Genomic DNA, 269,267 nt, shown 5'->3' with positions numbered 1-269,267 from the left:
ACTGACCATTGCGGCACTGTTATAAACTTGATCGTTCATAACACTGTGAACAATGAGCTCTCTATTAGCAGAGCAAACAAGCTTAAAAGTTTAATTATTTGTTATTCGTTTTAATAAAAATCCAAATTAAGAAGCAACATATGCTTTGATAATTACTTTATAATTAACATCATTGTATGTCCCAAGACTTGTAAATGGTTATAATAGGGGAAATATATTTTTATTTGTGAAAGTTTATTTTGGGAAATTAGTTTAACATTATAGATCACGTGACTGTGAAATATATTCCATAATAATATTATTCCATTATAATCATACCTTTCCCCCTCCACTCCACCGTTTAGTAAAGATTTCGGGTCTAGCAATTAAATAATTATGAATGGCTGCGATTTGAGTTCAGCTATTTGATAGTGATTAGGATTCAATTAGAAAGTGTTTATTATGGTGTGTTTCTGCCGGGTAAACAGGCAGCTATTTCAGAAATGCGTTAATCCCTCATCTTGTGACAATAATTAGCGAGTTTGATCTCCTGGCGGGTCACTAGTCGGTTTAGCTTCTACTTTCATCTGCGGCCTAACGCTTCCAACGTCCAGACAGAGGGGAGGCAAGCGGCGCGCGTTTGGATGGTTTAATGGTGCAAACATTACAGGTGCAAAAATTAATGCGGTCAGTTGAGAATAGGAAAGTAGGCTTACAATAATACAGTTTAACGATGGCAACGAGGTCGAAAACTAACTATAACAATAACAGCCCTCGCTGTTCCAGTTCCAGCTCCAGTTGAAAGGTAACTCTAAAATCGTAGTATACTACATGTTTGTAAGGTTTGAACGGGTTTGTTCTACGCGTCAATTATTTTACTGTGATTTTTTTCTAATTTGGAGAGCAACCAGTGGGAGACCACTGCTCATACGAATTTAATTGGTATCTTTAAACGAATTAAAATGTGATTTTAAGCAGGAATAAATGACAGAAAACAAACACGTCGCTCTCTCAGACTGTAATTGCTATAATAAAGTGAACACAGGGTATGACAAGAGAAGCGCACTGGGTTGTTATGGTACGGAGAACCATTTCGAGAGAGCGGAGTGGGGGGGGGGGGGGGGTAGAGAGAGAGCACAAATCAGGCGGAATGATGTGTGGCGCGCGCCCTCATCACACCATCCTAGCTCTAATATTATTTTTCCATAATTCTGCACGATAAAATTTCATTGTCTATTAAGTAATCCCACAAATGACATCCTTTATGAGGCTATAATGAGCTCTAATTGCCACGACTAGTGGAGCCACGTGGAAGGGTTTAGCAGGCATTAAGCTGCCGGGTACAGAGCACAGACTGTTACCTAGCCATTACTTTCATAATTCAAGGAGAAAATGAGTCCATTTAAGGGAAAAATCCTTTGATTCTTTTTATTCTGCTCGGGGTGACAGGACTACAGCTTTGTCTGCTTCAGTTAAAAAGCGATGCAACAAATGGGACCGTTACCAAATTGCCCCTTAAAAATGTCCAAGTTTGAAAAGAATGTCAGAAATCCATAAAGGTCCGAGGGCCCCACTGCATGTTGTGTGCAAACTATATCATAATTCAGCATTTATTCTATTCAGACCCATTCAAGTCATGTTGATGTGGCAATTAATCATGTATCCATTCATTATAATGAAGATCAAATTAGTATTAATTACACTTCAGGAAATAATGCACATTGCGTTTAGTCCTCACAGATTAGGCCTATCGGTTGATAGTTTCCTCTCAGTGGGAAGATAAACCACGTATATGCTTGTTTGTGTGCGTGTGTGCGCGCGCACGCGCGGGAGTGTGTGTGTGTTTCTTTCTGTCTGTGTAGTGAACACAGGGCTTTGAGTTTCTCAAGGACAAAAAACGCAAACTTGTTAAAGTGCAGTGCTGAGGCAGCCCCTCTTATTCACAATCCATATTATACCGTGAAGAAGTCCATTACTGTTTTGTTGAACAAGCGTCATTAACTTGTATCAACGCCTTTTTACAAAAGTTGCATTGTTGCACAGGGCCGGCTTGCGGCCCATCTTGGCCAATACAGTGGGTGATTTGCCCCTTTATTAGTAACTAGGCAACAGATCCTGAATAGTTAAACTCAATAGAAACACTCGGGTCCTCAATGGCGATGGGGAAATGAACAATGATCCTGCGGACAACATAATGCCACGCAATGACTTTTCTTTAACAATTATCTCGTTCATGTGAATAGCAGCTGCAGTGACTACTCTTCATCTGTTTTAGAGAAAAGAGAGAGGTCCAGTAGAAGGAAGGTGAATTGGATTCTGGACGAGTCATGGTCCCACTCAATGTGCAATCGAATTTATACCTCAAAGGAAAATTTGATTTCTATGCAGAAATGAGTTAGATATAATAGCATCAAAATAGCGTGACAACATAAATTACCTAGAACGTTGCAGCGGACCGCTGATACTTACAGTAGCAGTCAAAAGTTTGGATACACATACCGATTCACTTGAATAGAAAAAGTGTTTCCAAACTGTTGATTGGTTGGCCAACTGTATGCATCCATTTGTGCAGTGCGGTTAAATGTGGTGCCCACAATTAAAAAAAAGAAAATAATATGGCAAACTATATATATTTTTTTATAAACATGATATGGCTTTATTCCATGTTATTGAGCATATTTTATTTAATTAAAATCTTATTTTGCCCTACATTTGAATTGAAAACCTTCTTGACAATCCTCCCCAGGACAGTGACACCCAAACATAGGGTGAGCCTGTTAAACAAATCCACTCAAAGGCCTCATTTGGTAGAGATGCGCTGGGCTCCCAGTAATTAGAGCATCGTTTCTGGCTCTTGCCGAGCTGCTTAGCCGAGCCACTCGAGATTGAAGGGTGTCGGTCCGGCAAGAAATGTCTGAATGTCCGCACAAACAAACAGAAACATTTGTGTCCGAATTTCGATACTGTGCGCAATTAAGGATAGTCTAGAAAACTAGATAAATACCAAACGATGATGATGTTGACTCACGTTTTTTTTGTCCCAGAGAAGTGTCTTTATTAGTCTCTCCCCCTTATTTTGGACACTGGTCTCTCTGCCTTCTCACTTCCTTCCAAAAGACTAAGCAAATAGTTATTACTGAGCCAGAACGAGTTACAGAAAATAAATAGCCATTATAGCAATGTCCTCTTGCTTGAGTTGCCAAGGAAATGTCCTGAATATCTATCCTAATTTTAATCAGAAGATTTTTCAGACGTTATCTTGGGATGCCTCTCTGTTTTGTCCTCACCATAGCTGTTATTGTTGTTCTGATTTGGGGACTTATCATTGGGTACATGGACTTACTGGTCACTCAACATCCATACCCTATTTTTAATGAGTGGTCTTTTACCAAAAACAATTGCATTATTCGACAATGCCTCTGTTTACTATACACTAACATTGTTTAGACCCTCCTCTCACATATTCCCTCCTTTCAGAACATACACTCACATAATATGTTTGTGTACTACAACATTTCTTTCTGCATTTTTAGATAACAAAAATAATACTCAAAGAAACAACACATTAATATTAGTGATGATGCTACACATGCTTTACAGTCATAGCAATTTTAGTATGCTGGTAGGCCTATTTATTAGATCGCATTCCCTGATACTTTATAATGGGTCAATTACAAGTTCAACATGCTAGTATGAAATGTAATCTTACAGTTTCTCATCCCTCCTATAGCCATTCACCACAGAGGATTCTTACTTCCTGTTTAGCTTTGAACCAAGGAGTGTTTCCCAGAGTGAGTGACAGCTCTCCTTCTATCCAACTAGTTATCCCATCCATTTCTCCCAGGAAGTAAAGGAGGTAATATTGTAACTGTGTTCTCCTTATGAAAGGGGAAATCCCAAGGATTGAGCTTGTGTGCTGGAGCAGAAGCAGCCTGGAATGTGCAGCCAGACCAAGTCTTTTGTCACCAGGCCTGGGGTGAATAAGCATGGGGTACAATCTTTCTACTCCCTTATCCTGCCTGGGCTCAGGAGCAGCCAGTAGCCAGCTGATAGACTTCACGCTTACCCCTATAGCATCCTACATTTGTCAATAATGTTGTCCTTTTATGTGCTATGGTTCACATAAAGGTTTACTGTACTGTAACATAAAGATGTGCTTGTTGTAGAATTTCAGCCATTAAGTCTGAAAGTGATGCTCGTGGGCCAAAACTGTTCCCTTTTTTATGTACTAGGTTATCCAGTTATTTTCCTCATGCTTTGCTTTAAAAATGCCTTTCAGGAGCCTTCCCAATTAAATCATGCATAATGTTTCAACTTTCGATTACATTCTAAAATGTCATCTAGCCTCAGGGCATAAACTAGCCTCAGGGCTTCTCCTCTGCTGGCTTTTCTGACACTGGACACTGAAACCTCTTGTGATGGGTTATGATCTGCGACCCAGCCAACATTTAGAGTCCAAATGACTGCTGCTCACTCATTCCTCAAGTACTGTTGTTTCATTTTCACAGGATCCATTCTAGATAGGAGCTGTAGAGCTTGGTAAGAAATACCACTTTTTTAATGATACTTTTTTGCAGCCCTTTTTTGCCGTTAAATTATGTGGTATTATGGTGAATTGATCAGGTGTTGTTATTTTTGTATTTTGGGTGGTTGCATTTTGTATTTTAGAGACACATCCATACCACATCCATCTGTTCTGGTTCTTTTCCCGCTACTTGCTCAAACAGGACGTCTACACCATAATCTTTATAATAATATGGACATGGTTGTCTATATGGACATAGTTGTCAATATGGACATGGTTTTCCATATTTTTCTACATTGATGGAGCTCCTGGGCATCCAAGCCTCCTCAAGGAGTCAGTACAGTGTGATGAGACAAAGCAACCATAACCAATTGCTAATCCCACAAACCTGGACTGTGCCGGCCAATTGTCTGCAGGACCTCTGGGCTTTTTCTGCAAGCAGATCCAAACCCTGGGCACTGCGAGACACTAATTCTACTGCTGTTTTAAAGGCAGAGGTCTGATTATTTGCAGTCTAGAATTCACAGAATGTTTTTGAGGGAAGCTGAGTGTGACAGTTACCAAACTGACACAACAAGCTTTGATAAGGGGGATAGTTGATTTATTGTGAAATTAATAATGAATGTTTCCGATTACTTTTTCTTTCAGCATAGCTTCCCATTCTCTGACAAACTATTGATTGGGGAACACATCAGCCTCACCCAAAGAAGTGTTTGTCGTTATGTTGATGTTCATCGTTGCCAGTTAGTGTCCCCTGCCCTGGCCCTTCAACTGCTTCCAAAGCCTTCACTCAGACAGGCAACGTTACGATTTCTGAGGACAATGAGAGGAGAGGCCACGCACGCCTAGTCTCCTAACAGCCCTGCCCCCATCTATGGGCAAAGTCACACATCTCTTAATTGAGATTTTCACTGCATTTTTCCAGTCATTATCCACACGGTTCTTCTAATGCGACGCTTAGCAAGACGTGCTGAGAACAGGGGTTTAGAGTGGAGGAGGGGGGGTTAGCTGTCAAGATTTAGCCCCATGCTGGGCCTATGCCATACTGGGATCATTTCAACAAAGATGAGTGCATTGATATGTTTTTTTGTCTTCATATTTCTTTGAGTTGTTGCATTTTACGGCTTGTTTGTATTAATTTCCCAGAATTCTAGCAGAAGCAGGCATAATTCAAATCTTCTGTGTCTTTTCCCTCTATAAATAGCTTTTCTGCAATAGAAGTCAGACAAGAATGACTCTCTCCATATCTGCAAGAGATGACTATCAGTCAAGTTCAGCTTCAGGGATAATTTATTTATCTGAATACAAATATTTTGATTTCATGGCCCAATTTAAGGTATGAAAGATCAATACATTACTCTGATTTTAAAGTGATATTTATAGCTTATAGTTCATGAAATACATGTGACTTCACGAGAGAATAAGACTAAATACTTTTTTTTGTCTATAATCAGTTGTTATAAGTAACATTTATATCTAGCAAGGTAAAGTAAACCTGGTGAGTTCCAGTATCTGAAGAAGTGTTCTCAAGTTAGTGGATTAACGTGTTTTATCATGATATTTTTAATATGCAAAGATTATCTACAATGACAATCAGCATAATGCCATTCAGATTATGATTTGACCTCACAGCTAGCCGTTAGCTGCTGATGTTGTCCACCACCTCCACTATTTCAACAACTCTTGGGTTGTGGAGTAGGGTATTGTTGTAGCTAGTCAATTGGATTGAGTGCATCACAAGGTTTAATAGCATAGAAAGTCATGGAGTGTTTTAAGCCCACCAGAGCCTATTATGCAACAAGCGCCTAATTGTACAGTAGGCAGATTGGTAAATCACATGAACTGGCTGGGTTTTGTGTTTGGGACTGTGATTGGTAGCACAGATTTCCCCTGGGGAGGTGTAATGTTGCAGCTGGATGAACTGTAGACAGGACGTCCAGAACTGCACTCATCTAAGAACATCTGAAAGTTTTGACCACAATGCTTTTGCATGTTTGAATCAGGATAGTCATGAGAATCATGTAATCCTAACATAAACCTCAGTGCTTCCCACCAGATGAGTCCGCATTTTACTATTAGAAAGCACTTCCCTACGCATTTATGAATTGACTAACTCCATACATAGCTTAAACACGTGAACCAGAACACATAGTTGACAACCCATGTTACTGTGTACAGGTATCGTGTAAAGGTGCACGTTCATACAGTTGTGCTCAAAAGTTTGCATACCCATTGAGAATTGATAATAGAGCTCTGTAAAAAATTAAGAGGTCACTGCACCTTTTTCTTTACTTTCCAAAAAAGTTGAAAAGGAAGGTTTTGTGTGAGGAACAGAAGGGTTAAAATTAAGAGACCACTGCAAATTGAACGCTTCTGTTCCTCACTCAAAACCTTCCTTTCCAACTTTTTTGGAAAAGAAAGAAAAAGGTGCAGTGGTCTCTTAATTTTTTCCAGAGCTGTATATGTACCATTTGTAAAGAAAACATGAGTGAGCACGCAAAACACGTCTTTTATTTCTTATGGGATTCACATTCAACTGTAGGTCATAACAGAATGGCACAATCATAAATCCGAACATGGCATCGAAGACAAAAATTAACTGACCCCTGTTCAAAAGTCTGCATACCCCTAGTTCTTAATACTGTGTATCCCCCCTTTTAGCATCAATGACAGTGTGCAGTCTTTTGTAATAGTGGTCTATGAGGCCCCGAATTCTTGCAGGTGGTATAGCTGCCCATTCGTCTTGGCAAAATGCCTCCAGGTCATGCAAAGTCTTTGGTCGTCTTGCATGAACTGCACGTTGAGATCTCCCCAGAGTGGCTGGATGATATTAAGGTCAGGAGACTGTGATGGCCACTCCAGAACCTTCACCTTTGTCTGCTGTAACCCCTGGAGGGTCAACTTGGCCTATGCTTAGGTTCATTGTTGTTCTGGAAAGTCCAAGAGCGTCCCATGCGCAGCCTTCGTGTAGAAGAATGCAAATTGTCCGCCAGTATTTTCTGATGACATGCTGCATTCATCTTGTCATCTATTTTCCCAAGATTCCTGTGCCTTTAGAGCTCACACACTAGACAGGTTGTGCCAAAAAATTGCCATTATTGCACAGTAGCTACAATTTAGCAAGTTTAGCCATGGTCGTTAACATTACTAATTACAATTATACTATTAGACAAAATATATCCACTGATTAGTTTTGTTTCAATTTGCATACTACGGTCAGTTTGTTTCTACAGTAGGTTAAACAATACACAACAACTGTAGCTACTCTGTCTGCTAAATTAGTAATGCAAAGCTCTAACCCTGTTTTGTCATTGGCACCCCAATCCCATGTAGGCAGCGTGGATGCTAAACAAGATGGGCGGCCTCCAGCTCAAGCAGCAAAAACGTAATGTAGAGTTGTCATGAGTACATTGTGAATTACAAATATTTAGCTGTCTTTTTTGGGTACCTAAAGCTACGTAAGCCTCTCCAGTTTATAGCATGCACTGCTTAGGCAATAAAATGTTCATCGGATTCAAAAATGTCTTGGTATGTATTTTGTATTTGAACCAAATTCAAAGCAATGACCAGGAACTACTTAGTCACCCTACAGGACATGACGCTTGAAAGTACATGTAATACAAATGCATAGGTGGGTTCAGCAGGACATACAGTAACGTTATCATCTACAGCAGCCTTATGGGAGAGCAATTGTTAACATTAACATATGGCTGGCTGTAATGAGGAACACAATACTCTCTCATTAATTAGCTAACTTAAAACGCAAACTGTTTGACTAGTGGGCACAGAATATCTTACTTAGCTATTGTTTAATCAATGAATGTTCTTAATGGTGTCGGGGAAAAGCAACAGCGGAAATGCAGGAAAAGAACAACATTTTCGAGGACTCAGTTTGTCTCAACTGCGGCACTTTTGCAACAAGTTTTTAAAAAGTGTGCATCTTTAATACACCATCTGCCGTCACAATCTTTACCGACAACCTGAAAGTCTCTCACATTATAATAACGATTCAGATGCATTGTACAAAGATTTTAGCTTACGTTGCCTGGATTTAATAGATGTTTTATTATTTGTACATGATAATGACTCTCCCAGTTTGCCAGTGACAATCCTCTTATCCAGTCCTGAACAGTGGCGTTGTCCATTTGGGGCCGGTACTGAGTGCTCCTATTGTGAAGTTGGTTTAGGGAGACAGAGGTACTGAGCTGAGGTCAGGGACAGGAGCTCTTCCTGCTCTGTGCCAGTATGATAAATGGAGAGGACTTTCTAAGCTGTCTGAGCTTTGTGTTTGCACGGTGTCAGAACTCCAAGTGTTTGTGTCTGTGTGTGTGTGTGGGGGGGGGGGGGGGGTTGGAACATTTGTATGCAGACTGCAGTGCCTACACCCCCACACCAGCTACATGTCCTCTCACCTGCCTGTTGCTGTGAATCATAGAGCTGTCAAGTGAAGCATGATAATGTGTCTGCATGGGCAAGAGCTTTTCTGCACCTGTCAGTGTGTGTATATGTGTGTGTGTGTGTGTGTGTGAAAGAGAGAAGAAATGAGAGGGGTGTGCATGGGTTTGGGATATTTATGTTTGTTTTATTTTGGTCTTTATGTGTGTGGTGTGTCTGTGTGCGTGTGTCTAGTGTCTGTGTGTGTGTGTAGTGTCTCCTGTGTGTGCGTGTTGTCTAGTGTCTGCGAGTGCATGTGTGTGTGTGTGTGTGTGTCTGTGTGCGTGTGTGTGTCTAGTGTCTGTGTATGTCTAGTGTCTCCTGTGTGTGTGTGTTGTCTAGTGTCTGCGTGTGTGTGAGTCTAATGTCTCCTGTGTGTGTGTGTTGTTTAGTGTCTGCGTGTGTGTGTTGTCTAGTGTCTGCATGTGTGTGTGTGTGTAGTGTCTCCTGTGTGTGTGTGTTGTTTAGTGTCTGCGTGTGTGCGTGTCTAGTGTCTCCATGTGTGTGTCGTCTAGTGTCTCCGTGTGTGTGTGTGTCTTGTGTCTGTTTTAGGTGGACCTGAATGTTCCTAAACAGGTGAGGGTGAGCGTACTAGAATGGTATTTAGGTGGACCTGAATGTTCCTAAACAGGTGAGGGTGAGCGTACTAGAATGGTATTTAGGTGGACCTGAATGTTCCTAAACAGGTGAGGGTGAGCGTACTAGAATGGTATTTAGGTGGACCTGAATGTTCCTAAACAGGTGAGGGTGAGCGTACTAGAATGTTATTTAGGTGGACCTGAATGTTCCTAAACAGGTGAGGGTGAGCGTACTAGAATGGTATTTAGGTGGACCTGAATGTTCCTAAACAGGTGAGGGTGAGCGTACTAGAATGTTATTTAGGTGGACCTGAATGTTCCTAAACAGGCGAGGGTGAGCGTACTAGAATGGTATTTAGGTGGACCTGAATGTTCCTAAACAGGTGAGGGTGAGCGTACTAGAATGTTATTTAGGTGGACCTGATTGTTCCTGAACAGGTGAGGGTGAGCGTACTAGAATGTTATTTAGGTGGACCTGAATGTTCCTAAACAGGTGAGGGTGAGCGTACTAGAATGGTATTTAGGTGGACCTGAATGTTCCTAAACAGGTGAGGGTGAGCGTACTAGAATGTTATTTAGGTGGACCTGAATGTTCCTAAACAGGTGAGGGTGAGCGTACTAGAATGTTATTTAGGTGGACCTGAATGTTCCTAAACAGGTGAGGGTGAGCGTACTAGAATGTTATTTAGGTGGACCTGAATGTTCCTAAACAGGTGAGGGTGAGCGTACTAGAATGGTATTTAGGTGGACCTGAATGTTCCTAAACAGGTGAGGGTGAGCATACTAGAATGGTATTTAGGTGGACCTGAATGTTCCTAAACAGGTGAGGGTGAGCGTACTAGAATGGTATTCGTAGTTAGACCTGCAGATGCCCGTCCAGTCAGTCAATCCGGCTGCAAGCTGAGAGGTCCCTTCCTTTGACAGAGTATCCATTCAGAGTCAATGAGCTGGGTCGAAGCCTGCGCGTCAGGCTGCAGCTTGGCCTAGCGCTGGGGCGGTCTGAGAGGTCAGGCTCATTCAGACGTTGCTGTCATGCAAATGAACCCACCCACGCTTAAACATCTCTTGGAATTTTTTATGTCTGCTCCCTGGCCCTTTTTCCCCTGTTTTCGCCTCATTTTTCCCCTCACTAGTTCTGTCTCTCTCTCCCTCTCCAAAATCCTTCTCCCCTGTATTCAGAAAGTCATTGACGAGACATTCAAAGCTTTTTAAATTGGCTAGCTTCATTGTGTTTGAAATAAGACGGGGGGGCGGGGGGGGGGGTGCAGTGGGCCTAAATTTACCTCGGCCTGAAAGCAGTTAGATCATGTTCTTTTCATGGTCCGATTAGAATCAAATCGATCCCTCCTCCCTTCATGACACCCCAGGGCTTTTAGAGGAGCGGGCCAAACAAAGATTTTTTGGGGCGAGATGAGGGAAGGAGTGACCAAACCTGAATGTTAAACAGGTTTTTATAAGTATTCTTGCTCAAGCCCAACAATACACAGGAAAGTAAATGTGTTTAGAATATTATACATGTATCTAAACCTGTTGTAAATCTTGAATGGATACATCTACAAGGATGTAAGGATCTTTGGCTTGGACCTTATCTACATACTAATCTGAAAAACCCACAAACCCCAGTGGCTGGGCGGCTCTGAAAGGGCTTTAACTCTTACATTTAGAAAGGAAGGGATTTAGGAACTTCTTATGAGTCAGTAAGAGTAGGTCAAAGAATATGTGACCAAAGAATGATATATATTGAAATAAATGACCTTTACATTTGTGTAATGGACTGTGCTGCTTTTCACAAGGACATTTGGGCTTGCATACCATGCCCTTTATAAGTATTTGGACATTGATTAATGGATTAGTGCTTTACTCCAAAAATTTGAATTTGAAATCGATTGCTATGAGTGTTTAGATTCAAAGCTTTTACTTGAAAGTCAAGGCAGCCATTGAAAAAAACTAAATACAAAAAGTAGTAAACATTAGAGGCTTACTAAAAATCCACAGTTTATAACAGAATTGAAATGAAGGAATGCACTGGTGAACTTAAAAATGGATAAGGTCTTGATCAGGAAAGAACTTGCAGAGTTCTGGAAAAAAAGGTCTGGTTGATCGATGTGACAAAGATTAACCCCATAGTGATTGCTAGCGGATAGCGGAGAAACAAATGTCAGCATAAGACCTGTTATGGCTTAGGCGTGTATGGCTGCCACTGGAACTGGCATACTTGTCTTAATTGATATAACCGCTGACAGCAGCCAAGTTAATTCAGAGGTTTATGCCTCCCAATGCCTCATGGCACTTTTTTGATTGGCTAAGTAAATCTTCTGATTTAAATCCAATTGAACATGCCTTTCATTTGCTGAAGATGAGACTTAAGGCAAAAATATGGAGATAGATTTATATCAACGTGAAAGGAATGGAGTCACAAATATATACAGTGAGTCACATAATAAATAATGCAACTGTCAAAGAAAAATCTCTGTGAAGAATGGTTTCAGACACATGTCAAAATCCAAAAACAAATCATGAATAATTATGAATCATTCAAACATACATCATTATGAATCAGTCAAACGTTGGATTTTGACATATGTTTGTGAAACTGTTTGCACATTTTCTTTTGACCGTGATTTTTATTTGACAGTTTCATTATGTATTTGTGACTCGCTGTATATATTTGTGACTTGCTATTTACAAGTTTGTAACATTTTGATAGATATATATCTCCATAGATACCTCCAGTACAGGCCTGCCAGAGCATCATCAGAGCAGATAGCCAGGGTCCAGTGGGGTCAATGAGTTGCAGACTATAGGAAGCATTGCAGGCAAAAGGATGTGAAAGAAAATAGTAAACATTACATCAGTGCTTAATTTGTACATTGTATATATTGCTGTGGCTATCTGTGCTTGAGATTGACTTTAAGTTTGAGTGCAGTCTGTGGAGAATTGTTTTGGTGAATGTGGCTGTTTATCAGTGCTTCCTTCAGAAGGTTTGTAGCAGTCATTGCTGGGTTAGGAGGGTATGGAAGGGATATGGAGAACTATTTCCAGCCAGTTGTATAATTAATTAGGACGGCAACCTCATTTCCATAGCATAGAGATTTCAAAATCACTTTGTTCCTCCGCTCCACTACCATCTTTTATTTTCTCTAATCTTTTCCTTTGAAAATGTTCAGTCAATTATTATAATGTTGTTTGTATGTCTGTTGCTTGCAATTCAATGAGTGTTCAATGAGTGAGTCTGGGGACAAGCAGGCTGCAGTGCTATTGAAGCCTTCAGCACAGAAAATTGTTAAGAGAACTCAATAATGAATAACATCTAATTTAGCCTGACAATACTATGCTTCACTAATTATTCTGGAACTTAGTTTGTGTATGTCCGTGAAATCTCTCCTGTCCTTCGTCTCTGTCCCAGAGTCCTAGAGTCAAAGCGGTCCTGTCTAGAATCTTGGTCTTCTTTGGCTGCCCCCATAATCAATCAATCAAATGTATTTCATAAAGCCCTTTTTACAACAGCAGTAGTCACAAAGTGCTTTTACAGACACCCAGCCTAAAACCCCAAAGAGCGAGCAACAACAGATTATGCAAAGTGGCTAGCAAGAACTCCCATGTAGGGTCCAAAATTAGAAAGATAACTAGAGAGGAACCAGACTCTGAGGGGTGGCCAGTCCTCTTCTCATAAAGAAGATATTTCTCTATCTATCTCTGTCCGGCACAACTAACCTAGGACACATTTACCAAAATGTTTCTTAGCTCAGTTCTACTTAAACCATAGACAGGATTGGCTATATAAATTAAAATTCCAAACCATACATTGTATAATGTCAGCTAGTTTGCCAACATGCTAACGGTTATCTCATTAACTTCTAAGGAGACCTAGAGTCGTAAACACATTGTTTGTCTTATTCCCCACATATATGTCTAGATTTCAAGTACAGTTTCTCCATTAAGTATTTTGTAGTTGTAGCCCAAAAGTTTTTTAATTCAGTCTTTAGTTATTTTTTACTTTATCAATTTCTAAACCTTTGTGTTAAATGTAGTGCTTTATTTGCCTGTAATTAATTTTTCATTAAGGTTCCAGACTCCAGAAAGACTGACTGTCGCTATGGCATCAGCTAATGGGTATTCAAATACATAAACAAATAAACCCCACCCCACTCTCTCTTCATTGGTCGTCTGTCTCCTTATGTTTCATTGGGTCTTTTCTGTACTATTTCCAGACTGGGTCAGTCAGGTTGGTTGAGGAGAGGAGGAGAGGGTCTGGCCATTTGTGTCCTGGTTAGTGGGACTCTGGAGATGGAGGGATAGCAGGGTGGGACCACCCTGCAAATACCCCCTTCTCCTTGCCCTCCTCTAAATCCCACCTCTCTCTCATCCCCTCACCAGACCCTCTTCTATTCATTCAGCAGCTGCAGTTCTGTACTACTCTCTCTCCCTCTCTCTCTCCCTCTCTCTCTCTCTCTCCCTCCCTCTCTCTCTCTCCCTCCCTCTCTCTCTCTCCCTCCCTCTCTCTCTCACTAACCGTTTTCTCTAAAAACACTTTCTATCTCATTTGTCCCCGGGACACAAAGATGGATGGAGAAGCTCCTGGAGCAGCGGAACAATGGGCTGTGCCACAAGGTGAGCAGCCGCAGCTGCATACGTCCCAGTGCTGCCTTTTCCCGTCCGCTGGCTCCCCGGCCGACCCTGGTGTGTGTGTCTGTGCCGGGGTCTGAGCGGCACAGTATGGCAACAGATGCTTTTGTTCGGCCAAAAGTCTGAAAGGGGCCACGGGGGTGGGGGGGCTTAGCAGTGTCAGAGCGCGGAGTCATTTTTCTCTCCTTCTCTCGCTCTCTTGCCTCCCTCTCTTTCTCTCCCTCCCCTTCCACCCAGCTGTGCCTGCTGCAGCGGCCGAGCAGGAGGAAATGCGAGGGCAACAGCGTGATGGAATACGTAAGTGGGGCGCGCGGTTTTGGCCTGTTTTGTGGGCGCCTTCATTAAAGGGTCATTTATCTGGCCTGTGATCCCATTGTCGCCGGCCTTCTTTATCGGCCCCGGTGTGTCAGGGGGGTGTAATTGGCCGATTGGCCACGGTCCGTGCACGCTGAGGTGATTTATAAAGCTGTGAATGGAGCTGACTCCTCTCCAGGCAGCGCTCTCTCACCGGAGGGACACTGCCTGCGCTCCAGAATAACGCTGAATAAACGCAGAAGAAACGTGAAAAGGATGAAACGTCCCCAAAGCTCTTTGTGCAAGTGTGAAATCAGAGACTTGAACAAAGACTGCCCTGGACTTTCTCCCTCCTTCGCTTTCTCGTTGATATTTTCCCACCTTTATACTGACTTTGTTATTTCACCTCTCATCCCTCTGTCATGTTTTGTCCCCTCCCTCCCTCTCTCTCTCTCTCTCTCTCTTTCTCTCTTTCTCTCTGCCTGTCTGGTGTTTTTCCTTTACATTTTGCTCTTCTTCAACCTCTTTCTCACCCCTCTGCACTCTCTTTGCAACTCTTTCCTCCTCCCCGACTGCTCTGAGGAGTTTTGGCAGTCTACATCTTCCTCCAGCTGACCTCTTTCCTGCAGCTCTTTGGTTATTTTCTCTATGTGAGAGAGACCCTTTGGTTTGACCTTGTCATTCTGAAACTCTAATTTACCTTCGCCACTTGCTATTCACAAGCTAGGAGGCATTACTGTTTGTAAAGTGATGCCAAATTGTGTGTCTGTGTGATCATGTCAGGAGTTTTGTCTACACTGGTTTGGGAATATTTGAAAGTATAAATGCAAAATAAATAAAAAGCCTCTAATGCTGCCTCTAATAAAAAGGCTCTAATCATTTATATAAGTGTGTGTCATTCTGTCAGAATGGACTATCAAGGCTTTGACAGAGGGAGAAGTGGACACAGAAGTGATCAGCAAGGCGGGTATTGAACACAGGCGTTGAATGGGGAGCCATATATATATGTGCATGGAGCCTGGAGTGTTACCACTCAACCAGAGCTCCCTGGAAGATTCTGTCTGTTTTCTAAGATGTCTTTGCTCTCCCATGTGGGGCTGGAGGCGTCTACTTAATGACCTCCTAATTAAAGCAGCCCAGCTCCTCCTCTTAATGGTCTGATCATGTCTTGAAGGTCAGAGGTCATTTACAGGCCTGTTGGTGGCCGGTGTTCCAGCTCCATGCTAATTACCCAGTTAGATGCACAGCTGCCTAGTATGTATGCTTCTACTCAATACGTCAGACCAGAGACCAAACACATGGAAACGCACACACCAACAAAGACATATTATAACACCAACATATTCACACACCAACACAGACATATTATAACCAACATATTCACACACCAACACAGACATATTATAACACCAACATATTCACACACCAACACAGACATATTATAACCAACATATTCACACACCAACACAGACATATTATAACCAACATATTCACACACCAACACAGACATACTATAACACCAACATATTCACACACCAACACAGACATATTATAACACCAACATATTCACACACCAACACAGACATATTATAACACCAACATATTCACACACCAACACAGACATATTATAACACCAACATATTCACACACCAACACAAACATATTATAACCAACATATTCACACATCAACACAGACATATTATAACACCAACATATTCACACACCAACACAGACATATTATAACCAACATATTCACACACCAACACAGACATATTATAACCAACATATTCACACACCAACACAGACATATTATAACCAACATATTCACACACCAACACAGACATATTATAACACCAACATATTCACACCCCAACACAGACATATTATAACACCAACATATTCACACACCAACACAGACATATTATAACCAACATATTCACACACCAACACAGACATATTATAACCAACATATTCACACACCAACACAGACATATTATAACCAACATATTCACACACCAACACAGACATATTATAACACCAACATATTCACACCCCAACACAGACATATTATAACACCAACATATTCACACACCAACACAGACATATTATAACCAACATATTCACACACCAACACAGACATATTATAACCAACATATTCACACACCAACACAGACATATTATAACCAACATATTCACACACCAACACAGACATATTATAACCAACATATTCACACACCAACACAGACATATTATAACACCAACATATTCACACACCAACACAGACATATTATAACACCAACATATTCACACACCAACACAGACATATTATAACCAACATATTCACACACCAACACAGACATATTATAACCAACATATTCACACACCAACACAGACATATTATAACCAACATATTCACACACCAACACAGACATATTATAACACCAACATATTCACACCCCAACACAGACATATTATAACACCAACATATTCACACACCAACACAGACATATTATAACCAACATATTCACACACCAACACAGACATATTATAACCAACATATTCACACACCAACACAGACATATTATAACCAACATATTCACACACCAACACAAACATATTATAACCAACATATTCACACACCAACACAGAAATACTATAACCAACATGTTCTCACACCAACACAGACATATTATAACACCAACATATTCACACACCAACACAGACATATTATAACACCAACATATTCACACACCAACACAGACATATTATAACCAACATATTCACACACCAACACAGACATATTATAACCAACATATTCACACACCAACACAGACATATTATAACCAACATATTCACACACCAACACAGACATATTATAACACCAACATATTCACACACCAACACAGACATATTATAACACCAATATATTCACACACCAACACAAACATATTATAACCAACATATTCACACACCAACACAGACATATTATAACACCAACACATTCACACACCAACACAGACATATTATAACCAACATATTCACACACCAACACAGACATATTATAACCAACATATTCACACACCAACACAGACATATTATAACCAACATATTCACACACCAACACAGACATATTATAACCAACATATTCACACACCAACACAGACATATTATAACACCAACATATTCACACCCCAACACAGACATATTATAACACCAACATATTCACACACCAACACAGACATATTATAACCAACATATTCACACACCAACACAGACATATTATAACCAACATATTCACACACCAACACAGACATATTATAACCAACATATTCACACACCAACACAGACATACTATAACCAACATATTCACACACCAACACAGACATATTATAACCAACACATTCACACACCAACACAGACATATTATAACCAACACATTCACACACCCTTGCAGGTATGAGAGAAAGAGATGTATTTAGTCTACCTTCTCCATTCCCTCTATCTCTCCATCAATCTCTCTTCCTCTGCTCAACCCAAACCTGCCCAACTTGGTGTATAAGAACCAGTTCTAGGGTCGTTACATTTAGTCTTTTCTGATCCCAGGTGCCTGTCTCCCCCCCCACCCCCCCTCCCCACTGTCTATCTCTTCTAGACAGGGTCCTAAGAGACCAGCCCAGTGCTTTGTGCTGTAAGAGCTTCATGAACCAACGCAGATTGTTTGGATAAAGGCTAGAGCGGGATAATGATCACTTCCCAAAACCCTGAGGAAAAGGTTAAATAAATACTGTATATGGCTCAGGATCTTATTGATGTACCTTGAGTATTTACAGATGTAATCACTATTTGACTGTGGTGTTTAAAATCATTGTTTATTTTAGTGACTTCATTTTAGGGGAACCCATATGAAGCTGATATAGTATATATCTATGATAAGTTGCAGCTAGGATATTCCATCTTGATTTAGATAACCATGTCAATATATTACCTTGTTGGTCTAAGCCAAACAGACATGCAATAAGTAAGCTAAAATGTAATAAAAATTATTCAAATATAGCATTTGCATTGACAAAGATGTGTTTTGTAAAATATACATTTGAGTCAGCCTTGTGTGCATGTTTTTATAGTTTGATACATTTACTCTGCCAGCATAACAAAATCACAGATAATTCTGTGTTTACTCCAGAGATCAGTTCCTCTACCTTCCCATTGCAGTATGCCTAAAGTCTTGATCCCCTCTATGCTCCTCGCCTCTTGCTAATGGCTCTTTAAGGTGTGTGGGGGGGGGGGGGGGGGGGGTTTAATAGGGCTTATTGTGCTCCTGTGAAAAAAGGAACAGTTTCCTCTGTGTTAATTTTAAATGTTGTTGCTGTGTGTGTGTGTGTGTGCGCGCCCACCTTTTGTGTCCAGTTCTTCCTCCCTCCCCAAACACCACCGCCAGCCCCTCTCGCATTCACTTCACTCCTCGTCAGGCAATCTAGATTATGTTGCTAAGGAGATTTTTAAGCTTTTTTCACTTTTCCCATTGATTGGTTGTTAATGCGTTTTGAATGCCCCTTGGTGTGCCGAGCGTGGGGTTGGGGGAGAAGGAGGGGAACACAGGGTCTCTCACTGAGTGGAGGAATTTCAATCTGAAGCCGTTAGGTGGTGGAGTTGGGGGGGTGGGGGGGGGTTCCAAAGAGAGGCACTCAAGTGAGAAATGAAGTGGTTAGTGGAGCCCAGGAACCCCCCCCCCCAAAACCTCTTCTCAGAGTCTGGAGTCCACTGACAGCTCACAGGTGCACTGTCAATCCGGCCTTCTCCCGCTCGGAAAACCTGCTCTAGACCAGTCAAAACAAACACGGAATTTCTGCCCCGTCAGTTAAATGTGTGGCACAAGGCTGTTCAACTGGTCATACGTTTATAAGGAATGGAAGAATCGTTTGAACTGGATGAATGTAATGTATATGGATATTGGTCCATGTTCTGAGCGAGCCCTTATACAGTAACATTTCTTTACATTCTGAACCTTCTGTGTACTGATGACTGGGTTCCATACATATTACATTGTAGTAGTTAGCAGCAGTCTCTTAACTTCCCATTCTTCATACCACTCCCAGTCTCTCTCTCACACACAAACACACACACAAACACACACACAAAGGGCTCTGCTTCACATCAACCCTGCAGCTGTGAGCAGATTGCAAATTACCCCCTTCTCGTTTTTAACTTAATAAGCCAAACAAGGGTTGCTTAAATACAATGAGGATGATTCTGGAGCTTCTGTTCCTTCATATATCATGTGGGGCTCCTGTGAGACACCCTTAGGTTGGCTGGTTTTGACCCCACCATATCGCAAGCCACAGGCCAGGGACGGTGAGGTACAAGGGCAAAGTTGTCCCGCAGTGCTTATTGCATTGCATGCTGCTGAAGCCATGTTGTTAACTCTGAGGAGGTTCTACAGAACTTATTAGGGATTCGTTTTTTTTTTGTATCTGCGCATAGTGTGATCTGCTTTACAGACTGACAGGTGTTACAACTAACTGCCTGCAGGTGTTTTACAAAGCAGCCCTGGGCCAGTCCAGATTTCACACAACATATTAACCCAATCTATTAGTACACCAGTGGTAAACCATTCCCAGGTGACAATGGACAATATAACTGGAGTTAAAGTGGAAACTAGAAATACCCCAATTCAGCATGGCTTAACTCAGCATTGCTTTTGGATCCTCAGAATCTTTTCCCCACGGGTTCCACTGCATTACTCTACAAGGTTGCTGCGCAGTTGAAGAAACCACTAATAATTGGGAGTGTCAGCAAACACTTTCTCAACAGTATATACTTTCTCAAATGTCTTCTTGACAGTACAAAGTACGCGGCATCCTCTCCGATAAATATTTCCCAAGACGGACAGTCATGGGTATCTTTATTAGATTATTCAAGCTGGCTGATGATTGCATTGCTGCGACACTTTCAGAGTAAACATGTTTGTCTGTGGCACCTCTTCCATCCATGTGTTGGTGTACATAAGGCTGAGTGTGACAGCATGTACATCCAACACAGTCCTCGTGAGTCTTTGACTTCTGTAATGACTGTGTGTTTCGCCGGGAAGGAAAAACTGATTATGACATTCAGAAAACCGACAACGGCACCGTTAATTATGGTTTTGCGCCGTTTCTTTATATATTTATTTGTTTGTTTGTTTTTCACTATGGGTACTGACATGTTGAGTTTTGTAAGGGGAGACAGATTGGACGTACATACCTCCGTGGTCGCCACAGCAACATGCTTCTGTTCTCAAATTTAATTTCCAGTTTTGTGTAGGCGTTATCCTGTGTAAATATCTCTAGGAGGAGGGGACTTTCATTAATGCCTTTGCCTATATTCAGCCAACACATTTTTTTGTACAATGAATTAATGCAAATATGTTAACAAACATCACTTTATCCTGACAAGATTTACATAAGAATCAAAACCCAGAGGTGGGGCAAGCCTAAATAAAACAGAGGCCTAATTTAAAGTGGATCTAAAAATCCCCTATGGAAGAAAGGTCAATGTACTGCACCTTAGCCAGGTAGCTGTAGGTAATGACATTATTGGCAAAACTAGGTAGCTAACTCAGCATTGTCTGACATACACAGCTTGCTAAACTTGTTTTATCTAACCAAACTTGTAGCCATGCTGCTAGGAAATAAAAAATCAGCAGGTGAATCAATATCCATTTTATGCTACTTTGGAATAGCTTCATTACGTTACATTTGACAGGCTACCGGCAGCTGACACAGAATTCCACCGTGTAACTTTACAGTTAGTATCAATAGCACCAACGGGCAGCTGGCATCTTGAAAACCCATAAACGTGTTAGATAGCAGTTACTTACTTGACTTGCCAACAATAACTTGCCATAAAATATATCATTTTGTGACATTGTCAGACTGAATAAATACTTATCAATGGTGCACAAAGATACTTAACTAGTCGTACAACGTTGAAACCATGACTTGCTCTTTCCAAGATTGCCAAAATGATTGCCAATATTTACAGATTTATTGTTTAAATGAATGTTTTTCCAGCCTAGGTTAAGGAGATAAAGTTCTTAAAGATGGCGATACAAAGCTATGTGACATAATGTGGGATACATGTATACTTGCTACTGTTCCCTCCGATGTCTAGAGCTCTACCGATACAGCGTGTCATGGTTTGTGCCTGCTTGGCATTGCTCGAGAGCAGGGGGGTGGTTTCAAGTTATCCGACGACCTCGTGGGAAGTAATGCCAAACCTCCCATCAATGTGTGTTTCGAAAGACTGTTGTTCAGACTTATGAAGGCACACAAAAAAATATCTACTGCCTTGCTTGGCGGCTGAGACACACCTGCTGCAGCCACCTGTTTGGTGCCTCCCATCCACTCCCCCATCCATCGGAACAGTAGCAGTGGAACAAGCAGTTGACTCCCTGACAGGCCTGGGAGGGCGGAGGGGGTGCCATCATTCGTCATGTCTCTGTACGTTTGATCCTTTAGGCTGGGAGCTTTGCTGCTGCAGGAGAGAAAAACAGCAAAACTGAGCTAATGTGTCTTTGTGCTTCATGGGAGGGGATAGCCTTTCTTCTCGCCTAAGTACAAATCGCACGACTTTGGAGGCATTCTCAAAGGACAGAGGGAGGCAAGGCGAGAGAGAAAGATCTCAATCAGACATTGATCCAAACAAAACTAATCCCCCATTGGTGCCAACGTGACCCTAAAAAATCGGCTTAGAGCAGCTCAGTTAAACTGGACACGGTTCCCTATTTAAACGTCCCCTCTCGACACCCCTGCCTAATTCTGCCACCCACAGACATGAGTCGGAGAGAATTAAGACACATACATTCATAACCCTTTTTATTACAGACGGGTCGGGGTGGGGGGTGGGGGTGTGGCTAGGACGAGTTGGACGGCGCCGCACAGAGGGACAGCGCTGCAGACAGGATAACGCGGTAGGCCTGGAGGTCAAAAACGCACGGTGGCACTGATTCAGAGAAACAGGATCTCTGGGGCTGTTTAAATGCCTCAGACATGGCTTCAGTAGGCAAAACATACAGTAGGCAGTCAGGTGAACGCTCCTTTGGAAAGCTTCTGAAAGCTATGTTTATGGGGCAACTCCCATGCACCAAGATATCCAGTCATTTTGGATAAGTGCATGCAGTGCCGCTACAATGCCAGGAACATAGTAAAATGCTAGTTCATATTTTATTGCCCCTAGAAAGATCCTCACCGAAGATCAGTAATACCATTCAGCAACATGAACCAGCAAAAATAACATTGTAGCTAAATTCTGCAGCTCGATTTCCCCTGTGCTAAAACATGAAAGAATGAATAGTAATTTCCCATGTTCACCACACAAGCCACCAGTATGTTTAAAGACTGTAACTAATGTCCTCAAAACCTCTGTCTCTGATTAAAGAGCTGGAGCCCATAGCGTTTCATTGCTTTTTTGTGTCTGTATGTGTCTTGATCTTTCATTGACGGACTAGATGTAGACAAAAGAGAACCATGTCAGAGTTATTTGGGGAAGTGTCAGGCTTTGCAACTTGTAGGAGCAGCCCATAATAAAGAAGTTATGATTAGATTGTAACTCTGGTGTGGTCTGTGGATAAAGGGTGTTGAGACAGGGGCCTCCTTTTTTTAGCGTGGGTAAAGAACGGCGATGCGTTTGTTGAGCAGCAGACAAAAGGAGGCTGAACCCTTCTCAACCGCTTCAGTAAGGAAAAATGCAACCAGAATAAAAAGGACCATATCCCCCTGATTTATGTTCCTCCAAATGCAGGATTGATCCTCCCGCACCACTTCCAGGGATCAACGGCTAAACCAACAGCAAAGACGGAGCGTTTTGGGTTTGCCGGCACAGAGCCAGGACACAGAGGGGTTCTCATGACAGAACTGAACCTCCTATTATACACCCCCGCACCACAGACAGCCACAGAGACAGACCTCGCAGGCAGACCAGCTTGGCAACAAAGACATGCTCACTCACATGAACTCATGCACTCACACTGAAACACACAGAGAACAGAAACTCTTTATTTACTCTGATTATGCGAAGGAAACTTTGCTCTACCTGCCAACCTGCAGCTCACCGATATTCATTCATGGAGGTGCACGTGTGTAATAGACTGTTAGCATGTGTGTGGGGTGCTTCTGTGTGGGTGATTAAGTGTCGCTGTTTATGTCTAAGGTAGTATTTGCATGTTAGTATTTTTCTACTAAATGCAAACTCTGTCGCCGTCCGATGAGGAATCTGTCTACTGTTCCGTCTGGGCCGGAGATCTGGTCTGGTCTGGTCCGGAAAGAGCTTACCCTCTGCTGCATCTATTTGTCTGTTTTCCTTGTTCTCTTCTCCGAACTCTGATTGTGGGAAGTGTGTGTCAGTTCTTCTGTGTTTGCGAGTAAGGGAAAGGCGCGATAACAAACAGACCAAAGGAACCCTTTTAAGTCAGGAGCTTTGACGCTCCCACGTTTGTCTTTTCAGAGAAAGAGGGAGAGTTGCAATGACACGAAGGAGTTACCTCCTCATCTTCCAAAGTAATGCTGTAAGGGTTTCTTCTTGTTGCCAGTAAAGGTCGCGGCTAGGTGAAACCCATTCCCTGTTGGCTGACCTTACCCTGAACTGACCTTTTACCCTGTGACCCCTACTGGATACCGGACTACAATGAACTAGGCCTGGATAAGTCAAGCGGTTGGAAACTTTTCCAAGCAAGAATTTCACTCTGCTGTGACATCATCGTTACCACATTAAGAGTAATCAGGTAGGGAGGTCCTAACTTTAAGGGGATAGGACAGTGTCTTCCATCCACTGTGAGGACTATGTTGCACAAACCATTTGATAATGCCATTTGTCCTTCATCAAAGCCACATTTCTGCTTGAACGTCGAGCACTTCCCCAGCATGAGCCATGGTTTTGACACATGAGACACAGTTTTCCTTTCTTTCTGTACAGTCATGTTCATAGCATTTCTAGTTCCTGTACCGTGTTATTCACTTTGTGGGTTGGCCCTGAGTGCACATTATATGTGGATGTCAGTGTGGAGGGCCAGGAGGGGACAGAGGTACTGTTGGCAAATGAGGCAGCTTACAAAGACTACAGCACCCTTAGCTAACTCCTTAAGAGAGATGGATACACTCAAGACAAACAACCTGAAGAGAGAGAGAGAGAGAAAGAGCAAGAGAGGGAGGGACAGACAAATCAAAGAATCACTATAAAAAAAATCCTATAAGGGCCTGCAGCTGGAAAAGGCTTTTTGTGAACACTTGTTCTCAAGCTCAGTTAAGGAGCAAGGTTAAGACTCAATAGAATACTATATTAGTAAGGAGAGTTAGGTAACACATCATACGCCCTGGGCAGGGCTGGACAAACTCCAGGACAAACACTCACTTGTTTGAGAAGCAAATTGTTTGGTCCCTGTCCATTAAGATAAAAGCCTTAAACCTTTCTCACATTCAAGGGGCACTGCTGACAGCTTCCTATTCAGGGGTGGACTACATTCAGATGCTTACAGCGTAATGTTGCACAGACCAAGCGCTAGTCCTGATGATGGGCATGTTGAGTCAGTGATGTTGTTTCAGAGATCCGATCAGAATGCAAGCAGGGAAGCAGAGGGGATGTCGGGTTTCAAATGTATTTGTCACGTGTATAGAACTTATAAAATCACTGACAACCCATTATTGATATTTCAACAACATCAATTGAGAGAAAGCCTTGTCTGACCAAGGTAAAGATCCACTGAGGATTGGAACTGAGGATAAGAACTGAGGATAAGACTTTATTCGCGTTCAGAACTGTCATGTATACAAATCATTCTCTGTTCATTTGATAGTTATATATATATTGCAGACATACCAGACACTCCACATTCACACCGTCTACTGTATATGGTGACTGGGTGTGGCTATTCTGGAACTTTTCCTGTCACAGACTTTTATGTTGGCGGAGCCCATATAATCAGATAAGTGGGAAACAACACACTCTTGGCTGGCTGTTTGTGTGGCCTTTTGAATCCAGCAAGCTGTGCCCCAAAATTAACACACAACTATGTCAGTAATACAGGAAGTGTAAGTTGCATGTGTGTACTTTATAAGGATGCCCATTAGCTGCAGCTGTAAGTAACACAATAAATCAATATTCACCTGTACACAAATATTACAGTCAGAGTATATGGTAAAAAAAATAAAAAATAAAAGATGTATAAAAGCTTTGGTAAAAAAAAAAAGATTTTAAAGTTTGTAACAATATGTATGGATCCAGTGGCTTTGCATGAGTGGTGTTTACCACAGTTAGAATAGCACAGTCAGAGTACAATAGGACAAGGAAATACTGCCCTCTATCGTCAGCGTTTGGTACAGATTCAGACAAGGAATTCAAGCAGAACTATCAACATAAGCTAAGCTATTGCCGATTAACAGTTCTCTTTAGCCCTCAACGACAGACAGTGATAAATCAGCCATTAGACAACATACCCAGTTGTTTAGAATAGGTTCAGATGATTTTTAGTCCTGTGCTGTGTTCCATTGGTATAGTGGAAGGCTTTGGCAGCCGTTCTGCAGTGGATCCTGAGCAAAGCCTTGCCAATGGAATGTTACATTGTTTCCTAGAGAGAGCCATTATCAGAGGCAAGACAACAAGGTATCTTCAACCCATGAGAGAAGATACCTGGAGGCGTGTTCCTGTGATCCCACCAGCTGTTACCAACAGCCATTGTGGTTAAGTTGGCTTCAGAGAAAATGAAATTTTACCTGATCGGTCCTGCTGGCCTGAAAACAAACACACTTTTTAATAGAATAGGATGCTACTTTCTCTAAAGGTTTTAGTTTTTACATGAATCTCAGACACAGACGTGAAATGCCAACAAAAAGCAAGTAGTCATCAAAAATAGAGGGCGTTTTCGTCACTTGTCCCCTTGTGACCCCACGGGATAAAGGGAGTGAAGTAGAGCGGAAATATGGAAATTGATGTTGATTATCAATGCTGATATAATGCTGCTTTGTTAACTTAAACAATATACTTGATTCAGATTATTTTGGGATTTATAGTAGGGTGTCAGGAAGTGTTGTTTCAGGACCAGAATGACTGGACTAAATAGTCTAAAACTGACTGTCTCATTTAGTAGTCTGTTGATGTATAAAATAGTAAACCACTTATTATTAAGGGGATTATCCGTAAAGCACCATACCACTATCCCAGATATACAGAAACTATGGAATAGCAATATAATGTCTATGTGAGCATATTGAAAAAGGACACAACTAACACAACAAACAGCAAATTGACTGGAAATCTATGGGAATATCTAGTGGTTAGTGTGCCAGCTGTTTGTTTAGTTATTCAATTGAAATCTCTCAGAAAATCTAGATTGCTAGTTGTTTCTTTAGACTTCTAATCAGTAAAACTACCTCTGAACTTTATTCATTCTTGATGTAGAGACATAAAATGTTATCCATGTGTTCAACTGATTCTGGGGAAGAAGGTAATGCGTTTCAATATTTACATTCTAAACTACCGCTTTAGGTTTCATAGCTGTAAGCTGCTATATTTTGATGGTAAACATGAATACTTTTAGACTTGAGAAATACCTGGTTTACTGTTACACACAAAATATAATTGGCTTCCTCAAAAGATTTCATCCTGCAAAATGTGAAATACATTTTTTGTCAGTGGTATTGAAATCAGTATTATGCCAAACGTCATGTCCTCTGTGAAAGACTTGAGGGAACGTCAGAGAAATTGTACCTCAGAGTAGCCCTCTTGACATGAAACCTTCACAACAACTACAGTGGGGAGAACACTGACGATTTTGCAGGTTTTCCTACTTACAAAGCATGTAGAGATCTATAATATTTATCATAGGTACACTGCAACTGTGAGAGACAAAAATCCACAAAATCACATTGGATGATTTGTAAATAATTAATTAGCATTTTACTGCATAACATAAGTATTTTATCACCTACCAACCAGTAAGAATTCCGGCTCTTACAGACCTGTTAGTTTTTCTTTAAGAAGCCCTCCTGTTCTCCTCTCATTACTTGTTTTAACTGCACCTGTTTGAACTCGTTACCTGTATAAAAGACACCTGTCCACACATTCAATCAAACAGACTCCAACCTCTCCACAATGGCCAAGACCAGAGAGCTGTGTAAGGACATCAGGGATAAAATTGTAGACCTGCACAAGGCGGGGAAGGGCAACAGGACAATAGGACAATTATTGGCGCAATTATTAGAAAATGGAAGAAGTTCAAGATGACGGTCAATCTCCCTCAGTCTGGGGCTCCATGCAAGATCTCACCTCGTGGGGCATCAATGATCATGAGGAAGGTGAGGGATCATCCCAGAACTACACTGCCAGGACCTGGTCAATGACCTGAAGAGAGCTGGGACCACAGCGCAAGACAATGCATATCCAGGCCCATCTGAAGTTTGCCAATGACCATCTGGATGATCCAGAGGAGGAACGGGAGAAGGTCATGTGGTCTGATGAGAAAAAAATAGAGCTTTTTGGTTTAAACTCCACTCTCCGTGTTTGGAGGAAGAAGAAGGATGAGTACAACCCCAAGAACACCATCCCAACCGTGAAGCATGGAGGTGGAAACATCAATCTTTAGGGATGCTTTTTTGCAAAGGGGACAGGACGACTGCACCGTATTGAGGGGAGGATGGATGGGCCATGTATTTTGAGATCTTGGCCAACAACCTCCTTCCCTCAGTAAGAGCATTGAAGATGGGTTGTGGCTGGGTCTTCCAGTATGACAACGACCCGAAACACACAGCCAGGGCAACTAAGGAGTGGCTCCGGAGTGGCCTAGCCAGTCTCCAGACCTGAACCCAATAGAAAATCTTTGGAGGGAGCTGAAAGTCCGTATTGCCCAGCGAAAGCCCCAAAACCTGAAGGATCTGGAGAAGGTCTGTATGGAGGAGTGGGCCAAAATCCCTGCTGCAGTGTGTGCAAACCTGGTCAAGAACTACAGTAAACGTATGATCTCTGTAATTGCAAACAGAGGTTTCTGTACCAAATATTAAGTTCTGCTTTTCTGATGTATCAAATACTTATGTCATGCAATAAAAGGCAAATTAATTACTAATCATAGTGTGATTTTCTGGTTTTTCGTTTTAGATTCCATCATTCAAAGTTAAAGAGTACCTATGATGAAAATTACAGACTTCTACATGCTTTGTATGTGGGAAAACCTGCAAAATCGGCAGTGTATCAAATACTTGTTCTCTCCACTGTACATTTGACAGTTCGCTTACACATACCCTGAGTACCGCTATTCATTTAAAGCACGACAGCTCATCATCTCCTGCCACTTGAGTGGTTGTCTGGTTACCATGGTGACATTGAGAGCCGAGCTTGGGGATCCTGCCTACAGGTCAGGGCTGTCTGGGGTGTCTGCTGAGTTGGTGAGCTGTCCTAGAGCAGTGTGATGGGGACCAGCCTGAAATATGAATGACCTCTCCATCAGTCTCAATCCTGACAGGCAGCCTCTACCAAGATGAACATCATTCTCAAGGCCAGCTCCGCAGATTCTATCCTCAAAGTCATTTTCACAAGTCAATCTGCTCAACGAAGATTTGGAAATATCTGTGTGGATACACCAACAGAAGATGAAGATGATGAAGACAATGACTCCCATGATTGTGTCCTGCTGTTAATCTAAACGAAGACAGAATTAATGTGTTAATTACATTTGCCAGGTGTTACTGGGACTCAAGGCCCCCTGCTATGGGTTCATGATAATCACACTGGTTGCTCTGAAAACATTGTTCTTCTGGGCCAATCCACAACTCTGCAGGGTGCTGGTGGGGGGTCCAACAACCCCCACAAACCTCTAACCTCTCTGGGGGAAAAGATGAGATGATGGCCCTGTATTATACCTATACTGGAGGGTGCAACATACATTTTAGGGGGTACACATTTTGTACCAGGTATGTCCATCAAAAAGGACAGGAGCACAATCATGTACAGTCCATACTGAATTCAAAAGGTGAAGTCAAATGAATATTTACACAGTCTGTATGTTTTAGAATTCAAGTCTTACTTTTTTCAACCATTTTCCATCTTAAAATTAAAGAATAAGAAAAGGCTTCCATTTCATCAAGGTGTCATGACGCAGATATAACATTTTTGACATAGATATATTTGATAATACAGATTTTCTGTTTGCTAAAAATATTTTCACATTTAGTGGTTTTAATTTTACAGTTATTGGTTTTGGTTAGGCATTTATTTCAAAATGAAAAATTGTATATCTTGAAACTGTCATCATGCCACCATGTCCAACCCTATTTAACATTCTTCTTTTCTTTTTTAGATATTTACAATTCCTGGAGTACGACTTCAATATAACTTGAGTCAATTCTCCAATCATTTTAATCTATTTTTAGTATAGATTTTACTTTTCCTTGTCTCTGTGCCTCGCTAACTGTATATTAATGCATTTTCTCTTTGATCATCTTAAAAAAAAACATAGACTTTTATTCTATATGTGCTTTACGGGTTTTCATTCTCTCAGCAACGTTTTGTAGATTTTCAAACATGCTAACTTTTTTGACTTTGTCTGTCACCAACCCACCCAGTCACTCTCTCTCTCCAAAGATCGGTTTCAGGCCTGTGGGACATCACTGATAGAATGTTTAGGGTAGCAGTTTCTTGTTTTTAAACTGACCTTAACTTCACACTGGGTGTCAGGGGTTAAGGATCAGGGGTACTGGGCTGTGCTGACCCATTGTAAACACCCTGACAGTAGTACCGGCCCATCTATCTATCAACCTCCTGCCCAGGCCTTGTTGGAACTGGGCCCCCCTCCAATCACTCTGCATCCTGCCAACCAGACCAACCGACTGGGCCATACCTCAACAGTCTTCCCCTGTCACTTCTTCTGGGTCTACTTAAGGCTGAACTCCAGCCAGCCCGTAACCAAAATTATGCAGCCCACTCTGGGTCAATGTCCTTCAACAGCTTTTAGTGAGTGTGTCTCTGTGGTCTGTCTGTTGCTTTTCATTTAATGAGTGTTCACAGTGTCTGTGATCTGTCTGCTGCTGTTCTTTTAGTGAGTGTTCAAGGCTTCTCTGTGATCTACGTGTGATCTGTTTGTTGCTGTTCTTTTCCACAGAATCGTGTTCTGCATTCCAAACATGTAGCGTTTTATGGGTGTGTTGATGTCAGCATGGAGGAACAGCCCAAACCCAGGGTCTGCCTGCTGAAGTCATTAGGTTTATGATGGACAGCCTCTGAGATGTTTTACTGTTAAAGGCCTGGCGCCGAGGAACTCCCTCCATCCCCCATGACCCCCAACGGGAGACCTTAGAGTCCAATACACGCACTGCCGGCCCATACACATTCACAGGACAAACACACATAGGTGGTTAAAACACACATTTTCACCACATACTTGGAGGCATTACTCAAAGCAGATCATATCAGGCACTCACTGCACACACGACACACGTATGCCCCCACATCAACACATACCTCCAATCTGCAGTGATCAGCACCTACAACCCCCCAAAACCCGGCATTCATCTACCCCCTCCCCGCTCTGCGCCCCCAGCTGAGGCCTTTCTTTGTTGAACCGTGTAACAGCGCTGGACCCTCAAACCTTTAGCCGGTTAGTAGGCCTGGAAATGGATCTGTGCCACGTGGGGCCGTTAGGGAGTAGGCTCTGCGTGGACACTGGGGTCATCTCCCTGACAACACAAGATTAATGGCGTGTTTATCTCGGGCCGGTGACGGACCAGCGTGCAGATCAGTCATCAGCGCCTCCGGACGTTAAACACTTTGGCAGAGGTGTCTGCTAACCTCTAATCGCCTGGACCACAGCAGTGCTGACACACAGACATAGACACATTCAGATACAAGCGGGAGATTGATGGAAAGCCATGGCAGACATGAGCGACACACACGCACACAATAAGGCAGCGCTGCACATGTAGGTTTCCTTCCAGTCATATACATTCATTTTGACCAGGAACAGCCATTAGAATACAGCTGTTGTTGAGCATCTCGCTCCTCCGGTTCCCTGTGGTGACGTGGCCACGATGACCTAATCAGATATGGGTCTGGCCCAAACGGACAAACAAAGAATGTCAAGGATCTTTAGCCCTTCTATCTGTCTCTATCCTGTGTCTGAAACAATCCAGAGGTGTGCTGAGTAACATTAAAATGTACATCCATGAATGTGTTCCTTGTTGAATCTTAGTAAACCCCTTTCAGATCCGTGGTTTTGGACATCTTTCAGGTCTGTTACAAGGCTGCTGTCTCCTACATAGTAAAGTGGTCTAGGTTTGTCTGGAGATCTATGATGGCCCCAGGTGGTTTAGAGTTCTAAGTTGACCTTGGGTGGTTTAAGGTTCTAACTGGGCCTATGATGGTCTGGTGGTCTGTGGTGGCCTAGGATTTTGTAGTGGTCTAAGCCACTGACCCTGGAGCAGAAGTGTGAGTCGACATGGGTTAGAATCTGACCCGCTGCCCTTTGACCCCCCTATCAACCAAGACTTTAAAGTGCTGTTCTGTCTGCAATAAAACATCAACAAATAAAAAGGATCTGAGCGACTTTGACAAGGGCCAAATTGTGATGGCTAGACAACTATGTCAAAGCATCTCCAAAACTGCAGCCCTTGTGGGGGGTTCCAAGTCTGCAGTGGTCAGTACCTATCAAAAGTTGCCCACCAGGATGCACTATGGGAAGAAGGGAAGCCAGCGGAGTCAGTGTAATGCTTTGGGCAATGTTCTGCTGGGAAACCTTGGGTCCTGCCATTCATGTGGATGTTACTTTGACACGGACCACCTACCTGAGCATTGTTGCAGACCATGTGCATCATTTCATGGCATCAGTATTCCCTGATGGCATTGGCCTTTTTCAGCAGGATAATGCGCCCTGCCACAAAGCAAAAATGGGTTTGAGGAAAACAACAATCATCTCGCAACCTACAGGACTTAAAGGATCTACTGGTAACATCTTGGTGCCAGATAACACAGCACAACTTCAGAGGTCTAGTGGACTCCATGCCTCGACGGGTCAGGGCTGTTTTTTTTCTGTTTTCTGTTTGTTTTTAAGTGATTCAAATGATTCAATACCCAGTGCTTGACTTGGGCCCGAATGGTCCAGAATGCTGTTCTGATACTTCAAATTTTAGGCAAACAGCAATCCAGTTACCTATTACAGGCAAACCTTATTTACACCTTTTTCATGAACATAGTCTAATTTGCAATTTGTCAGTTCCTGCAGATGCGCTATCAACATCCCACGCAAGTACCAGTGAAAATGAATGGCCATGTTCGAGGGCATCAACTAAATTGTGATCGACTAACTGATCTTCCAAAATAATGAACCGTTTTTTGTAGATTAGTCAGCAGCACTGTCTAACAAGCATCCTGTTGGATGAAGGTGCCCATTCCAAATGTTGGGACAGGAAAAATTTCTTGGGGACCCTCAGGGTGGTAGAACAAAATTCTGGGCCCTGTAAATAGGTGACCCCATATTCAATGCTCTTACTGAGGGAAGGAGGTTGTTGGCCAGGATCTCACGATACATGGCCCCATCCATCCTCCCCTCAATACGGTGCAGTCGTCCTGTCCCCTTTACAGAAAAGCATCCCCAAAGAATGATGTTTCCACCTCCATGCTTCACAGGTGGGATGGTGTTCTTGGGGTTGTATTCATCCTTCTTCTTTCTCCAAACACGGCGAATAGAGTTTAGACCAAAAAGCTCTATTTTTGTCTCATCAGACCACATGACTTCCTCCCATTCCTCCTCTGGATCATCCAGATGGTCATTGGCAAACTTCAGACAGGCCTGGACATGTGCTGGCTTGAGCAGGGGGACCTTGCGTGCGCTGCAGGATTTTAATCCATGACGGCGTAGTTTGTTACTAATGGTTTTCTTTGAGACTGTGGTTCCAGCTCTCTTCAGGTAATTGACCAGGTCCTGTCATGTAGTTCTGGGCTGATCCCTCACCTTCCTCATGATCATTGATGCCCCACGACGTGAGATCTTGCATGGAGCCCCAGACTGAGGGAGATTGACCGTCATCTTGAACTTCTTCCATTTTCTAATAATTGCGCCAAAAGTTGTTGCCTTCTCACCAAGCTGCTTGCCTATTGTCCTGTAGCCCATCCCAGCCTTATGCAGGTCTACAATTTTACAAAGTTGCAGTTCATACAGGTAATGAGGAGAAAACAGGAGGGCTTCTTAAAGAAAAACTAACAGGTCTGTAAGAGCTGGAATTCTAACTGGTTAGTAGGTGATCAAATACTTATGTCATGCAATAAAATGTAAATAAATTATTTAAAAGTCATACAATGTGATTTTCTGGATTTTTGTTTTAGATTCCATCATTCACAGTTGATGTACCTATAATAAAAATTACAGACCTCTACCTGCTTTGTAAGTAGGAAAACCTGCAAAATCGGCAGTGTATCAAATACTCCCCACTGTACCTGAGAATAAGGCCTGGTAGTGGCTAATCTAAGGCTAACACACGCAATGTAATCCTCCAGGCCTTCAATCTCAGGGAGATAAATAGAGGAACATTAGATACTAAAATCTTATCCCTTCTTTCTGAAAGTTCTGATCCTGTGCATTTTTGGGGGGAGGTGTCATGGCGTGGGCTCTGGCTCTGGTGATGTTAAACAGACTCCAGATGTGGAGTTAGAGCTGAGCGCCCAGCAGGCCGAGAGAGAGAGAGAGAGAGAGAGAGAGAGAGAGAAAGAGAAAGAGGTGGGGGGGGGGGGTGTTGGACACTGGACCCCACAGGAGACATGTGAAGATTAGTGTAGAACCCTCTTTTTTCCTCATCTCGTTGTCTTTCGTTCTCTCTCTGCTTTCTGACTCGCTTTCTTCTTCTACTCTCTTAACCTGCTTTCTTTCTTTTTCTCTATGTCTGTATATTTTCTGTTCTCTACCACTCCACCTCTCTTCTTTGGTTTGTAACTGTTACTTAGAACAAAATTTAGAGTATTTAGGGTTAATTGTCTTGCTCAGGGACAGAATGACAGGGTCAAGTTTCAAGGTTTATTTGTCAAATGCACCGAACAAGCACAATTATGCACAATGAAATTCTTGTGACATGCCACCCGACAACTGTGTAGTGAGAGTTAAGAAGAAGAGTATATAAGCAAAATTATAGCTAGACAGAAGATAATAATAAAATAAAGCAACAATATACATAACACTGTACACTAGCAGTAATAAAGAATAAATAAAAAAAAGAGCACTGTAAATTAGAAACAATCTAGTGTTATTGATTTAGCAGCAATCTGGGTAGTATTACTGAACATTTAGATATGGCAAGAATGGCAGTAATATACATGACATTGTGAATAAGCAGTAATTGGTAGAGTAATTGAATATTATAGACACATATGAGTGCAAAAAATGTATGAATGGTGGCATAGCACACTATAACTACGTAGTGAGAATTAAGAAGAAAAAACTGTACACACAGCAAAAAAATAAAGCAAGAGGATAAAGCAATAATATACATAACACTGTACATAGCAGCAGTTTTAAAAGAGTACTGTAAACTGGCAGCAATATTGGTAGTATTATTGAATAATGTAGCTATGGCAAGTATGGCAGTAATATACATTAAAAGAACACAGAATTCCTAACCAGCTGCACCGTCAAGGCTCGAACCTTACCTCAAACCTAGAGTGTGGTGGACAGCTACTTGCCTTTGTCCCTCATTCTGTTGTCCATCAATGTCCCTTTCTCCTCCCCTTTCTCAGTAACATATTTCTATTCAACTCTTTCCCCAGGCACTGCACACGCAGGAACATTGAGCCCCTCACAGTGATGTCTCTGTTAGAAGAACACAGCAGAAGATATTCAGACCTACATGAATGCAAATGAATTCAGGACTTAAGTTTGTTCTGGCTGACAGAGCTGGCCTGTCCTCGAAAACAGCACATGGAGCGGATGAGGAGGAATCTGTAGTTTCCATTACCCCTCATCAGACACACAGGCACACACACGCACACGCGCTCATACATTAAAACACGCTATTTATATACATACATGCAAATCAATGCGCATACACAGATATCCACACGCACACACCTAACACACAACGTCATTAAACAGTTAAAAGGTTCATCGTTTTAAGCTGGTTATTTGGTTTGATAGCGTAGAGGGGGATGTATAAATATTATCAGATGACAGATTGGCGTGCGCCTCTATGTCTGTTGATTTACACGTGTGCACATAGCGTGTGCGTGAATGCATGTGGATGCAAGGTGAGACAGACTATCACGGACAGCAAAGACTCCTAAACATGCCGGTGGGAGTGGATGTCGACAATGTTGTTCTCCGGCACACCAGATGCAACAGGCATGACTGTTTTGGGGGGGCCGCCCAGATGGAGGTGCTGGGTCTGGATGTGAGCAGATCACTGTCCTCTACATGGAGTCTTCGATGACCAGGTATTGAAATAGCAGCCCCTGTTGTCCATGCCTTTCTGGGAAGGCCTGGAAGTGCCGGGGATCAGCCTGGCAGTATGTGGCCTTCAGATTGCAGATAAAAGCACAGAGGCTGGCCAGGCACTGCTCTTCGTTCACAGCCATGGGCTGTCCGGCAGTGTGGAGAAGGTTTTATTTCCACACTTCGATGTTGACGCATGTAGCGAGCTCAGCTGAAATCTGATTTCAATGTGAGTTTGATTTGTGGATTCACAGCAATTATTTAAAATGTGTGTTAGTGTGTATGTATGTTGACGTCAAGAGGACTAGGCTAAGATGTAAGCTAAATCAGTTATTTTAGGAATGCATGGCATTCCTCCCCTAAAAGGATTTATCTTGGTTATCTGTAGGTTGTATTTACAAACACACACACACACACACGCACACACTGTCACAGACAGGAACTTTGTACTGCACTGCCCTCTACAGAGCATTGGTGGAACTTCCTCCAGTGTCACATCCTGGTCCTTTTCCCTGTGAGCTTGTGTGCGTGATGGACAGGTGAATGTGGTTGGGGGGGGGGGATAACCAAAAAAAGGAGAGAAAGCGAAAGAGACACTTCGGAGAAAGATAGAAAGCTCTGCACTCTGTTGTGTGGACCATTAAAATGCATAGCCTGGTGACCCGCTGAGTGGGGCACATATACCTGCTGATTGAACACGCCCTGCACGGAACCTCCAGTCTCAATCCAACCTGATTACTCATCCGGCTGGCTCAGACCTGACTCATATACGCCACTGGGTCTCACAGGGGCCCATTGTTAGAAACAGACGTCAATCACAGAGCCACTCTCCAGAACTATAATGACTTCCATCACACCGGGATGAATTGGACTCAACCTCAGCCCCTGACACACACACATTACCCGTACTTACAATGGAATACACACATGCAATTCATAAGCCTGCAGTAACACACACGCACACACAGCCTTTACAATTACAAGCTCAACGACATGACACACACACACACGCACTCACACTTAACGTGGACGCTCCTTTCACAGTCGCTGTGATTAACTCATCTAAAAGGAAAGTCTGTCAACGTGAAGCCTCTTAACCCGTCTGTTTTTCTGTCCATCTCCACACCTCTCTAGCCACCAGATTACAGTCTGGGGACCATGGCAACAGCCATCACCTGAACGGCCAAGTGCATGCTGGAGTACAGGAATAAAACAGGGCCAACTGAGCAAATAACTTATTCAAATGAACTATCGACTGACCACGTGACCCACAATTGTTTTCTTGCTGTTTCCTTCTCTGTCATACAAACCTTTTGTTGTAGATCTGAAATCAACAATCCATTAAAACCATTCAAATTATTATTTTGATGATAAAAACGTCCCATTGTCTGTTGAAAAAGACTAGGTGGTCATGCTGATGGTATCCCATAAATCTCTTTGTAAATAACATGCGATCTTTATGATGACCTATGTTTTCCAACATAATGACTAATGACAATAATGACTACTTCACTAAGCAGACGTGATCGGGGTCAAGGATAAATATTTATGGTCAAGTACACTATTAGGAGTTGTGTTTAGGATCTTTAGGAACTGCTCATAATCAAATGTCACACAGCATCGAGGGAAGTTTGTGTTTCTGCAAATCTCCATTCCAGATGTTCACGGGTAAGGAGGAGGTAGAAAGACAAATATTAGTCTACTAGAAGAGACAGAGTGACTGAGTGGGTTTAGGATTTAAAAAGGTAAACAAGACAAAACAGGAAGTGAGATCAAATACCCAAGGGAGAATGAGGGAAAAATGCAAGAATCAGGAGGAAAGAGAGTGGAGGTGACATCAGTCTGAAGAATGAAACTCATTAAGGCTGTTCAAAGACACTCACACACACACACACACACACACACACACAGCACAAAACACATCTCTGTTTAAGTTCCAGAGTATTCTCCAAAAATACAGTAGATTCATTATTAATGCAGTGTCTTAAAACGAACGGGTTGGTTCTGGTGCTGTAGTTATAGTTTATAAAGGGAAACAGGGCCACCGTGTCCCTGGCGATGATGTCATTAGCTGCGTCAAACTGGCCAATGAGGGACTGAAAAGGGAATGTTGCTCTGGTACCACTGCCCCCCAAAGGCTGCTCAGCTACCCGAGAAAAACAGATTTAGAGAATGACAAGGATTTGTCTCATACATAAAAAGGGAAACCTAATGGTCCAACACACCGCACTGAGAGAAAAACAGATTGTGATGCGGGACAGGGGGCCTGCGGGAGAAAATATATTTAGAAAGATATACACAGAACAAGCACAGCTCCTCTGATCCTCTCAGGACCCTCTTCTCTCTGTGTAGGTTAACAGCCGTAAAGCAAAAGTGAATATACCATTTTTCTCTGTTACATGGAGAGCAATTAATGGAAAAAACAGTGTGTGTGTGTGTTTGTGTGTGTGTGTTTGGGCAGCAAAACTGTATTGTGTGTGTTGTTTGTCTGGCCCTGTTTATACAGTACCTGGCTCTAACATGTATGCTCTGTTGGGATTGTTGCCTGTTCATACTTCATCACGTGTAGATCACAACGCATCTTAAAATCGTATAAAATCTGGAAGTTCAGGACAAAGGATAAATGATAGCAGCAGGTATAAACAGGGCTTCTGCGTGTGCGCCACAGCCATGGCTTCATGGGTGTATGTACAGAGACCTCAGCTCACCACACATGAAGTCAGCAGCAAATTCTGCCATTGTGGCAGATTTTTCTTTTCAAGCCCATCAGTCACAAGGTCATGGCGGTCTGGGTGTGGAGATCACAGAAAGGCCAGAACAATTCCACTGATCCCATGTCAACACACATCTGGCAGGGGCCCAGTCATGGCATGGGTAACACTTAACATCCAACCCACAACACAGACTAACTGTAGACCCCAGTTCCCCCGACCGAATCATCCCTCAGTGTGCCTCTAACAGATCGAAGGAAAGGTTAGGTTAACTGACAGTTATTAGGTTGGTGAGTAAATAATACGAAACGTCCATGGAGGGAATCATTTGCCATATTGATGTGAATCGAAATAATACAGGAGAGCAACAAATGCTTGTGCAGCCATTCAGCCACTTTGTTTATAAAGTATAATCTGTGCCTAGGGGCAAGGCTACTGTGCTGTTAATCACACAAAGTTATCTACTAGACATTATGGAAAGATTTACGGGATTAAAAGAGCCGAAACCAGAGACAGTCTGCACATGGCAAAAAAAATAGCATTCCTGGCAATCTTTGCTTCCGTTCTGTTGCTGATCCATTTGATTTCTTTTATCAGTTTCTTCATTGGTCAGATATCGCAGATAGGCCCACTATCAGTCCCTTCTTCTGGTTGAAGTCTACGGAGAATTAGGACCATGGTGGGACACTGTTGTGAAAAAGACAGGAAAGTGTTTAATTTGGGGATATGATAGACTTCCCCGTCCCTTCGTATAAATATTTGGCTTGCTCCGATATCTTTTAGAAAACTGTTTATAATGTTCCCCCAGTGTTTTCCAATAGAGGATGTAGGCCTAAACTATTTTACAGAGGGAAAGAGGAAAAAGAGAGCAAGCTAAGAGGGACTGAACTTCAGAGCACACCTTATATAAATATGAGAGACATCTGTAAATCCCGGATAACCTTTTTCTGTCTTGAGAGAGATTTATTGTTTCCTGTGATAAGTTCTCACTCTCACCTCTTCAGTAAATACTGCCTCGGGTGCTATCATTAGCACGGAAATTCATCTGGCAAAGGCTAATTTTCTTCCTGGATATACCTAGAGAACATTAGATTTCAGAATGTTTTACAGACAAAATGTACAAAGAACACTGTACGCAGTGCAGCGGGCATGCAACAATATCTATAAGCAGGCATCTATCTTTGAACAGAACTATTACTAGTGTGCAGTTTGCAGAAAAATGTTTGTGACCTTTTCTGCTTTATTCAGGATATAGGTGGTGAAGAAAGATAAATGAAACAGTTCTTGCTGATGTGATGTCACAAGTTAATAGACCCCTCCCAACTTCAGAAAAGAGACAAAATACTTTTCGATCCAGTAAATGGTTACTGTGGTTATTTTTCGTATATTTAGGATTGCTCTCATTGTAAATTCAGTATTCAGTAAAATCCTAAATCCAAACACTTTATCCAATTTCCTCCAGAGTTCATTTTGGAGTGGAAACAATGTTGAACAAGCCTTCTAACTATTCTCCGGCATCTCTCACTCTCGTCTTCCTTGTGGCACGTTGAGAATAGACGGTTTACAGTGGTCTGGGGTCCGCCAGGTCTCGCCAGTCCCTGGTGGGACTCCTGGGGTCAGCGAAGGACACTACGTAGCTTGCTGTGACAACGCCAGGTCTTTAGTGTCTGTCACACAAAAACACATGCACTGACACACCCACGCTGTAATGGCAGTCTAAAACGCGGGCCACCTGCCACCGGGCCTTGGCTACGTAGGAGGCCCGCTCTGTGTCACCAGGGAGATTGTCATGGGGAGGGTGACTGTCCCTCACCCTATCCCCCTCGCTATTAACAGCCTCCTGCAGGCCTGGGAAGGCTCTTCCTCTGCAGACACCCTCGGACTAACAGAACTCATAACCACACGACGGAGCTCTTCCCTTCAGAGGACACTCTGGATTAGTGCCATTAGAATGGTTTGGCTTTCTGGAGATCGTCTTGGAGGTTTTCTGAACCGGTCTCCATTCTGAGTAAAAACAAACCTCTGTGGGAGTGGCATAACATTTGGGAGTGCCAAATGCTACGCCAGGTAGAAGTTCAAATAGCCAAGCAGGTGAGCTCTGGGGACTCTCTCCAATGCCAGGTTGATACGATGGTGGACTATGTTTGTACACAATCACACTCCTATTAATGGCTCTCCTTAACAGGAAAGCCGGTCATAAGAGCCCACAAAGATAGCTACTTAGCTTCTTGTCGGACAAAGGGCAAAGGTCAAAGAGGGAGAAAGAGGGAGAAGAGAGAGGAGAAGAGAGAGAAGAGAGAAGGAGAAGAGAGAGAGGGATAGGTAGAGAAAGAGAGGATATGTAGAAAATAGTGCAGCCTGGTCTCAGGGGAATTTGCACATATCATACATAAATCTGTGACGGATACATTTCAGTTATATATTTTGTTATGTTAGATTATAATGCACTACAGAAAAACTATATATGTTACGAATGCTAGTAAAATGTATCATACCTTACAAAATTGAAGGTTAGGGTTAAGGTTGTGTATCACAGTATTATGGTTAACATAAGAGACAGTCATTCGGTTTACTTTTTGAAATCTAGGTAATATTGGTGTATGGTCATTAGGAGACGTATATATTTTTCATTATCACATCTCCGAACCTTGTTAAAAATGTCCTCCCTCAAAGGCATTCAAAAATGCATCTGCATATAGAAATAATTTAATTATTTAGATAGTAGCATGATGCCTTTAGAATCTGTGTACATCAGTAGTATGAATCTGAACACTGGGAACTATCCCGATATCCCAGAAAATGTGCCTCATGTCCCTGCCAGAACACCAGCCGTATCCCTCTTCCATTTAACTAGTTTACTTTCTGATTGACAATAGAAGATCTTCTGTAGATCACACGGCCAGGCACTCACTACCACTGTTGTAGATTAATTCCCACTGGGGGCCAGTACAAAAAAGCATTGAAATCTATCTCCTCGCCACAGCAAGGTGCTCTGGGTAAGAGGTTCACCTGAATTTAATAATGAATGCAGTAGTAACTAAATCCAGCATAATAAGGTAAACATGGACTAGCACGTCGTGTCTGTGCACTCCACAGTACACATAAAAGCAGGTGTGATAAGATAAACATAGAAATACGTATGGATACACAGAAATACATATGGATACCGTGCAACATTTTCTTAAATTATTAAATATGACTTAACGCATGCCAGACCTAGAATGTTATGTAATACATCAATAGTTATTATGTGAAGCTTTATTCAGAAGGGAAACTGGGAGTATTCTATTAGAGGGGACTATTAATACTTAGAACATGGTTATTAAGACCTTTATGGTCTGTGCCGATGCAGTCACCTCTGCTTGCTTTACAGGTGGGAGAACTGCTTTGGAGATGAAAAAAAACTGCCAAACAATGTGTTTTAATTACACTGGGCTTTCTGTTTCGTAGGGAGTCATCTGAAGTATGAATGGTGTGAAAGGTAAAACCGAAAGTACTCAATTATTTCATAACACATTCTAGTGGAAACACTGGCAACTTAAAGGTTAACAATATTTCAAATAGATTTGACGTGCATTAGAAGAAGGCTGCAGGCAGACAGAGGATCTACAGTTGGCCACACTATATGTAATTAATGCATCTCGCTAAGTCCTCTTCTACACTTAGAGGGACATGCTAAAGACAAAGGGTTGTCTAAACCAAACACCATTACGGCATGTGTGTTCTTCATGGCTTTCAAAAAGGACTGTTGTAGGCGACATAAGCAGACACTTAGGGCCCCCGACGCTCTAGGGGGCCTCCGACTGCTAGGGAGCACCTGACTGATAAGGGAGTAGGGTCCCCAAAATACCCTCTGAAATGCATTGTTCTTTAACCATAACACCAACACTATACCAAGATGGCCGATTTGTGTTCTTGACAGAAACATGACTCACTGTGGATACAGGCTACAGGTTTAGTGGTCCAAATTGAACTGGCCACATTTTTTGTTTGTGGTTGCGTACTTGTTTCAAGAAGTCTTCCCTTGTATAATTTGTCTTGTCTAATTTGTCTTTGTCCGTTGGCAGATTATTTCAAGTCACTATCTTCTTAGGTTTAGTTTTTTAAAGTTATTTTTTGCAGTGCATGTTTTGGTACATTGTAAGCCATACACTTGAGAGACATCAGATAGAGGTGGCCAACGCAGGATTTCTGAGGCCGAAGCACTAGCCGTTTTGAACATGGTTGTCTAAAACAAACGTATATTTTTAGAGAATTCCAGTCCAGACGAATATCGGCAAGACAATAGAATTGTTCAAGGTATAGAGACAGCCATTAAATATAACCTGAAATGTGACAATCTCAGGCCCAAGTAAAAGGCAGGATTCTGAGGCAAAATTAACAGCTGTATTTATTACTATAAACTTTTACTTATTCCTTCTGGTCAAAATGCCAAGTTTTGCTGAATTGCAAAGCTCAACAAATAAACAAGTTTGACAACCCTGTATATATTCAGCATTATGATTAAAAATATAAATTGTATAGATGACAAAAGACGATTTTCTTCAAATATTTGCGAATGATGAATGCATGAATGTCTGTTGGTATGGTGGAGTATGCTGAAGGGGTCAACTCTGAGCACCTACATCTCATAAACATTGGTTCAAAATGCATGGAATGCTTACTCTAAATTAAAACATGATTGAAATCAAACGGATTGACCCAGTATCAATGGACTGACCCAATGCCATCACACTTCATATTAGATAATGACATTCTACGACCCATTCTCCACAGGAGCACATTATTGTGTTCATGTGAACCTGCCAAGTTGTTTGAGCTGATGGGTTGTCTTTTGCGAACATTTTAAATAATTTTTTGGTGTGTTTTGCTGAGTGTGTTGGTACATATATCGGAGTGCGTACATGCATGTCAAAGTGTGTGTCTGAGTGGGAGATATGACAGGCCGTCAGAGCTGATGTAGAAAAGGGAAGTCATGCTGAGGATGAGAGAGGCCTGGAGGAAGGCTAGGAATAAACAGGTTGGTCCGTGACGCACGCAGAAACACACATCTGACAGGAATAAGGCCGAGATGGGGAGAGAACCGGCGGAGGAGAGAAAGGGGAGGGGGAGATTATTTAGATGGAACAGAAAGGAGAGAGAAAAGAATCGAAGGGGAGAAAGAGAGAGGAGAGAAGGAGAAAGAAGAGAGCTTAGAGAATGGAGATGAGAGAGACAGGAGAGAGACATTACTGAGAGAAAGGAAAGAGATACTGAATTAGGAACGGAGAGAAAGGAGAGAAATTGAGAGAGAGAGAGAGAGAGAGAGAGGGAGAAAGTCAAGGGAGAGCAGGGTAGGGAAAGTTGTGGGGGAGTTGTTTTTCTCCACTGCCACCATCAGATGCACTCAAAGGGGGATGTATTATTGACCAGACGGTACAGGCTTTTAGATGTTGGAGACCAACTCTACCCAGAGCACTCAACGGCCCACCCCTCATGGTTCCCCCTGTTCTGGACACACACACACGTACACGCAGACAATCACAAGAGACACACACAGAGAGCCAACCAGTGGGAGACCATTTGAAGAGCACAAGCTGTCTTAATGGCCTTTCACATTTTTGTGCCATTAAAATGTGAAAGGTCGGGTCGTGTATTCAATTTGAACAGTATTTCACACAACCAAAAATAACCTGCTAATGTGTGATATCAGTAGGGGTGCTAGCCTCCCTTTGCTGTGTTCGGTGACACACACAGTACAGCCATTTCATTCTTTGGTCGTTGGAAGTTAGCAATACCAGACCTATCAGTGTTGTTGGAAAGAATCACAGAGGGTGTTTGTGGACAGATTTGATGTTTTATAAATATAGGTTTTTAAGAATGTATAGAACCCAATGTGGGATTAGAGTCATGCAATTATCCAGCTGGCATAGGAGATGAGATTAGTGAGGTTCTTATCTAAAGCCCTCTGCCAGCAAGGGCAGGAATAGTGTGTGTGTATTTTAGTGTCTCTGTGATTGTGTGTGTGTGTGTGTGTGTGTGTGTGTGTTTGAAAGGTTTCTCAGGTCTCTTGAGGAACTTTCTTAGCCTTGTTGTCAGCCAGAAGTCTTTACTGAGATACAATCACTTGTCTTTCACATGAATAAACATTTCAGGCAATGAAGAGCAGCAGTTTTATACTTCAACATGTGATGTTGCAGTGGTGGTATATTACTTACCGCTCTGATTGAATCCAGAGTATTTTGTCTTATAACTGACACCTGACATAACCCTGGCAATCAGAGATTAATGGCTGCCAGGTCACATCATGTTTCTGGGTGACAGTTAGACATTTTTAACAAATAAAGTACCAGTGGTGGTGTTGTAAACAGAAAACAGATCCAGCCCCTGTTTGGTGTAGGGGTGTAAGTTGCTGCTTTGGCAGTATCCTGTATGAACCAGTCTAAGTGTGTCTGTATGAACCAGTCTCAGCCAGTCTGTATGAACCAGTCTCAACCAGTCTGTATTAACCAGTCTCAGCCAGTCTGTATTAACCAGTCTCAGCCTGTCTGTATGAAACAGTCTCAGAGTGTCTGTTTGAACCAGTCTCAATGTGTCTGCCCAAACCAGAATCAGTGTCAGTGTGCTTTATGAACCAGCATAACTTTGACAGTATCCTGTATGAACCAGTATCAATGGCAGTATGGGGGGTGAACCAGCATCACTGTGCCCATATGAACCAATATTATGAACCTGCCTGTATGAACCCGTATTAGATGGGCAGTTTGCAGTATAAACCATTACCATTATGGGAGTATTCTGTAGGAAGAAATATGAGTAAAGCAGTATCCTCTCTGAACAAGCATCAGAATAGCAAGATCCTGCCTGAACCCATCTGGCAGTGTACCATATGAACCAATGTGATTGGTCAGCGAATTCAAGCTGTATTTTGTAGTACTGTACTTCAAACCACATTTTAATTCCATTATAATTAATAGCATCTCTCCCTCCCTCAGCCCTACGCCACATTACAATTAAAATTGCTGAGCCATGCCAGCCAAGTGTGGTCGGTTCTGTCTCACTCCTGCACAGCCACACACACTGTGGCGGTGAATGGGGTCCTGTAGCTGTGGTAATTAGCTGAATCGGAATGGTCACACTCTCTCCGATGGTTGGTTGCTGGAGTACATTGTTTAATTATCCAATATCTCAATATCCCCCTCAAGCCAAGTAACACTCCCAACAATGACCCAACATTGGAATGCCCCCCCCCCCCCCCCCCCCCCCCCCCCGCCGCCATACACACACTCTTCCGCGTCACGGTGTGTGTGTGAATTGGGGATGTTTAGCGATCCAAGAGATTCTGAGAAAAAACGATTGATTTTGCACACACATCTGAGTTCTGGGCCATGCAGGCTTCCAAGTCCACGTTTGACGAGGTCTCAGTGATGTATTCAACTGGACAGTAAAATCAGGAATCCATTCACGGAGACGCATCGCTAACTCATCTCATTAGCATTTAAAATTATTCATAGCGCCAGCCTGTATTCCTCAGGAAATAAAGTGGCTTTAGTGTATCATTCAATCCAGAACTGACAAGTGTAAATATTATACATATCATTATGCATCTACTTAAGCCACAGTAGGGGAGGATTTTTTAAGGAAAGCTTGTGGGTGACAGAAATACAGATTGGAGGAGGAAAATGAAACACATGGTGCAGTTCCTTAAGGTGTTTTTCAGGTTTGTGAGAGGGCCAGATGGATAAATGTCCGCCTCATCACCAGTTAGGGGTCAGTGTGCATGATGGACTGGAGCAAATGAAAGTGTCGGTGCAGCCTATGAGAGCCCAGCCTATGTGAGCCCAGCCTATGAGAGCCCAGCCTATGTGAGCCCAGCCTATGAGAGCCCAGCCTATGAGAGCCCAGCCTATGTGAGCCCAGCCTATGTGAGTCCAGCCTATGAGAGCCCAGCCTATGAGAGTCCAGCCTATGTGAGTCCAGCCTATGAGAGCCCAGCCTATGAGAGCCCAGCCTATGTGAGCCCAGCCTATGAGAGCCCAGCCTATGAGAGCCCAGCCTATGAGAGCCCAGCCTATGAGAGCCCAGCCTATGAGAGCCCAGCCTATGAGAGCCCAGCCTATGAGAGCCCAGCCCGGCCCATACTGGGTAAACACTGAGTAATCTGACAGGGAATTAAAGTGTCATTGAGGGAGAAAGCAATTCCTCTGAGGACGAGGGCGCGCCGGCAGCTGGAGGAAGGCACAGCACGGCGGCAGACTGGTCGACCAACGGAGAAATCACTTCTGCCTCTCTAATCTGGTGCCCTCTGACCTGGCTGCTATCTGTCCTGTTTCCATGGCAGCCTGAGCAAGTATAGTTCAACAGGGCAAAGTGAAGTTTTATAAGTGGGATATGAAAGTAATCTCTCCCCAATGAAAATCGTTCAACCAAGCCTGAATTTAAGCAATAAGGAAACACATAGTAAAATAATTTTATTATAACTACATTGTTAGCATGTAAATCTTGCCAACGGCCACTACACATGTTGCTTAAATGCACTGTAACAGGATCAAACTAGCGTACTTAAAGCTTGGCCAACTGAGAAGCCAGGGAGTTACCACCGGAACTTTTCTGCCAGCAAAGCACTTCATTCAGAATCATTTACTGGATTTGTTAGTCCATCAATGATTTGAATTAATTAAATAGAAATGGGAAGAAATTGTCTCTCAATGTTCTATTGAAATCCTTTATCAACAATAGAACATGTGAGCCCATTATACACAAATCCCTGAAATGCATTATTGTCACCGAACAACTAATTCAATTATTCTAACAAAACAATTAAATGCATTATTCTAACAAAACAATTAATTGCTTTATTCTAAGAAAACAGTTTACTTTATTATTGCCTAGTAGCTCTATTGAATATCTTGAAGACGGTGACTCGACACTTGACGTTTGACAATGCTTAACATAGTTTTCTTTAGTATCCCCAAGGCAGAAACACCTGAGCAACGCTGAAACAGCAGCATTTTGGAGCACCGTACTAAAAAATCCCAAAGCAATAATTTTAAGGAAAAGTTAGCAAGTGTTCTACCTAATCCTTGAAATAATACTATATTTAATGATAGAGCATAAAAGTACTGAGTGCTTGCATTTCAATACTTTTTTGCATCGGTCCAGCATTGAAATGAAACCCACAATGTTTCAACAGCATTACAAGCACAGTATTATACCAAGTCAAAATCAACAGCACCCATATGTTTAAATTAGTGTTAATATGCATCAACAACAATTCTTAGAGGATCTTTACATCCGTAGACCCACTACAACTCCAGACTCTGGTTCCTGAAATCATTCCAAACCGATTGCGTATCCGAGGTTTAGAATGACGTCACTGGGGAGTGGCCCACTTGGCACTGATACCTGGCCCTTACCTGGCAAAACAGATAATCTGGGAGGTGGCCCGCTGGAGTCAGCCTGCCTGCTGTGAGAGCATGACCTGACCTAACCCTCAACCCAACGTGCCAGAGCAAAACAATAATCAGACTAGCAGCCTCTCAGCGGCTATCCACGTCGACACGCTTACGTATCTAAATGTGTATTATTCCTAGCTTGGCGGGCATGAGGTCAATCTGTGTTATAATCCAGTCTGGATAATCTCCACGAGGGATCATGACAGCAATCAAACGGGTCATCATCACCTGGAACCCTCTCTATTGGATGGCAATGTTGTCCTCGCCCCAGACCCATATTCCCTCACAGCTCACTCCTGTGGTCTGTCCTTTTCTGCTCCCCCACGTCTTTCCCCCATACCCTTCCCCCAAGCTCCCCTCTGCCTCCATCTGTTCTCCCCCCTTCCCTGGAGCTTCCTTCTGCTGGGTTGGATGTAACGCAGTGTGACAGAGATACCACATGGAGGTACGTGTTCTGGCCATTCACCAGAAGGGTCCAACCACAAGCCACCTAGTAACTGAGTAAAAATCTAAAACCCAAGACTGTCTCTGTCATTGGTACTGTCTCCATTCCATCTCTTTTTCTTTATATTTTTAGAGACCCTCTCTTCACCTCCGCCCTTGTTTTTACAGCCAGACATGGAGATTATTCAGCTGGCAAAATCTAACTGGCCAGCATAGTATTTTTGTTTTTTTACTGTTTGTGCATGTGTGCATTTTTTGTCTCTCTGCTCTCTTGTTCCCATTCATCCTGTCTCCAGTGACATCCTCATGCTATCTCTACCAGACACAATCATCTCTGTCCTAATCCACCTACCGTATTAGCCACTGGCCAGCCCACCAGGCCCAAGCCCTTTCTGCTGACAGCAGTATTATGTGATTGTGTGTATTGGGGGAGGTGCATGTGATGTGCATGTCTGCTCTTTATATCCATGGTGTGGCAGGAGTTATGGTCAGCCATCAGAAAATGAACAAATGTAATTCCCAATGACAACTTATTGTTCATTGTGATTTGCCTTCCTTCACCCTCCTTTTCAAAATGTGATCTTTTAGCTGAGGCTTATGACCAAAAACAAGGAGCATTTTTCCTTGGTTTTTCTTTTAAACTGGGCTGAAACACATTAGGTGCACCTTGTTTCAACTGACTTCTGAATTTTGATAGGTATGTGTCTGTCCATAGACTCAAGAAGTTACTTTTTGTAACTCCACAGCGCCCCCTAGCCTCCCGTGGCCAGTGGAAAGTGGGGTGACCCATGTAGAGCTGCCACAAGTGTGGCTGATTGGGCTGATGACAGAAATTTCCCCTGGGCCCCATCAGAGCTGTCAGCAGAAGCCCAGCAGGAAATGCCCAGGCTTCAGGCCTATCAATAGGCCCTTTCAGCAGGAAGACACTTTGGCTGTTCTAGGTAAACAGAAAGTGATTCACACCTTAAGTCCAAACACACATACACACACAAAGATTGAACACCACTGATGTATTTGACAGTTTAATGTAAGAATATTTTTAGAATTTAATTTTTTTCTGAGAGACACCAGATATTTCTGGGTTTTATATTGCCTGATTAGGTTTGGTCAGTCTCCCTGGAGAAGCCTGTGGAGTGTGGTGTACCAAACTGGTATGTGGTCTTCAGTTGATGGTAGCTCAGATCAAATGAAAGTCATTTCTTTTGCACAGGATAGAACAGGCGTTCTAGGGGTATGGTGTAATGTGCTACTTACAAGCTGACAATGGTTTTCTGTATCAGAAAGGTAAGAAACGAAAAAATTCTGAATACGAATCATTAGATTAACACACAACAAATAAATGGTAGAGATCTACATGTATGAATGGGTTAAACACCCAGTTGGTAGTTGAGGCACAGATTTTCCTTTTTATGAAGTGGTTAAATATCCTGGTCGTAGTTGAGGTAAAGATGCCCCTGTTTGAAGGGGTTGAACAGCCTGTTGGTACTTGAGGTAGAGATGTCCCTGTATGAAGGGGTTAAACGCCCTGGGAAGATTAAATAAATAAGAGTAAGCAGTAATGTAAACATTTGAGAAGTTGAAGCTACTTCTTCAGATGCTGCATTAATTGTCCTGTGAACAATCACCCATATTACAAAAAAATATTTATTTCATGCTTCAAATTTTTTGTTCTAGCTAGTTGTTACCTTCTAGTGCAGTAACATTCCATGTAAGTGTATACTTCATATGTGACCTGTGTAAGATCATGCAAAGTAAGGAACAAAGTCTATTAAAAAGTAATCTGACTCCAAGGATTAAAGAACTATTCGGAATATGCAAGCAAGCATGTGAATCAAATAATGACTGAAGAAAATTGGTTGATGAATTTTGAATCAAAGGACCAATGGCTTTACTTCACATTGTAAAATAAATCATTACATTACACAATGCATAGTGCTTAAATTACAATATAATTCTGCCATTAACGACCCGTTGGGAGCTCCAAGATCCAGTTGTAGGTGTTCAGTCCCAGTGATGAGCTTGGAGGGTGTTGTAGGTGTTCAGTTCCAGTGATGAGCTTGGAGGGTGTTGTAGGTGTTCAGTCCCAGTGATGAGCTTGGAGGGTGTTGTAGGTGTTCAGTTCCAGTGATGAGCTTGGAGGGTGTTGTAAGTGTTCAGTTCCAGTGATGAGCTTGGAGGGTGTTGTAGGTGTTCAGTCCCAGTGATGAGCTTGGAGGGTGTTGTAGGTGTTCAGTCCCAGTGATGAGCTTGGAGGGTGTTGTAAGTGTTCAGTCCCAGTGATGAGCTTGAAAGGTGTTGTAGGTGTTCAGTTCCAGTGATGAGCTTGGAGGGTGTTGTAAGTGTTCAGTCCCAGCGATGAGCTTGGAGGGTGTTGTAAGTGTTCAGTCCCAGTGATGAGCTTGGAGGGTGTTGTAAGTGTTCAGTCCCAGTGATGAGCTTGGAGGATGTTGTAAGTGTTCAGTCCCAGTGATGAGCTTGGAGGATGTTGTAAGTGTTCAGTCCCAGTGATGAGCTTGGAGGGTGTTGTAGGTGTTCAGTTCCAGTGATGAGCTTGGAGGGTGTTGTAGGTGTTCAGTCCCAGTGATGAGCTTGGAGGATGTTGTAAGTGTTCAGTCCCAGTGATGAGCTTGGAGGATGTTGTAAGTGTTCAGTCCCAGTGATGAGCTTGGAGGATGTTGTAGGTGTTCAGTCCCAGTGATGAGCTTGGAGGGTGTTGTAGGTGTTCAGTCCCAGTGATGAGCTTGGAGGGTGTTGTAGGTGTTCAGTCCCAGTGATGAGCTTGGAGGATGTTGTAAGTGTTCAGTCCCAGTGATGAGCTTGGAGGATGTTGTAAGTGTTCAGTCCCAGTGATGAGCTTGGAGGATGTTGTAGGTGTTCAGTCCCAGTGATGAGCTTGGAGGGTGTTGTAGGTGTTCAGTCCCAGTGATGAGCTTGGAGGGTGTTGTAGGTGTTCAGTCCCAGTGATGAGCTTGGAGGGTGTTGTAGGTGTTCAGTTCCAGTGATGAGCTTGGAGGGTGTTGTAAGTGTTCAGTTCCAGTGATGAGCTTGGAGGGTGTTGTAGGTGTTCAGTCCCAGTGATGAGCTTGGAGGGTGTTGTAGGTGTTCAGTCCCAGTGATGAGCTTGGAGGGTGTTGTAAGTGTTCAGTCCCAGTGATGAGCTTGAAAGGTGTTGTAGGTGTTCAGTTCCAGTGATGAGCTTGGAGGGTGTTGTAAGTGTTCAGTCCCAGCGATGAGCTTGGAGGGTGTTGTAAGTGTTCAGTCCCAGTGATGAGCTTGGAGGGTGTTGTAAGTGTTCAGTCCCAGTGATGAGCTTGGAGGATGTTGTAAGTGTTCAGTCCCAGTGATGAGCTTGGAGGATGTTGTAAGTGTTCAGTCCCAGTGATGAGCTTGGAGGGTGTTGTAGGTGTTCAGTTCCAGTGATGAGCTTGGAGGGTGTTGTAGGTGTTCAGTCCCAGTGATGAGCTTGGAGGATGTTGTAAGTGTTCAGTCCCAGTGATGAGCTTGGAGGATGTTGTAAGTGTTCAGTCCCAGTGATGAGCTTGGAGGATGTTGTAGGTGTTCAGTCCCAGTGATGAGCTTGGAGGGTGTTGTAGGTGTTCAGTCCCAGTGATGAGCTTGGAGGGTGTTGTAGGTGTTCAGTCCCAGTGATGAGCTTGGAGGATGTTGTAAGTGTTCAGTCCCAGTGATGAGCTTGGAGGATGTTGTAAGTGTTCAGTCCCAGTGATGAGCTTGGAGGATGTTGTAGGTGTTCAGTCCCAGTGATGAGCTTGGAGGGTGTTGTAGGTGTTCAGTCCCAGTGATGAGCTTGGAGGGTGTTGTAGGCGTTCAGTTCCAGTGATGAGCTTGGAGGGTGTTGTAGGTGTTCAGTTTCAGTGAAGAGCTTGGAGGGTGTTGTAGGTGTTCAGTTCCAGTGATGAGCTAAGGGGGTGTTATATGTTGTTGAACGCTGCGCTGTAGTTGATGAAAAGCATTTGCACAGGTATTCCTGTTGTCCAGGTGGAAGAAGGCAATGTAAAAACATATCTGTGGATATGTTGGTAAAATGTACATTATGAAGATGATCATTGAGGCTGTTTATATCCTCGGGAACAGCATAGATGATGGTCAGCTTAAAACATGCTGGAATGATAAACTGGGTCAAGGATCAGTTGAAGATGTCCGCTAAAATGCTTGTCAGCTGGCTGCACATGCTCTGAGAATACGCCCGGGTATTTCATCAGGTGCTAGGGCCTCGCAAGTATTAACCTGTTTTAAAATCTGACGTCAGCCACAGAGAACAGCCTCCTGTAGTCATCAACAAGCAGAGCTCTCACGTATGGCTCAGGGTTGTCTGACTTACAGAGAGCAGAGACAGTGTCCATGTTGTCTGTAAGGAGGAGTTATTTGGGCATTTTCAGGATGGGTGTTCCTTCGTAATCCGTAATAATCTGCAGTCCACATGCAAGGAGCACTGGCGTCGTTGTTGTAGGACATCCCCATGATCCTATAATGTTCTTTTCCGTGCATGATAGCTCAACGAAGGCCATGCAGGGAATTAAATGCGCCCACATCCTCTAAATGAAATATTGTAGCCCTAACTGTTGTTTCAGCACTGATCTAAGCTTTAGGCTCTCGGTCAGCAATAAACGAACAGCTGCTGTGATGACTTCGCTGCCTGTGCCCTTCCTGATGAAACCTGGGACTGGTGTTGTAAATACAGTCAATTAACACATTTCCTGTTCAATGGAATACAGTAATAACAACAGGTTCAATGGAATACAGTGCTTTAGCGTAGCTTCCACTTGTTTGAACCATCTCTCTGACTTTTGAAACGTTGATTCCTCATCATCTCATCTTCATCCGCTTATCCGGTATTGGGTCGCGGGGGCAGCAGCTCCAACAAGGGACCCCAAACTTCCCTTTCCCGAGCCACATTTGCCAGCTCTGACTGGGGGATCCCGAGGCGTTCCCAGGCCAGTGTCGAAATATAGTCTCTCCACCTAGTCCTGGGCCTACCCCGAGGTCTCCTCCCAGCTGGATGTGCCTGGAACACCTCCCTAGGGAGATGTCCTGGGGGCATCCTTAACAGATGCCTGAACCACCTCAACTGGCTCCTTTCGACTCAAAGGAGCAGCGGCTCTACTCCTCACGGAGTTCCTCACAGATGGCTGAGCTTCTCACCCTATCCCTAAGGGAGAAGCCTGCCACCCTTCTGAGAAAACCCATTTCAGCCACTTGTACTCGCGATCTTGTTCTTTCGGTCATGACCCGGCCTTCATGACCATAGGTGAGGGTAGGAAGGAAAATTGACCGGTATATCGAGAGCTTTGCCTTCCGGCTCAGCCCTCTTTTCGTCACAAGTTGTAAGCTGGATGGCTTTAAATGAAAAACACATTGCTTCGTGCAGTGAAGGGCTGTCTCAAACTTCATAGTGGTCTCCAATTAGAACCATGGCCTGTTGATTCCTCTGTCCTGTAAATAGGAAGCACAACGATATTCTTGATCTGATTGCCCAAAGGAAGGTTGCCTCTTAGATATACAGGACATGGTGGTTTCTAATAGGAGACCACTATGAAGTTTGAGACTGCCCTTCACTGCACCAAGCAATGTGTTTTTCATTTAAAGCCATCCAGCTTACAACTGTGGCTAGAATCCACTTGCTCATAACAATGAAGTGAGAACTTTAAGTTGCAGTAGAGATCGGGAAGACAGTCGGAACGACAGAGAGTTGGATGGATAAACATGAAGAGAAGAGAAAAAGGGAAAAACAGGGAAGTGCAGGATGTAGAATGAACATTAATTCAGCGTAGCTGAGGAGCAACACTGTTGGTTCGCTTTATCTATGAGGACAAAATTATACATTCTGATGACGCCTTTGAACTTATTAAGGATGAAAGAGAGCGAGGGAGAGGAAGAGAGTGATGGAGAGAGCAAGGCGAGACAGAGAGCCGCATCTCCGATATACAGCTGCTTCTCATCGTTCTGCTTTATGCCCACTGCATCTGACACGTCCTATTAGCCAGACCCATGCAGTTTTTTCATTAGGATTTGTCACACGTCTCAAAGTTTGGAAAAGCAATTTCTGTCACAGCATGCTCCTCCCTCTGCCCCTCATTAAAGATCCCTGTCCCTGTCACTTTGTAGCCACCAGCCACACTGGCCCCAGGACAGCTGATATGGCATTCTGTGTCACAACAGACAAGAACTTTATCAATGAGTCTGGTCTGGATGCAGATGACAGGCATTCCAAGCGTGAGCTAACGTCATTATACCACCCAACATATCAACAAATGAAATCATAGGGGCAAGTGACAGATCAGCACAGGCACAGACCAGATGTCCTTCTTTAATCAGAGTTGAGATTTTGTCCTATGACACAGCCGCCCACTCAGTGAATGATGGCACATTGGTGAGGGCTCACTGTTCAGGGTTGCCACCGTCTGTGGAACAGTGGGATCTCCTGCTCTCGCTCTCACTTCTTGACCTCCCTGCTTGCCCATTTCACTTTCTCTCTTGAATTTTCTCTCGATCCCTCTCTTCTCTGCATCACTGATAAGAAGACAAAGGAAAAACAACCCATCCAGCATCTGTCATTGATCGCCTCGGGAATAAAGCCTAATGACTTGCCTCAAAGTAATAACACTTGTGGAGTTCTCTCAGCTGAGGGGGATTGATAGATGCCCTGCTTACGAAATAACCCAGAGAGAGGGAGAAGGAGAAGAAAGGGGAAGGACAGCAAGAGACAAATGTTTCATGAGTGTTCTAGTAATGATGATGAAGATGATGAGGGTGCAAATGATGGTCATGAAGATGATGAAGGTGCAGATGATGATCATGGAAACGATGATGAGGGTGCAGATGATGATGATGAAGGTGGAAATGATGATCATGAAGATGATGATGGTGCAGGCCATACACTCTGTTTGATGCTCTGTTTGCTGAATGTCCTACAGCAGTAGACCTGACGCTCTGGGACTAGAACAGCTTTACATTTTGTGTTGTAGAAAACTCTATAGCAGCTTCCAGTGAGGAGTATATGAAATTAACTGGGTTTCACACTGAATATAAACATGTGTCAAGCCCAATCACCTACACTCAGTATTCTCTGAAGCACCAGCACATCCAGAAAGACTGCAGATGGACTGGATTGACTCTCTGGATTTGTTAATGTATCTGCCTCACTGAGGGGAGTATCACTGTGTCCTTCTGGGAGTCTCATCCGGTAGCCAATCAGCCAAACCATCAGTGCGCCCAGCACATTAATGTATCATCAGCCACTAATTATGTTAGTGAATAACAGTCAACGTCATTGCACTCCTGCAAATGTCAAAAACATGATGGGACTCCAGGCCGTTGAGTCATAGCATTTCAGTTTTTCTGCCTCCAACAGATAATGTCTAACTGTGAGGCCCATTATAACGTATCTGTAAGAATCAACGGGGCATTCTAAATGTACCTCTTTTGTGGTTTTCTTTTGACATGTATAATACTTCACCTTTATGATTATGTTGATTACTTATACCGGAGTTTAATTCTAACATACAGCATACCTCAAAATGAAATTGTAGCTTATCAGTTTGACCTTACACTAAAATGAATTCAGAAATCTAAAGTTTCATTGTGCTTTTTTCTTATTTTTCTCAGAAAGTCTAATAGAAATATCTTTACATACATAATTTTTTTTGCATTCAATAGGCACTCTTCAGAAGACTTATTTAACTTTATGTTGGACGAACATGCCAATCTCTATTAATCATCTATCAAAACACTGAAGTGGGTCGTGCACTCTGCTCTTGGTAAGATGACTCGAAATGAACACAAAAATGAAACAAGACAAAGGGTTGTTGATATTCATAAATTAGGCTATAATAGTTTTAAAATATAGCCATTCACCTACAACAGTGGTTCCCAACTACGGTCCTCAAGTACCCCCAACAGTACACATATTCATTGTAGCCCCAGCCAAGCACAGCTGATTCAACTTGTCAAGTAATTATCAGGCTCTCACTGAGTTGAATTGGGTGTGCTTGTCCAGGGCTACAACAAAAATGTGTGCTGTTGGGCGTACTCGAGGACCGGAGTTGGGAACCACTGACCTACAAAATGCCTATTTTCATTATCAGGGCAATAATTAAGGAGTTGTAATCAACTGGAGCTTTGCAGAACCCGTCAGGGAAATGATTAGCATGTTTTGTAACCATGCATAGTAAGAAGGTTGGTCTGAGAAGCAAACAATTCTTAAAGTAACAGAACTGGAGAATTCCAAAAATTGTTTGGGGTCTCCAAGTCTCCAGTACATAATACAATTACAACACACCTCCACGCCAACAAGCTATTTTGATATCTTGACAGAAAAAAAGCCTACTCCTATAAAGATTTAAACGTTAACCCTTTGGTCTGCACAGCATAGCTCTGTATGTTAGAATATGTTTAAAACAATAGACTGATTACAAGATATCTAATTGACATGGCAATAACAAACTGGAAGACATCAGTCACACTAGACAAGCTGCAACACAGAGCATTGTGCTACATATTACTGTTCTATTGAATCGCTTTTATTTCCTCCCCCCTACTGTCCCTCACAACCCTCTGACAGTCTGGCTCAGACTCACTCTATAGTCAAACAAGTCTCAGATAAACCTGTAAGCAGTTCTAAATATACAATATATGAATGGTCCTGTGATACAAAACATGCTCCATGTGACATTTTACTTTGGACTGATGGTCCTGTGATACAAAACATGCTCCATGTGACATTTTACTTTAGGACTGATGGTCCTGTGATACACAACATGCTCCATGTGACATATTACTTTGGGACTGATGGTCCTGTGATACACAACATGCGCCATGTGACATATTACTTTGGGACTGATGGTCCTGTGATACACAACATGCTCCATGTAACTTATTACTTTGGGACTGATGGTCCTGTGATACACAACATGCTCCATGTGACATATTACTTTGGGACTGATGGTCCTGTGATACACAACATGCTCCATGTAACTTATTACTTTGGGACTGATGGTCCTGTGATACACAACATGCGCCATGTGACATTTTACTTTAGGACTGATGGTCCTGTGATACACAACATGCTCCATGTAACTTATTACTTTGGGACTGATGGTCCTGTGATACACAACATGCTCCATGTGACATTTTACTTTGGACTGATGGTCCTGTGATACAAAACATGCTCCATGTGACATTTTACTTTAGGACTGATGGTCCTGTGATACACAACATGCTCCATGTGACATATTACTTTGGGACTGATGGTCCTGTGATACACAACATGCTCCATGTATCTTATTACTTTGGGACTGATGGTCCTGTGATACACAACATGCTCCATGTGACATATTACTTTGGGACTGATGGTCCTGTGATACACAACATGCTCCATGTGACATATTACTTTGGGACTGATGGTCCTGTGATACACAACATGCTCCATGTGACATATTACTTTGGGACTGATGGTCCTGTGATACACAACATGCTCCATGTAACTTATTACTTTGGGACTGATGCCAAAATTATATTTTTGCTAAGAAATTTCCACTTGTTGACTTGTTGATTTGCAGTAACTTTAGAGCAAGTTGTGACAACTTGTTACAAATGGATGAAAATGGGAAAAGAACCCATTAGCTGCTTGTTGCTCTCTGTGCAGTATGTTTGACTAGCGAGATTAAAAAAGTATTTAAATCTTTCGAGCTAATACTTAGATCCAAGTGCAAATTGCCTACTCCTAATCTTCAGATAATTATACTCTATCTAAATAGCTGACATTTACCATTCATATTCTATAAAGTAAAGGCTGCCACGCAAAGTCATATTCACTTCCTTCAGACAGGCTAAAGGGTAAATCATGTAATGGATTTATGGAGAGAAATTTTTTCCATAGAACACAGGTGGAATGGATTTAGGATCTGGGCTGGCCAGGCTTTAAGACGCAAGCAGGGGGAGAACAAGCACTAGATCGCCTACATATCAGTGAAAATTAAATCATTATTATATTATCATTTGGGGGGAACATTAGGGGATGTTAATCATGAATTACGCCAGTGCCTCACATTCACGGTGTGATTCATCTAGAGGATTTTGACGATATTTTAAAAGCAGACGTGACTTTGGAGGTCATTCTAGTGTGGTTCATCTAGAGGATTTTGTTGATATGTAAAAAGCAGATGTGACTTTGGAGGTCATGGTTGTGATGATGAGGTGACAGTGAGAAGAGACAAACCCCATGACCGTGGGAACATGCCTGACCTCTGACCCCGGCAGTAAGGTCCTCTGTGGCTGGCTGTCTCTTCGCATCGCCGGATCACAGACACTCACCTTGTGCCTGATAGGCTGTGATAGATGGGACTCTGATGGACTAGGTCAGACAATTCACCTACTCACAGCAGAAACTCACATCGGACAGACCACAGATAACACCTTAAACGTCTTTTTCTAGTAGAACTACCTGGAAAAGTTATTTCTTAAAGAAACTATATCCATCTATATCTCAAACAAAATCTCGGTGAACGATTAAAAGCAACAGGGGTTTCCCAGTTGTATAGTGGTCTATGGTGGTCTTGTATAGGGCCGAGCTGTCCTCCAGAATCAGACTGTAATGCGTACTGGCCAAGCATGCTAACTGACCTTTTCAGTCAAATAAGTTTGACCAGGCAGGCGCTGATCTCAAATGATTTTCTGGTTGGTCGAGCAGGGTGGAAACAAGCAGAATATCTAGGCGTGAATGTGTCAGAGGGAAACTTGCAGCAATCTTCCACTCTCCCAAGTCCGTTCTCAGCTGGCAAGATAAGACAGGGTTGTAGGTACTATTGGATATCTTGAGAGCAGAACAAAACATTATACATTTAAAGAAACTTTAATTCAATACATTAAAACATTTTTCATTTTTCTAATCTCCATCCATCTTGCCAGCAGGCAGACCAGCTAAGGTAGGTTATTGAATGAAATGGTGTAAGTTACAAAGTTGAGGGACTGGAAACCAACCAGCCCAAAGCCAACTTCAATAATTTGCATGGTGACTAGTATTGTAGAAACAACCATTGTTCAGTCACACTCAATACCTGAGTTAGTGGATACCACACTGGCCTTTAGGATTTGAGCGTTTCTATATATATATATATACGGTCATATGATGGGTATATAGATATAGATAGATATAAATATTCTCTGCTCTTTGACTTTAGAAATATAAATATATATACATATGTATCATCCATCACTGTTCTTAACTCCCTTTTGCTGATGAAATCTGCACACCTCTGAAGAATCCACTTATGACAGAGAAAGGGGAGGGGGTGTGGGCAGGGGCAGGGGCAGGGGCAGGGGTGGGATGTTGTAACCCTTGTGCCTCCTCCCCAAAGCTGACACATCTTTTATCTTAAAAAAATCATGATAAAATGTGGGTTGAAAAATCAGTAATTCATTAACATCTCAAAAGTTCCCTCCTGTTGGCATGATGCCTCTCTGTGTGTATGTGCATGAGTCTGTATGTGGGTGTGTGTATGTGTGTGTAGATATGTAAATCGCTTATTAAGCTGTCAAACATCAGTGTGATCCAACATTCCTGAGAGTGAGTAGGTGTGTGACTGCATGTTCCTGGAAATGTGTGTTTTAGTGTGTGGGTGTGTGCTTGTGCGTCTCTGACCATGTTTATACGTGTGTGGCATAAATTAGAAGCCGCTAAACAAAAACTCCTGAGCAGAGTTGCAACATTGGGTTTTCACAAGAATACAGTCCGTTTTGTTGTTCCAGGTCCTCAGGTATATGGCCTGCACCTCTCTATCTGCCGGTGAGCTTGTGTGTGTGCCTGTTGAGACTTGGATTTGGCCTGATGAAATGACATATCTGTCAAACTGCTTGCATGATTCAGAGCCCAAATCCCCTGGCTTAAGGAGAGGCATCGCTTAGCAACAAGCAGAGGTAGAACAGAGAGACAATAGAACAGATTGTGTTGAAGTATCAGAGAACATCTCTGTTGTAAAATCTCACTGATTTAAGCCAGAATCCTAAGTAATGACTATACATGACCATTGATTCAGAAGAAAATAACTTAAATTCTTGTCGTGCCCATCAGAACCCTAAAAATAAGCTACACACTAATGTTTGTAAACAATAGTCTATGTAGACAAACAGGAAATAGCCTTTGAAAACTGTTAAAACTATGTATTTTCTACAGTGGAATACTAGCCCTGTCATCCATAATCCGGTCCATGCATTAGAGAGTGTGCATACTGTGTCTCAAGTTGTTCTGCTTTGTACAGACACAGAGTCAGGGAGACGCTTTGTGGTTGTTTCAATTCCACCTTTAGTCACATTTGTGTAGAACTGACCATCATCTTCATCTTGCTAACATGTAAAACTGTGTGTGTGTGTGTTTGTGTTGACTGTTAGTTGCAGTTGTGTTTCCTCAGTCTGCAGAATCGCAGTGCGGTATCTTTTCTCTCTTATTTGCATGGCTGCAAGATATCGCTCTTCTTAATCTTCAAAGAGTCCTCACACTTAAGAAGTGCTTTGAGTACACCCTCTAACACTCGCACACACAAGCACATGCACATACATGCACACACGCACTAGGCCAACATGTTACATAAGCACTGTGTTATTCAGGGAAGATCTGCGCTAGCTAGCTGGTTCATCTCATCTCTTTGATCAGTGGGAGGGGGTGCGGGGGGTGGGGGGGTGGGGGGGTGGGTAAAGACGCTTAACGATGCCACCGGGATACTGAGCCGATAATGATGAGAAGTTCAAAGAGACAGAGTCACACGTTGATGGTTATCACTGAGGATTACGTTATTAAGAGGAGCGCTTTGTAAAAGATGTCCCCCGGAACATGGTCCTGTCTCCTCCCAGACCAGTGACCTGGCCAGTGATTTCACAGCCAGGCTGAGGGAGAGGGATAAGCTGACAGGTCTCACTGCGCTGACAGCTGCTGGTGCTACAGACTCGTTGCAGGACATCACACATGGCAGGAGGTGTGAGAGTCACATGTGGGCATTTGATTGGCAGGCCAGGGGGGGGAGGACGACGATGAGGTGTGTGTATATGGCACTGTGATGTGGCCTTGCCAAAATGGCCCCCAAAACTCATGTACTGGTGCTGCTTGGCCTCCGCTCCAGCCCTCTGATAAAAAACATTTTCCTTTATCTTTCCCCTCTGGTTTCTATCAAATAAAGCACAAAAAAAGCTTCTGACAATAATTCTTATTTCTGGTTTCATTTATTTCTACAAGAAACGCTGAATATCTGAGATGGGAAATTGGAGGATGGGAGAAAAGGGAAGTGGAAAAGGGAAGAAAAAAGTGGTCTGTCACTGAGAAAAAGAGAGAGAGAGACAGGGAGAAACAGAGAGGGAAATGATAGAGGGAGAAACAGAGAGGAAAATGATAGAGGGAGAAACAGAGAGAGACAGGGAGAAACAGAGAGGGAAATGATAGAGAGAGGGAGAGACAAAGAGTAAGAATTGGTGTCAGCATTGTAATTGGTGTCAGCATTGCCTAGTAGTGATGACCTATGCACCTTATCACTCAGTAAATATGTCACATCATAAAGTGTAACTCATTGAGACCTCTTGCATATTCCGTTGGATATAATGTTTTTATTGGCTTTGTTTTTTGCCAGACCGCGTAAGCGGAGCCGGCCAAGAAAAGTGAATGTCTCTTACTGAGTGAGTGAGTGACTGACAACGCCTTGTTACATAACGTAGGTCCTGCGTTCTAATCTCACAGTCAAAGCAAATTATGCATTAAGATTTGACCCGGATAGGTAAAAACTTTGCTGGCTACAACCTTCAGTAGCTGTGTTATAGTAATCCTAAAATAAATGTGTTTGTATTGCAACTACTTCTGGTGGATTTTTGAAGTACACATTTTTGGGGTAATATAGGCTAGATTAAAACCCCATGGGCGATAAAAGAGTAGGGCTTTCCACGATTCTCTCGTCTTTTCACCTGACGAAGAAATCAGTTATCATCACCTTTTATTGATAGTTATTGCATCAATGTCACTCACGAATGAAAGAAAAACTAATGTTTTTGTGCCATGAAATAGCGTTGGCTGTGTTAAGTTCACGTAGAAAGTTTGAATCCTCTGAGGGCAACTAACATTTATCACTTTTGCGGGCTGGCTGAGCTAGTTTTATTTATCCTTTTCTGGTTTTATTGTTCATGTGTTGTCTTGCAATTGTCATGCCTTTGGCTAGGTCGTCATTGTAGATATTAAATGTTTCTAAGTCTACTTTCCTGGTTAAACAAAGGTAAAATAAGAGAGGGGGGGGGGGTTGTGAGAGGGGGAGAGAAAGCAGGCTGTACCAGTGAGAATATGTTTACTGTGGAGTCTTTAACAGGCTCTTCAACAGAATAACGCTGATGTCTTACTGTGATGTGGTTCGCCTTTCAATAGAATCCCATTACATTTGCTCCCGCTCTTCTGAGCTCCGCTATGGATCAGAAGTACTTTTTCTATTTCACCACACAAATGCGTTCCAGAGTACTATACAGGCTTGTAAAAAAAACAACAACAGAGTTTCAATAACCGCTGGTCTTTCTATGTAGCCGGTGTGTAGACTATAGACTGGGAAGGAGAAAGTTACTGTAGTTAATTAGGAGGGGAATCTGTTTCCCGTTTAGCCGTGGTGGAGACAGCATGGAAGGCCTCGTAAAAAACAGATGAAAGACTGGAGGATAAAACTTGAAATTGACAAGAGACAGATAGAGAAAGAGACGGGAGAGAAAGATACAGCTATAGGGAGTCAAAGAGACTAGGAGAGAGACAGATATAGTAAAAGAAAGAGAGACAGGATGGTGAGAGAGACATTGTAGGAGAGAGAGAGCGAGTAAGAGAGAGGTGAAGACAGAGTGGGTAGGAGAGAGAGACAGAGAGATTAACAGAAAGTGAGGAGAGTAGAGAGACAAAGAGAGGAAGAGAAAGGTTTCTTTTAGCAACAGGACACCAGGCATGGAGCTATGGCTTCAATCTCATGTAGAGATTAGAGATAGAGAAGCAATTACAAGGGAGATCTGAGGAGAGATGGAGAGGGAGGTAGCCGTGGGGGAGAGAACACTATAGGTTGGAAAGGAGGAGACTTCAGAAGGTCTCTGCACTAAAAGTGACGGGACAGAACCCACGAAAAACGAACACTGCTGCTGAGCAACACAACATAATTCTGAACGAATTACACATAATAGAAACAGTTACAGCTTATTCTACCTGTGTGTGTTTGTGTGTGTGTGTGTGTGTGTGTGTGTGTGTGTGTGCCACCAGCCTCTGCAGACAGCAGTGGCTTTGCATTTAGATGAATGATACATGGGTGCAGCTATAGGCAAGTGTTTATTACTGTTCTGCACACATTATTGTTTATTATATAAGTCAGTTTGGGAGCCAGTTGATGTTTCTATATAAGGGTGTCATACAAAAACGTCCTATCTTACCTTGAAAATGAGTTGGAACAGCACCAGTTATCAAACATGCTCTGAAGAGAGGCTTGTCCTGGAGAAAACACAAACAAAATGTGAATCCCACGCTCCACACCTGGAATGCTAGTCAGAACAACCTTTTACTGGAAATGTTACTGCCTGAGGGTCTGTGTTATGAAAAAAAACCTTCTTTTTTAGTTGACTTCTCTATAATAAAGGTAAATAACATTAATCCAGTTTGCATTGTCAGTGTATGATCTTCTATGTGTTAAATCATGTCATGTGTGTACTGACAGCACACATGCAGTTTATGTAGAAGAAACAATAGTTAAGAGAATATCTCCTCTTTGTAACTAATCTAGCTGGTCCAACAGTTTGGTTGGTTGACTGATCAGCATGAAGACACAAACTGGTCTGGTTTAGCATCCCTGTTGTTTTGAAGACTTTAGAGATTGTCAGACAGGATGAAGGACAAACAGATCCCTGGCTAGATTCCATGAAAGAAAACTGCGGTTAATCAGGGGAAGAAGCTTTCTCAAGCACTTCAGATAACCATCCTAGATACTAGACTGAATATAGCCTGGCAAACACTTGCACAAACACACAAACACACACACAGACACAAATTCAGACACCCATGCTGAAACCCATGTTTGTATTTCTATTCTTGTGGAGACCCAAAACCCAGAAATACAAGTTCCCTAACCCCCAAAACCTAAACCTATCACTAACCCTTACCATAACTTTACTCTAACCTTAACCACAATAACCTAACCTTCATGCCAACGCTTCTACCGCCTAACCCGGTAACGACTTAACACCCAAAATTATTCCCAATTCCAACACTATGCCCTTTTATAACATTTACCCTGAAGCCAACCACGAAACTGGAAATCATATTTTTCCTAGTGGGGACCTGCTAAAAAAGGTTTTACTAACTTTGTGGGGACATCTGTTCCCCACATGTGCACACAGACCTGGATAACATCAATAACACGCATAGGTTTAGGGCTTAAAAGTTAGGTTTTGGGTAAAACTCATAATTGGAGATTGGGTTAGAATTAGGATCAGGAGGTAGGGGAGTAATTAAAGGTTTTGGATTAAGGTTAGTGGCTAGGATTAGATTTTGGGTTAACACTAGGTGTTTTGGGTTAAGGTTAGGTAATGTATGATCAATAGGATATATCCCCACAACATCCAGATGTGTGTGTGTGTGTGTCCATGAGTCAGCATGTGTTTGTGCGTACCTCCATACATGACGTTGTGTCTGTCTGTGGGTTTGATGTTGTTCGGTCCCTGAGCAAGACAGTTAACAGTTCTCTCCCAGTTAGCTTCAACGTTGTTGCTTGTAAATATGTTGTTAGCATCCTTCCTCTGTAAAAAAATAAAATAATTTTATTTATGGAAATCCTGGGTGGGAGTGTCTGTCTCGTCCCCAGGCTATTGTTGTAATCTTGTCGGTAGGAGGCAGGTCACAAGCGCAGGGAGAACGGAGGACGTTTAATGAATAAACTAGGATATAACAGAAAATGAAACTAAAACACGAAAACCAAAACAATGTTACACTGGGACAAAACCAAACAATGACTGAGAACATACACTAGGGAAGAAGGAACTTCAGTAGGGACAATGACAACATACACAGATGAGGGCAGCAACAACAACCAGGTGTCCAGGCTTCAAACGAGGGAGAGAAAGAATCTCACTGGCAGAACGTGATAACTGTCTGTTCAAAGTGGGCCTTATTGGGAGTGACCATATCATTCTATGATATCAACTATTTGTCATTACATCCAATCGAGCCAGCCGCTTCATATTACGAAAGATAAGCGAACCAGCTAGTCGCCAAAACCGCTAAATTCAATGGTCGGTAAATAAGTTATTACCCTTGTAATAGCTTATTAAATTGCTTTTCTCGCATTTTAGTGATGCAAGAAAAGCAATGTTCTGCCCAGAGTCAGACCTCAGCTGTCCCACAAGAACATTACAAAAAGAGACAAGTGCTTTGGCGCACATGGGGGGAGGCGTACATGAAATGATTGGTCAGGAGACAGGCCCAAAATAGCCAACAACAGTCTCGCACCAAAGATTTCTCATAAGTTTCTTATTGGCTACTGAATGCTAGGTTTAACTAATTGGGCTGATTTGTTTAATACTGTTATAACTGCTGATGGAGTAATGATAAGATCTGTCTGTACAGCTTGGTGGTCTATGACACATGGCTTTAATTCCTCTGTATGGAACCATGCTTTCACTGATGGGATACAGATTCACTCTTTTGCGCATGGTCAAGTCTCACTCACTTTCTGTTAGTTATTAACTCATAACACCCCTCTCTCTTAATCTTTTCTTATCCCCCCACAACACACGGTCTCTCTGACTTTGTGAAACTTTTGCATCTCTGTTGTGTAATGTCACACAGGGGACGAGGGCACATCAATCAATATTTGAAACGTACATCCCCAGTGGACTCGTCCCAACCGCCACGTGACACCATGAGAGGATGACATTAGGAGGAGGAGGGGGAGACTGCACCAGACTTCCAAAAGTCTGCTCCACTACTGCTGCCAGCAACAGACTGGAGGGCCTCGTGGAGGAGAGGGGTGAAGACGGAGAGACAGATTGAAAGAAAGAGAGAATGAAAGAGAGATAGGGAGAGAGACGGGAAGGGAGACAAGGAGAGAGACGGGAAGAGAGGCGTGGAGAGAGACGAGAAGAGAGGCGGGGAGAGAGACAGGAACAGAGACGAGAAGAGAGACAGGTTGAGAGATGGGAAGAGAGATGGGGAGAGAGATGGACAGAGAGACGGGAAGAGAGATGGGGAGAGAGACGGGGTGAGAGATGGACAGAGAGACGGGGAGAGAGATGGGGAGAGAGATGGGCAGAGAGACTGGGACAGAGACAGGGAAAGAGATGGGGAGAGAGGGACGTCATATTCTGAAGTTTTTTAACACAAGCACTGCAGTATTTTAATATTATATTTGTATTCATTGTACTACTATTTTAATATAATATTTGTATTAATCATACTAGTATATTAACATTATTTTTGCATTTATTGTACTACTATTTTAATATTATTTTTGTATTAATTGTACTACTATTTTGATATTATATTTGTATTCATTGTACTACTATTTGAATATTATATTTGTAATCATTGTACTACTATATTAATATTATTTTTTGTATTCATTGTACTACAATTTTAATATTATATTTGTATTCATTGTACTACTATATTAATATTATATTTGTAGTCATTGTACTACTATATTAATATTATTTTGTATTCCTTGTACTACTATTTTAATATTATATTTATATTCATTGTATTACTATTTTAATATTATATTTATATTTATTGTACTATTATTTTCATTACTGTTGCAGCTGTTAGTGGTGGAAATGCTTTTCTTTTATTATTTCCTGTCTGCCATTGGTCTCACTACTGTTTTATGTATACTTTGACAGTGGAAGTAACTTTCCATGTTAAAATAGTCTGTTGAATTGAACTGAATGACAGGGAGAGAGAGAGACAACAGGAGAAACAGACCAAGCTATAGACAGAAAAAGAGAGAGAAAGAGAGAGAGAGGAAATGACAGAGAGGGAGACAGAGCGAAAGTGAGAGCATGTCATTGTGTTGGAAAATCACATAAAGTGATAGAGGGGGTTAGACAGTAAAAGATGAGAATAAGGGATTGATAAAAAAAAATCTGGGACACTAGGTCTGTGAGAGCCATGTGTATCATCAAGATAAAAGTTAAAAGAACAAATGGAAGTAGAATTATTCATGTCGTGGCATCATGAAAGCTGAAAACATTTGTGAAGGAAGGAACAACCAGAGAGGAAACACAAATGTTTTCGTGGGATAGATTGACAAGCAGCTGACTCCCAGTGACATCATAAGATCCCAGCAGAAACTCGGCAGCACCCACTAGGCCCCTCCCGCTGCGTTGCCTACAGTGATGGCTGTGACGACCTCACCATGGGAACTGAGCCTGCATGCGATATTATTATGTATCCATTATGGCCTAATCCCTAGCCTACTGCAGCTACACGTATCCGCATAAAGTGTAAACGGTTGATACGTCATGCCTCCCTTGGGCCGTCATCTGCAAAAGCCACAATCTCTGTAGCAATAATGCCTCCAGCCTGAAGAAAGGGCGTCATATATCTCTAACCTGGCTCTCATGCTATTTCAGGCCTAAGTTGCGACAGAAGTAATTGTGCTCCGTCTGTATTAAGGTATCACGCTAATGAAGACATAGTGTCCCTCCCCTCGGATAGGATTGGGTTACCATGGACTAATAATGTCAATAAAATACAGTTTATGAATTGTTTGTATGAATGTTCTCAAAACGCCAACAGTAACTGGGAAGATATTTGAGTGCAAATAGATGCATTATGCTGAGTGCAAATAGAAGCACTTTGAAGGTGCTGGTGTTGAATGTACACAACAAAGAACACATATACAGCTCTGAAAAAAAAAAAAAGAGACCACTGCACATTTTTCTTTCCTGTCCAAAAAAGTCAAAAAGGGAGGTTTTGAGTGAGGAACAGAAGGGTTAAAATTAAGAGACCACTGCCAATTGAAAGTGTCTGTTCCTCAGTCAAAACTTTCCTTTTCAACTTGTTTGGAAAGGTAAGAAAAAGGTCCAGTGGTCTCTTAATTTTTTCCGGAGCTGTATATATTTTATTTCTGTCAGTGGTAGGCTTCAATCATGTCCTATTATTATTTTACAAGAGTGCAATGCCCTTAAATATCACTTTTGGTGTTAATGAGAACTGGTGGGAAGGACAGTTTGCATATTCTCATCCAAAAAAGTCAGTCTTGGCCCTTGCTGGAGCTCAGTCTAGATGAAAGCAGTTTAGGCCAGGGCGATGATATTTGTGGCATTATTGTTGGCATTCCTCATAAAGTGTGCCCCATCTTTACCACACCTTTCCTTAAACTGCTTCTATTTGCACTAATCTGAATCTTAATAGGTGATAAATATGTTCCTAGTGATCAGTAACAGTCTTTACAGTTACAGTGAGTTTAGAACACTGCATTACCGACTTTGGTCAGGGTTCTGCCAAGTGTTCCTATCCCCACCCAAGTTCTTAGAAAGCACCTCCACTGAGAGCCAGGAGGTAGAGACCCATGCCGCCCAAAGGTATTGTTTGTTGTGGACCTGACCTTTTTGGTCTAGACATAATGTTAAAAACAGTTGTGTCCCAAATATTCTCATCCTGGCTGGGGAGGAAGTTTACAGCCCCAGAACAATGTGGGTGTGCGTGTATGTGTGTGTGTCAGTATGGGGAGTTGAGCTAAGAAAAGCCTTGTCAAACAGACAGATAGGGAGTCTCACCAAAAGGGTAAGTTTGCTCATCCAAGAGACATCCCATGTGTTTAAGATGCTGTTGGGAGATAAATGCTGTTTGGAGGTAAATATGTATGTTTGTGTATGTACATACATGTGGGCATTGCATAGCTTGTGGCGGATGTTTAATGCGTAGTCTTTATAGCTAGAAATGCCAAGTGTTCATTATCAGTCTGTCCGTGTGTGTGTTTGAATGAGTGCAAAAATGTGAATAATATTTAGCTTAATTGCTTCTTGGCTTTCAAAGGAGAAGTGGTAACCATGACATTCATGTCTGTGCATAGGTTTCACATACATTTTAGTTTTGGTTTTAGTGTGTGATTGTGCAAATGTCTTACTGTTGATCACTGCTCAGCCTCCATCTTTCAACCAAATACATTTTACATACCCATAATTCCAGAAGATTGCAATCAATTCAGTACCAGAAAAGCAACACCAGGGTTGTCATTTTCAAAGTTGTTAGTGGAGTAATTTTGCCTTAATTAATTAAATTAGAGATCCAGGCAGTAAGAAAAGAGAGAGACAGAGAAAGAAAAGAAGAGAGAACCACAGTGAGAGAGACAGAAAGAGAAAGACATGTTCTTTGTGACCATTGAAACCAGGATGGAGGCAGAATATTGCAAACATTTTTATCGCCATACGGATATAGATCTATAAATGGACAAGTAACAGTCCTACAGGACACCAAACCAAAGATATTAAAGAGAGCAACCTGGAACATTTTGAAGTGAATTCTCTCATTTAGTTGTGTTCTCTCTCTCATAAAGCATTGTTAGTTTAACAGTTGGTATAGAGACAAGGGGGCATTATCAATGAGCAGCATGGTGCACCTTGTTGGGACACTGATGGGATTTTTTTTTTGGGAATAGTGCATAAGGAGGTGAAACATTACATTCCTGGTGTTATGACAATTGCTGAGTAAGAAGTGTTCAAAATGTAGCGTGTGTTTAGAATTTCACCTGCTGCTACCTCATTTTACTGTGTGTTGGTTCATTCTATTATTTATAACTTGCCAACAATAATGGCCCTTTCTTCAGGAGTGGTGCTGGCTGAAGGTCAAGGTTACACCCACACAATGGTCCCTGTCTCCTGTTGCTGAACTATTTCTCACATTTAGATACTATTCTCATTTTAGGACTTGTGTGATTGTGGTCAGGCAGAGCTTTTTTTGACACTGAATGCTTGGGGTCAAAATGAGATTTTTACTGAGAAGACAGACTACTGCTAGGTGAGAGAAGACAGACTGCTAAGTGCTTGAATTTAAGACGACACACTGAACTTGAAGGTAAGATTTAGTGGTATTATAATTTGCCAATAGGTTCATTCCATCAATTGTAAATAATTCTGGTTGATATATAACAGGTGTCTTCGTGTTTAGTACTTTATTACTTTCACGTTTGTAGGATTTAGTTTGACTAGTTTATACAGTCTGGTCTGTGCAGGATGTTACTGTAGGCTAGTGTCGGATAGTGTATGTTTGGGAAGTCCAGTCTGACATGTACAGTGGATATAAATAGTCTACACACCCCTGTTAAAATGCTAGGTTTTTGTGATGTAAAATAATGAGACAAAGATAAATCATGACAGAAAATGTTCCACTTTTAATGTGACCTATAATGTGAACAATTCAATTGAAAAACAACTTAAATTCTTCAAAACGGGAAAAATGAAAAATAAATTACAATAATCTTGTAATTGCAGTGGTGCAGTGGTCACCCTCTTATAACTGGGGATGTGGCTGTGTTCCGAATTAACCAATCATATTCAAACTCATATTAAATAGAAATAATTATACACCTGCGATCATTTAAAGTGACTCTGATTAATCACAAATAAAGTTCAGCTGTTCTAGTACAATGTTCCCGACATTTTCTTAGTTCCATCTCAGAGCAAAAGCCATGGACCGCAGAGAGCTTCCAAAGCATGACAGGGATCTTATTGTTGAAAGATATCAGTCAGGAGAAGGGTTTAAAATAATTTTCAAAACATTAGATATACCATGGAACACAGTGACAGTCATCTTCAATTGGAGAAAATATGGCATATCAGAGACATAACCAAGAACTGGACGTCCCTCCAAATTTGATGAAAAGACAAGAAGAAAACTGGTCAGGGAGGCATCCAAGAGGCCTACAGCAACATTAAAGGAACTGCAGGAATTTCTGGTAAGTACTGGCTGTGTGCTACATATGACAACAATCTCCTGTATTCTTCATATAAATGGGCTATGGGGTAGGCTGCCAAGATGGCAGCCTTTGCTTACAAAGAAAAACATCCAAGTTCGGCTGAAGTTTGCAAAAACAAACAAAAGCACGTGGGAAATTGTGTTATGGTCTGATGAAACCAAGGTCCATAATTCCAAAAGGTATGTTTGGTGCAAAAACAACACCGCACATTACCCAAAGAACACCATACCCACAGTGAAGCATGGTGGTGGCAGCATCATGCTTTGGGGCTGTTTTTCTTCAGCTGGAACGGAATTGTGAAAAATCCTTCAGGCCATTAGAAAGCTGAAGATGAAGTTCACCTTTCAGCACAACAACAACCCAAAGCACACATCCAAATTCACAAAAGCATGGCTTCATCAGAAGAAGATTAATGTTTTGGAATGGCCCAGCCAGACTTGAATCCAACTGAACATCTGTGAGGTGATCTGAAGAGGGCTGTGCACAGAAGATGTTCTCGCAATCTGACAGATTAGGAGTGCTTTTGCAAAGAAGAGTGGGCAAATATTGCCACGTCAATATTTGCCATGCTAATAGACTCTTACCCAAAAAGACTGAGTGCTGTAATAAAATCAAAAGGTGCTTCAACAAAGTATTAGTTTAAGGGTGTGCACACTTATGCAAACAGGTTATTGTGAGTTAAATTTGTAATTTTTCCCCCTCAAAGATTTCAGTTCGTATTTCAATTGAATTGTTCAAATTATAGGTCACATTAAAGGTGGAAAAGGTTTGACATGATTTATCTTTGTCTCATTCTTTTACATCACAAGAACCTAGCATTTTAACAGGGGTGTGTAGGCTTTTTATATCCACTGTACATTCATGTGAAAAAGTAGAGTCTTATATCCACTGGGAGGAATTTTTGTGGAATCTTCTCATTCTCCCAGAAATTCTGTGGTATAATATAGAATTCCTGTATGAATCAGTGATGGCACGTTAGGCAGACCCTGAGGCACCAGAGTAACCCCAAACCATAATATCTTCATGTTTTAAGGTTGGTATAAAGTTCTTCTGTTCAACGGTAGTGTTCCCTTTATGAAAACATGGTGTCTGGCGTTTCAGTCGAACAACTGCACTTGACTCATCTGTCCAGAGCACATGAGTCAAAGGAGTTCTTACAGGGGTCTTCCCCTGGGGTTCTTACAGAGGTTCTTCCACTGAGGTTCTTACAGGGGTTATTCCCCTGATGTTCTTACAGGGATTCTTCCCCTGGGGTTCTTACAAGGATTCTTCCCCTGGGGTTCTTACAGGGGTTTTTCCACCGAGGTTCTTACAGGGATTCTTCCCCTGGGGTTCTTATAAGGGTTCTTCTTCAGGGGGTTCTTACAGGGGTTCTGGTTCTATATAGATTGCAATTGGTCTGGGATTTTCTCCATTTGTCAAATGGTGGAATGATGTATTTCCAATTGTTTGGAAAAGGCTTGTTAACCTGTCCCATATTATTGGTCAAAAATAATATTTCTTCTGAGGACCTTGGATAGTTCTTGACATGACTTATTAAAACATACCCATATGGTTGAGGCCAAACCAGACCAAGTTTAAAATGTTAATGAAAGTTACTCTTAAATTATTTTGTATCATTCGGTTCTGTTTTAGTGTACAATTATAATTTATGTCATTTTATGCGATGGTTAAGGCAGGGGTTTTACTAACTTCTTACAGCTTGTTTAAGTGTAGAAATGATTTCAAAGTCATTTTTGTGTGAATTGTTGAATTTAGTTAAATGTGGTTTGTATTTAGCTCAACTATCCATTTGTCCAAATCTGTAGATAAAGATATATTTTTTATACAGATTTGGAGTGTACTTACATTTGCACATGACTGGACGTGTGATGGATAACCTGTCTTGACCTTCCCCAACACCTGCGCCTGCTGTTATCTCTTTGACGATGGGTCGCTGTGTCAGTGGACTTGCCTGCCGTCCAGGCTAATCCTTCATGGTCAGAGCTGGCCAGCAGGGCTGCCATTCATCAGGGCTTTCTTCTACTACGTTCCATGATGGGTTCATCTGTGCTGCTGATGCACTCTTTAACATTCAAGGGTTTTGAGGCACAGATGAGTTCCCAGAATTCATTTCATTTGGATAGTGGGACTATTAGGATAATGATGATAAACATTGTTAATCCTTGTGCGCTTTGTGGCGGGTATTAGTGTCTGAGCGGCAGTGAATGCTTATCCATTGATCATTTGTCGGGGGGATTTATTAAGACCGTGTTGCCGAGAGGGGAGTTTATTTTTGGATCGCAAGGACACAACATATGTCTCTGATTGTTTATTGTTGGTTTTTGTTCAATTATTTATCTGTCTTGCTCGAACATTAATCTAAACCTGACCTCCATATCCCAAAATGTGTCTGTCCCATTTCATTGGCTATTACGAAAAATGAATGATAATATCCCTAATTTGTTTTCATTTACTCATGTATTATTAATGTGCTTTGATTGGTTTTACACTGTTACATGAGCCACTGTTGGATGTGCCATTGCGGCATGCGCATCTGTAATGTATGTCTCTGCCCAGTTTGTATACTGTTTCATTGCCGTTATGTGAATGTTGAATTGTGAAGTGACTTAGAATTAGCAGTCCTGCTAAAGAGGATTGTGAGCTACATGCTCACATGCAAAGCCACCACGTGCACTTCTATTGATATCTTTTCTGCTGGCCAAACATTTGCATTAGCAACCCGGGCAGGCCTTGGCAGCCTTTAACGGCTCCACTAATGACCCTAGCGTCCTCCGAGAGAGGGGAGAGAGGGGAGAGAGGGGAGAGAGGGGAGAGAGGGGAGAGAGATGAGACTTTGAACTGTAAACAGTAAACTGTTTGGCTGCCTTTCGTCCCAGTTCATTTAGCTGCCACCCTGTGGGAATGTGGGTCTTCATTAGGACCGAGGCTTCTCATTGATGTGCCTCAAAGTCAGAAGCTCATTAGAGAGAAACATTAGATCTCAGCTCACCAGCAAGAAGCATGCACACAGCATCCTGAGGACTCCAGTCCTGTCTAACCATGTCTGCTCCGTTCCGTTTACATCCACACTTCCCGTTCTTTATGGGGCCGTTTGGCTGGTGTGTGCTGGTGTAAGCATGAGATAGACACTTAAACACATTTACTGACATCTGCACAAACACAGCTGCCAAAGGGAAACTTTGTCCGAGGGCAGTGACACCTCCAAATAGGGCATCAATTCAACCATGATCACGGGGAGTTTGAGCTCTTCACGGGCCTGTGGAAGGAATGATGAGCGTCTCAGCTGATCCCGGCTCTGTTTCTCCCCACAATGCCTGCCGCCAGCCGTGTGTTGCTCGGCTGAGCTGTGTGATTGGTGCCTTAATGAGAGCAGCCCCCAGCTCTGGGACGTCAAGGCTTCAATGTGTTCGGTTGTGTTATCTAAGCCCGGGATCTTCAAAGTTACATAACGGTGTGTATGTGTGGGTGTGTGTCCACGTGTGTGTGTCCACGTGTGTGTGTGTATTTGTCACGGTGTGCATGCTTTCATATGCGCTGTTTGTTTATGTCCCTCAGTTCTTTCTCTAAGTTAAGCTTCAAAGTAGACGACTGGGGAGTACAGTATATTAAATGACACCTTCACTGAACCGGACAGTTTCCATCATTACAACAAGAGTAAAAGAACCATTTTTACTGCCGACATAAAACAAGTGTGGACGCTTGCGGGTTGAACTAAGCTGTGTTTACAGCAGAGGGATGATACCAGCTGTAAACAAGCCTAAGTGTGTTTAGCTGAGTAGTCAGGTACACTGTATCCCCTGACAGAAACATAGCCTTTTACTGTGTATTCTTCTTCTGTATCACAGTTTTCTGGGTCAAAATGACAGTTTCTTACCACTGGGGATTGTATTTCATATCAGAATAAACATAAAGTATGGTACCACGTTCTGTGGAGGTGATCGTCACTTTAACCAAAGCAATTTAACAATCACAGAGCTTTATAATTCTTGTAGTAAAAATTAAAAAAGACAATTAACTGTATTTTGTCAGTAGATATGTTCTCACTCTACCAATTTCATGCACATTTTATTAAATTGGGGCTGTTATATTCCAGGGCTAGTCTCTCAACAGAAATGTCATGTAGGCAGATCTACCCAAAAGACAGAAAAGTATGTAATTGGTTCACTCAGTGGAGAGGACAGAGCTTGCATTTGAATTGCACAGAATGCTCTGAGAGGACATTTAATAATATTAATAATTAATTGGATTATATAGCTCTTTTCTAGTCATCCAAACTCTTTACATAGTATGGGGGGAAAGCTCACCTCATCCATTGGCAGTGTGTAACAGCCACTTCCAAACACAGACACAGTCCCATCCTCTTCGGTGATGAACGGCAGACATTTGGTGCAATAATGCCAACCATACATCAGATGATTATGTGACCATGATGGGAATTTAGCCACAACACCCAGGTTAACCACCCTACTCATACCATCAGGGTCATGGGATCTTTAGTGACCATTTGACCAGGATCAATGCATGTCCCAACCCCAAAACCTAACCTTAACCCTTTCCCTAAATATGACACAACACATTCAAACCACAGATGGGACTCCATTGAATCACATTAATTTCTTCCTACAAGGAGGATCATGATCTCTGGAGCAAACAGCGTCTCCTAGCAAGGTTTTCTTGTTAGGATAGATGTCCTTGAGTTGGAAAATGTTAGCTTGGTAGCTTTATGTCTTTGTCTTATTACTTTCTTCCCCTGTCCCATTTATTTTTCCCACAGGGATTTCCCCCGAGACTGTCAATATACAACAGATTATTGCTTGTGTAAACTTGCATACATATTTGGAAAGCTTACATTCCCAGCAATACATATCAGACATATATTTTTAATGTTCAGGTCAACAGAACTTTGACTATATCTGACAGGGTAGAAATGTGTACGATGGAGGGATGAAAGAAAGAGTGATAACTGGAGATCCGATTATCCGGAAATGTGTTTCAACGGTATCACATATTTTCCAATGCAAGGAGCATAGGACATTTAATGAGATCTAGCGAGGACAAACAAACCCCCTGACTTGAGGACTATTTTGCTTGCTCCACGGTTTCGGATCAATTACGTTGTGTTTCGAATAGTTCACTCAGAGATGTGGATGTCACCCACATGATTGAAGGAGATGTGCACTTTCACACACAGAAACACACACAAACAAACGGGGCCAGCTCCCTGATTGACGATTACATGTTCCCACTGGTCATCTCTCCCATTCAATCAATGTATTGAACACCCCTTACTATGAAACCATTTCTGTTTAAAAATAGGACCCCACGACAATCAATGAGCTTTGGTCATTAGCATCGTACGCAGTCCACATCCATCCTTCCCTCTATCCGTCCATCCTGTCCAGGCTCAGACTGCTTCCCCGAGGATTATCTACTGCAGATGGGATCAGGAACAGACCAAAGACCCAGTATCATTGACTATCTCGACGACCCACTGCCCCTTTCATCTATCAATATCTCTGAGTGCTCATCCTAAATTTGACAACATAACAAAACAAACATCTACTAGCAATGTCCCCCTCGCGTCATGATGCCACTGTTAGCACTAGCAGCCCTCCTACCAAATTAGCCTGTTTTGCATCCCTTTGATATTCCAAGTAGAAATAGTGCACCAATGATTTATTTTTTCCTGAAGAAACTTCTAGTAGTAAAATAATTATGTAAAAACATGGACTGGTTTAATTATAGTGTAACATTTTAGGAGATGGTCCTACTGTTTTTGTCCACCATCTGTGTTTTTGTGGTGAAAAAGGAGAGGGTCATGCATAACTCATCAATTCATTCCTTCAGCTGCTCGTTTGGATGAACGACCTATTAGTGCTCATGTTCCCTTCAACTTCCCCCAATTGTTTTGCAGTCATAATAATATGAAGTGAAATGTTGATGTTTTGGTTTCAATTTGTAATTACTTTTAGTGCCAGAGGTCTATCGTGTTTCCCATACTGACATATTCATATTGGCTGCAGTTTTTCTACTTCGTTCTCCCTCTTTCCCTTTGCATGTCTAGCTCTTTCTTTGTGTTTCCTCTGCTAGAATTTTGGCAGGGTGTTGGATTGAAAATGAAATGTTTAGTATACACCTCACGTTGTGCGGGTGTGTGTGCAGCACAGAAGTGGATCCGAGCGTCTGAGAGACAGAGCATAACAACAGTGCCTTGCTGGTTCCAACTGAACAGTCTAGGTAGTACAGCTTCTCTTGTGTAAAGCCAGGCTCAAGAGAGAGAGAGAATCAGAACATGACATCAGCTCTCACAGTCACCCAAACACCAGCCAAATCACCCATTCACCAACCAACCACCTATTCACCGACCAATCACCCAATCACCAGCCAACCCTCCAATCACCAGCCATTCACCCAATCACCAGCCAATAACCCAATCACCTGCCAATCACCCATTCATCACCCAATCACCAGCTAATCACTCAATCACCAACCAATCACTAGTCATTCACGTCTTGGCTCTCCTGACCGTCCTGGCTGACCACACACATTTGGGGTGTATAAAATAAAAATATATATTATATTCAGAGTTTCCATGAAGATGATTTAGTGTAAAGGGGATTATTGTGTTTCCATATTTACAGTCATGTGACATGCTCAGTGTACATGATTTGGTATCTTTGGTATTTTGTTTGCCGGGCAGTCACAGCATGTTTGTATGTGTTTACGAATGACTGATCTGTTTAGGTTGGCCTCTGCTTTTCACTGATGTTAACCTCCATGTCTGCTCAACTACATAGGAGGGGGAGGGAGGGGAGCAGAGGGCAGGGAGGAAAGTGAGAGGGAGGGGAGCAGAGGGCAGGGAGGAAGGTGGGAGGGAGAGGAGCAGAGGGGAAGGAGCTCCTAGTGTGACTCTTGGCCTTTCCCTCAGGAGTCTCATTCTGCATACATCCATTAATCCCTGGCTCAATTCTCCCTGTCATCGTACAATCTCTCTAGCTGCTTCTCATCCCCCTTTCTACCTCCCTGGCCACGGAAGCTTTAAAGTCTTTGCATTACTCTGAACAGTCCCTCCTCTGTCTCCTTTTCACTTCTGTATTCCTTTTCTTCATTGATGTACAAAGACAGTTTCATCCCAATTTACCACAGTGTCTCTCTCCCCTTCATTGGATTTTCTCAACTTCTTTCTAATGCCGCTTCTTTTTATCTGTCTCTGGTTCTTCCACATTCTTCATACATTAAGACAGTATTGCTTGGACAAGTTGTATGATCTGTAGCAGTATCGGTAAATGATGTGCTACTTAAAGCTGCCTCTAGTGTATTTAGGGTACTAGACAAGATTCAATTGTACCCCCAACACCTTTCAGACAAACACTGGCTTCTGGCGCAGCCCAAACCACTACTTTCATCAGCTATGACTGTAATCCGATTGGCTCTATAGAACAAAGGCATTTGGTCAGTCAGAGATGCCATGTTGTGTTTGGTGATATGGCAATTCTCTCTCTTATTATTTATTACTTAGGGGTGTACTCACTTTTGTTGCCAGCGGTTTAGACATTAATGGCTGTGTGTTGTGTTATTTTGAGGGGACAGCAAATGCACACTATTATACAAGCTGTACCCTCACTACTGTGTCATTTCTTCAGTGTTGTCACATGAAAAGATATCAACAAATATTTACACAAATGTGAGGGGTGTACTTTTGTGAGATACTATATATATATATATATATATATATATATATATTTATCAAATTTATTTATAAAGCCCTTTTTACAACAGCAGTTGTCAGAAAGTGCTTTTACCAAAACACCTGGCCTTAAACCCCAAGGAGCAAACAATGTTGAATTTCAGTGGCTAGGAAAAACTCCCTACGAAGGCCAATATTTAGGAAGAAACCTAGAGTGGACCCAGGCTCAGAGGGGGGACCAGTCCTCTTCTGGCTGTGCCGGGTGTAATATTAAGAGTCCAATTGGAATAATTAATTAACGCATGTGGGCAAAATCCAGAGTCTATTTAAATTTAAACTAGGTCAGAAGCATGACCAGATGGACAAGGACAGGGACAACAGGGGAGGGGGAGGTGTCAGCACAGTGGCATCTGAAATCGTCAGGTATCGTCTTGATCTGCAACACAACCAGGAGGATTTTGGAGAGGGACAGCAACGGGACCCCCAAACCAGGTACTCCGCAGGTGTGGACCAAGACTTCAAGTCCTCCTAAAGTTTAAAACGAGGAGAGTGGGAAAATTCAGAAAATGTATTCCTCATATCAACAGCGATTTATAGAGGAGAAGGAGAACTTAGTGGGGAAGGAAAACTGACCCTTCTCCCCCAGCACAATAGTGGGGGGGTCCGGCGACACAATATATATATATACACTATCTCACAAAAGTGAGTACATATCCCCTTATGGGTTATGTAGAAGCTCAACTAAACTGTCTAAACTGTCCTTTCTAATGCATTGATGGGCTTTCGGTCAGCTTCTTTAACCATAAGACCTTCAATTCACAGCCTTTACGTATGGACGGGTGTTGGCCATTGCTCAAGGAGAACAACTTGGATTCTGCATTTTTTATTCTCAGCATGTTTCTACAAATGCGTTGGTCTGTGAGTACTCCGGAACCATGGCCTTGTCTCAGTAGACTCTAATTATGATATTCACCGCTGCTGAAAGTAACTTTGGGTCTTTTTGTTCAGGTTTTCATCCCTTGGTGGTTTACAGCGGTTCAGTGGTATAAGCTTCTGTCTCTGGTGCACACGTACCGGCCAATCATGGGTTTAAACTCCAGCTAAGGCAAGCCAGTGCATTAGTGCTCCACGTCATGCTCCCTGGCTAGCTTCTAACACGTCTTCTGGCAGGTCTTTTGATGCACTGCTTCTATAGGCTAAATCTATATAGTATGCCAGATTAGTATGCGAGAAGATTAGTATGTCTCAAACCACTGTACGCTGAAAATTGTATGCCAGTGGTTTACTATTTCTGGTGTATTTTCTAATTGTGCACCCATTCATGCATGTTGGGGTAATATAGGCCACAACTACTTGCGCAGCGAAAGAGGAGGGGTTTTCACGATTCTCTCGTCTTTTCACTGGACAAAATAGTCAGTTATCGTCACCTATATTGATAGTTACTGCATCAATGTCGAACATTGTTGTGCCTTGAAATGAAATAGCTTTGGCAGTGTAATGTTTGTCGTCAGTCTTGCTAGCAATTGCTCAATTCTCATGACTATTCCAAGCAGTAAGATATTACTATTACTGGCTTATAAGCTTTTAAAACGGCCAGTGGCAAAAGCCATACAGTTCATGGATGCTATTTGTGGTGGAAGTGAACTTCATAAGAAATGTTAGTCAGTTTAACACAGTACTTAAAAGTGTCTCGCAAAATACTCAGAATAGGCGTGGTGTTAATGTGCGACGAAATGTAATGTTGAGACACCATATTATGACAATGTAGGTCCCAATCAGTCCCTATACTGGCATTCTAATTTACTGTATACTAAACAGTACGTACTTTACCATCATCCGCGAGGTACGTACTGTACTTCTAGTATGTAGTATGCGATCTGAGATTCAGGCATAGCCTATGCCTGTGTCAATTAGCTATAGCGAAAGTGGTAAGACAGGCTTTTCTTAACTTGTTTATTTTTATTGATATGTTCTTTGGAACTCAATTAAATGTGTCAATTCATGCTTGGTAAAAATGACAGAAAAAAGTCTAAATGTATGTTTCTGAACACAGACAGGACAAAATTGATGCGAGCAAGAAAATATACAGAAAGTTTTTTAATTGGGGACAAACAAAATAAACACAGAGATACCAAGAGGAATCCTCACACTCAGGCCCTGACTATCCCCACCAGACACCCATAGAGTTGTCTAGAGGCACCTCTATGTTCAGGAGCTGACATCCCTACAGACAGATTAAACAAAGCTATGGGCCAATTTTAGTTGGAGCAGATGGTTGTGTCGCCGAGCATAATTCTGTCAAATTAATTGACCATAACAATGTCTAAAATATATTGCACTTAAAAATGATCATATTTGCATATATTAACTACATTTGATACAATGACAATGTCTCTTAATGTAGCCCCAGCCCATATTTAGTCGTTTTGCCATTTATGACTGATATCAAACTGCCCTCATCTGGAAAATCGACACACACCAGAATTAACATTTTTTGTCACACCATTCTGGAACCTGTAGTGTAGCCTATGGTTAGCATTCCAGCATTCAGTTTACTGCTATATCCAAAACAGGTGGCATGCAAAGATCATAAACAAACATATAATCTTATCAACTGTTTACAGAAATAACCAGAAAATAAAATGAACACAGCCAAATGTTGTTTAGAAGTAATGACTTTGTAGGTTAAGGCTATGTTAAATGGGCACAGATGGTGAAGGAGTGTTGTTTTCTAAACGGTTGATGTTCAGGATGACTTTTTGTAAGTCATGTTACAATGGAAGGATATAGTAATGAAATGGATGTCACATTAGAAGTGAACAAATCAGACCGTGTTCCAGATGATACAGCTCGGTGCTTATAATGCCAGGGTCACCATAATATTTTGATACAATTACAATATACCGTTCAATTGGCACTAATGCCAAGTACAACTACATTTTATATAAACATGAAATAAATATGAAACCTTTAATAAACGTGAAAATCCCCCCCCAGTAAAAAGTATCCAGCATCCCTGAGGAACTGGGCTCATGGAGAGATGTAAGGCTTTCGAACGTGGGGCTAAGCGATCACAGGAGAGCAGAGAGAGGAGGAAAGGCTCATGAATATGCATGGCTCTTAATTCATCCAAAGCTCAACAGACTTCCCCAAAATGATGCTCTCAGAAAAACTAAACAGGAACACAGCTCCCGGCTCTCCCACCTTGGGAGAATTTCTACACTCTGTAGCCAATGTGTGTGGTTGTATGTGTGTGTGCGAGAGTGAGTGAGAGTGTGTATTTGTCTTCCTGCTTTTTGTGTGTTTCTAGGGCTATGTGTGGATGTAGACAGGACAGCCTTCGGGTGGTTGTAAAATTTGCCCCACTGAATTTGTGTCTGAACATCACCCTGAGTGCACTCAGCTTGTCTCTGCATATGAGAGGTTGCGTGGCATGGTGTTGGGATTATGTCTGGCAAAAGGAGCGGGGGATTACATCTATGGTGAATGAATCCTTCTGTTCACATACCTGCTCATCTGGACTGTTACATCATAAGCCCAATTGAATCATTACTCCCCCCGCGTAGTTAATGCTGCCTCCCAAAGGCTTGGAGGAGAACAACAACCCAGAGCCCCTTAGAGAATTGGTGCTCCATTCAGACCTGACCAAACCCCCCTTCGACCTAACCTGTGGTAATCTACAGGGCCTGATAATGAAAGGGCTCGGGTGTTATAAACCCCCAGTCTGACAGGTGTGACATGCCTTCTTCATGGTGGTGATGTGCTGTGACGGGAGTGAGGAAAGGGGAGGGGGAACGAGGCCAGGGGTTACATCGCTTCAGAGGAGCGGCGGAGAATCTGTGTGGACATCGGAGAGACCTTCTGTCTCATGTCTTCTGCGTGGGCCGGATGTACGTGTCATGCAGGATTACTGTGAGGAGTGTGTTCTCCACCCGCCCTTCCTGTATGTTGTCTCTCTGTATGGGACTCTGGGTCCGGCCGTGAGGAAGAGGGCATGTTTAACCATAGGGTTTAGGGAGAGAGCTATCAGTGTTGTGAGTAGGCCCTTCCTCCTCGGACACACTCTTGGATGGCTGTCTGCTCAACCAGGACTGCAGAGGAATGACATAAGCAGCGCGCGCACAAACACACACACACACACACACCCGTGTGAATGCACATTTGTTTGGCCTATAATTTGTAACATATGGTGTGCTGTCTGTTTAGAGATATGCTGCATGTTATCCAGATACATATTTTAATTTGATGATCCTGATGAGGATTTTCCTGAACAGCAGGAAATTATAATTTGGAAACAATGTTGAAAAAGTTTGGAATTTGTAATTTACTTAAAAATGTCAGACATGACTTGCCATAAGAAACACTGTTATACACAATTACTTATTTTTATAATCCACATAAAAATGTATATTTCCGGTTGCTGTAGCATTTTCCTTTTTTTTTGCTGGGTGAAATAGGCTTAAACGAAGACACTGCATCTGTGGTAAATCTCCCTGGAAAAGAGTGCCTGCTAAATGACTAAAATGGCAAATGTAGCAGATCTAAGGAAGTACAACCAGACTCAGGGCTCAACAAAAACAGCTGCATATGGATTTGTTATGCATTAAACAAAACTTAATAAAAATAACTGCTATATATTTATTTGTAATGCCTTAAAGGGTATGAATAGCTCTATATGGATTTTTTTATGCATTAAATAGTATTAAATAAACAGCTCTACATTCATTCAATATGCATTAAACAGTACTGAATAAAGCAAAAAACAGCTCTACATGGATTTGTTTTGACTTAAACAGTAGTAAACATGAAAGGAAAATGACCAAAAAACTTCTACATCTCAGCTGTACAACAAGGGCATATCTCTTTTCTATGAAGCGCCCTACAGCCAATCAAATGGCTTTGTAGTTACTATGGGCGACCAGTAGGGTTTTGACAGACAGGCAGGGCCGGCAGGGGTCAAAAGTTCCTCCTCAGTCTGGAGCAGGATAATGAGACTGTCCCTCTTACTGCCATCTGGGGCCACAGGCACACACACACACACACAGAGTCACACATTCACTCTGCCAATTTCACAGGCCTGGAATATCTTCCAGTGTAATAGAACCTGTGTGAGGTCCACACATCTATCATGGTGTTAATATGTTCCAGGAGAACACCACCAGTTATTGAACTATATTCATTGTTGGGTGAGGTTGCTATTACCATTGAACTGGTTTGAATTAATTTGGTTTCAAATCACACTATCGACTTTACAGTATAGGTGATGTACTTATTTGTTGGATTAATGTGTGCGTGCGTGCGTGTGTGTTAGTGAGAGTGAGTGTAATACTGTATGTGTGTGATATCAATACTCAGGCTGGTGTTTTGGCAGGGGAGATTAGATGCATTCATCTTCATTTGGTGGCAGGCATGAGCAACAGCCGTGTTACCTTGTGGAATAGAAACACTGGTTACTGTGAGTCCTAGACCATGGACACCTATCACTAAGCCTGGGGCTGGGAATAGGGATGAGGCTGGAGGTAGAGTTGGGGATGAGGCTGAGACTGGAGATAGGGATGAGACTGGGGCTGGAGCTGGGACTGGAGATATGTAGAAGGATGAGGCTGGGGATATAGGAGACTAGGATTGAGGATAGAAGACTGGGACTGGGGATATATGTCTGGGATTAGGGATAGGAAACTAGGACTGGGGATATAGGACTGGGATTTGGGATAGGAGACTGGGACTGGGAATATAGGACTGGGATTAGGGATAGGAGACTGGGACTGGAGATACAGGACTTGGGCTGTTGCTGGGGCTGATGTTTGGCGCTGGCTTAATCTCTTTTGACATGCAAACCATATTTTTCTCACTGTCACAATGACATTTGACAAATTATATGACACAATCCTGTGCGTTTTAAAAGGCAGCTTTTCTATCCCTTGTTTACTAGTTCTGCTGCTGTCTGCCAGGTGTGTTTCGCTGCATGGGCCTGACTGAAGAGCGGAACTGATACTGTGACCAGACTGACAGGATTATGGAACCACCTTTGAATATCAGGCTAATGGCTTATTGAACAAATCATTATTTCCCTGTATAATTTGTCAGAGCAGAGAGAAAATCGACTGTTCTTCATCCGTGGCTGGGTTGTTTTAAAACCATGAGCACATGATGCAGTCAACAAGAGAGAGGCCAGGGGAAATTATATTCTTATGCTTTTACCTAAAACTCTCCTGACTCACCGTGACAGTAGCTGGACTGAAGTAAAGTAGCTTGGCACATGGATGGTTTTACTGAGGTAAAGTACTACTTGGGCACTTGAAGCAGTGTGTCTGGAGCTGATAAGAGCTTGCAAGGGGACATTGGCAAACAGCCAGGCCAAAGGAGGAGGAACAGGCAGAAAGACAGACAGACAGACAGGCCGACAGCAGAGAGACAGAAAGAGGCATGCAGACTTGATTCTGGCTGGCAGGAATAATGGATGTGCTGCTCTCTGACTCAGGGTATTTTGTGTGTGTGTGTGTATATATTTGAAAGTGTTTGTTGTTTAGTGCCTGTCTTTGAAAGAGTGATGGGGGAAAAGCACAGTCCATGACTCTTTTCAGGGGAGAACAGGGGAAACCAGAGATGGGAATGCCTCTACCTTTCAAATGCCACCTCTCATTAGTGATTCAATGCGCACATCTGAAAGGAGTAAAGTGGATGTTTGCGATACTTGCATGTTTTTAACTAAAAGTCCAACCATCTGAAAAACACCCTTCTTTAAATCATTACTTAGTCTGTTGAGTTTTGAGTTTGTGTGAGATAGAAGGAAATAAGTGAAGTAAGAAAAAAATGCATTTGGAGCCAAGACAGGAAATGAGAGAAGGTTAGAGAGGTGGAGAAAGACTACAGAGATGTATTTCTGTCTTCGGTGTCCACACATCAGTGGGCTGCATTGAAGACAAAGTAAGACAGAAGGATTTCCATTGCACCTGTTTCAATAACTCCGTGGAGGAAGGCAGGTCTCAAAGTCTTTCCTCACTTTACAAATGAATGAAGCCAGGTCATTAAACAGCAAATAACATGCACACCACAATGTACACCTGTCGGTCGATTCATGTTCCCCTCAGCGACCGCACTGAAATATATACTGACGGTTGTGGAGAAAACTCGGGCTGAGCACAAGTACAGCAAGTGGAACAGGTTAGTCTAACAGGCCTCTTCAGCACTAAGCCTCTGTCTCCCTGCTCCCTGTCACCCATACAGTAGTCTTCATACTTATTTAAGACCACCCCACCCCTGCCCTGGAACCCTCCCTCCCTTTAGTGATTAATTGATCCCTTCAGTTCTGCAAAATGGAGGTCCATGGTGCCTCTATGGTGATAGAGGGACCTGGTTCTTCTTGGTGACCTTCTTCCTGCAGGCAGCCCTCCTCTTCAATATTCATGCTGAGGGAAACATTAGCATTGTTACCATGAAAAATGGATGACGTACGGAGAGGGTTGACCTTTCCTAGCCACTAGAGAGAGGTTCAACGGGGATAGAAAGAGAGCATGGATGAGAGGAGGGGGATTAAAAGTGGTTATTCTGCACTTGTTTTATTTCGTGTTTGTATTTCATGCCTGGTTTTATAATGACGTTATAATCATTCTCGTCATGCAATCTGAATGTAATTAAAAGCAGAGCGCAGGAGAAAACGGGGAACTGGCTAGGGGAAAGAGATAAAGCCATGAGTGAGGAAGGACAAAGTTGAAATGAGAGAGGTAGAAAGACTGTCCTAGAACGAGTGAGAAGAAAGTGAAATACTAAGTGTTTTAGAAAGGGGGAGAGACAGGAAGGGAGGAAGGTGGGGGGAAAGAAAAGGAAAGTCTTACAGAGCAGCCTTACTCAAACTTCTTTCTAGGTTAAACTTTTTTGTTTCTTTTTCTCTTGGGACCGCCTGGTAAAGAAAAACATTATTGAACTATTAATGCTTTCTGATGCAAAAGCCAAGTTTTCCTGTGAATTTTGTATATTATATACCTTAACACATTTAATGATATTAAAATAATAACATAGTCCATAAAGCAATTTGTTATATATTTTCGGAAATCTGGGAGAAACAGAAACAATGTGCAGAAAATTATGTGACGAAACTTGAATTTGGCCTTGGGTTGATTCCGTCATTTCAAATAGTGCCTAAGTAACACATAACATGATGACACCTCAGGTATATTTCTTGGTAAGTAGTGGCTGAAATGCATCAGGATGATGTTGGGATGTTCAAGGACACATCAAGATTTTCTTTAATTAATATGTTTGTAGAAAAGAAAACTAGCATTTCTTTCAATGGGGATTTTGCTTTAGTTTTTTCCTCCCACACACAATGTTCTTGGAAATGTCAGGGCTCTTCAGTGTTTTGGGGCTTTTATGTTGGACTTTAAGATCCATATTTTTCAGCTGAACTTCACTTCTTCGTCAATTTTCACAATGAACAATTCACTGATGGATTCATAGAAGAACCAGTGCCGGTTTACAAACCTGGGTTTACAGTAGGCGGTCCAAGAGTCACAGAGGCAAAACAGAACGTTTCAGGGAGACGTGTCATGGGGAGATGTATCACAATGGTTCTATGGACTCCCAAAGGCGGTAGAACACTTAGCAGAAAAGAAACTGGAGAATTTTCTACCGCTTTAATCCATCTGTAGAGAGAGTTAAAAGCAGCGTGAAAAGGGATATATCCTTATTCCACAGCCCACTACTTCCCAGAATGAGATTCATTATAGTTCCTATTCTGAACTGTCCCTGGATGCAGATAGTGTATTTGATTTGACAATTTTTTTTCAGAGCTACAAACAGGAAAAGTGAGAGTTAGTAGGAGAGAGAGTGTCTTGTGCGGGAGAAAGAGAGATATGTCAGGGGTGACTCCTGCCGGAGCCCAGCATATATACTGATGGGGAATGCAGCTGGTCAGTCATGGGTGTGAGGTGGAGGGGGCAGGGTCAGTGAAGGGGTGGGGTGGAGGGGGTGGGTTCAGTAAAGGGGGTGAAGTGGAGGGGTGGCGTCAGTGAAAGGGTATGAGGTGGGAGGGGCGGGGCAGGGTCAGTGAAGGGGTGGGGTGGAGGGGGTGGGTTCAGTAAAGGGGGGGGAGTGGAGGGGTGGCGTCAGTGAAAGGGTATGAGGTGGGAGGGGCGGGGCAGGGTCAGTGAAGGGGTGGGGTGGAGGGGGTGGGTTCAGTAAAGGGGGTGAAGTGGAGGGGTGGCGTCAGTGAAAGGGTATGAGGTGGGAGGGGCGGGGCAGGGTCAGGGTTCAGTAAAGGGGGTGAAGTGGAGGGGTGGCGTCAGTGAAAGGGTATGAGGTGGGAGGGGCGGGGCAGGGTCAGTGAAGGGGTGGGGTGGAGGGGGTGGGTTCAGTAAAGGGGGTGAAGTGGAGGGGTGGCGTCAGTGAAAGGGTATGAGGTGGGAGGGGCGGGGCAGGGTCAGTGAAGGGGTGGGGTGGAGGGGGTGGGTTCATTAAAGGGGGTGAAGTGGAGGGGTGGCGTCAGTGAAAGGGTATGAGGTGGGAGGGGCGGGGCAGGGTCAGTGAAGGCTCAGTTGACCAGTTTACATTGTTGTCAGTTCAAAGGCCCAATATTTTGGTTGGATAGTCTATGACCACTGAAGTCTCATTTCATACCGACAGATGGAAGTCGCCGCAGGTGCTCAGTGGCTACGGTCACGTTCAGTGACCGTAGCCACACACAGGCTTGTGGAAGACCTACATACTGAGAATGCCATTCTCATCAACAATCACTCATAAGAACCCCCATCAACCTAACTGATCCTGTGACTTGTTGTAGTCTCCTAATCACAGACTAATGGTGGGGAACTGAGTGATTGTGAATTAAAAAAAGAAAATCTGTAGAAAGCACCACAGCAGAAGGTGGCCATAGACCTATTTTATGAAGAGGGGCAATCTATAAACACATTTATTTAACTGCTTACTTTTTGTTCACCTGGTAAGCTGACAAATGGACCATATTCCCACGTAAAACCATTACCAGGCAAAGCGATGTGGTGTGGAGTTTAGGTGTTAGGGGTTTGACTTCATTAAGTTTGTCAGAAGCTGAGGGTGATTACGTAGCCTTTGCAAGTGTTGTGGAATATTTCATGACTTCTGAAGGTCTTTTGTTTATCTCCACACCAGAGGCACTGGGTTTCCGTTGACAAGGTAACAGATTGGCCTCCACAGGCTCTACAACAGGTGCTATTAACCAAGCTCAGATGTGCTGTGCTTCAGGGAAAAGCCAGCAAAAAGATGCAGGTCAGGGCAATTATCACATCAAAACATAAGGTACACATGGTCAGTCAGTTATACAGAGACACACAATCCAAAGAATTGTATAGATGCTATTCTCAGATTCCAATGAACGGTTTTGGGTCATTCAGTTTCATAGGTGGAGTTTTGTCAAGTGCCTGGAAATCTGAATGAGCACTTAGAAATGATTTGATGCTTTATACAGATGGACTTGTGGTGTTTCTGACTGGGACAGGCAAAGAAATTGCTAAGATTCCCAATGTGGGAGTTCCACGGTGTGTGTTGATGTTGTGTGAGTGGGTGTGTGCTTGCTTGCAAGTACAACCTTGTTCCCAAAATAGTTGGGATGTTGCGTAAAATGCAAATACAAGCAGAATGCAATGATGTGCAAATCATTTATCCCTGTATTTAATTGAAAATAGTACAAAGATAACATATCAAATGTTGAAACTTTGAAATGTTATTGTTTTTGGAATACATGCCCATTTCTAATTTGATGCTGGCAACACGTTTAAAAAAAGTTGTGACGGGGCATGTTAACCACTGTGTTGCATTACCTCTTCTTTTAACAACATTCTTTAAGCATTTGGAAACTGAGGAGACCAACTGATGTAGTTTTGAGAGTGAAAGGCATTCCCATTTTTGCTTATAGGATATACAGTATCTCACAAAAGTGAGTACACGTAAAGATGGCCTGGGCTATAAGAAGATTGCCAAGACCCTGAAACTGAGCTGCAGCACGGTGGCCAAGACCATACAGCGGTTTAACAGGACAGGTTCCACTCAGAACAGGCCTTGCCATGGTCGACCAAAGACGTTGAGTGCACATGCTCAGCGTCATATCCAGAGGTTGTCTTTGGGAGGTTGTCTAAATAGACGTATGAGTGCTGCCATCATTGCTGCAGAGGTTGAAGGGGTGGGGGGTCAGCCTGTCAGTGCTCAGACCATACGCTGCACACTGCATCAAATTGGTCTGCATGGCTGTCGTCCCAGAAGGAAGCCTCTTCTAAAGATGATGCACAAGAAAGCCCACAAACAGATTGCTGAAGACAAGCAGACTAAGGACATGGATTACTGGAACCATGTCCTGTGTTCTGATGAGACCAAGATAAACGTATTTGGTTCAGATGGTGTCAGGCGTGTGTGGCGGCAACCAGGTGAGGAATACAAAGACAAGTGTGTCTTGCCTACAGTCAAGCATGGGGGTGAGAGTTTTATGGTCTGGGGCTGCATGAGTGCTGGCGGCACTGGGGAGCTACAGTTCATTGAGGGAACCATGAATGCCAACATGTTCTGTGACATACTGAAGCAGAGCATGATCCCCTCCCTTCGGAGACTGGACCGCAGGGCAGTATTCCAACACGATAACGACCCCAAACACACCTCCAAGACGACCACTGCCAAGCATGTCTCCAGACCTAAACCCCATTGAGCATCTGTGGGGCATCCTCAAACGGAAGGTGGATGAGCATAAGGTCTCTAACTTCCACCAGCTATGTGATGTCATCATGGAGGAGTGGAAGAGGACTCCAGTGGCAACCTGTGAAGCTCTGGTGAACTCCATACCAAAGAGGGTTAAGGCAGTGCTGGAAAATAATGGTGGCCACACAAAATATTTGGGCCCAATTTGGACATTTTCACTTAGGGGTGTATTCACTTTTGTTGCCAGTGGTTTAGACATTAATGGCTGTTTGTTGAGTTATTTTGATGTACACTGTTATACACTGTTATACAAGCTGTACACTCACTACTTTACATTGTAGAAAAGTGTCATTTCTTCAGTGTTGTCACATGAAAAGATATAATCAAATATTTGCAGAAATATGAGGGGTGTACTCACTTTTGTGAGATACTGTATATATATATCTAGGCTAAAAACCTTTATGTTTTCGTCTGGCTTTCAATAGTCTTTTAATCTTTTAGCCCTCTTTAAATGTGATATGTTTTTGCTTACTTACTATTTTATGCTAAATGTATTTCTAGTATACCTGATGTTTTTTTTAAATATAAATCACTTTGAATTGCACATGGGTAGGAAATGTTATTAATCTGTCTTGCCTTGCATTACAATTGACACAGTAGTGGTACTTTCATTGCCTCTTTCATGGAAAGGCCATGATTGTTAATCAATAATTGTTGTGTGAGTTTCATCAAAAACTATAGTTCTTTGCATTCCCCTTGGAGCTACTCCACCACCAAGCATCTGAACCACTTTTCCTTTCCCCATTCTCGCAAATAGCAACTCAAAGGTGACCTCGTTTTTTGCATGAATAAGGACTGATTGCTGTTTGAACAATTGGGCAAAGAAGTTTTCCATATGTGCATAAGAGGCTCACATTTGAGGGTGTAGTTTGTATCAGCTGTCCGAATGTTTTAATGATGAGATTTGAAAACACAATGCTGCTGTGCTCCTATGGTTAAAGGGATATCAGCTGGACCCCAACCTCATTAAATCTGCTTAGCAATCAAGAAGAAACAGAGAGGATCATTTAGTGATCTCAAATAGAGGTGTTCTTTCAAACAGGAACTTCCATTTCTTACAGTGTTGTTCAATTCGTTTTAATGCGTTCGGCAAAATATATATTATTACTTTGTTCTGTATTTCTTATTTATTCTCAAAAAATATATAATTTAAATCACAACAACTGATCTGCATGTGAATTCAGAATTAGCTACTTGTCAGTGTTGAAGCCTTTTCCAGCCCAGTTCTGCAAACACTGTTACTGTTTTTTCTGAGTTTATGTAATCAATTTTTTCAGCTGTGTGATGACATATTTCAGTCATTTCTGTATTCTGCTCATGTGTTGTGCAACTTCTTTATTTAGTTTTTCAAGGTATGGACTACACCCATCTATTCATGAGGGTAATAGCAGGTGTATCTTTAACTTCTGCTACGTTAGGCCAGCCGGGGCTGAGTGGTACACCCAAGGCCATGTTAGTTCATGTATATTTTAATTGCATTCATTTAACATTTTTATTAATTAAGCTGTCATCTGTATTTCCTTTCATCATTAAGTGTGTTGATATTTGTTTCTTTGAGCTGATTTTAATTGTTAAATCTTAAACTGTTTCTATTAATAGACAAGAGAAAACAAAACTAAATTTAACCTTTGATGAGATGAAAGCCTGATGGCAGCACTAAGTAGGCTGAGCCTTGTGGGGCCCTAGTACATTTTTTAGTATGTTGCTATAGTTGTGTTCAGTTTTACGTTTTGTGATCTAAATGTTTGTGTAATAATCTCCTACAATGGTCAAACACTTTTGGATAATGAATCCAAACCTACACTTCAAACCTAGTTTATTACATAGCATGAACATAGTCTGAAATCGGAGTGCTTGACACTCAAATGGTGTACCCATTACTTGCGAAGAGAATTAGGCTGTATTTATTTATTGTTTAGAGACTCATCCACAAGATCCATTAGGCCATTGTGGATGATGATGTTCCCCCAAAATCGACTAACCCAAGACCTTGGATGTGTGGAGGAATTCAGACCCTGCTGAAAGCTTGCACTGAAGCATTCACGGTCAGCATAATGTAGCACAACAACCCTGCGGCACGAGATGCATACAAGATCAGTAAATACAAGGTCCTTCAACCCGCTAATGAAAGAAAACACAGACTCAACCTTGAATCTCTGTATAACAACTCTGACTTGCTCAACACATTCCACACTCACTTTGAGATGAACAGACTGAGCCAATCATTGCCAGCTTTTGCTGCTCCAGATGACCAGATGCTCTCGCTCTCCTACGCTGATATGAGGGACACTCTTGAAACTGTGAAAACTCAGAAAGCTGCCGGTCCAGATGGCATGTGTCTTCAGAGTGTGTGCCAACCAGCTGCTGGTGTCTTTGAGGACATCTTCCACCTGTTTATGTCCCAGGATGCTTCAAGGAGACCAACATAAACCAGGTTGGCCTTATCCCTGTCATCATAAAGGGCTTAGAGAGGATTGCCATAGTCTACTGAAGAGGAAAACCTACATGAGAATGCAATTCTCAGACTATAGTTCAGCATTCAGGCCCCCGGGGGTCACATTTATCTAAGTAAGTGCCTCTATAGTTGCATCATTGCGACCAGATCTTTGCCAGCTGTATCCAGCTGGGACCAGCAGAAGTGAGTGGGACCAGCAGAAGTCGGCACATACAGGCTCTGCGCTGCCTGGGTTGTTTGGTTGATTTCGGACAGGGCTGACTTGTCTTGTCGCCATTCAGAGAATCGTTGTCATAGGTCGACGACATGTGAGCTCAGTTGTGGTTGTTGACTGACGAATGCGTTCACCTCCAGACCACCTGTACATCTTCTGGGAAACATCCTGGCGATGAGATACAGAACAACTTAGCAACATGTGCTTTGGAGTCATCCTCACTGACTCTCCCCTTACCCCAAAGCTGTATTCTCTGTTCACTCATGGCTACATGGCTCTGCACAACAACCCACTATCAAGTTTGTAGCTGACAAAACGATTGTAGGGATGATAACCAACAACAATGAGTCAGAGTACAGGGAAGAGATAGGAAAACTGGCATTGTGGTGCCATGACAACCTTTCCCCCAATGTCAGCAACAAATAGGAGATTGTTAACTGTAGGACACAGAGAAGGGGAACGCCCCAATCCAGTGGCTGCAGTAAGAATGGTCAGCAGTTTTAAGTTTGTCTACTTCCAAACAGCAGTTGTCATACACCATCAAAGTCATCAATGTTGTTTAGCCCCTCTACTCTCTAAGAAGACTAATGAATTGTATCACCCACTGTCCTCTACAAATAGTACTGCCGTATCATCAAGGGCATACTCAAGGCTGCATCATGGCTTGGTTAGGCAACTGCAACATACACGACCGCGGGGCCTTGTAGAAGATGAAGTAAGATTCCTCACACTGAATAATTAATTAATTACAACTAGCCCACAATCCATTGCAATCTTCCTTATGCCCATAGGCAAAAAATAAAACAGATTAGTAGGGTGTTATAGTTAATTTATTCAAATCAAAACACACTAATTAACTAGGCAACTGGCTAGCCTTATTATCTAGCTGTGTTAGAAGAGCTGATTTGACATAGGTTTTGGCAGGCAGGAAACAAATAGTAATCTAGAATATTTTGTACTGATTTAGATATTCAAAACCAAGAATAAAAGATAAATATTTAATCAAACCAAAAAATTACAAAATGTGTACACACTGTACTTGTGTTCTCTGCCTAGTTACACCATGGCAACCATTGCATCTAGACCTGGCACAGGCACACACACACACACACACATACACACACCCATTAAATGGAGACATTCTGTGTGGTCTTATGACATGCTCTGGCATTCAGAAGAAGTCCTGGTCTCTGTTATCAAAGACATGACAATTAATAATCACATACACATAAATTGGGTGGAATCTTGAATGAATGGCTGCAGCATTCATTACATGGTCTGACAAACACAACTGCCGCTGAATAACATAAGACAAGAATAACAAAGAACAATTTAGTTGTTCAAATGAGATACTAACGCATTCAAACAAAGCATTAAGTTCAGGTCTTCCAAAAATAAGTACAGTAATTATGTGGTTTGTAAGTAAACTTTTGTCAGAATGCTAAAAAAACGTCAAAAACACAGGAAGTTTTCCATTCACTTGGTGTAATGTAATGCCTTAATCATACGCATTGTTACTGGTTAGTATAAATGCCTCTGTGTAATTTGTTTCAGATTAGCCATTCTAAAGTATGTGTGTGAATTTCCATTTTGTGCATAAGGTATGCAGTTCTGCCTGAGCTTGCCCAGAACACTTAAGACCTGCTTTTAATCAGTAATATCTCAGATTATCTTACGACTGCATGGCTGGGTTTTGTTTAGTGTTGTGTCCTTTTTTTGCAGCTCCCTCCCAGAGCAAGTTGAGCCAGTTATACATTTTTCTGCTGTTCTAGCACCGCCCCTTTCTGCCAGTTCCGTCGCCTGGACCGGCATCCTTAGGTGAGCAACGGGCTCTGGGTCCTCACGCCCACAATGTTCTGACGGTTCTGTTGAGGTCTTTGTCCCAGGTAACATTTCCTTACTGAACTTTAACAGCCAATCAGCTGACGCTGTAACTGGGACAAAGTCCTCTGTCAGTTCACATACCTGCTCTCCCCCTCCCTCCCTCCCTCCCTTTCTGGCTGTCTGATAGGTCTAGAGTTACACCCTTTTCCTAAGTATTACCTGGTCAGGTGAAGCCACATCGCCTGAACTGAACATTGCTGTGTGACTCTTCCCGTAAGTATTATACCTTATCTATTGTCTCCGTAGAAACAGACAGCACTGCAGTGTTTCGATAACTGCTTCTTACACAGCTTATAAAGTCTGACAGACTGCATTATCCAGTCTACTGGATGGTTGTAGTTACTGTAGAGGGCAAGTCGACTCAGTTTGTCTGTGGTCGCTAACTTCTGTCAGCTTTCCTATTTACCTTGTGGAGCTGCGTATGAGTTTGTGTGTGGGTTGACGGCAGACTATTTCACATCTATACTCTCTGCATGTTCCAAGTTACCGTCTGTTACTGGTGACTTGAAACTCTCGCTGAGTGTAACTTTGCTGACACAGACAGACTGAACCATTAGAACCAGTCCATGGCTGCTCCTCTAGTCTCCTCACCTCTCCTTTCCTCCCATCACTGAACCTTTTCAAATAGTGTAGTCCGATCAGAGGACTGGCTCAGAAAGAACATCAGCTCTGTGGAGATTTCACAGATCATACATAGACGGGTCCTTGACAGACATGGTGTACCATTGGTGAGGATTAAGCACATAGTCTGTGTTTTAATCTTAATCGTGTTTAATAGATTTTTGTATCTGGGAAGCTTCTTTGCTCATATGTAAGTTGTTTGTTTTCCTGTGGTATTAGAAAATCACGGCGCATACAGTCAAAGGCTAAAGCTCTTAGAAGTGGACCACCTGGCATGATATTGATGATTTACGTACGGTGTAAATATTGCATGACTAAAACACGCTTTGCGGGATAAACTGCACCACGTCCTTCATGGACCTTATGTAGGTCTAATCATATCGCTTACAAGTGTCAAGTGTCACTGTTACAGTTGTGTATAGGACTTTGCATTTGTGTTCATACACTCAAAGCGTGTGTGTTTAGAGTAGACACACCAAACCAAACTGTGTGGAGAAGGTAATTGTTGACATGGTGATGTGTCTTGCTCTCAGTGTGACTTTGTGATGTTATGTCTTTTCCCATTCCCCATCCCTCCTCTCTACGATTAACCAACAGTCTCCTTGTGTGTTCCCTGACCTCGGCAAGTTGTCGTTATCGGATGTATCAATGATTAATTTGGCTGCATTAATTAATCAACTTTACGAGTACCTCAGATCGTCACGCAGAGAAAACAGCTTTCTGTGTTTTTACCCATGCTGTTGATGGTGTGTTACATAAAGAACGGTCCTGATCTGAGTGTGTGTGTGGGGGGGCTTTTAGGAGGAATACAGGGCTCTGGAATGTTGTAGCTGTGCCTAACATGTCTGAACAGAGCGGGCCTGTATGTCTCTCCCTCACAGACAACACATTGAGCTGGCAGACCTGTTGTGTGGACCAGCAGTGGCCCGGGACAACATATGTTAGCCCCTTGTAGAACCAGGCATGGTGTTAGTTAGGAGCTTTGACACCGTGCATGTTATTGCATTCATACGATTCTATCTAACATAAGCCTTAACAATGTAATGGAAGGTCCAAGGATACTGTATATTTGTTCCTGCGTTGCTGTAGGATCGTGTTGTGTTTTTTCATAGAACTTTGATTTGTGAAGTTTTGAAAGGCTGGGGTTGGTCTGGTCAGTGCAGGGTTTTTTGCGTTAGTGTAAATTATTATAGGAGAATGGGACATGTTTACTGAACCCCAGTTAACTGCAGACATTTAAATGCTTACAGGAACACACGTATCTTGTCAAAATGTCCTTTTTCAACCATTAGGAGTTATAATGGCACTAGGTAGAAAACGTATTCACTTCTTAACGGACGCCGTTACTCCGTATAATTGGACATGTGCGCTAACCAACTCAAGTATGAGAAAGTATCCGCTCAGTCACAGTCAGTCACTGGGATGGGCGTAATACTTTATCCGAGCCGTTCTTATTCATGCCGTTAAACTGGGATTAAGTGTCCTGTGAGTGGTTCTGGATTTACGGTCAGTGGTTTTCTAATGCCTGAAAAGATCAAATAAAATACATATGTACATAGATGTGAGCCCATTTTTGCTATTAATAATCCTCTTTTCTTTCTAGTAACGCAAATGACTATTTCTTTTTATTGAAACACCTCTATCTCTTTTCATTTCAAAATGTGGTGTGAACAAAAGCCAAAAGAGAAAATCTTGAACGAAATGTTAGATGGGCTGAGGGTTATTTTAACTGTTTTCTTTCTCAGGTGGTCATGGCTGGAGAGGTGAGGTCATAAATCAGGCTTTAGCTCAGTCCCGTTTCACCCTGTCATGGCTGCCGGCGGTCACCCTCCGGAGCGAGAGACAGGAAGTGGACCTGACCTGGCCCCAACCCCCGGGAACCAGGGTGGGCTAGAGCTCTGTGACTCCATTTTGTCCCTCTTCCGATGACTCCATTTTGTCCCTCTTCTTGGCATGGGTGTGTCACCTCTTAATGCCATGTTGTGCGTGTTTTTGTGACACACCCTTTTATTGCGGTTCGACTTCCTGGGCAGACAGGGTGAAAATCAGTTGGTCTGCCCCTGTGCAAGGCACTTCAACCAAATCGCTCCTGTAAGTTGCTCTGTATTTCCACCTTCACATTGTTACGCTACCCTCATTCTCTCTTTAACCTCTACCTCCTGCGAGAGAGAGAGGGAGATTAGAGCTTGAGAGAATTTTAGCTCTAAGGTTTCTTCCTCACTCTCAGTCTACATTTAGATGAAAGTGTTGTTTTCTGGGAGAAAAACAAAGAGACCGAGGGGAGGGGGAGAGAGAGACCAAGAGAGAGAGACAGACAGAGAGAGAGAGACAGATGGAGAGAGAGAGAGAGAGGGCAAAAGGGAGAGGAAGGAGGGAGAAAGAGAGGACTGGTCTCCGCAGTAGGAGAGGGAGTGTATTGGGATAAAACCTTCCTCACAGCAACCCACTGTGGACGAAGCTTCAAACCAGCTGTTCCAACCATGGCCCTCTCCCAGACACATTCAGCCAACAGAGCTTCGATGAACGTCATCACTCTGTTTCTTACAGGCCGCTGATTTAAGCCAAGGCTCATTTGTGTGTTCATAACTGGCCGACGTGTGTCTGTGCTTAGTAGTGGACATGCCAGGGTCCTCGCGGCTCAGCTGTGTCCTCTGCCGTGGTCAGGAGTATGACCTTCGGAAAGACTGCTGAGTATGCCGTTAAGACCGGCTCGGTGACCACTGAGTTCTCACCAGGTCCCCAAACACGCACAAAGGCGGCGAGGTCTACTACCGGTTAAAGAGGACCGTCGCACGTTGCAGGCAACTTTCTCGCTTATACAACATACTTTCTGCTTGATTAGTCAGTCCATTGCAACTGCATGAACAGCGACGCTTAGTGTCTAATTCCAGATTGTACGGTTCAAACCCAACAGGGTTAACGGGTGTTGGTCAGTGTCATGCAGGATTGACATAATCTGCAACAGCAATAGCCAGTCAGGCCCAAGAGTTGGTCCAGATACAGCGAAACGGTCGTTGCCAGGGTGACGTGGCGCTTGGATGCCAGTCTTCTCTGCCCATCTGTCCAGGGCGGCGTGCCAGGGGCGACGTGGTGTTACACAGTCACAATATACACGGTCTGCCACATGATCGCGACATACTGTGAGAATGTACGGTGTATTCTGAGAGCTAGGTAGAATGTTACATGTTATCAGTGCAATGTGTCGCTTCAGACAGTACAGAACGTGCCATAGATTATTAATCCCTCTTGCTCTTTCTCTCCTCTTTCTCTCCTCTCTCTCTCCTCTTTCTCTCCTCTTTCTCTCCGGGTTTGATGTTCAGATGAGGAGTATTGATGTTTCTGCAGGCAGAGAAAAAAATTTGTTTTTCAGTGGTTCGATATGTCTTCACTGCCAACAGGAAAAGAAATCAAAATCAAAAGGAGTTAAATGAGGTAAAAAGTAATTAGTACTTCGGCTGTTCTTTCAGGGTGTGTTTGCTGCACAGTTGTTCACTGCTTAGGGGTGTGCAAGTGTGCTTGGGCGCATGCTTCTGTGAAACATCAAGTTCTCTAGCTAGGTTCACAGAATCCTGCTTTTACATGATGATGCTCTTACCCAGAGTGATTTACAGGAGCAAATAGGCTTAAGCACCTTCCTCGTTCCTTGTTTTTTGACCTTGTCTGATGGGGAATTTGAACCAGCTACAGCTTCAGCTTCAGTTACAGGCTCTACAGCCTAACAACTATACTAAGATTATGACCAGTGCCACATCTTTCCAGCCTAATGCAATATCCATCTCTACTTTGCCTCTTTATACAGATTTATGGACTCTCGCCATTTACCTGATCAGTCATCATAGAAGCATAGGAGCCATCCTCGTCCAACATTGGCCCCGCCCTTCATGAGTAGCCAGGAGGAGTTTGCTTTGGCTGAGAGTCTTGAGGTTGTCATGGCAATGGCAATGGCATCAGCCCCCGATGCCATGACAGGCTATGGCGGCCTGGGGTCCCCTCCCCCTGACCTATGCCAGGCGTGTGGCCAGAGACACCTCGTAGAGGAGAACCATGAGTACATATACCAAGAAGAAGTGGACGACAACCTCACCTGTCACATCTGCCTGCAGCCGCTCATCAATCCTTTGGACACGCCCTGCGGACATACCTACTGCCGGGAGTGTCTGACCAGCTTCCTGCTGGAGAGTGACTTCTGCCCGGTGGACCGCACCGCTCTTATGCTGCAGAGCTGCCGCAAGTCTAGCCTGCTGGTTCACAGGCTACTGGACAAACTGACTGTGTCCTGCCCCTTTACTGAACACTGCAGCGATACCCTGCTCCGAGGGGAGATGGAGGGACACATCAAGAACAGGTTGGTCCACCTCCCGTGTTACTGAAACACTATCCACTGACACAGCACATTACCCCAACACATCTTAACACTATCCACTGACACAGCACATTACCCCAACATATCTTTACACTATCCACTGTCACAGCACATTACCCCAACACATCTTAACACTATCCACTGTCAGAGCACATTACCCCAACACATCTTAACACTATCCACTGTCACAGCACATTACCCCAACACATCTTAACACTATCCACTGTCAGAGCACATTACCCCAACACATCTTAACACTATCCACTGACACAGCACATTACCCCAACACATCTTAACACTATCCACTGACACAGCACATTACCCCAACATATCTTAACACTATCCACTGTCAGAGCACATTACCCCAACACATCTTAACACTATCCACTGTCAGAGCACATTACCCCAACACATCTTAACACTATCCACTGTCACAGCACATTACCCCAACACATCTTAACACTATCCACTGTCAGAGCACATTACCCCAACACATCTTAACACTATCCACTGTCACAGCACATTACCCCAACATATCTTAACACTATCCACTGTCACAGCACATTACCCCAACACATCTTAACACTATCCACTGTCAGAGCACATTACCCCAACACATCTTAACACTATCCACTGACACAGCACATTACCCCAACACATCTTAACACTATCTACTGTAATAACACATGACCCCCCAACACATCCTAACATTATTTGCAGTGATAACACATTACCCCCAACATTATTACACAATCGACTGTAATAACACATTACCCTCAACACATCCTAACACTATTTACTGTAATAACACATTACCCCAACACTATTACACAATCAACTGTAATAACACATTACCCCCAACACATCCTAACACTATTTACTGTAATAACACATTACCCCAACACTATTACACAATCAACTGTAATAACACATTACCCCCAACACATCCTAACACTATTTAATGTAATAAAACATTCCCGTAACACAACTTTACTCAGTGCAATAGAGACATTTTAAGAGCATGTGGTACTGTAGAAACATAAAAAATAACACAAACTGGAAGTTTCCCCCAATCTACTGGAAAAGCAGGGAGTTTTCCGCCTACACCGAGTGTGTACACAGTATGTCTAGAACATAAGTCTTCCTAAGTATTGTTAGAATAGTCCTGGTCCCGGAGTCTTTAGCTAACATTCCCCTCCTAGACATTCTTCTTATATTTAGCAATTATAATGAGTAGTGAGGTGAGCAACACTAGCCCAGACTACTGCAAGATTTCGCAGCACCATAACTGCTGCCTGTGTGTGTGCGTTTGTTCTGTTCATTTTCTTCATTTACTATTTTTCTCTGAGATCATAACCTTCTAGTCCTAAACAGTGTTGGCCTGCAGTTAACAAACACATTAAACATCCCCACCCCGAGATTCCTATCGTCCCCCGTCTCCCCTCCAGTCCCAGAGGGGGAGGGTCCTTACACGGGTTCTTTCTTCTGAACCAGCCCAGCTCCTATGTTTACATGCCTTCATAGAGCCAGAGGTTTGGTTGCTGTGTCTTGGCTCCTCACTTCATTAGCTCTTATTAACACTCTGCTGGCCCAGAGGCTGGGAGATAATTATTACCGTATCTCCCCAACTCTGCTCTGTATGCTACTCTACAACAATGTGTTCCCCATATAAATGCATAGACAATGATTGGATAACCTCTATCTCCTAAGTCTGTAATCTCAGAGATCGCTTCCCTTCTCCTGCTCCCCTTCTTCCTCAGGTCTCCTGGGTCTCCCACTAACTCCTCCATCCTCTCTGGTTCCCTCTCTCTGTCTCTCCTAGGCCCCAAGGTTTCTCTTCTGCCTCCTCCATGGTGTGTGATTGTTGTAGTGAGGTGTCAATGTGATGGGCGTGGACCAGTGGTCTCTGGATACAAGATGTCTGTGGAGAGAGGCCTGACAGGAGATGCCCATCTGGCCCAGTAGACCAGCCTTGCCAAGGTCTCTGTTAAACTTTGGTATGGTGTTTGTGGTTGGGCATTTTTGGTTTATTGGTTGTGGTATTGTGTTTGCAGTCATGTTTTGAGGTCAAATAATTCTGGTTGTGCCTCTGCAGTCTTGTGCTTTGGGACATGCAGGGCTTTGCATGTTTTATGTTGAAGACGTTTTTATGCTCAGGTTGATTTTTCTGTGGAATCACCAGTTTGTTTATAACCTGCTGTTTATGAGCCATAGAAGGCTGTGTATATGCTTACACATCGTTTTCCAGTTAGTTTTCCAAGTGCCTTATCTAGTGACATAATGTTAGCAATTTTGTATACCAGTGTTTCCTGTAGCGTTTGTGTTACACTTTGGTTGTGTTTAGATTATTGCGCTTGTCCATTCATGTTCTGTTTATCGGGTTGCTGCTGCGTGTCAAGGCAGTAGGACATTCTCCCATGTTTGGCGGAGCCTTTAGCATAAGATTTCGTGTCGCTCAGTAAACCTACACGGTGTTCGTTTGGGAACTGCTCTGATGGGGGATTGGAGAAGGATTTGTCCTGATTGCCCTGTAAAAGTCAAGTGTTGAAGTTTGTCAAAGCATGTGATGAACATAATGTTCCAAATCCATTTGCATGCCAGTATGTTTGAGTTGAATTGCGGCGAGATTGAGCTTCTAGTTTTGTGTTCTTGCGTGGGCGGCTTCCCAAACGGCAACACGTTCCCTAGATGGGGCACTATTATAGACCTGGAACAAAACTAGGACACTACTATAGACCTGGAACAATACTAGGGCACAACTATAGACCTGGAACAAAACTAGGGCACTACTATAGACCTGGAACAAAACTGGGGAACTAAGGGAAATTGGGATGAATACAAACCTGGATTAGATACTTGTATCTCCATAAGGATAGCCAGTAAGGAACATGTGCTCATGTTTCTGTGACCGTTTGAAATTACTTTACATTATGCTTATGAGTATGTTTGTGTATAAGGTATGTTTACAGTATGTATATCTATATATACACATAATATATATTGATTTGTGTTATGTATGTCAGGGGTTTGCAAACTTTTCTGGGCTGTGAACCTTGTTCTAATTTCCTTAATTGGAGCTATGAAATGCATCAAGGCAGATCAGGCAATAACTTTGTAAGGATATTGTGTGTGGAAAATAAATTATAATTGTTGAAGGAAACCTAACATACATACGTTCCTGACAGTCTTATCTATCAGAATTGGGGTCATAGAATTTTGTATCTTGAACCATTAAAAAATGTATATTGGGATCAAGAATCCAAAAACATTTTGTTTAATGCAGCTACCCAAGGTTCCTTGCTTGAACCGACTTCTATGTACACATTTCTTTCCTCACACTTGCTCTCAAAACCCAATCTTGTGACCACACAAATGGTTGCAACCCCTAGTTTGGGAAACATTGTGTTCATGTGATGTAAGTATATGTGGTCTGAGTGCCAGAGGGCTGATCTCTGATCAGTGACAGGTGGCCATTCTGCCCCTGACCCTGTTACTTCCTGTTTCATCCTGATGGCTTCATGGCCTCTGTAGGTGCTCATACTATCTGCTGTTGTATATTTCAAATGTTATTACTGCATGGCAGACAGAGGCCTAAGACCAAAACATCCCTTTGTGATGTTAGGAGGCAAAGCTTTACTTACCTTTTTTCTGTAGGTTTTTTTTTGTCTTGATTACTCTTCTCCTGAAATACTGTTTGAGAGCGTGAACTGAATAGGGATGAAATAGGCACACATTATTAATGTGTGAAGTGTGTATTGGAGTGTATGTTCGGGATGTTGAGTGTGTGTAATGATTCCTTTGGGCCAGACTGGTTTCTGCTCACAAACTGCATCCTGTGACAATCCAATTACATTACATTTCCTGCCAGCCCATGGCCTCATGTGGAACATACACTCCTCACACAGCGCAACCGGTCATACACAACTAAACTGACACACACACACACACACAAACACAAAAACACCCACTTACTCAACAAACCTTAAACACACACGTGGCTCTCTTACATTTACCCATGAAATATTCATTCAGATGGAGTATTTATAGTATCTCACAAAAGTGAGTACACCCCAACATTTTTGATAAATATTTGATTATATCTTTTCATGTGACAACACTGAAGAAATGACACTTTGCTACAATGTACAAGTACAAGTAGTGAGTGTACAGCTTGTATAGCAGTGTACATTTGCTGTCCTTTTAAAATAACACAACATACGGCCATTAATGACTAAACCGCTGGCAACCAAAGTGAAAATGTCCAAATTGGGCCCAATGTGTCAATATTTTGTGTGGCCACCATTATTTTCCAGCACTGCTTTAACCCTCTTCGGCATGGAGTTCACCAGAGCTTCACAGTTCGCCACTGGAGTCCTCATCCACTCCTCCATGAAGACATCACAGAGCTGGTGGATGTTAGAGGTCTGAAGGCATGCTTGGCCAGTCGATCACCTTCACCCTCAGCTTCTTTAGCAAGGCAGTGGTGTGTTTGGGGTCGTTATCATGTTGGAATACTGCCCTGCGGTCCAGTCTCAGAAGGGAGGGGATCATGCTCTGCTTCAGTATGTCACAGAACATGTTGGCATTCATGGTTCCCTCAATGAACTGTAGCTCCCCAGTGCCGGCAGCACTCATGAAGCCCCAGACCATGACACTCCCACCACCATGCTTGACTGTAGGCAAGACACACTTGTCTTTGTACTCCTCACCTGGTTAATCCATGTCCTTAGTCTGCTTGTCTTCAGAAAACTGTTTGCGGTCTTTCTTGTGCATCATCTTCAGAAGAGGCTTCCTTCTGGGACTACAGCCATGCAGACCAATTTGATGCAGTGTGCGGCGTATGGTCTGAGCACTGACAGGCAGACCCTCAACCCCTTCAACCTCTGCAGCAATGATGGCAGCACTCATACGTCTATTTCCCAAAGACAAACTGGATATGATGCTGAGCATGTGCACTTCTTTGGTCGACCATGGTGAGGCCTGTTCTGAGTGGAACCTGTCCTGTTAAACCGCTGTATGGTCTTGGCCACCGTGCTGCAGCTCAGTGTCAGGGTCTTGGCAATCTTCTTATAGCCTAGGTCATCTTTATGTAGAGCAACAATTCTTTTTTTCAGATCCTCAGAGAGTTCTTTGCCATGAGGTGCCATGTTGAACTTCCAGTGACCAGTAAGAGGGAGTGTGAGAGCGATGACACCAAATTTAACACACCTGCTCCCCATTCACACCTGAGACCTTGTAACTTTAACAAGTCACATGACACCTGGGAGGGAAAATGGCTTATTGGGCCCAATTTGGACATTTTCACTTAGGGGTGTACTCACATTTGTGGCCAGCGGTTTAGACATTAATGGCTGTGTGTTGTGTTATTTGGAGGGGACAGCAAATGTACACTGTTATACAAGCTGTACACTCACCACTTTAAAAAAACAAATAAAGAAAAAAACAAATAAAGAAAGGAGAACGAGCAAAGTTGAATCGATTTAAGAAAAAGGGATCCTGAAATCTATTGGGAGAGGAATTGAGAAGCGAGAGAGATGGAGAAGACAAAGGAGGGACACGCTAGGCTTCATGGGTTATCATGAGTGGAGATCAAAGTCCTGTCAGCACCGCCGACCGTCCCTCTGGCTCTCTGTTTCTAGCTGAAGGAGTGAGGGATGGCTGAGAGGAGGGCTGGAAGAGGAGAGAGATGAAAAGACTGGATAAGATGAAAAGGGAGAGCGATCTATCTATCTGGCCCCGTAAACACTCCCAAAAAACAGTCTTTGAGTCGGCTTCATTTGCATATGTTATGCGTGCTAAGTTGGTTGCATCTCTTATGCAACGTTCCAGTACCCTCATCAATCCCCTTTATTACTGAATACAGTGCCCTCCTTATCCACACCCAGCCCAAACCTCAAACAACATCACCAATACATCAGAATTAGACCTCTATGATTCATTCAAATGTAATTCATGGTAAAAAGGCTTTTTACTTCAGCAGTTTTCACACATCGCTCGCTCGTACCCAGTCTGGACGTAAAAGTAATCACATTTTTAACAGTTAAGTTCAGGCATGAATTCTAAGTGGGGTTACATTTGGAGTAAGACTTAAAACAGTCCTTATCGCTGGGATTGAACATACAACCCTCTGAACCAAAGTCCCCAGTTTACACTATCCACCATCCCCGTCTACAACTGTCTAGTAAGCCTCTGGCTTACGTGATGTTATGGCCCTCACCATCCCTCCCAGTGGTCAGTCCTGAAGGCCTCAGGGTACAAATACCCAGGTTATGTAAACATCAGTTCGGGTGTCTGGTAATTCAGCCCCTTAACCCTGCTCAGCCAGTCGGTGTGGATGGGGGATTTTGGACACTAAGATTGGCACGCCCATCAAACGTTCTCCGGCGTCTCTGACCATTGTTCCAATTCACCACCACAACACTTTCCCAGGATGGATGGCTGAACCTCTGCCACTGGTTCGGCTCAGTAAAGACTTATTAGAACGGTCAACACCCCTTTCCTGTTCTGTCCGTCTGTTTCGCTCCATTCAGAAAAACAAAAGTTCTATCACTGTAATGAATATGGATTTATTTTTGTTGCTTGGTATCTATGCATCCTTTTCTACACATGTAGGCAGATTCTTTGGAGTGATCGGACCAATCTGCTGCAGGCAGGGGAAGCAGTCCATCTTCAGTACCCCCCCCCCACCACACACACACACACACACACACACGCTACAGCCCTCCCCTTTATGGACCAGCGTATGTGCAAGCAGGGGGAGGTTCATGCAGCAGCTGTGTATATGTGTGTGGATGTGTGCATGTGTGTGCCTGTTCTGTGTGTGTGTGTTCTATAAGTGTGTTCTGTGTGTGTGCGCTGGGTGTGTGTGTGAGAGGGAAGGGGATTGCGACCAATCACAGAAGACCCAGGTAGCCCCTCCCTCCTCTCTTTGTTTGGTCTGCTCCATCTCTCCCTCTCAGTGGCTCCTGCTGCAGTATAAGTCACAGGCTTCGCTGCTCCCTCTGACACACACACACATACATACACACACCGAGGGAGACAATCACACATTCGTACGAGCGCAAATCCTCTTACGCCGCGCTAGTGTGCCAGAACAGATTAGAGCCTGCACATCTAAAATCATATTCCAAATGTGCCACCTTCCTCCGGGTATACTCCCTCCTCTTCCTCCTCCTCCTCTTCATCCTCTTCCTCCACGGGACTTCTGCTCTGCACCTGCTTCTGCTGCTTCTTCTTCTTCATTCTCCACTCCGTCTTCAACCTCTGGCAGTTGGCCCACTCGCCTCTGCAGCTGAGATGACCAGGCACCCTGCATGAGAGAGAGAGAGAGGGAGGGAGAAAGAAAGTACAGAGCAGTAGGAGCTAAAGAAAGAAAGAACAATAGAAGACAGGGGGTTCTTTAGACCTAAGAGCTACTCTGAAGAAAGAAGGGAAGAAGGCAGAGGGGGTCAGCACGGCCAGGCTCGGAGAGGAGGAGAGGTGGGGGCGGGGGAGACGAGGGAGAGAGAGGGAGCTGAGTGTACAGTGCGTGGACCATGAAGGCTCTGCTACTGCTGGTTTTACCCTGGCTCAGCCCGGCCAACTACACTGACAATGTGGGCAACCTGCACATCCTCTACTCTGAGCTGTGAGTACCCCAACACTGTTCCACTCAGTCTTCATCCACCCCTTCACTTCACCCATAACCCTACACCACCCACAGACCATCCAGCACTGAAGTGTGTGTGTGCAAATGTGTGTGCGTGTGGGATTGTGAGTGTAAGTGTGTGAGCACACAAGACAAGCGTGCATTCCTCTGTGTGTGTCTGTGTCCATGCGTTTGACAGAGTAAGTCTCTATGGCCAATAAAGCAACTATTGACTTAGGTAATTGTTTATCAGAGCAGTGGCCATTGACTACCAGGGCAGGTAGGCCGAATATTCGGTTTGGACGGTCCTGAGAAACACTGCACCATGGCAGGTCTCTGATGGGGACCGCAGGATGTGTTTGTATAGTTCATGACCATTCAGGCCTGTGTGTGTGTGTCTGTGTGTGTGTGTGTGTGTGTGTGTATGTGTGCGTGTGTGCCGCTGCCATTACTGCTGCTTCGCTGTGTTAACGGTTACAAGGACCACTCCAAAGGGTAGACAAAGACCAAACACTCACCACTCAACACACTCATCACTCCAAGCAGCACGGCAGCATGAAAACACAGACATTCACCACTTCAACGAGGAAAAACAGAGAGATGCAAAATAAACTCATCCACGCACACACAAACAAACTGCTAATTCACATACAAACTGTAATGTCTACATGCCCATTGTGACACCCTCAGAGAAACCTTTCAGTCTGAGTCAGTGTGAAGGACTGAGGAGCTCTGACACCATGGTAACAGCCCTTACTTCCTGCCAGCTGTATTCATCACACTGTCGCTGTCTGAGGAGAACCATGAACTCCATTTTTCGCACAATTTCATCTTTTTTTCCACACTGAAAGCTGTAACTCTCCTCAATGTACTATGAATTTTTCAGCATGTGGGAGTAAATACATAAATTCAAAATAACTATTGAAGTTTTGCATTTCCCTCTTCGTCAAAAATGAGTGTGTATGGTTTGATGATACAAGGTTTTCACCCTCCAATATATATACTTATAATATACCTTCTGGAGGATTATGCTTCTCTAGCTCATGTTCTTAACATCACACTATTGTCCACAGAGACCATCATAACACAGATTGTACATTGATTTCAATAACTGAAGTGTGTAGATTTGAGTTCTGAAGCTGAATCATATTTTGTAATCCTGTTCTAGATCTATGTGTGGCTTTCTAGGTGTGTCTGTACAGTTCAGGGTTTGCTTATATTCCTTTTATTATTCCGTCAATTCAGAAAATAACCCAACTCCACCTTCTATTCTAAATGTTCCTCATTGGGAAGCATTGAATTAATTGGGATAGACATGCAATTTACCCAAAGTCGCATTCGGTTCCACAATTTGGGCATTAATTTAATGCCAGAAAAAAACAGCAGTGTTTATACTAATAGTAATACATTGTAGGCTACCAAAACTAATATTTAAAGATTCCTACCATTATTTACTTTACTGATAGCTACTTCATATTTTGAATAATGTTCTTACTTTGATTGGTATGTAGTTTCCCAGCTGTACTTTTTCATCTCATGACTCAACTAACTGCAAGTCTCTCTTGATAAAGGTGATTGCCAAGTGGCTTAAATTATAATGTAAAATGTTGATTATAATGTACAATGGTCAATCTTTGTTTGTATAGTCTGTCTTTGTATTCTGGTAATAGTCTATATTGGTCATCTGTGCTTTCTTTGTGTATCTCATTCAGTGATATTGGATCAATTCAACAGACTCATTTGAAGCCTGATGCTCTAAGCCTAAAGCCTCTCAAGTCTCTTGGAGTCTGACGGAAATGACCCATTAGCAGAATGAATACAGAGAACCATACAATCCTTTACAAATCTGTCTAGTCCATTTTAGGCATTCTGTTCTGCTAGGAGCTATATGTCTTGTCCACAGTCAGATCCCCCATTGGACCGCCATGAAACCTAAAGAGTTGGATGAGAGGAGAGGAAACGGGGAGAGGGAATGAGAGAGGAGAGGAAACGGGGAGAGGGAAGGAGAGAGGAGAGGAAACGGGGAGAGGGAAGGAGAGAAGAGAGGAAACGGGGAGAGGGAAGGAGAGAGGAGAGGAAACAGGGAGAGGAAAGGAGAGAGGAGAGGAAACGGGGAGAGGGAAGGAGAGAGGAGAGGAAACGGGGAGAGGGAAGGAGAGAGGAGAGGAAATGGGGAGAGGGAAGGAGAGAGGAGAGGAAACAGGGAGAGGGAAGGAGAGAGGAGAGGAAACGGGGAGAGGGAAGGAGGGAATGAGAGAGGAGAGGAAACGGGAGAGGGAAGGAGAGAGCAGAAAGGGAAGGATGGTCCAACGTGGCAGGACAGTTGAACCTAGGGGACAGAGAGGAATAGCAGAAAAAAAGGAGTGGATGAGGTCATGAGATTAGAATGGTATAGAAGAGAGAAGGTCACTTCCTGGCCCTGGATGCCTTCAGTCCATCCACCCGGCTGTCATAGCGGGGGGTCCGTGGGAGGCTCGCTGGGAGAATGCTCAGTATGTGGGTCATTCCAACGTGGGATTCTTTGTAAATACCATAAGTGCTTTTGCTTCTACATTCAGATTTGAATAATTTAACAGACGCCCCTTTCCGGAGTGTCTTACAGTAGTGACTGCAGTTCCCCAGTGTGAATCGAACCCACGATCGCGGCACACAATGAGCCATACACACTGACCCCGTCTAGCTGGTGTGTGTGACTCAGTATGTAGGTTTCAGCGTTTGCGTGTTTCAGTGTGTGTTTCAGTGCTGCTGTCTCTGTGACAGGGCTTTTGCTGATTATGACTCTGTAGAGAATGGAAATGGGAGCGGACGAATGCGGACATGGTGTTTTTCTGGATGGCTGGAGAGTAGTGGTCCGTCATTCATCTTCATCCACAGCCCTGACAGGAGAAGCCTTCCACTGGGCTCCCTCTGGGTGACCTGCATCCCTCTCATCCTCTTCTAGTTCTCTCCCAGCCTGCCTCCCTCTGCCTTTTACCATGCTGACCTCTGCCTCACTTTGCCTCTTGCCTTCGTCTGTGTCTCCTGGTACTGCTTCTCAATGCCTCTCACTACATTTCTCCTGTCCTTCGGTGAGAGAAATTATATTGCGTTTATATTATGTTGTCCTGCAACTCATTTACCCACAGTGTACATGAGTGGAGGGAGAGAGAGAGAGCAATAGACTGAGAGGAAGAAGTGAGAGGAGGGAGAGGGGAGAGAGGGAGAGAGGAGGGAGTAGGGAGAGAGGGAGAGAGGAGGGAGTAGGGAGAGAGGGAGAGAGGAGGGAGTGGGGAGAGAGGGAGAGAGGAGGGAGAGAGGGAGAGAGGGAGAGAGGGAGAGAGGAGGGAGTAGGGAGAGAGGGAGAGAGGAGGGAGTAGGGAGAGAGGGAGAGAGGAGGGAGTAGGGAGAGAGGGAGAGAGGAGGGAGAGAGGAGGGAGAGAGGAGGGAGTGGGGAGAGAGGGAGAGAGGGAGAGAGGAAGGGGGGGGGATGGAGGGAGGAGGGAGAGGGGAGAGAGGGAGAGAGGAGGGAGTGGGGAGAGAGGGAGAGAGGAGGGAGTAGGGAGAGAGGGAGAGAGGAGGGAGTGGGGAGAGAGGGAGGGAGTGGGGAGAGAGGGAGAGAGGAGGGAGAGAGGAGGGAGAGAGGAGGGAGTGGGGAGAGAGGGAGAGAGGGAGAGAGGGAGAGAGGAAGGAGGGAGATGGAGAGAGGAGGGAGAGGGGAGAGATGGAGAGAGGAGGGAGTGGGGAGAGATGGAGAGAGGAGGGAGTGGGGAGAGAGGGAGAGAGGAGGGAGTGGGGAGAGAGGGAGAGAGGAGAGACAACAAAGAGAGAAAGCAAAAGAAGTGAGATGGGAGAACAGAGAGCAAAGAGAGAGAGAACAGGTGTTGCTGCTCCATAATGAAATCCTTAATAGAGTTTCCCCCCTTATTCTCTGTCAGCACCAGTCAATTTAAACACACTGGTACATTCACAAGAGCAATTGTTTGTTATTTTTACGTTTCCCTGTACATCCTGTACACACACACTCACACACACTCAGTCTCCTCCTTCCCTGACACACACCTCCTCTGCTCCCCTAGTTAATAATATAGTGTTTTAGAGCATTAATGAATCTTCTGCGATCATTTCTGGGGCCTGGGCTGACTTCACTTAAACACTATGATTAGCTTAGCTTCCGTCCTTTCAGCCTGAATGTCCAAGATGTTTGATCGCCCCAGTAACTCAACCCAGAGAGCTGTGGCGTACTCCCAGCACTCATATAGATGCTTTCCGCACGGACACATTCTAACGGGATTAGCCTGCTGCCCAGCCACAGAGCTGACGATCTGCATTATAAGAGGTGTTTGTTTATTCCAGGTCCACCTCACGGACCAGCCAAAGACAGACTGTACAGTGACTTTCAATCCCATCTCAGCCCATTGGCAGCATTGAGGAGCTGGGAGTTCTACTTACTCATACATGTCTTGAAGGTCGATCTGCCCTGAAGGCAGCCATTAATGCCATCGGTTGACTCAATGGAAAGGGGCAGAGTTTGCGTTCCGACTCTTAAATCACTCAATTTAAGTTTAGATCAAAAACAATTAGGGTTAGGTAAGGGTTAAGGTTAGATTGAGGGTTAAGGATTAGAGTAGGGACAAGCACTTACTTTGGTCGAATTTCAACTTTCAGCATTCCTGCCCATTCCAAAAGCAAGTGGCCCCCTTTCCATTGAGTCAGCCAATCACGTTCAGTTCTGCCTTCAGGGCAGATCTGCCTCCAAGACATTTTTGAATAAGTCAGACTCCTACGCGCCAGGGTTGAGGGCTGGCTTCACTAATTAGACTTTTGTTTGGATTAAATATTCATCCTTTTTCTGCGGTCAGGCAGCTCTCCCTGTCTCAGTCCATCCATCAGGCCGAAGGAGGCCAGGGAGGGTAGAACCTGGACATCCAGACACTTCTGGTCCTACTGGAGTTATTATCCATGTTGTTAACTGTCTCTCTGGAGACTGACCTGACCACCTGACTCTGTGTTATTGGGGAAGGATGCCATGCATGAAACACTTCCTGTAGCTATTAATAGAGCACCACCGTGGCACTGTGCAGCATGCATGGATTAACTGCTGATGTGACGTGTGAAAGCACACGTGTAAAGGACACACTAAGAGAGAGATTCTCTACACACACACACAAACACAACCATCATCACATGGCCTATGCCGACACAAACACACACATAAGCTATGATTAATTATTAAGGTAATAAGTCATGCCTGTTGGGAAAAGAACACAGGGAGGTCTCTGCCACTTGAAACGTCTTCTCCTCTAAGGTCACAGCATTAGTGAGGGTGGTGGGGTCAGCTTGGAGGCCAAGGGGAGGCAGCGGAGATGGTGACGTCAAACAGATTAAAAAAGATGCATTTTGTTTGCATAACATGTCTCTCGTACTATCAAAAGGTGAAATGTTTATGGTTTATAGCTGGGCATTGATTGATGATAAGTCGATAACTGTTTTTATGGAATTTCACATTTGTTTCTGTAGACATATTTAAAACAGGAAGAGGCAAGGTGAGAAAGTGGTATGAATGGAAGGGGAAGTTTAACCTCCAACCTCTGGGGAAGTAAGATGGTACATTTCATTAGATCAGAAATTTAAACATACAGTCAAACTGTAAAAAAAAAGTACCCTTGGGCGAACTGAAATTGAATGAAAAAGGAACATATATGTAATGCTATGTTTGAAGGTAAATATGTGTAAGTATGAAGCAGCTTGTTGTGCCATGAGGTGGAACGATCATGATAAACGGGTTTCTGAACCCTCAGACAAAATGACACCCATCCACTTTTTCCTGGTTAAGGCAGAGGGAGCGTCCAATACTGTGATGAAACCTTTTGTCACTACCAGATCTTAAGACACATGAATTAATACAGTATGAAAACTTCAGCGTTCTTATTACAAACCTATACTTAATAGAACTCAAAACGTTAATATCAAGTCAACTTTTACCTGTAATGTTGTGGTAAAAAAGCATTTTAATGTACTGTGTGTCAATACTCAAGTGAGGTTTCATACACTTTAAGTTGGTGGTAGCTCAGTTACCACTAGATTTGGTGTTACAAAGCAGTTTCAGCAGTGTGAATAGTTCTTTGGGCTGCCTGTATTGACGTGTCTGTTCAGCTGGAGCCTGTTTTACAAGGTGGATATCTCCCCTTGGCTCACTGTCTTATCGTCACGGGACGTTCCATATGAGTGGCCAGCGCATGGGCCTGTAGCTTAACCATGTCAGACAGAGAGAAAGAGGGAGAGATGGAAAGATCCACAATCTAATCTGTCAGTGTTCTGGTTGAGCGGCCTGGTCTGGGTCGAGCCTCATGTAACCCGCCACTGTACCACATGATGGAAAAGGGGAAATAAATGGGGACAGCACCGGGGGATATTCCCCCTAGCACAATTATGTAATGGCTGTAGGGATAGTTTCCATGGAGACCTTCATTCCACAGGTGGACAGGCTGGTCGGCAAATCCACCCACCCGCTCCCTGACCATTTGACCATGTGACCATGTGAGAAAGTAGACCATAGAGGGAAGTGGCTCCTAGAGCACTGTGGGTTACCAGACAAATCTATGGTAGTTACCTAGCAGGCTGGATATAAGAGTGCTGCTGTACACCCATTATGAAAATGAATTTAAAATTGCAGTGAAATTGGCCTTTACTGCCATTGTGCATAGAAACACAACGTAAAACACACAGCCAAATAAAAGTGCATTTCCTAAATTTGAAAGATTATAAGAAATTGCTGAATGTTTTTACACCATTTTAAAAATAATTCTGTGATAATTACTGTTCCATTTACATTGTTAGCCATGTTTACAGATGCAGGGCTTCACATACCTTTAGATGGATACCTAAGCTGGTGTTCCAACTACTGAATCTGATAACTGTCCCAATTTCCAGTCCCAATTTCCATCTGAAGATGTTCAAGAGATGATATACTGTTGACAAACTTATCTGTTGATAAGCAACTGCTCACTAAGGTTAAGGTTAAGTTTAGAATAAGGTTTAGGTATAGGATTAGGTTTAGGGTTGGGATAACGGTTAAAGTTAGAGTAATATTATTGATAGTCAGTAGATAATCTATAGAGCATCTAATGGCACCATGTTGGGAATCTAAAATAAAGTGTGACTTAATTTATAGCTCCAAAGTTTATGTCCAGATATTTATTTTTGTGACATGATCCCTTTGGAAAACATGGGCATCTTTGAAGAAATGTCTGTGCAGTGTCTGCTGTGATTACCACAGATGTCATTGTGTTGCCTAGCTCAAACGGTTGGGGTACATCCAATGTTTTTGCCACTTTTGTCATTTCTGGAACCCGATCAAACAGCTCATTAAACAATGCAATTAAATACATGAATGCCTCACACTGGAGGATTTAGAACAGCCCGACCCAAACATACATATCTAATAACAAATGACAGAAATGCCAAAAAATACAAAGACATTTAAATTAAATAAGGAGGTTACTACCACAGAAAAACACACATAGCTGTTGGTAACGTAACGTGATGGTGTCACGCTGTATCGCAGTATTAATTCAGAATATATCATATCCCTTTATGCCCACAGCCACACACAGAGCATGGGTTATTACAACATTCAGTTCATCTTCAAGGCCACTATAATCTATGACTGTCAGACTGCCTTTTACCATTCAAGGGTCTCAGTTTAACATGCATGCCCAATGCACATCCATACATACTTGTAAAATCATCCAAACACCTCGTATTTATTGCTTGGCGTGCGTGTCTCAAACTCAGCCAAAATACACTGAAAGACGCAGCCATACTGCAGGTGGTGGAGAGAATTTTGCCTGGTATCCTTACACTGAAGCACTGATAATTCCAGGAATTTGCATGAAATACTCCATTAGGCACAATATATGCGCTCTTCCTGCAGCAAATCCTTTGTTATTTAGTGGTGCCATCGCTGTGGTTGAAGTGAGCTCAGAGCCAGATACGCTTCTAACTGAGGAGGGGAGAATAAATCAGGTCTGCACTCACTGTGCTGTTCTCCTCTGACAGAGAGAGAGGGCTGCAGAGGTGGAGGGAGAGAGAGAAGAAAGAATGAAGAGAGTAATAAGGGGAAAGCAAGATGGAAGAAAAGCAGACAAAGGAGAGAGGAGGGAGTGAGAGAAAAGCTCCTGGTTGGTTGAAACGAGACCCTTGTGCAATGACTGCTGCATAAACATATTTCCCCGGCTGATCATGTCAGGTCATGGCTTTGGCTGATGATGGGACTCGGATATTGATTTGGGGAAAGCCTGATTCAGAGCAGTGGCTGTTGGAGGATGAACTCATTAACTGAGGTCTGAGCTGGGATGGCCAGGCGGTTACTTCGATAGGATGTTTATTTGTTTATAAGATCATAAATGCAGGTGTATCCACACTGTCAAACCACACCAGGTAGACTGACAGTTGTTGAGCACAAGGGGATGTTCAAACACAAAAGGAATTGCCTGATTGTATGTTCTTTCTTTCCCAGCAATATGGGCCCTGCGCGTGTTTTTCCATCTATGTTGCTGAAGGTAAACCCACCAAAAGCATCTCCGCAGGTGTCGAGAGGGGCGAGATGCAGAACCTCACTCCCATGCAGTCACACACAGCATCTTGGGATGTACAAAGGTTCCTGACAAACTGTAGCACTGTAGTGCGCCAAGTTGCACATCGCGGTTCAACGCTCTTCGTTGTTGTAGAAATGGGCCCGCAGTTCTGTTTACTTTCGTTATATACATCATTTCACTGAGTCTGTCTTCAGGTCCACCTTTCAGCTGAGATTCAACCCTCCAGCCCCATTCAGAATGTCACTGTACAGCTGGCATTTCCCTGAGCAAAAACAGCAGAATCCAATCAACACAGCGACACGCCTACTGATGAATGTTCTTGGGGTTTATCATTAATTATTTTCCTCTCTTTTCCTCCCTCCCTCTCTCCTTGCCTCCCTTGCCCCTTTCTTTGTATGTCGTATATTGTCTACTCTAAATGAACCACGGTTCTAGTAATTGATAAACTGATCTCATTAAGAAGCCAGTGAGCACAGATGTTCTCTTCTTTTCTCCAGGCCTTTGTCACTATGGATTTAATTAATGAACAATCTCCCTCTCCTTGTCGTGTTAGCCTCAGTGGACTGGGGACCATGTGTGTATGCCCATAGCTCAGGTGCGCCCGTGTGCCCCTGCTTTCTCTCCCCCAGTGGCAGAGGTGCTTTGGGGCTCGTCTCACACAGACTCTTGGGGAAAAGAAAGGTAGTATTTATTTCTTCACACCGTTTAAAGCAAACGCTCCTTTGTGACCGGTCTTAGCCAAAATCTCAGGCAGACAGGCAGACAGCCTCCTATCAAGAGTTTAATCCACCGGGACAGAAGTGAATTACTTTTGGAGCAGACGGCAAGAGCCCAGAGGAATGCGTCATTCTCAGACAGAGAGAGAAAAGAAAGCCTTTTCTCAATCTTATCATTAGTGAGATTTAGAGTATTTTAATCCAGAGGGGTTTTCTGCCTGAAGCAAGGAGCTTTGATCTTGAGATAAGGCGGAGTGAGAGATGAGAGAGATGATACTCCTCAATTCAGAAGACGGAGTGATTACCAACGCTCAGGAATGACAGGATACTTCCCAGAATACTGTCATTAGTATTCATAATACACCGTAGGCTTACTGTGCAGAGGTGTTTTCGGTAGCAAACAACTCTTTCTTTCTTTCACACACACACACACACACACATTTCCCGTACTTATAAACACACACAAACACATTGTCTTTTACCTACACATTCCAACTCTTTCACAGTGCCATGGGAAAGCTTCCTGGAACAGAACTGTAACTTATTTTCCTTCCATGTCAACCTGGGTTATGACAGAAATAATACTTCTCAGCGTGCCTTAAGAAGCGAGCCAGTGGAGGATTGCTGTGTTCCTATAGGCCGGATTAACACCGCTGGTTTCTCTAGCCCCATTAGAGGGGAGGGCAGGAGACTGGGCTAGTTCTTGCAGTGCCCATCACACATTTCGGAGAAGGGATGATCATCACAGGGTTATGGCCATCAGGGGTCAGGCCACGACATGGACCATCCCTGAAAGACATAGGTCAGGGACAAACTCACACACACTGTGTTCGTACCTGACCGATCTAGCTCATGTTGGCGCACTGGCCTGTACTTATTTGTGCTGGCTGTGTACACAGTGCTGATAGGTTCTTATTCTGTGGTCAGTCAGTGAGGTGACAGGAGAAGGAATCGTATTTGGTTTAGGGTGGATAATCCACTCCCAAAGAGGATCTGAGAATCTGACAGGCTTTGATGAGTCATGGGCGGGTTTCAGAGCACAAGAACAGGACCTTTGGCGTCACCGACACCCGAGGGTGCCTCAAAACCATCGCCCCTGTGCGCCTTCCCACAGCATTCTGGGTAATTAGGATTGTGCGTGTAGCGGATGTTTTAGGGAGAAGGAAGGAGTCGGTCTTGTTGTTCAAAACCTATCTGCCTCTAGATCTGGAGATGTTATTCTAATGTAAGCGTCTGTTTCCGCAACTGTGGAGAACTAGGCCTGGTGTACCGCTGCTGAGTCAGACCGCTAACGCTAATGAGCCAGCACGAAGCTTGAACCCTACCACGCAAATTACAGTCTTACACACAGGGGTGAGCGGGGAGGGGCACAACTTACACAGCGAGACGGGAGGAGGTTTTGTTTTTGTACGGTGGGCAAACAAAGAGAAATTGTAGTCTGTCTGAAAGGAAATTAGTTCAGATGTATTTGTATTAGCTTGCATCATCATAGTACACTTAATAGACCCATTGGTTTGTTTCTCTCTGTGGTCCCCAACTTTAGGGCCACGCTGTCCCTCAGGGACATGGGGCCTGTTGTCTGGGCTTTCTACATGCTTTTGGCCTCAGAGCGGAGAGATTGTGGCCTTAATTCCTCCAGACAGCCATTTAAAGCTCTAAGTAGCAGTGGAGATATGCATAAGTGGCGAAGGCAGCACTGTGCCTCTGATCTCCAGAAGGAAGAGGATTTGAATTAAGGGTAGCCAAAGCGCTTAACAACAATGTCTCTGAGGAGATACTGTATTGCACCTTGAGCGTCCGTTCGAATACATCTTCTGGTTCTGTTTTTTCCTTCTATCTTTAAAACCTACTGGATGAGGAACCAGTCACAAATCTCATCATTACTCAGATTATATTTGTATGTACCACCAATTTCATACTAGAGATTCTACAGCTTATTTCTTAGCCACCAGGACAGTCTGGTGACTTCCAGGAAGATGACAAGCAGACAGACAGGTACAGCCACTGAAAGATAGGTGGACAGACAGGAAGACAGGCAGACAGACAGGACAGGCTTGGACAGTACTTAAACAAATGGTGTGTGTGTGTGTGTTTGTTTTTACCAGCAGGATTAAGATTGGGTGGTCTCTGGGATTTACATACCTGAACGGACCATTCCACATGACTTTCTGAGCAGCTCTGTTAACTGTGGTTTACAATTTTCCATGAACTGAGGTGTGAAATATGGGAATGTTGTCTCAGGATTGAATTCCATACTGTCAGCTTGGCCCGAGGTACTGTACTGCAAGCGTCTGTGTAGGTAAATCACAGTGTCTGTAAAAATCTTACGGTCTTAAGGCAATTCACTTAGACTCACCTGAAGCTTGTATAGTAACATGCCGGTGTACCTGCATTTTCTTTTAGAGCATGGAGCATTCATTACTGTAATTAATGTTGAGTGGCATAGAGAGCGATGCTGCCTCTCTCTACTGGAGTATGTGGCTCAGTGTGACTGAAAGAGTGTTTTTCTATACAACCACTTCCCTCACTTAAGAGCTCTGCAGCTGACTGGACATGCTTGATAGGATTCAATATATTAACTCTGAATTAGGGGGAGTTTCCAGCGGAGAGAACCAGTCCTGCTTGCGTGCCCAAACACACACAAACAGAAACAGAAACACACACACACACACCCCACCCCCTCTGACAGGCTGGTGGAAAACAGGCGAAGGGGACTAATTCCCACAAGTATCCATGCAAAACAGAACTCGTGACTGTGCCGCGAACCACGATCGACGGGGCCTCTCTCCGGATGTCTGAGGCTTCACGCTGTTCCTTTAAATGTTAATCACTTTCCCTCCCCGAACTGAAGCGACCGCTCGCCCAACTCATTGAGCAGGCTGTCAGCTCAGTGTTACGAGGTGACCTGACTGGCATGGCGAGTTAGGCTCCACGGCCGGAGCATGACCTGCTCGGACTGATTGAGACAAAACATTGCTTCAGACTCCCTCCCACTGGGCTTCCCATAGTTCTGGACCATTTAAAGCCGTCACCTCTTGGTGTTCCTTCCCAAATGGGAAAGGAATCTGACATTTCAGCCGTGGCTTTTCTGTGTTTCCTTAAACGCCCGATGTTCCTCGTAGCAATAATCCCCGCCGCTGTGACAAGGATGCGCTGAAACGGATCCAGTCCGCTATTTACATCTGTGGAGGAGTCAAAACTCTTACTGAATCTGGGTCTGATCCAGCCCATTAAAAATCAGTTTGTGTTTGTTCTTATGGCCACACAGAGTGGCGGAGACAGGACAATGTTGTTTCTGATTCCGATGTGAGCGCTTCAGCCAGTAGTCTTGATGGCTTGCCCAGAGACAAACACGGACAGTTATTTGCTGTCTATATGCAAACAAAACATTATCATTGTATGAGCATTTCATTTCCACTGTTACGCATGCCTTTTCAATGTTCTGTCGGGCTTGCAGAATGGGCCTGGGGCCGGAGCTGAAAAAGATGGGGAATTTGAGAATGTGATTAGTTTGTGATGGAGAATGTGACATTGAGGGCCGCTCAGTATTTTGGATTCCTGATGTCTTTTCTGTTACCTGCTATCTAACCAATGGAACGGTTGTTTGCTCAGATTTGTATTCAATCATCTGTCAGCCACTCTGATCCACAGAGACTCACAGAGCGGCCTCATACATCCCATTATATGCTAAATGAATAAAACCAAGCAGGCAGGAAAGGTGACAAGACAAGAAGCAGGGACTGTGTGAAAATATCAATTCAGTTTTTATTGCAGCAGAACAGTCATGAAATACAAATCCCACGATCAGTGGTCTGTTTATCAAGCATTAAGGCATGCCAGACAGGGTCTGGATATGTCATAGCTGTGGTATATTGGCTGTACACCACAAAACCCCAAGGTGACTTATTGACACTATTACATTAGCAGTAACCAACTTAATTTGAACAGTAAAATGTATTTTTTTATACCCACAGTATATGGTCTGATATACCATGCCTTTCAGCCAAACAGCATTAAGGTTTCAAACCACCCACTTTATAATGGACCTTTTAGTCATTTAGCAGACAATCTTATCCAAAGTGAGTAACAGGTATAATTAAGATCAAGTACTCATTTCTACTTTTTACCTTGTTAGCTCAGGGATTCAAACCAGCAACCTTCTATGTAATGGAACTTGCAATGTAACCTCTCTAACCCCTTTGCTATGTAGTGCAATTGGCCCTGTGGACCGATAGTTACGTCTATTTTTCTCACTGGCGGTCAGGTGCTTAGGGCATAATTCATGACTTACTATAACTGATGAGTCGTTGGGAGCTAAATAATAGTTCTATCCATCACAGGCTTTATGGACCCTCAATAACCAAGTGATCTCTTTCAACTTCTTCAATTTGGAAGGGTTTGCTGCTGTTTTGGTTGTGATTTATGTTGTTGTGTTTGGTATTTGCTGTTGTGTTGATTGTTGTGGTGGTTGTTGTGGTGATGGTTCTTATTGTTTTTGTTGTTATGGTGGATTTTGTTGTGGTGATTAATGTGGTTATTGTTGTTTGTGGTTAATGTATCACCTCTCCCGACCCAGTTTTGGTCATTGTGTTTCTGACCATCCTCTATCTGTGTGTATTTGCAGGTGTAAAGGGGCATCTCACTATGGCTTATCTGCCGACAGGAAGCGCCGTTCCCAGGAGGGTGATTGCACGGACAGCACGTCAGAACTCACCATTGCCACCCTGCCTGGCGATGGCCCCGCCTCCGCTGCTGTCGCTCTCCTGTCAGACGAGCCCGGCCTCGTCAACCCCGCCTTTGACCCCAGCATGGAGGACAACAGCCAATCAGGCAGTACCACCAGTTTGGCAGCTCGCAGCAGCACCAAGAAGAGTGAGTGTGAGTGTATGAATGTGTTTGCGTGTGTGTGCACGTGGATGTGTTTGTGAGTACTGCTGCACCCAGTAACCTTTTTTCTAATCTACAAAGCAGTGTGTATATTGGTGTGTGTGTGTGTTTGTAACCTTTTTTCTCATCTACAAAGCAGTGTGTATATGGGTGTGTGTGTGTGTTTGTAACCTTTTTTCAGATCAACAAAGCAATGTGTATATTGGTGCGTGTGTGTGTCTGTAACCTTTTTTCTCATCTACAAAGCAGTGTGTATTTGGGTGCATGTGTGTGTCTGTAACCTTTTTTCTCATCTACAAAGCAGTGTGTATTTGGGTGCGTGTGTGTGTCTGTAACCTTTTTTCTCATCTACAAAGCAGTGTGTATTTGGGTGCGTGTGTGTGTCTGTAACCTTTTTTCTCATCTACAAAGCAGTGTGTATTTGGGTGCGCGTGTGTGTCTGTAACCTTTTTTCTCATCTACAAAGCAGTGTGTATTTGGGTGCGTGTGTGTGTCTGTAACCTTTTTTCTCATCTACAAAGCAGTGTGTGTATGGGTGTGTCTGTGCGTGTTCGTAGGCTGCGTATCCGACTGTCACTGTGAGTGATTGAAAATCAATAGAAAGCAGGAAGCCAGCAGAGGCTTTCTAGTTACAGTTCAACAGTCCCTATGTCACACGGAGCCCACCAGTAAACACGTTTCCAACACACAGATCTGCATCCCTTTGAGCGGGCAGACGTCAACCCCGGCTCTGTACTACCTAATGATCTTTGATAGAAACCCTGTTCTCCAATTAGCTTTTATAGCCATGCTTTTGCACCAATCTATAAAATCTCTGTTCCTGGCTAAAGAGGTGGAGAGAGAGAAAAGAGAGAGAGAGAAAAGAGAGAGAGAGAAAAGAGAGAGAGAGAAAAGAGAGAGAGAGAGAATTGAAGGAAGGGAAGGGAAGGGAAGAAGGAGGGATGTAAAGGTTAAATATAGCCTGTGTCTATCACCCTCTACTCAGCCCACCTGTGAACCCAGTCATATGTGTCACCCCCCCCCTTCCCCCCTCAACGCTGTACCTTCCCTCCTGGCTCCGCCCAGCGAGCTGGGCCCCCACCTCCACGAAGAGCCCGTGCTGCTGAACAAGCTGTCAGCTTCCGAAGCACCGGGTGCTTTTAAAGAATAATGTGGCTGTCAGGACGCCTCGCATCTCCCCCAAGCCCGCAGAAGGAGGGAGGGAGGGAGGGCTGCCGCAGAGGCTCACTGCCCTGCACTCACGGTAGCCAGGCTGGGGCTCGCTGTCCACTGCAGCCTGCTCAGCTGTGGTAGGGCCAGGGACACACACACTTCCTGTCAGGATCTCAACTAGTTTCCAACACAGCAGGGTCTTACTGGGAATAACACACCGCGCCTAGTTTTAGCTGTTGATTACATGAAATCTGACCTCTGCAGTTTTAGAAGACAATCCCCGACACAGGGTTTCTCAGCCCCCCCCTGCCTTCATTGAGCATTCCTCCTTGACAGAATGACAAACAAATGTTTCGGATTAAAAGGATTTTGATTGGGTTTTATGAAACAGATGTTTTCCAGAGACAATGATAATGAGAGATTTCAACCCTCTGATTGGCTGTGGTGGGGCAGGCTCACAGGACTTGTCCAGGCATGTTCTGTCAGAGCTGATCTATAAAGTGTGCCCCTTTCTTTCTCCTTTCTCCCCTCAGTCCGAAACTACGACCGTACATCAGTCCGGTGCCGCTCCTTCAGGCGGTTGAACCGTGCGTTCAGTGTGCTGCGAAGGACCAAGAGTGGGACCTCAGTGTCCAATGAGACCGCAGAGGAACGAGACAATGCCAGGAACGCCAGCGTGCCCCAGGAAGGTATGTGTGTTTCTGCCTGTTTTATGTCTGCCTGTGGTTGTATTTGTGTGTGTGTGTTTGTGAGCTACTATCAAACAATTGTGTTCTGTGTGTCTATAATGTTATGTCAGTGGAGATTGTGTTCAGTTCACGATGATGTCACAGCCCTTTTTGTTGTGTCTGCACTTCCTTTGATTCTCAGTAGAGGGTAGCGTGTTTATGCTTGTGTTTATTTGTGCTCAGAGCCTGTGTTGACTGTGTGCTAACCTGGAATTTGTGTGTCTGTGTTTACACGAACATGTTTGTGCGCGTGTGTGCATGTATTTGTGCGTGATGTGTGTGTGTGTGTGTGTGTGTGTATATGAATGCGTTAGCATTTTCGTCATCTCTGCGCTGAGGGGACACGGATGAGAGCCCATAGCGTAACCGCACCACATATGTTCCTTTAAGAATTTAGCTGAACATTGCGTAAGAGTCCACTGGTCCCCCAGAAATAAAGAGGGGAATCAGATGGTAGAGTGGCAGCCTGGGGCACCGTGGGCCAGGCTGGGGGGACGGAGAGCAGCAGGTCCCCCCCCCCCCCACCGCCGCCTCCTCTAGCCAGGGTCAAGCTAACTAGATGACAGGGTGATGACGGAAGGCCCCCGGGGGTCTAATCGCAGGCCGTGTTTGATGCAGTGCTACTGGGTTTATGGCGGAGCTGCATACAGAATCAATTACAGGGGGATGCACACAAGACGACCCCGCGGGATGAGAGGGAAGGACGGAGTCGTGAGATTAGGACGGGGCGGGGTGAACCGGGATTTTCATTATGCTAAGGAGGGCCATGGGACCCCTGAGTCAGAGAGAGAAGAAGAAGAAGAAGACAGCGATTATTATCATTAAAGAAGCTGTGAGAACAGATGCAATATTCATAGAGAGCCTCTGGAGAAAGAACAAGACCAGGCTGAGAGAAAAAGAGGGGAAAACACAGAGAAAGAGAGAAATTATATAACAGCCACAGGCCTATGGGTTAATACGCTCTCCCTGGAAGCGATCTGCAGCGATGAAGACAAAATATTGACTTTGGAAGGGAGAAACTGCAGCGTGAGTACAAACTAGGGACTGGGGCTATGGCCCAGCAGAGATAGAGGAGAGAGAGAGCTGGAGAGAGATGGAGAGAGAGAACGCCTGATGGATGCAGCGCAATAGAGAGGCTGTATTTAGCAGACATTGTCTGTGGTCAAGCTGAGCTGGGGGCCCAAGCTGTTGCCGGTGTCGAACGGACACAGCAATACACATCCCCCCCTATAAAATCCAGTGGTCCAGTCCAGACAGGGTGTGTCCACTTCTCAGAGCTGGGAGACAGGGAGGATGACAGGGAAGGAACTACAATCAGTACGGGGGTGGTTGTTATTTGACTCTGTCGCCCATGCTGTGAATGGTTGCTGTTACAACAGCCTGTAGTTTTCTAGACGTGGCTGACTTGTCGATCTGAACTTCACGGAGGTGAGGCAAGCAGTCCCCCCAGGATTACACATCCACAGGCACTATTAAGGTGAACTCGGTTTCATCCAAAACGTTCCAGCCCACCCGGTGTTCAACCTTCCCAGGTTCTCCTATTTAATCCCGCTTCTCCACACATTCCTCTCAGTTCCAGTTAAAGCTCGCACCCACTATTGAACCATAGTGCTTGTCTACAGAGCAGCAAGAGGAACCGCCCCTCCCAACCTCCAGGCCATGCTCAAACCCTACATCTCCACTATAGCTTTTAGTTCTGCCACGTGACAAGTTGCTCTATTGTCAACTTCTCGTGCTACACCTGACCAGCCTTAGCGATCTGCGAAATCTCGCAGCATTGATATTCATGAGTCTGTGCTAGGTTCATAGGTAATACTGTAACGTCTGTTCTTCAAATGACAGGCCAACCGAAGTCAAGCATTATGCAGCTAGTAAGGTATTGTTCCATGTCAGCAGTCATGGTCTATCATGCAGTGTGTATCCCCAGGTTTATGTGTCAGTGTATCAATCTGAGTTGATCTCCCTTTCAAGTTAGAAATTTCAACAAAAGAGTTTTCCCAAGCACATTTGGTACAGATGTATGTGACTAATGATAAAAACATGGGGCCGGTTGATCAGCCAAGTGGATTTCCCTGTTTGACTAGTACAAGCTTGTTTTGCTAACCTGGGGGAGTCCAAACAGCTGCTTCAACGCCAACCTTCAGTATGAACAGTCTCTCCGAATTCAATTTTTTTTCATTTGTTCTTTCTCTTTTCTTTTCTTTTTGAAGTCTTCTACTCTGCATCACATTGTGAGAGATGCCCTCTCACCCTCAAACTCAAAGTAACACATTCTCCCTCCCTCCGTCCCTCCGTCCTCTCTCTCCATCCCCTCCTCCTCTCCATCCCCCTCCCTCTATCAGTGCTGGCTCTACCCCAGCTCCACCACCTGATCCCTGATGGTGAGGTCACCAGTATTAAAATCAACCGTGATCCCTCTGAGCCCCTGGCCATCAGCATCGTGGGGGGCAACGAGACCCCCCTGGTGCGTATCCTTATCCAGGACATCTACAGGGAGGGGGTTATCGCCCGGGACGGACGACTGCTGCCCGGGGACATGATCCTCAAGGTCAGCGTGTGTGTGTGTGTGTGTGTGTGTTTCACTGGCCTGATACACCACAGACAGAGACAGACCTATCAGTGTCCCTGTGACGTCTCTCCCTCTCTGGTTCAGGTGAACGGCATAGACATCAGTAACGTGGCCCACTGCTACGCCCTGGCCACCCTCAAGCAGCCCTGCCAGCTGCTCCGGCTCACCGTCCTCCGGGAGCAGCACCACCGCTACCGCTCGCACGCCCACAGCCACCACGGGCACCCCCACGACGCTGCCGGAGGCTACCCGTCCCGCGGCCTGCCCCCGCCGAGGGACGACAGCGTCCACGTGGTCCTGTCCAAAAGCACCCCGGAAGAGCAGCTGGGCATCAAGCTGGTGAGGCGGCCAGACGAGCACGGCGTCTTCATCTTCCACCTGCTAGAGGGCGGGCTGGCAGCGCGCGACGGTCAGCTCAGCGTCAACGACCGCGTCCTTGCCATCAACGGGCACGACCTGCGTTACGGAGCGCCCGAACACGCCGCGTTACTGATCCAGGTCAGCCGGTAGGGGGTTGGGGGGGTTGGATGGGCGTGGTTTATAATGACTGGTAATGATGTGTGTCTGGTAGTATGCTTGTGATAGAACTGCTCTTGGTGGTGTGTGGTTTGGATTAATTGCACTCTGTCGGCTAGCTTTGTCCCCGTCCATCGCGGCTAATTGTGGCTAATTGTGTGTGTGTCTGTGGTCGACGGGGTGCTGCTCTGCTGCTTGGCTGAAGCTCTGCTTCCTGGTGGATGCTGGGTAATTGAGGTGGTGTGTCTCTGTTTGACTGTGGCTGGAGCTGTACGTTCTGGGTTTTTCGTCTGAGGAGACTGGCTGGCTCTTTCAGGTCTCTGAGGACACAACATGGCTACTCACAGCAGCTGTTTTGGTCAGAGATTAAGAACTGGCGGGAAACTGATTAAATTTGTCCAATTAAGGCGATAACGAGCTGGACTGGGTAATTAAGGATTCAGCTCTGCACCACAGAGCTCAGGCTCTCTCAAAGGAGCAATACTGGAGGTGGAACTCTGTGCATACACACAAATGTGTGGTATGTGTGTGTGCGTATTCATGTATTGCTAACCTTAAATAAGTGATTTGCCACCTGTAAAGTGTTAGGTTTATGCTAAAACTTACAATTGTGTTTTGGGTCAGAATTAGGGTTGGGAATCTGTGGTTAGGTGAAATCATAAATGTGCAAGGGGTGCACATTTATGATTTTGCCCTAGCAGTCACACGCCTGATTCAAATTAACGACTTAATGATAGGTTGATGACCTAAATGAAATGTGTGAGTGGTAGGGCAACATTTGAATTTGGTGTGTAATTGCTAGGTCAAAAATAAAAACATGCAGCCATTGGGGTCCCCAGTACCAGGATTGGGAAACAGAGTGCAATTGGAAAAAGATAGATCTGAAAACATGGTTGTGTGTGTGTGTGTGTGTTTTGTAAGTCTTTACGTGAGTGAATGAGAGAGTCATTGTGTGAGGGGGTGGACATCCAGCTTAATCAGAGAAAATGGGCCGAGTGAGACTGAAACAAAAAGTTGGAGTAAAGGTTTTAAAGTGGGTAGAAATATAGAACGTTTGTAAAGGTTATAGTAGAAAAAGTAGGTCTTGAGGAATGCAGAGATACTGCACAATAGTGACAGAAGTGTGTTGTTCTCCTGTTGTTTGTATTGAAGAGCTGTGTATGACTTACTACCAGGCTATAATCTATGAAGCCGCTCGGTCTCAACAGGATGGAGGCCTAATGTCGCACGAGACTCCCACACACCATTTTATAATTGTTATGTGGCACAAAATGGTGTTAACTAAAACGGCCCAGTCATGCATATGATCATCCTTCTGTGTGAATTTTAAGGACGTTCCCAGAATGTTGCTTTCACAGTTCTTTGCAGAAGTATATTCTAAAAACAGTACAATATTATTAGTTATTATTAGGGTTGCCACAAAATAAATTGCAAGTTAATTTGCATAAATGCCTGTAGTCATTTGGGATCATTTGAATTGTTTTTATTTGCTCAGAGTTGGCCCTAAAGAAATATATTTACAATTAAAAAGACAGTGAATTGAGTTGCAGGCTCTCTACACTTTTGGGATGGAAAAACAACATCTTTATCACAAACAGCAAAACTATGATTTAACATTAAACTATTCATGCTCCCAGTGTTAAAGTATCCCTATTCCCTCTTATCAATGTTCTTGATAATGAACACTCACACACACAAACAGACACACATAAAGTTAAAACTTCAGGCATTCCAAATGAGTGTTCTCCCAATTATTTCTGGATGGTGGACTACTGTGGGAAAAAAGCACTGTCCCTATGTATACAAAGAACAAACCTGATTTTAAAACCTGTTTGCCAATGTTTTGAAACACATTGTAACCATATTTACTTTTCAGATGATGTTACACAAATTGGCCTACATATTCTCCTTCACTCCCAAATCCTCTCACTCCACACACACACACACACACACACACACAGACACACACACACACACATATCCTTTTGATATACAGTGGGGAGAACAAGTATTTGATACACTGCCGATTTTGCAGGTTTTCCTACTTACAAAGCATGTAGAGGTCTGTAGTTTTTATCATAGGTACACTTCAACTGTGAGTGACGGAATCTAAAACAGAAATCCAGAAAATCACACTGTATAATTTCTGGTGAGTAGATGCAGATATCATGCAGAAATCTTATGGAAATGTGCTTATATAACAAAACAAAAATTCTACATGATGGCCCGTTAATAAATCTATTGTGAAAATGAGAACCATACTATCCTATAGCCTTGAAGAAGTGTATCTGATGCATTAGCTACTGTACCGCAATGGTTTGGAGCAGGGCAGGGGCTGGTTCCCTACAGGGACGCACGCACTGGGAGGGCTTTACTGTTACATTTTTAGAGACAGGAAATACAGTGTTATCAACCATGTCCCAGCTTTAGAAAAAACACTTACGTTTCGGAACTGGAGATCCATTTAATAATTTTCCCAGTGTATAAATGTGTATATATATGGGTTAGGGGGTTAGGATTTAAAAACCCTAGCTAACTGTATGTTCTGGGAAGGTTTCTGGTTTGCCTGGTCTCCACTCCTGGTGGCTGCTGCAGTCACAATAAACAGTATGCTTCCTGAAGCAAGTGAAATGGTGAAATTGAAAATGTGTGTGAGTGAGTATCTGTTTATTATGAATATTAACCTCTCAGTGGTAATAAATAGTTTTACGTATTTGACTGTCTGGCCAGTTTTTGTGTGGGTGATTCTTTCCCCAGAGCTTATTTCAGGGGGTGCTATGAGGGGTTGAAGTTCTACAGGCATTAGTTCCTACTCTACACCCAACACAGCATCTGAGAATAGAAAGATGCGCCTGTTTGACCTGTTTACGAGACCTGTGTGTCTATTTATCTGGTGGTGAAAATTGCTTTTTAATGATTTATGTATCTGCATCAACTTTATTCCTGCGGGGTTCTGGTTTTCTCATGGCTAAACTATGATGTCCCGGTCTTCTTTGGACTTGTTGTCCTTATTGCTTTCCATTGTGTCTCTGGTTCTGAGCTTGGCCATGTGTGTCTGCTTGTCCTCTGTAGGCAAGTGAAGAGCGGGTCCACTTCGTTGTGTCGCGTCAGATCTGCTTACCCACCCCCGACATACTGCAGGAGGCCCCCTGGGGAATGGACGGCCCCCCGCCATACTCGCCCGTGGACCTGGAGCACACGTTGCTGGTGACTAATACACCAAATGATGACTCACCGTGGAGCACACGCACATACCAAACACATGAGACACTGAGACGTCAGGCACGGCCTTGTTTGAAGAGTTTTCTTCAGGTTGCATAAGCTCGCACACAAAGAGACACACACACACACACGCGCGCGAACATATACTTCTCATGTTACATTCCCATATTATTCTGAGCTGTATTATTCTTTCATCAAAGAGAACCATGTCATCCCTGGCTGTTCCAAGGTGTTCTGCTTCTCTCAGCCATATGAAGATCAGTGTGAGGCAGCCTCCTTCCTATCTCTCTCTTATAATCTCTCTCTGTCTTCCTCTGTCTCTCTCTCCCTCTCTGTCTGAGCCTATTATCCCTGAAGAAAACATCCCCATCACCCTACAGGATGTATACCCCTTCTCCTCCACCTCCACACTAAAACAGGATTTTCTCCAGCTCGTTATTGGTGCTGACAACTTCACTTGTTCTAATAATGATCAACTTCACAGTTCTCGCTAGGTCCCCCCCCCCCCCCCCCCCAAATACTCTCAATTTCAAGTGTTAAATCTAACAGACACATTCTTACAAGTGAAGAATTTGTGATGTCAAAGTCATACCGTATTGTTCAGGTATAGACACTGGCATCAAAGTTAGTGGAGAGGACGTTTTTAACATCCATTGTTGCACTCAACTTTGACATTCTCAAGGATCCCAAGAACAACCGCGTTGTCCTCCAACTATGCTTGGGAAGCAAAATCATCTAATTGGAATAGGGGTTCCATGGGGCTGTCATAAGACAGGAATAATAAAAATGTATTATTGTTCTGAGATAAGCCAAGGCTTCTCCAGCAGGACCTTAGATCAGATTTTGACTTAATGTAACCACCCCTTTATATTGTATTTTAATATCGGTTTTAATGAAGTTGGCAGCCAGTTGTCCTGTTGGAGAGAAGCCAAGCAGAAGAAGCTCCGTGGCCATCGGCAGTGTTGGTTTTACTGGAAGACAAACAGGACCGTACACTCATTTAATATGAACAGAGGAGAATTCGCACCATTAGACAGGGAGACACAAACAACGTCATGCAGCCATAAGCCACGCCGCGTGCAGCACCGGTCAGTGGTTGTGACAGCTGTGGTTAATGTGTCCCGGAGCCGTCCTGTCGTGTGACTATGGCTCTGGAAATGTGTGAATGCAGCACAATGGAGGAGCCGCACAGGCCACATCACATTAACCCGAATGCGTCCATGTTCTACCCACGGTAGTCTTTGACACACACACACACACTCACACACAGGACAGATTCCCACTCTCTCCTTCACATCCACAAACCAACAAAACGTGAAGCGCAGTGAACATATTGTTCTTCAACGCCATTAACACCCCAATGAGGTCCGTGGTAACCGTGCCTTGTGCAAAAACATCTGACCCTCCCCAGGACTCGTGTGAGAAGCCGGCGTGTTATGAGAAGACCGTGACCCTGTCCAAGGAGCCCCATGACTCTCTTGGCATGACGGTGGCAGGGGGCATGTCGTCCCGCGGCTGGGACCTCCCGGTCTACGTCACCAACGTTGATCCCAGCGGAGTGGTGGGGCAGGAAGGATCCATCCGCAAAGGTAGATCACACACACACACACACACACACACACTCTGTCTCACTCACTCAGACCCGCCATAGATCAAACCAGTGTTCCGGGCAGCGAGTTTAGTTTCATATTTACCTGAATGGCTCCAATATTGACTTTGATAGTTTCTCTGTTCTGGGCCGTCACTGTTGGCCTTCGTGATGACAGAGGCCGTTCTACAGACTGGCTTGGTTTGTCATGTTTGGTACCTGTCCCTGGTGTGTATAACAAACAGGGAGATTGAGATAAACAGACGTGCGTTTCATTAACAAGGTTATTTATACAGGAAAGGCAGAGGTGTATGGCTCAGGGCCCGGCAGATTGAGTTCAACACACACACACACACACACACACACACACTTGATGAAGTAAGTTCCAGAGGAAATGACAGGCTGCACTTTATCAGCTCATTATACAAAATCAGTCAGCTCTGAAATAGACCGAACACAAACAGACGCACTCCTACAATGATTGGATACACTTGTGGCCGGGCCTGTTATGGCTGCGTACTGCAGGGTGTGAGAGTCGAGGTGTGTGTTTGTATGTCTGGGGTGTGTGTGATGTTGGAACATCTAAGGGATCTCTCTGTCAGGCCAGACATCAAAAGGCACTGGAGCTGTTTAAACCCAGAATCTCCTGCTGATCATAGAGATCTGCCTTCGATAATCACAGAGACCAGAATCAGTCTGTCTGATCCACCTAGAATATCACAGAGACCAGACCAGCAATAGTCTGTCTGCCTGTCTGTCTGCCTGTCTGTCTGCCTACCAACTTGGTCCCCTGCTGTTATATATCTATAAACATTGTATTTTTAAGGTATATGCTTGGTACATTTTCAGCTTCATAGGGGACTTCATGAAAACAGACTTTAAAAAGGCTTCAGGGACACAGCTGTACTTCAAGGCACCACTCCGGAGACCGCGAGCTCACAATTTCATCACAGCTGTTTTCCATACAAATGCATGTCCAATCAGCTGCATCCCATTTTATTTTAAGTTATGCTTTTTGAACAAACGTTCCACATTAGCTAATTTCTTGTCCATCTGAAGTCCACCCAACTCACAGAAAAACACTGATTAAGCAATGGTGAAATTGCCCTTTAAAATCCAAAAAAAACGAGTGGGCACTCAGCCCATTCACTCAAATGACATGACCGTGATTCCTATTATTGTGTTTTAGTTATGCCCATTCAGTTTATATTCTTGTGCATTCCGACCACGTACCAGTCAGTGTGTGTGCGTGTGTGTGTGTATGTGGATCTCTGCAGTGTGTGATCCTAATCAAAGGGATGGATTAATCCTCCCCCCCCAGATGGCAGCTGGCTATGCAGTGTGGCACTGTGTGGAATGCACTGGCCGAGCCCACCTTATTCATCTGTAGTGTAATTCATGTGCAGGTGGCTCATTGTTCCCACTGCTTGTGTCCCTGCGGCAGGTGACTGAATATTCAGCAGGCAGAGTGGTCCTCGTCTCCAGGGGAGCTTTGTTTTAGAAAGGCTGGGACCAAACGCTGAGCCTTGCCATGTGTTGCCCTCCCCACAGGTGACATCCTGCTCAACGTGAACGGAGTGGACCTCACTGGGGTGACGCGGGGCGAGGCTGTGGCCAACCTGAAGAACACCATCTCCCCTGTGGTGCTCAAGGTCCTGGAGATGAGGCACCCGGAGGAGAGCCAGCTGGAGTGCCCCTCGCCCACCTGCCTCGCGCCGTCGCCCGGCGACAGCACCAAGCAGAGCCTCGCCACGCTGCCAAACAGCGATGACTACTCCCCACTGTGGGTGTCATGGCTGCAGCTGCCCAGGTGATTGGCAGGACCCCTCCAGCTCATCTTCTCCCCTCCTACACCCCCCCCATCTCTCTCTCCCCTCCCCTCTCTGCCCTCACCAGCTGAGGTTTTGACAAGGCCAGCTGGACAAAATCATGCTAATTTTATCCACTTTAAGGTTTACAGTGTTAACTATACTACCCACAGTTTGGTATATTCTGAAGCCCTGTTTGAAAGAGCTACATGCTTAATGAGGTGATAAACATAGCTTTGTGTAAAACTAGACGACTTGCTCTTTGAGTGAGGGGCCCTTAATGAAAAGAATTAAGGGGGAGTACAGTGAGGCCAGCATAACAAGGTCGATATGAAAGGGGAGTTGGAGGTTGATGACAGAATGCTGAATAGACACTACTGGCCTTCTCTCCATGGCCTTCACCGTCTCTCGTCCATCCTCTTCCTCACATCCCAGTCTCAGACAGTGGTCACTTTAAATCACCCACCCCTCCCCACGCTCTTTCAAGCAGCTCAGGGTGTGACGGTCACCGTGTCAACTTTAAAAGGATTTGCTCATCAGACAACTCTCCTCTCTCCTTCACCCGGGGCGGGTGGTGTTTCCCTGGGGGAAGGGTTAGGGTTAGGATGAAACCCCTCCTCTCTTTTGGACAGAGGTCAGACTGGCTGAATAAGGGTTATGCTCCTTTTTTCACAGATCTGCCAGTGCTGGTATAAAACTGCTCCTACTGTCCAAAAAATACACAGAGAGAAAAGTTGGAGAATTTCTTTCTTTTTAAATCAATTTTTCCCAAACCAGCAAAATTGATTAGAAAAGTGAAAACCAACTACTGAATCACCATGGGAATTTAGTGCAGACGGGTGACGGTTTTAACAGGATTTAAAGGCAATTTTCATTCACCCCTGAGCAGTGAGGAAAAATGATACTAAAATACCTCCCTTTACAGCTCTGCCTCGGTTGGGAGGAAATGTAATGTCCCTGTTTTTACTGGACTGAGGCCCAGCCCTTGTTTTTCACACGCTGGACTCCACAATCTTACAGCTGCATATGTGCACACGGTACAAGCTGAGCACACATTTGCATGGCTGCGGTCCACAGATTTCCTAATCTCCCTTTTTGTCCTTTGCAGGCACCTGTACTGCTGCAAAGACATTGTGCTGCGCCGGAGCACCTCAGGCAGCCTGGGCTTCAGCATCGTGGGGGGGCAGGAAGAGGTCAACTGCAATCAGTCCTTCTTCATCCGCTCCATCGTGGAGGGCACACCGGCCTACAACGACGGCAGGATAAGGTACGGACTAGTAAACATGTGACTCACTCATTGGCCTGAAGACATGCATGCTAATTTTTCAGTGACTGAAATGTTGCCAGTATTGACCTATCCGTTACAGTAGACTTGTATTTCTCTGTGTGCGCGCACACGCACAGGTGTGGGGACATTCTGCTGGAGGTGAATGGGAAGAGTACGTGGGGGATGACACACACAGCCCTGGTGCGTCTGCTTAAGGAGCTACGAGGCAAAATCACCCTGACTATCGTGTCCTGGCCCGGCAGTCTGCTGTAGCCCTGCTGCAGCCTTGCAGCCACGGGAGGGGCCAACACTGACCAAGGAATGTGGGCAGAGCTTTGGACTTGCTTATAATTGTGAGCCTTAGGTATGGGTGGGGCATACACTACTGAAGGCGGACTTTAGAAACCTGATTCCTGATGGACAGATGAGACTTTGCCAGGAGTTCAGTGGGGGCCAACCAATGATGTGACCGGAGTTTGACCAAACCCCCGACCCCAGAGACACGGAGTTGGGTGGATCTGTGACCCCTGGGATGTACGGAGAAATCTGATTGGGTGGCTCATTCTTGCACACAGCATCCGATTGAGCGGCTGGGAGACTGGGAGGGGACACAAGTTGCCAATTCCATTAGTTCTATGTTAGAGTATGCATTTAATTGGACTCGCATTTCTTTCTTGTAAATGTTGGATGTCAAAAAAAAAATACTGTTTCAAGCACTTGTACTATGTTTCTCTTTGTTTTTATGTTTGTTTAATTGCCTTTGAATATAGGCTTTGTTCTGTTTTTACTGATGGTGGTTGTCATCTTCATCTGTTGGACTGAGACACATTGCCAAGTAGTCGTCTGTGTTGAGATGTTTTCAGATGCTGTTGCTAAATTGTCCAACCACTGGCATAAGTATAGAAAAAATAATACATTTCAAATGTGTTCATTATCTGTTCAAAGTAATATTAATAAGGTGACATCGTGGAGGCCTTACTGATTTTCCTACTTTTGAGAAGAAAAAAACTGACTAGGTTTCTGTGCGTGTTTCTGTGGGTGAGTCTGGTCTAGGACCAGCTAATATGGTTCTCTCTCACACTTCGGCCTGTGTAATATATTTGATGGTACCTTTGGTAAAATAATCAATAAAGTCATTTGAAAAGAACTGTTGCCCGCGAGCTCTTAGCAAAGGTTGGAGGTTTGGGTTTAAGGGTAAGATGTATACACATGTACAACAGCCGCCCAGTGAGATTCAAACTACTCATTAGCTGAGGTCTAGATAGCCACTTTATCTAAATATACTGAATCTTTTACATTCAACAACAACAAAAAAACTCTCCCTCAGGTAGGTCAAAACATACATGTTATAAACAACATATACATAAAACAATTATTTGGTTTTTCACCTTCAAGGATAACTAACTAAAATATATTAACAGCAAGAGGAGCAGTCCAGTCTCAGGTACACAGAATGCCTAAGTGGTCACACCGGGGCCTCCAATTGGTTGGAGAGTGGCACAAATTGTCACTCGGTGGGCTCTGACTGGTTCTCCTGGTCAGCGGAGAGTTCCTGGCTTGGCTCCTTGTCATCTCTGCTCCTCTTGGCCTTCTTGTGTTTGTGCCTCGGATGGCTGTCCCCTTCCTCACTGTCATGTCTCCTCCTGCTGCTGGTCACATACACTCAACTTTACTCAGTATTCAACAGGTTAACGGAGTGTGTGTGTGTGTGTGTGTGGGGCTAACCTGCGTGAGGACTTGTATCTTCTCTCCTCCTTGTCTCTGTGTCTTTTCTCTCGGTGTCGGTCTTCGTTGTCCCGGGTGGTTCTGTCTCGGTGGTGGTGGTGCCGCTCGTATCCTCTCTCTCCGGAGTCCCTGCGCCGGCGCCGCTCCTCGTCACTGAAACGCAACAACCCTCACTGGTCAGAGACCTGCGCCGTCGTCCAACGTCGCCCAAACATCCTGTCTTCTTGTTGCACAAAAGACACCGGCTTGTCAAAGAAACAGCATGATAAGGAGAGAGCCTGACCTGACCTGTGTGTTGCCAGGCCACCATTACCACAAAATGCCCTCTGTTCTGGCTGTTAAACAGCACCCTGCGCTACAGCCCTGGAGGAACACAAAGGTCGTCCCTGTCCTCCCATGACCTTTAGATGAAAGGGGCTGCATCCTTTCCAGTCCTCTGTGCTCAACAAATAGATCCATTATTTACAGGAGGCCTCCCGGACCAAACCAGCCATGCTCTTTAACACCGCTGTTCATCAGTTCACACCTCCTCTCACCACCTCAGCACTTTCTTTGTCACACGCTCCCATTCGTACCCACACGCGGCTCGAGGGGGTGTGTCGCGCGGTAGAGCTGGTGGCGGGACAGGGACACAGCAGCAGACATCCACCTCCATGATACAAGGAGTCCTCACAGCACAGAGAGGGGGGAGATGAAAGATAGATTAAATAATGGGGAATATCTGACCCCTGGGAGTTCACCTACCAGCAACGGAAGTGGAGAAGCGAGGGCCCCATCAGGAGTCCACCTCAGCTGTTAACGCTAACAGTTGGATAGCTGCTTCACGCAGACTCAGTGCAGTTAAACTCTGAATGGACATGCACGCTCCCCGGTGCTGGTTTAATACAGAAACACACCGTGACGACGAGCCACCTTTCCTATAAGCCTTGGGAACAAGAAAGTTTCTAATTCATTTGTAATGAAACTCTGTTGTTTGTCCTCAAAATGTATAGTAATCCAAAACGGAGTGTGTGGCACTGTGATGTCCAGGCCCTCCACACTGCGACACGTGGAAGAGGCGACTCGCTATCAGCTGTGGGACAAGTGCTCACCAAATGGCCCACCAGCTGCCTCCTGCTCCGCCCACTAGAAGGGGAGGGTCGCATTCAAAGGGAAAAGAAGACCCTCTACAAAACAAACGGACTGCTGAGTGCGAATGTGTGAGCGGTGTCTTGGAGAGGGAGGGCGTTGTCCCATCCGGTGCCATCAGCCCCGGCCTAAACGTTGGTGCCACGTCCTGACCGCGCCAGTCAGGTGGCCGTCCGCTGGGAGCGTCAGCGGTGTTAGGCAGGGCCCCGACCGCAGCCAGAACGCTGACACCGCTACGCAGCCAGGGATGAGCCTCCACTGGCTACACTGCCTGCTAAAACGTTCCCACCGAAAATAGACGGCGCCTGAATGTAGGACGCACAGGAGTTCTGAACACCGTGCCAGGGAGACAGAAGAACAAGGCTTCTCTGGGGGACCAGGACAGAATCACAACGGCTCTACCGGCGCGCGCGTGCGTGTGCGTGCGTGCGTGTGCGTGTGTGTGTGTGTGTGTGTGTGTGTGTGTGTGTGTGTGTCCCAGCGGGACTGTCCTACGCGTGACTGTCCCTCCTGCTGTTACAGACTCAGAGCCTCCCATATGTCCCTTCTCCCCTCAATCGACCCGGAGAACAGCTGGACCCAACGTGATCCTCAGCAGGAAAAAGCTGAGACAGACTTGCGTGCGACTGCAGTCAGAGACGAAGGCAATTTGAAGCGTGTGTGTGGGAGAATGAGTGTCAATGCAGAATGTGGATGTCCTGAGGTGGTGATAGGCAGGACTGGTATCGGGGCAGAGAATCGGGGTATGTGGGGTGGCATTATTTGGCATTAAATAGGAATAAACCAAACATCCTCTGCCTGGAGATCACAGAGACAGTCGTAAAGGACCGACAGGGCCCATCTAGTAGAGACCCCTGGCCCCCTGGCTCCCATCTACCTGCCTGGAGATCACTGAGAGAGTTGCTGAAAGACATCTCAGTCTGCAGGTTCATCATTAACCAAGAGCCCTGTGTATTTTCTTGAAGTTCTTCCTCGTTTCCAGCTCGACTCTGCCCCCAGTGGCCATAGCAGCTAGAGCAGACAGACGGAGGTTCCATCCACTACAATCATCTCACTTCAGCCCCAGTGCCAGTACCATATACCCCCTCCAACCTGACACTTCACCCCCCTCCCTGACACCAGCAGCTGGCAATCATTAAACCCCTCCAGCTTGGAGGGCTGCAGAGTTGCTCACTCACAGCAGAGGAAAAGTCTAAAATACAGATGAAGAAAATCTCTCCCTCTCTCTGGCCTGGTAATACAGACCAGTGTCTACAATACAGAACCACACCTGGGAGTAATGGATCAGCTGGAGCCTGGCCCACATAGCGAAGAGGGACAGAGTGAAAGACAGAGAGACACTTGGAGAAAGAAGAGAACATTACTGGACAGATAGGTAGAAGAGAAAAGGGTAGATATCTGGAGATGACAATCACTCAACCAGCATGGTTCTCAACACGTTTCCAGAAAGAGTCCCATTGCTAATAACCAGGTAAAGCCTCCATGTTCGGACTCACCTGCAGGCCTGGGCGGACGGGCTGTGCTCTCTCTCCCGGTCTTTGTCATGTCCGCGATCTCTGGTCCGATCTCTCTCCTTGTGGCGCTCCCGCTCGCTGTCCCGACGGGCATAGTACTCCCAGGCCTTGGCGCTGTCGAAAACCCCAGCCCAGGAGGCTGTGGTGCTGCCCGGGGGGGGAGGAGGGGGCGGAGGGTAAACACCTGGGGTGGGGGGTGGAAACACCAACCAGTCAGCTGACCAGAGGAAAAACAAGTCCATTTGAAAATGATTCAGAGTTCATTTGATTGTTCGGCTTCTTACAAAGCAGAAAACTAATTCAAATTTAACCACAAGTCATTAAGCAGTGACAACTGCTATTATGAGCCATTGTTTTGAAACTTAAAAAATGACAGCTCAATAAATTAACAATTGAACTTCGTAGTGCAGCTCTTCATCAAAACTAATGATCTCTCAAATGGCATATTTAAGACACAACAGAGGCATAAACATGCCAATCTAACTGAAAACAGCATATTTAGGGCAGGTAGTGAAGGCCACAGAGGAGGGGGAAATGGAACAGGAAATTCATTTCAAATTAGACAGTAATTTCATAATACGGCAAAACTTCTCAGAGGCTACATTAAACTGTCAAAACACAGCTCAAAATGTGTCAGCTGAGTTTCTCCCGAAAGAAATATCCTACTTTTCCAAGTCCCATGGAAGTTGGGAAAAATGTCGGAGAAAACAAGAAACTACGTGAAAGACTGGGTGTGGGCAGCTCCACTGAAGAAACCCTGCAATGTTGTAATATAACCCATTATATTCCAGAGGCACACACATTGTCGTTGAGGTTGTAATATAACCCATTATATTCCAGAGGCACACACATTGGCGTTGAGGATGTAATATAACCCATTATATTCCAGAGGCACACACACTGGCGTTGAGGTTGTAATATAACCCATTATATTCCAGAGGCACACACATTGTCGTTGAGGATGTAATATAACCCATTATATTCCAGAGGCACACACATTGTCGTTGAGGTTGTAATATAACCCATTATATTCCAGAGGCACACACATTGTCGTTGAGGATGTAATATAACCCATTATATTCCAGAGGCACACACATTGTCGTTGAGGTTGTAATATAACCCATTATATTCCAGAGGCACACACATTGGCATTGAGGATGTAATATAACCCATTATATTCCAGAGGCACACACATTGTCGTTGAGGTTGTAATATAACCCATTATATTCCAGAGGCACACACATTGTCGTTGAGGATGTAATATAACCCATTATATTCCAGAGGCACACACATTGTCGTTGAGGTTGTAATATAACCCATTATATTCCAGAGGCACACACATTGTCGTTGAGGTTGTAATATAACCCATCATATTCCAGAGGCACACACATTGGCCTTTTCGCTCTTGCCGCTAAGTGTCGTTGAGGTTGTAATAACGGCTGTGTTGTAAATGCACGTCGTTGCTTATGCCATTTTCTGCACAGAACTGACAGTTTAGCTGAAGGTTAACATCATTTGTTGTGATATGAATGCAACGCTAAATGGGAACGAGTTTTTCGACATCATATCCGCCCTCTGTCCTGGAGGGGACACATACCTGGAGGGAAGGGGGGGTACACTGGTGCCGAGCGACCATCGTAGCCTCCAGAGCGTCCACTGGTAAGGAGAAGACAGAAGGTCAGGTGAGGTCACATTATATCATACACAGCATCTACACGCACTGAAGAACTCAAACCAGAGCCTACAGTACAGAGTACAATTTAGGAGAAACACACTGTTTCATCATGTGCATGTCATTAGAGTTCTCATCCCGTACTGCATCCATTTTAAACCTGGATGGACATAAGAGCAGAATAACTGATGGTTTACAGTATGATGTTCCATGGAGATATTAAAAGCAGTACTCCGGCCTTGCAATGGACAAAGACCTAATGTTCAGCACAGCCCTTCTAACCTCTGGTTGACACGTTGCAAAGAAATGGCTCACACACATATGGAAAAGCCAAAAATATACTTCACAGATATAATGTGTGCCAAACAGTTGGACTGAGCACAGCCAGTCAGCCCATGGCAGCCAGAACACACTCAGGAAGTCTTTCATTTTAATGAGCGATAAATGCAAGGAGGCGAATAAACGTATGGAGTAAAATACAAATATAGAAAAAAGAAAGGAAGGTAAGAAAAAGGGTAACTTCATGATCAAATAGCTTTTTTTTATTTTTTTATTCAGAGCTCCATTTCCCTCCTGTTTGATGTGACTGGCTGGTTGTCAAGGCCCAGCACCGCCCACCAACCGGAGAGGGGGGGGTATTACTGATATTGGCAGAGTATCTGCCCATCCGCACCAGAGCCCAGAGATACACCGGTTTAGTTCAGATTGAAAACTTCCGCGCTGGTCGAAGGGTGTGTGTGAGGCCAGTCCAAGAGTCTGCTTCCCATCAGGTGTATTCCAAATACACAAATCTATAAATAGAGATGGTGCCCAACCTTCCCCTGCTCCTCCACCTCTCCCCGCTGCTCCTGCATCGCTCCCCCACCTCTCCCCCCTGCTCCCTGACCAGTTTCTTAGTGGAATTCCGTGTACAGTAAGGTCTCCGGATCAGAAGGTGGATGGACACAGGATGAGGGGGCTGTGACCCGTACAGCAGGGGATCATTACTGTGATTAGTGTTTAAATGTTTAACACCACTCTGGCTGGAGCCCCAGCAACTAATCAGCATATAACATTCATTTATGAACCCTAGATTCCAGCGGAGAGTGAGGAAGCTTAGGGTCGCACTCAGAAGAGGGCAGAATTCCTCGACCAAGAAGAGGAGAACAGGGAGCTCAGTATGTGGGATCAACATGGAGAGGAGTGAAGTGTGCTCAGATCCTCTCTTGGCCTCAAAGTCCCTGGCTGAAGGAGCAGAGCATCAGGACTATGCCAACACTACCTGCTGTTCCTAATACCCCTCCTGGGAAAGACTCAATACAATATCAAAGGAATGAGTGTATTTGTATGTGTGTATAAACAGCGTGTGTGTGTGTCTCAGTTGGAGAAAGACACGTTTGAAGTGAAGGTATAAGAGGAAATGATTCATAAATGAGAGTGGAGAAGGCTGGCGAAGTTCAGACAAACGGAAAGCCCTTGAAGGATGTGAGGATTTGGCAGAGGCCAGAGACAAGCCGTCTTTTAGACTGCTGATTGAATTCAGACAGAGAAAGATACAGCAAATTAGGGGAAGAGGGAGAGAATTATATTTAGAAAAATAATAAGAAGGGAACAGACAGACAGGAAGCAGAAGAGACAGATTAGGAAAAGAGAGATAAGAGGAAAGAGACAAAGCTGCTCTGCCAGTGGGTGGAGACCATCCAAAAGAAATAGAGCAATGGAATGAAAGACGGTGCAATTACCCCACGCAAGAAGATCCACAGACGGCCTGCGCCTGCAGCAGAAAGTGGCCCTGGGTGATCAGAGTGGTGTCAGTTCTGGCTAGGGAGTGGAGAGAGGCTGTAACTCAGGTCTGTTTTGTTGAGGAGAGCAAGAGAACGACGGAAGCAGGGAGGCATTGGATCATAACTGATAAACAGCAGACTGCTTTCTCATTTCAACTGCCTTATTTGGCCAGTCGTCCAACTCTCCGAGGTCATAGATGAAGTAGGGTAAATGGCGACTGGGCCAAAAAAGCATTACATGTTCCCTTGGTCTGAGGAAAGACACGTCAATCTCAGACAATACTTACCTCGGGAAAGGTCTACTGTTCCACACTATAAATGGTGGGACTACGGATCCATTTCTGCTTGCTTACTCGTCAGCTGGTCATGTCATTAGGCACACACCCTTACACCGCAAGACACGCCTTACACCGCAAGACACGCCTTACACCGCAAGACACGCCTTACACCGCAAGACACGCCTTACACCGCAAGACACGCCTTACACCGCAAGACACATTTTGGGGAAATTATGAGTCTTACCATTAAGATGAACCTTTTAAAAGATTTAAATTGATTGGCCCTACAGTAATCAACTGAAATCTGATAAGCAATAATTTCCCCCCTAATTTTGAATAACTTATGGTAATTGTATCAGGGTTGGGGAGGCGGGGCTAAATCATTAGTCAGGGACAACATCTTTACTTGGTTCAGTTGACTGTTAATCCCTGCCAAAGCAATTTGCAGCTGTCTATCCCTCAATATCAAATAATTTGAATATCGTGGAAAAGTTCATTTTTCTTCACAATTCAAATCAAAAAGTGACACCTTCATATATTCTATATTCATTACACAAAGTGAAAAATGTCAAGCCTTTTTGGTTTCAAACTTGATTATTACAGCTTACAGCTCATGGAAAACAAAAATCTCAAAATAAAACAATGTACAATACAGAAATGTCGACCCGAGAAGAGCTCTAATCAGCTAATTAACTCCCTGAGCATTCAGTACACAAAACCACAATCATGGGGAAGACTGCTGACTTGACAGTTGTCCAGAAGACGCTAATTGACTCCCTCCACAAGGGGTAAGAAACAGAAGACCATTGCTGAAAGGGCTGGCTGTTCGCAGAGTGCTGTATCAAAGCATATTCATGGAAAGTTGACTGGAAGGGAAGTGTGGTAGGAAAAAGTGCACAAGCAACAAGGATGACCGCAGCATTGAGAGGATTGTCGAGCAAAGCCGATTCAAGAACTTGGGACAGCTTCACAAGGAATCAGTGCATCAAGAGCCAGCACACACAGATGTGTCCAGGACTGGGCTACAAGTGTTGCATTCCTAGGGTCAAGCCACTCCTAAACAAGAGTGTCATACCTGGGCGAAGGAGAAAAATAACTGGACCGTTGCTCAGTGGTCCAAAGTCCTCTTTTCAGATGAAAGTACATTTTGCATTTAATTTGGAAATCAAGGTAAAATTCGGGAGGAAGAGAGGAGAGGCACAGAATCCAAGTTGCTTGAAGTCAAGTGCGAAGTTTCCACAGTCAGTGATGATTTGGGGTGCCATGTCATCTGCTGGTGTTGGTCCACTGTGTTTTATCAAGTCCAGAGTCAATGCAGCCATCTACCTGGAGATTTTACAGCACTTTATGCTTCAAACTGCTGACAAGCTTTATGGAGATGCTGATTTCCATTTCCAGCAGGACTTGGCACCTGCCTACTGCGCCAAAACGACTAGTAACTGGTTTGCTGCCCATTGTATTACTGTGATTGATTGGCCAGCTAACTTGCCTGACCTGGACCCCATAGAGAATATATGGGGTATTGTCAAGAGGAAAATTAGATGCATCAGACCCAACAGCACAGACGAGCTGAAGGCCCCTATCAAAGCAACCTGGGCTTCTATAACACCTCAGCAGTGGTAAAGGCTGATTGCCTCCATGCCACGTTGCTTTGATGCAGTCATTTGTGCAAAAGGAGCCCCGACCAAGTATACAGTGCATAAATTAACATACTTAGGAAACCTTTGCAGGTGTTTTGAGTTAATTAGCTGATTAGAGTTCTTCTCAGGTCAACATTTCTTTATTATAAATGTTTTATTCTAATATTTTGAGATACTGGATTTCCATGAGCAATAAGCCATAAGCATCAAAATTGAAACAAAAAAGGCTTGAAATGTTTCACCTTATGTGTAATGAATCTAGAATATATTGAGGTGTCTTTTTTTGATTTTAACTATGGAAAGAAATGACCGATACGATATTCATTTTTTTGAGGTGCACCGGTATATCAACAATAACCTACATCCATTCACCTCCGTCTCTTCCTTTCTAATCTGACCTGTCTAGGCCTATCTCTTGCCTGAGTGTTCTCCTGGCTCCTGTCTTTCTGGTTGGGGAGCAGTTGCGTTTTTCCTTTCTGGTGCTCCTCTCTCTCCTGTTCTTACTGCTCCTTCTCTGCAGCCTATACAGACAGTCAGAGCGCTGGCATTCTGCAGACAGACAGGCGGGCGGACAGACGGACAGACAGACACTAGGACAGACGACGGAGACTCACCAGTCTAGTGAAGGGATCAAAGAGGGAGGGGGTGCCCCAGGAGGGTAGCCTGAAGGGAATAGCACAACACACTTTGTAAGTCATTAAGTTGCCCTAACTGTGCAATAAACAGACAATAGAAAATGTGTCTTCCGGACAGCAAATAGGCAATCATTGCTCACCGCCTTGGACCAGAGTCATGGCAAAACTGTTGAACATTGCCTCAACACTGTTTCCCAGAAGCCTAAATGTTTCCAATATTCAAATTCTCATAGCTTAGGAGATAAAAACATTATTACAAATTATTCCTAAGTCCTAACTGACAAATCAGTCTTTCATGATTTAGACAGTGGGTGTAACCCTGTAGCATCATCCAGAACTAGCACACCAACATCTGTCCTGCATGCACAACATCAAGTGAAGAGCCAGCATCTGTGACACACAACATCCAGTTCCCAACAGGAGAAATGCTTACCAGGTGGAGGAATACTGATGGGGATCCCTGGAAAGTACATCAACACGCACACACAATCACATTAAAATCTGTTAAAACACACACACACACACACACACACACACAGCAGAACGCACGCACTGTCCATGCAGATTCAGTGAGCAGGCCGAATATACTAACGAAATCCTCCTGCTCAGATAATACAAAAAACACACACACACACACACACACACACACACACACACACACACACACACACACACACACAAAAGCCCAATCTTTGCAACCAATATCTGACCTCTGCTGACTTTTTATCTGAGATCATTGGACGAAGTGCTACGCTGCACATCATGAAGCAGTAACAGGCCTAATGTATTCAGCACACATGCAGGCAGACAGTCAATCTGCCACAACCACATGACATTATCTTTTACTACGCTTTACTATCTTTGGGAGACTTTTGCTTTAAGGCGGGGGAGACTTGAAACAGGCCTAGCTTACGTCGGGGAGGTGTCAGAATGTCACAACAGAATCAAACGTCCCTTCGAACATTAACGAAACCAGCTCCAGTCAAATGGCTGAGTACACTTCCAATGGCTCCATTAGTTTATGCTGGATGCTTTCATGTCTAGGAATGACACACAAACTGCCCTTCACACACATACATACCAACACACACTTCTTTGAAGAGACGCAAACACGCACGAACACACACACACACACACACACACACACACACATCTGGGCACCATGCCTTTCTGTTTTTCTACAAAGCCCCCTGATGTGAGTGAGTTTCAGAGCAGTTTTCATCAGAAAAAGTGCAGGAGGGCTGAAACACAAGGAAGAAAAATAACTACAAAAAAGATGAACGCAGGAGGGTCTGCTTTGACAGAAATGTAGAAGAGTCTTCCTTCCCTTTCCCAGTCCCGTCTTCCTGAGACAACAGAGTCTGAATGGTCCACTGTGAAAGGGCCACCAAAGGCCTTTGATAAACCAGACACCTGGCAACCCAGGGGAGACCCACGGCTAGTTAGATGGCAGATCAACATCCTCAGAGGAAAGCAGCTCAGAGGGCGCGTAACACGAAGCCCTGGACACGGTGATCTCCCGCTGCTGGTTTAGCTCCAGGCGCTGCCTTTAAAAGAGCAACCCTGAAGCCACACTGACGGCTTTTACTAGAGACATGCTGTAGGAACTAGACTGTGGAGAAAACAGACACAGAACTGCAACTCATCTTCACATGCCTATGTCCATAGTACATGACTGTACACAGAACGCGGCAAAAGGCCCCAGAAACAGGTTGATGCATGCATAGCTGCGTGGATGGATGATAAATGAAGACAGTGTAGTAATGTAAAACTGATTAAACCACTGCTCCGGTTCTTCTCCCATAGGACGGTGCTTAGTAAAATGAGTTCTGGACTCAAAATCACACCCGTGTCTTGATGGGGCACATTTTAATCAGTTAGCCGAGCCATTTCAATTCCAGAACCTCCATTACTCAAAGTGATGGAACATCTTTCCATGATCAAATGCATTGTGCCTACGCACGAACGGTCCACACCAACACTGTTGAAACAGTTCCCATCCACACACGCCATCCATGTCTGCCAGTAATTGTTTCTACCTGTCGTGACCTCAAAGCCGGCGTTTGATGAGGCCTTGAGTTCCATGCTTGGCAGCATCATGAGAAAGCTAATGGCTGAGGGATAATTGCTGGCGATTGTGTTGAGTCCGTGGCTCACTCTCACGCTAGCATTTCAGAGTCATTACGCCGGAGGCTTTTAGATTGAGCTGATACAGCCTAGTCAACAGAGCACAGCCCGATGATGCCGCCTCGTTACACAGGCTGCCGGCATTCACCTGGACCAGCCGAAGACACCCGCCGGGGTTGGCAGCGCTGCCTCCTCTCACCCATCTTAAGCCAAACGTGTCCCTGATAACTCAGAGGGGGACTGTGGTTGGAGCCTACACTCCGACAATACCAGTCAACCGGACACAAAACTGTTCCACAGAAGCTGACGGGCGACCAGGTTTTTCCAGACACACTGACAGGTGTCAAAGTATCCACACTGGACCAAGCTTGGTGATGGGGTCTGGCCTGCCATGACAATACCAGCTCACACTAAAACGTGTCCCTATCAAGCCACATTACAACACATTACTACACAGCTAAGTGACCCCAGTGCACCAGGAGAACCAAAGCCCCCTCCCCTCCCTCGGTCTGTTCAGCACATTTCTCCTGCCACAATCTGCTGGCTCCGCACTTTCCCTACTACTGTTTTTTTCCAAGAGCTATTTTTATCGAGGTTGCACATTTACATCACAAAAGGAGGCCGGACCTGTGACTTAAAGGAGTGGCACAGACGAAAATAAGAAAAAGATCGAAAAGGAAAAGAAACATCGAAGTCAGAGTGGCCAGGTGGACAGGATGTTTGATATTTGTCTTGTATTAGGGGTTCTGGCACGGGTTGGACAACAGGCGGCACGGGGCTCAGTGAACTCAGGGGGTCGCCGGGGTTGGGTGAGGGGTGACTGGAAGATGAAGAGATGGCAGCCCACCCTCTGCTGTGAGCCCAGGCCAGGAGGGCTTCCAAAAAGGCAGAGGGAGAGGAGGAAGTCAGAGCGACTGGCAGCTCTGACCCACCTACACACACCAGGACAGAATTACACACACCTGGGGAAGGAGACAGTCACCGGCGGCATGCAGGAAACAAACGTGCACAAACGCACGTAAGCACATTTATGCTAGGCCGTCGACGTTAACCTCCAACCCCCAACCCGGCCATCACCATGCAGGGTTATTTATTGTTGCCTGTGGTGCGGCTTCACGAGCACACTGGTCCAGGTGGACACGCTGGATGTATCATTTATACAGCTGGGTGTTCTGTGAGGCATGGTGGCTTCATAAAGCATGTCCTTCAGGGCTTCCCAGCATGGGCTTTAGAATACACCTGCAACACTTTGGGTTACACTCTAATCTGTTCCCCCCAAAGCCCTCGGCTGTACTGATCATATACTCACACCATGAGACAGAGATACAGAGGGAGGGACACCAACACTAATCACAGAGAAAGTAGATGAACGTCATCTTTCCATGACTCCAGGGAGCTGACATGACCTTATCAGTCTGTCTGCCTGACCTATGACCTCCAAGCACCGTCTTTATGCCTAACATTGCCTAACCTTGGCATCTGTATAACCTATGTTGCTGAACAAAGGGCACCCAGACAGGCAGCTGGGTGTATGTGTGAGTGTGTGGCAGAGGTCACTTACGTGGCGGAGGAATGAGTGGAGGGGCGGAGCTGACATTGTGGGATGGAGGCAGGAAAGGAGGAGGGGGGATGTTGGGGTGGTAGAAAGGGGATATCTTAGTGGGAGTAGGGTCAGCATCAGAGGAGGGCTCAGAAAGAACCTGCGCGCGCACACACACACACACACACACAAACAGACACACACAGACACACACACTTGAGACCCAGAAATCCATGTGACCTATCCCCTAGTCCCAAACCTAGCCTTACCTAACCTAGCCTTAACACCTAAATCATAACGACTAAACCTAGAAGTAACCACAATTCACACACTACGCACAATTTAATGTTTTAGCCTAAACTTAACCCTTAAGCCAGAAATTGCATTTTTCCTAGTTGGGTAAAAAAATCTTATGCAGACTGATTTTCAGGTTTTAATATCTTTGTGGGGACATCTGGTCCTCATACTATATGTACACATAGACCTGAATCACACATTTACCTGGATGTTATTTCCATCAACGCTGTGACGTCGCCGTCCTTCTACCCGGCTGATGGTACCAGTTTGTCCTCCAATAACATCGATGGTGCTGCTGGACTTTCTACTGGTCAAAGCAGAACTGCGTTAACATACCATGTAAATGTAAAGAATCTGAAAAAAACATCTCTGACACTAGGACTCATTCTTGAATTAAAGGAAAATAACAAACAACGTCAAACATTTGTCTTAGTTCATAAAAATTTATGAAGTAGTGGTTGGACTGACTCTGTGCACATAACTCTCTCACTCAGGGAAAGCAGGGTCAAGCTAATACAAGTGCAGTGCCATCTGGTTATATTGCTCTCTAAAGCGGTTTCAAAGAACTTGAGAAATAGCGATTATCTATTGTGGTACATACCATACTTTTTTTTTTTTGCTAAATGTCAGTTGCTGTTTTAAAGTTCACCTTTACTAAAGCCTTCTCCACAGATGGCCAGTGGTCTTACAACGAGTCGTCTTTGGGGAACATTTTGGAAAAGACCAATGTTATATATCCATTGTTATTTCCCCTTTAAACATTCAGAGGGAAAAAGCTGAAGAAACAAACGCTGGAGCCTCATCTCTGTCACTCTATAGCCTCCAGAAATATCACAACATAAAAACAAATACGTAGTACAGTGGCTTAGCCACGCTGTCTGACATGACAACTTCAACTGCTTTCACAAAGAGACATGTTTGTAGTCCTCAGCAAGCCAATCCCTGCATGGCTGGCTGGATTCAGCAGTGTGGATATGTGACGAGAACACAATGCAACACATCCTCCTTCAGCCAAGGCTTCACTTTAAACCCCTTCAGAGAAGCAGGCGTTCGCCAGCACCAGAGAGGGAGAGAGTTCTGCAGCAAGGCCATGTTTAGCACGTCACCATCCGCACAATGCCGGGTGTATGTTTGTCATGCTCAGACTTCCTGCTTCCCCTCCGGCCCACCGAGAGGGAGAGAGACAGAGAAAGACAGACAAGAAGGAGGGAGTAAGGGAGGGAGAAGCGCAACCATCCGGCGACCAATAAGTAATGCTACGATTCATGCCACCTCCCTTGAGGAGACAGTGAGGAGGGAAAGAAGAGGACTTCTCATTAAGTGGCCATGTTAGTCACCCTTATCTCTTTCAGATCTCCAGCCCGGACCACCCTGACAACACGCAACAGACATGACTGGACAGAAGGGTGGAGGGAGATCATCAGAGCCGGAGAAAGAGGCATCGATTGCTCTCCCTTATGAGGCGTAGGGCACCCAGTCATTGAGTAGAAGCAGGACGACGCACTGGGGCTGTGAAGAGAGGACCAGTCTGCTAACGTCTGCTGCTTTTGGCTCCCGAGCCAGTAAACGATTGGCCTCTGTGATTAAGCAGTAAAACAGCACCGCTTCCCAGTAAAAGCGGTACCCCCCCCCACCCCAAGGCCTGCCCCAATGCTAAACGCTTCCCTTCGCAGGTGGCCGTTAACGGGAACAAGGCGGGAGGTGGTTGACATGAGGACTTCATTAGCGAGGGAACGGAGCTCTTTAACGACGAGACGCGGAACAGCCTCAAACCTTTACTCTAACAGCCAAGTGATTTAGCATGCCTTCACACACGTGTTTATGGAACAGTGTGTTTTGGCAAGAACACTACCTCAGACATGTCCCACACTGACTGACCAGCACAAACGTGGCCCGCTGACCACCCTGCTGACCACCCCGCTGACCTTGACCAGTGAAGGGTGGCGGTGATGACAGGCTGGTTGCGGTGGTGCCTGCCACAGCTGCTCTCATACAGGCAGGGTTGGAAAAGGACTCAGGAACAACCCGACATACCCACCTGGAGGAGGCTGGTTTGCTGGGGGAGGAGTAGTCCGACCTAAAGCAGGGGAGGGCCCCATCTCCAAGGCTTGAACGTCCCTGGTGGACCTAAGACAAAGAACAACTCACTCACACAGCCTCAACTTCAACAGGAACAGTTCTGGCATGTAAATTGTGATGGTGCATAATGGGAAAAGATAACATACTTTACCATGATTTTAGCGGCTGAAGCCGAGTGGTTTATGCCGTCATACCCCATGCGTAGTCTCTTCTGCTTCTCACAGTAGGCTTTCCAGGTGTCCTCATTGAAGCCGTAGTTGAAGTAGTCCGAGAGGTCCGAGCCTAAAACACAAGCACAACACAGCTGAACAGGCCGTGTTAAAGATGGCTCACACTGGGACAGAACCCACCCAGGCACAACCTGGCGCCACTAACCAGGCCTTCTCCACGGCTTCTCTTCCAAAGTCTCCAGGTCCACCTCCAACACTGGGATTCCATTGACGTTGCCCTGCGCGTCCAGGTCCAGTCCTTTTGGTTTGGGGCCAGCTGCAGTGGAGATGACAGGACCCAAAGTCAGCGAAAACCTCCTTCACACTTTCACTGCTACTGCTAACGAGGGTCTGAATGAGTTACACAGAACACACCGACACACACGTTGCAAATGGTGGCACCTCCTAAGGCCAGTGATCAGGCCTTGGTTTACCTGACGCATGTGTTCGTCCTGCAGTCTTAATGTTGAGATTAACAGGCGTGGATCCGAAGGCACTGCACAAGGAAAGAGACACACACTGACGTCATAATCCCCTCCTTAGGAAGAGAACACACACCGAGACATGCCGCCACCATTACGCACGCGAGGGAATGCTTTGAAGACCCCTGAAAGTGACTTGGTTGGTGAGAATAAAGCATTCTGTCAAAACTGACTATAAAATAGAAACCAGAATGATTATCTGACAAAGCTCATTCATCTTGCAGTGGACTGTCTATAATATCAGGGGGTTTCAAACGGGGGTCCCTGGGCCCCCAGGGAACTGTCAGGGGTCTGGAGAAAAATCTGGGACGAAAAATAGAAATCAGCTCAGAGGCCATTTGTCACTCAGCCAAATATTGGTTTTAACATATGCCTACCTGTTTATGAGTTGGGTATTATCAATCATTTTTCCAATGTAGAATTGAGGTTCTTGAAAGGGAAATAACCTGACTGGCCACTGCCTGTGGCCTGTTATGTACAACTTATTATTGGCCTTGGTAATATGCTATATGCCCGCTGTGGTACATACACAGACACTCACCTGAACGACTGACACAAGCCACCGGTTGTTATAGCTCCAATGGTTACACAAACGTCATTATCATCATCCTCACTGTCACTCTCTTCATCTTCCTGGCCTGAATCCTGACATTACAGAAACACAAAGGTGGAGACAACCTACATATTCATTCTAGTATGTTTACATGCTTGACATATACAGTCCACTAGCAGTATGCCAAGTAGCAGGCACAGAATTCCATGATGGGTTCCCCTCCCAACAGATGAGACCGGTTCAGATGACTGTAGTTCATCTCAGGACCGCTCCCCCATAGCAGAGATATAGGTACCTGCTTTACGTCTTTAATCTCATGGACCTCCTCAGCAGGCGGCTGGGGCTTCTCACTGTTGATGGAGGAGAGAAATGCACTTTGACTGCAAAATCTGTTTAGCCGGGACAATTCAAAAATGTAACATTTAATCAAGGTATCGACAAAGTGATATAAGCTACCGAACTTATCTGCAGACTAAATACATTTCTTTGTGACTGGATAAATGTAAAATGACTACTCTACTGAGAAAGCCCCTGAAGCAACAGTCAAGCAGAGAGAGATGTTTAATTGTAAGGTTAATCTCTCTGCATCAAAGCCTGATAGCTCTGCTAGTTAAGTCATGGGTTAGATGGCATGTTCCCCGAGGCATGGTGAAACACATACATCGAGAGAATCCGAGGGCTGTGACATAGGTGAAGTAACTGTAGCCTAACTGATGAATTACGCCACATTTACTCTGAAGCGATACACTTCAACAAAGCCCAATGTAGCGACCGTCTGAGCCTCTATCTAATGATAGCTTGGCTCCACTATACTCTGCTCACAAACAAATAGTGCCTGCCTGGCCACGGATTTAACAAGCATCCAAATAGTTCTTAATGTTCCACTTGACTGGCTGCATATTTCTGGCTTTGCACACAATGGCGCCGGATACACACAACACAGAGATAATGATATCGCTCAGTCATTATCGAGCAGTGAAAAGGGCATTAAATCTGCACGCTTCATTGATAAAGCACAATTGGCCTTAATGGGGAATGAAGCTGCCAGATCATCTTATTCTGAATCGGATCACTACTTACTGTAGTAAATGATCACATGGTCAAAATTATTTTAATGCAAGAATCATTAGTGCAAATAGAGGAGGGAGAACAAGGTGTAAGAAAACAGGTAGGCTTATAATGGCAAACGTATGTTGAAGCCCTGCTGGCTGACATTGTAACACACAGATATGAATAAATCATGTCTGAATGTGTCCAACGTGATTTATTCCCAAAGTACATACATCCTCTTTATAAGTATGTTGCAAGAAGAGAAATCGGACAATGCACAACGTACAGTGAATTATCCTGTGGGTGTCTCACCTGTCGCACTTCACTGAACCATTAGGTGCCTCGTCCTCTACCTTCTCCTCACTCTCATCTGTCAAATAGGAAAAGCGGTATCAGAAGCTTTTTTTGTAACGGAAGGAGAAGGATGCGAGCAACCTGCTGTAAATGAAAAATACTGCAGGCGGGAACTGTGATAAAAAGGGTTTAAACAGTGTCGAGAAGTCCATGTATCTAATGTTACCTCTGTTTCTTCCCCAAAATTTGTGGTATCCATTTTATTGTTACAACCCCGTCACATCACAGCAAACCCAAATCGTTTTTTGGGAGAGTAAAAGATCGGGACATACATTGTCCAATTAATTCCAAACTTAGTGGTGCTGCTTTGATCGTCCTACTAGATTTGCCAGGAGGTCAGTGCAGCCAACTTGATTAGGAGAATGCTTCCTCAACCATGGACTAGTCAGATTTCAGATGCTGACTCACCAGACAGACCATGATCAAACAAGGACTTCCTTACCCATGACCACTCCCACCACCATGGATGGTGCTAGGTCAATATGCACTGACCTAATGTGGGAAAGCCCAGATGGCTGCATCACTTGGGAGATCATACGTTCATCTTTTCTATTTAAAAAAATATTTTTTACTGATATGAATGGCAAGTTCTGATATTATATGGTTCGGAAAATGTATCAAAAGCATGATTAACATTTCTAAGTGTTGGTACCTAAAAAAAGGGTCTCAGGATTTGTGTTCACATGGCCCCAGCAGTGAAGGGTAGTGTCGTGGTTATTACTTACAGTTAAATATTTATGGCTGAGAAGGGAAAAGCCAAGTTCTAGAGACAGTGTTGAGGCGCATGCACACGCACGCACACGCACGCACACGCACACACTTGTGGGGAGCAGAATAACAAACAAAAAAATCCATGTTCCATAACCTTCCCCCTAACCTCATTAACCTAATAATTATGACTGAATTCAACCTTTCCCATAACCTTGGCCAGATGGCAATACCTAACTCATAATGCCTAAACCTTAAAGTAACCCCTATTCTAACACCAGCCCTAATTGTAATTTGACCCTAAACCTAACCCCATAGCCGGAAAAGGAATTTGTGGCAAAAGGTCAAGATAATGGGTGATTTTTCTTGGTGCTGCTGTTTTGAGATCGATGTAGGGTATTTTCTCACAAAAGGACTGACGAGTTTATCCAAGCGCTGGAGCGTGAGGATTGAGAAACCAGGGTGGTACAGTCAACAGTTATGGTAACTGTAATTAATTGAGGATTAATATAAAATGCATGTTCAGACATGGCACAAATGTCCCCCTGGAAAGAGCCAAGTAAGACATTGATGCAATGATTATCTCACATAGGGACTGACGGGTTCATCCTAGCATTGGAATGTGAGGATTGAGATACCGGGGTGTTGAAGTTCATGCTGTCCCCCTGGAGACAGCTGAGCTAGAGAATTGTAACAGTGTGAATGTTTTAATTCCATTGCATTTTGTATTTTTATTTTCACTGTAAAGCACATTGAATTGATTCTATGTATGAATTGCGCTATTTAAATAAACTTGTTTGCTTCTTTTACTATCTTTGTGAGGAATTCTAATCCCAATTCGATCTATGAAACAAAAAAAACTCTCATTGGTTTTACTATGAAGCTGAGTACTGGCAATTTAGTACTTTTAAAATAACAACTTTGCCTAGCCCCTACCCCTGACTTTAACCCTTAATGCCTAACCCTAACTCCAATCCAAAATCAGAAAAAGCATCATGTCAAAGTAAGGCTTGACAAAATGTCCTCAGTAACATACACATACACCTCCAAAACAGAACAGCCAATATGGCTGCAGTCATCAAATGAAACACCTAAATTCAATCAATCCATCTGATTTGTAATGCATTCAATAGTTACTGGCAAATATTCTAATATTCATTCCGTACCAAAAGGTTACAGGCAATGTCTGAACCGTAGTAAAAACATTCCCAGTCAACAGCTGTTACACTGTCATCGTGGTATGCTGGGGGCTAGTGCACGTGTTGTTTTTGGTTGTGGCAAGCCGCTAGCTAACAGACATTCGAAAAGTTACCTAGCAAACGTAACTTCAAAGTTTGGACATAATTAAATAACTGGACATCATAAAAAAAAAAAATAGAGTATTGTTTTCAAATCTGCCGTAATACCTCCATATAACCATTCTTCTTCATCGCCCCCGCTCGCATCAGTAGCTTTATCTGTTTCTTCTGTGGACATGCCTCCTCTTGTGAATAAGAACTTGACAGTTGCTCTATCAAACACAATAACCAGTAATTAATTAAATTAATAACACTTATTTCGCAAAACAATGTTCACAGCATAGGTGTAAAAGCTTCAAACTGTCAGCTATAAAGGGAACATTTGTTTCTTTTTAAATAACGAAAGAAATAGCGTCACCATACAGACACTGCATGTGTTACTTTATCAGTAAGTGACAGTTTACTTTGCATACACGTTTCTATAGGGACAGTTCACCTTTCACCCGACGCATGCCGACGTTGGAAGAAAAAAGGACTCGACCACTGGTCCGTATGTCTCTATATTATATATTTTGCGCAATGTATCTAGTACGAATTTCTCAAAAATGTGTCAAACAATCTTTTAATTTTATTTGTAAACTTTACACCAGTGGATATTTTACCTACGTTTTTATTTTAACCAATTTACTGAAAAGTTTTTATGTAATAAAAAAAATTATATATGCGGAAAGTTAAATCTAGTTTTAGATAGAATGTAATAGAAAAGGCAGAGAACATTCCCACATAAAAGCATGAAGCCGGTGTTGCAGCTGTATAATGACGTATATCTGTTGCGACGTGAATGCCACGTCACCATTAAGAGACTTTCATGTGTTTGTGTTTTTGTTTTAGAATTGCGTATGCCTGACAGTTGAGTATTCATCTTTTATTTTTCGGTTGGTCTAAACGATATTTATCTTGTATTTATTTTTTGTCTGTCTAAACGACTGTCTATTCTACGAAATGTTGCCAGCGGAGGGCTTTACGTGCTTCCCTGGGAAGATGTGGGACAAAGTGTTGTCAAAGGTAAAGAAAGCAGTGGTTTTCATGGACGACAAGTGTGCTGAAAGTCTTCACTGGAGTGGTGGAGCAAACATTGTATTTGAGGCTGGTGCTCGTAATTTGAAACAGTTTTCGAGCTTTGAAGCCGGTGGTGAAAACGAACCAAAGGCAGTGTTTGTGGTGAGCACTCTGCTGAAGGGAAGAACAGCTGACATTATGAAAGACATCATTGGCCTCAGTCACTTCCAGTACTGTGTTGTTTTCACCACCGTGGCCCACTCCATACACCTCATCGCTAACAATGTCACTGCTGAGTTAGAGGGGAACCCTGTGTTCGAAAAGTTTGAAGAGAAACTTTGCGAGTGGATGGGAGACATGAACTACACTGCGGAAGTAATGCACGCACCGGTGGTCTTTACTCGCGTGTCACAACAGCTCCTTCTCGTGCCCACCTTCGCACACCTGTTTCCGCTGCTTCCACAGGACCTCGACACCATCAATATAAAGCGACCTGAGAAGAAAAGGTTTGGCAGCCTGACTGATGTTGACATGCCCTCTCTTACTCCAGAGTTGCAGATTGAAATTAAATCCCTGGCTTCTGCGGTTAATTCCATGTTTGAGTTCACCAGCACCCGGGAGGAGAGCTTTGCTGTGGGTCCAATGAGCCGTCTCATCGCAGGGGAACTGGCCAATCATCCTCAAGCCAAAAACCGCAGAAAGACCTCCACCAATAAAGCATCCATTGTCTTTATTGACAGGACACTGGATCTAACAGGTGCATGCCAAAGACTTGGTCAAATACAGTCAAACACTTTCCACACATCTTAATTACATTGATAATAAGTAATTACATTTAAAAACAAGATCCAACCCACATGTATTCTGCTTTTAACCCATCCCCTCTGCATTATAGAGGTGTAGTGGGTGGACATAGTTATTCCTGTCTGACAGAAACATAATTGAATTGTGGCAGTTCCATCGCTCCTATGATGTACCACTAACACAGAGAACATGTGTAATTGACATGTGGCCAGGAGAAGAATGTATAGAGGTTCTACCGTTGCTCTGAATAACAGCGCCTGCTAAATGACTTAAATGCAAGGACTCCAATTATTGCTTTAATTTTGTTATTTTCAATATCTCTGTCCTCAGGTGCTGCTGGTCACCACGGTGACAGCCTGGTGGAGAAAATACTGACTGTGCTGCGGCGTCTGCCAGGACACACAGCCGATGTTCAGGTGGACATGCTGGAGCTCACCAACCTACAGCGCACCCCTGACTGCCAGCCTACCCTGGCGCCAGGCTGCCTGGCACAGACCCAGTGAGTACATTCAGGCTGGAGCAGTTCTAATCACATAATACCACCATGGAAACATTTAATTACCCAGGATTCATATAGTTCACTTTTACGTAACATGAAAATACCAATTTGCGAATCAGTCTGGGATTTGGAAGGGGATGTAACAAGATTATAAGGGTCAGGGTTAGGGTTTTTAAAGACACTTGCAGTTTTGCTGGGAATAGAATTACAGGTCGTGTAGGCATGGGGGATTTTGGAAAAAGTGGAGACTAGAGAATGGGTTTTGTATGTTTTTCTAACCTAGGTCACCTCTGTTCTGAAGTTATTATGCTGCTGTAACTTCTTTTTTTCTCATCAATTTTGCTGGGCTCAGTGGTGTTTATGTCTTTGTCATTTCCTCTGGGTTGTGGGTTGGCATGAACAGAGTTGTGCTATGAAGGGGCTTTACGTCCCCAAGGCTAAAATATGTGATATCTATTGTAAAACAAGGTTTCTAATGTCTAGGTTCCATGTTATGCATAATTTCCCTTCTCTTTCCCTCTCATCTATTTGGTCTCCCTCCTCTACCCCCACCCTCCTCCCTTTTTCCCTCCCACTCCTCTTTGTCATTCAGTTCACTCTCTCGTTCACCCGGCCTCAAATCCCTCACCCCTACCCCTACATTTATGGGGGAACACATGACTGGCATTAAGGGGCAGGGGTTCAATGGAGCTTGCATGCAGTGCGGCCATTGGGCGCGCACGTGCTGGCCTCCTGCCGTGAGCCTGTTGTACATGGCAGGGATTAGACCTAACATCATGTGTTCCGCTCTTCCTCTGCCGCTTCATGTGGTCGCAGGATGGAAAATACTTTCATTGGCTAAGAGGCGTCTTAACTCTGTGTTTGCCTGAATGGGCACCTGCCTCTTCCCAGTGGGTGGTTCAGGAGGAATGGAAAAGGCCCTGTTTGAATGAGGTGGGTGGTTCAGTTCTGATGGAACCATTCTGCTGGGAATGAGCAGCTCCGACATGGAGGAAAGTGCAGTGTGGAACGTGTGCATGGAGGCTCCATTGTCTCCCATGCTGGTTTGGACTGGAGCATCTAGGCCAGCCCACATGAAGCACCTGCCCATTCCCACAGTTCTCTCACTGCATGGATCAACTTAACTGGGTCTGTGCGCTGACCAGCATATTCAGGTTGTGTCGATCATTTGGAGGTGTAAGTGGTTCTACTGAGACGCGTTTAAATAAAGTCTACCTCTGCCACGGTGTCACACATCATCAGAAAGGAGATTTCAGCATCTTGCCCAGTTTTGTAACATCTAATAAAAAGCGGGACTGGAGGTTCGGGGGGCAAGGCTTGTTGACCTGCACTCGGCGGAAGACTAACATTACAAGATACTGGATTGCTGTCACATTTTAGCAAAGAGAGCGCCGGAGCCAATTGTCTTATCACAGAGGACAGTTGGTTAGGATGGGATCAGCACACACACACACACAGGCACATGGAGATAGCAGTAATAGGATGATCTCCCGGCCGGGGGATGTCTGTGGGAGGTGAATGTGTGATGTGGGTCAGGATGGTTACTGTCTTCACTATCTCTGAGCTGTCGGGCCAGGTGACTCTTATCACGACTGTGTAGGAGATTGAAATGTGACGCAGACACAGTTCGTCAAAGCACCTGGAGCTCCTGTCCCATTTTACGCACTCAATGAACATTGGTTCACCATGGAGTGAAATGTCAGGCATTGGGTCTGAAGTTGTAATGTGTTCGTCTGTGCTGGATAAATAGGGCTTCCTGTAGGGCAGGGTGGTATATTGTATTGATGATACTCTGGTCTGGTGCATGGATTTTATTTAACTTTTGGTTATTCAATGTCATAATGTAAGTTGGTAGCATTTAATAACTGCTGCTTAAGCCTCTCTCTCAAACTGTACTCTGCTTCTGCACCAGGTCCCGCCCCCTGTCACATATCGCCACTGGCCTTTCATTGCAGATGGACACATTTCGTTTTTTAATTATTTGATAGATGTTCTCATCTAGAGCGACTTACAGTAGTTGGTGCAGACGTCATCCTCGGTACTGGGCCCCTGTAGCACCATGCTCTACCCACTGAACTGGCAATCAGGCTCCAGGAGACTAGCCAAACAAATTTACACTGGCAATCAGGCTCCAGGAGACTAGCCAAACAAATTTACACTGGCAATCAGGCTCCAGGAGACTAGCCAAATAACTTTACACTGGCAATCAGGCTCCAGGAGACTAGCCAAATAAATTTACACTGGCAATCAGGCTCCAGGAGACTAGTCAAATAACTTTACACTGGCAATCAGGCTCCAGGAGACTAGCCAAATAACTTTACACTGGCAATCAGGCTCCAGGAGACTAGTCAAATAACTTTACACTGGCAATCAGGCTCCAGGAGACTAGCCAAATAACTTTACACTGGCAATCAGGCTCCAGGAGACTAGTCAAATAACTTTACACTGGCAATCCGGTTCCAGTAGACAAGCCAAATAACTTTACACTGGCAATCCGGTTCCAGGAGACTAGCCAGATAACGTTGGACACACACTTACATTTATTTGGGAAAGTTTAAGGATCAGGTCTGCATTGTTTGACTGTGTCGACCTGTTGACCCGACTCTGTTACAGAATTAACCGTCGTGCTTAGCTCTACAGACCCTCTTCTGCATTTCCAAACATTGCTCAATGTGATGAATGCGTGCCATGGATGCAGTGCTACAATCGCAGTTACCTAGAGTTTCTGCTATCGGCCTAACTAGTATTGTTAAATCTGATTGCAGCTAGTAAGCGAGATAGTAAAATGCATTTTTAGTTATTCACTATGTATTCAGAATATGACCGTTCATTATAAGTGCAAGATTGAGACTGTAATAGTTGATTTACAGTAATGAATGGGATCAGCTTAGCAGACTCATTGTTACTGGTACCCTGGAAATGTATGGATGACACAATGAAATTATGGAATGCTTTTGGGGTCGCCTGAATATGATTTCTGGTCAGTGATTATTTAACACATTGTTATTATTATTATTATTTTTTTATTTTTTTTACACATGGCATTATAATGGATATGTCGCTGTGATTCACCATAAGCTATGCAGCAGAACCCACTGAAGCACTGGGACAGCTGGTCAGAAAAAAAAATAGCTGATGAATGTAGAAGATGTTCATTCTCTGTTTCATTTAGATTACCAGCAAGGTGTCGTGTTATCACTTCAGCAATACTCATAAATTCTCAGTCTGTTGTCATTAATGATGATGGTGTTTGGATGTGGTCCATTCAAGTCTGTTGTCATTGATGATGATGGTGTTTGGATGTGGTCTGTTCAAGTCTGTTGTCATTGATGATGATGGTGTTTGGATGTGGTCCGTTCAAGTATGTTGTCATTAATGATGATGGTGTTTGGATTGTGGTCCATTCATGTCTGTTGTCATTGATGGAGGTGTTTAGATTCAAGATTAGCAGTAAGTTCTATGTTGCTTTGAGGCAAAAAGGCTCAGTATAATTGGCTTGCTTTATTTCAATAGAACAACAAGGGCCTATCAGATTTCATTCAAATTTATTTATAAAGCCCTTTTTACATCAGCAGCTGTCACAAAATGCTTTTACAAAACACCTGGCCTTAAACCCCAATGAGCAAACAACAGTAGTGTTGAATTTCAGTGGCTAGGAAAAACTCCCTAAGAAGGCTGAAATTTAGGAAGAAACCTAGAGAGGACCAATGCTCAGAGGGGTGACCAGTCCTCTTCTGGCTGTGCTGGGTGAACATGTTAAGAGTACAAATTGTAATAATTAATAAATGCATGTGAGTCCAGAGTCTACTTAAACTTAGTCCAGGTCGGAAGCATGACCAAATGGACAAGGACAGGGACAACACAGGGGAGGGGGAGGTGTCAGCACACTGGCAGCTGAAATCGTCAGGTATCGTCTTGATCTGCAACACAACTAGGAGGACTTTGGACAGGGACAGCAACAGGTCTTTCAAGCCAGGTACTCCTCCGGTGTGGGCCAGGACCTCATGTCCTCCTACGTTTAAAATGTCCGGAGACAGGGAAAATGTTGAAAATGCATTCCTTATATCTACAAGTATATATAGTGGAGAAGGAGAACTGACCCTACTCCCCCGGCACAATAATATAGCAAAGTAAGACCTTGGGGCTGAGACAGGGGGGTCCGGTGACACTGTGGCCCTATCTGGGGGAGGCCCCGGACAAGGCCAAACAGGCAGGAAATTAATCCACCCACATTGACAAGCATCAACAAAAGGGACACCCACCAACCGCAACCACCCTGAATGAGGGCCGAGTGTTGCCAGTAGAGTACAACCCAATTGCACAAGTGCGCAACAGAGAGACAACAACAAGCCAGTGACTCCGCCCCCTAATGGCATTGGAGGGAGGGCATCCCAGTGGTGATGAGAGCCCATTTGGCAAGACAGCAAGTGTGGACAGTATCAAGCCTTTCTGGTCACCTTCACGCCCCTGGGCCAGACCGCACTTAATCATAGACCATGCTGTAGAGATGAGTATTTAGTAGACACTTGAAAGTTTGCGCTGAGTTTGCATTTCTGACCTTAATTGGCAAATCATTCCACAGTAGTGGAGCTCTATGAGAAAAGGCCCTGCCGGCTGTTTGTTTAGAAAATCTAGGTACAATTAAAAGGCCTGCATCTTGCGATCTAAGGTTATGTGTAGGTATTTATGGCTGGATAATTTCAGGGAGGTAAGTAGGAGCAAGTCCATGAATTGATTTATAGGTTAACAATAAGACCTTAAAATCAGCCCTAACCCTAACAGGCAACCAGTGTACAGAGGCTAGCACTGGAGTAATGTGTAAAAAGAAATGTATGTTCTTGTTAGGATTCTAGTAGCCGTGTGCAACACTAATTGAAGTTTATTCATTGATTTGTCAGGGTAACCTGAAAGAAGAGCATTGCAGTAATCTAATCTAGAAGTAACAAAAGCATGGATTTGTTTTTCTGCATCAGATTTTTGCAATGTTTTGAAGATGAAAATAAGCAACTCCTGAGGCATTTTATATGTTCATCAAAGGAGAGGTCAGGGTCAAGGGTAACGCCAAGGTTTCTTACAGTTTTTTGGGATATGACCATGCAGCCATCAAGGTTCACAGTGAGATCTGCCAACAAAGCTCTTTGTTTCTTAGGTCCTAAAACAAGCCTTTCTGCTTTTCTTGAGTTTAAAAGCAAGAAGTTCTCTGTCATCCATTTCCTAATATCTGAAACGCATGCATCCAAAGTAGAACATTTTGGGGCTTCTCCTACTTCATTGAAATATATAACTGTGTCATCAGCCAAACAGTGAAAATTGACATTGTGATTCCGGATTACATCACCCAGAGGCAACATAAAGTGGTGAGAACAAGTATTTGATACATTGCTGATTTTACAGGTTTTCCTACTTACAAAGCATTTAGAGGTCTGTAGTTTTTATCATAGGTACAATTCTACTGTGAGAGATGGAATCTAAAACATAAATCCAGAAAATCACCTTGTATGATTTTTTAAATAATGAATTAGCATTTTATTGCACGACATACGTATTTGATCACCTACCAACCAGTTAGTTCACAGACCTGTAAGTTTTTCTGTTCTCCACTCATTACCTGTATTAACTGCACCTGTTTAAACTCGTTACCTGTATAAAAGACACCTGTCCACACACTCAATCAAACAGACTCCAACCTCTCCACAATGGCCCAGACCAGAGAGCTGTGTAATGAGTTCAGGGATAAAATTGTAGACCTGCACAAGGCTGGGATTGGCTACAGGACAATAGGCAAGCAGCTTGGTGAGAAGGCAACAACTCTTGGCACAATTATTAGAAAATGGAAGAAGTTCAAGATGACGCTCAATCTCCATCTGGGGCTCCATGCAAGATCTGGGACCTCAGTCTCAAAGAAAATCATTAGTAACACACTACGCCGTCATGGATTAAAATCCTGCAGTGCACGCAAGGTCCCCCTGCTCAAGCCAGCGCATGTCCAGGCCAGTCTGAAGTTTGCCAATGACCATCTGAATGATCCAGAGGAGGAATGGGAGAAGGTCATGTGGTCTGATTAAACCAAAATAGAGCTTTTTGGTCTAAACTCCACTTGCCGTGTTTGGAGGAAGAAGAAGGATGAGTACAACCCCAAGAACACCATCCCAACCGTGAAGCATGGAGGTGGAAACATAATTCTTTGGGGATGCTTTTCTGCAAAGGGGACAGGACGACTGCACCGTATTGAGGGGAGGATGGATGGGGCCATGTATCGTGAGATCTTGGCCAACAACCTCCGTTCCTCAGTAAGAGCATTGAAGATGGGTCATGGCTGGATCTTCCAGCATGACAACGATCCAAAACACAGAGCCATGGCAACTAAGGTGTGGCTCCGTAAGAAGCATCTCAAGGTCCTGGAGTGGCCTAGCCAGTCTCCAGAGCTGAACCCAATAGAAAATCTTTGGAGGGAGCTGAAAGTCCGTATTGCCCATCGACAGACCCGAAACCTGAAGGTCTGTATGGAGGAATGGTTCAAAATCCCTGCTGCAGTGTGTGCAAACCTGGTCAGGAACTACAGGAAATGTATGATCTCTGTAATTGCAAACAAAGTTTTCTGTACCAAATATTAAGTTCTGCTTTTCTGATGTATCAAATACTTATGTCATGCAATAAAATGCAAATTCATTACTTAAAAATCATACAATGTGATTTTATGTATTTTAGTTTTTGATTCCGTAACTCACAGTTGAAGAGTACCTATGATAAAAATTACAGACTTCTACATGCTTTGTAAGTGGGAAACACTGCTGATTTTGCAGGTTATCAAATACTTGTTCTCCCCACTGTATATAGTGAGAACAATAATGGGCCCAGAACCGAGCCTTGAGGAACTCCAAAACATACCTTTGATTTGTCAGAGGATATGCCATCCACACATATAAACTCATATCTTTCAGATAAATAAGATTTAAACCAGGCTAGAACATAGCCCAATATGGATTTCCAGTCTCTAAGTGAAGGGAGTGATCAGTAGTGTCAAAAGCAGCACTAAGATCAAGAAGCGACAGAACGGATGTGGAACCTTCGTCTGAGGCCATTAGAAGGTCATTTGTTACCTTCACGAGTGCAGTCTCAGTACTATGACGGGGTCTGAAACCGGACTGGAGCATTTCATAAATGTTCAGGAAGTCATTCAGTTGTTGGGAAGTCATTCAGTTGTTGGGAAACACATTTTTCTAGGATTTTTGAGAGGAAAGTGGAGGTTCGATATTGGCCTATAATTTTTTAATATGTCAGCATCCAGAGGCTTATTTGGTACACATCCGGAGGAAAGGGAGCAATTTATTATGTTCAACATTGGCAGGCCTAGCACAGGAAATAGCTCCTTAAGTAATTTTCTTGGAATCGGGTCTAGCTGAGAATTTGTGGGTTTAGAACTCATTACAATTTTAGTGAATGTGTCGAGAAATACGGTATCAAAAAATTCAAGTTTCTCCACTGACACCTGGTCAGGGAGGTTCAGGACATTCTCAGGACCACTGAGATTTTGGGGACTCTAACTATTTAAGGAGGAGTCAGTTATTTGTTTTCTAATAATCTTTTCATCAAAGTAGTTCATGTATTCATTACAGCTAAAATGAAGCCCCATTTCACTTGTTGAGCATTGCTTTTTTGTTAACTTTGAAACTGTATCAAAGAGAAATTTTGGATTGTTTTTGTTCACCTCAATCAGGTTGGAGAAATAAGCTGATCGAGCAGATGAGTGCTTTTCGGTATTGTAGTGTACTGTCTATCCGGGCCACTTTCACTCCAATTTTCTGAAGGCTTGCTTGAGTGCTCTAGTATTTTCTGTATACCAGGGAGCAAGTTTCTTGTTGCGTATTTCTTTTGTTTTTAGTGGTGCAACCGTATCTAAAGTATTTCGCAGTGTTGAGTTTAGATCCTCGATTTTATCGTTTGCAGATTTATTTACTCTGTCGTTGATGAGCGAACTTGTAAGAATATCAAGAAATCTATTTGTAGTCAGAAATTATAGTACGGCTTTTGAAACTCATTGTTTGCGAAGCAAGTGGATTTCCTGTTTTAATGGTAAATGTAATAAATTATTATATCTACAATATCTATTTCTTGTGACATGACTAAATCTAAGGTATGCTCTTGGCAGTGTGATGGACCTGTTGGATAAAACCAATTGAGTCAATTATGGCTTTTTGAAAAGGGTCATTGGACCTTTCCATTTGAATATTGAAATTGCCAAAAATCTGCCATGACTACAAGGTTTGACAAGAATTCTGGAAACTCATTGAGGAACATTGTGTATGACCCGGGGGGCCTGTAAATATAAGCTATGTAAAACGATTTATCAGCCTGGTTAACTTTCATGAGTAAAACTTCAAAATAAAAAAAAAAGCACCACTTCAGCTAGGATTGAGTTCATTGCTCTTCACCAGATCAGGCCTGGCCCTATTTCTGGGTTAGTCCCAAAAAGAGAGTCAGTTATGTACAAACTCTACCTCCTGCAACGAGCAGAACTCCGTTTTCAGCTGTCTGCTGTAGAGCTCCTGACTACCCCTAGCTGGGAGGGGGCCAGAGACAATTTCTCGATGCATCTTTCTTGACACATCTTTCTAGCTAGTTTACACGCTGATGCTATGTTCTGCTTCGTAAACTCTGACTGTTTCATCCTAACGTCGTTGGTGCCAACGTGGATAACAATATCTCTGTACTCTCTATACTTGCCAGTTTTAGACTTCGCTAGCACCAACCCCAGATTTGCGGCTACGTCGGGACGTGGCTCTACCCCCCGGTAAACAGTGTACTAGTTACATGGATTCATTAGAATATTGAAATATTGAATATCATCCTGGTCATTATCTACAGACACTCGTTTGCATCCAAGGTACACGTTCATCCTTGCCTGACCGAGTGATGTCGACTGGAAAAACGTCCGTAACGCTCTCCCATAGTCGCTGTTGTAATGATTTGTTGATGTATTTCTAGCCCCTCCCAGAGTGTTTTGATTGGCTTTCTTATGTGCCCTGTTTTCAAAGCTTTAAATAATAGGTGGGGCCTAATTTGGTATTTTATTGTAGGATATTTGCCTTCTGTAATTTTAGGATATTTTTCTGGATCACTATGTTTAAAGCTCCAATGGGTGGTCGTTGATTTTAGCTTCCCAAATGGACCCCACACTCTGGTGTGCAATTAGTATGATGTTTCATGACCCAGTGGGAGTCTGCCTTCTACACAAGTCTGGGCTTTAGCACTGTTATTCCAGCTCATACCAGCGAGAGAGACCCAACATTTTCTCCACAGTCTGCAAGTCTGGTGTGTGCCTACACATGTACCTCTTAAGTGGACATGTCTTTTTGTGTGTGAGTGCGTGCGTGTGTAAACTGTATAGGTCCACAGTATGAATGTGGTGATGGCGTGAGTGTATTCTTGCAGTGCTAACCGGGTGTGCACTAGAATTCCTCCAAAGCCCTCACAAGGAAACTAAAGCAAGGTTTTAAAAACTCCGTAGTTAGGAAACCAGTTTGTACATGTCCTCATTTTTAGATAGTTGAATTTAGCTTTGAGTATTTTGGGTTTAGGATAAGGGTTAGTTTGTGTGTGTGCGCGCGTGTGCGTTCATGTGTGCGTGTGTGTGGTCAGCTACCCTCCAGGCCATACTGTGTAATGTGCTGTGTTAGGTGGGTATTCAGGTCAGTGATCTGGTATGAGACATATAAAACATCTTGGCCAGGGAGCGTTATTTCCCATCTCAGACTGAAAAGGTCCTTCCTATGGGGTACCATGGACCCACATCTTGTGGTGGGCAGACAGGCGTGTTGAGGCAGACGTCTGTGCGGGTGGCCAAGGTGTTCTGGGTTCCGTCCAGGGGATGCCGAGCCTTGAGACAAGCCTCAGGAAAAAGATCCAGCCGCACCCCACTGTGAGAAAACACATGGAGTCTGCCCCCTCTTGAAATCTCCACACCAGGATCTGGCAACCACCAGGAAAGAAGGAAAACATACCTATTTCTGTACGAGCTGGGAAAACACAGTTATTCTTGCCGCAGATGCATGGGAAAGACATTGTAGGAAAGTAAAAGCAGGGATAGAGATGATAGATGATAGAGGGGCAGAGAGGACGCATTATAGAGCAGCCGAGAGGACGCATTATAGAGGAGCAGAGAGGACGCATTATAGAGGAGCAGAGAGGACATATTATAGAGAGGAGAGATGATGGAGGGACCGAGGGGAGAGATGGTGCAGGGACCGAGGGGAGAGATGGTGGGGGGACCGAGGGGAGAGATGGTGGGGGACAGGGAGGAACAAAGAGACATGGTTTGGCCTTTGTAGATAACCCCATCCTGTTTACTTTGACCACGCCCATCCCTGGTTCTCCAGTGACAGCTTTACTGTACTTTACATATGAGCCTGTCAAAATGATCGTGTTCAGTTCCATATGACTCCCGTCAAAATGATCGTGTTCAGTTCCATATGACTCCCGTCAAAATGATCGTGTTCAGTTCCATATGACTCCCTCCACCACTCAGAGCAAGGCCTCTTTTAAGGTGTGTTGTATTCTTGCTTGAGTTATGATGATGCCGTGCATCTTAGGAAAGACATTTTGAGAACACTGTGGCTTATTTGAGCATAGAGGGCTCAAAACATTGTTTGACTCCACTGAATTGACCACTGAATTTTTACCAGGAGAGTGCCTGGTAGGGGAGTCATCCTGTTGTATCAAAACTGGCCTGGCGATGGGGTTTTGACCTTTGACCCTGTCCATCTGATGCCCTGCAACTCCCAGATCTGAGTCAGCTGCAGGGGGGCTCAACTAGTTTGGGGCTGGCTAACAATGATGGATTAAGTCATTGCAGTGCAACATAACACGACTTCCAACTACAGGGAAGAGTGTCAGGGGAGTCCTGTGTTGGAGTCCACCATTAATGGTGTTCTCATGCTGTGTGCATGCACGCGCATGTGTTTTTTTTGCCTCTTTAAAAGTGTGCATGTGGGTGTGTGTGTTAAAGGAACCAGACAAAGTTTGCCCTATTTTCCTATCCGAGGAATTGAAGACATGTATAGAGAGATTGCAGTGGATGTAGACTGTAGAGGAGCCCTGTCCTGACCCTGGGGGTCAGTGTAGCGTGGGGCCGTGGCCGTCTGGGATAGAACATGTCCTGTACCTGGGGGCCAGTGTAGTGTGGGGCCGTGGCCGTCTGGGATAGAACATGTCCTGTACCTGGGGGCCAGTGTAGCAGGGGACCGTGGCCGTCTGGGATAGAACATGTCCTGTACCTGGGGGCCAGTGTAGCGTGGGACCGTGGCGTCTGGGATAGAACACGGAGCAGAGCAGGAGGAGCTGGAGCCCTGGCCCTCTATCAACCCCTATATCTCACAGGAAGAGGAAACTCCCCCCTCGGATATCAGCCCTATCACGTCCTGCATCTGATAAGACTCTGGAGGAGAAACACGGTGTCCCGGGCCGCTTCCATCACGACGCAGCAGAGAGCTCCATCCATTACCCGTGTCCATTCCCCTCCACTCCCTCTCCCCTGCTGCCACTGTGAAGGAGATTAGGACATTGTGAGGCCTCCAGTCTCAATCCTCCTGGTAGGCTCCTTGACCCCCAACAGACTGTTCATTCGCTGCTCAGGAGGTCCTTTCATTTCGCAGTCTCTCCATGTCAGTAATTTCTGAGACGATAAGATCGCCGAGTATCTCCGAAACATTTGGAAACCTCTTTGTCTGTAGAGTTTATAGAGGCCCCTAAAAAAAACATGTTGCGCGATTAAAAACCCTTGTGTGGGACGGCTGGTGGGGCGGCTGGTTATGCAGCTGTGCCGTGATAGAATAATCTCAGCATCGATTTGTTGTGAAAATATAATTCAAACGACTCTTATCATTTCTCTCCAGAAGTCTCCTGCTCTGTTCTCCCTGGGGAGAAGGCGGGAGTGGGGGGGGGGGGGGGGTAGATAAGCAGGCTCACTCTAACTTGATTCCTGTAATTAACATTTCATCTTCTTTATTATCTATTTCGACCATGTTGTCCTCTGCTCTGCGACCACTCCCGCCCTGATATTGCCTGCTTGTCTTTGAGCCTGGTCCTGATTGTATTCTGTACTTTCAGTCTTTATGTATTTGTCTGGCAGTTGGTTGCAGACATGTTGCTTGAGGTCAAGTGGACAATTTATCCACCACTCACTATAGGCCTACAGGCCTTGAGAAAGGGATTCCTGTCCTGCTACTGGCTATGCCAGGGGGAGACCAGTAGGTTCAGGAGCTGGCTGTTATCCCTGTTATAATTACTGTACATTCCATCCCCCAGGCCATCGTCTCCCACCACAACCTGCCCACTGCTAAATGTAGTTGTCTCCTCCTGGCATAGCCGCATGTGTGCTAAAATAATAATTTAATTACTTGATTACATTGACGCATAATCGCATAATACCTCTTCATTGAATGGTGGGAATACATGCGTGGAAACAAGTTTCATAAATGGATGTTTCAGGCTTAATTCCTGGTCATTTTACAAGCAGACTTATTTTCAGTATTTTTCTTTTGGTGCGTGTGCGCGTGCGCACGCTGGGTGGGGAACCAGAACCTGGTCTTGGGGGTTCATTCCATTTTTCAGAAACATGATTACAGCAGGATGTTATGCTCCAAACATTTACAGATGAGTCATGTCGTAAATATAAACCAATTGAAAAGCAGACTCCTACATGTACCTGATTTATATTAAGGAGGTCTGTCTGTCTACATGCATAACTCAAAGGTCCCTACGTGGCTTGGTCAGGGTTTCATCCATTCTTTACTGCTGCCTCACGCGCTTCCCGTAACCCTCCCCCCTCCCCCCTCCCCTCCACACACACACTTGAATAGAGGGGTGTCTGAGAGGTGGGTGTCTGTGGACGGCAAGTCATGCTTAAGCAATTGATGTCCAACTACCTCTTAATGGCGTAACACTTCCACATCTGGTCAAATTTAGCTTGCAAACACACACCGACACACACCAGAAAAACACACTCGTGCTTTTTAGAACCAGTCAGATGGATTGACCCAGTTGTCCTCAGGGGTACTCAGTCTGCAGGAGGGACAAGAGTGCCCCCTGAAGGTTTTATTTAGCCTCTTTTAGCAGAGAGCCAAGCTGGCTTATATACACACACACACACACACACACAGGAGGTCAGGCCCACACACTCCATGGCCCCAGAACCTCTCCATAGTAGAGTGGTTAGTCAACTAGACCCTGGCTGGTTATGAGGCCTTGTCTTACACCCTGCCAGTAAAAACCTCACCCCTTACCCCCGCCCCCGTCTGACCAAACGGCCTCGGGAGAGGAGGGGGGGGAGAGGGTGGGGGCAGGGGCCAAATTATTACCATACCTCCTCGACATACCTCCTCAACCCTCCTTTCTACCCCTTTATAAGACCTCTTGTCTTCCTGGAACCCACAAGGATATACAGGCTTGTGCCCTCTCACTCTTTCTCCATCTCTCTCACACACGCACGCATACACAAAGCATATTAGGATGCGTAGTCACACATATGGACCAGGTTTCAGGCATGGTATCTGAACCACTCTAAGTATGTGTCCATTTACGACACGCTTAATCACAGCAGCTCCTCTCCTTCAGCACACGGCTAAGCCCATGATGTGTGTCTTCCTGGGGAGACTCAGCGCTGGACTCTCAATAAATGACATCGATTTCGCTGTCATGCTTTTCAGACAGCGAGCCAAGATTTTCCAAGTTTTTTTTTTTTCAAATTCTCCCACCCACGTTCCTCATGCTGGTGACTGCAAAATATCGCCAATGTTTGCCTGGCTGACGGTGAGACTTTGAATATTCCATTATAGATGTTCTCTTGTTTTTTGGGAGCAGCGAGTCTTTCAGGTTCATTGTCCAAGTTTGCTTCTCTTGTTTTCTTGTCTCGGTTTCTGTGCGAGGATGGCGGGCGTCCCAACCTGAGCCCCTCCCCCTCTCCCCGTCCAGCCCCAGCCAGGCCCCAGGTCTGGAACAGATTACATGTGATATTAAACACATGGCAGCAGTTACAAAAGAGAGAGAGAGAGAAAATAGAGAAAAAAAACAGACCGAAGAAAAATAGTGGAGTTGAACATTTGGGATACATGTCAGCAAACCCCCCGCTCACCCTCCCCTGTTACCCTTTTTTTCAGTTTCTCTCCTCTCCTTTATCCTAGCCGAGTAAAAACAAGTGATCTAATATTTCTAATGTTCCCTGGCCATCTTTAGTCCAGAGACCCTCCCCTGATGTCACCCCCTCCGGTGACAGGCTCATTAGAAGTTGGCACACATTCTGAAGGTCACAGTCGCGCTGGGGACGGACGGGTCAGAGCACCCTCTGTGGCATTTCATGGCCTTTTTATAGAACCATCAAAGCATTGACACCTCTTTTAAAGAGGGACTAGATAAGAAACGATGGGGGGGGGGGGGGGGGGGCTCAGTTGGCTCAGGTTCAGATGCAGAGGTCCTTTCAAAGGACAGCCAGCCTCACGAAGGGGAATGGGATGTGTTTCATAACACTCTCTGGTTCTCTCAGGGAAACCCACGCTTAAAGTTTCGTTTTACTGCTGATTTCTGATGATAATCAAGATGTTTCTCAATGATTAAGCATGAGTCTTAAGTTAAACCCATTAGATTCTACAATGTGGGACCAGTGGGCTGGTGGGAGAGGGAAGAGTTACGCGGGAGATGGTCCGTTAGTCTAGTTCGTGCTTTTGGGAGGTTCTGGAGATGTACGGAAAGGGCTGCTCCAGGGAGCATTTAAGGATGATTGGGATTGGGACAAATCCTGATGTTCCTTTCGCTAATTTGTGTTTTTTCCTGAGAGGTCCCACGGGGGGGGGGAGATGCCCCCGGAGTACCCTACACACCTATCCTACAGGCCGTGCGATCAGTCACGTTGATGGTGATTTGTGTGTGCTTGCGTGTGTATGTGCTTGTGTTTGCGTGTGCTTGCGGGCGAGGTGCATACAGGCAAAGGTGCGTGCAAGCTCTTTTCCTGATTGGTTCATATATTAACAAGAACACATACTGTGCATGTGAACATGTGAATCAGACCTCGGTTCGTTCCTCGGTACATCCATATATGAGTAGCTATAAAATAAAACATATTTTGAGTTTTAAATCACGCAGTCTAAAATAAAATGTACTATTTGGGTATCTAAATGTTTTCTTTAATTATTTTAAAGAACTTTCCACCAAATTTTGGAAGTTTTATCCAAGTTATTTTCTGGAGCACTTAGAAGCCCTTTTCAAAAATGTGATAACATTTCATAAAATAACCTCAAATATCTCAAACCTCAATTGGAGCAAAAGGCAAATGTTTCTTTATGAATAGATATCAGTGAATTACTCAAATTCACTTTAAAGAAGCAATCACCCACCATGTTTGGTAAACTGCTAAGGGAGTGTGCTGGTGAAATGTTACTACTCTAAAATTAATGGAGATTTGGATGCAGAGACTTGGGTGGGAAACCAAGTCAGACTATTGAGAACCCCACCCAGCTAGTATCTGATGTAGCAAGCTGCTTAACCAAATACCCCCATTAGGGTTTTGAGTGGTATGTGTTGTTGAGATGTTTCCAATCATGTTACTGTACAGGTGAAGTCACTACCGATTTACAGTGGGGAGAACAAGTATTTGATACACTGACAATTTTGCAGGTTTTCCTACTTACAAAGCATGTAGAGGTCTGTAATTTTTATCATAGTTACACTTCAACTGTGAGAGACGGAATCTAAAATCATAAAAAATCCAGAAAATCACATTGTATGATTTTTAAATAATTAATTAGCATTTTATTGCACGACATACGCATTTGATCACCTACCAACCAGTAAGAATTCCGGCTCTCACAGACCTGTTAGTTTTTCTGTTCTCCACTCATTACCTGTATTAACTGCACCTGTTTGAACTCGTTACCTGTATAAAAGACACCTGTCCACACACTCAATCAAACAGATTCCAACCACTCCACATTGACCAAGACCAGAGAGCTGTGTAAGGACATCAGGGATTGTAGACCTGCACAAGACTGGGATGGGCTACAGGACAATAGGCAAGCAGCTTGGTGAGAAGGCAACAATTGTTGGTGCAATTATTAGAAAATGGAAGAAGTTCAAGATGACGGTCAATCTCCCTCTGTCTGGGGCTCCATGCAAGATATCACCTCGTGGGGGTGGAAACATCATTCTTTGAGGATGATTTTCTGCAAAGGGGACAGGACGACTGCACCGTATCGAGGGGAGGATGGATGGGACCATGTATCGCGAGATCTTGGCCAACAACCTCCTTCCCTCAGTAAGAGCATTGAAGATGGGTCGTGGCTGGATCTTCCAGCATGTGAACGACCTGAAACACACAGCCAGGGCAAATAAAGAGTAAGAAGCATCTCAAGGTCCTGGATTGGCCTAGCCAGTCTCCAGACCTGAACCCAATAGAAAATCTTTGGAGGGAGCTGAAAGTCCGCATTGCACAGCAACTGCCCCGAAACCTGAAGGATGTGGAGAAGGTCTGTATGGAAGAGTGGGCCAAAATCACTTCTGCAGTGTGTGCAAACCTGGTCACGAACTACAGGAAACATATGATCTCTGTAATTGCAAACAAAGGTTTCTGTACCAAATATTAAGTTCTGCTTTTCTGATGTATCAAATACTTATGTCATGCAATAAAATGCAAATGAATTACTTGTGATTCAATGTGATTTTCTGGATTTTAGTTTTTGATTCAGTCACTCAATTGATCCCTGCTTGTCTGAGTCCTTCCTGGATACCAAGCCCTGCTTGTCAAACATCTTGGCACCTGTGACATCCAAAATGTTGTTAAACTATGTTACGCTAGAAAATACTAAGAGACACTCCAAAGCTTTTTGCTGAGACCCATTGATATTTCATAAGGTTGACCCACACGACACAGGGGTTTTGTTAATAGTTGTTGTGAACACATTTCCTATCATTGCACAGTGTCAAATGCCAATTTTGTTAAAAATTGAATGTTCTGTCATTATATAAAGTGACTGCACATTGTAATATTTCACATCTACATGACAACAGTCTCTCAACTATATTTGAAGTCGCTTCACATACATTCTAAAAGTTTTTCTTAAAGGAATTTTGAAATCATGTACATTCCAATATACAAACGACTGAATGTAATCGAGGTATTTGGTTAGCATTTGAGTCCAGGTTGGGTGGGAATCGACCTGTACAGAGGGTTTCCCTAGTATCTGCTGGCTGACCTCCCTGACGTGTGCCTGCTCTCCACCCCTCAGGTCCCCCACGGCCAGGTTGTTATGGGAGACCATGCTGGTCAGTAAGCAGAAGGAGGCTGTGATGGAGGTCCGTAGACAGCTAGTGGAGGCTGCCAGCAAGGAGAACCTGCCAATCAAGATGAGTCTGGGTAAGGAAGGGCGGGAACACCATCCCCCATGGACATGCTGTACACTGACCACGCTCACTGTTGACACCGCAATTACACAGTCCCTCTGGACTCTGTCCCCCCAATCCCAGTGACTACCACAGAATTTGCTCTCTGATTTAGGGGCACACATTTCCATGATTATAATACTTTAGTTTAAATGTCTCCTGTTTTTATATGTAAGAGTAACATGTAGTAACCTACAAGAGCTGAAGCCTGCTGTTTTTCTGTTCTACCTCATGATTAATTGCACCACCTGGTGTCCCAAGTCCAAATAAGTCCTTGATTAGAGGGTTGTCATGAACAAATGGACAGAGTTGAAAATTGATATCTTTATTCCAATGTTTTTTGACCCTCATTCTATACAATGAAGCCCATTAGAAACATTATCATAGTATATAGCAGAGACTCAGAGAATTACCCTAGGATGTTTGAGAGAGACGTTTAGGGAGGGCAATGTGTGCGTGGTGATGTTTTGACAAAGGCCCACAGCGCCATCTAAAGTGCCCTTCTGCAACTGCGTCTGTGTATGTTTGCCCATGTGGCGAAAGAGGAAATGTGAACCACATGCTCACACACTCACACAAACTCACACACACACACACACACACAGCTGAAGGACTGTTGTTGTTTGTTAATGAAGCGAAGGGGGCTGAAGCAGAGGGTGAAAATACGACTAGGCACGCTAAGACACACACACATCATACACACAAATATACTGATGCTAGAATTTAATATATAGGCGTGCATGTGTGAATTTTATGTAAGATGCATTGGTTGATTGCACTGATTGTAAGTTTCCCTGGATACCAAATGACCATAATGCTAATGTGAAAGCAGATACTAGCAAACAATGAAAGTAACAGATACAGCTCTCTAAACTACATGGGATTATTGCTCAAGTCAGTGGAATGCAAATTGCAAACAGCATACTATGAAGTAGTTTATATATGTTACAGAAATAATGCACATCTGTTATATGTAGACACACACACACACACACAAACACTCACACACACACGTTCTCTGGGCTGATATGTATGTTAATGTTTGGCAGGTCTGGGAGCAGTGTTATTGAAGGGGAGGTGTGCTGTGATAAGCACTGTGGTTGTACTGCTCTTCTAATCTCAAGGGCTCGCTTAACGATCAGGTCGAAATAATACACACACACACACACACACACACTTGCTGCCACCGTGGGGATTTTCATCACATCTGAGAGCAGCGGCGTCAATCGTCCCTTCACGTCCTGGGTGGCTCGCTCCCTTCGGGGTTTGTTGTGACCAACACACCTCATCAGACATGGCATGAAGACAGCGAGAGATGGGTAAGAGACATTTTGCCGGGATCTCAATTACCATACGCCGTGGCAACAGCAAGTCTTCCTGGGCTCCAACACACAACAAAAAAAAAAGATGGCAAAGAAAAATACTTTCCCTATTTACGTATGTAAAAAAAGAAGACATAAAAGTTTAGACACAAAATACCTACTGCTAAATTCCCGCAGGCATTCCAAGAGGGAAGGGAGCTTTGTGGGTCCAGAATCGGGGGGCGAGAGAGTGTTGGTTCTGCAGTAAGCTGCTCCCCCCCTGACGGATAGCCTGTTGACTTAGCCTGGGTCTAGGCTAGAGGCTGCTGCCTTAGCACAGTGGACCTTTATAACCCCCTGGCAGAGGGCCAGACCCCCCCCCCACCCCTTACAGTGCCCCGGCCCTCCCCCACACTGTTCCCATCAAGCCCACTAGCACGGGGGGGCGCCACATTATAGCCCTGCTTTAATGCCTGTCACACTACATGGGGCGGGGCGGCAGGACGGGAAGTTAGATGTTACAATACCTGCACGGTTGTGTCCGTCCACGCACCCTGATGGTCATGCAGATGTTACTGGTCATAGCATGTACTCCCGCTTTGACATGCTGTTTGGAGGCCCATTGGCTCTTACCGGAGCAGCTCTAGTCATGCTTTGTTCCACAGAACTAACAAATCAAGGATGCGTTGATGATGAGCAGAACAGTCCTTGAAAAACATAGAAAAATCGACTTAAACATATTTGGCATAATTCAGTGTTGTTTATCTGTCTTTTTAAAAGTGTTCAACATGATCATGGAGATGTAAATAATCATGTGCATTTCGGTGAGTTTGTTTTGGACTTGTGACCCCTGGTGGCATATCTTATGGGTTATGTTTGGGAGATTTGGTTATGTAGACTGCTGCCTGTTTGGGCTTTTCAGTTTTAGTCCTAGTAGTTGAGCTTCTTCAGCCTCCTCAATGTCCTCGCCCTTTTATTCATAATCAAAGTTTAGTTTTTAGAAAATATTTTGAACAAATACAATGTTTTTAGGTTCAAATGTATTAACCCATTCTATTCACCCATTCGGAATGTAGCTCACTGTCTTTGATGGGTAAAATAAGTGTCACATCACCATTGTAGCTTCTTCTAAGTCAGATGGCAGGCCAAAACGTAATGAGCCAAGACCGTTGCCTTGAGGGGCACCAGACTGTACATCTAACTCCACAACCATGTGATGGTAGCTCATGCAACACCAGAACCATAAGGGAGTTTTCTGATCATATTATAAGGCATTTCTTTTTGTCAATCATCTATTACAGTATATGGGTTAGTGGATTGTGCCTTTCTCTATATAAATAAAAGTCCAGAATGTTTGATCATTTCCCATAAATATTGTCTTTTTGGCGATCATTACTGATGCCCAACAAATCTTTCTCTACCTTTCCCACACTAATTTACACTAATTCAAAAATAGCAGTTTTGTAGCAGCAATTGTTTTTCCCAATCGTTATGTTATACCAAGATATGATGGTTCCACATATATTGTAATTTAAAGAGTAAATAAATATACATGACCCACTTCAACTTCATTGAATGATCGATATTAACTTGTTTTTTCTGTCCATTATCATTTGTGATACTCTTTTACCATCTGCTCTATTTAATTTTTTTTGGAAATGAGTTAATTTAAGTTGTTGTTATGCAATTTATGAACTAATTTGAGCTGCCTGTAAGGCTGTAAGGCAGCTCAATGCCGCCTTTGCGAATAATATCTTTGAACCGTAGCTTTTTAATTTCCTCATTGATCCACGGACTTAACATCAGGTGGTTAACAGACACGGTTTACGTTAATGCTCTTTGTATGACATGTACTGTAAGGACACAGAACCTCACGTGAACTCCCTGGACCAGATTGGTTTAGATCACCTCCGAAGGAGAGGGAGCCATTCATCTCTCTGATGTTGAGCATTTGCCTAGACAATGAGACTTACTCTCCCATCCGAATGTGTGTGTGTGTGTGTGTGTGTGTGTGTGTGTGTGTGTGTGTGTGTGTGTGTGTGTGTGTGTGTCAGTAGGAGGGCGTTCACTGTTGCTTTTGGGTGTGAGCTCTGATCAGGGAGTTGTTTGGACAGCTTTTGTGTGTGTGTGTGTGTTTCATGAGCATTTTTTTTTATGTTCCGTCCGCTAGATGAGAAAAGCGTTGACAAGACCTGTAATGACTTTGTAACATATGGCCTAATTCTCCATGTGTATTGTAGCAGATATGTGATTATACAACAGACACACACACACTTGCATCCAAACCAAAGCATTTAAAAAAAAAAAAAAGATTTCCTTTCCTCTCAGCCTTTTGGATCCAAACTATTTCGAAGGAGTCAAATTGCGCTCATTTTATCTGACATTTTTACCAGGAGCAAAAGAGCTAGGCTGAACAGTCTGTACTGTGATGAACATGTCAAATGTTTAATGCAGTGACAGTCTCTCACTCTCTTTCACCCTTTCTCGCTCTCACTCTCCCTGTTTCTCGGTCTCTCATGCTGCTTTACACTTATATACTCACACACATTCACCAACACGTGCAGACGTGTAGCCAAGTGGAGTATGTTGTGTGTGCTGTATTTTACTGTAGAATCTGGGTACAAGCCCAGTAATGTGGCCATAAATAAAAGCCCTGGGTCTTTCCCTTACTCTGAGCTCATAAATAAAAGTCCCTGCTTCTTCCTCTGTTCCAAGCAGCACTGTTCCTTTAAGGGCCAGGACTTTGAGCAAGGCAGACCGCTGTTCAGTTTCAAGTTCAAACAGCCCATTACTCCTCAGTCTCCGAGTCACCCACATCCCATACAACCAAAAATGCAAGTCATCCCCCGTTTTAGGGTTAAGCAACGGTCGGCCCTTGGCCTCGTAGCGTTGTTCAGGGGTTGGATCATTGTTGGTCCTCAGACTCCTTCTCTCTCCTGCTTTCAACCCCTGGGTGTGATTATAGCTGGACCCCAGCATGTCCCTCTGTGAGGAGTTCTGCTAGATTATATTTGGCCCTGGCCTTGGCTCTCCTGTCTGCTCCGGGGAGTTATGGTTGTCCAATCAGGATGAGTATTGTTTGGGTATACTGCCAGGCATTCTTGTTGCTCACTATAGGTCTTTTCACAGTCTGGATATTTAAGGACCATTGTAAATTTTTCAGTTATGCTTTAGTGTTGGGAAGGTAACCTGCTTCTCTTTAGTGTACAAACGGTATGTCAATTTTTGCTAGTTGGTGCCACACAGGGAACACACAAGTTGGTTTGAGAAGACCACATTACCCAGAAAACAGTTTCTACTGTCTTTAGGTCTGTACATTTTACGCCGCACCGGATGCTTTCTGGGAATAAGAGTCTTTTGTCGTCTTGTTAATGCTGCCTGTGTAAACGTTCTTGATGGGAACCCAGCACAAAAGAGAAGCAGGTTACTGCCTGGCTGTCTTGCATCAATAACAATATTGCTGTATTGATTATTTTACATCTGTGCTTGACATGACTACTTGCTTTTTATATATTTTTTTAATTTATTCTGGAATTTTCCTCCCTGTTTTTCATCCTGCCTGTCTCCATCTCTTCTAGTGATGCGTTTGGTCCCCCTAAACAAAACACTGGCCGTATAGTCTGACGGGAAATACTCCCACATCTGTTCCTGGATCTAAACATCAACATGGAGAAGTAGGCTTTATGGGAGTTAATGTGTACCCCTGTCCTCTTGGCCCCAGCCACAGGGTCACCCTGTCCCACCCCCCCCCCCCCGCTTCTACCTCCAGGCGGCCCTCCTCAACCGCCCCACCCTCCTCCTGTGTCTGTGTGGATAACATCTGTGAGCCCTAACCCTGCTTCACTTTGCCAGCTCAGCAAATAATCAGAGACATGCTTTAATTCACTTATATTAGGGCACACACACACACACTCTGTCCGTCACGCACAGAAGAGACTTTTAGAGAAACTTCAACCAATATATGATGGTTTCTCAGGTCCTCTGCTCTGTTCTTCATTCCTCTCTGCCTGTGGATACTCGCTCTCTCAGATAATATTATGGTCCGTGGTATCACTCAACAGTGTGTGTGTGATCATTATTAAAGACATTGTTATGCTTGGGAATAGGTTGTGTATTTACTCGGTTCCCATACAATGCAGGATATGACTTTTGCTGTGTGTTTCCAGGCTTGTGTGTTCATAGCCTGGGTGTTAGCCTGTTAACCATCAAGGTCATCCATTAGTTAAGCTGACTGAACCCTAATAGGCTGCCTTCCAAGCTTGCCTGTGTGAACCTCACGGTACTGGAGATGGGCTAGTGAATTGGCGGACATTGAATTGAATGTCCTGACGTCTGAACGGTGTGGTTGTCCCCTCTCAGGCCGTGTGACCGCAGAGCAGCTGAGCTCCTATGTGCAACTGTTCAGGAGTAACTGGGAGGCACTGGAGCGTCACTGTGAGGTTCTTCAGCTGGCCCTGGCCACCGCCCAAACCCTGCGCCACCCCACCCTGCCCCGATGGGACACCTGCCTGGCCCTGGAGAGGCTCCTGCTGCAGGTACGCTACAGAAACAGAACAGACAGGACAGGACACCGACACACAACCTGCCACCCTCTCCTGACTAGCTTGGATGTCAGCCTGACCTCCAAGGGGCTGCAGCCATAGGTATCATTGGTAGAGGGCTAACCCAATTAACACACACACGATCAGTCAGGCCTTCCAGAGACTCCTGCTGCATCCTTTATCTCACACGCGCGCACACACACACCATACTGTACCACAGACAGACTTTTTGTCTCTGTCTGTTGAGGTATTATGGAGGGGTTTCATTTGAGGTATTTCAGGTGAGTATTCAGGGGTTCAGTTTGTTGAGATGTTTCAGATGAGTATGGAGGGGTTCCATTTGAGGTTTTTCAGGTGAGTTTTGGCGAGATTACGTAATTTTTGGATTATGTGTCCGTCAGATGACTTCAGCCTTGGATTATGTGTCCATCAAAGAAAGAAAAACACACCGTGACTCCCTCTGCTGTGGGTTATAAACATTGGCAGTTGTGTTGGGGGGAAGAAAAACATGCAGATCCTGTAAATCTCTGGAAAAAGTCTATTTTCCAATCCACATGTTTAGAGTTTTTGGGGCAAACGGGAGGAGAGGAAGCTGTTTACGGTGACGGACTGCTGTGTACAGACAGACAGACAGACATAGTATGAATCCGACCTGTAACCTATAGCAGTGACCTGGTGAGAGTTTCGATACCTTCTCATCCAGAGAAGACATTCGAAGCCATAAGGCACCCTGTTTTGGAGTAATCTAATCTACTTGTCTCTTTCCTTCTCTTTCTCTGCTGTTTTCATAGTCTCTTTATGTTTCTGAAGCTGTAAAGCTAGCAGCAGGAGAACACAGTACTTAGGAACTTATTAAAAGTAAATCATGGAAAGACAAAACAGGCCTGAGCCAGATAACTTCCCATGCCAAAGTGGGGTTTGAAAACAACCTTGTAAACGTTGATTCCCAGCTTGGCCCCTGTTTATTAAAAAAGGACAGAGATGCTCGGTCTTATTTAGCAGTAGTACCCGTCTTCCTCTTTGATCCACATCAGTCCATATTGCCCCTTGCCCGTCCCGCACTCTGAACTCCAGAGGTTCTCCTCAGTCCAGTCTGTTCGCAGAGCTTCAGTAGTCAAGAGGCTTTTATAGAAGAGTCTAAAAAAAACATGTTTCTCAGGTGAAAATTTGTACCAGGTGCGCCCGGTGATAACCATCTTATCCCAATGGTGTTTTGCTTTCTGTTTTTAGCCTCAGTATGAGTGCTTGTGAATGTTTGGTACCCCATTCAACACAAATTCTTGGGAAATCAGATCTCACAATCAAGGCTTGCAGCATGACTCCTAAGTGGATGTTTGCAATCCAGACTGACCCGGAATGAGAGCCCCCGTTTTATTGAGGTATTAAGTGAAATGAGTTTCTGTGTGCTCCCCTCCCCGCTCTGTTGATTTAATTTACCCAAGAGGTTTGGCTCCTGGCTACAGGGTGGACATAGAGCAGGGTAATTACACTGGAACCTGAATGGCTGGATGAAATGGCTCTTTTCTCCGGCCGGCGTGGCTGTTGGCTGTCTTTGCCCTGTCTGTCTGTGTGTGTGAGCGAACTGTGGGCAGATCTGGGCACAGGGCCAGACTCAGCCCGTCTTTAAGGTTGTAATGTAAGTGAAGCTGTGGGAACTTGTGATAACCGTGTGAATGGTGGTCCTGTGAGGTCAAGTCTTACCAAGAACTGTAAATTCTGACCTTCCATTCAATCATTGGTGTCAGGTCAGAGGTAGTGGTCAGATGTTTGTAGTTATACAGTTAGGTGCGGAAATAATTGGAAATAGGTGTGGAAATATTTAGTCTGATTGCCGAAGTATATTCAAGTTGTTGTTAAATAATGGATATGGGCTTAAAGTGCAGTCTCTCAGCTTTAATTTGAGCGTATTCATATTAAAATTTGAGGAAAGGGTTTAGGAATTACAGCTCTTTAATATGAAGCCCCCTCTTTTTCAAGGGACCAAAAGCAATTGGACAATTGACTCAAAAGCTGTTTCATGGACAGGTATGGGCTATTCCTTTATTTCTTCATCAGTTATGCTGGTAAAAGGTCTGGAGTTGATTCCAGATGTGGCATTCGCATTTGGAAGCTGTTGCTGTGAACCCACAACATGCTGTAGAAGGAGCTCTCAATGAAAGGGAGGCCATCCTTAGTCTGCAAAAATCAGAGAGATAGCAGGAACATTAGGAGTGGCCAAATCAATAGTTTGGTACATTCTGAAAAAAATAACACACTGGTGAGCTCTGCAACACAAATAGGCCTGGACATCCATAGAAGACAACAGTGGTGGATGATCGTAGGATCCTTTCCATGGTGAAGAAAAACCCTTTCACAACATCCAGCCAAGTGAAGAACACTCTCCAGGAGGTAGGCATATCATTATCCAAGTCCACTATAAAGAGAAGACTTCACAAGAGCAAATACAGAGGGTTCGCCACAAGGAATAAACCATTCATAAGCCTCAAGAATAGAAAGGTCAGATTAGACTTTGCCAAAAACCTCTAAAAAAGCTAGCCCAGTTCTGAAACCGCGTTCTTTGGACCGATGAAACTAAGATCAACCTGTACCAGAATGATGGGAAGAAAAAAGTTTGGAGAAGGCTTGGAACGGCTCATGATCCGAAGCATACCACATCATCTGTAAAACACAGTGGAGGCAGTGGGATGGACTGGGCATGCATGGCTTCCAATGGCACTGGGTCACTAGTATTTATTGATGATGTGACAGAAGCAGCCGGATTAATTCTGTGTATAGGGATCTATTGTCTACTCAGATTCAGCCAAATTCAGTGAAGTTGATTGGACAACACTTCACTTAACAGATGGACAATACTGCAAAAGCAATCCAGGAGTTTTTTAAGGTAAAGACATAGGAAAATTTAGCAATGGCCGAGTCAATCACCTGATGAAGCATGCATTTCACTGGCTGAAGACAAAACTTAAGGCTGAAAGACCCACAAACAAACAACAACTGAAGACAGCTGCAGTAGAGGCCAGGTCAGGGCCAGTTATAGTGATGTTGTTGTAGTCTGGGTTGGTTGTAATGATGTTGTTGTGGTCAGGGTTTGTTATAGAGATTTTCATGTGGTCAGGGGTGGTTGTAGTGATTGTTGTTGTGGTCAGGAGTGGTTGTAGTGATGTTGTTGTGGTCAGGGGTTTTTGTGGTGATCATGTGGTCAGGGGTGGTTGTGGTGATGTTCATGTGGTCAGGAGTGTTTGTGGTGATGTTCATGTGGTCAGGGGTGGTTGTAGTGATGTTGTTGTGGTCAGGGGTGGTTATGGTGATGTGGTCAGGGGCGGTTTTGGTGATGTTAATGTGGTCAGGGGTGGTTGTGGTGATGTTGTTGTGGTTGTGGTGATGTTCATGTGGTCAGGGGTGGTTGTAGTGATGTGGTCAGGGGTGTTATAGTGATGTTCATGGAGTCAGGGGTGGTTGTAGTGATGTTCATGGGGTCATGGGTGGTTGTGGTGATGTTGATGTGGTCAGGGCTGGTTGTGGGGATGTTCATGTGGTCAGGGGTGGTTGTGGGGAGGTTGTAGTGATGTTGTTGTGGTCGTGTGGTTATGGTGATGTGGTCAGGGGTGGTGATGGTGATGTGGTCAGGGGTGTTATAGTGATGTTCATGGGGTCAGGGGTAGTTGTGGTGATGTTAATGTGGTCAGGAGTGGTTATGGTGATGTTCATGTGGTCAGGGGTGATTGTAGTGATGTGGTTGTGGTTATGGTGATGTGGTCAGGGGTGGTTATGGTGATGTGGTCAGGGGTGGTTATGGTGATGTTAATGGGGTCAGGGGGGGTTGTGGTGATGTTAATGTGGTCAGGGGTGGTTATGGTGATGTTCATGTGGTCAGGGGTGGTTATGGTGATGTTCATGTGGTCAGGGGTGGTTATGGTGATGTGGTCAGGGGTGTTATAGTGATGTTCATGTGGTCAGGGGTGGTTGTAGTGATGTTGTTGTGGTCAGGTGGTTATGTTGATGTGGTTGGGGGTGGTTGTGGTGATGTTGTTGTGGTCAGGGGTGGTTATGGTGATGTGGTCAGGGGTGGTTGTGGTGATGTTCATGTGGTCAGGGGTGGTTATGGTGATGTTGTTGTGGTCAGGGGTGGTTATGGTGATGTTATTCTGGTCAGGGGTGGTTATGGAGATGTTGTTGTGGTCAGGGGTGGTTATGGTGATGTGGTCAGGGGTGGTTATGGTGATGTGGTCAGGGGTGGTTATGGAGATGTGGTCAGGGGTGGTTATGGTGATGTTCATGTGGTCAGGGGTGGTTGTGGTGATGTTGTTGTGGTCAGGGGTGGTTATGTTGATGTGGTCAGGGGTGGTTATGTTGATGTGGTCAGGGGTGGTTATGTTGATGTGGTCGGGGTGGTTATGTTGATGTGGTCAGGGGTGGTTGTGGTGATGTGGTCAGGGGTGGTTATGGTGATGTTCATGTGGTCAGGGGTGGTTATGGTGATGTTGTTGTGGTCAGGGGTGGTTATGGTGATGTTGTTCTGATCAGGGCTGGTTATGGAGATGTTGTTCTGGTCAGGGGTGGTTATGGAGATGTTTATGTGGTCAGGGGTGGTTGTGGTGATGTTCATGTGGTCAGGGGTGGTTGTGGTGATGTTCATGTGGTCAGGGTTGGTTGTAGTGATGTTCATGTGGTCAGGGGTGGTTTTGGTGATGTTGTTGTGGTCAGGGGTGGTTGTAGTGATGTTCATCTGGTCAGGAGTGGTTGTGGTGATGTTCATGTGGTCAGGGGTGGTTGTAGTGATGTTCATGTGGTCAGGGGTGGTTGTAGTGATGTTCATGTGGTCAGGGGTGGCTGTAGTGATAACTGTGGTTCTGTTGGCTGACATGATGGTCATGTTGTGATACATTTAGTGGCCAGTGATCTACCTAGATGTGGTCAGTCTGATAGGTGGTTTTAGTTTAAGCTGTTTACAGAGTTATGAAGGGACCAGTTCAGATGCAGTTTTTTTCCTCTGAGAAGGGCTTTACCACGGCGTTGGGGGTGTGGTACCATTTCCTCACCCACAGTCCTGGCATTGGACCCGGCTTACCAAGTCTGCCCCTTGAATCGGACCCCCAGCTGTGTGGAGCTCAGGTCTGAATGGCACAGATTGAGCAGGTTTGGGTCGTACCCAGCCCACAATAAAAAAGCCTGTGTGCAGCCTTGGATTAGCGCTGGACAGCGTTAGGGGTGAGGGGCTGCATAGAGGGCCAACACAACACCTCTTTCACCTTTTCCCAGAACATCACACTGGCTACCTGTACACCACCAGCCCAGACAGAGCCGCTCCCAGACCGAGGCCACTGGCAGGGCCGGTTAGTGAGGGACACAGTGTCTCGGGGGGGGGGGGGGGGGGGGGGGGGGGGGGGGGGGGGGGGGGGGTAGTAGGGTGTGGAATGGTGAATGAACAGGCAGTAGTATTCCTACTCTTTTAATGATATGAACGGGATGGCTTCAGTTAGTCTGTCAGTGTGCCTGTTGTTCATTAAGAGGAACATCTGTAGTCAGTAGTATGTTTGCAATGGAAGAGCGGTAGAGCAGAACAGAGCGGCCTCCTCGCCCAGGCCCGTTGCTCTATCTGCTGGGATTAGCCCCGCCCGTCTCTCATGACATCCTAGTTCCCCGATATTACTGATCAGGAGCCAGGGTCTGCTACTAAAACAGCCTGCCTACATGTCCCTAATTGTCAGTGGGTTGCCATTTTGGCCTGGTTTTTTACTCTTTTTACTGGGTTTGCATTAGTGTGTTTCTTCTGTTGTACGAATGTGCCACGAAATGTGTAATGTCTGCCTGTCAGACCGTCTGCCTGTGTGTCTGGCTGTCGATGTGTTGTTTCTAGACAGGTTATCTGGACAACCCTTGTCTGTCTAAGCTCTGAGGTATTGTGCAGGTCGCTGACCCGTCAGACTGGAGCCCAGTGACCCGCTCTCCTCATCTGCCTCCTGTTACTCCTGTCTCTGACCCTGTGAACCCTGACCACTGACCTCTCCTGTGCAGGATCAAACCCCCCTGTGAAAGTTCCCGCCGAGTGTCAGAAGGCTGGCGAGAAACATTTCGGCAACAACAGTCCATTTTATTTATCCCCCTGAAGCCCTTCTGCGTAGCCCTACCGACGCAGATCAATCAGAATGTTCATGACCGGGACGATACGCGGTCCAGTCTGGTTCGGTCCAGTCTGGTTCGGTCCAGTCTGGTTCGGTCCAGTCTGGTTCAGTCCAACCTGCTTCACCTCAACGTGTCCACATTAGCCTGACTTCGGTGGGGTCACCCCTGTAGCGCTCCTCCCATCTGACGTCTGCATGCCAGAGACCGGGGCTTTACGTCTAGAAATGTCTTTACCCCCTGGGGTGTGGAGATGTTCCCTGATGCAGACCTCGATTGCCTTTCTGACCCGTCTCTGTCTGACTCTGCTGGCCCCCAGGGACCTCATAGTGTCACGGAGACTCTCGCAAAGGAGTGTGAATGACTTTGTGATACGCTGTCCGGAGACAGCAGCACCGCTGACCCTCACGCTCCCCGCCGCTTTACAGCCTAGTATCTGACCCGTCCATCCACCCCACCTATCCTCCCCCCACCCCCTCAGCCCCGGGGGGAAGACATGGGGCTCCTTCACGGGGAGCCGCAGGGGGCTGGGGGTCCCGCGATCTCCCCGGAACTGTGACAGGGACTCTGTCTCCCCCGTCACCTGCCCCCACCCTCACCGTCTCACGCCCTCTCCTGTCTTACGTTCCTTCCCTGCTGTCTCCTCCTCCTCGTCTCATCCGTTGTCCAGCGTGTCACATTCTGCCTCTATCAGTGTCAAGCTGATCTACAAACACGACGCGCACGCACACACACACACACACACACACACACACACAACATTGACACATTTCAACGGCATCCCAGTTTGAGTCAAACCTAACCTTTCCACTGACCTCGGAGGGGGGTGGTGGGGTGATAGTGTGGTTTATCAGTTATTTACTGTGTCTTCCTTCCTGTGTTTAGTCGGGGGGATTACAGAGGGCCAGCCGGCTGGAGGGAGGGCAGAGTCCTGATGCTGTTAACTCCCTGTCCGGTTCAGGAAACCCAGGACTATCTCCCTCCCCCCCCCACCCCGAGGCAGTAAGGCAAGGCCTGGGACGGCTGTGTTTACATACAAGCGGACTGACTGCACCCACCAACACATGGCCGCCCCCAGACCCGGACTAATGTACTATCTGTTTAATAACCAGAGAGCCTTGTTTAGAAAAGGACCTTTTTAACTGGCCGATGGGCCGTTTGGTCACAAGTCAAAGCTAACCCCTGTCAACATGACCTCTGCTCCAAGGAGAATAGGCACACAACTGCCTGCAACAGTTTGATTTACTTACTCTAAATCGTTCTTGTTCGCCCCGCTATCCTAAATCGACGTGTTAGCCTGCTGTGGTAAATTGATTAGTTCTCCTGCTAACCCTGTGGTGGCCATAATAAGGCCTTCTCTTTTTCCTTTGCAAGATAGAGTTGGCTGTGTACTTTGCATGACGAAGTGTAGAAATGCTCCCTTATTCATTTCTATTGTTGACCACTCCACCGCGTTTCCACTCTGCCATTCCACGTCTGAATAAAAAGTGCAATGTGATAATGTTATGAAGCTATGCCCTTTCTATTTTATTAAGTCCTAAACGTGTTCATGGTGAACTAAAGCGCACGCTGTGAGGGAAAATGAAATCTATGTAATTTATATGTATACATCTTAAATCGTCATACATTTCTGTAATTATTATTTTGGCCTGATTTTGTAAGGCTTTATTCCACTGTAAGTTACTGCTGTGGGGCTAAGAAAATGTTTGTGCAGAAATGTATTAATGTATTAGTTGCATTTATCGTTCAGTCCAAATTATATTCAATCTCCATTTTGTAAAAAAATCACTTGATGATATTCATGAATGGGACATTATGGAAATGCATGTGCATTTTGCTTTAGCAGGTCTAACTTTTATTAGTGTTTCATGTCAGATTTTCCTCAAAGCCATATTCATCAAATGTGATCAGGGTCATTGGGCCGGTAAACAAAATGTCACTGGTTCTGATCCCTGAGGTGACGGTGAGAAACCCGTTAACGCAAAACGGATCCCTAGTCGCGGCTGTGGATATCGTCTTCTTTTCAGACTTACCTGGTAAAATAACTGACCCATTTACAGGTACTGCATTTCTTATTTGCTATCATTTTTTATTTGCTCATGTCAAGGTTTAATCAGTGGGAAGTCCTTCAAATCCACACCAAAGACCACTGAACTGAGAGCCTATGACAAAAGTCTCTGTGTGAGTCTGACATCTATTAAAGTGCCCTGGCTCTCCTCCCCAAATCTCTCTGTCCATCTTTCAGTGGCGGAGGTATTTCTCCATGTTGGCACGAGTCCATGTGTTGTTACAGCCGCGTTTGCCACGTCAGTACTCCTCATCTGCGGCACATTTCTGAGCTCGTCTCTATTGTTCACTGTGGCTGTTTGGCTGAGAAATCCCAGCCATTGATGTCAGGAGTTTTAATGTGGCTGGGGTTTATTTCAGTGTGGATTTGTGTGTTGTTTTGTGTAACATGCTGATGTAGATCTAATGCCTTTCCCAGCCATGGGAGAGCAGCAGCTTTTGGTGGCTCAGCAGGCTCTCTCTTTAGACCAACATTTCTCAACATGGAGAGAGATTCGTACTTTGGACGCCGAACAAACTCAAAGCCAACAGCCTCTTAGCGCAATATATCAAACATCCCTCACAATGCAATTCATGGATAGCAGTGTGCCATAGGACTGAATTAAGTGTGATTGGAGAGATGTTCATGGTGACCTCCCCCATACTTCTGCTCTTGGCTCCCTCCTGTGTGTCTGTTTGGGGGTTAGACTCTGCACTAGAGCTGTCTAGTAGACAACATGGCCTCTCCTTTCCACATCTCTCCTGGTGAATTAGGTCAGTCAGGTCTGCCTTCTGGTCTCCCTGGCGTCTTGCTCTTTGGAGTGCGTTCTGCTCCAGCCAGACACCACAGACTGGGGAACTCCTCCCTACAATACACTGCATTCACTCCTTCACTCTAATGAGGAAGGTTCTGGAAAGAGACGGGCTGTTGAGAAGGAGACACTGACCCAGTGTCCCAGTCAGACCCAGTAGTAACAGCCTGCCCATGCGGGCCGGAGACATGAAGCTAGACCCCCCTCCTCCTCCTCAGATGGGCCCTCCTGCTACCTCCGTGTCTGATCCACCTTTCAGTCACTGTCGGTTAGGGTTAGCTTGACCTATCAGTGTCTAGTCAGCATTGATCTGACAACCTACAGCACAGCCCCCGTGTTCAGGATGTTCAACCGGCGATGTTCCTGCATTACTAGGTGTTGACATCACACCAAAACCTCTATGTTAGGGCCACACACACAGGGCATATTTAAATAATGCTATGGATGTCTGGAGTTTGACACAACGTTCAGTCCCACTTCTGTGATCAGTAACTGCTTATGCAGGTTAAGGATAGGACGAAGTGTTAAGGGCTCTGGTTTAGGTTGCTCTATCCAAATGGTGTTCCCCAACCATCAAACATCTGCCAGCTCTCTGAAGACAATGGTCCTTGTACTGTAGGTTTGTATCAGTGCCTGCTCTTTGCTACGTCCCATGACATCAAACACAGGCCCTCTGTTCAGCTCTCCCAACTCCACCTCAGTACAGATTAGATATCAAGTCATTCATCACTACCTGCTGAGCATGGGCTGACAGAGGTCGTGTGTGTGTGTGTGTGTGTGTGTGTGTGTGTGTGTGTGTGTGTGTGTGTGTGTGTGTGTGTGTGTCTGTGTGTCTGTGTGTCTGTGTGTCTGTGTGTCTGTGTCTGTGTCTGTGTCTGTGTGTGTGTGTGTGTGTGTGTGTGTGTGTGTGTGTGTGTGTGTGTGTGTGTGTGTGTGTGTGTGTGTGTCTGTGTGTCTGTGTGTGTGTGTGTGTGTGTGTGTGTGTGTTGGAGTCGATTTATGTTTTTATGGTAATTGAACATCCCAGCGTAAAGGGCTGATTGAAGTTCGTGGGTCAGATCGTCATCAGCTGTGGCGGATGATTGTCCTGTAGAGAGTTGACTCCAGCAGACCCCTGCAGGACAGATGCAGGCCTGACTGACTGGAGGTGGAGTGTAACGATGAATGACCGATCTGTGTGTGAAGGAAGGTTTTTGGCCACAGACTGCGAGTCACTGGTTGGGACAGGGATGACCAGGGGACTCTTCCCCTCCGGTCAGTGGAGAACATGGCCGGAGGGGGGGACAATAGCATCTCTCTTTAACACCCTGTAATTATACGCAGCTGAGTTCCGCCCTCACCCCGCTCCCCCATCCCCAATCCTCCCTCACCCCTCTCCCCCAGCCCCAGTGTTTTCTCATGCACACCCTCAGACCTCTCTCTCTTGCCCCAGGGATGCTGCCCACTCACCCGGGTGGAACCGGACTCCCTGGGCCGCTACGGTGACCGCAGTCTCCATGGTTACTAAGCAGCGCAGGTCAAGCTGGGTCAACCAGAGACAGAAACCCGCCACCCTTGTCCTGTCATTGATTACCCACAATTCCCAGGTTGCTCTGTTACAAGGTCAAACGCAGGAAAGCCAACAGGATAGGTCCAGGTGATGTGGAGTATAATGGCTTTAGTTCTTCTGTGGGTTCACCCTGCCTGCCACACAGGTGAAACCCCACTGACAGTGTTTAGGAAACAACAAGATTCATGTCTGCCATAATCAAAGCCTACTCACATCTTCACATCTTTTCACTATTCACCCCTTCTCTGAGGATCCCTACCCTGTAATAAGCTCTGTACTGCCCGGTCTGATTGAATGGGATGCTGTACCATTCCTTTCTGCATGCAGGGTCTTAAGCTGTTTGGTTGGCACAACTGACACTGTTTGAGTTCAACGGCCGCAGTACACACAACTCCAGAACCCCAGTCCGATCCTACACTCTGTGTTTATATGTTCTGACAACGTCGGAATTATCTTGTTTAGATGTCTTTTTTCTTTACAGGGCTTTTCTTTCAGCTGAAGCTGGTCTTTGCATTTGTGAAGAAATATGTGGATGAAAAAAAATGCATGGCGCTTTTGCTTTTCTTTGAGATGGGGGAGGTTCACTTTTGTTGTTTTTGGAATCAACTGCTATGAGTTAGAAATGAAAGTCATCTGTGGAGAGTTTTCTGGGGACTGCCTGTCCCCCATTACCCCCAGTTAACTCCCCCACACTGTGATTGACAACTGGACTAGGAGAGGGGGGAGATGCCCCAGGCTTTGTCGGCTTGGGTCTGGAAATGCTTATATATCCTACTATCATTGCCTCCTATATCTCTCTGTATCCTTATGTTGTTTCTATAGGCTAAAATTTTTTCCCCATCTGCTCCTAACCACCATCTTGCTTTCCTTTCAGCCTTTCTTTCTAAAGATATTTTTTTGTTCGTGTTATGAGTTTCTGGACTTGGTGAAGGATAACATTTTTTCCTAAAAGAGCAGTAGGCTGTAGTTGAACCTATGCTGCAGCAGTACATGTGCATGGGTCACAGTGGCTTTGAACGCTGGACCAGGTTTTTTTCTTTCTTTTGTTTTTATTTTCTTTCTGTGGTTTCTTTCTTTCTGGCTGTATTTTTTTGTATTTGTCAGCATTGGTTATTATTCTTAAGGCATGGTGGCGCTATAACAAGCAGAATGCCAGGAAATGTCGAAACGCTCTCGCCCCTCACCCTGTGTGATGTTGAGTTGTAACATTTGGTACATAGGTCCACCTCCACACAAGGAACACATTTGCCTCCAGGACCCATAATGTCCGCCATGATGGATTTTCCACCATTTTATATTTTGTTAAAAACACCTAAATTCCTACTCCTCTGGGACAGAACGACCGATCTGCACGCAACTTGGCGTGGAAAATGTAGCTTTTTAAAAAAGAGTGCATATGAATGCTACACTGTTTCTTTTCTTCATTTTCCTTACTTTCTTTGTCCTTGAATGTTCTGTCGTTTTTCTTTTCTGTTTTCTTTGCACGACTAGTTGCACGTGTTGATTAATAGATATGAATACCCATATTGTATTCAGCCAGGATGTATCCGGTCCTGGAGTTTTATCTGTAATCACATAACAGAACCGCTCTCATTGAAAGAGGTCAATATGAACTCCAAACCCAGACCAGAGCTGCCTTCAGCAGTAAGACAGGGTTCTAACCATGGCAGTAATCTGACTGTTTTGGGCGTCTGAGAACAATGGTCTACGTTAATCGATAACACATGTAGAACACCAATCCCTAGATCGTATGACCCTTTTTTGATTATTAAGCATTATTTCTAGGTCCGAGAAATTATGCTTCAGGTTGTTGAAATGTAGCTTAGGTATGCCTGTAAAGGGGGTTCAGGACTCTGAGTGAGTTGTTCTATCATTCGCCATGATGACTTGCAGTTCAAACCCAAATGGTGCCATACTTTATACAAGTGGAAAAATACACTCAGAAACACATGTAGACAAAACCTCACTTATTTCTCCATGTTTCCCTCTTTGATCTCTGTCACCCTCAAATGCCCCGTCTCTCTGCGTCTCCTATTGTCCAATGGGACGCGGAGACATGTGGCTCTGTTTGTCCCAGTGTTGTTTTTCAGGAAAATGGCAAAAGGCATGAAAGTAACCCAAAACGAGCCCCAGCACCGAACCGCTGATTAGTGGGTTGGGTGTGTGGGGGGGGTCAGATCGGGGGGGCTTAGTGGGAATTGGGGGGGTTAGAGAGAGTGGGGTTGCTCATACGCCTGCCATATGCCCCCGCCCCCCCCCCCTCTCTCCCTCCTTTTCCTCTGTAGGGATTTGCTTAGGCCTCCCCCTCCTTTCATGTCTGATGTGTGATGGCTCTGTGTTAGGGGAGTTGAGTTAGAAACATCTCAGGCCGACTGAGATGTTTGCTCTGCCCCTGATCCTGGCAGTAGGGCATCTGTACGCAGCTGAAAGCCTTTGACGTGACCGTGGTTTATTGTAGGGTTGCGTGTTTGCGATCTGATCTGTGCGTCCATGGGTGGCCTCAAATGTGTTAGAAAAGTTAGCCTGTGTTGTTCTTATTCCAGTTGATTTGATTAGGGACAGATGCAGTAGGAACTGCGTGTTGAAATGTTCAAAGGTAAAATGCGTTGTTCCATAACACATTAGGCTGTAAATATTCAGTGTCACCGTCCCTAGCGAATGAATGTAGGCGAATTCCAAAGAAACACAAAAGAAAGTAAATCCATATATACATTATGTACGTGTGTATATATAAACAATCCATATTTTATTTACGTACATGTACTGTAGAGAATTGACTGGGACCTCACAATACCATGACAGCACTTAGGTGCCCACGCAATATATATCGCTATTCTCATGATTCAACATTTTGTTCATCTGCTGCCGAGAGATGAGAGCAATGAGGAAAAAATGGACAACAATGTTTTGATCTGTCATGGACATCTAGGTGTCTGAAACACATTGGTTTCCTATTTGGAACCAACAAGCGATCGTGGAAAAATACTGGAGTTTTGGTGCAGGCACAGAGAATGTGATCAATGCTGTACAAATACTGTAGAAATATGATAATAAGCTAACAAAGGAAAGGCCGCACACTTAGCGGTGTGCTCCAGCAGTCTAAGCTGCATCACGGGTTATCCAGCACACTTCTCTTTCTGCAGAAAAACACCCCACCTCAAAATCTTTCCCCTTTTACTCAATCAGAAATCAGCAATGAATCAGACTTTAGAAGAAAGAACATTGTCAGTTATTTTATAAACAGATCATCATACATCGTCATTGCCAGATGATCTTCCTTTGTGTGTTCTTGAATTTCCCAAACCTTTCTGATTCATTCCATACCACACTTCATTTAGATTAAAATATTATTACAAATCAGTATAAAACAACTTTAGCTGAATCAACACTGATAATTGAATAAATGACTTATGAAACATTTTGTTCTGTAGAGGTCATCTCATTATAACGTCAGTGGACATGCTCATTAGTTAGTGCATTATCCCAGTTAGCAACTCTTCGTTCACTCTCCGGCTTTGGTAGAAATATATTGGGAACATTATGCTTGTGTTTCCCAGCAGATCAACCAGGAATACGTATCTCCGATAGCCTCCAGTTAGCCCTGTTGCTAGATGGATGATGTTGTTGTTTGTAATTTGATCTGTTTGTGAACATCAGATCTCTGTGTCTGTTTCTGTTTATTATGGACCCAGTACACAGCGGTTAAGCCTTCAGCAGAATCATCCCTGTTACCAGTGAAAGGGAGCAGAGACCTCTCAGCTGTCTCCAAGGACGGGGGGAGCACTGTGGGCTGTTTAGGGCCCCGCGTCAGAGTGTTATTGGAGGCCGGACGAGGCCTTTACGACCTGTTTGCCGTCTGGTCAGGAAGAGAGCTGATCAGGGAGGGTGAGGACAAATGTTTTCAGTGCGGAGACACAGCAGAGGGGAGCAAGGGGGTGTAGTTGTAACATTGACATTTTATTTAAGACTAATGTCAGAAAACGCCCACCTGTCCTGTATCACAAACCTGTCCTGTATCACAAACCTGTCCTGTATCACAAACCTGTCCTGTATCACAAACCTGTCCTGTATCACAAACATGTTCTATCAAAAACTGTCATTTCGAGGTTTGACAGAAAACTAAACATAAATTCGGAGGCATTCAGAATCCACCATTTCAAAAACGACCTCCCCACAATGGGAAACCTGGGCAGTGTGTTCTTGCTGGGTCCGAATAGCTTCAGCGTCCAAGAGACACAGCGTTGGTGAGTTACAGAGGAGCATGCTTGATTAAGGAGCTGCTCTCACGGTGTGTTCAGTGGGTCACAGGGTGACACAGGGATTCTGGGAAAAATGTAGGTGATCCATTAGACCCTGGGGAGGGGGAGGGCAGGGGTATGCTGTTTGTTCTGGATAACTATAGTCCAATAAGTATTCACACACACACTCACATCTCCTCTATCCCGGGCCCCAGCCCAGAACCCCGCTCTAATCTCACATGTGGGTTTTCCTGTGGAGCCTTAGTCTGGGCTGATTTGATTAGAACACTGTTATTGCAGTTGTGAGTTATTGTAGCTAGGAGTGTCTTGTAGATATATCTTCTGATTATTTTTCATATCATTTCTGGAACAGGAAAAGGAATTCACATCTTTCTGGATGGAAGAGAGGGAGTTCTCAGTGTGGTCCTGAATAAAAGAGCAGAACCCCCCCCCCCCATGAAGAATATTACTAATTGATAGGAAGGATGAAGCAGAAAGAGAAAGGCAGGGAGAGACCGGTGGAAATAGGAAGGGGTGGGGTGAGACGGAGCGGTGGGGTGAGACAGAGCACTGGGGTGAGACAGACATAGAGACAGCAGGCAGTGAAAGACAGAGGGTAAAGTAGAAACTGCATGAGGAGAAGCGCACCCCTCTGGCTGGTCCCAGTGGTTTTCTGTTAAGCTGTGTTCTGGGAAAGTTTGTCCTGTAGACTGCAGGTCGTCTCTCTGGTTCAGTGGCTGTGGGTCTTGTAGTTATTTGTATTGTTCTGTTTCCCCGTGTGTCCAGACCGACTGTCAGCAGACCCAGTCTTGTTTGCGCGCGCACACACTCACACACACACAAAGCGCCATCCTCTGTTCATCCATCAGTCCGCTGCTCTGTCTAGGCCCTGACCACCCTGTAAACACAATCCCCCTGCCAGAACCCACTCTAATGGCAGAGGTGCGTGTCTGTCTGTCTGTGTGTGCGTGTCTGTCTGTCTGTCTGTGTGTGCGTGTCTGTCTGTCTGTCTGTGTGTGCGTGTCTGTCTGTCTGTCTGTGTGTGCGTGTCTGTCTGTCTGTCTGTGTGTGCGTGTCTGTCTGTCTGTCTGTGTGTGCGTGTCTGTCTGTCTGTGTGTGCGTGTTTGTCTGTCTGTCTGTGCGTGTCTGTCTGTGCATGTCTGTCTGTCTGTCTGTGCGTGCGTGTCTGTCTGTCTGTGTGTGCGTGTCTGTCTGTGTGTGCGTGTCTGTCTGTGTGTGCGTGTCTGTCTGTGTGTGCGTGTCTGTCTGTGCGTGTCTGTCTGTCTGTCTGTCTGTGTGCGTGTCTGTCTGTCTGTGTGCGTGTCTGTCTGTCTGTCTGTGTGCGTGTTTGTCGTCTGTGTGTGCGTGTTTGTCGTCTGTGTGTGCGTGTTTGTCGTCTGTGTGTGCGTGTTTGTCGTCTGTGTGTGCGTGTTTGTCGTCTGTGTGTCTGCGTGTGTCTGCGTGTGTCTGTGTGTTTGTGTGTCTGTGTGTGTCTGTGTGTGTCTGTATGTGCGTGTTTGTCGTCTGTATGTGTGTGTGTGTGTGTGTGTGTCGGTGTGTGTCGGTGTGTGTCTGTGTGTGTCTGTGTGCATGTTTGTCGTGTGTATGTGTGTATGTGTGTGTGTGTGTCTGTGTGTGTCTGTGTGTGTCTGTGTGTGTGTGTCTGTGTGTGCGTGTTTGTCGTCTGTATGTGTGTATGTGTGTGTGTGTGTGTGTGTGTGTGTGTGTGTGTGTCGGTGTGTGCATGCAGGCCTATTTGTCCTATTTGTCAGTCATTTATTGCGGCCTGTGGTCTCACAGCCATATGTTGGATGATGTGTCATAGAGCTGTCAATCACACGGCTCCCAGTGCTCCGCCCTCATGCGTGTGCATGGGTACAGTGACGCGCCAAGACTGCTGTCTCCCTGTGTTAGTGTGTTATTGGGAAAATATGGGTCTGCGTTTGTTGGGAAGTGGTCGTCCTTTGTCGCTTAGTTGGTGGAGCCACATGAATCACCAGGGTCGTGGGTTCACCTCCGGGAGGGGTGGCGGGGGGCCCCTAATAAAACCAAGTGATTGTATGCATTGAATTGCACATGGAAATAGACCTCATCCAGGTCCAGAAATCAGATGATTATTACGTTCATGTAGCTTAATGTTTAACCTAGTGTCTTTGCCGATGGCTGCGGGTCTTCTATTAGTACAACCCCAAAAACACACACTGCAACAAAGAAGAAACTTTAACTTTTTCGAGTTGGCCAACAATGAGTCCTGATCTTACTTCCATAGAAAACCTTGTGTGGGCCACATTTCCAGCATTAAAAGCACACAAAGCTTTCTGATGGTTAAAAGAACCATTTCACTGTTATCTTTGCCAAATAATGGGCAACCAAGTATTAGGTCTTGGATGCCAATCATTTTGTCCATACATTAAATGTTACTTTTCTGAATTACTATAATAAATACATTTTTCAGTACACTGCAATTTGGAAATGTCATAAATGTGTGGACACCAAAAGGCTATTAATTTTCCACTTGATTTCACTGATAAGGGAAATAATTTTTGAGTAGTGCAAGGTTGTGACTATTTCTGTATGTTTGTCCATTTTGAAACTGAAATCTATGTCTTGGTCACGGTGAAAACAGCACTCTGTGTAAAGACGTGTATATTCTGCGGTTAGCACTCAGCATTTTTTGGAGAACGGCGTATTGGTTCCAACCAGTCTGTGTTAGCGGCACGCTAGCAGGACGCTGACAGAGGTGTGCTGTTTGTGCTGAAAGCCTCTCTCAGCTCTTAGATTACCTAGAGAACGAGCTTTCTCTTAATGCTCTGCTGCTGGCTGTTACACACGAGTTGTTGAATGTAGACGTTTGGGAGAAACAGAAGCCGTAACACAGGCATAAATGACTGACACTGGCTTTCTGTGTTGTGGAGCCTCGACTGTCAGGCGCTCAAGGTGTTTTGTTTCAACACCACAATTAATGTGGATTTGTCAAGATTCAGACGAGCATTTATTATGACCACGCCTGAACCGTTTCTGCCCCTGGCTGTTATCCAACCTTTTTCCAGTTAGTTTTTGAGAATATCACCCCCCCAACCCCTCATACAGCTAATAAGAGAGATCCTGTCTTTCCAGTAAAATATGTTTAACACAGATACTACGTCTGGGCCTGTTTATTGCACTGTACCCCTTGATGAATGCTTTCATTACTTGTGTATGCGTCACCATCATATGACTGTTTTCTTTCTGTTGGAACACAAATACGTCTGCTACCAGAATGCCGGTCCTCAGAGTAAATAATCGAGACCATCACGATTGACTGGTGAGCTTTATGATGAACCTGGCAGCTGTGGTCACAGGGATGACTGGCCAGCCTATCACCTCATTCCTCTGGACGATAACGTCTCTCCTTTTTCTTGTTCTCCCTCTCGGTTTTCTGTCTCTTTCTCTGTTTCTCTCTCGCTCCTCTCTCAAATCCAGTGCGTCCTGAATAATAAGTCCTGAATATTTTGATTTTTCTGGCTTTGGCGGTGTTCACATACCCCCGTAGATGCCTTTGAGCAACCGTCAATCGTTTTTCTATGAAAAACATGTAAAATGTTGTCGTATGACAATGACTCATGGTTGTTGATTCACTTCTTAATTGTCCTCCCTAATTAGGCGCTGCAGGCTAGATGTGGGTCTGGGATCACTAGAAAGAGATTGCGTAAGCTTCTACGTGCTTGGGCCCTGCGCTTTGGCGTGTGATAGTGCACGAATGTGCTTATGTGCGATAGAGCTGAATTTAGCCATTTCCTGTGTACAGCCCTGGCATGCAGATGACTATAAATGTTTGGAGAAGTGCAGGATTGCGTAGGTGTGTGTTTGTTGAGGGACTGTCTGATAAAGATGCAGGTTGAGGTGAACCAATGCCGTCTCTATGTTGTCTGAGTCAGACAGGGTCAAAGGTCCGGGGGACGGGGGACCTGTGTTTCTAAACACACTCCCAGCAGAGCAGCAGGCCCTCCTCCCTGCCAAAGACGTGCAGATGTTGGGCCTCCCGCTGTCTGCCACACACGCCCCACACACATTCAAAACACAGGGTTACGTCTGTGACCCATGTACTGCTGGGGGGTGGGGGTTAACTGAACCTCCTCGTTTACGTATGAAGTGCCAACTTTCCCCCACTACTACCTCCCCTCCCTGTACCAAAACAAATGGCTCAACCAATCAGAAACTGTTCTGAGATATTCCTACTGGGGCCAATCAGACACTGTTAGGTACTTCTGGAGCCAATCAGACACTGTTAGTTACTCCTGGAGCCAATCAGGCACTGTTAGGTACTCCTGGAGCCAATCAGGCATTGTTAGGTACTCCTGGAGCCAATCAGGCACTGTTAGGTACTCCTGGAGCCAATCAGGCACTGTTAGGTACTCCTGGAGCCAATCAGACAGTATGACTGACCGAGCATCCATAGATATGAAACATTGTCAGCTGGCTGTGCAGTCAGATACAGCTAACTGTCTAAAAATATACTCTTAGTCACATGGTTAGATGGCTGTCTAATAAAGACATGATTTCTCTCTACTGTTTAGAGCAATAGAGAACCATTCACAGAGGTCATCAATGTACTGAGACATTGATTTAAGGACCAGATGGTGTCATACTGACCCCTACTGGTTTTGTAGAGAACTATTTGGATGAACTAATGGTCAACCACAGAGGCACTCGTATCCAGACCCACACCGACATGTTTTCTTGCTTGGCCACTCACACAGTCATACACCCTCCCACGCATAAATGTTTTTTTCTCTCTCTCTTAAACACACCCATTTGTTAATTTGTGTACAAGCACACAAACACACACAAACACACCCACACTCGCGCAATCTCATTCAGCCACAGTAAAAGAAGGGCCAACTCTTATTATGAAATGCCCCACCTCCCCTTTTTTTTTTACTGCTCACTCTGTTTTTTTTACTGCTCCCTCCTCTCCTCCTCCTCTTATCCCTCCTAACCCCCTCTCTATGTCTCTCCTCTCTCCGTGTGAGAGACACCAAAACGGAAATCAGATGGGCCAGTTTATCCCTTCAAACTCAACCTTGCATTGAAAAAAATGAGTATGATGATGATGATGATGAGGGGCCAATGTGTTAATTGAGGAAGATTAGGCTTCTCTGAATCTCACTCTGTTTCTCTGGTTTTGTCGGCCACAGGACATTTTGTCCCTCTCTGCTGGTGCTTGAGGAGCGGGCGATGATATGTACCAGGGTTATGAATCTATGAGTAGCCGTTTGCTAATCAGTGTACGTGAGTCAGGATCTCTCCGTGTCTCTGTGTGAGAAAAGTGCGGGAGGTTTTCCATGGCCCGGGGGTTTTGCGGCTGAATGGTAACACTCCAATGAATTGCGCCATAATGTGTTGCAGCCGATGTGGCAAAAAACCACAGAAAACAGCTTGACCAATTCCCCCCAGTCTCCCAGACACTTGGACATGACGTGAAACAACCTTTCTTCACGTGCACACCCATTTTATACACAACTTAAGGTTCTTGAACTGGAAATTCACAGCATAAACAAGGGTTTTCCCAAGGAGTCTTAGGCAACAGACTCCAAAGAATAGTGTATGATAATTTAGTAATGGTAGTAACTGAATAGTGTATGATCATTTAGTAATGGTAGTAACTGCATAGTGTATGATCATTTAGTAATGGTAGTAACTGAATAGTGTATGATCATTTAGTAATGGTAGTAACTGAATAGTGTATGATCATTTAGTAATGGTAGTAACTGAATAGTGTATGATCATTTAGTAATGGTAGTAACTGCATAGTGTATGATCATTTAGTAAAGGTAGTAACTGAATAGTGTATGATCATTTAGTAATGGTAGTAACTGCATAGTATATGATCATTTAGTAAAGGTAGTAACTGAATAGTGTATGATCATTTAGTAATGGTTGTAACTGAATAGTGTATGATCATTTAGTAATGGTAGTAACTGAATAGTGTATGATCATTTAGTAATGGTAGTAACTGCATAGTATATGATCATTTAGTAATGGTAGTAACTGCATAGTGTATGATCATTTAGTAATGGTAGTAACTGAATAGTGTATGATCATTTAGTAATGGTAGTAACTGCATAGTATATGATCATTTAGTAAAGGTAGTAACTGAATAGTGTATGATCATTTAGTAATGGTAGTAACTGAATAGTGTATGATCATTTAGTAATGGTAGTAACTGAATAGTGTATGATCATTTAGTAATGGTAGTAACTGAATAGTGTATGATCATTTAGTAATGGTAGTAACTGCATAGTGTATGATCATTTAGTAAAGGTAGTAACTGAATAGTGTATGATCATTTAGTAATGGTAGTAACTGCATAGTATATGATCATTTAGTAAAGGTAGTAACTGAATAGTGTATGATCATTTAGTAATGGTTGTAACTGAATAGTGTATGATCATTTAGTAATGGTAGTAACTGAATAGTGTATGATCATTTAGTAATGGTAGTAACTGCATAGTATATGATAATTTAGTAATGGTAGTAACTGCATAGTGTATGATCATTTAGTAATGGTAGTAACTGAATAGTGTATGATCATTTAGTAATGGTAGTAACTGCATAGTATATGATCATTTAGTAAAGGTAGTAACTGAATAGTGTATGATCATTTAGTAATGGTAGTAACTGCATAGTATATGATCATTTAGTAATGGTAGTAACTGAATAGTGTATGATCATTTAGTAATGGTAGTAGCTGAATAGTGTATGATCATTTAGTAATGGTAGTAACTGAATAGTGTATGATCATTTAGTAATGGTAGTAGCTGAATAGTGTATGATCATTTAGTAATGGTAGTAACTGAATAGTGTATGATCATTTAGTAATGGTAGTAACTGAATAGTGTATGATCATTTAGTAATGGTAGTAACTGAATAGTGTATGATCATTTAGTAATGGTAGTAACTGAATAGTGTATGATCATTTAGTAATGGTAGTAACTGAATAGTGTATGATCATTTAGTAATGGTAGTAACTGAATAGTGTATGATCATTTAGTAATGGTAGTAACTGAATAGTGTATGATCATTTAGTAATGGTAGTAACTGAATAGTGTATGATCATTTAGTAATGGTAGTAACTGAATAGTGTCCTCCGTGTGTTTTTGATGTGTGTCAGTGTGTTGTGTGTCTGACCGTCGGTGACACAGTGGTTTCGGGGGTGTGTGTATGTGTCACAAGTGTATGTCTGTGTTTTTCTCCTATATACACTGTCCTTCCTAAATGACAGCCTGCCAACGCTGAGGGCAGGCTGACAGGGAGATTCAGGTTTACAACAGGGAGAGAGAGATTTCAAGCCAGTCGGAGAGAGCGAGGGATTGCCAGTGATGGATGTTGATTGACAGACCCCTGACAACTGTGGGTTCGATGGGAGTTGTAGTTCTCTGCCGCTGCCCGGTAATCTTTACTCCCAATGAGTCCCTGGGCTAGGAGTTTGTCCAGCTGGGTAGAAACGACCCGGCTTCAACACAAAAGTATGTCCCTCATTTAATGGGGGAGTTTTATGGCCCCATGTTTCTGTAAACATGACAGGCAACAGGAAGATGGGCCCGACCACGTTTCACATTAAAGAGCTTTTCCATCGTCCCACTCCCTCTAGAACTCATGCTCTCCTCGTCCCAGGCTCTCTAGAACTCCAGTTCTCATCTTCCCAGTCCCTCTAGAACTCCAGTTCTCGTCGTCCCACTCCCTCTAGAACTCAATTTCTCGTCGTCCCACTCCCTCTAGAACTCCAGTTCTCATCGTCCCACTCCCTCTAGAACTCCAGTTCTCGTCGTCCCACTCCCTCTAGAACTCAATTTCTCGTCGTCCCACTCCCTCTAGAACTCCAGTTCTCATCGTCCCACTCCCTCTAGAACTCCAGTTCTCATCGTCCCACTCCCTCTAGAACTCCAGTTCTCGTCGTCCCACTCCCTCTAGAACTCCAGTTCTCGTCGTCCCACTCCCTCTAGAACTCCAGTTCTCGTCGTCCCACTCCCTCTAGAACTCCAGTTCTCGTCATCCCACTCCCTCTAGAACTCCAGTTCTCGTCGTCCCACTCCCTCTAGAACTCCAGTTCTCTTTCTCCTGTGTGTTTCACTCCCAGAGCCTCCCTGTAGGTAACAGCATTCCATCTTTATGTATGTGTATATCTCAACCCATATAGTAAACCCTTGCCTATGCTCCTTATCTCTCTGTATTTGAGTATTGCCACACGGTATCATCAAATAGTCTTTGCTTCTTTTCTATCCACTGTTCCCTGTGTATTTATTCTGACAACGCTGTGTAGTTGTGTCGTTTTGCCGTTTAGTGCCTTCAGCCAGGTCTTCTTTGCCAATGACAGTTGTTTCTCAGTCGACTGGTAAAAGGTGAAATAAATAAAAACGCACACGGGAACCACTCAAGACTTCTTTACTGGCGACTCTTTGATCCTTTCAGAGGAGGCCATTTTAGGCGGTGCAAAAGAGCCAGTGGGAGTAAAAGACAAGTTACAGTAGACATTGAGGAGACATAAATTCACCACTGGACATGGTTTCACCTCTTATCTATCTTCCTGACTAGATGGTCTTGTTTTTCGTGGTGACCTGTTTACTGGACGCTGGCAACATTTGAATAATGACGCGGCAGAGCGTGCAGGCAGAGAGACTTTCTGTCCATAATCATTAGGTGCACGTCTGTTTATGAGTGGAGCCGTTCTCATGCAAATCCAATTCCATTTCCCTTCCCAGAACAGCCGCATGCAAATGACTGTCAGAAGTACAATGACCTGTTTGTGCAGGTCACACACACAGACACACACAGACACACACACCCAGAGGTGCAGTGTATAGGTGGGAGCTGTTCATCCTCATTTCCTCTACATTCTGAGTGGTCACCGTGTTTAAAGTCTTATTTCCGCTGTCCTCTATAAACACTGTTGGATATCCACACCTCTCACAAAGGACCGAGTAATGGCCCCTAAAAGACAGAACAAGAGATAAACTTTAGTTTTCCATTTCCGACGGGACTTTATAGTAATGTCCCTCTTCTAATAAACAGGCAGATTCCGGTGAATCAAGCCAGGATTCATCATGGTTGTCATTGATTGTGTGCGTGCGCGCGCTTGTGTGCGTGCATGCGTGCGTGCGCGCGATGCAGGATACAGGTCTAACACTACATGCAAATGGGAATTCCCCACAAAAATAGTAAAGCCTGACAAATAGGTCCCATCTAGGTTTCTTAACTGGTCCCAACTAGAGAGAAAAGTTTTTTTCCGGGCAGTAAAACTTACAATTGTGTTAGAAGTGGGGTTACTTTGGTGGTTAGTTGAGGCATTACAGGTTAAATCTATGTGTAAAAACTAACTTAGGTTAGGTTTAGGTAAAGGTTAGCGTTAGTGTTAGGGGATAGGGGACATGGATTTGTGGTTTTCTGGTCCTCGCCAGGATAGACAAACAAATGTGTGTCTGAGTTGTTCTGTTGTTTGTGTTCAAAGCCCTGACACGTTTCGGAGTGTGGCTGCAGTTGATTATGTTTTTCCATTTTGTTCTCCAACAAATCAATGAAAAGCAACCCGTGCTTGCCGTAACTTGCGGAGTACTTAATGGCTGTTGCTTCTCTTCGCCTCAGGATGGATGTCCTGGTGTTGTCAGAGAGGTGCCTGTCTCCCTCACTCTTCCAGCTGCCTGTCTGCTACGAGTTACTGCTGTGCTTGTCGTGCGTGTGCCCTTCTGCTTCAAACTCTCAGTACTGGTTGGTTCTCTGAGCCATCATCACCACAAGCACTCCGTCAGCCAATAAAAAACCACTGTCCACCAGTGTCCTGCTCTGATCCTCACCGACTTGTCCCTAAACCTCCCCGCCCCTCTCCCTCAGCCCTGAGCCCCAGAAAAGGGTCCATTGTGCAGCAGTGAGTGTTCAGGGCCTTGGCCTGGTTCTGGTTAGCTCAGCTCCATCTGAAACACTCACCTTCCTCCAGGGGCCGCATCTGGAGCTGGTTTCCTGTTGGGGCCAGCCGCTCCGCGCTGCGCAGGCCAGGGGGTGGGCTTTGGCCGCAGTCCTGCGATTGGGCGAGATGGAGGCTTTATGAACCCCAGGATAGATGGAACTGCCAAACAATAATCTGTCAATCACTTACTGGGCTGACAGCACCAGACCACTGCTCTCTGAGAGGGGGGAGAGGGGGGAGGGATAGAGGGAGGGAGAGGTGCAGGTTGCCAAGCGGTTAAATCAAATATCTAGGGCTGATGTTGTTCCAGTCTCTCGTCATCATGTTTTAAGATCATCCGTCTCCTTTATAAAACCTGATCTCTTTTCCATAGAACAAAGAACTATTCTTAAATAGTTTTCTTTTTGAATGGAAATAGAATGTCAAGATAGCTAAGGCAGTAATTTCAAATAATTGTAGGATTTCAGTAATTGCACGCTCTTATATTAGCATTGTTTTGACAGAGTATTGCAGTGGTCGTTCTGTAATTGTGTGTAATAACAGCATTAGTGCCTGGCTACAGGACCAGTAGGTCCTGTAATGGTGTGTAATAATAACGTTAGTGTCTAGCGCGAAGGCTACAGCTTCCTGTTATTAGCGCAATAAGTATGGTATGGGCCTGGTCCTCACTACAGCCGCTGAAATAATTGCATTTTTACCGACCGGCCCTAAAGCTTTACATGAATTTAGCAGCATGCTTCCATAGTCTGTAGCATGGGGACGTTTATCGGGGGCAGGCTTGGTCAGAGAGCGGGCTTGGAGGTTGGGGTGTAAGACTAGCTCTGTCTCTGTTGTGGGATGTCTCTCTGGTATGACCACAGAATGTTGTACGTTGGCTTGGCCTTGGATGATACAGTCATTGTCTGCCAGAGTCGTCGCCATGGTGCACTCAGCGATTGTTTTGTGTAACCTATAGCAATAGGTCCTTTTGCTGTTGAGTGGTACCATTTGAACAATAGTGCAGTGACTGACTGCAAAGCATTGTGGGCCGTGGTGGGGTTGTGAGTGGAGCGCGTGAGCATTATCGCGGGGAGCATTATGTGGGAGAAAGGGCTGGAGTCAATCTTAAAGCTCCATACGAAGACCTCCATTTCCTGTCCTGGCGCCCCAGCAACCAGGCTGACAGCAGCTTTTATATGTCTCCTGAAAGACTGAGTTTTACACACACACACACACACACACAAAGGATAAAGAGAGTGAGAGCCAAGAGGGAGCCAAAAACAGAAAGTGTAATAGTGAAAGTGGGCTCAGGAAGAAGCAGCAGGAAGCCCAGCCAGAGTCCGAAGGCTGAGAGACGTTGTGCATGTGCAGGGTGATGGAGGTGAACACTGCCATTACAGGTGAGGTCTGATGATGACAGCCGGAGTCCGAAGGCTGAGAGAAGTTGTGCATGTGCAGGGTGATTGAGGTGAACACTGCCATTACAGGTGAGGTCTGATGATGACAGCTAGAGGAAGCACTGGGGGCCAGATGTGGGAGGTACAGAATGCAGAAACAGCTTGGGGAAGGAGGGAAATTAGGACAGATAGATGCCCGCAGTTAGCGTCTTTAAACCTTCCACTGATTCAGGTCACAAGAAGACGTCTCAATACGAGGGCTCAGTGTTTTTTTTTTTGTTTGGGCCGAGTAGAAAAACAACCCGGGTCTAAGCCATTTTCTCCACCCTCTACATGCTTAAAACTGGGCCAGGCCATTCTGACCTCCTGTGGCTTCTCCTCCCTCCGGAGTGAATAGTACAAATGATCTCCTGGACATGTGGACTGACGGAGCAGCAGGAGATCCACGGTTCCTCTGCTCAGAGTGGATAGTGGTGACAGAGTTGTCTGCGCCACTCGTTCCTCTGTGAAACTCCCCGTTCTTCTCTCCTTCTCTTTCCCCAACGCGGAGAACACAAGGGAATGAGCCCGAACATTGTTCTGCAAATGTTTTCGAGTGCGTCTTGCAGAGGTATTTCATTTCGCAATGTTTAAGGAGTAGAATGTGTTCTGTGATTCAGTTTGTGTGTTTCAATACCCCCTAGAGGCTGCTGTTGGCCGGGCCTGAGGGCTAGCAGGTCCATAACCGGAGCGCTCCGAAACATAGCCACACATCACAAGCACTTTAAAATGAAACTAGATGCTCTGGATTGATACCAAGCACGGGTACACCTTGGTTCTAACCTGTTGTACCGCTAGAGTAGTGTCAGCTGCCACCTGATTATGGTTCACTTCATGAAAACGAATCTGATCGCGAACTCATGCAAATCCTCCCAGGCAGTTCAGAACTGGTGCCAGTTCAGTGGTATGCATGGAGCTTGGTTCCCTCTCCGTGGCCCTGAGAAGGGTTGTGATGGGTCAGACACCGGATCCCCTCAGCGGACCGGGCCGGGCCCAAGGGGTACTGTGCTTTGAGCAAAGAGAAAGAGCCTGTTTTTCTTGGTGTGAGGAACACTGAGCTCCTAACACTGCTCGCTCATTAAAATGGAATCAATCCGCAGAGGCATCTGACGCCAAAATGAACAAGAATAAATACATTTCTATAGTTTCCACTATTTCTTTGTGTATGGAGGAATACCAAAACCGTTTCACTGGGCCGGGGTTTAGACACATCACTGGTGTGACCTCCATCTGTGTGTTAGACTGTATTGTGCTAAATGACAGGCTGGTGTCATGTGGGCCAGAACCGGAGGAGCCAGCATGGTAGTCCATTCCCTCCCCACACCACCCAGAATCAGGTCACTGCTCCTAAACAGTACAGAAACAAGCTCTATGTAGCCTGCATGAATGCAAATGAACAGGTCAGCGGTTTCCAATTCACATTTGCAGCATAATAAAATGAAGTGCAAACAAGGTGAAAAGCAATGGGGAAATAATGTCCCCAGAACTGGATTAGACATTGAGTAAACAGGTTAGCAAACTCCCAGACTCCATACATTCATTTCCATTAGGGTTTGTCACGTTCTTCCACAGCGGTGGTAGTTGTTTTTCCACAGTGTGTGTTTTGATTAGATGGGTTGTATGTTACTCTGGTTGTGTCAGTGTGTGTGGTGATTTCATGGGTTGTGTGTTACTCAGGTTCTGTCTGTGTGTGTGTGTTGTGCTGTGTGTGTTGCAGGCCCTGGGAGACTCTGACTTTGCAGGGGTTCTGAGGCAGCTGCTACCCCTGATGAAGCCTGCTGCTGCCCCCGCGGACCAGAAGCCCGTCTCAGGGTCCAGTTTAGGGTCTCGGTCCGGGGAGGACGAGTGCGGACCGGATGAGCTCCTGGTGCTGTTAGTCTACCTGTATTCCCTGGCTGCAGAGGCCCAGCCTGCGGACGATGAAGATGAGGAAGAGGTGGAGAAGGTGGAGAGGGAGCTGATTGGTGCACTGACCCTGGTCATCACCAGAGAAGCAGAGCTCAGCCCCCTTCTGCAGAAACTCACCGGTTAGTACAAAGTTATAACCATGACGCAACCATCAATCTACCACAACACTAACCGACACCGCCACAACACTTTCACATCCCCAGCAGTGCTGAGCAGTACTACTTTAACCTCAAACTTAACTGGTGCAATATGGCAACTCTAGTGGATATTAGAACAACCTTAGTTATTCACCTGTTCCTTTTATGTTAGAACAACCTCAGTTTAAACAACTTCCTCTTTCTCTAAAGTTAGCAAGGAGCTTTGGGTTTATATTTGCCCTGCTGCCAGGAGGATTCTGTCAGTCACTTCAGACACCATCTTGATACCCTCTTTGCGCGCGCACAAACACAAACACACAGCCTGTAAGATCCCATGGTAGCAAATTACACCAACACTGCGGTGTCTGTAGGAACCTGCTGCAGAATCAGGGTGAACAAGGGTGTCTGTTATGTCTGATGTCTGTTGTGCATGCTGTGCAGACCTACATCCATACATGGGTGTGTGCACTCACCCTTTGACCTGTCCTATGTAGTCCTTTCATAGGTGTACGATATTACGTTTTATGGGCCACGCCCACTTTGTGGCAACGTTCCAATCTTAATGTCTGGGGCCGGTCTCTCTGGAGCTGGTCTGTCCTGGCCTGTGAGTCTCGGCGTGGCGGCGGGTCTCTCTGGGGCCGGTCTCTCTGGGGCCAGTCTCTCTGGGGCCAGTCTGTCCTGGCCTGTGAGTCTCGGCGTGGCGGCGGGTCTCTCTGGGGCCGGTCTCTCTGGGGCCAGTCTCTCTGGAGCTAGTCTGTCCTGGCCTGTGAGTCTCGGCGTGGCGGCAGGGCTCTCTGCCCACTCCTGGGATGATGAATGAGCTCTGTACCTCCCGACCACACTGTGCCTCCCCCAGTCAGTTTCTGTATCCTTGAAGCTTCAGACGCAGTCCTCCCCAGCCTCATAGCTCATAATTAGAGCTGCTTTTAGTTTGGCCCACTCTTGTCTAGCTAGCAAACACCCAGAAATAATCTACTGCTTGTTACTACCACATTTGGTGCCCCCCCCCCCTCACATATTACATACATTGAAATGGTGAGGTAGTTTTCTCTTTTCCCCCCTCCCCCCTCCTCCCTCGTTCTCCGTCTTTATCACTCTTCTCCTGTTCCATTCCTCTAAGGAGGGGCCTTCTGGCAGGAGCACAGTCAGAGATGTGGCTCATGTTAAAAACCTGACTCTCTGTTATAAACAGTTCAGAAGAAATGACCCTGTCAATACACACCAGGTGTGTCGAAGACATTTTATACTTTTTCTTAGCTGTGTGTGTGCGTGTGTGCGCGGTGCCACTGCATTCGTGCATGCTTAGATTTTTTTGTGCATGGGCACACGTACCTGTGTGTGTGTGTGTGTGTTGTGCTGGTCTTTGTGTGTGTGCCTCGGCTTTCATGCTTGCAGATGAAATGGGTTGTGTGTAATATGAGGCCAGGGGCCGTCTCAGCCCGAGCTACGGAGAACAACATTGATTGTGACATTCTCCCCAATTAAAACAGTCAAATGGAAACCAGACGCCGAGTGGAAACCAGTCGCCATGAGAACACTGTTTTTACAAATCCCTGCTTTCTGTTCCCCTTGGCTACAGTTAGCAGCCTGGGCTTAACACACACACACACACACACACACACACATACTGCGGGGGCGCGCACACACTTGCGTACATAAACAAGCGGATGAAATAACAGGAGAAGGATTGTGCCGAACAAATAGCCAAACAGCAGGTTAAAGGAAGGGTAAGCATCTCCGTCCCTAACTCGCCCTCCAAACAACCCCCCACAGGGACGGTAGGTATTAAAGATCCCAGCCGCCCCTCCGGGAAACGAGCACGACGCCACACTGACCACCTCTCTTAGGAGACAACATACCTGGGGACATCTATCTCTAGTGATGAATGTGCTGGGTTTTGCAGAGGGTGTGGTCCATATCGTCAGCCTCACAGTGGACTCACAGTGGACTCACAGTGGACTCACAGTGGACTCACAGTGGACTCACAGTGGACTCACAGTGGACTCACAGTGGACTCTAGAGAGCAACAGATGTGTTTTAGGTGGAGAACCAAGAGAGAGCCGAAACACTGCAGAGCTCACGCACGCACCTGGAGAACGTGAATGAGAGAACGTCTCAGTGTGGATTTAATTGGAGAGGTGTGTGTGTGTGTGTGTGTGTGTGTGTGTGTGTGTGGCTCGAGTATGGGTTTAATTAAAGGGAGAAATGGTGTTTGCCCAAGAAAATGGTTCCGCCTAGAGCTCAACAGCTTTCTGTCGGTCTCAGACATGGCCAGTGTGCGATGTGTGTAGCTTGTAAATAGTTTTAGTGTTGACTTCGATCATTTCCCATTTTCAGTTGTGGCTTGGTGTTTTAGTGTGAGTGAGAGAGAGAGCAATGGTTCGAGGCCAAGGAAGGGAAGAGGCTGAGTGAAGTCCTCTGAGACCAACAGCTGATTCTTGTTTATAGTACTCTTGTGTTTTCCTTTTCTTGAGTATAATATTAATCATTGAGTAGGTGAATATATTTGTCCTACCGTACACAAGTACTGGATGTGTGTATTATAGTCGTGTGTGAATAGAAAAAGGATTAGTTCACATACATATACCGACTCCCCCTAGAAACCTCAGAGAGTGGGCTCTGGGCTTCGTTGGCTGGTTTCAACTGTGATGGGGCCTCCCATTTGGCTGATGTTGTGATAAGCTTGGACCTTACTCTACTGAGAGGAGTCCCTCACAGTGGGTTTATGCTACAGTCAACCGGTGTATAAAAAGGATTCCAAGTGAAACCATGTTCCTAATTATCATTAATGTCAGTTTTTCAGAGTGCAGACTGTATATGACCAGTGACCTGACCGTAGTGTAGGGAACTGCATGAATGCTGGCCAATATAGAGTAGATGGCCATGTCTCAAACTGCACTTTTTCCATGACTTTTAGAAAGGCCTCACAGAGATTGTTATTCCTCTTGCAGCTGTTACTTATAAAGATAAGATGTAAAAGAAACTACACTGTCTAAGGGGTGAGGGAAGTGAATGGGACAGGCAATGTAACATCCATCAAGTTCTTTAGCAGACTTTCTAGTACGACATGGCCCTTACATAGATTCCACTTGGAAATGTGTTCCCGAAGCCTGCTTTCATCAAGGTTATGCATGATTTATCATTTGTTTCTGTCTTTCATGGTCAGTTTCCTTTTTTGGCGCTGTTATTTGTCACATCCATAATGGTTGTGGATCTGAAGGATGCAATAGGTGTTTACAGCGCTGTGTCTTCTCGCTACCGTTCACACTCAGTGTTCAATACTCCAAGAATCTGTGCGTCTTTCATTGTCGATATCATAACTGCCATGGTTGTGCTTGTAAATGTAATCTGTGGACAGTTGTTTTATATAAGACGAGCCAGCGTTTTCTTTCCACCATTGGCACTGCAACGAAATGCCTACATAATGCCTGAATGTTTCAAACGGTTTCCAAGTCTGGGATTTTCTCATCGCAGGCCAATTCGTCTTCTGAGTCATGTTATCATTGTACTCCAGAAAGTGATATCTCACAACTTGAGATTTGTTGATAACACCAGCTAAATTCAGGGCAGCGATGTGGTTCACAGCTGTAGCAACGCCATCGCAGTTGTCCACTTTTTAAAAACCCCGGGGTTACAATTCTACCTAACCAGTACGGGTGTTATGACAGAAGCTGGTGACTTGGCAGACTAATCAGAACTCAGTATGTCTGCATGTCCAGCCCCTTCATTATCTCAGCCAGTCATGTCAAGCAGGAAAAGTCCAGTATTTTCCGCTATTTAAACAAGTGTTTGAGTTTTAAATTGAATTCGTATTGACACTTCAAATACTAATTTGTTATTAAGTCACATTAAAGTTAAGTTCTTCAAGATTTCATGTCCCAGAGCATTTTTTTCTTCTTACAAATGCCTCTCCTGATAAGTGGTGACATGCTTCATAAGCCTCCGTTCCTGAATTCTGGATGTTTTGACGGTATGATTCTCTTAGAATATTTTGGTTTATAATTCAGTAATATCAGAGAATTGGTCAGGGGTCTGATCACTACCAGGCTTTTGCAATTAGTTACCAGCTCCCTAAAAAAGCATGGCTGTTTCATGTAACATTTGGAGTGCTTTTAATTACTTTAATTTCTCAAAAAAATACTTATTTTAGTAAACACTACCCCAATGGGATATTGGCCAAAATATTAAATGTTATTTATGTTTGGTTTGTTAGTTATTCATTGTTGTTTCATGTGAAAATGTCACGTCCACAACACTTAATCACTCCAGAACAGTCCCACGCCTTTAGGCCCATACTGTACCCTGCAGAAAATCCTTACTGCTTAACCTGGGCAAGTAACAGCACGCCACATTTCCTGATGCTCCATCTTTGGTTCCTCTCATAGCCCTGGAGCATTAACTCAGAATTATTGTAGAGCTCCAGTATCTAATTATGATCAGCCAAATGAGTGACCTTTCAAAACGAGTAGCCCTTCAAAACGAGTAGCCACACCTATTCCAGTCCAAGTCGAGCAGTCCATATCAACCTTGGTTTTCTGTCAGGAGTTAACTCAGCCAGTGGGTTCTTGCTTTTCTCTGTGTGTGTGTGTTTTGTAGATTTGTTTGTTGATAATCAGTTAATGAATATCAGTGTTTCTGTATTCTGGGCTGGAGTTACAGTAGAGTGTGTGTTGACATTGAGAGTGTTTAAGTCCCTATCCAGCCTCTGTCCCATGATGAGGCTGTAGCCTGTAGGGAAGAGGATAAAGGAGAGGATGATGACATGCTGGTGGTGGGAGGCACATATACTTTACTGGACCTACACTTTTTATGTTGGCTTCTGAGAAGCCCGGTCTCAAACACACACAAACACACAGACACGTACACACATACTTGGGTTTGTTTTTCATCCTGTCCATAAATGTGTGAGGGGAAGCAGGGAGTGACGGGACAGACGGACCTCCCCAACGCTGGTGTTTAGGTTGGCACGGCAACACGGCTCTCTCCATGGATGGGATCAGTCCTGGAACATAAAAGGTTCTCTCACACTTTGGTCACCATGTTTTAGCCCTCTCCCTCCCCCATTTCTCTCTCCCTCTTTCTTTCACTCCAACTTATTATGGCTCTCTCACTCTAGCTCTCTCTCTCTTCATCTTTCACTCACCTGTTCCCTCTCTCTTTCTTCGTTTTTCTCCCTTCTTCCTCTGTCTCATGTTTTTCTTCCTTTTTTCCCATTCTCTCTCAAATTCGAATTTATTTGTAGGAGAAGCACTAAATATTGTCAAAGCTTCAGTGTATAAAATGCACATTTCACAGAAAATTCTATAATAAATAATAGTCTACTAATAAACTGATAATACCAAAACACATAAATGATAACAGTGGAGAGAGTGGCAACAGGCAAATACTATAAATAAAAAATATAAATACATAAAGAGTTTGACAACTAACAAGTAACGGTTAATTACTAAAATAAATGCTTCCACAACTTTCTCTGTATTTCTCTCTCTTTCACATTCAAATTGCTTTACTGGCTCAACCTAACTTACATATTGCCAAAGCATACTTAAGAATTTAATTTTCCTTTACAATAAGTTAATATAATATCAGTTAAATTCTCTCACTCTCTCCCTCTCCCCCCTACTCCCCCCAGCTCTCTTCTCTCCCCCTCTGTTCTCCTCTCCCAGGCCCTGCAGCAGGGAGCTGGTTACAGAGTGAAGTGGAGCATTACGTTGCATGGGTCATGATTAGGCTTCATTAAGATTATTTCCCCAGTTTCACTGCTGGAAATTACAAAAATTAGTCTACATTTTTAATTGGAAGACTTTCCACACATGAAGTCATCAGCTGTTCTGAACACACACTCACACATGGATCCCTTAACCATGCTAAGAGGTGATGAGAGAAGCCAATAGCATTAATCAGATGACGTGGAGCCCCAGGCCTTAATTAACAGAATTACATTTCATCTTTGTTACAGGACACTGCCAGCCAGGAGGTTAATGTGTAATTGTGTGTTTGTGTCACATAGATACGTGTGAATGCACTCCTCAGCCTCTAGTGTCTGTGTTGCTCTGTGCTAGATGGCTATTGAGCGGCGCTATGGTAAAAACAACATAGGGAGGGCGGCCATGTTTGTTTGGGAATCGGAGGTCCTGAGTTCCAGTTTTCTTGTAATACCCGCAGCTTGTTCTCTTCTAAAACAGTTTTTACAGGTCTACTATTAGCATTGAGTTTTAACTTCTAACCCCCTAGTGTGTTATGCCCACCCCCAGACCACCCTCTGCTTCATGGTGTGTCAAAACCCAGCTCCTCTTTCTCCATTTATGACAGGAAATGCACGTCATATAAGCCTGCTTGTCAGAGCAGTTTGATGTCCAGTGGGAGCTGTCCTACAACAACTGAATGGGACACTCCTCCCCACACACACACACACACATACGCTGACACACACACTCGCTAAAACACGCGCGCACACACACACACGGAGACACACACGCTAACACACACACACGGAGACACACACACGCTAACACACACAGACACGCGCACCCACACACGCTAACACACACACGCTAACTCTAGAGGGACCCTTGTGGTGACTGCGGCCCGTGGCCCCCTAACCCCTGCAGACGCATCAGGGCAGGCCAGGGTCATCCTGTCACTCTTTAACTAAGGGTCAGCGGAGAGGTCCTGTCGGGCCCCCCCCCCCCATCTCTCCCCCTGACTCTTTCTGGCTGTTCTCTCCCTCTCACCCGTCATCTCTGACCCACATGGAAGGGGTTATCCTGTCATATAAAACTACTAATGCATCTGCAGGAGTCTGACTGTACAGAGACACGGAGTGTCTGAGCTTGTACTCCTATTCCCAGAGTGCTGTGTGTTTCATGGTATATCTGGGTTGTATCTGGCTGCTGCGGAAGAGCCTGTTTATTTTAGGGATTCCAGACACAGTGAAGGATGACCTGTCACTCTGTACCCGCTTTCCTCCCCAAAATGTCGCTCGCTCTCTTTAATGGCTTTTTCTCTCTTTCTCAATCTTTTTTTTCAATTTCAAATAATTTATGTGTGTTTTGTTACGGTATACATTTTGCCAAATCATACTGTTACAGTATTAATGCGTTGTTAAAATGCATACTTTTGTTGTTTCTAGAGCATGTGTCAAGGATCCTTTCTTCAAACCTGAGAACGCAAAATGGCAAGTTCTTACTAAGTTTGTGCAGGACGTTCTGTGAAATGTACTGGAGGGTGTATCAAGAGTGTATTTTTCATGTACTTCCACTTTTGCAAGTTGGTCTGTTGTTATGGTAGAGCACTCAGTAGGCAGAGTGAAGGGAACATTGACTATTTAGTTTCTGACATTGGGCACATTTTAATGCCATTGAATTCACCATCGAAGTTAAAGTAGCGTATCAACAAAGGGCCATTAGTTGTCTGCCTGTGTATAATGATGCCGGCAGCGCGTCAGCTGTACAGATGATGCAGTGATGATGCCGTTTCCTGACCGTTTTACATGTGAGCGGTTTCCAGTGCTCTGCATTGTGCCGTGCTGGACGGCTCTCTGGCGCTCTTAGGAGTTGACCCTTGAAGGAATGGGAGAGCATAAGCAGGAGTTTTGAAACACTGCCATTGAACTCTCGCCCCTCCCACCTAAAACTCTGTGATTGACTAGCTCTTGTAGTCACACTGCCTTCTTTAAAGTATTCAGACCCCTTTACTTTCTCCCCATGTTGTTGTGTTATTAACTTAATCTTCACAATTGACTCAATCTTGTTTTTTGACATTTACAGTATCCACTCAAAATACCCCCCAAAATTTCAAAGTGAAGACACACTTTTAGAAATCTGTACAGATTTTTTTTCAAATAGAAAACTGAAATATGTCATAGAAATAACAACATTGTATTGTGTTGAGGCATAGATCTGGGTATGGTTATAAAAAAAATGGTTTAGCATTGAATGTTCTCAGGAGCACAGTGGGAACGTTCAATGCGAAATGGAGGAAATTTGGAACCGCTGAGACTCTTCCCAGAGCTGGCTTTCCAGCCAAAATGAAGTAACCGGGAATGAAGGGCCTTGGTGGGGGGGTCATTCTCACTGTACAGTGTGGAGATGTTAGATTGGTAATTGTGGTCCTATTGGTTCTGTGTGCTCCTCCTGGGCGTGGCGCTTCCTTCACGATGGCCTCAATGCCAGATGGAAGCTCTCCCGCCTCTCTGTTCGGTGCTGGCCTGGTCATTTCCTGTCAGGAGGCCTGGTGTTAATCAAGCCCTGAGCCAGTGGGAACGCCCCCCTGCACCCCCTTCTACTCCCCTACCACCCTCTCTCCTCCCCCTATGGCCTCCCTCCTCCTCCGACCAGTCACCGGGCAGAGAAAGACCAACTTTCACTCCCCTGTTCTCCACTGTTTTCCTATTTTCTCTTCCTTCTCAGCCTGTTGTTCATCATCCCTTCTATTCCTCCGTCTTCGTGGCCGCCTTTCCCTGTCTAGCTCTGTCTCGAGTGTCTGAGGAGAGCCCTGTATCTCTCCAGGCTCAGCTGGAGGACAGGGGAGAGGAGGGGAAAGATAGACGGGCTTGTGTGTTTTGTTTGATCCTGCACGTTGACATGCTGCTTGGTGTCCATTCCCGTCTGGTTAGTGTCGTGGTGGCAGATAGGCTTATCTTAGCTCTCCTCCCCTTGGCTCTCCTCCCCATGGCTCTCCCCTGAACTCCGGACAGGGGTCCATGCTGTTACCACCGGTTACCCTGTGACTCATTCAAACCCACTGGTCCAATGTAATGCATGCTCACCTAAGAGTTTCAGATACATGCGCTAATCTGGATTTGCTCTCTGGAAATGTTTAAGTTCATTGTTTCATTGGTTGTGGTTGTGTCTGATGTACAGATGGAGTACAAATTTTTTAAAAAAATAAGCAAAAAAACACAGAAGTAAACAAGATTTGAGTACATGCCGTTGTGTGTGTTTATGTGTGTAGGCGGAATGTAAGCGGTGTGTAGGTGGTTTGTGGTGGTGTGTGTGTCCATGGAGAGTTTGTGGGATTGATGGTAAGTGTGCAGTGATGAGGTCGAGTATGACTGTGGAAATATCCCAGATCAGAGGTCAGGGCAGACAGCCAAGTAGTTGAACAGTCTGGTGCTCTTGGGTGGACACTTTTTTTCATTTTCTGTCCTGGTTATGAAGCCCCTGAAAGGTCTTCATCTGATGAAGGGTAACAGCACCACCGATCTGTGGCTTGGCTAGCATAGGTCCGTGCTTATCTTTGGGCTTTCTGCGGTACCGTGTGGAGATCCAGTTGCCAGTGGAGCAGATTGTGTCCCGGGCTGTGATAGGGCCTGAAACTCCTCTCCTGAGGTTGGCGTGGCACTGGTGCAACTTCTTCAACACGGTCGGATGCGCACATCAAGGAACTTAAGGCTTTTGACTGTCTCTCCTGCGACCACTTCAATGTGTCTCTGTCTTCCATCTCCTCAAGTCCACGGTCAGCTCCTTGATGTTTCCACGTAGAGGGAGCTTTGTTTACATGGCACCGCTCCACAGGGGCTGTAGCTTCCTCCCTGCAGGCCGTCTCATCATCAGATCTGACCCACCACTGCTGTGTCCTCAGCGTATGTCGTACTTCGTCAGTCGTTGGTGTGAGAGTTTCTACCAATTGGTTAAATACGCATGTTCTGTTCCTTAGAAACGGGCGGTTGACACTCTGTGTCCGACTCATCAGTGTTATAGTGAACAGGTGGGGGTGTATTCATGCACCTCTCCCCCAACAATACATGTTTCAAACAGCGTCGGTGGTGTGGCTGCCTCCATCTGTTGGGCTTTTCTCCAGACAGCAGTACCTCCAGAGAGATGACTGGTCTTCCTGTTACTGTTCCAGTCCGCAGAGGAAGGGGGTCCAGAGACTCTGATAAGAACACACTGTCTCGCACTCCTCTCCTTCTGTCTCTGCCTGTCTCAACATGCTGTCTCACCCTCCTCTCCTTTTGTCTGCCTGTCTCAACACACTGTCTCTCTCTCACACACACACACACACACTGCCTCCATCATCATCTCGGTGTTCTCTCCGTTTTGCGCTCTACCTCACAAAAGCAAACCCACTTTCACCCTCTTATCGCTCTGTCCATCTTATCTGTTGTGAGTGAGGCAGGTCTGAGTCTTCATTGCTCTGTCCTTTGGTTTACATGTCTGCCTGTCTTTGTCTGTCTCACAGTCTGCCTGTCTGTCTGTCTCTCCTATTGGCTCACACACACACACACACACACACACACACACATACACAATGTTAGCTAAACTCTTTGATGCTGACAGCTGCTTTTTGTCTGCATTCTCTCTGTGAGCTCAGCCCTCTCATGGCTATCCCACTAAACCCTGCTTAAAACCAGGTGAACCCCTGACACAGAGAGATGGGGCAAGGGATGGGGAGATGGATGGGGCTATAGATAACCTAAAATGGTGAGAGGTCTTTTATAGAGGAGGCCTGTAATCTTACTGCACTTTGGACCATCTTGTAGGTTATCTGTAATGGTACGCCAAATGGTGTGTTAGCTTTTGAGGCTGTATGGTGGTGTTAGCTTTTAACGCTGTATTGTGGTGTTCGTTTGTAACGCTATATGGTGTGTTAGTTTGTTACTCTATGCGGTGTTCTCAGTTTGTAATGCGATGCGGTGGTGTTACTTTGTAACGCTATGCAGTGGTGTCAGTTTGTAACGCGATGCGGTGGTGTTACTTTGTAATGCTACATGGTGATGTTACTTTGTAACGCTACATGGTGGTGTTAGTTTGTAACGCAATGCGGTGGTGTCAGTTTGTAATGCGATGCGGTGGTGTCAGTTTGTAACGTGATGCGGTGGTGTCAGTTTGTAACGTGATGCGGTGGTATCCGTTTTTAACGCAATGCGGTGGTGTCAGTTTGTAACGTGATGCGGTGGTGTTAGTTTGTAACGCTGTATGGTGGTGTTATTTTGTAACGCAATGCGGTAGTGTCAGTTTGTAACGTGATGCGGTGGTGTTACTTTGTAACGCTATATTGTGGTGTTACTTTGTAACGCTATGCGGTGGTGTTAGTTTCTGTGGGGATGGGATGCTCTAGAAGAATACAGTTAATCCTGTACATAGCCTACATTATGTTCCTGAAAATAAACCCAGTACAACACACATTTCAGGAATCTCTAAATGTTATTGAGTTGGTTACAAAATCTTTATGGATAATAAAATTTGGAGGACTTAGTAAAATATCCCCTAAATGATACTAAATTCTCCTAATGGGGGATTTAGTGCCTAAGGGCAAACCATCTCTAAGATCCTGTCCATCCTCTCTGACCCTGTAGACACCCACTATTTTTGGCTTCCTTTTAATTTCCCCTTTGCTTTGCAGAGACCAAATGCTAGGAATTTCCGGGAGGTATATGTTATGTGTTATTGACCTACTGGATATATGGTTCTAATTTTGTCCTTTCCTCTTGGCTCCCTCTCTCTGTCAACTCTCCCTCCAGTTCCTCCTCCCTGTCTTCAATCATCCTATCTGGATTTTCCCCTCCCTGTCTTCGTATTGGTCGCTGGAAGAGTTTGTGACTTTGAGTAATAACCTCACTGTAGTGCTTATTTGTTCTACAACATTTCTGTCTTTATTGATCAATGTCACATTCATTTTTCCATCATTTCATTTTGTCAGTGAGCACATAATAATGAAGATGATGAAACGTCAATCTCCAAGAATTAACATAACAAATGGAGAGAAAAAAGTCATTCACTGCAACCAACCGTGAGCAATTTAGGGTCGACTTCTTTGCTGAAGGACATATGTTTCAGCTTTCCACCTCAGGAATAGGGTCTAACCAGCCTTGGGTTACAGGTCAGAAGATCCACCTGCCGTCTTCACTATCAAAGTCACACAATCATTTACATATATTCTAACTTGTATGTTGTCCCTATACCAAGCTTTCCTGTCAGAATCAGTCACTGTTTCCCTCACTCACCCCCCGCCCTCTTCATGTATTTCTCCCTCTCACTTTCTCTCGGCCTTTCGGTCTCTGTCTGTGTGTAACATCTGGGTCTCAGGTGGCGACCAACAGTTGAGCTCCCAATATTGGTGTTGTTTTCGGTTTGTTTTACTTAATGTTGTAATATTTCGTGTCATATATGTACATGGAAATACATTTTGGTGTACTGCTAGAAATAAATAACTTCAAACATTGTGGCAAAAATAACTGTTGTTTTGTTTGGAGTAGCCCTTGACCTAACAGGTCAACATTAATATCTCCGTAATAATCATTTGAGCACACTTTTATCCAGAATGCCAGTCGAAAGTCCATCCATTGTTTCTACCATGTGTCTACTGTCCGTGTTCTGTGTCTGAGGTTGTCCAGTGGTTCTGGGGTAACAGGAAGTAGACTGGTGATTAGGGTGATCTGACAGCGTCCTGTAATGTGGAGCTCCCACTGAGCCTCTGGGACTTCTTATCTCCCTCCCTCTCTGTGTCTGTCCTCTCTGTGTCTGTCCTCTCTGTGTCTGTCCTCTCTGTGTCTGTCCTCTCTGTGTCTGTCCTCTCTGTGTGTCTGTCCTCTCTGTGTCTGTCCTCTCTGTGTCTGTCCTCTCTGTGTCTGTCCTCTCTGTGTGTCTGTCCTCTCTGTGTCTGTCCTCTCTGTGTCTGTCCTCTCTGTGTGTCTGTCCTCTCTGTGTCTGTCCTCTCTGTGTCTGTCCTCTCTGTGTCTATCCTCTCTGTGTCTGTCCTCTCTGTGTGTCTGTCCTCTCTGTGTCTGTCCTCTCTGTGTCTGTCCTCTCTGTGTGTCTGTCCTCTCTGTGCCTGTCCTCTCTGTGTCTGTCCTCTCTGTGTGTCTGTCCTCTCTGTGTGTCTGTCCTCTCTGTGTGTCTGTCCTCTCTGTGTCCTCTCTCTGTGTCTGTCCTCTCTGTGTCTGTCCTCTCTGTGTCTGTCCTCTCTGTGTCTATCCTCTCTGTGTCTGTCCTCTCTGTGTGTCTGTCCTCTCTGTGTGTCTGTCCTCTGTGTGTCTGTCCTCTCTGTGTGTCTGTCCTCTGTGTGTGTCTGTCCTCTGTGTGTGTCTGTCCTCTCTGTGTGTGTTTAATACTGTTGCCCATCTGTGTTGTCTTGTTTTGTGTGTGTTTAATACTGTTGCTCATCTGTGTTGTCTTGTTTTGTGTGTGTTTAATACTGTTGCACATCTGTGTTGTCTTGTTTTGTGTGTGTTTAATACTGTTGCTCATCTGTGTTGTCTTGTTTTGTGTGTGTTTAATACTGTTGCTCATCTGTGTTGTCTTGTTTTGTGTGTGTTTAATACTGTTGCTCATCTGTGTTTCAACCCCTGTCCTGTAGACCGGGTTTGGATTTGTTGTTGTTTTACCATTATTTTACCACATAAATATGCTTACAACACATTTACAGTAAGATCTGTTAGCAATATTAGTTAACTGTCTTGCTCAGGGACAGAACAACAGTTTTTCACCTCCTGGGCTCCAGGATTAGGACCAGTGCCCTTAAGGCTGCCTGTGTTTGGATGTGAAGGAAATCTTGGAGAAGCAGATTATTCCATCTTCAGTCCATTTAATTTCCTCACTGCCCATCAGCCATGGGAGTCTCCCTCTCTCCCCATCCTGCTAACCATTCACCTGTGTTCATTTGAGGTGACGTCGGCTCCTGTAGTTCAGTGGTTCCCAACTGGTTTTGGCTGGGTTGTTACAGTAGGCACACATTTTAAACAATGCTTTTTCCTTATGGGTTATTGTGTGTAAATTGAAGCCATTTGCAAATAAATGTATTTCTGTGTGTTTTAGCAAGAACCGCCCATTTCTGGTCTGCCAAGACATCTCAATGTGGACTTTAACTTCTAAGATATTCCGAAATGGAATGTTTTTCATTCAACAATTCTGTTTCTAGCTGGTTGGGTCATTTTCTTGCTGCATGAACCAGCTGTTCTTGAGCTTCAGTTCACAGACAGATGTTCCGACATTCTTCTGTTGATTTCTCTGATACAGAGCCGTGCTTGGAAAGGCGTCCAGACCCTTATGCAGCAAAACATCCCCAAACCATGACAACACCACCACCAGCACCATTTGGTGTGATGATCTTACTGTGGAATGTCCTGTTTGGTTTCCGCCAGACATAACATGGCCCATGTCAGCCCGGATGTTCCACTTTGACTCGTCTGTCCAAATTCAGCTAGTGCCTTCCTGATTATGAAGTCATGAACGCTGATCTTAACCGAAGCTACAGAAGCCTGCAGATCACGGGATGTTGTTTTAAGGTTCTGTGACTTGTGACGATTTTCCGCCTTGCTCTTGGAGTCCTTTTGGCAGAACTAACGCACCTGGGGAGATTCACTATTGTCCCAAATGTTCTCCATTTGGACAGTTTGTCACATTTTGTGGTAAGGTGGAGCCCTTGGGCCTGAGAAATGACTTTGTAAGCCTTTTTAGACTGATAATGAATATCAACTACTAAGACTTCCTGAATCAGGCCGCGTAGTACCAAAGTACTCAAACAGCTGACCCTAACATTCCCTTTCATTGAATTGAGCGGGCAAATCGTTTTTAAGCCCTAATTTTGTTTTGTTACATTGCAACAAATATAATAATAACCTCCAAACTTTGAGTAATGTTTTCCCTCAGGCTATTATAGTACATGCTCCCAGAACCCACCCAAATGTCTATAGTGTAATAGTCTATAGTGGACCATAAATGTCTATAGTGTAATAGTCTATAGTGGACCATAAATGTCTATAGTGTAATAGTCTATAGTGGACCATAAATGTCTATAGTGTAATAGTCTATAGTGGACCATAAATGTCTATAGTCGACCATAAATGTCTATAGTGGAAGAAAAAAGTCTCTAGTGCGTGACAAAATACTCTATAGATTGATGTGTGAATATTATATATTGTATTAATGTATTGTGTAATATTCTGCAGCGTGCTGTAATACTCTATAGTACCCCATAAAGTCAGCATAGTTAGTGTGATGTGATGGTCCATAGTGTATGGTATGACTCATACATTGTCATCTGCTTTGACTTTGCTGTGTAACTTGGTGTTTTAGGGGAAAGGAGCGACTCACTCGAATATTCAATCAATCATGAGTGTGTGTGACGATCTGCAAGCACTGGGCCTCAGCATGTGGCTTTGATCACCAGGCACCGCTGAGTCCCCTCTTGTCCTGATTTACTGACAGTTATGGCTATAGAAAACCAGAGAGGTAAACAGAAATACCAGCTACTCAAATACTCATGGATTTCATTTGACACGTCTATGCGCGTGTGATCGCTCTTTACAGAGGCATTCTTTCCAAACGTTTAAGGAAGCCTGTGTTTCGGTTGCTGTGTATGTTGACTGATGAGCCTGTAAACAGCCTGGCTGGAGCATGGGTGTTTTGTCCACGTGCAGACAGGGAAGGTCTGGAGGGTTTATTTTGGTTTCAGGTATCAAATGAAACCCAGCGCTCTCTCACTGACACTGTAGTCCTGTATCTGTTTTCATAGTAATGGTTTTACAAAGTCAACAAACAGTCGTTCACACGCACGCTCTCACGCAAATACACACATTCATATAGATGCTGAAACGCCTAGTTATTCAAACACATGCGCGAGAATATGCAAGCAAACACACACACACACACACCCCTATGGTGTTCCCATGGCTTGTCTTTCAGGTCATTGTGGTTTCAGAGATCAGACACAAACAAACATGGTCCCGGCCCCCACGGCCCTCGTCCTGTACCCACGTAATTCAGACCAGGAGCACCCAGGGACCACCAGTGGGGAGAGACCCCCCATCCTCTGCCCACTACGACCCCCGAGCCCTGAACACAGCACAACCCCATCACATTCACATGATCTGTCTCTGTCTCCCCTGAGACCCATATCCCCTGTTATCATTTAACACACTGTCCTCTCTCTCACACACACACACACACACAACTGAACAGAAAGGAGATCAGAGGTTAATTGTGCCTTTATATCAGTCAATGCACACTGCTGTTTCTGTCCTCCTCCATTTAATAGATTGTGTGTGTCTGTGTGTGTCAGTGGGCATGTGTGTGTCTGTGGGCATGTGTGTGTCTATGTGTGTCTGTGGGCATGTGTGTGTCTATGTGTGTCTGTGGGCATGTGTGTGTGTGTGTCTATGTGTGTCTGTGTGTGTCAGTGGGCATGTGTGTGTCTGTGTGTCTGTGGGCATGTGTGTGTGTCTATGTGTGTCTGTGGGCATGTGTGTGTCTATGTGTGTCTGTGGGCATGTGTGTGTCTATGTGTGTCTGTGGGCATGTGTGTGTGTGTGTGTGTGTGTGTGTGTGTCTATGTGTGTCTGTGGGCATGTGTGTGTCTATGTGTGTCTGTGGGCACGTGTGTGTCTATGTGTGTCTGTGGGCATGTGTGTGTCTATGTGTGTCTGTGTGCCTGTGTGTGTCTGTGGGCATGTGTGTGTCTATGTGTGTCTGTGGGCATGTGTGTGTCTATGTGTGTCTGTGTGCCTGTGTGTGTCTGTGGGCATGTGTGTGTCTATGTGTGTCTGTGGGCATGTGTGTGTCTATGTGTGTCTGTGGGCATGTGTGTGTCTATGTGTGTCTGTGTGCCTGTGTGTGTCTGTGGGCATGTGTGTGTCTATGTGTGTCTGTGTGCCTGTGTGTGTCTATGTGTGTCTGTGGGCATGTGTGTGTCTGTGGGCATGTGTGTCCGTGTGTGTCTGTGGGCATGTGTGTCCGTGTGTGTCTGTGGGCATGTGTGTGTGTCTGTGTGTGTGCGGGTGTGCGTGCGTGCAGTTTGTGACGAACTGTTCATGTGTGCTTGTCTTGTATCTGTCCATTTTAAATGTTAAATAATGATAAATGAACAGGCCTTAATTTCTTCTCTGATATGTACTCTCTCTATTTCAATATTCAATAGGTGCTTTATTGGCATGAATGGATGGTGGCCACTGTTGCCAAAGCGAAGATGCTTAAGTAGCAATAGTGCTACAGTACATAAATAAATACAATGAACTTATAAAAGCACAATAAAAATAACTAAATAATACAGTATACCAAATAATATTGACAGTTTTACAGAGAATAAACATAAATAAATAAACAAAAATCAAACATTCTGAAAAAAAGAGTGCTATTGTTTCTCTTTTGTAATGACAGCTCAGGACATAGTCAGCTGCCAGGTCTATTGTTTCTATATTTTCACCAAAGAGAATGCACATTTTAAATTTCAAATTTTTTAAATTTTAAATTTCTCTCTCTTCGTCTCTCTATTTCTCTCTCTATTCCTCTTTCTCCACCTCTCTATCTCTCGTCCTCTCTATCTCTCATCCTCTCTATCTCTCAACCTCTCTATCCCTCATCCTCTCTATCTCTCTATCCTTCAGTTTAATTTAAAGGCTTTATTGGCCATGAAATCATTGTGTACATTGCTAAAGCAACAATAATAAATAACAAAAGTTATTTCTGGTTAACATTTGATGTAAACAATATTCACAAAGGGATATCAATAGGATAAAGATATTTTGAATGTTAACTATGTTCTAAAAATGTGGAAGTAGTTTCAAGTATGAATGAAAGGCAAAATAAATGAAGAGATAAATATTGGTTATGTTCCCAATGTTGTTTCCACTCCACTGGTTTTTTCTCATTGAAACGGGTCACAAATCTTTATGCTGTGATTGCAGCACATCTCTGTCTCTCTCTCTGTCTCTCTCTCTGTCTCTCTCTCTGTCTCTCTCTTTGTCTCTCTCTCTGTCTCTGTCTCTCTCTCTGTCTCTCTCTCTGTCTCTCTCTCTGTCTCTCTCTGTCTCTCTCTGTCTCTGTCTCTGTCTGTCTCTCTCTGTCTCTGTCTCTCTCTCTCTCTCTCTCTCTCTCTCTCTCTCTGTATCTCTCTGAGTCTTCTATTGTAGTTGTAAAACCAACAATTACTTTGATCTTCTGTCTCCTATAAAGCTGTGCATTACAGAGCCAGTACAGTAATGTAATAAGTGTGTCAGACATATAGCTGGACCCTCCCCGTCCTGAGTGGTTTAATGCCCCTCTGAGTGGTGAGGTATTGTTAGTGTTTGCCCAGGGATGACAGAGTGACATGGCCATATACATTACAGATCATACCTTAACCCACTCCAGCAGGAAGTGCCTATTCATTCTAGACATATACATTTACTGAAAACCCTCTGCCTCGCACGCTCTGAGCATTTTGTGCAGAGGTTCAGGAGCGGAAAATGGCACCGGGATTCTCTAGAGGAATTCTGCGAAATGGATTCCAGCCTAAAGTGCTAGGACCTTTGGTTTAGGTTAGGAGTAATGACAAATTCAGATACCTTGACGAGAGTCCTCTCTGTCCCCCTCCCTCTGTCTCTGTCCCCCTCCCTCTGTCCCCCTCTCTCTGTCTCTGTCCCCCTCCCTCTGTCTCTGTCCCCCTCCCTCTGTCCCCCTCCCTCTGTCTCTGTCCCCCTCTCTCTGTCTCTGTCCCCCTCCCTCTGTCCCCCTCCCTCTGTCCCCCTCCCTCTGTCTCTGTCCCCCTCCCTCTGTCCCCCTCCCCCTCCCTCTGTCCCCCTCCCTCTGTCCCCCTCCCTCTGTCTCTGTCCCCCTCCCTCTGTCCCCCTCCACTCTCTTCCTCGGTTAACCCTGCTTTCCTTTCTAAGGTCGAATAAAATAAAATAAATCCTCCGATCTCACTTTTGCAATTGTTGCAGATGTCTTTTTATTCCTAAATGGCAAGAAACACTTATTCCTAAAAAGCTTATTACATATACTTGCTGCATGGCTGTGTAAAGTTTGTCTCGCTTTGTGGATCTGCATGTTTGTGAAACATGAACGTTCTCATAAATCATGCATTGATCTCAAGATGAGTTTTCCAGGAAGTTCTACATGCAGTCAGGATTTGGCTCTTTGTGACTGGTTGTAGACCAGAGTTCAAGTTGAGCTCTATGCATGCCCAGCTGTGTGGTTATCCTCCTAGTATACTACAGCACATTACACACTCCCTGTTTCCTGTGGTTCTCACACACACACACACACACCCACACACACTACCCCTCATTAGCACTATCTGAGGAAAAAACTGTCGTTAAGTAGGTCAGAGAAAATGAGAAGTCTATTCTATATTTTTCAAGCCTCCCTTCCCGGACACAGAGCAGTGATTCCACAAGTGCATAAGTATGTGCATTCTTGTACATATTAGTGAGAGTCTGGTCCAGAGTAAATGTCATGTCTGAACCCCCTGTCCGGGCCAGCTGACCCCCACCCAGTCCGGTTTGCAGGTCATTACGGGGTCTCCTGCGTTCCTGCCCAGCGGTGCAGCCACCCCCCCCCCTTCCCCCGCCTCCTCATTAATGACGGGCACAGTTGAGCCAGCCGGGCGACTCTCTGGGTGTCGACTCTGGAACACTGTGGCAGTCGCTCGGTTGGCCGTGTTGGCGAGCCTTCCCGTGTCTGGCCCACTAAGGTGGGCGCATCTGGAGGATTCCTGGGGAATATTGAAAACGTTTTTTTAAAACCCTGAGAGTTTTAAACATAAATCATAAACTCAGGTTTTTCCTGCAATTTTTAAACACATTTTTTTCAATGAGAAAGTGAAAAGCCTGTTGGGAGGGAAGGATAAAGTGAGATAAGTAGAGAGAGAGAACAGCAAAAGGGTATTTGAAGGAATTGTGACAAGCCTCTGAGCCTCTTCAGCATAGTGTTGCACATCTGGGCCACAAGCAGCACTTTTTTTATCTGAACCAGGGAGAAGTTGAACAGAGTAAGAAATGGGGCTAATCTCCCTGAAGAGACTGAGAGAAAACAGCTTAGTCGTGGCAGCACCAGTGTCTCCTTGACGGGTGGAAGAGGGAGGGGGGAGGACCGGGCGCCAGGGTGGGTGGGGGGAGTCTGTGTGTTGTGTTTTGTACTTTGTGGGGGGGTTGGGGGGGGTAAATTCTGCCCATCCCCAGTGTAGCAGTGCCCTCTAGTGGCCTAGTTTGCCTTCTTTATGTTGAATATGGCTGGAAAACCACAGACTACAGACATGTGGAAAGACTTCCAACACAAAGACAGACAGACAGAGCCTCTAGTAGGTTGCCAGTCCTCTTATCTTATTCAGGGTTTGTAACTCTCTGTCAGACTCTGAATGCGTTCAGAGACCCAGCGCTCTGAGAACACTGATGTTTCCTTTACCTTTAATGACAGCAGGGGAAATGCTTGTACCATAGAAGTCGTAACTGGTGGAAAACATTATACAGTAAGCACATTGCCATTGATAGAATCTGCTTTTTAATGTAGTCAGGTTGGGGGGACCTTCAACTTCACTGTCTGATCCCTGCTGACGATCTCCACATCTCCAACCTGGTCATCAGTGGGGATTAGTCAAGTCATTATACTGAATACTTTGACATGGACATGACCTAAGTGGCCCTGCCCATGCTGGAACTGATGCTGTAATAGAATGGATACACAAAGGAGACCTCTGTCCATGTCTATGGCCTGCTTGAGTAAAGACACTTACAGGATTCTAGTAAAACAGCAACTGGAGCCACTGCCAACAAACAGTCAACCAGTCCCTCTAAATATTCCTGTACATAGACCATAGACAGCGCTTCAGAATATATTGTCATCAGTCATAAAGACACACAAACACACACAAATACAGCTCCGGAAAGAATTTGGAGAACAATGCACTTTTTTCTTTCCTTTCCAAAGCTATTGAAAAGGAAAGTTTTGAGTGAGGAACAGAAGTGTTCAATTTTGTAGTGGTCTCTTAATTTTAACCCTTTTTTTCCTCACTCCAAAGAAAAATGAGCAGTGGTCTCTTAATCAGAGCTGTAAATACATACATACTTCGCAATAATTTGTTCATAAAATATCTACAGAAATGCATTTTTAAAGTGTAAACATAATTTCATTACCACTTCTTGTAGTTATTACTTGTAACTGTTATAACTATCATTCTGTTGCATCAGCTGGGTGGATTTTTTTGCGACTCTTCTTTTCAGTACTGCTTCAACTATGTCATGTTTTGAGAACAAAGATTTCTTCCGTCCTGACCTACCATGTAGGCCAAGTTTGTGCAGTCTCTTTCTGACAGTGGATTCATGCACTTTGACACCGATTGTGGCATGAGAGGCCTGTAGATTCCTAGACGCTATCCTGAGGTTCTAATAGACTTCTGTGAGCATATTTTGGACAACTCTTCTGACGTCTGAATTCTGTATTTTATTTGCAAAATGTTTTTTATTTTTTGGTGTGTGATGTGTTAAATTGGGTTTAGTTGTCGGAATTGATCTCAAACATCCATATGTCCAAATATGAAAGAACCTTACAGGGGGTGTGCTTGTTCACATGACAGCATGCGTGTTATCATGGTCTGTAACTCTAACCCTGTTGGTTCCTATCAGAAGTAACACAGATGTCTCTCCATAGAAAACAAACCTAACAGAGCCCCTCACTCCAGGGTAAAGGACTGCAATAATAAAGCTGCCCCCGCCCCCAACCTCTTCCATGGCCCGCTGTTTCATGGGGTACGTGCAGAGAGGTGCAGTTTTCTGGATGAAACTGATGTTGCTTTCCTCTCTGTCTGACTGTCGTTCTGTGTGTGTGTGTGTGTGGGTTCGTCGGGGGGGGGGGGGGGGGGGGCGGGGGAGGGTTCTGGTCCCTCAATTAGCAGTGGGGCTATGTCTGTTTGTGTTTCAGAGGGAGATGGTTCTCTGGACGTGATAGGGGAGAACTTACTCCCCATCTCCCTGGTACAGCACATGATTCATGGGTCCTTTCAAAAGTGCCCTGTGTCAGTCCACAGGGTCGTCCTCTAGGACCCAGGGGGAGACCTCAGGGATACACAGAGGCAGACTGACTGACCCGCACACAGACAGGCAGACCTGATTGTGTGCACATGTTGCACATTGTGATGTGTTAAACCTCCTCCTCAGCCTTAAGGGCTCACTTCTACCAGTGTAATAAGGTTCAGGCTTTATGGATGTCTCTTCAGTAACCTGATTTGTGGAGGCTATGAAAACGGGGCGCATATAGGACACATCAGTCACTAGGAGTGAAGTGGTGGACTAGATGGATGTGAGTTATTGAGAAGGGAGCAGAGTTGGGACTGCGTGCTTCGGAACAGAGAGACAGCAGGCCATTTGAGCTGTGAAACTGAAGAGGATGTGACTGTCAGGATGTCATAAATAAGTCCTGAGTGTGACTCCAGTGGGCTCCAGAGCAGACGTCAACGTTCTGACGTTAGAGATGCTCTGGGATGGCTCATCCTACTGCTTCATGCAGATTGTGTTTGTGTATTAAGGTTAGGGATAGAGTAAGGGTTATGGGTGGCTTTAGGGATAGGTGACATGGATATTTGCCTCAGAGTTTGGTTTCAGGTCCTCACAAGGATAGGAAAGCAGACCTCTGTGTTTGTGTGTGTTTCTTTGCGCACGCTGAGGAGGAGGATGTTGGTGTGTTGTAACGGGAACTCCAGGTGCAGACTCTGCCCAGAGGGAGGAAGCTGTTGTTTACTCACATTAAACCTTGTCTTTGACCTCTTACTCCTGTTACCTCTTCAAATACACAGTCCTCTTTTTTGCTTCTAAATGTAGTTATTTCAGCATATTTACTTTCATTCTGTATGTTGAAAAATACTACTACTATATACTACTACATGTTTACACTGTTGTCTCAATTGTTTTTCATGTGTTTTAAAATGTAGCCAAAAGGGGGCGCTGTTCCCCCTGTGTGACAGGACCAGAGATTGCTATACAGTCTAAGTAAAAAGTAGACTATACCTGAAAATTCTGTGAACACAAAAAAAGAATTATGAAATGCTTCAATTAATTGTCAAAACTATTATTATTGTTATAGCAGTGATATGATGACTACTATGTCCCAGTATGTTTCAATAATTTGGAGAAAGTTAATTCAGGGAAATCCAATAGGGGGCACAGCAGACCTAGATTTGCTTTTTGGAAGTCAATCAGCTGTGAAGGATGATTGTGGCCAGACAACAGTCTGACATTCTAGGGCTCGTTTTGGTGAATGATTCGGACAGCAAATCCCAGCATTTGCATTATTATTTACGACCAAGGAGCAGTTAGGGGTAACTACTTTGCTCAAGGACTGGATTAGGTTTTGCCTTGCCGTCCCAGGGATTCAGTGTAGCAACCTTTCAAAGCCTCTGGCCTCTAGGACACCTGCCATCCCAGAAATGTGTTACTGAAAGAATAGACCAGAAACCATAAAGATAAGCTTTAACTCTCACTTGGAAAATACCAAGATGTCTATTTGCCTAATAACACCTGCGCAATCGTGATTTGTCAGAGGCACCGGAACTAATGCTGCTAATTATCTCACTCATGCCACTATTTCGTGACATATTTACGCTTCCATTTCGGTTTACGTAGTCTGTCCAGCGGAGATTACTCCTGGGCTAAAAATAATTTTCAATGATTGGACATTAGTCAGGCAAAACCACCCAGTGTGTAACAATCAAGGCCGTCCCCTACGGTAAACTCCTCTAACATTTTGCCAGTAAAGAGATTAGGGAGAGAATAGGAAATGTTTGGTTATTTCTGTCCATCTATGGAATGAGGTGACGTCTGAATTCTGTGATGCTTATTCTTTCTGCTATCCGAAATTAGCTCCTTGAAATTGAAGGATGGTGAAAACACATGACACACACAATCACTTTAATGTACACACACTGTTCATATTTGCACGCACATGCTTCCTCTTAATTAAACATTCAGGTGCACACACATCTAACTGTACACATACTCACTCATCCAGTCATCAGCCCACACACACACACACACACGCACACACAGAGTTGCATGTCAGTATAGTCCCAACAGTTTGTGTGGATCCTGTGACTTACATGAGTCTATGTGGTCGTTGACTTTTCTCCAGAATTCCAGGGCCTTGACTTGAATTCAAGTGTATTTACTCTTCTTTTACATACGATCCCCAGGAAACAGTGGGATGTCCAGAAGACCAACACTAAGCATCCGGATGTTCTGGGAATGCAGAATACAGTACACTGAGTAGGCAGCACTTTCTCTCTTTCTTAATCATTATTTCATTGAAATAATGCACCAATTCTTTTAGAAAACTGTTCAAACTCAAAACTCTTTTGACGTCCCCCTTTCTGACAAATGTATTCATTTGGTTTGCGGTTACACCAAAGAAAAAAATCTGAATAATTACCTAAATCTTAGCTTAGTCTTTAATATTTTCTTAAAATGGCCTGGACAATATTGTCAACTTTTTTTAAGTTATTTTCTTTGGGCTATTCTGAGGTGATTGACCAGTGCCTGCGATATGAAAATCACTCATGTATCCTGCAATGGGCATAATGAAAACCAGAGGAACCAGAGGAAGAATAGACAATCTGAAACCTATCCCCAAAGACCTTGACATTCCTGATTTTGCTGTATTTAATGTTATCAAGACAGTTAAGGTCACGCCACTGATGCCAACCTCCCTGGAGCTGACCTCAAGGGACACTTATGGAAGATTGCAACAAAGGATAGTTTGGTGAATGAGGACGAAAGCATGTTGATGAACTGCCACACAGTTTGAAACTGATCTTCAGACATGATGTATGGCGGTTTCACACAATGGTAGAGGGTTGTACGGTAAGAGACCCTGCAGGACCCCTCTTCTGACAGACAGACATAAACAGCCTGCGCTGTCTTTCACAGAGTGGTGAACCCTTCCCCATCTTTTCTTCTGACAGACAGACATAAACAGCCTGCGCTGTCTTTCACAGAGTGGTGAACCCTTCCCCATCTTTTCTTCTGACAGACAGACATAAACAGCCTGCGCTGTCTTTCACAGAGTGGTGAACCCTTCCCCATCTTTTCTTCTGACAGACAGACATAAACAGCCTGCGCTGTCTTTCACAGAGTGGTGAACCCTTCCCCATCTTTTCTTCTGACAGACAGACATAAACAGCCTGCGCTGTCTTTCACAGAGTGGTGAACCCTTCCCCATCTTTTCTTCTGACAGACAGACATAAACAGCCTGCGCTGTCTTTCACAGAGTGGTGAACCCTTCCCCATCTTTTCTTCTGAAAGACTCATCCTCCCTGGGATGCTCTTTTTATACCCAATCATGTTACTGACCTGTTGTCAGTTCACTTAATTAGTTGTGAGATGTTCCACCAGGAATTTAGCATTGCACTTCTCCAGTCTTTTGTTGCCTCTGTCCCAGCTTTTTTGAAACATGTTGCTGGCATCAAATTCAAAGTGGGGATATATTTTGCAAGATACAATAGCATTTCTCAGTTTCAACATTTGATATGTTGCCTTTGTTCTATTTTCTATTGAATATAGGGTTGAAATGATTTGTACACCTTTGCGTTCTGTTTTTCCTTTACATTTTACACAGCGTCACAACTTTTTTTTTACACAGCGTCACAACTTCTCATTAAAAACATTCTGAAATAATTTCTAATGGACAACAAATTACCTTTTACAACTCAGTCTCCAAGGGTCACCTTGATTTAATCTCTCACTTACACAGACAATGGCACCCACACACACACACACAGTTGCAGAAGCACTCTTCTGCTCCTTCATTCAGATCTCTTTGGGTTGCCATGTCAACAGCAGCCTCCTGAAGAGTTGGTAACAACCATAGACTTAACAGTACAGACCAGACGTTTGTAACCAGATTTAACAGTTCAACCACAGACTTAACAGTACAGACCAGACGTTGGTAACCAGATTCAACATTTCAACCATAGACTTAACAGTACAGACCAGACGTTTGTAACCAGATTTAACAGTTCAGCCATAGACTTAACAGTACAGACCAGACGTTTGTAACCAGATTCAACAATTCAACCACAGACTTAACAGTACAGACCAGACGTTGGTAACCAGATTCAACAGTTCAGCCATAGACATAGCAGTATAAACCAGATGTTGGTTACCAGATTCAACAGTTCAAGCATAGATTTTACAGTATAGACCAGTCGTTGGTAACCAGGTTAAGCCACATTTTATTACTGACACTATAGCCTAGTGATCAAGACTGTTGGGCGAATTAAATATAGGTTTCTGGTTCTAATCCCCAAGTCGACAAGGTGAAAAGAACCGAAACATTTATTGAAACTTTATTGAAAATTCTTATTCTTAATTACCTGGTAAAATAGCATTTAAAACCTGTGAATAGATTTTCTAAATAGAATAGCATTTTCCTGAAACAGAAACTCTGACTATTGTGGTCTAGCGTTCTTGGCCGCTGTCTCTTGTGCCCATGCGCTTTTGAAACATGGGTTCAAATCCTGCCTGAACCATGGGTTCAAATCCTGCCTGAACCATGGGTTCAAATCCTGCCTGAACCACGGGTTCAAATCCTGCCTGAACCACGGGTTCAAATCCTGCCTGAACCACGAGTTCATATCCAGCCTACTGCTCTTTCATCAAATAAGCTCTCCTCTATTGGACACACTTTCATATAGGCATAAAAACATGCCTGAAGAAGTCTGTGTGTGTGTTTGTGCGTGTGTGTGTGTGTATGAATCATGGCAGTAGTTATGTAAGTTGAAGGGAGTCAGGAAGTGTTCTACCAGACCCAGTCTACCATGCAGCTAAGGTAATGGAGCTTCACCAAGGCTTCGGATTGCATTTCTAACAAAAGAAATTGGTGTTTTTGTTAGAAATGTAAACAGAACAAAACGATCTCTCTGTTCCTCTCTTCCTCCATACTATATTTAAAACCAAAAACTGTTGCAGCATTGTCACTTTTGTACTTTGTCTTTGTGTAAGAACTGGATTTCTCAGTGCCCAGATGTTTCTTATTGTTGCTACTTTTCATGAAACTATATAACCACGGCTGTTATAATACACTCATTCACACACTTCCAACAGCAACCACAGTCATGCAGGGGGAAATTATTATGGGACGTTGATGGGCTATCTCTGCCAAGAAGCGATGCAAAGATCTGAATTTGGCACTTAATGAAAGAGTAGCCTGCTGATTGGTGCGTGAGTCACATGCATCACTCTGAAGTTGTTGGAATTGCTGAGAAGCTGATGGTGGAGATATCAGCTGTGTGTGTGCGTCAGACAAAGTGAGGGTGACTGATGCAGTCTGGCGTGTTAGAGTTTCTATCTGAAAGAGCAGGAGAGAGAGTTATAACATGATCCTCATTCTTTGCCGATATTCTTTATTTGTAAATGAAGAGGGGTCTCAAGGTTTTTCTTTAGTGCCTTTACGAATGAGTGATTCAACTGATTGGCGGTATCTGCCTGGTCTGTTTCTGGAACTGACGTCAGTGGGCTTCTTGCAGCTGTGCCTCCTCTACTATCCATGTTCCTGTTCTGACCAGTGGCCCTGGAGCCGTAAACACACGTGACTGGCCACCCTGACACCATTCTGATGGATTAAAAAGGCTCTAACTGGACCTATGACTTTATTTTTTATATATTTTTTTACCGAAGTTTAGTTGTTAAAATCAATCCAGTCCTCAAGTGTTTGTTTGAGCGTGTGTGTGCATGTGTGTGCGTGCATATTTGCTTCCCTGGCCTCTTGCCTGCATGCTTATGTGTGTGAACCTGAGCCTCAGACAAAGATAGCGGCCTGTGCTACTCCAAGACCCTTGCACTCAGACAGTTAAATTACTGCTGTCTGTGGCTAATTGAGCAAATCATTACCCTGTGATTAACCAGTGCTGTCTCCACTGTCACCCCCCCACCCCCCCCCCCCACACACACACACACACACACACACACACAGATCTCGGTCCATTAACAATCAGTGTTGAGGAGTCCTTATAGCCTAGTTCAACTAGGAAGAGAACCACTTTTCATTGTAGCTTTCTGGTAGTTCTGTGGCGTTTTAATTTAGTGCTGTTGATGACTGGAACTACACATAGCCTAAATACAAATGACAAGTTGTCCAGTGTTTCTTGGGCATCAGACCTGCCTGATTTTCACTTTGTCCTTAACCAGTCATACTGTACATTCAGCTTACACCTAGAGGGATCTGTTCTTTTGACTTGGTCTGAAATGTTCTATATTTGTTCATGGTGATCACTATTTTGGATATTGTGGTGCTTTACAAACATGCTTTGTGTAGCCTTACAAAGGTAAGCATGTTTGTAAAGGTTGCTTACCTTCTTGGATTGTGTATTAATCGGTAGCTGCTTGTATTTATCAGCTGCTGGTGGATGACTTCATGGGTGTTTATAAAGAGTAGGATGATCAGTGGGCCACTGTCTTTTCTTGTGTGTAAACATCCAGCTCTGTTCTGCACAGTACAGTCTGTTCCCACTATTGAAGACAACATGGCAGGTCCCTGCCTATTGGCTTCTGTATCCTCACCTCTGGTGATGTACCGACCGGGGCTCAGACAACGTAAAACACCACTATCATCTGAGCACACCTGTGGAGATGATGTCATCTTCAGTGGCCTGCGTCAGGAGGACATGCTGGGGGAACCAGGGCGTGTGTGTGTCAGTCAGGGTGGTACAGACAGGCCTCCCGACAGCCTGAGGAACCCTGTGAGAGGAGGCCTCAGCTCAGATACCTCCGGAGGAGAGGACTGGCCAGCCTGCCGTGGATGTTCTCTTCTCTGTCCCAACCACAGTGAGGAGACACTACTGTGCCCCCGAGTTGGCGTTAGTACGGTAGCCTGCATGGCTCGATTCCGTAACTCTGTAGGCAGGAGTTACTGGGAGGACCCACGTCTGTTTGGACATCAGTAGTGAGATATGGTTTCTGTCCTGTCCATGAGGAGGGGGGGGAGGGCAGAGAGAGTGATGGACAAAGGAAAGGGAGAGGGCTGATCCTGGTCTGATTAGTGATTAGCTGGTGTTCTCTGCCCCAGCAGAGAGGATTAAGGTGTATACTGCAGCATTTCTGTCTCCGGGAAGTCATTAGGTCATTTCTTAATACAGAGTTCACACTCGACCTCTGACCTTTGAGGACGTGTAGACTAGACACTGTAGAGTCAAGGCTTTCCTTTGCCAATACCTGCTTATTGTAGCAGATACATTAATAATGTAACGTTGTAGCATAATCACTTGCTGTTTTTCAGTCCATGGTGTTTTCATACTGAGGTTAAAACTTTGATTCATAATTTTTACACACAACTGTTAAGTCCCACTCTTCCTACCAAAGCAGAACTCTTAATATCCTGTACCTGGTTTGGGCATTTGGATTAAATCCCAGTCATTCCATCACTCAGCAAGCAAGTTAACCCTAACTGCTTCAAGATCATTGCTGTTAACAAGAATGTGTTCTTAGTAACAGTACCTATTTTTCAAACAATACGCATTGCTAAGTTAAGGTTTGTATCTGTTTCTCGACATTTGTGCGTGAATGTCGACACATTTTAATATAGCATAATGAGCACTGCTTTCTCCCCACCTTTTTTAGCAAGCTTCTTCCTTATCGACTGCTGATAACTCTGTCCAGCTGCTCTGGAACCAGCTCTGACTAACACTGACTTTTGTTGTCCAGAGAGAACAGACTCTGCTGATTCTTACCTCAGGTCAGATGTCCACTCTTACTGGACCTCAGCAGCCTTTGGCTGACCTACTGGACATGACATTAACTAGTTACCATGGGGATGAGAGTACAACTCCAATATTGACACTCTGTTATACAGAGAGTACATCTCTAGTATTAACACCCTGTTATACAGAGAGTACATCTCTAGTATTAACACCCTGTTATACAGAGAGTACAATTCCAATTTAACACCCTGCTATACAGAGAGTACAACTCCCATATTAACACCCTGCTATACAGAGAGTACAACTCCCATATTAACACCCTGCTATACAGAGAGTACAACTCCCATATTAACACCCTGCTATACAGAGAGTACAACTCCCATATTAACACCCTGCTATACAGAGAGTACAACTCCCATATTAACACCCTGCTATACAGAGTGTAGAACTGCAATATTAACACCCTGCTATACAGAGTGTAGAACTGCAATATTCTTACTATTGTATGTGTTGTCTGGGGGTGGGAATGGTTTGAAATTGTTAAAAAAGGGCAATATTGTAAATTTTCTCTTAATTGTATTGCCTTTGCGATTGAATAAATACAATTGATCACTAGAGAAATGCATTTTATAATTAGCCAAGTTTCTTACCATCTTCAGCTTTAATGTACTGTGCCAAACATCTTTGGTTTACCAACACTCGTACTTGACCTTTTCCCTTCTATAGGCCCAGCTTTAATGCTAGCTGTTGGGGTATACTGTCACTATGATATGGGATTTTCTGACTTAGCTATCTATGGATTAATGCACAAACTGTTAAGGCCCCTCTGGATATGTCCTTCTGGAGAAGAGCGTCTGCTGAATGACTAAAATGTTCAACAACGTGTCGCAGGCAGGCAGGCAGGCAGGCAGGCAGTCCTACTGTATACAGTATTTCCTTCCTCCAGGGGCATTCCATGAGACAGGAATGGGATGAAGGAGCCAGGAGAGAGCTCCCAGTGCCAGTCCGCATTCCTCAGAGGATTGAGGGGGGCGCTGATATAAGCTCTGACGATTCCTTATCCACAGGAATCTGTCTTCCTTTGAAGTGACAGCAACCTCCTCCCTTCTTTTCTCGCACCAAAATAGAATATCTGTCAGGTTACAGAATTAGCCCAAGTTATTTATAGTTGGTTTATCGGAACTCCACATTCCTCCTCATTCTGGAGTGAATGGTCTTTGCTATGGGGTTAGTGTCTATGTGTTCTGGAGGATAATGAGGAGACAGTGTGTGTACACTAATTCGGGCTTCTCCACTGGAGCGGACCCTTGAAGCAGGGCTATGTGCAGCTAATGGTTGATACCTTGTAGACCACAATGTCTTTTGTTCTTCCCCACATTCTTTCCGTTAAGAAAGTTAGCGATGTAATCCATTTCAGTTCCAGTCATTTCAAAAGTAAAATATTCCTCATTGAAAATAAAAAGGTTTGGAATTTCTGTGTATTTACTTACATGACTCGAATGGAAATGGAATTGACCCCAACCCTGGTGACTCTATAACCAGTGAGCATATTGCAACAGGTCGGATTCTATTATCGGCTATCCTTGCTGCTCTGTCTCTCCTGCCCGCCTGTGGTTGGCCAATTCATTGGTGGTGCCATGAACCTCTGCACGTCACCTATTACGCACAGCACAACCCAGTCTGCTCGCCCAGCCAATCAGCATCACCTTCCAGTTCCTATCTACCACTCGTTAAGAATCTTCCGGAAAGTCTCCATCCACCGCTTCCTGTTGCACTTCGCGTCTGTCTTCTTTTCAATGATCTAATTAACACACTGTCGTGTTTTTTCCCCTCTTTCTGTCCATAATTCTCTCTCTTTGTTTCTCTCCCTCTGTATGACTGAGGAGGTTCTGCGTGGTGCTGGAGAGACGTGGGGTCAGGAGAAACATCCCATTAGTTGGGATTTGATAATGGATCTGGTGACTGTTGGAGGGGATTGGTAAATGGGCCTAAAAGCTTCCAATTAGTGCCTGGTTTGCTACTGGAGCCTTTTTCGATAGGTTGTGTCTGCACTCACGAGGCCATTACAGGCCCTGGGCCGATACAGACACACTCGCACTCTGGAATCTCTGACATGATTCATGCACGCGAGAGCACGCACACACCCATTTTCGAATGCACTTTCGTGACTCGTTGTGTACCTACACGAGCAAACAAGTACGCACAACGTGTGGTCAGCCCACTAACGTTAGTGCTTGGTGCCGAGGGTTGGGGGGGGTTTCCCCTTCCCAGAGTTGCGTGAGAGGGTGTGTGAGACCCGCACCCAGGCGTTCCGCTCTGCCGTGGACAGTTTTGGTGCGGCGGTGGTGCGATCGACATCTAACTCACAGACTGTGTCCCGTCCTGGCAGCCTGCTCCAGACCTGCAGCCCTGTGTGCTTGGCAACCAGTCAAGCAGCCTTCTCACGCTCCGCGCAGACACACACACACACACACCTCTCACAGCCCCCATCACGGCGCTCTCACGCTATATCTCCTGGCAGCCTGAACGAGACGGCATGGCGTGGCTAACCATACGTCACCGAGGCCTGTGTTTTCTTTCCTTTTGTTTTGTTTAACTACCTGCAGTCTTGGATTTTGCCTTGGGGGATAAGATTAAAGGGATAGATGTAGAATGACAGAATGGTCCAGTCATTGAGTTTAATGTGACTGTTGTTCTAGTCATTTAATTTCTATGCATTTATTCCTCTTTGTTAGGTGAAATCCTTGTAGTGACCTTTGGAAAAACAAACGTGTTTCTGAACTGTGAGTCAGACATTCTGTCAGTGACTCTGGTCTGAAAGCGTCCCTGCAAGTTCAAGTCCCCTCTAGTGGATGTTTAACTGTTAAACTTGACAATATGCAAATACGCTCGCTTGCTTTTTAAGCCTTTTTAAGTAGTTCTGCAGGAAGCCTAACTCGCGCGCTGGCCTCCCTTATCCATGTGTTTGTGGAAAGATAAAGCCCATATCCAACACTCTCCCACTTCACACTGCTGTCTATCTGATGGGACTGCGAGCTGTTTGGCCAATGAGCTAACCCAGCCAAATGATGGGGAATTGAAATCCACTGAGAGAGAGACACTTTGCATTCCAGTGCCCATCATCTCTTAACAACAGACCCGTCTGGGCTAAATATGATGCCTCTATTTGGAGAAGCGGGGACTACAATAACCATGCGGTAATCCAGATGTAACCCTGACAGGGAATAAGGCCACACTGTGTATGTTATCTCATTGTGTTGATGTTAGGGGGCATGTGGGGATAGCTAACTTTTCAAAATAGAACTGACGAAAATACTGCTGGCCAGCCCCATTGACTTCAGTTAAAGATGCAGGGTGAAGAGGGTGTTCTGGGCAAAATAACCCGCTGTCACAGAATATCCATTTGTACATGGGCACAACATCGGATAGGTTTAGTTCATGTACATGATCAAGACGTTTCTTCTGGGAGGGTTTTATGAATATTAATGGTTAATCGGGAATTGCTTGTAAACACACACACACACACACACACACAAGTTTTTTGGTGTTTTTCTATCCGTGGAGATTCACAATCCTATTTTCCCTAACCCGCAACTCTTAAAAAATACCTTAACACTTGCTCCTAAACCAAACCCCTAAATGCAGTTGTAATGTTTATCCTAAACCCAGCCACTGAGCAGAAAATAGCTTTATTTCCTTATAGGGCCTGGCAAATAGGTCACATTTTCCTTATTGGGGGATTTTTGGTCCCCAGAAGTACAATAAAACTTGTTCACGCACGCACACTTGTCCACGCACGTGTCTACACAGAAAGGCGCACCACACCCATGTTCTTAGTATTTTCTACCTAAGAGGTAATGAGAGCTTAAATGGAGTCATGTACGTTTAAATCAACTGCTTTGCTGTATTCCAGTGGTTTGATGGAAAAACCAGTGGAACGCGATGGAAATCACTCATGCATGCACATTCACATCCAGCCAGAACTAAGATGTCAGGGAAACCTCATCTAGCAGAGAATTAATAGCATACTTGACTACCAAAGGTACAGTATTTAGTCAATATCTGGTTTTGTAGATTGGGTTTATTAGGTCAACATTGGTTTCCTTTTTTTTCTGAGGTACCAGGAAGTTTCCCCTGGCTGGTCAGTGTCCTGACTGAGGAAGAAACAAGCTCAACAACAAAAAGCTGTGTGGGGTGACACAAGGCTATGTGGGGAGACAAGGCTGTGTAGGGAGACTAGGTAGGCAGTGAGGAGAAGTGCCTGTGTTACCTATTACTATCCACTTTACCTCATCAACAGAAAACATAACTGGGCCACCTCTATTTATGTCACTGTCATTTTGGCTTTATTGCTGAGCAAACCTTTGCTTCCCCGGGCTCTTGTTTGAAATGGGGCCTCATAAACTGTTGATTATACATGACGAGAACATTCCCTGTGGTGAGTAAAGGGTCTATTGTTCTCCTCCTGTTTCACTGTTGTTATTGAGTTACATGTACAGGACAAAGAGTTTCTTAGAAACAAGACAACAGACTCCGCTTTGGGCCATTTCTAAAAGACCTTCATAATAACTACAATCCCAAAGTGCGTTTAACCTCTCTCTCTCTCTTTGTCTTTTTGTCTCTCTCTCTTCTATTTCAAAATGTTCCCTATCTTTTTGTCTCTGTCCCTCTGTCTTCCTCTCTTTCTACATCTGTGTAGGTTGTAGCTGTTCTGCGGAGCTGACCATGGAGAGGGCCCATACGGCTGTAGAGGGGGTGTTTGAGACACTCAGAGAGCTGAGCCATGCCCGAGACCACCTCAAACACTTCAAGTCGGTCTACACAGCCAGCGACGGAGTGCACCAGGTCACTCACAATCGTACACTTACACACCCCCCAACAAAGTCCAGAAGGTTGTAGTTGATTGTCGGGACAACCTTCGAGGGTGATCGTGAATATTGGTGTTGTACTCTACATTTCCCCTCCCATCACAGTTCCCTGTCCAGTTCACCTTCATTCAAATGGACACATCCCTGGTGGATTAGAAGACGTTGCCCTCGCACCCTGGTCTAACATCAGATCCACAGCCTTTTGAAGGAGTCTGTCACCTAGTCGTGGGGCATTGTCAATGTATCTCTTTGTCTTTTATGTAACAAACCGGCAGACGTCCTGCTCTGTAGAGTTGTGTATTTGGCATACAGTACCTGTGAACAGCTCTGCTTCACCTCCCAGCTAGCAGAACAATACTACAACAGGCTGCTACTCTGATTCCGAGATGCCTCCACTGTGATTAAATATCTCCTGAAGAGACGAGCAAGACATTGTGTTGACAGGAAACTGCATGGTTAAGTCTTCTGAATGGATTCATCTAGATTGAACCTCTGACAGTTAAGGACAGGGTTATTTCTAGGGATATGCCAAGCAGAAAAGCATTAGCCCAAGCCTTTTAACAGAGCTATACTTTATGTTGGGAAAATGGCAGTGAAAGTGGAAAGTAGTGTTAATGGAAAAGAGTTTAGGCAGCTATTGGAAACCTAACCTTGGGATGCTGGGGTTGTCTACATTACACCCTCCGTTTCACAAGGACATGTTATATCATTAGCTATGTACAGTGTTGTGACAATACAGAAGTTCAAATATGCAAGGAAAATCAAACAGATGAATATTGGTTATATGTACAGTGTTGTGTATGCTCCACTGGCTGCCCTTCTCGCATGGCAACAGTTTTCTTGATTAAAAAGTATCTTGCTGCTGTGATTGCACATTGCAATCTTTCACCTTAGAGATATGGGGGTGTATTATTGTTTAATTTGCTTTCAATATTTTAGATTCTGCATGATCTGAGGAAAATATCTCTAATGTGTTTGTACATGTGTGCACAGTCTGTCTTCTCTCTAGAGCCGGGTCTTTATATCTTTGTACCTCTACCATGCTCACTGAGTGTAGTCAAGATTTTTCTTAACTTTGAGTTTGCCAAAGATAGACAATTAGCAGAGATACTTAGTAAGGAGAGGCTAATTCTCTGTGACACAACGGAGTGCCTTAATTGTAATCATACTAACCCAGAATTATTGAGTATCAGTCTGCCTGCTAGGCAGCATTTTTTCTCATCAGTAGTTCCTTTTGATCAGCTGGATAAATTGTAGCAGCTGGCAGTAAGAGAATTTGGGGAAACAAATTTTAGCTAACTCAGCAACAGCTTGCTAGCTGGTGTATTGCGTAGCAGTTATATTAAATGTCGTCATGTGCCGCACTGTAACAAACTTAATGTATGTTTGTGGCACTGGTTGGAGGGTTATTGGTTCATGTAGTTCTTTCAGTGTGATGGGATCATTTGTATATGTAGTTCTTTTAGTGTGATGGGAACATTTGTTCATGTAGTTCTTTCAGTGTGATAGGAAAATGCGGTGTCAACTGTTCTTTGGTAGCTTTCTACACATTTTCACATAATTCCATAGCATCATTTAACATCATGCAGCTTTTGGGGTTTTAATACCCGATGGTTGAGTCTGTTCAAGTAGGTTTCAGTTTTGCCAGACTGTCTGTGAAAAGAGCAGTCGTTGTCTCCGTATTTGTATTTACTTTGACTTTCCTGCATACATTAGGCCACATTTTAGCCATCGTATAAAAGGGATAATCAACCAAGGGTGTGCATTTTCAGACAACATCTCTCTCTGTTGGTCATGATCCCTTCCCTAATTAAGATTCAAACACCTTTCTCTGCCTGGCCCCAAACAGTGGCAACATTTCTGACTAATCAATGTGCAAATGTATGTGTAGGTTTTGCGGTTGTGCTGCTTGTGTTTTCAGGCCCAAACAGAACATTCTTGTCCCTGTTGGATTGTAGATGTAGAGCTAAATGGAGCAGCTCTTGGCTGGCGGGTCACTGTTGTTGACAGACATAAAGGCTCAGTACACCTCTCACCACGAACCCTCCCATGTTAGTCACTCTTCAAGTGAAATTAACTTGATGTCTGTGGATCAACATGTTGCTTGGGCCAAACTCCTCTTTCTGTCCCCTCATACCTGGAGGCATTTTAATTGTATACACTTGAGACCCTAAAGTACATTTCTTCTGATGTAATCATGGAATATGCACTGGTTTCTAAGTACATTAGATTGAGTATTTCCATGGCTACATTCATATTATGTGATATCACACATTCTGCCACACACACACACACACACGTTGGTGACAAATGGCACAAGGACCTAGATAGAGACAGATTAATGTGCTGAATTTGGAACTACTTGACATTCAAAATGACACATACATTTATTCACTTATAATAATATGTCTATCTGGGTCAGAATTACTTATCTTCCTCTGTAATTGCAAGTCTCATAATTGGTCTCTTGCACTATTTGTTCCTGTCTGTCAGTCTCTTTGTCTTCCTCTCACTCTTTCTTAGACTGTCTCTTCCTCTCTCGCTCCCCCCCCCCCCCTTTTTCTGACATAAAAAACAGACTGAAGTGCCAGACACTATATTGGTGACAGTGTATTGGGGGGTGGCTTCAGAGGCAGGCTGGGAACATTGTGTGATTTTGGGCTGACAAAATACAATACACAATGTGCTGCATATTCTGTGTGTGTGTGTGTGTGTGTGTGTGAATATGTGTATCTGTCTCACTATGCAGATTATTTTATTTGCATCATATAGGCCTGCTTTAATAAATAGTTTGTCTAAGTCGTAATCTGACAGGAGCTTTGCTTAGTAGAGAATTAATTAAATGACCCTCATGAACAATCATTAAAGTACAAACAATGCTTATTGACATGTGTACCTGCTCCATCTAACTTTCCATGCTGGGAAGCAAGTCCTTTTTTTCTTGAAGTAAGGCTTTTCAAAGAAAAAGCGGCACTAATTGAATCCGATGTTTAAGGGCGGGTGGTATGTTTAGAAAATGTGACTGGGGTTGCTTGAAGTGAAAACATCTGAATAATAAGTGAATAGAAAATAAATGTATCACAGCTGTTAGAGACAATTCCAAGGGAACACACACACACACAGACACACAACTTACCCCCTTCTGAGAAGTGTAGAGAGGATGTTGTTTTCTGTTTGAAGGTCTAGTAACTGTAAATGTAGAGCAGAAGATGGGGATTGTTCTGACGTCCTGATAGATCCAGCAGGATCCACCAGGGTCCATACCCGGAACGTTCTGGATGGTCTTTTTGAGAACATTGTCAAGGTGTTACTTCATGCAACAGTAAATTGACAAACAAAGGATGGGAGACTTTATTCCTTGAGTCAGTAATGTTGTTGAGAAGCAATAACATTAGGTATTTTTTCCCTTACTTTCAAACTGATTAGCAAAAGGCTAGCCACTGGAAACCGGAAACTGACTCAGGAATCTCACCACTGGGTTTAGATCTGGACTCACCACTGGGTTTAGATCTGGACTCACCACTGGGTTTAGATCTGGACTCACCACTGGGTTTAGATCTGGACTCACCACTGGGTTTAGATCTGGACTCACCACTGGGTTTAGATCTGGACTCACCACTGGGTTAAGATCTGGACTCACCACTGGGTTAAGATCTGGACTCACCACTGGGTTTAGATCTGGACTCACCACTGGGTTTAGATCTGGACTCACCACTGGGTTTAGATCTGAACTCACCACTGGGTTTAGATCTGGACTCACCACTGGGTTTAGATCTGGACTCACCACTGGGTTTATATCTGGACTCACCACTGGGTTTAGATCTGAACTCACCACTGGGTTTAGATCTGAACTATAGGTTCTTGATCTCAACTATATGACAAGCAAGTGTGAACAAGTATAACATCCAAAGAGAAAAGGACAAATGTGAGAGAGATCTACGTGTATTTCTCCATTAACAGTAATATTTTCCCGGTATTATGATTTTTTATGGAACTTCCGGTTTGAATGGGAATACTGAGAACCTGGTTATTTCTTGCAATTTACCTAGGAAGCATAGTTGGTCGATTCTCTGGAATATAGTAAACCATATTGTGGTTCCCTGTAATAGGGGGACTATAAACACTGTTGTCATTTCTAAATAGAAGAACACATGTCTAAACAAAAACTCTAAAAATAAAAGCCAAGAATGTAGTATACTTTAACCTCATTTATTTTATTTTTGGAGTATAAAGACTTGATGATAAACTGTTTCACTGTTCCAAAACATCCAGAGCACTGTACAGCATCACTTCACGGTCAAGGTGTCTGTATAGGATCTTATATCTATGGCAGCGCCATTGTTTGTCTTATATAACTAAACATGTGCTCCCATTGTTATAGCAACAACTGTCTCTGAGGAGTCTGACAAGACTAAATAGAGGAAGCTCTATTCAGTAGGAAACATATTAACCAAGTGGCACTCTATTACAGAGGTAAACACTTTTTTTCTGAATGGCCTTGTAAATATACAATATACAGTTCTGGCCACTGAATTGTTCATGGGTTTTTTAGTGCTGGTTCTTGATCAGTGTTTAGTAGTGATTCTGCCTGAAGCCATTGATACGTAGCTTATCATAACTCTTTAAAAACCAGGTGATAACTCTGATAAAACCTGTTCATTCTAAACTTTACTCCGATGTTGCTGAGAGTGTGGGTGTTTAGGTGAGTCCTGACTTGGAATGGAGGAATGTGTATTAGTAACAGGGAAATGTAATTCAAATGTTATGACAGACCTAATTAAAAGGATGACTAAAGCTGAGGTTATTAAAGGGCTGTTTTTTGTGTAGTGGGTGGTTGGGGAGATTAATGAATTGGTTTGTTTGTTTCATTTGAATGAGTGGGCCACTACGCTTATCTCTTTCTCTCCCTCTACCTCTCTCTCTCTCTCTCTCTCTCTCTGTCTCTCTCTGTCTCTCCCTCTCTGTCAGTATGTGAGAATTGTTTAGTTTTAAAATGTTTACTCCCAATTTCTTTTTTCTGACCTCACTGAGCTAATATTTAGTTGTGTGCGGAAGTTTAAGTATTCCATATTTGTTTTATGAAATGCACACAGCATCTGTCTGCAACACGGAGGAAGGCCACTTTAGTTGGTGGGCTGGTTGATCAGTGTGAACCTAGACAGGACTCCAAGGGTTGAGCATCCCATGTCCGAAGACAGGAGGGTCTGACTGGGTATTACTGTGTCATCAGAGTAGACAGGAGGGTCTGACTGTGTATTACTGTGTCATCAGAGTAGACAGGAGGGTCTGACTGTGTATTACTGTGTCATCAGAGTAGACTGGAGGGTCTGACTGGGTATTACTGTGTCATCAGAGTAGACAGGAGGGTATTACTGTGTATTACTGTGTCATCAGAGTAGACAGGAGGGTCTGACTGTGTATTACTGTGTCATCAGAGTAGACTGGAGGGTCTGACTGGGTATTACTGTGTCATCAGAGTAGACAGGAGGGTATTTCTGTGTATTACTGTGTCATCAGAGTAGACAGGAGGGTATTACTGTGTATTACTGTGTTATCAGAGTAGACAGGAGGGTATTACTGGGTATTACTGTGTCATCAGAGTAGACAGGAGGGTATTACTGGGTATTACTGTGTTATCAGAGTAGACAGGAGGGTATTACTGTGTATTACTGTGTCATCAGAGTAGACAGGAGGGTATTACTGTGTATTACTGTGTTATCAGAGTAGACAGGAGGGTATTACTGGGTATTACTGTGTCATCAGAGTAGACAGGAGGGTATTACTGGGTATTACTGTGTCATCAGAGTAGACAGGAGGGTATTACTGTGTATTACTGTGTCATCAGAGTAGACAGGAGGGTATTACTGGGTATTACTGTGTCATCAGAGTAGACAGGAGGGTATTACTGGGTATTACTGTGTCATCAGAGTAGACAGGAGGGTATTACTGGGTATTACTGTGTCATCAGAGTAGACAGGAGGGTATTACTGGGTATTACTGTGTCATCAGAGTAGACAGGAGGGTATTACTGGGTATTACTGTGTCATCAGAGTAGACAGGAGGGTATTACTGTGTATTACTGTGTCATCAGAGTAGACAGGAGGGTATTACTGGGTATTACTGTGTCATCAGAGTAGACAGGAGGGTATTACTGTGTATTACTGTGTCATCAGAGTAGACAGGAGGGTATTACTGGGTATTACTGTGTCATCAGAGTAGACAGGAGGGTATTACTGGGTATTACTGTGTCATCAGAGTAGACAGGAGGGTATGACTGGGTATTACTGTGTTATCAGAGTTGGGAAGACTGGAGCTCTTTGCTCTGTTCGTACTGATTTCTAGGTGTAGGTTATAGATCCTCTGTTAACTGTGTGTGTCTGTGTGTGTCTGTGTGTGTCTGTGTGTGTCTGTGTATGTCTGTGTGTGTCTGTGTGTGCGTGCATGCGTGTAGGTGGCTGTTACAGAAAGTTAACCTCCCTTTTCTGAAAGCCTTCTTTCAGACTGTTCTCATAAAGCTCTGCCAGAGTTTAACTGGGGCTGCATTGTTCACTCAGGGAATGAACTTTTCTCATAAAAAACTCCATCTCCAATCCTTGATCTGGTTTCCTTGTAATCTAAAAATGGACGGCTTTATAAGGTAGCTGGGCAAAATAAACCTTCATTCAATGAATTCCACACTTTTCGTTCTCTCATTCACTCTTTCTCTCTTTCTCCTTCTCTCTTGATTTTTTTTGACTCTTTCAATCTTTCTATGTCATTCTTTATTTTCCTGTCAGGTCTCTCTAAAAGCAACATTCCAAATAATTTAGTTAATTTCAATCTAAAAACTTTAGTGGGTTTGTCCTCATGTGATGTGAATAAACATCCGACTCTGAACATACTGATGGAAATAACTGTTTAGGATGTTAATTTCAAAGTTCCTCACTCTCAGTTGCACTCTAGACCTGAATGTTTGAGCCAAATGCATGTACTGTTGAAGTGACAGAGTGCTCTGGGTGAGCCAATATATAATAAATATTTCGGTCAAATGGCTTTTTATTGAGAAACTCAATCAGTTCTTCTCTGAGGATATTGTTTGTCCTTGTATGCGTTTTGGAGGGTTAGGTACAGCATATGCAGCTTACGAAATAGACAGCTCCTGGATGTGAATCTGTGTGTGTGTGTGTGTGTGTTGTTCTGCCAGTGTACCATGTTGTCCTTCCAGCCCAGAGGGGTTGGGTGTTTGGGGAAAGGAGGCAGGTTGGCTCATGTCTCACTGTTCATCCATATAACATAGATAACAGTCTGTCTGACTTACCGCAGGCTGCAGTCAGGCTACGTACCATGGTAACCTTATACTAAAACAACAAGGCTTTTCTTCAAAAACACTCACACACACACACACACACACTCTTACGGCAGATGCTATGGCTTCAACAGTGGAAAGAAACGTACAACTCAATTCTTCTGCACTTTACATTGAAGAAATGGAAATATGTAAAATGTTATACATTAATCCGTGAGAAACAAATGAATATGAAATGTTACATTAGCGTACATTAAAATGCCCTAACGCCATTCCTGCACAAGCCTCATAACACCTCTTTCCTCATATTTCACAGGTCAGGTTTTATTCTTTCATCCACTTTCTTGTCACACAATACCCTTTTCCAGAGCTCTGCAGGGACTTTTAGGTACTGTAGTCTGCCCACACTGTTTGGAAGGTAGCTAGGGCATTGCACCTTGCAGGCCAGCCTCCTGCTGATGAATTCTTCTGTGGATTGTTGTGGTTTACATCCACGCCTTCCCCCTAGAGTGTCCTTGATCTGACGGGCAGTTGTTTGGGCTATGTCTTTGTCTTTATGATGACATGGATTCCACAAGTTATTTGATGAAAACACCTGACTAACCAGAAACACCATACAAAACAATTGTCTCAATAGCTTTGCTGCCCTGAAACACAGAGACTTTCTATAAGAAGTGTTCCTACATGGTGCAATTCCAAATAAAAGCTGTATACTAGAATTTATACTAGAATCCTAACATTTGGAGTATATAACCAAAAGAAGACAAAATACTAAATTGTCCTGATACTTTATGGAGGTCACTGTATATAACACTGCCATTTTGTACTTTACACTGCAACATCAGTATTGAGGTCACTGTATATAACACTGCCATTTTGTACTTTACACTGCAACATCATTATGGAGGTCACTGTATATAACACTACCATTTTGTACTTTACACTGCAACATCATTATGGAGGTCACTGTATATAACACTACCATTTTGTACTTTACACTGCAACATCATTATGGAGGACACTGTATATAACACTGCCATTTTGTACTTTACACTGCAACATCATTATCAGTCACAGTTACCAAAACAATACACTGACTGAAAGTCATTCTCGATACGCTACATTTTGCTAAATGGCCAAAATAAAAATATAGAATAGACCAACTCTTCTGTTGTCATTATGTCATAACCAAAGCAATGCTAGTCAATTTCTACATGTCTGAGGTCAGAACTCACAAGGACAAAAGAAAGGAAAGCACAAAGAGACTGGTTTCAGGCAGTGGCAACCAACAGATGTTTGTATTATGTATAATGTTTTGACTGGCCCTGTTCCTGTGTGCTCCTGTGTGTTCTCTAGGCAACGTACCGGCCGTTCCTAAGACAGGTTCTGGAGGAGATCTTTCACCCAGACAGAACGGATTGTCCCGACATAGAACACATGTCTGGAGGCCTGACCGAACTGCTCAAGACAGGCTTCAGTATGTTCATGAAGGTGAGAGACCGAAGGGACAATGTATACAGCCAAGTCACACATGCACCCATAACACACACAGAGAAGACACACACACATTCGGAACAGACTGGGCCAGATGTTCAAATAGTACGTTCACAGGGGTTGTGGAGATTTGGGCTTTCGGTTAAGGTACAGTTACCACAAACTCCTCTCAGCTAGAAGTCTGACATCCCCACATCTGTCATGGGTTAGACTGGTGACTGGCCTGTATAGAGATAAAAACTAGTTGTGTAACATGGCCCAGTTACATTGAAATTAAGAGCCATGCTCCACAAACAGAAAGGGAACTGAGAAAGTCCATAAAAGTCACTATCTCTGAGCCACAACTTCTATATAGCAATATGTAAAACAAAACCACACTGTAAAACAACTGTATAAAACTCACCTACCATGGCAAAAATCAACTGCTATAGTAAAATCAACATTAATTCAGCTGAGTTTAACTGAGAAAATATGTTCCCAAGAAATCCCACAAATCAAATAAGACAGATTATTTGACTGTGTGTCAATGTAATCAAGGTATGAAATTGTTTTCGGGCTTAGATGCTGTCAATTTGGAATGTACAAATAGCTTTTTATATTACTATAATAATGTTCTGGCCACCCCGTCCATCTGTTCCATCAGAAATTGGGCCTCCGCTGAACCTGTTGTGTAACCATAACAGACATGGCTACTACACCATCCATACTCTGTACTGTACTTTTTACCATAATGTACTATCCCTTTCTATATTACCGTCAACTGAATACCTCTCAAAGGAGTGTGGGTACATGTCTGGATGTACTGTAGGTAAAGGAGTGTGGGTACGTGTCTGGATGTACTGTAGGTAAAGGAGTGTGGGTACGTGTCTGGATGTACTGTAGGTAAAAGAGTGTGGGTACATGTCTGGATGTACTGTAGGTAAAGGAGTGTGGGTACGTGTCTGGATGTACTGTAGGTAAAGGAGTGAGGTTACATGTCTGGATGTACTGTAGGTAAAGGAGTGAGGTTACATGTCTGGATGTACTGTAGGTAAAGGAGTGAGGTTACATGTCTGGATGTACTGTAGGTAAAGGAGTGTGGGTACGTGTCTGGATGTACTGTAGGTTAAGGAGTGTGGGTACGTGTCTGGATGTACTGTAGGTTAAGGAGTGTGGGCACATGTCTGGATGTACTGTAGGTAAAGGAGTGTGGGTACGTGTCTGGATGTACTGTAGGTAAAGGAGTGTGGGTACGTGTCTGGATGTACTGTAGGTAAAAGAGTGTGGGTACATGTCTGGATGTACTGTAGGTAAAGGAGTGTGGGTACGTGTCTGGATGTACTGTAGGTAAAGGAGTGAGGTTACATGTCTGGATGTACTGTAGGTAAAGGAGTGAGGTTACATGTCTGGATGTACTGTAGGTAAAGGAGTGAGGTTACATGTCTGGATGTACTGTAGGTAAAGGAGTGTGGGTACGTGTCTGGATGTACTGTAGGTTAAGGAGTGTGGGCACATGTCTGGATGTACTGTAGGTTAAGGAGTGTGGGCACATGTCTGGATGTACTGTAGGTAAAGGAGTGTGGGCACATGTCTGGATGTTCTGTAGGTAAAGGAGTGTGGGCCTGAGTTTTTGTGTAATGTTGTTTTGACTGTCAGTGGGGCAGACTCCTTGGCTCCTTCTCAGACACACTCTGCTGTCATCCTCCTGCCCTCTGATCCAGCCTGCTGGGGACCATGAGGTCATGTCTGTCAGCAGCGGGATTTTAACTCACACAGGGTGTATGTGTTGTGTTTTAGTGGGGGTTTGGAGACAGTTTTTCTTTTGTCTACTTGTCAGTAATTATTGTGGCTTGCCTCATTGCAGTCTTGAGAACAGTGAGCTAGGGAATGTCTCCCTGGTACCCACTTCCATTAGCCCGGGGTGATGTGAGGCCAATATGCACCAGCGTGTGTGATCCCAGTGTGTAGTGGCCCTCCAACACTACAGTGTGGACTTCTGTGCCATTCAGCCATCTTTTTCTACTTCTAATGATAACATAATGATCATAATGACAACACCAAATTGTTTTATTTACTGTCTACGCTGCTTTCATTCAGCTTCCCACTGATGAATAAAACAAATATAGTGATATCCAACATGTGATTTAGGCCCTTCCTTATCGCAGAAACTCCTAGTGGTGTCCTTGTGCGCCGGAAATAATGCTCTCTCCAGCCGTTTAGACCAAGCTGGCACATGGAGTTACAGAGCGTGTTGAGAGGCAAGGCAACCATATTCAACTAGTAACCCCCTAAACACGGAGGATGAAGACCAATCTCCCCAGGGCCCCTGTTAATTTATACTCAAATAATATTGTCAAATATATTTGAGTTATGTGACCAAAGCCTAAATTGGAATAAAGAACTTAAAAAACCAACCTCAAACGTTTAGCTCAAACAGAGCGTTTGAGAAATGCTTGGTCAGGATGAGGATGTCCTCCAAAAGAGTTTGGGCTGACCAATCAGCAGTCTGGAGAAGGATGACCTGGCCAATCAGTTGTCTTAATACATTCCTAACCTTTTTGACAGGTATACGCCCATACCATTCCGTTGAGTATACCAACACCATGCCAGCAAAGAATAGCTATTGTCTAACGTGCTTTATTAAATACAAATATTGTAAGGAAAACTATTTAAAGCAAATAATAAGTCATAGAAATATGGACATGCTGGGTAGCTAAGTAAAACAACGGAACAGTCTTATACAGCCATAAAAAGACATTTAAAAATCTGAAGCAAGTCACGCAATTTTACTAAATGAGATTACTAGTTAAATTGCTATGTTCTGCCCCCCCCCCCCCCAATGACAGTTGGTGGTACATCACAGTGCGTGTTAACACGGGGGTGGGCAGGTGTTCATAGCTCTTCAAGGATGCACATGTAGATGCTGTGCATCGGTCTGCTGTTCTCTGTGTGTCCGCATGCACACCCAGGAAACAAATGCCTGAGCCCGCAATTTAAATCTAATTCAACAGGAATACCATTCTGGCCTACCACATCCACCCATGTTCAGTCTCACATCCACACATGTTCAGTCTCACCTCCACACACATGTGCATATTGATGAATGTTAAAGCTGTCCCTCAGTCAGAGAGGCTAGCTGCTGTGCTCTGAGCCACGTGCTGAACCAACCACGGCAGACAGTCCTGTTGCACATGTCTGGCCTTCTGGGACCAGTCCCGCCCCCCTGCAGCTTTGATTGCATCGTCCCTATTGAAAGGCTGCAGATGTGTCCCTGATGCCACTCCTTAACCAATAGAACATTGCCATTATCCATAGGCCGACCAATCACGCACAGCAAGCACACAAGACCCACCTGACCTGCAATCATGTACGTGTGTGTGTGTGTGTCTAGAATGAGTGTCGTTTAAAGCTTTTATCTGAATCGTCCACTCCACTGACCTCCAGCAGGGCAGTGACTCAGACCAGAGAGTAAAGACCGAAGGACAGAGGAGGAGAACGACAGAGAAACAGACAAAAAGAGAGAGGAGAGTGATGGAGAAATATACAGGAAGAGAGAGAGGGAGTTTATGCTATGTCCCTCTCTCTCTCTTTAATCCAGCTCCACAGATTGCCTTTGAGATTCAGCTCACAAACTACAATACACAGTAGCATTCAATTACACTTTGGTCGACTTGTTCCACTCAAACAACCTGAGCTTATTCCCGTCACGTTTGTCTTTCTGTCCTAACCCCTTTTCTAGGTAAGCCGGCCACATCCCAGTGACCACAACTTGCTCCTGCTTTTTCTGGTGGGCGGCGTCACTCCCTCAGAGCTCCGCCTGATCCGTGAGGTAGTCTCCGCCCACAAGCCAGGCACTCAGGTGAGGAATCACCCACTGTTCTCAACTCACCATCTGAGAGATTGGTTTAAAAAGACAATGCAGATGGGGTGGAGAAAGACAGAGCCGGAGAAGGGAGGAAAATGGATACGGAGTGTAGAGGGTAGAGGCTGGAGCAGACTGCATCTACTCAGGGCTTTCAGTTAGCTTCACATTCCAGCTCAGGCATTGTCCGCGGATATTCCTAATCTGTCTGCAGCTTATTCCAACAGCCTTGTAAATGTCCCGAGTGGCTAGTCAAAAGACAGTGATGAAACGCCTGTCCACTGGCAGTCATTGACACATTGTCATTTGTGCCAACATCCAAATTAAAGAAACATTTAGATGTGCAAATTCTAATGCCTAATGCCATCTTTGATGGGTTTTCGGTGTAGTAGTCATTGAACAGCAGATTCAGCCTGCCCCAGAGCAGTTTGAATCTTGTGTATATGTTGCAATAGAAATACACCTGGACTAAAGGTGGGCTGCTTTTCTCCTGCTATCTCCAGTTGATACCCTGCAGAACCAGGCTGGGGACTGTTGTGTTGAGGTGGGGTTTAGGCTACAGGTTGTCGCTCAGTGTCATTATTAATTACATTACTCACTGGCTGTCACTGGGTCTGGGCTCAGTCTGAATGATTTATCAAAAGGGGAGTCTGAGGAGAAACTGGAGAGGGAGGGAGGATCCACTACAAATATCCAGGAGTTGACCTTGTTACTTCATCTACATCTGCTAATCTACAGTTAGGAAATATTATACAGATCCAGAAGAACACTGACCACTGCACTTTTTCTATCCTTTCCAAAAAAGCTGAAAAGAAAGATTCTGAGTGAGAAACAGAAGGGTTAAAATTAAGAGACCACTGAAAATTGAACGCTTCTGTTCCTCACTCAAAACTCACTCAAAAAGGTGCAGTGGTATCCACACAGCTTTATAAATCTACAAACACACACACACACTTTAGGTTTTTATATTCTTCTGGGGAGACAACAAATGATTCAGATTAAAACTCCATGTCCATGCATTAACCTAACCCTTCATCTTAACCTCAAACCTCTTGTTTTAACTCTCAACCTAACCCTAATTCTTGCCCCAGTTGTAACTTAATTAGCCTTTCCTTGTCAACACTGTCTTTTGAATGTCAGCCATTTAGTTGCTCTTATTTGTAACAACTTAAATTATTGACTGCATACATTTACTACCTATAGTAATCTTGTTTTGGATGATCTCAAATTTACTACCTATAGTAATCCTGTTTTGGATGATCTCAAATGTACTACCTGTAGTAATCCTGTTTTGGATGATCTCAAATGTACTACCTATAGTAATCTTGTTTTGGATGATCTCAAATGTACTACCTATAGTAATCTTGTTTTGGATGATCTCAAATGTACTACCTATAGTAATCTTGTTTTGGATGATCTCAAATGTACTACCTATAGTAATCTCGTTTTGGATTATCTCAAATGTACTACCTATAGTAATCTTGTTTTGGATTATCTCAAATGTACTACCTATAGTAATCTTGTTTTGGATGATCTTAAATGTACTACCTATAGTAATCTTGTTTTGGATGATCTTAAATGTACTACCTATAGTAATCTTGTTTTGGATGATCTTAAATGTACTACCTATAGTAATCTTGTTTTGGATGATCTTAAATGTACTACCTATAGTAATCTTGTTTTGGATGATCTTAAATGTACTACCTATAGTAATCTTGTTTTGGATGATCTTAAATGTACTACCTATAGTAACCTTGTTTTGGATGATCTTAAATGTACTACCTATAGTAATCTTGTTTTGGATGATCTTAAATGTACTACCTATAGTAATCCTGTTTTGGATTATCTCAAATGTACTACCTATAGTAATCTTGTTTTGGATGATCTTAAATGTACTACCTATAGTAATCTTGTTTTGGATGATCTTAAATGTACTACCTATAGTAATCTTGTTTTGGATGATCTTAAATGTACTACCTATAGTAATCTTGTTTTGGATGATCTTAAATGTACTACCTATAGTAATCTTGTTTTGGATGATCTTAAATGTACTACCTATAGTAATCTTGTTTTGGATGATCTTAAATGTACTACCTATAGTAATCTTGTTTTGGATGATCTTAAATGTACTACCTATAGTAACCTTGTTTTGGATGATCTTAAATGTACTACCTATAGTAATCTTGTTTTGGATGATCTTAAATGTACTACCTATAGTAATCCTGTTTTGGATGATCTTAAATGTACTACCTATAGTAATCTTGTTTTGGATGATCTTAAATGTACTACCTATAGTAATCTTGTTTTGGATGATCTTAAATGTACTACCTATAGTAATCTTGTTTTGGATGATCTTAAATGTACCACCCTGGACGGTTCAGGTACAGAACGTGTTCCCTTCTACACATTTCTTAAGTGGTTGCTTAAAAACACATTTCAGAACTATTTATGATTTTAAAGAATAGTTCAATTAGTTAAAAGTTTTAAGAAGTTAAATAATTGGCTTTTAAAGAAACACATCATGAATGTCATCTCGGCATAGAGATGATGTTGTGCAGGCAACCTTTTTGTGAATATTAGATTAGATTTCCCTGTTTAAATTAAGGTTAAATAAATAGTACTTTCTGGTTTGAATAAGCTGGAAATAAGAGAAGCTGGGTCTGATTCAGTGGTCATAATGAAGGCCATATTGGATATGAAGCCTGGACACTGGGGTTAGCACCCCTACTCTCAGTGTAAGTGACCACAGACAGTCAGGACATCTGTTTATCGTTTCATCTGAAACACAGAAATGTCTGCACCATGTTACATTTTCCCTCCCTTACTGTCTTTGGAAGGAGCTATGTTCCTCACAACTATAGTAAAAGAAGCGCACACACACACACTGTCCAATATTGTCAGGTCCCAGACTGAGGTTAGTACAGAGGTGAAAGGGGTGGATGTTATGTTGTGTGTTTAGCTGTTTTGTATGGGGAAATGCATCTCATTTTGTGTGTGTGTGTGTGAGCCTAAGCCCTATACACTACAACTCAGTTACATACCAAAACATCATTGTGTATTGTACAATGTGTGTCCAACCGTAATGAACTATGAGCTAGCTTCCAGCATGATCCCTGGCCAGCTGTGTTAATGAAAGGGATGTGTTGCATAATGGAGTTCAGGGAGAATGAAAGGCCTGAGTAGCATCAAAGGCTGATGTCATGAATGCATCTTTAATCAGAACGAGAGGAGAGAGAGGCTTTACTGTAAAAACCTGTAGGCAGCAGCCCACACGCGGTCTCACCCCAACACACACTCTGACCCCAACCTATTCAGCCTGCTGTTTGCCTGGCTCCAGCGCTCATATAATAAAGGAGCGCTTCCGGGAACCAAGAGGCTCTTTAAGGACACAGACATTAATAACATGATGAAATAGAGTCTGACAGTGGGTTTGTTTGTTCTAGTGACACAGTGTGTGATTTTTAAAAATGTTTATGAAGTTCCAAGGGGATTGACTGGCCTATTGGGGCACAATAAGTGCAATCACTGTTAATTGGGATGGAGAGAATGTTCTCCATAAAATTTCAATATTGCATCTACTGTAGTTATTTTAAGCAGGATGTCTACTCCAGTTGAATCAATGGTCTGACCACAGAGACGGTTATTTTTCTGCTTCGCTGATTCAGCCACTGACCAGTCGGACTCTGTCTATGCCTGTTCTGTCTCTCAGGTTCTGGTCCTGTCCAACAGACTGCTGAGACCCACAGACGTCCCTGAGCTGCTCTTCACCAGCCAAAGGCTGATGCCAGACATCGGTGTGTGATCAAAGAAGGAGGACCACACACACACCCTGTCTCCACCTCCACGTATGGCACGTAGGGTGTGGTGAAGGGAAATGACATGCTCCAGTCAGGTTGTGTGGACTGGTAATGGACTGTGGTCCATGGATGTGGTGAGCTTTATAAAGAACTCGAAGATTAACAAATTATCTATTTAGGCTTTTTTCAAAGGCATTCCCGACGGTTTACCTCAGTTTTCTTATTTTAGCGTACGTCTCCCTTCCCTTGTACTCACAAAATCATCTGGTAAAGCAGCAATTAGGTATTTATGGAAGCTGTCATTCCAACCGTACGCAATGAAGTTTTGGCTCAATCTGGTATGAAGAGAAGTCCAACTTTAAACAAACTGACATGTAAATCAAGTTGCTTCAGTACATAAACGTTGATTGCATTAAATATGAATAAAAATGGTATGACTGTGAAACTCATCCATGTGAAATGGAAATTCTTGTAAGAGTCAGTATTCATAGAATGTGTGTTGAAATTGGGTAGTATGTGTGTTGACATTGATTAGTATGAGTTACTTTATATGTGTGATTTGTAGGGTGGGATCCTACTAACTGAAGGGCCCGTTGCTCTATTTCATCTGCATTGCTAAAGCAATTGAAAGGTCCAAGTCTTTTTCCACTGAGCCAAAGTGAAGTCTTTAGCACAAGGAGGAAACGGCGCACTGAAGCTCCGGACGTCCCTGGTGCGGATCGAATAGTGCCCTTTACCTCCCCATGACAGCTCATTACAAGTGAGAGTGTGAGGTAACGTGAGGTGTCCTGGTGTTAACATGCCGTTTCAGCTCTTCAGCATGCAGAGAGGAGCACGTGGGACAGACATCTTCCATATAGGGTTCATCCACACCAGATGTCCTATATGCTGCCGCAGTACAGAGAATGAACAACTCACTGTTCACATGGGCTGGTAACTCATACACTCTCTGTGAAAGCTGACGCAGAGTGTTGGGCAGCAGGAGGACAGAGGTAGAAGTGTAAATGGCCACTGATGCTGACTGGCCAAGCTAACAGCCCAGAGGGATTCACTAATTACACTTTACCCCATCAACACACACACATAGGAACAGCGAACTATCTCCATGTCATTCCACACTGGAGCATCATTGAAGGTAAAAAAAAAAAGAAGTTGATGATTTTCTATAGTGGCTTTTATATAATCTCAAACAAAGTGCAAACAATGCAATGGATTGGTATTTTGTCTTCCTGAAAATTGGACCTCTTCCCCAGACTGAGAACTCTTGAAAACTGAGGGTGGTTTTCTTTTAAGATCTGTATTTGGTTCTATGTATGTAGTGAAATTGCATAACGGGAAGGAGGTATTTCATGTTTTTAATCGTCTCATTACAGAGCTCCATGATTTAATAAATGTATGCCCTTGTAAAGTGAGTGTGTAATTGAGTCCCTTACATACAGTTATGTGTAATATTTGCAGACATTAATTATAAGTTGGGTGGTGTTCGGTTTTAAACCAATTCGTTTTATTGCCTTTAATGATAGCTTTGAGCAAAATCTGCAAGAGATCAAAGTCTGACTTTATAGTTGCCATCCCAATACGTCCCCAACTTGGACATTTAGAGAACGAAGGACCCATTTAACCTACTATAATCTTAACCATCTTCCATTTAAATGTAATCCAAGCATTTGAGCAGGCTCTGTCCCATGTCTAATGACATTTCCTGCTGTAATTTAGTTTGCCACTTCAAATATGGAGAGAAGTGTTCTGTTACAAACATGGCATAATTTGAGAAATACAAGATATCACCTTCCCCTTTGTGTTTTCCAATTGTAGGTTCACAATGATCTTCTCTATTTTAATTTATTTTATGAAGAAAACATTTGAACATGTTTTTTTTCGGAACTTTACCAAGCCCTGTCAGAGAATGTCAGCTGACTGACCATGATTGGTCACGCATCTCTGACAAAGACACTTCAGTCACAACCATCTCAGTGGTCTCAGTCACCTCTACTTTGAGAGCTATTATGTGAATCATTGCCTCGTTAAAGGTGATGTAGTGCCCTGTGTATATTGGGGGGGGGTCAACAAGCCTTCCCACTAGTTTGGTAGAATTGTGAATTATACGGTTAACAGTTATTATATGGTGGTGAACTTCCCCCTCATGAAAAGCGCCATACAATTTGAATTAAATCGGCCAATTCAGAGGTTACCTTTAGATAGTGCTCAGCTGTACCCAGGACGTGTGTAGTGTGTTCACATGTGTAGTGGATAAAGGCCTGGGCAATATGGCCAAAAGTGTTCTAGACTTTCAAAATAAATGTTAAAAACAATGCATTTCAAAATAGTTTGGAATTTGGATGGCTATACATCAAAATAGGATGAAATGTAGGATTGTTCATTTAGCACCGTTTATAGTGCTCATTAGACAGTCAATGATCAGAACTGTTCCAGATCACCCCTGCCTTAGTGTATGCAAACATCTCTAATCATGGATCGGTCAGTAACAGACCTGTTCGAGTAGGTCACATGAGGACAAGATCAAAACAGAGTCATCATGAATTCAATGTTTTTATTTTCAAATAAATATAAGCCATTTGGCTTTCTTAAAGTGCATCACAAATCAAATACCCACTAGACCCCACCCAGTGTCCACTCCCCGATGCCCCAGCGATCCCGCCTTAGTTCATTACCATGTGCCAGGTGTTTCCTGGCAGTCATACAGGGAATGCACTGGAGATAAGACAAGAGACGTAACGGTAAGAACACAACGTTCTGTCAAGTGCTTGTCTGACGAGGCCCGCAACCACCCCCGGGTTGTGCCATGCAGTAGCAGCGCAAACATTTAACTGTACCAGTTGGCACCAGATGAAAATACTCTGCAGTGTCCTTCAAGTCTTCTGTTCACAGGAGAAGATCTGTGTTATTGATGAAGAGGGTCTGGACTTCATCTCAAGGACACTCCATGCCCCGCCCACCCCTTTCAGTCGGCTGACAAAACACCTCAGCTGCTTTAAGATCTGCAGACTGTGAAGTCTGACAGAAGAGTCACTGACAGACCGGCTTACCCCGCAGGTCATTAACCACTCTGCCCAGACAGTGGCCGCAGTTCAAGTACAGCCACCGATTGTCTCTGCTGCTCAAACAGGCCAGGCAGCTGTAGCCGTACAGGAGCCAGAGTCCCCCCCAAACAAGCAGGAATCCTCTGCCCACTTCTCATCAATTATTTTTCGTGAACCTCACTGGCCCACTTCGTGCAAGACAAACGGAGTCCACCTCACACGGACGTGACGGTCCTGACTTTAGCCGACAGGGCTTGCTTGAAGCGCCTCTTCAGGTCCTGCATGTTAGGGGACTTGGGCCTGGGGATGAGGGGCGAGCGGCCCTTCTTCTCAGCCACGCCGCCGGAGGGGGAGGCTGCGGGCTGCTGCTTGGCCATGTGGCAACAGAGCCTGTGGAAGGCCCCATGCACCTGGCTGTAGTCCTCGCTGGCTGACACCTCGTAGAAGGAGCAGCCCAGAGCCGCCGCAAGTACAGGGCCCTGTTGGGAGTCCACCTGCCTCATGTGGAGCAGGTCGGCCTTATTGGCCAGCAGGATGACCGGTGGCAAGTTGGCCCCACCTGCCCGGGCAACCAGCTGGTGCAATTGGCCAATCAGATCAAAGCTACAACGGTCAGTCACAGAGTAGACCAGCACCACAGCGTCAGCCCATTGGATGGAGCAGGTCACATGATCAGGTAGGCTGAGGCCATTACCGGTAACCTAAGAACAAGGAAGAGAGCACGGTTAGGGAACTTCTCCTGGTACCCATTCAGAGGTTTTACATACACAAATACACTAACTTCAAGCCATCCTTGTCAGCCTTACAGCAAAGTGATTTCAATTGAAATTTCAACCATTTGTTTCCATTATGCAACAGGTCTGATGTACATGAATGGAGTGCTCTAGTCACTTGGAGTAATTATACTATTCTCTAGTGAATGGAAATCAGGTGATTGAGGAGCCAGAAGTGGGGTATCCTTGACCACTGGTTAAGACATTCGTTTTTCTGAAGAGGAAATTAGACGTCTACTGGAGACGAAGTCGTACTTAATTTATAGAAGGAAAAAAAACTATCCGGGTTTGGACTAACGCCAAGACCAGGGGGAAGAAGAACTAACAGTTAAGGCTCAGACTTCACATTGCCTGCCTATGATAATGGCACTACTGGACGATGTTAAGTTTTGGTCATTAGCCATTTATTAAAAAAATAACTTCAAAACCACACAGAGTAGATGGAAGACCAGACTAAATGACGTAGACCATTAAACGAACTCCCAAGCAGCCGTCGCAACTGCGCAATTTAAGCTGAGCGTATTTGGGAAGAGTTCGTAACAAAAGGCACATAGTTAACTTACGTCAACACCCGGAGTGTCTTGGACTTGGATGGCAACTTGTTCTCCTCCGTCTACTTGGACCTCTCTTGAATAAAGGTTTCCTGCGTTTCTTTCGTAGTCACCGATGAAGCGCCTTGTCAGGAATCTTACTACCAGAGCTGAAGAGAGAAGACAATCACGAGTTAATCGTCATGATGTTATTTACGAATTAACAAGAAAAGTGTTGAATTAATGTAGTTCATATAGCCTCTTACGCTGCTGTAGCCATTACGCCACTAACAAGTGCAAAATAACAAAATCAAAACATTAAATAACCAAAATTGACTAAATAATTTACCGGTTTTGCCAACTCCGCCGCCCCCGATCACCGCTATTTTGATAGTCCGGTTGGACGGACATTCTGGGGTCGCAAACTCAGCGATGGTTGACATGTTTTGGATCAGACGCATTTTGAATAAATCCTCCTGAAGTTTTCAAAATTATGCAAAATCCAAATTAAATTCAGCTCGTTCAAATAATATATCCGAAGATGTTTAGTAAGTAATCCTTTATCAGCTTCAGAAAACTGCTTGTGTCTACAGAGTCTTTCTAACTGAAGCTGACCGTAAGAATACTGCGATGTGAAAGCCTGTTGGCTTTTATAGTGCCAAAGTAACGCTCAATGCTGATTGGCTACTGGCAACAACAGGCTAACTCGCCTCCCTGCCCCCCCCCCCTTCACGTGGATATGCAAGCCAAACACTAGGAGAAAATGAATGCCCCGTGCAGCAGGTGGGTCAGTTCGGCTGAATTAACAAAATATATTTTCTTTTACAGAAAAAGCGGTTATTGGTGCTATATAGACAGGAGGGCGCTAGTGGTAGTTTATATGACACATTTGACTATATGAATCTTATATTATTACCTAAAACACGTAATACGGGTTGAATTAGACTGTGATGATCCATGATCCTCCTATCCAAAAAGTGATTTAGCTTCAAGTATAACAAAACTTAAAACTGGAATATATAGTTGAAACGGAAACAAGGTATTCACACGCCTCTGTTTTGTTAAGAAATGTTAACAAGGGAGGGAGGGGCTTGGAGATAGTTAACCATTACAAGTCATAGAAAGAGCAATGGATGCATGGTCTGCTATCAGTTATATTATAATGATAGGTGCAATCTATGTTTTGATGATATCAGGTAAAACAAAGTTATATATAGGGTTCTAACAGAATACTATATTTGAACTAACCTCATGAGGCATTTATAATAATCATCATAAATGTGTCCTGTATGTGCACCTCAAGGTTCTTGGTTAAAATAAATTATGGACATGCATATGTGATCACACAGATGCTCTTCTGCAGGAGATTCTGAAACATCCCAGTGCATGTAGGCTACACAGCGAAGTAAAGTTGTTTGTTAGTTTTCCTATTTAGATCAAATAAAAACCATCCGGGTCATTTTGTCTGTCAGCTAATATGCAACAGTACTGTGAAGTGGATAGCTGTCAGTTGGATGGTCGCCTGTTGTGTCATTGGGAATTGGCCGGTTCTTTTGTATGCGACTCTGTGGAGGGTTGTTTTGAACTAGATCTATGCTGATGGTGTTGGATGATAGAACCAGGCTGACATGCCTGTACAAGTCCCCATCTTGGCAGGGGGTCTGATGTTTGCTGACGTTCTCCACCATCCCTCTCAGACCCCATGCAAACACACCGAGATGTCAAACAAGTGTGGCTCCAACTTAGTCTTCCTGACTTCTTCCTGACTTCAGTGTCCTGAATAGCTTCATAACTTTGCAGGAAAGACGCAGTTATAATTAAGAAGGATTTACTTATTAAACTAATTGGTTATCCTCTGTGTTTCTCACTCTACAACCCTTATGGAAAGCTGCACTTGTGCCTTCCGAACCTTCAAATCCAAACAATGAGAGTTCTCAAATCCCAAAATGAAAAATCGAACAATTAAGTAATTGAATGAAACAATTAGAGCCAAGCCAACTTCTGAGGAAATACAGCATTAACAATGGACTGATGTCCAGGCCAGTGTGTCACTAGTCAACCCTACTGAGAAGCCAGTGAGGTCGGGTCAGCCAGGCTAACGTGTAAGATTTATTTTTTCCTTCAATATACCCTTCACAGCACAGTAACTCAAGGTCAGTAGGATGACTTAGAAGTGTTCACTTTATTGTTTTCAACGTTCCATTAAGGATTGTATGCAGGTATGCAGAGCAGTGTTTCACAAGGTCTTCAATGCATCTAATAGGTTTAACTGCTACTGATGGCTGAAAAACATGCTCCTCTTTCTTACCCCCCCCCCGTGTTTCATCCGTGTTAATGTGTCTACCTCCTGAGGTATGTTGGCCACCAGTGCTCTTGTTATTAGGGTCTGGTATGTACTTTTGATAAGAGCCCTGATGACAGACGGTGAAATTAATGCCCCCAATTCGTCAGCAGAGAGGTCCCTGCCAGCTGCACACAGCACGCCAACAGCCCTAGTGCCCCATGGGAGGGCTGTTCCTGCCCGTTATCCACATCCAAATGTCTCCTTTGTCTTGACTGGTTGTGAGCTGCAACTTTGCCCTGTCATGACAACAGCTTCAGAACTGCGGGTGTAGAGCCTGTGTTGGTGATATAGTCACTTGCACAGGAACCAATGCTTGTCTGCAACGCTGGCTAGTGCATGCAGAAAAACTTTGAGAGGATGGTTTTGGTGATTGCTCTGTGACCCTTTCTTCCTTGATTGTCAAGACACACTCCTCAGACCCGCGATCCCCCTCTTCCCTGTACTCACACGTGACGGGTGGTGACACATCAGAGCCGTCATAGAGATTAGCTCATGTCCATGGCGTTTGCAGCTCTAGGTGCCTGCTAGCCTAATGAAGGAGCGCGGATGTCCACTTGTTACAACAGTTGTCTGATATCCGGCCATTCACACTGAGGTTGACTCTTCCATACATATAACATGTACCTGAGGCCCACAGCACACGTCCTATTAGCGAATTCTATACATTGTGACCAGGTTCATAGATTTTTGTGGTTTCATCAATCTCATCATTCTTCCCATTATTGGATACACAACATTTTGATGAAACAAAACCTACAACTGTGAGTAAATCAATTGCTTCCTCATATCAAACTATAAGAATTGCTTTTTGTAACAGTTTTTAACAGTTGATATATACACAATACGTTTAAATAGAAAGTCATGAGTGTGCTCAATCTGTACTCTAGCAGTAATGATCTCAGGTCTCTATACACATTTAATGTTGCCCCAGGAGACCTGGGTTCAAACCCTGACCCCGCCTTTCATGCTGTGACTCCCACCTCTATGTGGCCCTCTAATTAGAAAGCTTTTGAAATAAAGCGAAAAAATCCTAAAGTGTGCATTTATAAAAAAAAACGAATGCGCTTCCTCCTGTTAACAGTGCTATGCAGTTGTGTAATGGGGGGCGACACTGAAAAAAAAGTACAATGTAAAATCCAGACGAGGATATGGAGAGAATAAACATTGCGTGGGCAGAACAAGGAGCGTGCCAGTGTGAGGGGTGTCACTCACACAGGGGTGACAATAGAAGGCTGAAGGGGGGGGGGGCTCTAGTCGGGGTGTGGACCTAGAGGGGGACATGCAGGGAGCAGCAGGGGATTGTCGGGGTAATTGGGCCGGTGGAGGGGACAGGGCCCAGGTGATGTGGGGGGCATTCTAAGAAGGATGTCCTTGTTGACATGGAGGTGAAGACTGATTTCCCATGGTGGGGAGTGGAAGTGCCCCGCCCGCCTTTTACACTCTGGCCTAAGGAGAGAGGGCAGAGAGGAGAGGCGTTCCAGGCTGTAGTCCTCATCAGTACACAAACGCTGAGATCCGTGGGGGGGGCGTGTTACCTAACGACGCGCTTTAGGTGCGACATGGATGTCCATGCACACCAAACAGATGCCATTGCACCTGTGATTCATTGTGGTCCGGCCGGATACACTGGCAGAAAGACTGCCTGACCCATCTGAACAGTGCCATCTGTCATTTATGAACCGTTTCTACAAGCAAGAAATGGGCAAAAAAAAACATGATCACTACTGTTCCTAAAATACACCACAAAGAACAAAATCCAAAAGAAGAGCAGGGGGAATTTGGAAACTCAAGGAGTATTTTATGTATTTGTTTATATCTTTCACGAGGGCGTTAACATATGCAGTGACCAATGGAACATCTTTTGACTCATTTGCCATGGCAGCTTTATGCCTGGACAAAGGAAAAGAGGTTGTTTTTCTTATTGAAATGTAAACATTCAAACATGTAGGTCAATTTACATAGTCCTGCATGTCAACAGAGAGCTTGGTTGGTAGCTTGGTTGGTAGTTGAGAAGGAGGGGGTGGGGTGGGGGGGGGCTGCTGAGTCTGAATCACAAAAGCCCCCCTCCTCTCAGGAATGTGCTTCAGGCTCTACACTGTGAAGTCAACCATAA

At 44.2% G+C, this 269,267-nt stretch overlaps 4 protein-coding genes across 17 annotated transcripts; 2 read left to right on the top strand and 2 right to left on the bottom strand.

Moving 5' to 3' along the window:
• Nucleotides 1-99,863: 99,863 nt before the first annotated feature.
• lnx1 (ligand of numb-protein X 1) lies at nt 99,864-136,170 on the top strand. Of its 6 annotated transcripts, none has more exons than XM_034293645.1 (10): nt 99,864-100,349; nt 121,911-122,158; nt 123,859-124,014; nt 126,396-126,601; nt 126,707-127,120; nt 130,211-130,345; nt 131,772-131,949; nt 133,500-133,758; nt 134,865-135,023; nt 135,161-136,170. In XM_034293645.1, exons 1-10 carry the CDS (start codon nt 99,886-99,888, stop codon nt 135,294-135,296), a joined length of 2,355 nt encoding a protein of 784 aa, XP_034149536.1. In that variant the 5' UTR covers nt 99,864-99,885; the 3' UTR covers nt 135,297-136,170. The 6 variants fall into 6 exon arrangements, with proteins under 6 accessions (XP_034149536.1, XP_034149535.1, XP_034149537.1 ...); XM_034293644.1 differs by having other exon boundaries at nt 121,911-122,164; XM_034293646.1 differs by lacking the exon at nt 99,864-100,349 and adding an exon at nt 102,298-102,347 and having other exon boundaries at nt 121,911-122,164.
• fip1l1a (FIP1 like 1a (S. cerevisiae)) lies at nt 136,163-156,615 on the bottom strand. Of its 5 annotated transcripts, none has more exons than XM_010872228.4 (17): nt 156,512-156,615; nt 156,184-156,287; nt 154,028-154,085; nt 152,961-153,015; nt 152,654-152,757; nt 152,065-152,126; nt 151,797-151,907; nt 151,573-151,703; nt 151,381-151,469; nt 149,547-149,649; nt 149,067-149,205; nt 145,812-145,838; nt 145,358-145,406; nt 140,988-141,046; nt 139,373-139,574; nt 136,749-136,901; nt 136,163-136,672 (listed from the first exon to the last, which is right to left on the bottom strand). In XM_010872228.4, the coding sequence occupies exons 2-17, from the start codon at nt 156,251-156,253 to the stop codon at nt 136,531-136,533; spliced, it is 1,554 nt and encodes a 517-aa protein (XP_010870530.2). In that variant the 5' UTR covers nt 156,254-156,287; nt 156,512-156,615; the 3' UTR covers nt 136,163-136,530. The 5 variants fall into 5 exon arrangements, with proteins under 5 accessions (XP_010870530.2, XP_010870525.2, XP_010870528.2 ...); XM_010872223.3 differs by lacking the exon at nt 156,512-156,615 and adding an exon at nt 156,439-156,472; XM_010872226.3 differs by lacking the exon at nt 156,512-156,615 and adding an exon at nt 156,439-156,472 and having other exon boundaries at nt 136,163-136,669.
• Nucleotides 156,616-156,858: 243 nt separating this feature from the next.
• scfd2 (sec1 family domain containing 2) lies at nt 156,859-260,601 on the top strand. 5 transcript variants are annotated; one of them, XM_010872211.4, is made up of 10 exons: nt 156,859-157,580; nt 157,686-157,831; nt 158,209-158,377; nt 175,648-175,775; nt 181,462-181,637; nt 209,478-209,787; nt 243,881-244,026; nt 252,691-252,825; nt 256,547-256,666; nt 260,379-260,601. In XM_010872211.4, exons 1-10 carry the CDS (start codon nt 157,018-157,020, stop codon nt 260,469-260,471), a joined length of 1,986 nt encoding a protein of 661 aa, XP_010870513.1. In that variant the 5' UTR covers nt 156,859-157,017; the 3' UTR covers nt 260,472-260,601. The 5 variants fall into 5 exon arrangements, with proteins under 5 accessions (XP_010870513.1, XP_010870511.1, XP_010870512.1 ...); XM_010872209.4 differs by having other exon boundaries at nt 156,859-157,831; XM_010872210.3 differs by lacking the exon at nt 260,379-260,601 and having other exon boundaries at nt 156,859-157,831; nt 256,252-256,639.
• A 2,402-nt stretch (nt 260,602-263,003) lies between these two features.
• Nucleotides 263,004-265,450, bottom strand: rasl11b (RAS-like, family 11, member B). Its single transcript, XM_010872207.3, has 3 exons — nt 265,160-265,450; nt 264,844-264,980; nt 263,004-264,208 (listed from the first exon to the last, which is right to left on the bottom strand). Exons 1-3 carry the CDS (start codon nt 265,269-265,271, stop codon nt 263,723-263,725), a joined length of 735 nt encoding a protein of 244 aa, XP_010870509.1. The 5' UTR covers nt 265,272-265,450; the 3' UTR covers nt 263,004-263,722.
• Between the last annotated feature and the right edge of the window lie 3,817 nt (nt 265,451-269,267).

The sequence above is a fragment of the Esox lucius genome, chromosome 8, assembly GCF_011004845.1.
Source record: "Esox lucius isolate fEsoLuc1 chromosome 8, fEsoLuc1.pri, whole genome shotgun sequence".
Classification (NCBI taxonomy): Eukaryota; Metazoa; Chordata; class Actinopteri; order Esociformes; family Esocidae; genus Esox; species Esox lucius.
The sequence above is the reverse complement of the archived record's forward strand: the minus strand, read 5'-3'. Positions and strand labels throughout refer to the sequence as shown.

Excerpts from the sequence above, each read along its gene's own strand:
- lnx1 (XM_034293644.1), top strand. The coding sequence starts at position 99,886 with ATGAGTAGCCAGGAGGAGTTTGCTTTGGCTGAGAGTCTTGAGGTTGTC. Across the intron at positions 124,015-126,395 it reads CGCCAGCGTGCCCCAGGAAG|TGCTGGCTCTACCCCAGCTC; the intron begins GTATGTGTGTTT and ends TCCCTCTATCAG. Across the intron at positions 135,024-135,160 it reads TACAACGACGGCAGGATAAG|GTGTGGGGACATTCTGCTGG; the intron begins GTACGGACTAGT and ends GCACACGCACAG.
- fip1l1a (XM_010872223.3), bottom strand. Across the intron at positions 151,908-152,064 it reads AGGACGAACACATGCGTCAG|CTGGCCCCAAACCAAAAGGA; the intron begins GTAAACCAAGGC and ends TCTCCACTGCAG. Across the intron at positions 151,470-151,572 it reads CTTCAGCCGCTAAAATCATG|GTCCACCAGGGACGTTCAAG; the intron begins GTAAAGTATGTT and ends TCTTTGTCTTAG.
- scfd2 (XM_010872209.4), top strand. The coding sequence starts at position 157,018 with ATGTTGCCAGCGGAGGGCTTTACGTGCTTCCCTGGGAAGATGTGGGAC. Across the intron at positions 252,826-256,546 it reads GCTTCAGTATGTTCATGAAG|GTAAGCCGGCCACATCCCAG; the intron begins GTGAGAGACCGA and ends CCCCTTTTCTAG. Across the intron at positions 256,667-260,378 it reads CCCACAAGCCAGGCACTCAG|GTTCTGGTCCTGTCCAACAG; the intron begins GTGAGGAATCAC and ends TCTGTCTCTCAG.
- rasl11b (XM_010872207.3), bottom strand. The coding sequence starts at position 265,271 with ATGCGTCTGATCCAAAACATGTCAACCATCGCTGAGTTTGCGACCCCA. Across the intron at positions 264,981-265,159 it reads CGGCGGAGTTGGCAAAACCG|CTCTGGTAGTAAGATTCCTG; the intron begins GTAAATTATTTA and ends TTCTCTCTTCAG. Across the intron at positions 264,209-264,843 it reads AAGACACTCCGGGTGTTGAC|GTTACCGGTAATGGCCTCAG; the intron begins GTAAGTTAACTA and ends CCTTGTTCTTAG.